The sequence below is a fragment of the Diplotaxodon limnothrissa genome, linkage group LG16 (genome assembly GCF_057381915.1).
Source record: "Diplotaxodon limnothrissa isolate DT_005_m linkage group LG16, D_limnothrissa_male_GT1.1, whole genome shotgun sequence".
In the NCBI taxonomy this organism is placed as follows: Eukaryota; Metazoa; Chordata; class Actinopteri; order Cichliformes; family Cichlidae; genus Diplotaxodon; species Diplotaxodon limnothrissa.
In genome coordinates, this window is record NC_140611.1 from 23,821,449 (window position 1) to 24,100,058 (window position 278,610).

A 278,610-nucleotide genomic window follows, 5' to 3' on the forward strand; every position below is an offset into this window, starting at 1 on the left:
TAAGTTGTATGAAAAGGAAGAGCCTCAAGGTTCGAAACCCAGGATTTTTTTTTTCTCCGAAGGTCGACACTTTTACTCCCCAACAACCAAGAGATGACGTGGGCGGAGGAAGTCAAAGTGAAACACTTGAAATAACTGATGAGAAAGCAGCACATGAGCATGCAGTCGTAAAACAGAGAAATGCTTTTGAGCAAGGCATTACCACAGTGGTAAATGTGACATCTAGTATGCCACAAGTGCCATAAAAATCCAGCTGCTGCATATCCCGGGGTCACCTATTCTATCACATGTTCAGAGTAAGAGTTTTTCTGTTGATTGGTCACATTTCCAATTACAATGACACTGCAATACAGGAAATGTCCAACACAGTGGCACAAAACAAATCCACCACCTATCAGAGTGCATAAATACTGAAGAGCGTTCCTGCAATTGAATGTCTGAGAATAAGAAACCATGATAATATGAGCTTATGTGCAATAGCCCAAACATGACAGTGTTACAGGTCTGGAAAACACTTCTGATACAGAAATTTGGAGCTTAATTAAATATTTGAAGCGGTCCTTTTCCTTCCTTTTATGAAGACGGATGTTTAATATTTATTTATCCATCTTTTTACCCAGTTGGTGGCCTAATTTCAGCACTCACAGGTACATCTTGACAAGGTGGCTGCACATTTTTCCATTATTTCTGTGGCGATTTTCAAAATTCACTCCCCACCAAATCAAATTCTGTCGCCTCTTCGCCTAAAATTTTCTGGGCTTTTGTTTTAAAAAACAGCAGCAAATTTTCAGAACAGCCTCAAAAGTAATGATAATACTAATAATAGTCATAAAAAAATCACTGTCCTGCTACTTTTTCTTTTTTTACCGTAATCAAAAGATGGAAACATTTACATTTAGAATAACGAGTATTTAAAAATATATAGTCTAAAATTAATGACTGGATTTTACTGGCAGGAAACTTTGACAACATTAAGTCTGCAACATTTTACAAAGCACACACATTATTCCAGGTGATATGAATAAAAAATATATATACCGCCTGGATGCCTCATCATCACTCATATAACTGAGGGATATTAAATGAATTGTTCTGAGATGAGGAAAACGTCATAACTTTTATTCTCACACAGCATTTAGGTCATATTAACAATAGCAGATCTTCTGGAGAGCATGCTTTTATAAACACCCCATATGGAGCAAAAACAGACACTTTCATTCAACAAAAGCTATTAAATATCATTTACAGGGGAGTGAAATCTTCCACCGAAGACATTGATCAAAACACAAGTTGAAAACTTGTCTTCCTTGATATGATATAGACAGTGAATTCAAACTTATGAGCTCCTCCATGGTCCCAAATTAACTTATGAAACTTTATATATATATATATATACACACACACAAATGTGCTACACAGACCAGCAATGTTAGAAACTATTGTCAGGATGTAAGAAATCGACCAACAAAATTAATCAAGTACCCTACAAAAATGCAGCTCACTGTGAACTTGTAACTAGTGTAGCACTGACTGTATTGCACTATTTTAAAGTCTACTGTTTAAGATGACTATAAGGTGTGTTACAACATCCTGGTGTCCTCTCTTTTCACGTGATCTAATGTCTTGTCGTGGCATTTGCTCTTTTTGTTCTGGTGAGTTTTGACGTGTTTTGCCAAGTGGTCACTCCTCATGAACCTTTTGCAGCAGTCCGGGCAAACAAAGCGCTTCTCCCCTGTGTGAGTCCTCAGGTGTCTCTGCAGCTCATCCGACCTGGTGAAACTCTTGCCACAGAACAGCCAGTTGCACACAAACGGCCGCTCCCCCGAGTGCCACCTCAGGTGCGCTTTGAGGTGAGAAGTTTTCCCATAAACTTTCCCGCAACCCGGTATGTGGCAAATGTGCTGCTTCTTCTTCCCGGGCTCGTCGCTGGACGTGGAGGACTGGCAGTTCGGACACCTGCACCTCCTGCACCGCCGCGCAGTCGCGAGGGGGGACTTTGTGTGCAGCAGAGCGGCGATTTGCGTCTGGTATTGCGCAAAGTCCGTGTGTCCCAGAACCAAGCCTCTCTGCAGCTGGAAGCGGTGAGGACCGAGTGAGGAAGAGTGGCTTACGTGGTTCCCCTGCTGGAGGCTCCACCACGGAATATCCTCTCCAGGGTTTGGGGACAACTGTCTCTGCTGCTGGTGCACAAGGCCGGAGGGTCCCGTGACAAAACTTGGCATCGCGGGCGGAATGGGCGCTGGAGCCGCGTAGCTGACGGCGGGGACGTAGGTTGGAGGGCAGGTGGACTGCATGGAGCAAGGCAGCATCTTCACGGGGGAGAAGTCATAGGGGTACGAGGGGTCCGCCGGAGGGGTGAGGGGCAGTTCGTGGTGGGAGCTGAAGGGGCTCTGGATGTGCGCAGAGAGCTGGGGCTTGGAGGATAGTCCGAAAGTAGAGTTGTTGGCCAGGCTGCTCTGAGGGTTTCCCTCGTTAGTCCACGGGTGAAATAAACGCGAAGGAGAACCCAGCGTGGGATCGTAGGGGACCTGGAGGAAATCAGCGGGATTTGATCCGTGGTTATGCCCGATCCTGTTGCAAGTGGCAGCCAGGAGAGCCAGCGGAGAGTGCTTACAGTTCTCTGGGGAAGAGTTTGGAGTGCGATCCTGGATAACCGAGACACACATTTTTTTAACGTTATGATCTCAGTTTAACACATTTATGACACATTTATGCCACTTTTAATTATGACGAAATGGTCGGTCTGAAATCTGAATCTAAATGATGAAGTCAATCGTGATGATGCGACACAAAAGTTGGTGGCATGTTGCAGCAGGACTCATTAAGCCCCCAAACAATTAGCGTCGGAAATGAGAAGACACGTATTTTGAGCATAAACTGGATTTAGCAACTTCACAAGTTCTTAAAAGTGGTGAAAAGTGAAGAGAAACTTGCGCACAAACCTGAAGAAAAGCCTGAAGTGTTTCATTCCGCAGTACAGCCACTGCTGCCATGGTAAACGTCCTCCTCCGCTCGATAAAGACGAATAAAAAATAAAAGCACTAATTTAGACAAATATGCTCATTCGCGGTACACAAAAAATATATCTTGTCGAGCAGGGCGTCACTGTCCAGTGCTTCCTCTCTCCGATATATCCTTGGTCTATCTGAAGAGTGAGGGATCACTTCTTAGAATTTGATAAGGACTTTGGTGGGCCGCCAGCCAGTCAGAAATAAGATTTATTACTTTGAAGTTTGCCGCTGCCCAATCATCAAAGAATAGCGGCTCTTTGAGAGGGGAAAGCAAATCCTTTGAATCCACAAAGCTCCTATGGTGTGTTTGTTGGTCTGGATAAAGGAGCTGATTATTAGGGGGGCTGGGAAGGGAGGAGATAAAGGCGGGACAATTAATGAAGTAATCACTATGTGGGAAATGTATATACACAAATAATTGGATTTTCTTGATCAAAGACCCCCATGCCGCCTGGAGACCCCAGTATTGGATGCTGTAGTCATCTGATCCTCTTTTTTGTAATTAAGGATTTGTAGCAGAACCCTATGTGACAATGTGACATTGTTATCTCTGGAGATCTCCAAGAGCGTTGCCTCACTGTTTGATGGAGGAAAGAGACCAAATCAAGTGACTCAACACAAAGTTCTCATCTCTGAAGAATCTGCGTCTCTTTTACATTTCAAGCTTAAATTACAAAAAAAAAAAAAAAAAAAAAAAAAAAAAAATCTTTGTTGTGCCTTTGAACTGAAACACTTAATTATGCCCTCTCTGAATTATTTAAATACTTATTTCCCCTTCACTCATTTCAATCAGTTGTTTTATCAGAACCTCAATCCAGTTCATTCTTTCCCAACCCAAACTAAAAGCCTGAAGGAAAAAAAAAAAAACTCCCAGCAGGTAATTTAAATGAACGTTTTTAACTTGTTAGATAAGTGAGGTGACAAAGGTAGCACTTAAAATGTGGACATCTCAATTATGTTTTCTTCTTATGTCTTTATGACTGAACAGGTCCCGAAAACCAGAAAGAAACTAATGATCCCATCCACTGCAGCTTCTCGAAAAGAAAAAAAAAAAGAAACCTGAGCTAACACATCCTGTAATACTGCATCCTTTTTGTTTCAGAGCATTTAATGAAGGCAAAAGTATGCAGTTTTCATAAGATAACATCCGGAACTTCTTTTTAAATGTTTTGCCGAGCTGGAAAAAAATGGAAGTTGTAGTTCAACTCTCTGATCTTTATCTGGCTTCCCTGCAGAAACAATCACTGTCCTCTCAACTAGTTTGGAGCGGCAGATTTTGAATTAGATCTGTTCCTTTGAAGGGATTAATGTTCCCAGTTCTCTCCCACGGCTTTACACACAGTCATGAGGGAAAGGGGGAGTCCTGCTGGGCTTCACTGGAGCCATGCTAAACTACAAGAGTGGCTACAGGAGTGAGTGGTGTAGTCACACTGTTAACCTTGTTTACATCAAGCTGTGGCAGCCACAGAGCTCGATGCTGCTTCAAAATATGCAAAAAATGTGGCAATCAGGAAGGTTTTAAGACAACAAGCTTGAAAATCACCTCGCAGATTTCATGAAATTATAAATCTGAACAAGCAGTACTAAAAAATGGTGCTATTTACTTTTAATGTGTCACTTTAAAATTGCCCCAACCGTTGATCCTCTAAAATCACACTTTGTTTTCAACTTATCATGAGATGATGACCAATTAAGACACTGCATAGCTTTATTAAAGCTCAAAACAGATTTATTGAATAACCGAATTAGGAGACATTGATAAGATGTAGTTTGGGGTTGCCAGGTTGTGAAAAGTATCCTCTCATTTGTGCTTTTGGTTTATATTTGCTAATAATTTAGTCACCAATACTATAAATATTTTTTTTTAAACAAGTGTAGCCAAGGAAGTGTAGGCAGAAGAAAAACCTGTTATAAAAAGATTTATAACACATTAATAACGGGTTTATGTGTACACCTAAAAGGAGCAAGCAAAAGAAGGAGAAGAATAAATGCAGGTTTAAAATTTTTATAAAGCTGTTAAAACTTATAAAGGCTTCATAAATGATACCTCACTGCAAATTTTTGTGAGCTTCACTGGTGCGAAACTGTTTGAAGGATCTTAGCACAAAGGAGCTCAAACTACATGAAAGGTACACGATAAAACTACAGGATGCTGTAAAATTTGCTTAACCAGCTATTTGTAAGACTTCAGATGTCACTGGTTAAAAAAATATCCATAGTCTGTTCTGTAAAGATGTATTTGTGCAGCAAAGTGCTGTCAGTTAGTTTTTACTTCCAGGTTTAAATGTCAGATAAATGTCAAAAGTTGCAATCTGCTCTCTTATGCCAACAGTAAAGGAGGAATCCACCCTAAAACAACATTTTTCTACTACAGCAGCCTGGTTCATAGGCTTTAAAAACATCAAATGTTAATTCTGATTTAAGGTGGATTTCCACTTAAATCAGCTTTACATGCGAGCTGTCATATGCCATGCAAGGCATATTTCAGCCATATGTGACAACTGCATGAATTCTGCGAACCATCAGCAGTCAGAAATTATTGATATCTTCCTTTGAGATGTTCGTTTCACCCCTAAATGTGGGCTCTTACATTTTAATGCATCTCAATAGGACGCCACCTGAGGGAAGGATTTGGCTAAGCAGGACTTTGATATAGTTTGTAAGAAATTCATAACAGTGTGCTTAACACATTGTCCGGTCCCTGAGGTAATTTACTTGCTCCAAACCGTCACCATCTTATGGCCATGCCTCAAGTTTTACAGGGCCGCCTCAGCGACAGTTTGGCTAAAGGAAATTTCTGCCCGCGGCATTTGATGGGTAAAATTAACTTGGAGGGACCCCCCCCTGCAACAGTTTGTTGCCTGGAAAGGTTTGAACATGGACTCAGTCAGCACCAACTATGTACTTCATACAGCCTTTTCTAGTATAAAGTGGAGAGCTGAGCATCAGAAATAATGTTCAGGGTGCAGATATGCAGGAACCTGCATTCAGGAATCTGTATATAGAAGAACAAAAAAAACCCCACTCATAGTAGTTATATATATATATATTTTACACTTTCTTGACAGTGCAAATCAAAGAAAACAGTGGGGTGGATCATAGACGTTCAACAGGTGACAATCATTTCTGTAAAGGGCAATTAAGGCGAAGAAAGAACGACTCATAAGTTTTTAACAGTATGTGCAAGTGCCAGCACGCGCTGAAACAATTAGCTGTAACCAAACTATTGTGTCTGATCTAAAAGGGGAGAGGGAAATAATTCATCAATCTAAAATGAGGAAAAAAATGTATAAAACAACAGATTTGTGGCGGGTAAATTGTTTTGCCTACAATATCAAAATACCGTTATACATCAGTAATAAATATGAATTAAAAAACATTTAGACACATTTATTTGACTCTTATAAAACAACAATTTACATGAAATAAATATAAATTTACAACAGATGTCAAGTGCGATGTTGGGAAGCAGGTTGTTTTGATCCATAAGACAAATGAAGGCAATCTGCAGGATAAGAGAGAAAAATAAAGATGTTAAAATGCTTTTCATTATCTTTACCCAGGTTTGCACTAACATCCTATTTTAGCAGGGAGAATTCCACCTTATTCTATTGACCTCTAACTTTGGATGTGAAAAAGTGTAGCTGTGTACGGTCTTGACATTTTTGAGTGAACTGACAGCGAGAAGAGAGGATCTGACAGAGTCGTGGGGCGACGCCACAACACGAGCCCTTTTTAACTTTCCATATTCTCTGGACAGTTGGAGAGAAAACAGGTTCCACATCTGTCTCATGCAAGAGATATCAGAGACTTGGGGATGAGTGGAGGTGGGTGATGGGGTGCTGCATGTGTGAGAGGGAGTGTGAATGTGTGGGAGAAACAGAGAAAGACGGGGAGAGAGGGAGAGGCGCTCGAGGCTACTGGGTACTTGAGCCGCTATAATGGTGTCTCGTATGAGAAAACATCTGTGAATTTCCTCAGTGATCTACAACAAAGTATAACTCAGAGCAGTCACTCAGCAGACCTTTGAAGTTGCTGTCTGACAGAAAGCTGCCATTGTTCACAGCCCCCAACACACAGAAACTCCAACTTTGGTCTCACTAATTTTCCCTGCAACGCGATACAAGTCTTTTTTTTTCCCTCTCTCTCTCCCTCTTCCAGGCCTATGAAGCCGGGGATCTCTGCATATTCAAGAGCAAACAGCAAAGCCTTGGCAATGTGCAGGGTTGGCTTGGGGGTCAAGTAAGGCGGGACAGGTCGTTTTACCTTCTCTCAGCCCACCCTGAATGTGCTAATCCAGTCCAGCCTTAAAGAGGAAAACTCTCTCCCCTCTATGATGATGATGATGTACAGACTTGAACAGAGTGAGTTACAGCCTGCAGCGCTCTCCCAGGAACATTATAATAAAGCAACCTCACCTCCAATCACCAAACTCAGATCCAATGGACACTCCTGTGATAATCAAGTGCTATCAACCCTTCAGTTTACTGCACTTAGCTTTTTAAACATTTGTTTATTATATGACCGTCATCTTTTGTTGGAAATGTTTGTGAGCTGCTACAAATATATCACCTTTTTCCACGATCTACTAAGCAGCAGGTGGCAACGACATAACTGTGAGAAATTTGAACCTTACACTAGAAATTCTTGTCATCCTCAAAAAGCAAAAACACAAGAAAATAACAGCACTAGAAGTTGGAATATAAATATTTACAAAGTTATGTATGTTCAACTCAGTTTTGTAACTTTGCTTTAACATAAAGCTGTGTTACGTGTCTTCAGGCTGCATGTTTTCTTTCCCTCTCCTTTTGTTTGCCATTCCCTTAGGTACGCAGACTGCAGGCTGATGTCAATTTGGGGATCTCCAACTAATTAGAGGAGGGAGACCCTGATTGGACAAACCAGGAGGGCACACCTTGATAAGGAGACTGACCTGTGGCTGGGCGCGGCTCTCTTCCCTCCTTCGAATTGTTTGGCACATGTCTAAAACGCCTCTGCTGTATTTCTTTTGTTTGATGGTTGTGGTGGGAGTAAAGTGGACTAGGTAAGTTTGGGGACCCCATACATTTACTCACGTAGAGTCTTTTTGTTAGAAACACTAGGTAAGTAGGTTGGTGCCACCCATGTAATTTTGAGCTTGTTTTGAATTGAGGTTTAGAGTCTTTCCCCCCTTTTTTTGTTTTTCTAGGATAATAGCTCAGCTAAGTTTTGGTTTTGTCTTTTAGGTTGTGCCAAAAAAAACACCAAACTGTCCCTTTCTCCCCCGCATTTGTTGTTTGAATTTGGGTTATTTATTTTGTGAGCGCGCTGCCATTAAACTTTTTTATAACACCTGTACCGGGTTTCCAGAGTTGTTGTGTTATCCCCTTCTGCCCTCGAGGAGACGTAACAAGCTGTCAGATATTGTGGCAGAATATGTCACTATATAGCTATGCAATGCTTAATGCCGTTTTTGCCTTATAGGAGTTTCAATGCAAATTCAGATCAGGCCAACCGACAACAGGCAAAGTAGCTCTGACCTCAGAGAGTCAATAATACATCATTGAATGTTGCCATGATTACTATGCAGAGCTAGCCATGAAAGTTAATATACAGAGAAAGTGGATCGCCCCATCAACTGGTACACTGGCAGATATAATGGCATTTCTGAAGAGAGGCATTTATTAAGCTATTCTTGAGATTTTAGAGTTGTTCAAAATGAACTTTGTTTTCCCCCCATGTACAATAGTATTAGGAGTCACGAAAAAATGCCTGGGTCTTTAATTAGAAGATCTTTAATTTGCTCAGATTTATATAAAATTAATGTTAGTATGACTTAACCGATATTGGAGGAGCAAAAACAAATAAAAGATAAATAATCTGCATGGAAAAAATGTCCTCCTTCTTCACACAAGTATTGTATCTACCTGAAATAATAAAAGATAAATACTGTGTTAACTACCTGTCTTTTATGGCTATCTTTCATAATTTTGTATTGGTGTTACATAAATATTTTTTATTTCCATTTTGTTGTTAATTTAAGTTGTTTGAAATGTGCTATATAGTTACAGCTTGTTTGCCTAAAAAAACCCTGTTTCTATTCAAGAACTGTGTTAAGCCACTTCTCTACTTTAGAAAACTGAGCAAATAAACTAAAAAACACAATTTATAAGCAATTTGCAAATGTCCACCTTTATTTTAAGAGTCTTCTGGTAAAAAAAAGTATTTCATGGGCCATATAAGGAAAGTATTAAAACAATTACACTGTATACTACTTTAGTGTGACCTCAATCAAGGTTGTTTGGTTGAACACCAGGTGACCGCTCCGGTTCCTCCTGGCAGTGGCAAAAATGACAACCTTTCAGCTATGCATCCCAAACCGAAACAAGGCCGTGGTAATTCTCACACTGTTACCAGTCCAGCGTTTATTCAACGGCAGCTGGTCCCACCATCTGGGAAAGCAATGCTGGGGCAAAACAAAACAGGTTACACCTTTGGCCATGCCAAGTCTGCTAGTGCCCCGCTCCCTCGACAAACTGAGAGGGGCTAATCATAATTTCACGCTCTGATTTGTCAAATCCCATTCCAGCACCGGAGGCACCCAAAAAACTTTTAAGTCAATAAATTTCATGGCATACAGGATAACAGCTTTCCCATATTGTTCCTATTGTTCTATGCTGGCTTTCTCCAGCTTTGTCCCTCTCACATCAAGGGTAAGATGTCTCCTTTGCAAATGAAAAGGTAGCTGTAATTTGGACCAAAACATTTAGTCACTTGTAAGATTAGCAAACTCTTTCCTCCTCTCATGCATGCATTTTACATTCATGCAAATGCCAAAAACAAAAACAGCGCATGGAGCGCCCTCGACAAACTGCAGGTGAGAGGAAGCTGAAACAAAAGCGACTGTAACCCTAATGGCATCCCTTGTCATTAAGAGACCTTTGATGTATGTGCTCAACGGACTCTTTTATCTCCTTCTTCCTCCTCTTCCTCTTCCTCCCTGTGCTTTTAACCTGCTCAACAAGTTTCTTTATTACTGCATTCTTAGGGCATGTTTCTCTTTTTTTGCCCTTTCACATACATCTGACATCTGGCTGACACTCTTGCATGTCACTCTTTCCAACGCTAGCCAGCAAACAGCACTGCAATGCTGAGTTTGTAGCTATTTTAGTAGTCTGCATTATGAAGCAAGGCATTAATTCTTTACTCACAAAAAACCCCAACATATGGTATGCAACCATAATATAGCAAGATACATTTAGTGTGGTGGAAATGTGACAGATCTGGATATGAAAAGCACGTAAACTGCATTAAAACAGTATTTGAAAAGGCTGCACATGAAATGCTGCATCGAAACTCTCCCTTTGAACTCAAAGGATAGAGAAACAGGACAATGTTGGCCTAATCGTGTTCCCTCTTTGAAGTGAGACATCACTATTAGGTGAAAAGGTAAGTATGCTTCTTTAGAAAATAAAAGCTTTTCATCATTTGTTAAGGCTGCAGCGCAGGCGATTTTCATAAAGGTGGTTTAAAAACTTTGGATAACAGTGTTTGGAGCTGCCTTGGATGTAGCTTTAATGAATGTGCAGCACATGAAGCAAATAGCTAAAATGGCAAGAATAACAGCAGCAGTAACGTTAGCCACATTAAAGGAGTCCTCTCCCGCACACCAGATGTTGTCAGATTTAATGAGGGAAAACAAGAAGGAGCTGCTTTTTTGGGCTTTTTTTTTTTTTTTTACAAAAACGTATTAAAGAAAACACAGGTGTCAGGCCTCCAACGCTGGCCTAACCTACCCGCTGTCCCCCAAAATGACCCGGAGGCTAAACAAACACAAGGGGTTTGGTTCGTCAGGTCAGAACATCCCTCATCGGAATGACAACAGCATTTCATAACATTTGCCTTTTTGCAACACATAATCAGCTATCCGAGGCAATTACGCGCACACCTCTGCTCACCTCCTCTCATATGCTAAAGCAGGCAATCAGCCAGGGAGTTAATTTGGCAGAGGAAAACAGGGGAAGAAACACCCACTCTGGCACCATTTGTCACTACAGTCCAACCTTGTTATTCAAACTAGCGAGCCTATTTGAAATTCCTCTCTGTGGTAAAACAGGGCCAAAATAATCAAGGGAGCATGATCACACTTAATTGATTCAGTGTACTTTTAAGATGCACTACAGGGTGCTGGGGTGACCTATTTCAGACTGCTCTTCAGAGGAACCAACTATCCCAGCAAGGGAGTAATGCACAACGAGGATTTTAATTATTGCAGGATCTGTGGCTACGACCGGAGGTGAAATGCTTCTCAAGTAACTGTGACACTACATTATAACACTGCCAGTGGTCCGGGGTTTTTACGCTTTGAATTTTTATGGACTTAAATATGACAATAAACTGAAAAATAGTTGTTTTTTTTTAGCTTAATTATAAAATCTTAATTTAGAAAAACCAAAAATGTTCCTTTCGTATTTTATTGTAAACTGTGCCGTGTTCAGTTTTAGAGTATTTCAGCTATTTATACTTTACTTATTTATACATTATATTTATACTCTCACCACTTAAATTCACCAAATATGTGGCTGTCAACACATGTCTTCATTTATAATGGGCACATTTTGTAGTCTAGTACTCCTGGGAGATCTGGGATACATAACTCAATTTATATGACCCTTGTACTGTGGGCACAATTCAGTCTATCATCAGAATATCTAATCAGTCTGCCTCTTGTGATGCTAGTTTGTCTTTTCTCTTTATTTTATAGCTCTAATTCTTAAAATATTACCTAAAAAAAAATCTGGATCAGAACAGAATTTATAAATATCACAAATATTTTCAGATATTTTTGTCCAGAACTCCCAAACTTTGTCACAAGGCTATAAAGCATAGAGAAAAAAAGCCCTCATCAATTGACGTTATGCTATAAAAAGCTCAATCAGCTCAAGACCAGCTCAACCAAAGGCTTTTAAATATGCGTACCTTGCAGTAAGTCTACTGAAAGATGTAAACACCTTTTAGCTACCTCTATTTATGTCTTCCTCACAGGAGACAGTATGTGCAACTTTTAAACCTATGTGGATTAACCACATCACCACTAAAGACACTGTGGCTGTTTAAAACAACAAACAGCACAGTTATGGTTGGAAAATGGCAGATTTAAACCACAGTGGTGTCAAGTGACAAAAAAAATAGAGACAAAAGCGTCAACCATGCAGAAAATTAAAAGGAGACTTGAGAGGTTAAAGAAGGAAAATCAAAGATTACTACTACAGCTTGTAGTAGTAAAGTAGTAAAGCCTCAGTGTCTCAACCCGAGTCTGACCCTCACAGCATTGAGCTGTAGGATTTGATGAACACCCTGGACCTCATTAAACCCACCAGGATTCCTGTGAATCTGAACCTAAGTGGAGCTGGGTTTGCTATCAAGGCAGAGCTCTAATGTTTTCCCCGCTGAGTATAAGGAGGATGAGATCCTCAGTCATACCACCCTACTCTTCCTATTAAGATCAAAATCTCCTCTCAGGCCCTCGGGTGTCAACAAAGGGAGATGCAGTAAATGATATGCAAATTGAAAAGAAAAAAAAAAAAGCTCTACAAATCAACTCGCCAGCCCTGCATTTCCGACACTTCACATCTTAAAAGAAAATTCCTGTATTTAGGGTGAAATTCAAAGTGAGTTCTAGCTCTGCCTCTGTGAAGCTATGTGTGGTGATTCCAGCTCTCAGACAGCACAAAGCCCCTTTAACTACAGGCAACTCGCTGTGGGAGAACTCGTCGAAAGAGTTTTGGGTTTCACGAGGATTTGTCTCCGGATCCGTCTTAGACAATAGACGTAATGCTCGGGAATAGGTAGATGTTTCCATGTCAAGTTAACCCCACTGAGCTGAGCAGCGCACTGCCTGCAAAATGAGGGGCACTTCATTGTAACAGAGAAACGATGGCTCAATTCAACCCTTAGAAAAACAACTGAAAATTATCAATGGCCATTTAATGAGCTTATAATTTATCTAGTCATGAATATAAGAGGATATATAAGACGTGCTTCCTTTTATCTTTTTTTAAACTAAACTAGTTAGACTAAAGAATCAATCAATAAACCAATTAACAGCTACATGGACAATAGGAATATTCACTATATGCAGCCCCGTGGAGCTTGGATATTTGGGACAATGTTACTTCCTCTTTATCCTTCTCTTATGTGGGTTTTTATGAATTTCTGCACCATTTTTATTGCAATTTGAAGATTACATGCAGGATTTCAGCCTCTAGAAATAAAATTCTTTACCATGCAGTAGAACACATATAACAGAAGCTCGGATGTGTAACTTACTAGAGTTAAAGTTATCGTAATAAAAGAAAAAACAAGACTGGAAAAATTGTGCACACGAGGTAGAAATCTAGTACGTCTAGTCTAGTAGAATCTAGTAGAACTATGTGTTCCAAACTCTGAGTCGAAGGAAGAAACTATCCTAACACTGTCACTGATGACGAGCGAATTGCTCCTGTAAACACCTTCTGATCGCTTTGCATTAGCAGACGAGGGCACGGCTCGCGCAGGTCGCTTATTCTGCACCGCTGCTACTTGCTCCACATACCGAAGCACATCCAAAGCAGAGGATGTTCTTTGGAGTGTCTGTCTACACGTCTGAAGCGTCTGTCTTACCGGCTGACATGGTTGTAAGGTTCAGCTCTGACTGACGAGGGGCCCAACTAGAAAGGGTGGGTAGGGGCGGTGGTTGAGTGCTCTTCCTCAGGGATCGACTCCACAGTTGACAGTAATTTGTAGTACTCATCTTCTCCATCCAGCACTTTGATTTGACTGTGATTTTTTTTAAGGAGACAAAAAGATAGTGGTGAGACATTACTGTGATAGAGGAATGGTGCCTTTTTTTAGTTTAATATTGTGTAAAGCTAGACATTTGCAATAGTATTATTTGCAGATGCACCTGAGATGAGGTGTTTGCTTAAGCATACTGCTCTGAAATAGAACGTCAATTACAGTACAGGCACAGTGCAGACCTTCAACAGTTAAAATTAGCATGATGACAAAGGCCCTAATATGTAACCCCCTCTCCAATGACGCAGAGCATCTCCTCATAAAAACCCTGTTATTTTCGGCTCTCCATTTACATTATAAGAAAACAACTCCATTTCTGGATTCTCCTATTCCACAAAGGGCCTGCTCTGTTTAGAGTTGCTGTAAGTAGGAAAGCAGTTATTTACCCAAGTTTTCTCGGCTTCCTCTTGCTCCCCTGGTAATCCAGAGTTCTCTGAGGAAAGGGCCAAGAGCACACAGTCAAAAGATGAGCAGAGAGTCATTAATTTTTAATTCAAAGTGATTTTGTGTTGAATGCGAGCAGATGCTGATAATATCAGAAGTCACAGCATAATTTTTTTCTGATCAAAGGGCTCAAGTGAGTCTGATGAAGCATGCATCTTGCTCAGCTTTGATAAACCACATCAATTATTCACCGTGAAGGCAGACATCCTGACATGAAAGCAACAGATAAAGAGCATAAGCACATGTTCAAGACAAGAGGCAGAGAAGCGTGGGGGTGGGGCTCCAGGGTCTGGCACAGGTAGGTTTAATTGTATTATCATGTGGAACCAAAGTCAGACAAAGGCCTTTATCGGCACTTTGAACTCACATTTAGCTGGTTGTAGTACAGGCTGTCTTCGGGGCTGTTGAGCAGCTTGGGCTGCTGGCCCCGCCGGCGAGGAGTTCTCTGCTGCAGCTTCATCACTGGACCTGCAACAGAGGAAACGAGGGCAGTGATCCAACCAGGCAAAAACAACAACAAGCTCCAACATGATGCCGACGATGATGACAGCGGCGGTAAACCGATTCTGCCTTCTTTTTAAATCGGCGCCCGTGTGTGACGCAAAAGTGACAGAAACACTTTAAATTGACTTAAGTGAGATTATGTCATTTCATTGATGAGATGACTCAATAACAGCTTATTATTATTACATAAACCGCATCTATCACAGGTGCACAGCGGGGGATGTTTGTAGTAGCCGAATTACAAAAGAAACAGGCAGAAGTGACACCGTGCGTTCATGAAAAGTTCACCTTCACACTCAGAGAAGAGTTCATCCTGGTAATAACGTCAGTAGTTTTAAGCTAAGAAAGATCTCATATTTGTTGCTGACAGTCCTGGATCACTCAACTCTGCAGGATGTAGGCACAGAAAAAGTAGGTCAGCATTTAAAAGTGCAGATAATCTCATTAACTGTATTTCACTCAGTAATGAGTACTGCTCATTGCAAATATTCAATGGATGTGTGATTGTAACAAATGGAAAATAAGTATTTGGAATCTTGGGTACTTAAGAGTTTATAGGGTATTAAATGACTATCTTTACAAGATGAGAAATCTTAGTATCTGTTGTTTGAGGAGAAACATTTGGGCAGCACCTTCTAGTCTAGCTTTGTATTACTTTGGTTAATAAGGGATTATTACCGAGTAATAGCCAATTCAACTCTTTACAATACAGAGGAAACTCCAACAATCGGACAGCCCCCTGTGTGCAAGCAATTTGCAACAGTGGGAAGGAAAAACTCAGGTTTAGGGAAGGCCAGCCATCTGCCATAACTGGTTGGGTGTGAGGAGAGGTAGCCAGGACAAAAGAGCCACATGCCAAGTAGTTAACAGTAGTAGTTATAAGACTAATATCACATAATTGGTACTAAGAGGGTAGAAAGTGGGTGTAATAATGTGGAAACAAGTGTATGATTATGAAGCAAAATCAGTTAATAATAGTATATTGGTAACAACAGGACCTGCTAACAATAAAATGTTAATATCTGTGCATTAAAAATTTAAAATACTAACTTGTGGCCTTAATCTCATAAAACAGTAATATTAGTTGATGGTTTAACACATAAGGATACTATTCACAGTGCTGGAATTAATGCTGACTTATGCCTGCAGCATTCTTCTTAGAATAAATAAAGGTAACAGAGTACATATTGTGTTTAATGCTGTGACTTATTACCCAGAAACGTGTGGTAGTTTAATAACCAGAAAACAATTCTCCAAAATGCAAAACTGCCTGTTTCTATCCAATTCCTTAACCTATTAAAGGAAACATCAAAAAGTGTGCTGCTGATCAGTTATACATCTACTAATTGCAGCAGTAGTAGTCAGCGGAGGATTGTTCAGTGGAGCATTGATAGTTTTCTGGATTACACGAGTATGCAGAGGCTTATGATTAGCTACACAGAATTAATTAACTATTTGACAATATACACTATTAGGGTCAGGTGGCAATTTCCAGTGTACCACAACTGAAATTAGTGAAAATGTCAAAGTGTTAATGGCAGAGGCAGAGAGCTCTGCGTGATGGTAAAATTCAAACAAAGTAATAAAGACTGGAAAATAAAGTGGAATCCAACAGGGTGACATTTTGGGGAAAAACACTAGTTAGATGAGACGAAGGATGGCTGCAGGGAGAAAAATGTGATGATACTACAGTGTCATATCTATCAGAGCTTATAAGTCATAGATCAACATAGTAAAACCAGTGCAGTAATACCTGCATTCTTACTCATATCCAGTAGGGGGCGACTCCTCTGGGTAAAAAAAAAAAAGGAATCTTAGTTTATGGAAGTCTATTGGAAAATGGCCTTAGTTCTCACTTAATCTATGTATTTGGTAAACACTTATCTGATAAATTTATAGTCTCAATAGCAAGATTTAGGTCTTACAGAATATAAACTGATGCTCATGTTGTAAATTGTGGCCCCCATTGTACTTCAAGAGACGATAAAGATGAGTATGTTTTAGAGCATGGCTACTTTGTAATTGACAAGTACTGCTGTTAGAATGTGCAGTGCCCTTTTCCCCCTCAGTCAGAGCCTCCCCTTTCTTCCAATATGGTAAAAAAGCTCAAGTCGAGGCTTCCAAGCGGGAGTCCATAAACCAATGGGTGACGTCACTGTGGCTATGCCCATATGTGGTCTATGGTTATGCCACCCAAACACAAGTGAATGCAATTTAACATTTAAAAGTTTTAGCGGTTTTAAAGAGAAGTGACGTCTATTTTATGGCCAATAAATACATATTTTCACCGTGCACACTTCAATAAGAGCCTGACTAAGCAGGTCTGCAGGATTCTAGATGTAGATTTTCACCCTTCCAATTTCCACTCAAATGAGTGACACATGGAAGCTGCGGTCAGTGTGTCAAAAGGAATAAAAAGCAATTACTACATTCAGATCCTGTCTTACTGAGTGATTTCTTCTCTGCAGATGTGTGAAGGCTGTTCTTCCCAACTGCACCACAGAAAGGGAAATCTTATTGGCTTACCAAAGACAAGATAAGGTGGATATTCAAACATAACACAGTAATAAGGGCTGGCTGCTCTTCCTTACTACACCTTGCTTAGCATTTCAAAGTTCATTGGTTACAAAAGTGTGTTTTTAAAGCTCACCATCTATATTTAATGTCTGACAACGTTTCATCCTCTTTGCCTGCATTTCATGTGAGACAGGACATTTCTTCATCATGTCTTGCTACCTCTGCTTCTCTACCTTGACTAAAGCTGCATTTGCCTTTTCCATCTTAACACTACTTTGTACTCACTTTGAACAGACCTCATCACATCTCAATCCTATACATCAAAGAGCAGGATCCCCCGCCACCCCTTCAATCTTTCCTCGGCTTTCTTGATGTTATTCAAACCAGCACAGGTTTACTAAAGTCACACTTTGTAAATGCCCAGAAAGTTCCTGTCAGTTTTGAGATATTAGCCAACTTTTACCGTGAATCTTATCTACCCATGCCTCAGAGGTGCTAACTGTCCGCTGTGTGGATCCCCGTTACCCCTGAGTATTTGAGGATATTTGGAAGAAATCTCATGTACTGAGGCAAATAGCTCAGGGAAAAAAAAGCAGCTGTGTTTGGATGCATCAGAAGCACTTAGGTTTTAGTCTCACATTAAAATTAATTGGACATTATGCTCTTGCTTAGCCTTTGAAACCTGAAAGAGCATGACATGCTGCAACGAAGAGAAAAATCAGCACAAATAAAATGTTCACACTTTACGTCTCAGTTAAACAATGTCTGTATGTAGGACGTTGTTCTGCTAATGATGCAGAAAATGGTTTTGATAAGCAAATGTTTTATTCCCCTGAAATTGCATCAAAGCCCTCAATCACAAATAATGAATCCTAACGTCCTTGAACAGACTTTTGAAATTAAATCGGATTATGAAACAGACTGCGTACTCTGTGCTTTCAACAAAACACATTAGCTGTGACAGCACGTCCACAAGTATTTAAGAATAATGCAAACTCTTACCTGCATATAGTGCAATTAGGACAATACCCAATTCCCTGATGACTTGAGTGATTCATAGATTATGTTGAAAATGCAGAAAAACAACATTTGGAAACCTCAAGTGAAATTAAATTAAAGGGGATTTATGTCTTTCCTCTTTCTTTACATGTACATATATATATATATATATATATATATATACAGTTACAGCTTTGGATACTCCTTATAAACACGGCTAAAGATAATAATGAGGCCAGAGTATGTACAAGTAATCCCTGTGAGCCAAAAGCTCAGACATCAGTCTGCTTTTGAAGCTCTGTTTCTTTTTTTTTTCTATTTTTTCTACTCGTGCTTTTATATGTCTGTTTATGAATATCCTCAATATTGTCTTCTCAGGCAGCTCTTGCTGTGAGCACAGCAGTCCTACCCACCTGCTGTTCAAATCTTCTGTTCGCGAGGGACAGCCAATCAGAAAGAAGCTGGGCTGAAGGGAAAGGGAGGTAAAAAGTCTCAGGGGGCCACGCCAAGGCCTACTATGAGATGAACAAGGATTACTTTAAACTGTGAGTCTTTCTCAGTCAGTTATTCTTTTACATTTAAAAAAATATATAGGGTAGGAAATGAGCATAATAGGTTTCTTTAGCTGATGCTTTAACTGTGTCCCAAGAACTGTAGCAAGTGAAAGCTAAACCCGATGACTGGCTGTAAAGAAAACTGTGGCCAGTAAGTTTACTCAGCTGCAGCTAATTAACATAAATCCTGCTAAATAAATAGATAAATAAATGTAAACACTGTTTTCTACCAGTTGGTGTCTGTAAACATGAGCTTCAAACGGCTTTGCGAAACAAACAAAACTCTGCATCACTTTTAGTCGTACTGCGAGGAATGACAACATCTGTTTGTTGGCCGATCCCCCCACAACTCTCAACAGCTAGTGAAAATTTTGTTTTAATCGTGTTCAGGTCAGGATAGATTCTAACCCCTTGAGGATATCTTTTTTCCCAGCAAATGTCACAGTAGGTGAAAAGTATTAACTGATCTAAAACGAAAAGACTAAATACCTCCAAATTACATTCCCTACAACTGAAGCTGTGTTTACTGCAAATACCACTATCAAGACAGAAGCCAAATGTGGAACCTTGTCTGTTTTCCTGCAAAGTTATGTAAAAGCTACTCAGATGGATTTCATGAAACTTGGTTGAGAGGTGGCATTTGTGCAAAAAGAAGAAAAATATTCAGCATTGGCTCGGGGTCGCTTACTTCAGATTTGTGGGATACGGTACTGGCACTGGAATTCGCTCTTTTACAGCTCCTCTTTGTCAGGATGGTGACGTAGAACTTTCAATAAAAATTTATTGAAATGTGGCAGAGGTGGCGAATTTGGAAAATAAGGGCCTACGTGATAAAAAAAATGATCATGTAGGACAATGACCTTGTAGTTTAGTACCCACAGTCACACAACAACGACTGCACTCTTTGATGTTTTTAATGGAAAATGTTGCAAAATCTCTCAGCAGCTTTATTATTTTATCAGTTTCTACTAAGACATTTTTTTTCCTACTGACATTGATGAGATATTAATGTGTCTGTTTCTACAGATGCAGTTCTTATCTCTCAGGTGCTGTATCTAACCCTGCAGATCTCACAGGAGGTTTAGCCTCACAATTTATCCATCCTGACCTGCAGCGATCAGAGCGTGTAGCAGATCAGAGGATGGGTCAGGCCTCTCATCTCTGTGCCTCCATTTGGGAAATCATTGTCATTTGATCCAGGCCAGCCCCAGAGGAATGCTGCTCCTGCAGATACATTACAGGCAGGGAGCCTGCCAAACTGGCTTCTGGCATGGGAGCACAGCTTGGACACGGGTGGGCAGAGCTGGGAAGGGGTCAGGCAGCGGCTCACACCAAGGGTTTGCTAAATGATCGTGGGTAACGTTTGCTGTTTGGGGTGGGGAGGAATAATAGCCAACTGGGAATACAGAGGCAGTAAGTTTCATGCAATATTGATTTCTCCCTATCAAAAGAAAGCCAAGCAGTGTTTGCTCTTCTTGGTGAAAGACTTACATATTGTACATGTTTGCTTCTTGAGATAAAAAGAATTCTTTTTTTTTTTTTTGGGAGATAGGTACTTCTTTTATTTTCAAAGACTAGCAGATGAGACGTATTACATCTCTAAATACCACTTTGAAATCCCTTGAAAATCAGAACGCTCTTCAGAAACAACATAAAAGAGCCGCTAAAAGGGATTTTTAGTGGAATAAATTAGAGATGTATCGATTTACTTCCAAAGTCACGTGCTGCAATCACCTGACTTCTCCCAGACCACAGAGAACCGCTCGGGTTTTGTTTATTCAGATGGAGAGAGCAGAGGCACCAAAAGGCATGGATTATAAGGAAAAATCATCAGCAGAGGCCTTTGATGTCTAAATGAGGCATGTGCAATCCAGACCCCTCTCTTTACCTCACAACCACCTCTTCACACACATCCACGCACACATTAGCCCAGACAGCATGCACACAAACGTGCACACACATGCACGCAAACAGTAACAGATATTATTCTTAACTTGCAAACAAAGACCCAAACCAGATATGCAAAGTGGAAGAGCATTTCCAGAACTTTCTCTCATTCCTTTAATAGCCAGTCATGTGCTTTAAATTAGAAGCCGAACTGATCAAGCCTCGCAGATAATGCAGAAAAAGGGGGCAGATCCTGCATCTGTTTTCACTAGTGCAAGCAGAGGATGTTGTTACTTACAAGCAATTTTTCACACTGAAATCAATCATTTCCACTGACAGCAACTTTTGGAACTTTGACTCCTGACAAAAATGCTTGCTAGGAGGAGAAATCTGATTGTGGGAGTCGATCATTTGTCACGAGCTTAATACATGTAATCTATAACCCTGACCAAGAAGGACAAGTAAAAAAGAATAAAGAACGATGAGGGAGAGATGAATGACAAGAAAAGCCAAAAACAGATTAAATATGGAAATGAAGGGCACTGAGCCTTTTCTCTCTTGATCAGTGGAATACCAGCAAATTTTGCTAAATAAAATTAGTACAATAACAACCTAATAGCATTTTGTGCTTGGAAAAGTTTGCTAAAGTACACCAAGTGACTCAATCGACATGTGAAAAATCACAGAGAACTCTGAGCATCGTTTTCCACCTTGATTTTAATGTCTGAGGAGATTATTCTGTTGGAATTGTGATGATGAGTAGTTTGGAAGTACATCCTGTTAACTACTCCCACTGACATTAAGAGGATTACGTAGGTAGCGTCAGACAAAGGCAACTCCTTCCGTTAAGTTGAGTCTTTCCTATCCCTTCCAAATCTCTGCTGCCGCTACGTCGAGCCTGTAATTTGCCTAAAACTGAAGGCATCCGGTGGAGACGCGGCGATATGTGGAGACAGACAGATAAATCAAAAGGCTGAGAGACAGCGAGAGGGAGGGAGAGTATTTGTCTAGAGAACATGGAGAGGGTGGATCATTTGTCTGGCAGATGCATGTTGATACCGTGATGCTGCTTTGGTGGTGATGGTGTTGGTGTATGAGGGGGGTGGGGGGGTGGGGGGGGCGTTGTGGAGCAGCACCTGGTGGCTGCAAACCTTGTGGGAGGACATGCGGGAAGACGTTTAAGAGCTGAGGGAAGGAGCAGGCGGAGAGGAAAGTGAAATGTTCTTGTGAGTGTGGGATGACCTCAGTGTGGGGAAAAACTGCGCCCACATTTCCAACAAGCGCTCCCAGCTGCAGCTATAAAGCACAGAAACAGCTCGGAGCAACAACCCAAATCAATTCTTATTGACTGTACCGTGTTCTGTGCAGAGGGGATGCAACTATAACCATTAAGACATTACTTTAACTATTTTCCTGTTTTTCTTCTTCTTGTTTCATCCTTTCAAGCCAGCAGGTTAACCATCTTCTGAGGCACAGAGGTAATTGGGCTGTGTCGTAGCCCCACTTTATCACTGTCTCTCTCTTGACATGTATGTTTACCACAACTATAATCTTCAAAAAGCCTGTTAACATAAGTAGCTCAGCTTTCATAAACCATAAAGTCAGCTCTGACTGATCCTCGGCACCATCCTGTTTACCACGCTGAGGAGCATAAGCAGCGCTCTGATCATATCTGCTGCTTGCTAGCAAAGGCTTTCTTTCTGCACACATCTCTGTGACTCATTTCCAAACATGTTGCATTAATATTTAGTGCTCAGGAGACAGGTGACGGAAGGTGACATCGCCTTGAACGTGTAGCTTACAAGACAACACTGCGTATGTGTAACTTTTTCCGCTGAGAGAGCGAGAGAGAGAAAAAAAGAAAAATCAAAGGTTGGTGTTGAAGACAACTGCGAGCGCCTGGAGTACAAAGTGTTTTAATGCTCTCTCCCCATCATAAAATACAGCACTGTGGGTATCTGCCTAAAGAGGGAGAACAGTCGCTTAGCCTGGTGTCGGATATACAGTGAAACAGATCTCTCAGTTGAACACCAGGCTTTTTAAAATCATGCAGGAAAGACCCAACGTCCGTCAAACACATTGAGAGGTTCCAGGTCACGCCCTGGTGTTTTGGCTTTAATGGGAGCAGCGTGTAGAGAGCGCGCGGGTGTCTGGAGGGGTGGAGTAATTCGATTACCACGGTTAATTCTCTGTTTTTTTTTCCCTCTACTGGTGTCCTGAAACACTCCAGGTCGAACTCTAGCCCGAGAGAACCAATGCGATCACCAGAGGCGACGGCAGGATGAGACACAGGAAGAAGTCTGGTCTCCAAACATCTGGCAGGGCAAGGCTTCCATGACTCGCTCAACCTCGGGATGAAAAAAAAAGACCCTCAGATCTGCAGGGATCAAAGTGTGCCCTGGGTGCATGAGCCACTGTGGCCTCCCTCAACATATTCAAATGGGGTTTCCTGAAAGACGTCAGAGCCACAAGCAGGAACATAAATGAAGCAGGAAAAGAGGCAATGATGAATACCTGAAAATCTCTCCACATATAATATCTAAGGAATTAGTCCAGGCTATTTTTTCTGTTGAAAATTTCAACATAATTGAACTGTCAGATCTAGAAAACTTACAACTTACCTACTTAAAAAAAGCATTAGAGTTTGATGTGCTGCAGGAAAAGAGACTAAAAGACTAACCTTCATTTACCCCCAGGATAAATCTCAGAGGTTGCAAGATCACTGCAAAAATCCCCTTGTTACATCAACATGAACCCTAAAAGTCTTTTTTGACCAAAGTCTTTTGTACAATGTTTCACAGTGATCCAAAATCAAATGTAATTTTTCTTCAGTGCACATGAGCGACCTGCTTTTTTAAAATTATTTACAAATAAAGAGGAACATTTCCAGAAACATTACTTTTGCATTTTAATTTCTTAAGGATGGACATTTTATGCATAGCAATCAAAGGATGCTTAAACAATTGCAGAAGCATTTCTTCTGCATTTGCTTGTAGTGGCTTTATTCTCCTTTCACCTCGCACCGCCCAAAAATGTCCTTCAAACTACTTAATCTAGGAAAGAAAGCAATTTGACACAAGCCATCTTTACAGGTATACCCACGAAGCCTTACTGTGGGCATGCTTTATTATTGATGCAATGATGCTATGAATTCATTGTTTTACATTTGAACAAATTCTTGGGCTTTAAACTGTAAAGAAAAACAAAAAAACAGAAAATCATTCAGCTATTATTTTAAACTTACATGTGGACCGACTGGAGGAAAAAAGCAAAGCAAAGCACCAGTTTAGGCAAAATACCCTCACATTCACCGCCATGTTTCCTCTCAATAATCACTTTGACATTATAAATTCATCAAACACTGCCTCCCTTCAGCGGCAGTGATGCCTGGGAGCGGGGGTCACCTGTATGCAGCATTACCGAATTAGCCGCTATCTAACCCAGACCTGCTGTGGCGTGCTGACACTAATCCCGGGCCTGCTGGAGAGCCCTGTCTGTGTTACATTATCATGTCTAATCCCCATAATCTCTCAGCCGCAACGCTAAACACTATTCCACCTCGGTCTCTTACCTCATACCCCTTTAATAACATTAATGAAGGGCCGGGCCCCATTACCAAGGCTACCCTAGCGGTGGGCTGGGTGACGGCCGTAATCAGAGGCCCCCTGCACAGCCACCCACTCAGCCTTCCAGGCAGCAGGAATTAATGTAATTCGTCGCCTGGGGCAAAAAGCAAACCAAACATATGTTCAACAAATCAGGGTTTGTGTATTTTCGTGTCACCGTTACTGTGCAGGTCTATTAGAGTCACTGATGAGATCCTTAGTGAAGGGCCCGCCATGCAGGAGAACGAAAGCTTTGAAGTGCTCGTGCCACTTCGAAACTCCCCCCCCTCCACTTGCCTTGAGACGTTTATGATGAGCTGACCTGAGTTATTAAAATACCACAGAAATGATCGCCCATAATGCCGCTCTTTTTTGCTGTCAACAAAGAATGGCAGCAGGGGATTGGCTGGGATGAAAGGTTGAAAGGGGTCTCGTATTAAAAATGGCACTTTATCCATTAAAGCGGGATTTCTGCTGTCTCTTTGTGTAATTACCTGCACCCGGCAGGTCTGTGCTCGGGCTTACCTTGTTTACACTGCGTGTCTCGCAGCCTTGCCGTCTCCCTGCACGGCGTCGTTACACTGTCTTCTGCTCTGCCTTTGTCTCTCTTGATGTCTTTCACTTGTCTGTCTTGGCTGTCAGGGCCAACCTTGAAAGAGGAGGCGTAAACACACCCAGAAGAGCAATGTCAATGAAAGCACTGAATGAATATATACAAGTTAAAGCATGCCCTGTAATGCGTTTTTTTTTTTTTTTTTTTTTCAATTTAGTCATGTAGATGTTGTATTCATTTATTTACAATTTACAATTTGGCACTCATATAACTCAAACCCATTAATGTGCTTTGCAATGTTAATCAAATGCTAATGCAATTGCATATCCCCCCCCTTTACTAGCCCTACCTCCTAGCAAACAGCACCACACTGACTTAATTGTGAGAGTATGAAAAACAGCACATACAGACTTCCTCTCATATTTAATTTTATCTTTGAATAAAAGAGCTATAGGAAAGTATTAATCTGCTTAACATTTCTAAGTACATCCTCCAAAGGATTTTGCTTTTTTAATCTTACATATGCTCAGCAGAGTTACTGGCAAAAACTGTACATTTTCCTCATTTCATCCTTTCAACATCAAATGGTGAGCAGCAAAAATTGGATCAGACTTCAAAGACTGTGATGTGCTCCAAGTCACGGAGTGGCTCTTCTATTTCACATATTGAATCCGAGCAGGATATCAAAGTGCTACCAAAGAACCTCAGGTCTTTACTAAAAAAAGGGGTCTAACATCTGTAGAAAGAAGAGCGCAAAGACAAATCACCTCAGGGAAGAGCGAGCATTTATTCTCAGCCGTGAATTTCCAGCCTTTTGATTCTCTCGTTCCTGTACCACCCTGTCTTCTTCTCCGCTGAGATGGAGGTTGGAGCAAGAGAACTCTTTTGTCTCAAGGACTCAAAAAATTCCCAAAGAATAATCTGGGTTAAAGCTGCTTTGTAGAGGAGCAGCATTGTTTTATTTTATTTTATTTTTTACATACACAGCTAGTAAGGCATAAGGAAAATGCTCATTGATATTCTGCTACTTACATCTTTTTTATGGGTGTAATCTCCGTCTGCCTCTTTGTTGTCCGGGCTGTACCTGTGAAATTAAGACGCACTTTTAACTAAAATGAACGAAAATGATCACTGCAAAATAAAGCATATTGCATCAGCTTATTACAAAGAAATCCAGAGCTGAGGATGATTTTTATTTGTCTTTTTTGCTCCTAAAACATCTCCACTTTATGATTATGTAATTTGCGGAGCAAATAAGCGCCGATGTGTTTCTGCGCCCGTTCGCTCATGTTGCATTATTTAAAAAGCAAACACCAACGAGACAACATCTGCACGCACAATGCCGCGAGCCAGTGGCAGTCATGCTTCGGGTCTAGAAAAACAAAAATCTCATCCAGTTTGGAACTGGCAATGCAACCGGAGGCTCTGCTGTTTGGATGCAAACACAGAATTCATGCATGGCAGACAGGAGGGGTATCAAAAGGGAAAAGAACAGCATGTAGGTGAGAACACAAATCTTACCGCAGGAAAATGGGCCAGATCATGTCAAAATAAATATATATGGAGAGATTCCAACACTGATTAAACAGAATTGTTAAGTGGAGGTTTGAAGTTTTTTCCCACCAAGGAATATGATTGTAAACATGGAGAGAAAAATCCCCAGATGAGGCTCTGCTCGGTTTGAGTATACAACAAGCATAACATTTTCAGATGTGTAAATCTAGTATTTTGGAGTTTTGGAGTCGGGAGAGAAATGCGCAACCTTGACCAAAATGTCGCAGAAGATTTAAACAAGATATGCAATGCATCTCTAATTTTACGTCTTTCTTTCTAAGAGCTATTGTGAAAGGTCTGAAATCATTCGGGGATACTTAAAACAATTTTTAGGATGCTTAGAGACTTTTTTAATGACAAAAAAAAGGTAAAAGCTGCCATCAACACCTCGTGTGCCGCTATTCATTCAGTGGCTGCTCTCCCGCTTAGCAAATACTTTCTTAATGTCTGGCCTGCCCATATGTTGAATAAACACAAGCTCGTACATCTGGACACCAGTGCAGCACCCAGCCCCGCTTGTGGTCAGACAAGTGTGCTATCTTGGTGGAAAGTTATTTATTACGTTTATAAAACTGAAAGAGGTGGTGCACAGGGAGGAGCTTTCTCCTTTGGGTGAAACAGCAGTTCATTATGAGGCAAAAGCAGCTCATCCAGCAAAGGCTGAAGATGAATGGCAAGCATGGGAGGCCTCTTGCTCAGTCAGCCATGGCTACTGGTGGACTATTGTCTGTGCAATGAGGAGCAAATGAAATTACAAAAGAAATCAAAGTACAGGAAAAATGAGACCAATGAGAACAGATGCTGAAGGACAACAAATGTCAAAGCTCACCCTAAATGCTCCTCTTTGGTGGTCTTTTCTCCAGCCTCAGGGTGACATCTGTGCTCCTGGGGTCCACAGTCCCGACGCACCCGATGGCCCCTGTAAGCTGCACAGGATATGAATGCCAGACACGCTGTCAAATGGTCAAATGCCTCACCCCTGTCCTCATATACATGTTGCATGCTCACACAATTACACACAAAGTGTATTTATTATATATTAATAAGGAGCACCAAACAGTTTTGTATTAAGAAACTCTGGATTCACCCGCGAGGAAGTGAGATGTGTTTAGCATGCATATATGGTCTGTGGCGCTGCAGTGAGGAAACTTTGTGCGATTATTGAGACACACTGAGCTCAGACGGATGGTAAAAGGAGCCTGCTGACTTACTCCGTCGACGGGCTTTGTGTTTTTCTGGTAAAATTATATGCACAGGAAAAGAAGGCTCAAGTACATTGTTGAGCAATGGTTCTATTTTGCATGGTCTAATCTGATCGATGGTGAGCATGTCCCCCAGGCCCCGCTGAGATCTGAGAAGCCACCAGGCTCATACATTTGAAAGGCATCTGTTTATTTTCAGAATGCAAATGCAGCCCACCTCAAAGGCTATAAGCTGCAGAGAACACACAAAGTGAATGTGCTGGAGTGCTCCGCCGGGGGGCTGAGGCCCCACTTATGTCAGGTTCAGGTTCTCCCCCCACCCCGCCTTCCATCCCCTTCCCGAACCCCGGCGGCCACACACAAACACGCTTCTCTAAAAAGAAAGACAGCGGCGACAGAGAGGCTTTCCCAACACCAAAACCATGTTTACCCATTCTGCAGCTTTATTTACAAGGGTTTAATGGAGGACATTTACACAAGGTGTGCAGGCGACTGAGATGCTCCATGTGCCAGATGAGGGCAGCCCTTAGGAGAGCCAGGGGAAACAATGCCAGATCTCCTCCCTCCTGCCCTCCTCTCTCCTGCCCCTTTTGGCACCCTCCCTTGTCCTCCAGTGAGAGCCTCCGAGGAGGGGGAGGGGGGCTGGGAAGGTTAATGTGCCCACTTTGATCTTCGTCAAGGCACACTGAGTAAGAATTAATTTACATTTCAGATGAAAAGGTTGACAGTATAAAAAGGCATCTTGTTTCTGGTATGTGAGAGCTGTGTAATAGGCCAGGAATTTGAGAGAGGAAGTCGTGAGGAAACAGAAGGGATAAGCCCCTCTCTTGCCTTTACTGGGAAAGAGATGAAAGGAAAAAAAGGATCTCAGTATGCACTGTTCTTCTGAAACATGGGGACCAAATGCTGCCCAAACTTTCAAAAGCTTTTCTGTATGCATTATTAATTAATTATTACTATTTCGTAGGCCACTCATGGAGATCAAAAAGGTGTTTCACAAAGATGTAAGGTTTCCAGGCCTTTATCCCGTTTCCTTTTGAAAATGTATGAAAACAGTGGCGCGAATTTCCACCGGACATGGGGCCGCGTGAGAAATTCCAGATGTCTCCACTTGAATATTTGAACTTGAAAATTTAAACATTTCTTTACCTGATTGTATGCGGACAGCTGCCTCTTCCCGCTCTTTTTTGATTTGCTTGAGGCTCTTCCGAGCAACATAGCCCCTCCAGGCTAAGGGGAAAAGAAAGAGACAGTGTGTGTATGCGTGTGTGTGTGCGAGAGATTGCTGACCTACCTCTGTGAAACAAAATAGACTGCGCATACTACACAAGATCCCACTTCAAAACACTGCTAAACCAGGTGGCAGAGGGATGGATCCCTTTGAACTCTCTGAGGTCTTATTGTCTGCTCTGAAGCATTGCTCTTAACCCTCATAGGTCAAGCTGTGGTTATCAAACTATCTCTTTTATGAAGACTCACAGGCACATAATAGGCTAGATGTCATTAAGAAACCACCTCACATCAAATTTGCACCTGTTTCATCACGACCGATAAAAGAATATATCACAACTCATCTTTCTTTTCATATTTTTGACTTAAGTTTGAATAATCGCTCTTCCTGTTTACTGTTTAATCAAAACCAGCGTACCTGACTGGATGATTGTGGCCCCACGGCTTCTCTTCTCCTTCTCTTTTCGATAACGCCGGGCCCCGAGCCAGCCTTTAGTGTAAGCTTGCATCACCACCACCCGAGCTATTACTTCCCGCAGCAGCAGGTTCAGTTGTTCCACATGGTAGTATTTCAGAAAAACCTGACAGGACATTTTGCTCTGCTTAGGACATCCAAAGCTTGATTATGTCTATTTCTTTTATGTCTTTACAAACTTTAATGTCTTTTACAAATACAAATAACTTCAATATTAAACTTTTTGTTTTAAAAATAACCCCACCTTTGTCTTTCCCAGCACCCAGTCTTTTAATTTGGCCCTCTCCAGTATGGCAACAGCGTTTTCTTTGCTAGTTTCAGGCATCTCGTGAGCCCGAAATGCAAGATAGTAATATCTGGAAGAGGAGATAATGAAGAGAAAAAGGACACCTTTGAACAAATGTAGTTACTCAAGCAGAGATATTGTGTTTTGCTATTATTTAAAAAAAAATCTGGGAGTATTTGGAGCTGATAAATATAAAAACTAAGCATTATCTTTGCACAGGAAGTCGTTACTTTGTTACATAGTTTTTACGTCCTCAAAAAGCATAACACAATAAAATCAAGGTTGGATAAAACACTAAGTTAAGTGAAAAACTGTGCAGAAAACCCAAAATACAGTGTCCCGATATGAGAACACAGGGTGTCAAGAGGCTAACGAATTGCTGAAGGTGTTTTTATTACAAGCTGCATTCACAGATTCACTGACACACAACTGACAGAGCTTTATTCGACGTCTTTAAGCAGTACAAATGCATGCACACAAATGCATGTAGCAGGCAGTCAGATGGATGCAGAGAAGACTATGTGCAAACTAGAAGACCCGGAATCAAACTATGAACTTGTGGACAACCTGCTTTACCTCCTGAGACACTGACATGCCAATAATAGAACAATATAAACAGATTTAAAGAATTTTAAAAAGCTACTTTCAACTGCTTTCTTAGTGACAAGGGATCACATATTTGATTTGGCAACTTTTTTAACACATTTTTAACGTATGTCATTCCTATAAAAGATTGTTCTGCCACTTATTCATTTATTTTTTGATAAGGCAGTCTAAAAGTTTCAAGTTAGGTATCTAAAAATGTTGACTTACAGCTTCAAACTTCAAACTTCTGATTTTTTAAGTGAAATAAGCCTCCATACCCTCCTAATGCAAGCTCAAAGGGATCTTTGTGTTCTCCTGGGATTGAACCAGGAATCTTTCACTTATTAGGAAAATATATAAACCACTAAATTATAGAGAATAAATCAAGCATGTGTCTGAAACTGGAGCCATCTGATATACAAATCTTGAAATGTTGAATATTTGACAAGATATTGATAATTTAGCTAACTTAGTTTTGGTAGACTAGGGGATGACGTAGTGCCTACTTACTTAACTGTCTTCAAGAAATGACATTATCAATATCAACATCTTGTTGCACATTGCTACTAGAAGTACTGTTAAGAGAACCACAGTTAAAAACTTCCTGCTGCTCAGAAATCTGAGTCAAACATGACTCTTTAACAGAGACCAGCGCTGGATCTCTTTTCAATGCATCATCGTCTCCTATTTCAGTGGCCACAGAAGATCCTCATTAGCGCAGGCCTATCAGTGTGCATCACCCACGCCGCTGTTTATTGCTCACATTGTCTGGATCCATCCACTGATCCTGCTGTTTATAAAATACCAGCATAGGACAGAGTGGTTCTAACTGTTTGCTCAGGGACATCAAGGCTCCAGAAATACTCGTTCATCTTTCGTGTTCTGGCAGTGGTCAAAAAGAAGAAGAACAACAAGAAGAAAAACTTCTTTGAACTCCCCTCCCCGCCTCAGTCTACAGCCTTTCATTCTAATTCCTGTTGATACCTGTTATTTCTTTGATGGTAAATACAAAGCACTGCAACATCAGACGAGCCTTTGATATGGGAGCACAAATTTAAATCAGTTTTCACTAAAGGTGCAGTTTAGCCATTCAGGTCTGTCTGTATGACTTCTGCCTGGCTCAGGTAGGATGATATGGATTCAATAGCAAGGTTAAAATATATTTACACACTCTCCTTCTCACACAGGCACACTTCAGGCACAGGAGACAACAGGGACGTCATCGTGCCGGGGGTTGTGCGCAATCTTCCAGTAATCGGCCTTCAATACTGGGAGCAAAAGTAGGACATGCAGGGAAACACCATGTGGTCATTCAAAGTTTCAGCTCGCCAAAATTAGGCCCACATTTTTAAAGCTTCCCCCGAAGCAACGACACTAACCAGTCATCTCAAAGTTCTTCTTTCCACAAGTCTAAGTTAATTAAATTTTAAATCTTAAAGTCTCCACATTAGAGGTGGCTGGAATACTTTTCAAAGGAACACTGATCAAACATAAGCTTTCTGGCATTTTCGCACAGCCTCATCTAAATGTGTGGATTTTTTTCCCCTTAAAATTTAGGTGTACGCTTTTAAATTGGAGGAAGCGTGTAGTGCTTAGTAACAGTTAAACGGATCCTGTCCCATATTTTTAAAAACCCAAAACAACACCCTTACGTAAAGCCCCCCGTTAATGATGAGACTTGTTTTAATTGTGCTCTAATGTAATACCGATGGGACAAGGAGACTATGTTTGAGCTTTTTCAGGTCACCGAGTATAAGAACAAACTCTTTATGAATAGTAAAAGGAAATCTATTAAAATGCATCACCCCTTATAATCACAGTTCCTCCTTGTTTGAATTTAATCCATATCTTCCAGACTGGAGTATCCACCCAGTTAAAAGAGCTGCAGGATTTAGTCTTGCACTATCACTAATGACTGCCAATTAGTCAGCCTCTTGCTCTGCTCAACATGTACCCCTATCTAATTAAAGAACCCGTGTTTTTGTGTGATGTAGAGCACGGCTCACTTGTTCTACGCCATCTCTGGGGTTGTGTCAGCGTGCGTGCGTGCTGCAGAGTGGAGGCGCCGCCTGTCTCGACGCCACTCTTACCTGTTGACAAAGTCTTCAAACAGGATGCGGTGGGAGTAGCCTTGGCGGCGGATGTTCACCGTCTCCAGGATCCCAGTGTAACGCAGCTGCACCATCACCCGCTCCTTGCAGAAGCAGAGTGCCTGCCTGTCGTCATTAGGTTTGATGCAGCGCACAAAGTGTGGCTGGCCCACGACCATCTTAGACAGCAGGTCCATCAGGGAGTACTGCACAAACACAACAATGAGGGCAGAAGCAAGAGAAGACACGAGAGAGCAGTTATATCGTTTCATATTATCAGGGTTCAAAGGTCAGATCAGATCTGCACTGGAAGAAGCATTCAAACTTTTTCCAGACAGTCTCATAACAAGCTCGATGGTACCCACGAGAATGAATCAGTATGAATCAATAAACAAATCTATCCCAACAGGACACAACAGTGTTTTCAATTCTAAAGTAAAAGACATCATGAATTATTTAGGGATTTGAAAAAAAAGCAACACTGTGTAATTCTATTTGCAGAATTGTTGGTATCAGTTATGGTAATGTTAAAAAAAATGCAATGTAATAACAAAACGAATTAAAGTGTGCAAGTAGATTCTCATTCATCCAGGTCCTGGCAGTCTTCAGCACTTAAAAACAAGGTATGTGACCTGCTTTGGGATTAAATATAGGGTTTTGTCCATCAGTTGTTTTAGAAGTGACGTCTTCAAAAACCAAAAAAGTCCACTTGCTTTCTTTTTAAGCACTAATTAAAGATGTATTTACTGAGATGTATTTACATTTTATGAAATGAAAGGTGTGTTACAGGTTCATAGTCTATGAGTATGCTAAGGTCCTCTCACTTGGATCCAATTGACCAAAGCAGAGCACATTTCATCATCAGGCCATGAGCATGACATCCCTGCAGACGTTCAAGTACCTGCCAATTCTGTGTTAACTTGTTCAACTTCACACTCGTCCTACAAGGCAATATAACAGAAATGACTACTCATCCATGGTGTCTGCAACTATTTGTGTCCACAAGTGAGTACAACCCCTACTTTATAAAGCTGCAGTGGACTTGTTGGCAGACAGTTACTGATTTACACAGAACAAATTCATTAAATTCAATTTTGCTGTCCACCAGCCATCTTCAGCAAACATTCCCCAGCTAGTCCCCAGAGCAAGCTGAGGACATCTTTTAATGCTTTTCATCAGAGGTAAATTGACAAAGAACACATGAATACCCATAATTCATTTAATGTAAATATTATATCAGTAATAACTGAAGGATCCATTGATATCACAGACTTTGCTGGTTTGATCAGTTACAACATCATATTAATAACAAGTTAATCCACTCATCAGTGGAAGGCTTTTAGTTGTTTTCAGACAATCAGTGCTCCTGCTTTACGTCATTGAATCTTGCTGTTTGGAGTTATTGATACAGCATAAATTAATCATATTTGTATGAGCTTCAAATTAGTCTGCAGCTTCATATGTTATGAAGATCATTAGCTGCTCAGCTGAACCTGAAAAGCAGCTATCATTTTATTTTCACATTTGAAGCTTTTCTTTGTTACTCTTACAAACAAAGTACACAGTTTAAAAATGCTCGACGGCAAAATGAGACCAGCACGCAGACTTCAGTCTCATTTTCCTGCTGATGTATGGTGGAGTACGTGTCATCCGGGCAGTCATTTTTAGTGAGAAATGCAAACACCTACACGGAAATAGGAGGCCACCGTCTGTCTCCTCATCTTGGTGGTTTCTTCTGGGTGGCGGATCATCTCCATGGTGTCCACCTGAACACAAACAGTCGCGATAAGCACGCTGCACTGATGATCAGGCCAGACTTAGGCCACTGCAACATAAAATGCAGCAGATTCAAATGAGATGCTGTTCATTTGCGACATGACATATTCAGCGGGCTCTGCAGAAATAAAGGTATTATTACAGCAGGTCCCCTTCCTCTAAATGGGCCAGTTGGGAAAACACAGCTGTACTAACTGTGCCGTCTGTATAACACAGCCTCATAAACACTTAAAGCTAACAATCTAGAGAATAATTCGGCACTGCTGTGGGGCATGGGAAAATTGCAGAGCATTCTGAGTAATGAGACTAGCCGTCACCGAGCAGACAGTCATCCTGATGACGGCGGATTAACGAGGACACAATATAAGCTTTCTAATGGCCTTCGCAGTTCATGGCTTCATCAAAATTAATGATGCAATAGATATTTTATAGTAAGTGAATATCTTAATACTTTATTTCATCCTTGCACGGAGAAAGGAAGGTACGTGAAAGGCTGTGCGAGCTGCATAGGAACGAGACGCTCCGACACTTTGTACTTCTGTATGATCTGCTTTCAGAATAGCAAACGGCTATCGGAGACTCACTTCCACTGTTCTAACAACTGTCACTTTAATCTGAGCGCACTGGTAGCTTCTCGTAAGCGTCAGTTTCTGTCAACTTTTCTCCAACTCTGATTGAGAACGAGACGCATACATATTACATCAGTCTCACAGAGTTATTACTAAGAAGTCCTCTCTTCTTCAAGAATAACTGAGTAGGTGCTTAGTGGAAGCTCAACAAAGTAGGACTGTTATTATTCCCACTGTTATTCTGGCCTTTGTTTCCGTCTCACATGAAGCATTTTTATAATCTAAAAGACACATCGCAGTGCATTTGTTTACATTAATAACTCAGGAATGTGGCTGTGTGGAGAAAAAATGGTTCAAAAGGGATGATTTACATTTTCCAAAAGCAGCTTGTGATTGATGTTTTATGACTGGAGCTGCACAGTCAGTCTGTGAAGCGCAGTTTGAAGTTTTAGTTTTTGGATTACAATAATGCGATGATAACTTCAGTGAACTATGTTGGGTTTATTTTCTCAGATCTGTCCTGTGCTTCAGAGGTGGTGCATTTGGATTCAGAAAGTTTTACTATTATCAAACAGGGCTCTTACCTTCAACAGGTATTTGGGAGACTTTGAGTACAGCACATGTTGTCGAATAACATGGAAGGAAAGGAAGAGAGAAATGGAAAGACAAGAGGAATCTGAAACTCAGTTTTAAGAGAGGTTCGAGTGTTAAAGCATCATGTGACTTCGTATTTCCTACACAAAGATCAGATTAAAGTTAGTCAACATAGGCTGAATATTTTCAGTCATTTAAGAAACGCGATCTTAGAGATATTATTAGCTTGTGAAATTCTGCCCCTTAAACAAAGAAGGTCCAGAAATGAAAGTGTTAAAGTTCAGAGGGAGAGGCAGTAAGAGCTTTTTCTTTTAAGAAAATTTCCAGCCACTGATGCTGCCAAGACTCAGCTCAAACAAACTTAGAGTGAACATGAACAATCAGCATTGCTGGATGCAACAAGAGATTCTACATGAAATATCATGGAAAGAAAACCGTCAAGCCAATGCAGTGATTTAAGCTGATTTAGGAGAATCTGCAAAAGTCATCCTTAAAATTTAAAACGCTACCTGCCAGCGACAAAAACAACAATATTCACTAAGTCTCAGAAACTACTTTTATGATGTAGACACTGAGTGCCAGATGGCGATGCTGTATCACCACAAGCAAGACAGCAAACATAACAGGGCAGTCAATTAATGTGGCTATGCTTCACAGCACAGGTTTTTACTGGGTTTCTTATGGTGCAATGCCTGTGAGCAACAAATAAAAAAAGCATTATGGGGCTTTTTTTGCACGTGATGATTCGGGCTACGGCTGAATGCTCACCTTGGTGCGTCCTGAACCAAGCTGTGGTGGGAGAGATCTGGAGGCGGCGGTGACTCTCGCTTTGGACGTCGCCAGATTTCCTGTTGAACACAAGAATGAAGCCAGTGGACTTTCATGCAGTAATATGAGAAAGCAAATAATATTTGGGAATGAGCCAGCGGCGTTTCAGTAAACACTCCGGGATTGATTTTCTTTTCTTTTTTATTCAACATACAAGAAAAAGGTGTATAAAGCGTGCACCACTATGTTGGTGTTCATAGAGCAGGAGAGTATAAAGAAAAAAAAAACTAAGCTGAATCCATGGGCTCAGGAGTGCATCTGTGTGCACAGCAGTCCAACAGCCCCACACACAGTGGAAAGGATGTGAACATAGCATATGCAAGACAGTCTGAACATTTCAAAGTTTCTGCACAAGATGTCCAAATGTTTTCTCTGGCTATATCTTCAGAGGCTAAACTGTGATTAATAGCAGTGAAAGAAGCCTTTGAAGCAGGATTGGTGACATCAAAGTCCTAATCCATGGGTGGCAGGATTTTTATAATGAGTGGGAAGTATCTTAACACATTTCAAAGGGTTTACTCCATGAATAAACAATAGCTGCACAGATGTGCCACACACACCTTTAGAAAAATACGTCTGCAGACACAGGAGGCAGCATTACCCGAGCAGCCGTGTATGGCAAGAAGGAAAACCTTTTTAAGTTTTTTTTTAAAGATAAAGCCAAAGTGACAGCCCAACAATTGTTCTAGATTTTCTACCGCACACAGACAAACTTCGAAAATGCAAATATGCTCTCGTCTTCTGCGATATCATTTCAAGACTCGCATCGGTTGGTGAGGACATCGTCTGACAGCGAGCCAGAAACTTAAACACCGGATCAGCGCCTGCCTTTTCCCAGAGGACGCTGCACTATCAAACATGTATTAGAAGCTTCAATCAAAAGCCGGACTGATCAAAATCAATTTAGGATGGATTAATTAACAGGCAGTGCACTTCTAACTTTAGACAAAGGGTGTCCTACTGGTGCCAAAGGGTTTTGCACTGAGCCAAAGCAATGTGCCGTTCATAGCACACATAGATACACACACACACAAATATGTGCACACACACACTGCTGTAGTCAAAACAACCAAAAACATATGATGTGAGCACTCTTCAAAAGAGTCTTTTAAGCTAGTACTGATGTTGCTTTTAGCTTTTGACAGTTATCTCCCGATTTCTATTTATGCATCTGCTTGTTTATTCTGCTAATAAATCAGTTTTTTTTTGTATCAGGCAACAAACTAAATGCAAGACATTCTGCCATATTAAAATATGCTTTTTATATTTGTTGTAAATACGTTTGGAAAAATAACCAACGGATCAAAACTGGAACCCAAAAATAGAAGAAAGGACAGAGTAAAGCCCGATATGATGGAAATGTGAGCAGTTAATTGCTCATTATGAACACATGTTTGTGAGAAGGTCTTGTGTTTAGGATACCGGGAACAGATTTTACAACCTCAAAGGCCCCTTCGGCAAAACCTACACACATGCACGCACGCACGCACGCACAAAAAGTATGATCTTTGAGAACAGGGGCTGTTAAACTGTGTCGGGTATATTACCAGCACACAGGCAGGGAGGGCCCTGCTCCAATTAGCCCAGAGTAAAGCTGGATGGATTAATTGGAGTGGGTCTTGTGCAAATGAAGTGCGCTCTCTCTTCTCCCCATTAGTGCTGCTGGGCCAGATCATCTGAGCACATTTGTCATGATGAATTAGCGGCTGCGAGTGGAACGGGCTCGTGGAGTGTCACTGTGCTTTTACGCCTCTCACTTCCATGACACCATCAAGAGGAGATGAAGGGGCTGCGCTGCGATGAGAGAAACTATGACAGTTGTACCTAAGCCTTGCAAATGGACACTCGCTGCTTTCTTCGTGTATTCCTTGGCGGGTCGTATTAATTCATTCTTCCGGCGGGTTTCATATCCCCTCCTGACTAGATGATTAGAGCATTGGTTAATAGTCAGTATCCTCAAAGATTTCTGCCTCCTGAGACACGAAGCCAAGGGAACACCTGTGATGTCCGGCCTGAAAAGAAGACCTTCTAATTTAGATACAGTAAGGAGCTTGTCTAATGATGTGGATAATAATTATTCAAACACAGAGACGAGCTAGAAAAGGAAGATTTGTTCTTTGAAAGCGGATTCAGCTGAAGAATAGGCTACATGTGTTTTAAGTTACAGATGGAGACAGCCCTTATTCTCAGAGTTCTCATGATAAAAATAAAACGAAAAGAGAAAAGGAGTGGAAATATAAGAGGTTAATAATTGAAAAGGAGGGCGAGCAGGTGAGGGGAATATTTCCCAGGTCATTCAGACTTGAGAAACAGGTGGAGGAGCGTCCCACTGATCGTTTCTGCTTCACGCATGTTGCTCTTGGCATGGACTACCAAGACGCAAACAGAGAGAGGCAGAGCGGTGTGTGGGGAGTGGGGGGTAGAAAGAGAAGAAAAAAACCCTTCCTTGGCATCTGTGCGTTCACTTTGAAAATTAAGCCCAGCAAGAATCCTGTAGGAAAAAAAAAAGCTCAAGCTGGCAGTTGTATTGGGGTTCTATTGACAAGAATAGTCAATGTGCTCGGGATTAAAAAGCAATCCCGCGTTCAATATGACACCTCCCTACATGCTTTTATGAGTGCCAGTGTGCGCCTTGTACTTCAGAAGCTGTGGATCGAGCTGTCGACACGGGGGACAATCAAAGTTGTAAGAGAGAGCAGCCTTCCTGAGCTGAGTGAGCAGAGCCTTGCTGGATATTTCTGCCCGCTCTCCCGCTCTCTTTTTGAAAACATGTGATCTAGAAACTCAACTCAGCAACCAAGCAAATTAGATTAAAGCACCCGTAACCCCCCGCCACCCTACCCACCCTCTATAACCACCACCGGTTATGCCTAGAGATGGCTTCGGGGGCTGTTGATTTAAATGCCATCCACTACTGTCAAAGCAGATCAATCATAAAAAAGCATGGTGTAATTGGCTTTTAGTGACACAACACAGTGTTGCATTTATCAAAGGATGTTGTACCATGTGACTTAGGAGAGCCGGCTTCTTGCTATTGATGTGCAAGGCCCGTCAAAAAAAAAAAAATCCCTCTGCTGACTCAAAACATTCCCCAATACTGCGATTAGGAGAGAATTCAAACAAAAGTATTACTTGGTGAGTGTCTCTCCTGCTAGAGAGAATATGTGGAAGTGCAGTGAAAGACTGCAGTGTCTGCCGACTGGGATGAAAAAAGGCAGAGAACAAAGAGCCAAATATGTCATATCGCTGGGAGAAGCCTGTCACTTCCACACAGGAGGATCTCCTTACATGAAGGGAGACGGAGGGAGATGGCAGAGGATGGGAGAGCTGCAACTGTGGCTTTGTGTGAAGATGTAAAACCAATATGTAAATTGCTCAATATGAACTCCACAGCCCTAAAGATCTTGCAGAGCATATTAACGGCATGAGCTTCTTTAGCAACTGCAGCAATTGGCAAATGGCATAAATGCTCCAGCTGACAAATATTAGACTTCAGATTGTGATGTGACGTGGTAAAACTGACCATTAAAAACAGCTTTTTGCTTTTAAATCTGCAAAATAACTAGGGGAGTTAGGTATGAGATAAATGTAATCAAAGGGACATTAAATTATAGTATAAACTTGAAAATAAATGGGAAAAACTCAGACAGAGGATAAATATTTCACATTTGTTCTGAAGGATAGTGCAGGATCTATGATATATCTAATTATTTATTCTGCAAATACAAAGAGGAAAATACAAAGATGCATACAAACTCAGGGAGGGTTTATTTGTTTAGAAGCTGGTAATAAGAAGTCGCGAATGCTATGTATTAGGTGCTAATAGCGTCCCTTTCAAAGACGGCATGTAATAGTAAATCTTTATATACAGAAATCATCCCGTGATTAATTTTTTAAATGGTGGCTTGCCAATGAATAATTCAAAATGACACCAAATTACATCAGTGCAGGTCCCGTTCATACCTGTTATTTTTCAGCGCACAGTATAAGATGTTAAAACCTTATCGGTTGAATGAGAATATAGCATGTGTGTGCCTGCGCGGCCCACTATCTGTGAACTCCATCCTCTGACAAAGAACTGGCAGTCTCGATGAGCAGTGTGCATGTGCAGATGTGCTATGCTACAATCAGCAGGGCCAGGCAGCCCTGAGGCCACACACACACGCGCACACACACACGTCCACTGTACTGTGACCGTGGGTTGCCCAAGCCCTGGTAGACCCAAGTGAGCTCTGCCAATTCAAACACTGTGATTCCCCTGATCTGGGAAAGGCCCTGGCTCTGAGGAATTTGTCCATGCAAATACATCCCATTTCCTCTGACAAAACACCACCACATGTCCAAGCCTCAAGGACCCACATTCTGCAAGGCTCAAGTGCCCTCGCTATTCACCGCCTGGGAACTTTTTACTTTCTGAGGCCTTCACACTTCCCTGCTACCCTTCAATCATGAACGGTCGGGATATCACATTCTCAAATTGCGGTCGCTTGTTTTACAGTCGACAGAAACCAAAAAGCTAAATTGTCTGATTTATAGGTATTGTGTCCTCACTGCAGTGTGACATGTGCATCACCACAAACATTAACCTCCAGTGCATTCATGCACAATATGTGTAGTCAAAAACCCCAGATCCAGCATTTCGCTTTCATCTCTGCATCCAGGCCGCTGCAGGTCTACGATGATGTCCCCTAGTGGTGACACACTGAGGGGGCGGCCCAGACAGTGAAACCACCCTGGTGTAAAACAGATTTCCATCAGATCGCCCCAGATAATGGTAATTTCACAGATAACAGAGAATCCATAATGTGGAGTAAAATGCAAATTAAATCTCCCCACAAATTTTACCCCGAAGAATAGATTTATAATTTTCTCATGCGTTACTGTATCTCACTTAAACAGTGCTCCATCTTTTCCGGCACGATAAGCCCGAGCAGTGTTTCATAGCTCTTTATCTAACGAGATGATCTGCGGGTCCACAAGCTGCAATATGAAAATCGGACCTCTGACTCTAAAATTAAAAAAGATCTGTGTAAGCACGGTGTTTCTAAAAGAATCTTAAACATTTCAGGATAGTCAGGACAGACACAAACACAGTTGAAAAGAAAAAAGGAAATAAAGAAGCTTTCAGGAGTGCAGCAGTAAACACTGCAGCACATCTTAGTTTCTATTCAGTGCCTTTGTGCACTGAAATTAAGTGTTCACTGAATTGGGTTTTATAGAGTGTACTTTTCTGAAGCTCGTAATTGCAGAAAGGAAGTGGCTGAAGGCTCCCTCGTGCACAGCCAGCAATTGAAGTTTGCAGACACGCTGCACAGATTTCTACAGGAGTCTCAGCTTAGGTGCCTTTTGTGAATCGAATCTCCTTCTAATGCCACTGGGAGAGAAAGCAGGAATTTACAGGTGCCTAAAAAAGGAAGTGAATCACAAAAAGTGGCTTAGCTGAAATAAAAGTAGGAAGTGGGAATCTGATAATATAAAACATCTATTAGCATTTCAGCTAAATCAAGTGACCAGGAGGGCCCCAGCCCCAGCTAATGACAAGCACATTACTCTACCTTCATTTAACCAACAGAAAAGAGGTGGGAAGAGTTGCTTTTGTGTTCTCTAAATACTCTTTTTTCATCCCCTGGGTATTTAGAAACCTTATCATAAAAATATCCCACTGCACCCACAATCTGTAGATAGCATTCAGCAGAGGGAAACCAAGAGGGACAGCTTAGTGAAAATAAAAACAGAGCGCCATGCGGAGAGCTGAGCCTCTCAAGAGATAATGGAGACTGCAGATTTATCCGAGCACGGCACGCAGAGGCTTGAAATGAAGGGGGGCTGGGGGGGCAGCAGATGCCTGGGAGTCGCGTCTTAAAGAAACCCACTTACCTGAACATTTATGGGAAGAGTACACAGCAGCACTATTCACTGAGTGATATAGTCCCGCAATTGTTAACAAAAGGAAAGTTTCCATTTCCTCTGTGGCTAGTGGTTAGTTGCTGAGATTTTCTAAATAGCATTATATCATACCTGTTTTAGTTAAGGGGCTGGAAAACAGCTGCTGCAAAAGTTTGTTCTCTGACGTCCTCAACACCACAACAATGTCTGCAGGGAGAGTGTCTCTGTTTTTCTCCAAAAAGCCATTCACATTGTACATTACCTGTTGAGTAGGACATGAGAAATACACGTACGTGTAACAGTCAATTCACATTTTCTGAATCTGAATTGTCATCACTCTATGATAAGGCTGAAATTAATGCTGGGGTATGGATATATACACACACACACACACACACACACATCTTATGTGAGGGTAAAAAGATCCCAGAGAAAACTGATGTTCCTTTTAACCACAGAAAAACCACAGGTGTGAGCAATAAAAATACTGATGGCTGAAATCCATTTGAGGTTCAGTTGCCGGTGTTGCGCATGCTGCTTCTGCCAAACTGTCAAAGCTTACTGGAATACAGATGTTTTTAGAAACACCTGCGTTTTTCCTCAGTGACATGCGATAAGTTTGCTGTGCCGCTATCCAGTCCTGGATTTATGAAAAATTCCAATAACACAGTTCAAACAGCTTGGTGATTCCCAAAGAGCTATTAGCTGAAAGCTTGGCATATCTCGGCATGGTGTGCAGTATGTCATTAAAAAATCTGAGGAAACTGAACAACTAAAGGACAAAGGAAGAAGTAGCAGCACTAAAAAATGTCTAGCAGATGAACAGTATCTGAAAGTCATGGCCTTAAGAAATAGGAAGAAATCTACTGTTTGCTGAACCCTCGTCAAAAATGGTTTCCCAGCGAAGGATGGCTGTCAAGAAGCCATTCTTAAAGAAGGGAAACAGGGAAAAAGGGCTGAGGCCTATCCTAGCTGTCATGAGTTGACAGGCAGGGTTTCTAATCTGTCACAGGGATAACACAGAGAAACAGACAACCATTCACATTCACCCCTTTGGCCAAATTAGAATCACCAGTTACCTACACAGGCAGATCTTTGTAGTATGGGAGCTCGGGTACCCAGAGAGAATCTATGCAGGTGCAGGGAAAGAGGGTAGACTCATTGTAGGGAGCCCCAGCTGGGTGGTAGATTTGAACCCAGGACCTGGTTGCTATGAGGCTCCAGTCCTAACCACTGCTGCACTGTGCCACTCTTCATATGTTCGCATGTCTCATATTATAATCCACTCAAAAAAGTGTCTCTTTTCACATTTTCTTCATATAAGATATTTATAAGAAATAAGTATGAAAAAAGTTAACATTATGAGAAAATGTGAAGGATCAACTAAGATAGACTTTTTAGTAAAATTTCACAGACTTATAGGATTTTGTTTCCTATTTTTCTCTATATGGGATGTAATAATTTTTTTTAAGTCACAACAAACCTAATCAGACCCCAAAACAGATGTAGAGAAAAATCCTTCCATAAAGTATGCAGATGTTTATGAAATACTCAAAGTAAAGGCATAATCAGAATAGAAGGTTTTACCAAGCATTTCAAAGGCCTGAACACTGGTTTACATGCTCACACCCATCATCATCAAGGCAGTAGATTGTTAGTTAAACACATCCAATGAAGTATCTGATACCTGTCCGGCATAGTGCTGAATTCCAAAACAAAGCTCCACTCGTTTTGGTATCCAAAAATATTTGCAGCGCAAATTGTCCTCAAACTTATCTGTAAAGAAGACATGTAGAAGAAAATTACAGCACGTGAAGGCTCATTATGCATTGATCTGTGAACTCTTATGTAACTGAGTTATTTTATGTGCTACATCTCAGCATGTTTGCGACTGTAGTTCCAGTCTTACCCACTAGGGTCTGGTCGGTGGCCTGAGGGAAGCGGCTCTCTTCATCCAGCAGGGACAGCAGACCCATGGGCTTCTGCAGAAACATGTCCAGAATGGGCCTATTGTCCTCATACTCCACCAGGCTGGCATCAACTTCCTCGCTCTGGTATTCCATCTAATTAGAACCAGTGAATGCAGAATAATAATCTAGTTATGGTTTCCCTAAATGACCCAATTAAACAATCTAGGCTAAATATGCAATGTGCATGTGTGGTTTAAAAAAAAAAAAAAAGAGTTTCTAATCAAGCAAACCACACACTTGCAGCCAGCTGTGTGTGTCTACGGCTGAAATTTACAGCGTAATAGAGTCTTTTACTGAATGCATAAAACAGAACAGCTCCAAACCAACAAATAGAGCCACTTACTTATTCATAATTTATTTCAATGTGCAAATAACCCAGAGTCAAATCACATTATTGCATCTATTTAATTTCAGATCAAAAAGTTGTTTTAAATATATATTTTACTAATAAAGTGGAACCAATGGATCTAAACCATCCTCATGTTTAAATCATTAAGTCAGAATAATCAGTTTCTGTGTACAGCAAGACTGAAGACATCCACACACAAAATAAAGATCCCTTTTCCACCGAGCATTAGCCCTACATCAGGGGAGGATGTTTTCCACAAGCTAAAGGCCTTTTTTTCAGAGATCACTGCTATAATTAATCTGAACGGGGAAAATGTAGCTTCCAATAACACTTCTGGTCCTGGAGAGAGCTAAAAATGTGAATGTAAATGAAAGTGCAGAGGCTATTATTAGTCCATATGCCGTGCGGAGTTTGGCCTCAATAAATAATAGTTTGTATTTTTCTAAAGAAATGCACACTGAGCTATCTAATGAGAAAATGTGCCACATCACTAAACCGAGCCACTTTTCTTGAGTTCTCTTTAAAAAAGACTGTTGCAAAGTTACTTCAAATAAAAGGGTTTCTGATTGATGTCAATTCGTCTCCATCGAGGAAAAAAGGCTTTTCGCACTTCAGGGTAAACAGCTTCATTAAATCAATTAAGAGAGTAATTTGGGGTGACTTGTAGGAAAAATTAATGTTGAGAGCTTTTCTGAATTGGTAACTGTGTAAACACCAAATTTATTTAAGTGACTAATTTCCATAATAGTGTTTTAAATGGAATGCTCTCTGCATATTTTGTGTTATTCTTTCACCCCAAACACATTACAGTGGTATCTTCTACTTTGTGCATTAGAGCGGATCATTTAAAACCTATTTATGCATGAAGAACTCACCTGTTCGAGAGCAAATATGTGCTGGTTGAAATAAAACTGAATCTGCTCGTTTGCGATGTTGATGCACAATTGCTCAAACGAGTTCTTCTTGAAGTTTTCAAATCCAAAGATGTCCAGGATTCCCACATTCATGCCGCTCTCTACGGCACTTCAAAGGAAAAAAAGGGGGACAAACAAACTTATTCTTCTATGCGATGGAACAAGCAAATCCCCAGCAGCCATATTAATTGATAAAACTTTAATGATAATCCAAGTTCCACCCAAATACGGAGTCTGGTCTGGATGGCCTAGTCTGACGAGAAATCATAAACACCGTCTTTGAAGAAGTCAGATCTTCTTAAATGGCTTTTATTTCAGTCTCTATTGATTTAACCTCCAGTTATTTTCAATGTCTGCACTAACAATACTCACTTCTGCAACACAGCATAGATTATTTATGATCCTGTATTTTATATTCAGTGCTTGGAGCTGCTACTTTCATGATCAGTCATTACCCACAGTATGTAGAGGTCACCTTTAACCAGTGCTACCAGGTTATTAATGGCAATAAGGAAACGGCTAAGATGACTGGAATGCAGACGGGAACTCTGGCTTCATCTCTGAGAGACGACTCCTTGACAGTCAATGCTCATATTTATGAAGGAATTCTTTTGGATCAATGAAAAGCCTCTTTGCAGTCTCTCTGAAGTCCTTTTAATCATCTGAACATTATTTTCTCTGCACGCAACTCTGTATCAAAAATTTATTAAAACTTTTTTCTTTTTTGCTCTCCTTTTGCTTGTCTTGTGCTTTCCCATTGATATTCCCCTCTTCATGTTTGCATCTACCTCTGCAGACTTCCAGAAAGGTCATCAGAGCTTTGCAGAAACTGAGTGAGAAATTACACCCCAAGAAATTACAGAAAAGACAAAAACAGTGGGCATGCAAACAAATTGTTCATCACTAGCACGCACTGACCAGACATTCATGTCAGGCTGCAGGAGTGAGTTGATGCGATTCACTATCCAGCTGAACAGGCGTCCGTACAACGCCTTGGACATGGCGTCTCGGACATCGGCGGCTTTGTCCACGGTGTTGGAGCGGATGATGGTTTCGCCCCTCGTGACCACACACTGAGAGGTAAGTGCTTCCTGGAGCTCTTCGGGTCCAATGCTGAGGAGAGACGCAGCTGAGAAAAAGGCGAGACAGTCAATCAGTTTCACAGTGAAGAGATTACTGCATCTTATCACAATACTATAATAACAAACTATAACATGGTTATACTGCAGATATTTAAAGTGGAAAGTGGAAAGATTCCCTTTTCTCAAATTCTACAACATCACCTCAAATCAACAGCTCAATGATCCCAAACACACATCTAAACTGTTTTGGGGATGGATAAAAATTTGTGGACTTTATTTAAAAGCCAGCTGAGCTCTACCAATTCTCCCAACAAGATTGGTCAAATATCCAAGCTTGCTGATCATGGTGCAGCTTGCTAAGGGGCATTTAACCAAATATTAGTGAGAGGTAATGTATATGTCTGAGCCTATATGCATACTTTTGACCATGTGTGGTTTAGAGAATATCCAAGATACATTCAAAATCACACTACACCCTACAAGTTCTTGTTTTTAAAGCAGCTAAAGATGTACAATCCTGTTTTTTTGCAGCCAGTGATTAACTTCCTAAAACACTTCAGGTCGTACAAGTTTATGGGAGTCACCGATGACCATTTTTTATTTACAGTCAATGCTTACAACACACATTGCCTAACATCTCACCGTTCTCTAAGGCCTCTGAGTTAGGCACTTCACTAATATCGGTCTGATGCTGGGATGTGATGGAGGCAAATTCAATATTCCCAGTATTCAAAATTGCTGAGAGAATTTTGTAAGCAGAGTCGACCTCCTAAAAACAAGATATCAAAAGAAAATTGTTACATATTACGTATTTTATATATTACAGCTCTCAATAGATCTGTGCCCAAACATTGCATATGTGATTGCTTGAGTGTTTAGTACCTCTTCTGTAAAGCCGATATTTCGGAAGCACTCCTGAATGGCATCAAACTGCTCTTTATATTGTTTCCTTGACACAATGTCTTGCATCACTTTGCAGTGCTGACTGTCAATGTACCTGCAGATTCATGTTATGACAGTCAAATTAGTTTCCACATTGTGAGGAGCGAATGATGGGATTATTTGCATCACAAACCTGGGAGGTGTCCCATCTGGCAGCCTGTAAGTCTTCAGCTCGTCTTGGTGGTAAAGGCCGGCATATATGTAATAGAATATGTGGAAATTTTCCTCCCCTCTGAAGGAAAAACAAGCAGAAGTTAGATGAATTACTCAAATCCAACCGCAGGAAGGAAAAAAGCAAGGGCAGCTGCTTACGGAGCCTGTTTGATGACCCTCGACTTCTCCAGCAGGTATTCAGATATCTTGGCCCCAATAACCGCTCCTGTCGGCGTGAACTTCATCTCCAAGTACTTGCCGAAGCGACTGGAGTTGTCATTGATTGCCGTGCAAGCGTTTCCAAAGGCCTCGACGAGAGGGTTAACCTGCAAAATCTTCTCACGGAGTGTCCGATTGTTTGCCTGAGAGCAACAAAATAATTATTTCATGAACTCTGGTAGATTTTTAAGATAGTTTATGAAGTAGTTATATCAAGTAGTTAAGTCTGGTATTAACAAGTTAGAAATGATGATGAAAAATAGTGACCAAAGAGCTACTATGCAGTACCTTTCCCAGGAAAGTAAGATGCTGAACAATTAAATGAGCACTTTCTGTTTTCCCAGCACCGCTTTCTCCACTAATGATGATACACTAAACAAACGAGATAACAGTTCATCAAGCGGGAACACTGACATCATATACCATAATTTTTTCATATGTTATTTACTAACATTTCCTTGCTCCTTTGCTTTTGTCCAAAAGTTTCCAAATCGACATTAAAAAATAACTGATTGTAATTAAAAGAAATTGCTCGAAAGCATTTGTAAAACCTACAGTGCTTTATACAAAATAATTTTCATTATTATTCTATCAGTTTTAGGATTGCACGGTACAATGCTTCAACCTATTCAGTCACTTTTCTGGAAGATACCTGGTCTTTGCAGAATGTCACCATGCCTTGGTAAGCTGCATCTGCAGTAGCAAAGATGTGTGGAGGGTTGTCAGCTCGCTTTACGCCATGGTACAGCTTAGAGAACTAAAAGGGGCATAAAAGTATTCATGAAGACTTTTATTTTTATTACGGCTTTGAAGAAATTAACAACCAACAGCTTGGAGAAGACAAAACTCTGCAGCGTCACATAATATCAATATCGGATATCCAGTGAAGAGAAAATTTGAGGAAAAATGCATGCAAAGTTGCTGACTATGCATTAGAGATGTTTAGAGTAATTTAAAAGATTAAAAATAGTTGATTTAAACTGACTGAGCAGAAAATTTGGGGGCCAGATTGTTGCACTAACTAATATGACAATTGCCATAATAGTTGCTGTTACTGTGAATAAAAACAAAATAATAATAATAACAATAACTAGCCCTACAAATAGAGTATCCACTAAAGCAGAACCTGCATCATGACTGGCATCCATTCATCATTTCCACTGTGTTTGTAAAAAAAACACAAAAACTATTTGTGACTGATGTGTTACCGACCTGAGGAGAGTAGATGCTGAGATTCTGGAAAGGATTGAGAGCGATGAGGATGTCACCGACGTAAGTGTACACCTGCAGCTCATCATACCTCTTGTGGAGATGGCTGATGATTGTCTCCTGCAGAAAAGAAAACACACACACACAGCCTAAAATCAACAACTTTTCAGCTTGGGCTCATCAATGCATGACGAGATAAACACATAAAATCCTACCTCGTCTAAGAACTCCAGGTTCACCAGATCATCATCAGGACAGCTCTCTATTATGAGGGTTTTACGAGTATTGATCCGGACGTGCCTGTATGAAGTCAAGGACACGAGATGCCTTTTAAGCCTGTAAAGTGACCACTAAATGAGAAACAGTAGTGTGACTGGCTGAATGTAATACCCAGTCACTTCCATGTTTTTCACGAGGCCCTTTAAGCTTTCCCAGGGGACAAAACTCCTATTATCACAGGATGTGGTTGCACTTTATTCATGTTTTGACCTATCACTCTCCAAAGAGCCCCTGTGGACAGAGGTCAACTAACCTCCAGCTGGCTCCACGAAAACCTCAGGGGAAACCACAGAGTGTGAGAAAGAGAGTAAAACAGAGCGGTGCTTGTGAGTGCCTACTGCTTTGTGTGCTGTATGTGTATATGCACAACACAGAGTGGACATTTTGACATTTCTATAACATGTAATGCATCACAAATCTTAGCATGACTACCAATAATAGTCGCTTAGGACAACATGAATGTAGTCAATTCCACAGAGAAGAGACTGACATCAGCCAAACCTAACAGCCATAAAATTTAGACCATTTTTATCAGCGTAATATGGTTTAGTGGAGTCAAAAATCCCATATACTACCATGAATCCAGACTCCAATAGTTAAGTCTGCATACAAAGCCTTTTACAAGTGAGTAACTACCAGTACTAGCTAGTCAATCTAGCCCTTTGCTGAGCTTAACCCACTTTGTTCCAATTAAGACTTTAGTGTGAAAATCTTGCTGGGAGCCAATTGTAGCAACATCCAGTCAAAGGCCATCTACAGTCTAAAAAGTCAATAAAGTGTCACAAATCTGAGAATAACTGCCAAAAATAGTTGCTTAAGACAGCATAAAAAAATCAAACTTACAATCTTTCTTAAATTTAGGGGGTTATTTAGGGGTTTTTTTCAGCAATCAAATATTTATATTGTGCTAATAATATAAATATTCATTGTCCAGCCTCCTATGATAACCTTTTTATAATACACCAAATCACTGAAGGTTCTATTATGACATCATGTTGCACAGCAACCACACACCATTGGGCTAGAGTGACCCATTTCCTTATCTTCCTATAAGACACTTAAGCTCTGTAATGTTTTAATTTCACAACAGTAACATCTACTTTAGTAAATACCAATACACTCATTTTGTTATGCATCTCCAAATTGTATTTGCATTTCCATATAATAAATTACACTAACTGTCACATTACCTTGTGAAATCAAGGTTTCTGTATTTGTAGACCATATCAAGATTTTAATATTAGAAAAATATTTGTATATTTGTACTTTAAGGCAAAGGCATTTAAAGCTACTAGAATGAGTCTAGCTGGAATATAATTCCAGCATGTTATTTACACGTATAGGTAATTGTGAAATCCTCTTTGACCTTGTGATTTTTATATTTGATTGAACAAAATCTTTCATACCAATTTTTCATTATATATACTTGAATGGGGTGGAAAGTGTGTGGCTGAAAGGGGAAGCAGTGCATTTATATCTAAACAACATCTAACACCCCTAGTTTTTATTTACTTTGGTTTTTTTATTTTTGCTTTTGTAAGTGTGATTAAGTACATCAGTTTATTAGCAGCACGACAGACTAAACAATACTGCAGCATGCACTTCTATAAATAACCAGTAGCTTTGTGGTTGGTACTACAACACAGGGAGCAATATTGCATTTTGGATAGCGTTAACATTTCTTTCACCACTTTTGTTTCCAGAGTTATTAACGTTCCAAACAAGAAGAAAAAAGCAAATACAATTAAAAATGAACTTGACAGATTTTTTCTTTCATTTTTTTTAGAAACCACAATAATAATATTGCCGAATGTACTCAGCGAAATCATATAGTAATACTGAGATAGCCATAACATATCTTAACCTAACCAGCCCAGTATTAGTATCATGACATTTTGACTTGTCTATGCTATTTTTTTTAACATGCAGCTGAAAGCCGTCCCAGTTTTCAAACAATATTAATAAGCATTTAATCAAGTGTCAGGTCAGATAAGTGGGCCATATTTAATTTCACTTCTTTGACTCGTAAGCCTGAAGAGCTTATGATAAAACAGGGTTAAGTAACAGTAACAAGTAATCTCTAAACGTGGACTAGTTAGGTTGCATTGTGCAACCTAATTTTAATGCTTGGTGGTTTGGGGCTTCAACAAAAGCACAAACAATAGTTTTTTTCTTTTCTTTTGTCACATTTGTAACATGCATCCATATTCCATTATAATAAATATACAATCATAAGACTAGCTCGAAATATAAATTCAAGCTTCAGGTTAGGAGCTTTTTCCTCATCTACTTTTTGAATTAATTCTCTATTCTGAATATAGTGTAAATGCAACAGCACAGAAATATGCTCAGTATGTGGTCCCTATAAAGTCAATCCCCGTCATCATGTCCCTTAGAGAAAGACTTGAGACCTCTAGCGTCTCACTCGCTCCTGCTTTGAAGTAAATCACACTATTCCACCTACGGCAGCTACTTTTAAGTTCTCTATGTCTTTATTCTTATCTGGAGTCATTGTTTGCTGATCTGTGGCATGAGAGACTAAACCAGGCGAGCCCAGTTCTCACCCTACAAGCTCCTAATCCCATTATCCACTTTCACTGTGGACAGGAATTCGGGATCAGGCTCAGGCACAGACTCTGCACACTCCCGGGAGTAAACAGAGTTGGCACAACATCAAGACTCTCAGTCAAGGGCAGGTTCAGCAAACTCCTTTATAATGAAGATTAAGCAATGCCAAAGTCAGTATTTCTCCAGTAAACAGGAGACTTTCTGCTCTGTCGCTTGCTGCCATGTGAGTGTCAGGGTGAAGATTTAACTTTCAACATGTGCCTTTTCATATGGCTGCGTTCATTTTTTACACACATAAGGAGGTTGTAAGGTAGTTGCTATTTTAATTAATGAAGGAAATAACTAATTAGCTCATTAAAAGTGAACAGGCTGTAATGCTGCCATGTCACCTATTTCTGGGTGCAAATCTATATTTAATTATTCCATCATTGGGTTAATTGGTTGGAGAAGTGATGTGTACTAAGTACATCCACTGGACTAATTGGGATTTATTAATCTAAGGTTACTCAGCACAATAACTCCTTCTGAATTAGTCATACTGCCCTTACTTCTCTTTAATCACATACTGTAATTTCCATTACTCTGTTTCATCTTCATTTCTGTGCTGGAGTGTAAGAAGATGAGACCCTGCCCCCTACTGGACAGAAAAAATATCAGCACCCAATCCATGCCTATCAGTGAAATAGAGATCTTCAACATCCAAATGAACTAATACAGTTTGCATCTTTACTATTTCATAACAGGGAAATTTAAAACAAAACAAAACATAAGATTTGGGATACTTACTTGGATTTGGTTTTGCAGCCTATTTGTTGCTGCTCTTGGATGAGAGCTGCTAACTGCTGACGGAGAGCTATGTCCTTGCCATGGGCCTGCTTGATGAAGGGGTGCTCCAGAAGGTGGGTCACAGATGGACGTGCCTCAAAATCCTTTATCAGACACCTTAAAGCAACAAAATATCACACAGTTACCTCTAAAACCCTCAGACAGACAAACTGTCCTTCATCAGTCTATAAATCAGAGTGAATTAAACAGTTAAGTGCAGTCACCTGAACATTGCGGGGAGCTGATTTGTCTGGATCAACTGTGAGTGATACTCATACCAGTGCGGTGCCGCTTGCAAGTGTTTTTAAGCGTGGGTCACTAATCGATCCTTCTCCGAGGACCACATGGTCACTATCACCATGGCCCCGAGTCCAAACAAGCCCTGCTGTGGCACAGCGGCAGGTCCTATCTGTGATCTGCAGTGTTTGCCAGCAAGTGATGTTACTTTGTGATACAGGCCTGCCTGCAGCAACCCTTCAGCCACTGATGTCAGTTTGCTGATACGAAGGCTCTTCTAATATTGACTCTTCTGCGCCACACACACACACTGAAACACCCGCAGAACACATTTGGCTTCACCCTCTGACAGTTTTGATATATTGCTAGACTGGAAATCACTACCCGAGTGCCACGATACATCTACCAGACATCCAGATTCGTGCTGTTCGTTTACAGCCAAAGACTTAAAAGACACTGAAATTCTGTTTCTTTTATCAGTTTAGGCTCAGAAAGTTAATTCCATGAATTCATTAGCGTCAGAACATTAAGTGGAGGTTGCTGCTATTAGCAAGGCTGTGCTGCTGGGAGACTGAAAGGCAGGCCACTTTGTCATAGGAGTCAGTTCTTTGGCTGCACAAGTGCAGACACCGGTGATGGATTTATTATCCCCCCCACCCTCCGCCTCAGTTTCCTCCTTCCATACACACACATATACACAACAAGCCTGACAGGACTGTCAGAGGGTTCACAAAAAGCCTGCAAAGCTTGATAACATTGTCCAGCCTCCTCACATTGAACTCTGGTGGGCTTTGTTTGAGGAGATTAACTTTGATATGATATCACACAATCCATTAACCCAGATTACAGAGCTGCAATCCAAAGAGTAGCCAATAAAAACCAGGACAATGACATTGTAAAAAAGTAATATCTGTGCTGATTTAAGGAGAAATATGCCTCCTGACCAATCAAAAACTGAAGTGACATAAAAAAAAATCCAACAGGCCTTTGAGGCAGATGACGTCTGCTTGTTTTTACTCTTTTTTCCACCAATGCAATCAGAAACCATCCCTACACAAATAACCCTCCAAACAAATTGAATTTATTTTCTCATTACAGTTAAGGCCTGCACGCCTCTCTGCAGTAGATATTAGGGTTGTATTTTCTAGGCCTCCACTACAAGCCACCTCTGACATTATTAGCTTTGCACAGTGTAGGAAATGATAAGTTATCTGGCCCTCAGATAGCACTGATAACTCAGGTGAATTAGTTTGTTCCTCTGTGGCAGATTTATACAAAAGAAAGTCAATGAATAGAAAGAGAGGTTGATAGAATCGGGCAATAAAATATCAATTTCAGTTCCCTCTATATTTACATGCACATTCCCCCCTGATGTACAGATCTGTCTCCATATGTTTTACAGTTTCACACACTCATTGCACTACTAAAATAGTAATGCAAAAAAGAAAAGAAAAGAAAAAAGATTTGTCTTATTATTTGTCTTATGTGTGGAGGCACTGACATGGTATTTTTTATTTGTTTATTTGGATTCCCATTAGGGTAAGGGCAGCTGATCATTTAGGGGACTCCATTAAAAACACACATCAACACGCTTCAGAACGACATTAATAAAGCACTAAAAATAATAAAAGCAAACAAAAACAAAACGAAAACAGATTTACGAGAGTCACGTCTAAATTAAATTTCAGAGGTCATGTTTTAGTGACCTCTTCAATTAATTCTGTTTTTTTGTTATCTGTCTGTAGAAAACAGCTCTCATCATAAAATTATCTGAAGGTCCAGCTGACCAGCACTCACTGGGTGTATCACATAATTATGACAAAAACAAGCCCAGCTCTTCTTTCAGTATACTCTGTGCATGAACAGACGACTGGTGATATGTCTGTGAAAGCGTCTGGACTTCTTTAAGTTGCTTGAAGACGTTTCGCCTCTCATCCGAGAAGCTTCTTCAGTTCTAAGGTCAAATGGTGGAGAGTCCCAGATATAAACCTAGTGGGAGTGACCCCCCACAGAGGGACAAAAGGACCCCCTGATGATCCTCTAATCGCCTGAGCCAAGGTGGGAAACTGGGCGTGGGTCCCAATCAGCCAGAGTTTCGGGTGTGTTCATTGTGAAACCTGGCCCCACCTTATCATGCGAATTCCTGAGGTCAGATGGCCCAGGATGTGAGTGGGCCTTAAGGCGTCTGGGAAGGGATCTCAATATGTGAAAACTAATAACTAATGAATTAATAATTATTCAATTAATTATCCACAGTTTTTATTGCTTTGTACATTTGACCTTTTCTTATTTGAAGTTTCCTCTTTTATTTGAGGCAATGTAATGAAAGTATTATATTTAAAATTAGTATTATTATTTTTCCAGGAACATTTAATGTTTAACATTCTTCATGAACATATTTTGAAAGGTAGTATTACTTTATCCAGTAAATGTAAATCTATACAATTTTACAGACTTTTGGTGTATGTCAAGTTCTTCTTGTAAATCTATGGCTTTAATCTCAGACCTTTTTTTGAGATAGGACAGTGGAGAGAAGACTGAAAAGCTGGGAGAGACAACAGACAACACAGTATAAGGCCACGCAGTGGATTCTAACCATGTCCTCTGCAGCAGCCTCACAGCAAACAGTCTGCCTACTGAACCCACTGAGCTTTACCAGCACCCAAGCTGAGAAATTCTCAGAATGATTATCCTCTGAGCTCAGTATTTGTTATAGTATCAATGGCACTAATACGACATAATGTAGATCACCCATAGTTCTGAGATACAGTATTTTTAGGTTGCCTTGGCACTCACAGCATCTTTAAGGTCACCTCAAAGATCTTCAGTGGCATTTAAAAGGTTAATTCATAAGCTACAGCTTGTATTTCAAAGCTGAAGCCCACTGTGGATCATAATCCTGCTGTGAGAGCAGATATTGTCTCAGTTTCACTTTTATGACATAGCAGATAACAGTAAAAATGTTCTGTTCTTGAAATGCTGCTCCTTTTTTCTCCTTAATACCGTTTGTGCTGTGGATAGAAGTCTGAGCTTCTGTCCACAGCACCTTTTTTTTCCCAAATCAATTCCTGTAATGCTTCTATTTGTTTCTTGTCACCATAAATCAGCAAAATCTGTAATTTCCCGCAGGAGGCCCAAATATTAAATGTTTCTTTCTTCACAGCCGTTTCTGTGAAAACGTCCACTTCTCTACAAAATCTTGACTGTAAGATGACAAAGGCTGACAGGCTGAAGTCAGAGGAGACTTACTGGCTGATGAAATGGCTGAAACTCCTGCTCCACTCTTCAGGATGTCGTAATGTGGGTGAGGGATTTCTGAAACACAAATCAAAACAACATTTAAAAAAAAAACAAAAGCTAAGGAGATATTAAAGGAAATTCGCATTAAATGATTATTGCTGTAAATGACCAAGATTGTCAGCATGTCTCCTGAATCATTTGACAAATGACGGCTGACAGTTAGAGTGCGACCATGAGACTCCTCTGAGAGTCTGATGGTCCGAGGACAAGCTGATCGGGGTCCAGGTCTGTGGCAGCCAGAGAAAAAGTGACAAATGATAACTGCTCCTCCACTGTCTGGCAGGAAGCATCTGCCATTGGGAGCCAAAATTATGGGAGCTAGTTATACCTCTGTCAGCAGCATTTACGGAGGCCATCCATAATGAGCCTAACACTTTTCAAGTGTGCACGATGACAGGAAGCAGGTCTGTATGAGGAGCCAAGGCTGGAAAGAGCCTGAGTACAGTCATCTTCACCAGGAGCCGTCAGCCTGACAGCCGGAGGCCGAGCTTTCTGTCACTGTCAGGCAAACAGTGACACACCTGGTCAATGCATTTACTGACTGTGTTAATTAGATCGCACATGCTGCTCTAGAAAGCTGCCAGACAAGCAGAGCAAAGAGGGAAAAACACAGTTTGAATTAAAAATGAAAACAGTTTAGTTTATGAAAAACACGGCATATGTTTAATATCTTTTTTTAAAGATACAAGGGCAAGGGGGGTGTTAGGGCACAAAATCTGTCATTTTCTACAGCACTAAGTTAGTCGAGTCTTTGATAAGAATTCAGACAGGCAATCCTTTCCAAAGTGCAGATCAAAGCCAGTAACTGACTGCCTCAATGCAACCTCTAATATGAGCCCGAAGACACGTTCTCGCCTTGACGTCGTACCATACTGCTTATACGTTACGTAGTCAATATAGCAGCGCACTGCTGATAACACTGTCAAGAGCACTCATTGTGCTTAGTGAACTCAGGCCGCATTTTTTCCTTCAGTTTTTGCGAGTACTGCCAGCTAATGTTGTAAACAAGAATGGCTTATTCAAATTTTGGACCAGGCAGAGCTCGTACTGTCAGGCTCGAGTCACTGTGGATCGAGGTGTCAACAACCCCTGACAGCTGTAGCAAGACAAAAATAAAGTCAGTAAAATGTCTGAATATGATACTAGATATGTGTAATTTTTAAGTCCTGTATTTACCATAGGACATAAAATATTACAATTTATATTCAAGGAGAAACTTAAGAAGTACTTCAAGCCTCTCCATAGTCTATTCTCCAGCCTGGACACACAATGCAGACATTGCAAACAGCACGTGTGATTACAGTCAACATCGTCATTATAAAACCTGACCGTTCTTCAGCATCTGAAACAAGCAGTGACATCCTTTAAATTTCACAAATCAACTAAAGCCACACTTAAGGTTTCAGTACCTTACACACTGCTGTTGTATTCTCCAGCTTGCATTAAGCAGAGACACAGTGGCCTTTATATAAGCTTAACAGAGAAGGAGTACCAGGGCCCCAAATAAAGACTTAGTCAGCGAATGGAGCACATACTTAAAATTTTGGCTCATCCATCACTGCCGCCACAGCACCAGTACTTCTTTGAGCATACATGCATGAACACTGAGAAACTACAGCTACATTTATCATGTCCTTGGTAGCTACATCACCAGTGCCTCCAGTCCAGGACAGCACACAGAGACGGTAAGATAACTGCATCAAAGGTGGAGATATGAGAAGCCTTTAATCGTGATTGGAAAGTCATCCAACCAGACAGTGATTTCCTGTCAGGGATCGTCAGTGTCAGATAATGGGAAATTTGGAACATTAAGTGTACAATTACTTCACTACACTGACTTTTTTTCCTACATAAAATGCCAATATAGAAAAATCAAGGCGATGTGGCAGGTTTTTTACAGTAACAATGAGCGATTTGATAAAACATCAGTGGGGTACACGGTTTCAAAATTCAGCATTATTTCTGCCATTCATCTGTGACAGAAAATGTGGCAGGTTTCCAACCCTGATCATCCACAAAAATATTTCATTTTTGCTGGTGGATGAGGGATTTTGAGCCAAGAAAGCAACTAAGGATGGATGCGTTTTCTCTCAGTCTTAGCTCCATAACCTGTTAAATGTTCATCAGCAGTTATTGCAATAAAAAAATAGCATTTAAAACAAAGCCTAAAAACAGCCTTAGGCACAGATCATTGTCATAACAAGCTACGAGGCAGCCAAAGTCTGGACCTTTTAAATAATACAGTAGAAATTTGTACAAATCACTTGGACAGTCTGACAACCTAGACGGCTTTTATTTTGAAAAGACTTTAGGAAAAATTGGAGAATTGTTGGCCTCTGTTTTGGCGTTTAGGAGGTCAGCTCAATGCATAACTCATGAGGAATCCTAATTGGTGAACCAGAGGCACAGCGAGCCATTGAGTAAGCAATTTTCTCCCTTGTGCTATTTTAATTTCAGGGGAAGGAATAATCTGTATTTTGACATTTTGTTTTATTTCATTGTTTTATACAAACAACACTCTGCGTTCATATTTTTATAGACACTGTTGCTCCTGCAAAAGAGGGAAGCTGTACAAAATAAAATCCTTTATAGCTTTCAAAATTTCTGGGTTTGATTGTGTTGCAGCTTTAGGACCTAGTCTCTACAGAAGAATGGCCTTTTCTACTGGGGCACAGTTTGAGGAATAAGGAACCTCACTAATTTCTAACCACTGGTTGCAGCACAGGGCACATACATGCTAACATTTCTATATCCACCAGCAACCTTCAGGACTGAAAAATGAAGCCAAGCTAAAGTGCCAAAGCTGCAGTTCCTTCAATGGCCACTCGAGGCAGGCTGCAAACACGAGTCAATCCCCATACACTCCTGTGCTAGAAGACCAGAATTCAGCAATTTCCCATAATACTGCAAAAAACAATAAGTTATTCTTTAATGGAGAATTTCTCAAAGATTGTTTGGTGGACTCTGCCGTCCTTATAGTCTCTGAGAAAAAAGAAGCAGTGAACCGTGACAAGATGGATCGAGGACATTGCGGGAAATCTGTCAAGAGTAGCTGTGAGACAGGCTGAATGCATGACTCAAATGCATGACTCTTGAGACAAGGCTAAAGCTTAAAGAGTGGCTTTAATGGAGAAATCGCTACAAAAAATTACAATATGAAACTCGGATAACTCTGGAACCAGGAAGTAATCTATATAGCAGGGATGGGATCCATAACACTCGTGAACATGGCCATAAACAAAGTGTGCAATTCTGACTTTTCTCCCTGGCTCTGGACGAGAGCTGTTATGTCCATGGCATATGCCAACTACTAATCTGTGTACATGAGGTTACAGAGGAGATGGCAGCATGCAATCAGTGAAAGGGACCACAACAGAGAGTGATTTGTTCACACAGGTAAATGTATGCTTGGATAGGCGGAGGCTAAAATGGGAAAAAATGGGAATATTGATTAATTAGCTGTTGGGGTTTTACTCTACCTAGTCCACATTTTTATAGATATACTGGTAACCTGTCCAGAGTGTACCCCACCTCTTGCCCTATGACAGCTACAATAACCTCCATCTCCCTTGAACATTTACAAAAAAAATAAAACTAATATTGAGTTCAACTTATTGCTGCCGCCAACCACAACAGTTCCAGTTCCTCATGTGGACCTCTCGTCTCTATCTGTGGTGGCTTTCAAAGTTTGTTTTTTTAAATTAATATTTGGCAAATAACCAGGTTTATGCTGCACTTTTGGTGAGTAAAATAGCGATAGTAATACTAGTATTAATATCCTGCTTTATTAGCAGGTGTCTGTTTCTGTGCGCTCCACCCATGCAGCTTATGAATGCAGCTTCTTGATCGAGCTTGCTAGCATCAGCTGCTGAATTAGCACTCCATCCTCTGGTCTAAATACGGCAGTGTTTGCCATATTTAGACGACCAGCATGGTGGCAGAAAAAAGCGCTGACACCAAGGCTTCAAAATATGGTGTCCTGAAAGCAATAGGGGACACCACTTCTGTTGACATCTGTTCTGCTGCACACACTATAATACAAAACAGCACACAAGTCTGGATATCTTTCCTTCAGCTGAATGATTGTGTTAGCCTTTGTTGCCTCTGACAAGCCATCACTTACTTTTATTCTGCTTGTCCTGGTCTTACTCAGACACATACATGTACTATCTAATACGTAGCTAATATCGACAGGGGTAACGCTGAATAAACACAACCTTGGACATCTTTGCCAGCCGCCTCTAAGCTTTACAAAGTATTTTACACACACTTTGGTTTGACTTTACATGGAAACTGTGAGGCTGTGTGGCAACGAGAGCACTGGCTCAAGCAATTAACCTTTCCGCATATTAAATATCAGACACCATCTTCGTCTTGAGTATCTATAATTAGTTTTGCAGTTGATTTTACAGCTTTGTCCTCTGACATGCTCCATTACCTTCATTCATGGTCACCATGATCATCATACATCTGTCATACGCACTCAAAACAGCAGGTAATAGTTAAAAAAGCATCATGGACACCTTGGGTTCAATTTAGAAATTAAGCAACAAGCATATGCATGCTTCAACAGGGTGTCACAACTCATCAAGTGTGTGATTTTTCTGTCGCACAAACAGACCATTTACCAAGGTGCCCCTAATTCATCGAGCTCATCAGTGTCCTCTCTGACAGCTGTCAGTGCTTCTCTTATCATCCATGGTAGCCTGCTGGGATGAGAATCATTTCCACCAAAAGCACGGCCAAAGCGGTGACATAATGGCTATCTGCTGCTGGGCTCAGGAGTGGCCCCACACATGGGCAATTAAATCCACAGCTTGACTCGAGAGACTGTCCAGCAAACAGCATAGGAAAGCAAGGAATGTGATCCACAACTGTCCATATTTGTCTTCCTTTTTACTATCTGGATGTGTTTCAGCTGAGAAAGAATGACTAAGTGGATAATACAGAAAAGATTAACTACCCGACAGTGAAACCTTTAGCCTGGAAACACATTACTACGTGCAACTGTAAAATACCAGAGAGATGAAAATGCTCATTACATGTTTTAGCGCTTACACAGGTTTCATAAAACATGCACCACTCAAGGACAATACTCCAGGTAGAGGCTCCTCTAGTAATAGTTTGTGATGTATTAAATTGAGAAGGAAAAAAAATTTGTGGATTGATCGAAACCTGTGACGATGAATCTCTTGGATTTCCTCATGAATCACTCTCACTGCCACCGAAGACCCAAAGGTGAAACTCATCTCCTTATTCACAAAGTCATAAAAGGTTTTTCTCATGATTTTGCCTGCGCCGCTGCAGCAATGGGGGAAAACATATTTAAGATAAATGACATGTTAACAGAATCATTTCATGGTTCGACACATTCATGGTGATTTATAACAACTTCTAAACCTTTAAGGTCCCGTTTTACACTAAAAAGCTAAAATACACATTTTGATTGGAAAAAAGATGACGAAATGTCACTGAAGTATTTGTTTCCAATTCTATCATCATCAGAGTTATTCATAAAGGGCGAAAGGTCAAAGAAACCTCAAGGAATGATTGAAAACTGTCTGGTGAAATGGAAATGTCTAATATTATGGCTGGTGATTAATAGGGAAGTATGACTGCAACTTGTTTCTTTATATTTTGCCTCCAAGAAGCCAGACTTTCTTTTAATTTTTGTGGTCTTGACTAACAGTCCCGGCTTTGTGAAGGTCTTTAAAACGTTTCTTTGGACACTGGGTGCTTTTATATTCATTTTCAGTCCAGTTCAGTTGTGGTACCTCATCATTTTTTAGAGGACTTTTGGGATTTCTTTTGCTAAGCTACTTAACACTGACCTCTGAATCATACATGCATCTGAAAGGCGCTTAACTCAAGGGATGAACCAGTGTCGCATCTACACATAACATTTTAAAGTGCATCTTTAGGCCCTTTACCAGCAGCCTGTCACAAAAACACATATTTTGTTTCCATGTCTTTAGCTGAATTGACAAAATATGCCAAAGATGGCACAGTTTGACAGGCCCAAAATAAAGTTTTTGCACTATCGAGGTGATTCCCAAAGAGACATTATCCTAAAATGTATAACAGCATGTTGTGCAGTGTGTCCTTACAAATATTAGGAAACTGAGGGATAAAAGACGAAATGGCAGGCCTAAAAAACATCTACAGCAGATGAACAGCATCTGAAAGTCGTGTCTTTAAAAAATAGGGAAGAATTTGACATTTCTGTCTCAAATTCTCATCTATATGTATATATATGTATGTATAGGTGAGAGGTACAACAGTGAGTGTCTACAGCCGTCTGTAAAACATCACGGAGACTGGTTTATGATTTGCAACGGATTTATTTTTCAGCCTGACAATGATCCCAAACACACTGCCAGTGCAGTAGAAGCAAACATTAATAGAAAAGCACACAGTGGGACACTATCAGTCATGGATTGGCCTCCTCAGAGCCCAAACCTCAACATTATTGAAGCAAAAGGCAGCTGACATCCAAAGAAGAGCTTTGAATATCATTCAAGAAGCCTGGAAAACTATTCCTGAAGACTGCTCTAAGAAAATGCAATCATACCAAGTGTTGACAATCAAACTTGGAATTGTACAAACTCTGTTTTTGCCTTACTTATTTTTTGCACATTTCAATAAATAATTGCATTTATTTCCGTGCAAAACATAAAGACATGAATGATGAATCCTCCAAACTCGATCCCGAAGCGAGAAAAAGAGTTACAAATGTGTTACAGAGTCAAAGCCTGACAAAATCTTCACCCATGCGCTCTGCCATCAGCTGTAATTTCTCGTATAATTATTTTACATTCTGGTTAAAATTTGGTGCTGATGAAATGCTGCGTTAGCTCCCATAATTCCTGCTACACAAGGCCTGCTCCCGAGTCTTGGCAGGGAGGAGATAATATTGTGACTGGGAGGAGGTGACAGCCTCATCTCAATGTGAATGGAGCTAATCACCAATGCAAATTGCAATCAGAAGGGGCATATCTCTACCTAACTGAGAGATAATTGCGCGATTGTACTGATAACAAAAGGTCAACTGCGTGTAGCCACTAAGCTCTCAGATGATCATCAGACACACACGGTTTCCAGCAGTGAATATTTTTACAGATTCAATCACTGCATTAATTTTAAGGCCAAACACTTCTACGTTTCTGATGATGGAGATTTTAAACACTGATTATTCAGCAGATGCGTCCTTTCAGATAGCAAAGACGAAAATGCAGCGGCAACTGGGAGAGTGAAGCAGAGCCTACCGATTCAGCTTTTTATTTTCTAAATTCAGCACAAAATCAGTTGTCAGAGAAGCCGCAGTGATTTTTACCTTTTATCCATTTGATCATAAATTTCAGTTCAGAATTTTCCTCCTGACAGTAAGGAAAGGGGTTTTTTTATGTCCCTGTGGCAGCTGCCTCCAGCTGTGTGGCAGGAGCGCCCTCTACTGGACTCACCGTGGGATCTTGAAAAGGGCTTTTACTGGATGCATCTCAGCCAGAGGGGGATCTCCGTCTGCCAGCTCGATGGCTGTGATGCCGAGAGACCACACATCGCAGCGGGCATCATAGGAGTAGTCGTACTGCTGTTCACAGGCTATGACCTGGAAACAATTCACAGGGTCCATTTTAGACAGTCACCGAGTGGAAAGTCCGTTTAAGAGGGGTGAGATTAATTTTGTTTGATTTTTAGGGTATTAAATTCAGATTAATGATTCAAACAAAATTACTTTAAAAAAAAAAAAAAAAAAAGCATTGTGAACCTGAAAAAATCCTCTTAATGCCAAAAACAGTCAGCCAAGCTCATTCACAGCCCATTTAAAAACAAGCACTGAAAGGCAGGTCAGTGCAGTAGCTCCGGGTACGAGCTTCTCTTTGCCACAGTCAATAATTATAACTGGCACTACATTTTACAGCTGAGTTTATTCTAATTGCCCCCGAGGTCCCTCCCTACCAGCTCAATCACCGCACCTCATTTCTGCCAAAAGAGTAAGCCGAGGGGCCACAGACTCCCAGCTATTAACCTTGAGGCGACCTCAAGAGCTGCACCCGTGGAGAGGAATACACAATGACACATGGGAGGGAGAGTCACACGGAAATAACTGAGGCGCTCTGTTTAACAGCTACATCACACTGTACATGTATATAAAAAGAATCCATTAGCCACTAAAACACGTGTGCATGTTTTACTGCTGCATTACCAGACATGAACATGCGTGTGCAGCCCTTAGACTCTGACCTCAGGAGCCATCCAAAACGGTGTCCCGACTGACGTGTTCCTCCGCAGTCGTGCGCTCGTCAGTTGAGCTGAAACACCTACCAAAAAAAATGGAAATGGAAAAAGAATCGCAAAATTCGATCTTACTTCATTAGCGTGAATATTTCTTGGGATAAATTACAGCAGACAGTAAATGTTTGAACTAATCAATAAATCCTGGCATATAATTTAGTGTGGCAACCTGCCAAGCAGCAATAATAATGGGCTATAATCATTTCAAATTATGTAGGACAGATTTTTATCAGCGTGCGTCCACTTCATCTCCATGACACAGGGGACATAAACATGCCTGGGGGTGACTCAAAGTCATTTGCCATAGCAGCTTTCTTTTAATATGCAAAGGATCAAATAATGCAATTTAAATGAGCAATAATAGCTTCGGGCTAAGGCTACGGTCCATGAATTAAAAGACGTTATGGTGAGCATGGGACTAAAGTGTGGGTTAAATGATTTATCCTGCGCTTGTGTTTGCCTTCACAAACAATGTTGCTGACACTTCCAAAAGATCACTCACAAAAAAAAAGAGTCATTTATCTATAACAGCGCACTTCAGAGAAAAGATTGGAGCGGCTAAATTGCCTCTTTCAAAGATCATTACCAAAGTCAACCAGTTTGACTCCTCCCTCAGTTGTCAGGAGGATGTTGTTGCCTTTGACGTCACGATGGATAATCCGGTTGTTGTGCAAATGCTGGAGACCCTTTTAAATTAGAGGACAGATAATGCAAGGTGCTGCTGAGCATGAATCACGACACACAATTAGTCATTTGCGTAAAAAAAAAAAAAAATCTGCATATGATGCATTAAAAGTTGAGCTGTACAAACTACATAAAAGAACTCCCACAGCTGTTCGTAAGGAGAGACATTCATAACTGCTTGTCACACTTCCCCAGCTGAAAATAAATCCTCAGCCAGCTCTCTGCATGTTGGTGTCCCACCTCCTCCCCCTGCATTTGCAGCTTTGCAGAGGGCCATCTTACCAAGAGGGCACTGCATAAGATGTATGCGATAACAGGCTCCTGCAGACGCTGGCCACGCATCAGCAGGCCTTTGATGAGTTCTGTGACAGAGCCGCCGTTGCACAGCTGGGAGGGAGACAGAGAAACTCCAGTGACTCGTCCATCACTCACCACTCCAGATTATGATTCATGGAAAGAGCTAGCCCACACACACAAGTTAGAGAAAGCAGAGCAGCACAATAGCATTGATATTCGTGTAGGTGGTGTTTCCTGGCTAACTGAGACCCAGATCAATGCTTTCTTATATACAGAAGAGCGACAAATTAAAGGGTAAACCAACATAAAGTGTCTCAGTATGGTGTTATTGTGTTTGGTCAGTACTTGGTCAGAGAGCAGCTTCAATATGCAAAGATTCTTCATGTCTGTGAATCAGCTAACCTAACACATCACTCCAAAACGTCTCAGAGCATTCAAACAGGTTAAGAACTGGTGACTTCTAATCAAACCAGTCACTGTGATCCTGATCCTGAAAAGCTGTAAAGCTGATAACTCAGAACACTTTATATTGATTTGCACTGACCTTCTGACTAAAGGCAAAAGCTATCCCAGCAAAATGTCTCTGCTGGCATAACTAATTCCCAGGTTTCTCAGACTGTGAGCCACAGTGGATTAATGTTTTTCCTTTAATTTGTCACCGGTCTATGTGAAAAAGGATTTAAGAGTTTTAAACTTCATTTTTTAAATAGGGGTTTTATTTACTTGAGCCATTTGATTATGAAATTGTGACGAAATACAGGAAAAAGACACTCCAGGTAACAGATTGTTTGGTATCACAATCATTGCACTAACTGTGCATACACGCATGGTTAATTTGAAGCTTGGAATAACCCTGGCATTTCCCACCAACCTCACACTGTGTATCCCTCAGGCCTAATAACGTGTTTTTCTCTCAATTTCTTTGTTTCTGAAACTTGTAATGCTATTATTGACTAGCACGCTTCTTCCTTTCTGCCGTTTTGTTGACTGTCAGAGACATGGGTGGTCTTTGAGGTAAATGACAGCTTTATCCACCATTATTATGGCCGAACTGAAGAGTACACCTGACACACAAATGGCCCATTTCCCACTGAGCCAAAGCAGACATAAAGCATTAGCAAAAGCTTCCAAGTGGTATAAACCTGGTAATAAAACCAAAATGTGTTGTTTCTTTCTACACTGTTGTTTGCAGGGATTTAAATGATAGTGACAGAATATCATCTTTACCGAGTTTTAAAGGGGCTGAGAGCCAGATTTAGACAGCTTCAGACAGAGCCAGGCTAGCTGTTTCTTTTGTTATGCTAAGCTAACTGGCTATGGTGTAGATTCATATTTAACCTACAAACATAAGGATCTAACTCTTATGGCTCAATCACACTAGAGTAAAAACTAGACAGCAACCTCCTTGCAACTATGAAAAATTTGGTGATTGCACTGAATTTGTTTGCTATAAGCAACAGACTGCAAGGAGACTAGCTGTTGATCACAAAGCGATTGCACAAGTTGCTCGACGGGAGGCAACCTATTTCCTAACAATCGCAGTCTGACTCAGAAAGACTGCAGTCAGCCAGTTTCTAAATAAGTGCCAACACATTACATTTAATCTTAGCCTGTCAGGGCCAATGAGATCACATACTGATAACAGACTGACAGAGTGACTGTTTTAATGGCTGTCTTGAAACACCAACGTCACTTTGAAGACAGCAACTAACTGTGTGCTGTGGCAGACCTGGTCCCTGTCTTCAGTTTCTTCAGATTGCCAGTTTATAGAACATGGTCGCAATAATTTTCCCAACCACAGTTGCATTAATGAGAACTGACAATAAGCCCTTCATAAAGTATGAAAAGTGTAACACGTGTTATACAAATATACATAATAAAGTGCTCACCTCCAGTATCAGCCAGAGCTGTCCGCCAGTTAATTTGTCGGACTTATGAAACATGCCATAAAACTTCACCACGTTAGGATGGTTGGGCAGGGACCTCAGTATGTTGTATTCTGCCTCAATCTCCTCATCCACATCCTTTAAACAGCATCAGCAAACAAGCAGTGTTTAAGTACAGCAAGGAAAGAGATAAACCAACACTGTGATGTGTTATAAAAGGTGTATTTGTGCTTCAATATTTCAGGCTGCGTTTCATTTTTAGTGAACTAGGCTACTATAATAAGAAACCTAAAATTGGGGTTATAAACTCAGTAAATAAGGAAGGGATGGGCCGCTGTGCTGAACTATTTCTGGAAGCACTTTTCTATCAAAGTAAATCTCAGTGGGAGGGAAGATCAACAGTCAGAGAGGCAGAATTTCTCTTCCTGGATGTCTGAGTGATAGTGTCAGCAGTCTAATCAGGGAGAGGGATGGGAGAGGAGGCAGCTTCATCTTCATGGCCATCAGGGGCGCATCATGGTGGATAGCGCTGCCAGGATGGGGATTGTTCCACTGACACAATCACAGGCTCGCCTCAGACCGAGTCACACTCCCACAATATGCTGCCAATTCAGAGTCTACAGTATCCTTATCACGCAAACAAATGGACGGTTATACAGAGAGGATACAGGCGATGCAGGAGCTACAGTTTCTGGTAAGAGCACGTTAAATTTAGCACGACAGGAAATAAATGAAAAGGGGAGACATTGATATATATCACAGGAGCAAGTGCAAGTACGACTGCATCAAGATGGAGAGGGGGAAAAGTACCGGCAACTTACTCTGTTTGAATGGCTCGAATGCTGAGACAAGTTGGTTACAAAGAAAAACACAGTGGTTTTAGTTTTCTGTCGCAGTATTATGAGGTCCTGCAAGGTAGAAACCTCCTCACCAACACTATATAATAAAAGGTTACAGTGAGCCATACATGAAATGTCAGATATTATATCATTCATCGGGAAAACCTGGAGGTTTAATGTGCATAAAGCCAGCAGTTAAATTACATCTTTAAGCTAAGTTTTACTTCTACAGGATAGGCTTGTGAGTGATGTACAAAGAGCCAAAAAAGGCCATAGAAGGTAACAAATAATAAAAAAGGTGCAGGTTCAACTAAATAAAGTGTTTAAAAATGGATTTGCAGAGTAATTAAACCTCTTAGGAGTTTTAGGCAGGTTTAGTTATGCTTTTGTTTAGCTATGAGATAACACCTGGCAGAACTGGCTGTATTTACACGTTACATTAGCATGCCCTAATCTAAATCAGTGGTTCCCAACATGTGGGTCAAAGCCCTCAGATTCAATTAACAGCACGGTCCACTGCCATGCAAGTGAATCTAGGAGGCTGACAGTGACATTTCAAAAAGAAAAAGGATTTGTCTCCAATTCTCCCTTTTGTGACAACTCCATGGGGATACATTCTTCTATAACTCAGATGCTTTACTTGTATTAAGACTTAAAGTCACGTGTGGTTCCTTTGAGCAACATGTGGGTATCTAAACAGGTGGTCGGTTAGACCTCAACTATAATTATTTTTTTACCCCAGTCTCTCGGAGCCCCATCTAACCTGTCATCTTCATCTTCAGTTTCTATCACTGATGGGTGTCCGCTCTGCTGGAATGGTTCATCTGAGTCTGATCACCAAATAGCTTTTATTCAAATTCTGTCTTTGAATAAATAATTTATTTTTCCAAATGATCTCTCTCTTATTGAAATGCAATTATCTGACGAATAACTGCTGTGCAGTTTATATGTTATCTTCATATCCAAGAAGTCTGTGCACCAAGTTTAGTGAAATTCAGGTATTTGAATTTTCCATGGTCTTAACTGCATGTGTAGGTAGTGGTTTACACATTCACCTAACATGCAAATGATCCCTGGTTCAAGACCAAGAGGAAACACAAATCGCTTGGGGGTAGCACCAGGAAGGGTAAACAGCAAAAGCTCAAATCTACAAAGCATATTCCTCTCATAATCGCATAATTACAAAGGTCATGGCAGTCAGGTGAGGAGTTGTTCAACAGATTTCTTCTGCATTTGGAAACATTCATTTGTTCTTTCTGCCTGCTGTCTTGGTTAAATCAAATAGTGTCATTTCAGGGTGCTATAAACCAAATAAGCTGGGAACCACTGAGCTAATGGGTGCTCATCCAGAGCTAGATCTACTCCCACAACAAAACACCTTAAGATCGCCATTACTTCGCTGCCAAACAGCATCAGCATAAACTCATACACCTCAAACTTTCTGACATCATACATACACATCATTACTATTCTGCAAAAATAGCCTGAACAGATACTGCATCTAAACCCTAACCAGTTCTGTGAGATTGAAAACAGTCAACAAGAAGCCGGGTCCAGCAGTAAACACACTTTAATCAGACTTACATTAATCGGGTCCAGCACTTTCACTGCTGCCTGACTCCCATCTTTTTTGTTGGTCACTCTGTAGACTTTTCCATAAGTTCCTTTGCCAATGGTTTCCACTATATCCCAGTCACCTGATGGATCGCCCAGAGTCTCCAGTCCAAGCATGCTGGACTTGTAGGGGTACAGTCCATATAGTGATCTCCTGGACAATAAAAACAGTCATACCAAGATTTAAAAAAATAAATCTTGAATAATTTGCAAAGTTTACAGAAACAAATGGAAATGTTAATTCCCTTAAAACCTTCACTACTTCATCTTGCAGAAAGGATGCTTGTTGTGAATAACAGTTGAACCTTACCGTGACAGAGCAGCAAGTAATTAAAACCTATAAACTGTGCAGGTAAAGCACACAGAGTACATTTATTCCCTGAGGCATTTTTGTTCAGCTAAAACCAATGACTGCATCGACCTGGACAAATCAAAGCAAAATAAGTCCACAGATATGGATGGAGAGGACAACACTCTACTTACATGGCAAGTGTTATTTTCTCCTGACTCATCTGGGCTGAGAAGAATTACAACCAAAGACTCTCTGGCGATCATAATATAACAACACCAGTAGCAACAGGAATGGCCTCCATGGGAGGACAGGCAACAAGTGGCATTTCCCACAGCTACTGAATTAGCCCTCTCCACAGGGACCTTGTCACTGCACACTAAGAAGTGCAATCTTCTAAAGATCAATCGGATTGGTCAGAGATTATCTTGAGAAGCGCTGTCCTGAGTGAACACTGAAGCATTGCCACACCTCCAAATAAACTGTTGTATAAAACTATAAAGCGTTTGCACGTCTTCAGCACTAATGACCAACGGGAATGGAAAACACCAATGTAAATCATCCTTGTAGTCAACATGTGATGCTTCTGTGGCAAAATACAACATATATGGCCAATGATGCAAAGGATTAAGTGTCAAAACAGCTGAGAACAAATAACATGATGGATCAGCAAGTGATACAGCCACGTCGGGATGCATGAATCTTATTTTTACAAAACGACACATAATCCAGATAAGCGTGATGGAGAGGGATGTTTGTGTGCAATCCCACGAATGCTCCTTTTGTCATAAATGTGTTATGCATCACGGAGGTTGTATGACCCTGAGAAAGGCTGGGGAAGTTCGCATACTGATGGGAAAAACAGTGAATGATGTTTAACCCTCAGGGGCGCAGCAACTCACACATGAGGACAGATTTATGAAATGTTGTGCATGCACCGTGAGCAATGGCATGCTAACTGATATTAGATGGATATACCACGATTCTGCAGAGACGCACAGACATGCAGCACAGAGTGACACCCTTCAGAGTGTCCTTCAAGGAGCTGCATGTGATCGCAGAAAAAGCCAAAGTGCCTGCTGTAATTATGAGTTTTTTCACATCACACATTTAAATACAAATATACCAGATCACTTATATATTACTATTTATAAACAAATATGTTGTCTTACCCATCAATCAACATCTCTTTGCAAAACCATCAAAGTGGAGAGTTTTCCCCCCATGAGCTGTAATGTTTTTATCTCATCACATAGAAAGTTAGTTTGCCCACATAAGTGGAGCACACACTGTTGGAATTTACATAAGTAGCAGTAAAGACTAATTACAGTCATTCAGTTTTAATAATAGAGATTTAATAATATATTTTTTCTTTAAGGATGTCTACTGCAAGTTCTGTAAGTACTGTAACATCACCTGCCACTTGTTGCCACCACACCTTCTATTTTTTTCTATAACAGACAGCTCATATTTCTCTACAGTAGCTTTTCTCTGAGATATCTGCAACGTTTTCCTCCAACTAGCCTGTATGCAGATTATTGTTAAATGTACAATTAATTTAGTGATTAATGTGTAAATATTAGATTTTTAGAACTTTACAAGAAGCACAAGAACTTTGATCTCACCCAATTTGAGCAACAAACCCTCCCCAAAACCTACCTTTTGAAAAGAATCCATCAAAAACATACCACATGTTAGCTCACTCGCTTAAATCTATTCATAACTCATTTAAAATTAATAAAGTGCAGATGATAAAGCTGTAAGTGAGACATACCTGCTACTGTGAACGTGCTTGCCACTGCCTCACCACAAAACACTCCAGGCTAGTTCATGCCAATCTATAGGGATTAATAATTCACTAGTAATCTGCAACCTGATGCACAGTGCTGTTAAATATTCAGGTGGCAGATGTAGCCACTCATAATGGTGGCTGATATGAAGCATCCCCTGTTGCAGCCCAGTAACCAGGAAGTCCGTGACAGTTTCTAAGTCACATGGTTTCTGCCTATCTTCACTCAGCTCATAATGTCCTTTACACACCGAGCTGCTGCTGCTTCACTCGTTCAGACAGCTTCTGATGCTCTACAGCCTTATAAACCTTAAAGCAATATGACAAAGATATCCAGAGCCTCCAGAGACAAAAGAACCCTCCCAGGCTATAAGTATATAAGACTACAAATATGTAAGTATTTCAGCTTTTTAGTCTAAGTTTAAGCATTTAAAATGTGCCTGGATCAGTACTTTATACTAATAATAATCAGTTTCACCTGAAAAACCACAATGCTACATATTCCAGGAGCTGGAAAGTGCCCCAACACAAGCCGACACTTGCACCAACTACGTAGAAGTTTCTAACATTTTTATACCGTTCCTCATTTTGAACGTTTTCCCAAATATGGGCATTTGTCACATTTTGATTAATCACTACAGCAGTAGCAAATAAGGGGGGGAAAAACACAATATGACTGTAATTTTTTAACAAACTAATTAAAAACATAGAGAGCATGTTTCTTCAGTTTTTTGTGCAAATTAAAAACATTTTTAGACACAAAAGGTTCTCTCCACGCGTGTACTTGGAGCTGAAACAGCCGCTCCAAACAACCATGCCTTCATTTAATCTCCTACACAATTACTGGTATTATATTTCTTGAATAAAACTTTTCTGACTATAATTTGTAGACAGGTACAATCTATGACGAGGGATCACAAAATAGACAGATGCTATAAAACTTTGCTCAAAGAGAAGAAAAAAAAAACAGATGCTGAAAGAGAACAAGATCAATTTATTGATTTTTTTTTTCTTGCATTCCACTTGACATGTTTGCTAAGTGATTATCGGCATAATAGTGACCATTAAAGCATTTAAATTATACAATGTATTTGTGGAAGCCAACTAAGGTTAAAAATAGCATCAGCTATAAAATGTCTCTTTTCAGCTCAGCATCAGTTTTATGCTCTGTACTGGAACTGTGTTAAACCGCTCGGTGCCTACTTAATAAATAAACAATGTAAATACATAAATGAGAACCAAATCTGATCAATAAAGACTTGTTCGAGCTCTTTTTTACTGCAAGAAGGCAACGAGAATTTCTTTAAATGGGCAGGAGATACAGTGAAATAGCGCTTAAGAACAGGACACCGCTGCTCTTCGATTGCAGTGCTCAGGTTACCCTTTGTTTACCATTCTTGTCAGCACAGCTAAAAAAGGGATGCTGTGTCTGATACACAGTGGTACATGGTATTTTCAGTTACAAAACAGGAATATGTGCATAGTAACACGGTGATTATATTTGGAAAAACTACCCTGCTCTGCCTTTGCTCATCGGGCACATTTTCTGTGCATCTACATAATGCTAAGTGTAGGTCTGAGGCGGTAACAGCTGCACATGACGTGACCGGCTGCAGCACATCTTTGTCACCAGAAACAGTACAGAGTGAAAGGCAGTAATCTAATTTTCTGCTTCCATCAAACTCGCACAATTCCACCCTCTGTGGCAGAGCCTTATGGGAAGTCCGCTGGGTAAACCCCTTTGGTAAGTCTATGGAGAGGGGAAAAAACCAATAATCCCTTTTAAGGGGATATGAAGAGGCTTTACGGTAAACCTCCACTAGCTATGAGTCAGGCCTGAAGCATTTCGCCCTTGTTCTCACCCTGGAAGGCCAAAGCCTCACACAAGCAGACACAAATGCATTTATTTTAAACATTAACATCTTTAATCTTAGCGGTGCACCTGCATGATTAATGATCCCTGATTGACATCTTTGGATACACAAAGCATCAACTGTAATAACAAAAAGGCACCATCACCATCTAAGTAATCAGTCTTAAATGAATTATAATTTATTATTTATAATTAATTATAAATTAACCTCAGCCATATCATCACAAACACCACAGCTGTGCCACTGTGATGGATGTGAGTATGGCTGTGCTACTGTTTGAACGCAAGGGAAGCAATTTTTTGTTCTTACATTTGTTTTGGTCAGTCATCAGGCAGTTTGTGAAATTTTCTTCCCTTCAGGATAATCAATTGATCTATTGTAAGCGGTATTACTGTAAAGTGGAAAACATTTAGGCATGACAAGCAAACCACGTAAAGTTTACAGACTGGAGTCGAGTGAGGCGGATAGCATGTAAAAGCTGCCGATGCTCTGATAAGTCCATAGCTCTGTACCTCATTTGGCATTAACATCAGCACCAAAACTGTGTGCTGGGAGCTTCATGGCCGGGGTTTCCATGGCCAGGCAGCTCCTGTTAATGTAATGTGTAGGTGACCCAGTGCTTTTTTCTTTAGTGTTACTCTAATAATGTGTTACCTGAAGTCAGGTCTTTAAGTGTTTCACACAGTGTCGTGTATGGACACCAACACCTGATGTAATCAGCAAGTGATTTAATTGTACACTTTAAACTTTAACTCAAGGGGTTTAAGAAACAGGTTTAAAACCTTTTTTTTATAAGGTCTGTTCATTTTTTACACAGCTTTGAGCCATGTGTGGTCTGTTTCCACATTATTGGCATATAAAGTCTGGAGTTGATTCCAGTTGTTTAAGTTCGGCAGCTGTTGAGAATGAGAATTCATAACATAGAGGCACAAAGAGGCATCAGACCAAGTAAAGAAGGCTAAAGAAGGCTACCATAAGGCAGAAAAATACCAAACTGACCTATCAGAGAGACAGGAAGCTTCCGAAGTGGCCAAATCAACAATGCAGTAAAGAGGGTGATTACAGAATCTTTTACTTGGAAAACCACTTCACAGCATCTAACCAAATCAACAGCAGTTCTGAGGCAAAACAGACCCCTTGAAAACACAGAGGTGGTGTGACAACATGGGCCTGTTTGACTGCCAACGGAACTGGGTCACTGCTGTTTATTGACCAGAAGCAGGACATCTTCTTAAATGCATGGAGTTATACTTCCTGCTGAAGCCCAATGCTTCTTAATGCCAATAAAGAGAATACTCTTAAACATCAGAGTCAGTCACCTGACCATGTCTTTCACCAAGTAAAGACAAAACTGAAGGTGGTATAGGTCTGGCAAAGCCTATAAAAGAAGGAAATTCAGAGTGTGATGAAGCTTCTGTACTAAAGATGGAAGTGTACATTTCACATCTTTATTGTTCTGCTTTAAACCCACTGTGGTAATGAACAGAGACAAAGAGAAAAGAAAAGAAAAAGGAGCATTTTAAGCTAAAGTAAGTGTAAAACACAAAAAGTGTTGTATATATTGGGATTTTTGCATAACTATCATAATGTAGCCTATTTAACTTTTTTTCATGTAACTTCCGGTTTCTTCCCTGAATGATTGCTGGTTTACAGTATTTCACAGAGTAAAGTAAAAACCAAACTGACACAGTGATTAAAGATATTTAGGTTTAAGATTTAGGGCTGTACATTTTTTTTTTTTTTTTTTTTTTAGCGCTACAGATGAGGAGTCTCGTACCTACCTCAACATTGTCGCCTCAGTATTTCCATCTCTGTCATCTGCAAAACAGGAACCTGTTTAAGACAGAGCATCACTGCACAGCTGAATCTCCATCTCCGTGAGTTTAATAAAGGCCTAAAGCACACTGTCTGAATCAACTCTTTAGACCCATCTTACCGTCCATAGCAACATATGCGAAGTAATTTCCCTGTTTATTCAGCAAAGACTTTAATTATTAACAGTATGGACACCTGAGCATGTTGTCCTGCAGACCGGAAACGGTTAACTGGCTGACCAGTATCACCTGATGTAACCTTGAATAGTATATTCATGCTGTGGAGAGCAGCGTTTTACTTACCTGCGTGGGGGGAAAAGAAGGAGATGTCGAGTGATGCCCCCCCGGAGGACGGCCTGTAACAGCAGCATCTCCCAGCCTGACACTGGTGACACGGTCTCAGCTGTGTCCTTCATAAAAACTCCCAGCCTGTGCAGATTACTTCTTTTTTTTTTTTTCTTACTTCTTTTTGGCCTAATTGGTAGCAACCAAAGCCTTTGTGTGACCATTGGTCTTTACCCAGAGGGCCTCACACCAATTATCCTGCTCAGTCACATGGCAGTGAAACCTTTTTCAGAGCACTGGATGGAGCAGTGCAAGGAGAAACCAGCACAGACGGCTACTTGTTTGCAATTGTGTTGTAGTTTTTCTTTTTTATAATGATAATGGTTGAGTACTGGATTTTAAAATATATTCAACTTTTTTTTGCAGCACCTCTATTCTCGTCTTTGTTGAAAACCTGACCAGATCTGTCTGTCTCTACCTCCTCGGATTTGAGCACCAATGGCCCAGAGACCTGCAGTTTTCATTATGAGTTGAACAATGACTAGTCACCACTTCTTCACTCAGCACAGTAAATAATATCATTTCTTTTCAATGTAATCTTCCTGTGGGAATGTTAGCTAAACATTGTTGCAGACCAGTCTACCCCCAGAGAAGGATGGCAGCATCCTCTCACAGCAGGAATAATACAGTAAAGTCTGAATGAGTATCTCCAGAATTTGCTGTTCAGGCTCAGAGGTGTACGTGTCATAACATTTGCATTACCTCTACAAGTCACAATAGTGAAAAGAGACTGAAGTAAGCCAAGATTAGATAAATGAAAGAAAAATATTAATCTCCTGTCCCACCACATCCCAAAGGAGATATATTGGATTGAGATCCAGTACAGAGAAATTACTGTCATGTTCAAAATGATCATAAAAAATGAAAAAAAGACACAAAATCACTGTGTTTATATTTTATTCACATATGTTACATTTTGCATTAAATGTCCCAAGTCACACTTTCTGGTCAAACTCAGAAAGTTTGAGTCAGCACCTACAGTAATGTACTGTATTCTCTCCCCATTCATACAGGAAAACACACAAAAGCTTTCAGTTACAATTTACACCCATCGTTGGCTATTTGGTTGCGGTCATTAACGAAGTGGGTACAACAAAAATAAGAGAGACAGGAAAAAACACAAAAAGCAGCATGCATGAATTCAAGAGGAAGTTTTTCAAGTGTCGACTTGTTCCTTAGAGATTCTGCGATGCAGCACAATGTGACCCAGCATTTCAAAACCAAACATCAGGGATATCAGCTGTGTGCTCATCACTGAAAGTAAGCATTAAAAAAGGGGGTCCTATTATGCCTTTTCTCTTTTTCTGTCATTTACAAATAAACTGGGTCATTGATGTGCTGGATGCTGATAACAACTAATTCCTTTAAGCTGCTCAGTTCACAACAGTTTTCCCCAACTCCTGTGCCGAACTGCAGTTTTGAACGTGAGATGAGGAGGCGGAGCTTGCAAGCACTAGGTTTTGGTTTTTGGGACGCCAGGCAAAGGGCAGCCAATCAGAAGAAAGTGAGCTTTTAGGTTGACAGAGGTTTGAAGAGACATTTTAAAGAAGAAGAAGAAGAAATGATAATAAATAAGGGGCTTTTTATGTTCTTGTGAACTGTGAAGAAGCAAAGTTTCTCTAATGAAGTCTCATTTAAAATCATGGAGCTGGAAATAAGCATAATAGGCCCCCTTAATCTTGCAGGCACGGCTGGATGAAACTTCTCTTCCAGGAAAAAAAAAAAAGAAAGATGATAATCGCTAAGACACTTAAATAATGGTGGCTTAAAGGATGTCATGCACAGTGTACAACAGATACTCAAGTCTGATAGTCTTGCAATGTTGGAATGCAACTATAAACCACAACTACATGATGCATGATGTATAACAGATAGTTGTTAATAATAATAATAATAATAATAATAATAATAATAATAAATGTTCTGTACTGCAGTTTATGACCTGGCAATCAGAAGCGTAAAGGGAAAGCCTTTTTCTGATGGCACAGACAGACGAGTGACAAGTACTGCAGTCTCCTCACAGAAGCAACACAACTCCCACAGAGTTTCATACCTCGAGAGAACACTGACAGAACTCATGTAGCATTTTTGCTCTTGCATGACGCTCAGGACACCAGATGTGCAGTGAGATCTCTTTGCCTTCCCTCAATGTTTAGACTTATATGTTTATATGGGGGTGGTGATGATGAGGCTTAAGACAGCTGAGTGTCTTAAAGGTGGAGTTTTGAGTTAAACAGTGTGAAAAGGCCAACGCTATGAAAAGTGTAGTGGGTGTAACTTGGTGACCGCACACCTCCTCAACCATTAAACTGAGTTTGAGTCAAATTTCCCAGCCATCTACGGTAAACCCAAAACACAACCTTAGGAAAAAAACAAAAACAAATTCTTCAAAGTTAAAATTAATTACTTGAACAATGAGCAGCAGCATTTATTTAAATATCTAAAACGTATTTCAGCAAAAACAAAAAAGAACAAAAAAAATTCCTGAGGATGGATTGCAACTAGACCCATAAAAGAAAGAGTCTTTGCTTGTTAGCAAAATAAACTCTAGTGTGTTGATGGGTGGACTTGTCCTGCCTCCTATCACATGTCAGCAGACAATGAGTGCACACTGCAGTAACATCGCTATACTTACCAGGAGCTTGAAACTCATGCCAGCACAGCAGAGCACATTTTGATAAATAATAGGGATATGCGTTTACATCAGAAATGGTGGTAAAGTAATCAAACTTTGCAGGGACAATCGGCAATTGATTTTTGTTTTGTTTTTTTAAACCAAATAAACTGGAGCGACTTTAAAAGCCTGACCCAAACCAATTCGGTTTGTGGGCAAATTTGTGCTTTTTTTTTTATATCCCCCCCCCCCCTTTTTTTTCTTTTTTTACTTTTTTACTTTAATCTCACCAAATTCTGTTTTTCCCTGTAGAAAAACCACACAATAAATCACTTGAACACACACACGTGTTAAATCTTTAGGCATGACTGTACACCAAACTTCACATAAACCAAGGCTGTAGCAGAAATAGCCCTCGCTGGATGTTTGTGTTTATCACAGCAAGAGTTTCCAAATATTTTGATCAAGGCAGACACATAAGCCAGAAGGAAAAAAAATCCCTAAAAAAACAAAACTAAAAAAAAATCTTCATCATGGGATGTGGTTTTTCAGTGGACTTTGGAAGATCTTAGAGTCCATTATAATGAGGCCCCCAACGCTTGTTGATGTGATCAAAGGTGTGTGAAACCCACTGTTGCTCCAACACTCGATACCGCTCCTCACATAAGTAGAGAGGCTTGCCACGACTGGAAACATCCCAGAGGGGGGAAAACAGGAGTGAGGAAAAAAAAGGGGGGGAACTACATTTAAATTCATACTAGAATCACACCAAGTGTTATAAGTGTACTTAAAGAGTTGCTCTAAAGACTCTATGCTATCTATTAACAAAAAAGTATGACTGGGTGTTACGCGTCTTACCGTAAATCCCGATCTTCCTCTCCGTGTGCATCAAGGTAAACAGAGCCCCACAGACAGAAACGATGTCCACGGATGATGATGATGACTGAAGCATTTATCAGTAGAAAGATGCCTGTCGCAGCGCCACAATGTTGGGAGTGCTACAAAGTGACAAGTGTGGGGGGGAAAAAAAGGTTTGCTAAAAGCTGACGACTTCAACAAGCAGCTATGTCAATTCTGCATGCTGAGCCTCACAGAGAATGCTTTGAAGATGATAAAAATGGAACTATAGTGGGAAAACTCACCAAAACGCATTCACAGATGCCCTGCTGCTTGCAGCACACGCCTTTGAGACAGACGAAAGCGCCGCAAACAAGGCAGAGCGCGGGGTCTTTTGGCACCTTTTTGCAGGCAGAGCAGGCCTTTCTGTGATAGTACTGGAAGATGATATTGTAGTTGTCAGGCAGCTGCAGGAGACGGGGCGCTGCCCACTGAGGATCGTGGACCAGCAAGGTCTGAGGAGGAGAAGACAGACACCCAGCAATGAACTGATTTTATCTCCTTATTACACCTTGACCCAAAGGAGGAGGCCACAAGACACGTGGTCAGCTAGACACATGTGAGAGGTACAACAAAGGCTAAAACTAAACTTTAAATACAGGAATCAGATCTGGCACATTAAGTTAAATTAAAATCCAAGTATTTCTTATAGAATATGTGAGTATTTTTTGATTGTCATTTTAAGAAACCTTTACTTGCTTTGCTCGACTGCACGCTGTTAAAAATGAGAAGTTCATAAACATACCAGTGACTCGGCAGCATGTATCTGAGAGAGCCCTTTGACCTCAGCGCCCCACTGCGTCACCAAGTCAAAGGTGTTGACTGGCCACTCCAGACACGAGGCACTTTGCACGGTGTTGGCAGGCTGAGGGGCGGAGGGTAAAAGCCCTAAACATACAGCCAAGGATGCAAACTCCTCTTCCTCCTGTAAGAAGCCAAACCGCTTTGCAGTCAGTTAGTCTGAAAAGGCAGTTTTAACATTTAGGATGACATTTATGATGAATCATACCAAGCAGCCGGTTAGGTTGTCTCCATACAGGTGATGCTGCAAAAGGCAGGAGAGGCGCAGGAAGGGCAGGCAGAACTGCTGCAGGCTGAACTCGATAGACTGCGGGGACCACACACTGGAGCTCAGCTGGAGAGGGAAACAGCAGTAACACCTGATCAATAATCAGCCTACAGCTCGCTGATAATACAGTGATGTATATCTCCCCTAGAGAGATCAGTAGAGATATTAAACACAGTCTCCCACGGTAATGGGCAATTTATTGTTAAAGGGAAAACGAAAGAGGCAGAGAGGAGAAAGAGTGTAATCCTGAAGGCAGTCATGCTCTAAGCAGTCATTTTAGTGCCTCACCATTGTTGCTTCTTCAGAGTTCACCTTGTAGACACTCTTGTCCTTCGAGAGCTCACTGATAACATGACTGAGCAGTGCTTCAAAAGACTTATCAGAATTTGCAGCGCTCTGTGGAAGAAAATAAAAATGCAGACAAACATTAAAAAGGCCAAAACTCTCCGTTTAATCGGACACATAAACTTCTTGGAGGATCAACAGATATAAGCTTTCATCTACTGGTGAACATTAACACAAATCTTCCTGCTGTTTTGATATTATTATGTCTCTCTCCGTGTTCGCCGGTGTCTTGTCTCCACAAACTTAAACCTATAAGAACCTATTAGATGTTAATATCTATTGTACCATTCAGTACAAAACATCTGAAAACGTTTGATGAATTCAAGGAAAAGCTAAAAACAGGTGTTGGATCTTTAAGAGTCTCCAGGAGCTGGCCTAAACTGTTTTCCACACAGTGAGTAAATCAGGCTGGGAAGTTGTCCTTTCTCATGTGAACCAAGGAAGAGTTGGTAGCTTGAATCAAACTCACTCTGATGACTGGAAATGCTCAATTAGATTTACACAAGAACTATAGTCACAGAGGCAAATCTGGACATCACAGAGAGGCTGTCAGGTTAAAGACTGTTTAATGACTGTATTGGAAACTTGTGTGATCATTTCTAAGAAAGTGAAGAGCTCAAATACGTTAAAAGAAAAAACAAAACAAACCAAAACCCCTCCATCCATCTGTTCTGCTTATCCAATTCAGGGTTATGCTGGGATTGGAGGCTATCCCAGCTATGATGGGACGAGAGGCATAGTACATCCTGAGCATGTGTCCAATCTAACACAGAGACAGACCATGCTCTCTGGTTTGCTACCAGACCACCGTGTTGGACATTTAAAAAACTGTTTTAAATTAGAAATGGCTACTATTAAACCAGCATATTTCTCAATATAAAAAAAACAAAATCCCTCTATATAATTCTAGCAAATTCTCCACAGTCCTTCTGTTGTGCATACAATGTGCTGCACTATAGAATATAATGGCTAACACAGAATAATTCTTTAATATAACATCTGATAAGCAGTAGAGACATTACTGAATGTGTGTTCTGATAAAAATTCAACCGGTTTGGCTCGTATGTTATACAGAGCAAAAGCTGCGAGCATTTATCAAGCTGAAGGTGGCGGAATATAAAACAGCCACCTTATCTCGTCTGCTGTCCTTTGTCATAGATTTATAGTGGAGGAATTTCAAGTCTACCGATTTCCTTCCTTAAGGCTGTGATATTTCTGCATCTTTTAAAAAAATAAAAAATAAATTCAATTTAATTACAATAGCGTAGATGCTGTTCTTGTTGTAGATTTAAAAATGGAAGCCCGTGAATGCCCTCGCTCCACTGCTCGTGACTGTGTAGGGGGAAGATACAAATCCATACTTCCATTATGGATGACAACACCCCAAAGAGGAGGGTTTCGGCTATTCGTCTTTTGACATTCAAACCAGCCACTCACTAACACAATGGTAATAGACTGAAGACAGATTGCCAATTAATGCAGCACTCTCCAGCAACACTGCTTTTCCAGATAATGAAGATTGATACTGTCGATTGTGGAATGCACATAATTGAAACTGCAGGGCCTAAAACAGCTGAACAGCGACTCACGCGCAATGATTTACAGTGCTGGAAGCTGGTGCTCGCAAACAATCAAGATTCTAGTCGTTCAACAAGTAGGAGATGTCATTTGGACCCAATGATAGTGTTAAGCCTCGGAAAACCACAAAACAGTGACAACAGTTTCAGCAGCACTTTAAGGTTTGTGAAGTCATTAGTGCTCGTCATTATCTATATGGTACGACCATCTATTTGTGGCCTAAAGTCTGACATAATGACTGCTGATTCACCGACTAGAGAGGAGGAGGCAAACTGCACGAGAGGCAAAGGAGAAAGGGGGAAAAAAACCAAAGCAAATAAAGAAATTCAAGTAAAAGGCCAAAAATAAACACAATGCCATAGAATAAATATCAATACAAAATAAGAAATGGGCAGTGTACTGCATCACTAGCAGAAAGGTCACAAACTCAAGTAGTTCTGTCTCCCCCTGCAGCCACCACTCTGTGCGAAGGAGAGGGGGGAACAGAAAAGTACGACGACACTAATGCGATTTCATTTTTACCTTCTTGAGTGCTCCAGATGTGCTCCAGGCCTGCCTTTCCTCTGAGCTGAACTTTGTTGACAGTGCAGCCAGAGCCTGAGTGAACTGCAGGTTGTACAACATCTTCACCACGCAGGTAAAGTGCTCTACAAAAAGAAAAAAGGACAAAAGGTGACACTGTGAGCATTGTGCCACTTTGAATTCATGAAGATCTTCTCTCGTCAAACACGCTCGCTGGAGGAGGACGGCTGTTATTCACAGGGGCATTGTGTTGCAAAGTAATTAGCAGAGTGTTTCAGCTGGAAAATGTAGCCTGAAAGGTATTTAACTTGGTGACTGAAAAGAGCAACAAAGAGTGCAATTTGTTTTCTGCAGAAAAAAGGGGTTGCTGACAGCTTCTGTCCTGGTCACTGTAACTAGTGTCACTACACACAATTATGCATAGAATTTTAAAAACTGGGCTTTTCCCATTATAGGAATCACATGCAGAGGACCTCTCGGAGACAGAAAATGTCTTGCTCCTTCCATTTCCCATAAAGGAATCCACCTGAAAATGCATGTGCATGTTAATTCACGAGCATCTCTCACCACTCTAAAATAAAATGTATATTCTCCATCTTCCAGAACACTGTAATAATCAGTATATATCTTCAGTTCGCAGTGGTGTGCCATGTGCTACTAAGCAGCACCATCTTGAGACTAATATGGCAATCCTTAAAACAAAAATATATCTAACAGACATCCAATTAATTAAAATGCAGCCATTTCCACTTATGAGCTAACCCTTCTGTTAAATCTGCCTTGTTCATGTTCCAGAACTCACTAATGATTCTTCCACTTAGGTCTCTAAGGTGGCTCTGCACAGTTTAGAAGTAAGATGGGGCAGATGCAGAAATGAAGGGCACCACAAAGGAGGTGAGAGCACCCCCATAGTCTGGGTCACGTCTTCCCGATCCCCCCCACACACAGCCAAAGCAGCAACAGCAACCGAGATAAGACATGCAAAATGCTTCTCATTTTCTCCTCAGCCTGGATTACGACTGATAATGGGGCTTCCCTTGTGGTGCATCCACTGAGAAAGCCCCTGCTGCCTTGTAGTGCCATGATGCAGAGAGAGTTACTGTACCTTTACGCAGAGGCTGGGGCATCGTTAACACAAAGATAATCAGGAGCGACGGGACGTCTCGAAACAGCATGGGTACCTCAGGCCTCTCTTCATCAAAGGAACTGCAAAAAGCAAAAAAAAAAAAAAAAAAAAAAAAGCTTAAGTTTAACCTCAAGTCAAATATCTGGGAAACCCTGGAAAGCACATACTGGACAAAGCACAAGTATCCCTTCATCAAATTAAAAAGGAATATGCAAACGGCTTAGCTGTAGCAGTTCTGCATGCATCTTTCAGACATATACAATAATAAAACCTGTCACTTCTTGTTGATTGACATTTGTGTATAGCTACCTGAATATACAGGACAGCTGGACTCTTTTTCAAACACTTTAAATGATAAAGCAGATGTCAGAATTGTTGGTTTTACAATTAGAAGTGGAGATGAGCTTGATTTGTGCTTACGGAGGTTTCTAAGCTTCGACAGTGAAATAGATTTCAAGACCAACCTGTGGCAGAAATATCATGCAAATTTTAGACCTTCTCTGCCTGTAAACATCCTGCCATATTTTAATAAAGTAATAAGGAACATCTCTGTGTAATGTCTATGTCTGACTTGCAAAAAGCCATCTATATAAGCAGGTAGATAAGGGAAGCAATGTTATTTATTGAATATGTGGAAAGGACTTTAAAAGGCATGAGAACAAAGGTCCTGCTGTGTAAATGTGCTGAATTAATACAAGGCTTGAAAAGGCGTTCCTTGTATCTTTAATGCAACCTTAGTTACATATTCAATTTGTGTGCCATGACATCTCCATTTAAATATCTTTTGTTCTGTTGACAATTTAGCGAGGTCCCCATCTCCGCTCTACCCTTGAAAGGCCTTGAGGGTTTTGCACTAGAGGAACTGCACTTAAAGAATAATACCTTCCATTACCAAACCACTCGCCAGTTAATTCCTTTGTGCACTTGAAGAAAGCCTTAGAAAAGAGAGCTTTCAACCTTCCGTCCCTTCGAACAAATTTTACTGGAATACTCTCGTTTCTATCATAAACAATAAGGTGAGAGAAATGTTTTGCATCTATGTAGAAACATCTCTCTCTGCACTATTTAACCAGACTATATCGGGTTTACTGCCTAAGGGTGTCAATGACACTGCTCCTCCCAAAACCCTAACAAAGTATTTTTAAACGGCAAATGGGTCCACTGAGAGTGCTGTATGGCTGCGAGCACTTAACAGTAACAGGTGTAAAAGCTGTCTTACAACACTAACAGGGAAGAAAGGTTGCAAAGACTTGTACTGTATTGTTTAATGTTTGCAAGCACTTAAATTAATTTCTTTTTTTACAGCATGCAAGAAAATTCATATTTTTAAGATGTTCAAATGTAAAGTAGTCCTCAAGGCAGAGAAAGACGTGCGCGAATGAGTGCAAAGCTAGGTGGAGAGCTGAAAGGCGAGGCGCGCTGCTCGTGTGATGGCGTTGTTTCTCAGTACAGTGAATTCGAAAGGGTCGTTTCGCTCTCTGTGGAGTGCCCGGTAATTTGCTAGATGTACCAATTATTGGTATCTATGGAAACCAAGCATGGTCCCTTTTCTGTTTTTAGCACCTCTTTGTGTGGAGGAAAAGCGGCTGGGGGCAGGAGGAAATGGTGGTGTTTAGAGAGAGGACAAAGTGGCACTCTGATTGCATGTTTATGTCGATGGGTGGGGGCAGAGCTGTGTGAGAACCAGTAAAGCCTAGAAGGTATGAGCAACATATGAAAAGATTTATAGATTTCCCATTAGCAGAGGTACTTAAGGCTTTACGCCACTCACTCTGCCTCTTTAATTTGTACAATCTGAGTCAACTTCGTCCAGGGGTTGTAGGCTGAATCGATGCTGTACAGACGCATGTGCATGGCCAACACGTGAAACAGCTGATCTGAAAGAGGCAAAGACAAAACACACTATTATTATGAGGTTCATCTCTGTGTCTATTGTCATGGCAGCGTTTAACGTAGATCAAACGATGAAAGCACTTGACTCGGGCTGACTGTAGGCTAATGCTCGGCTCAGATAAAACCAGGCCAGGCCAGATGGACTCACTCTATTTCGATAGCCTTGAGCAAACTCTTCAGTCGGGCTGCACCTGTTCGATGTGAAACTAATGGAACATGAAGACAGACCTCCTGTGCACACAGTTTTGCATGTTTATACGCATGCTTTAATAGCAGGACACCTCAGAGCCTCAACTGTCTTTGTCTGGACTCCTTTCGAGTGCCAAAATGTATGCCGAGACACAAAAAGCAGGGAAATGTCCGACTATTTAGAATTTAGTTATAATGTTTCAAAGTGGAGTACTGGCACAAATTAATCAGGCTTTCTTAAATCTAACTTCAACCTCAAAATTAAATGATGCTAGTTCCAATAAACCACCAAGTTTTATATAGTCTGACTGTGAGGTACAGACATATATGCAACATATTTCTGTTTAACATTTCTAATGACCAACATGAATCTTGTTGGATTCTGGCTGACAATGAATTATCACGCTGTAATGCAGCAAAGTGCTTCAAATAATCACCACTGCAAATTTGACTTTTGTGCGTGCCACCTATACTTGGAGCAACACTGCCCCCCACAGGTAAAAAACAGGCACAGCATAAAAAAGTCTTTCAGTCCTCAATTGAAAACCATTTGTCTTCACTAGAGCCCATTTCCTCTCATCCCTCACCACCACTCACCTCTTACCAGGAATTAACCCGGCAGAGGAAAGAAATGGAGGAGAGATGTCGCTAATGACGATTGTTGTTTCTTATGCTAGATCACAGAAATTAAAATCCCATATACTAATGTAATTAAAACTGCGGTGCTCCATCAGTTAATTGCTGTACTCTTTAAGTCTTCTTGTCTCTCAATCCTAACCCTTTATTCAATCTGATCAACCCTACTCCCCACCTTCATTTTGATTTCCCCCGTTTTCCGTGAATGATAATTAGTACTGACTTTAAAGCCAGAGTACCCAGAGAGAACCGGGATGCTGAAATGGATAAGCAGTTAAGGAGATGGGCAGACGGATGGACAGTCGGTAAACCCTTAAAACCAAAGCCGGAAACCAAAGCAGCTAAAATCCAGTCAGACATGAGATTTATTAAACCATAACCACATTTTGAAAAAGATCTTTAAAACCGTCAGCAGAGACTTTCACTGAGGGAATACTGCTGCATACTCACATCTCACTGCACAGTGGTCTTCATGTAAAAAAGAAAAAAGAAAAAAAAAAAAATCACATCAGCCACACACAATCAAAGAACACAAATATCACCGCTGACACTCGCCATGTACTAGAAGACCAACAACTGAGGTCAGCACGAGTCGCCTTTAATGTCGCTGCACAGTAGGAGCCATGTAGTCCCCAAGATTAATTCAAATGTTTGCAGTTTAATAAACCCAGAACTGATGCCACTTTCAAGCCTGGACTTTTCAGATTTGATTTAGCTCATCTCAGGGGAATTGAAGAGCTCTTGCTTGTGTGGTCAATCGTATCCTCGTCATTTGAAAAGACCAAACCCCTACTGGGAAACAAGCTTAGGAAAACCCCCATGGGCTCTCACAGTTAGCAGACGTCGGCTGTTTTCCCTTTAAATCCATTTCCCTAAGAAGAATGAGCACTAATGTACTGCAACTGAGTAAATTTGGCTGTCAGCATGGCTACATGGTTAATGTAGCTCAAAAATGGCAAACCTCTGGAGTGAAATCTCTTTTCAGCCACTCAGGGATGACAGGCCATTTCACTGCAGCCGCCGCAACTTTGACAGAACAATTAAACAAATGGAGAATGGCGTGTAGGCTACACGACAACCTTAACTCTCTCCAGACTCACCATTCACACTTCCTATTGCAATAATCCATCCTTTATTTGTTTTTATTTTACAACTGATTACATCTGAGATTAATTTATCTTCTAAGAACTGATAATTCAATGCAATGTTCTGCTTTTCCTTTGAGATTCAGCTAAGATCACAGTTTTCCTCCTGCCCTAGACAGATGCCCTTGTCAGCTGTGACACAATCAACCAAGTCAGCACTTGACCCATTTGTCAGCTTCATTTACCCCGACTGCTGCAACTGCTCACCTGGGACACCATCTATCCTTTCCTGCCATTTCTAATCGACCCTTTGTTGTTGGGTTGTTTTTTTTCTCCCCTCAGCAATAGAAGTCAAATCCAAGAATGGGTTTGACTGCAAGTCAGACAATTTATTACATACCAGCTGATGGAGAACAGGATACATCCACCTGTAGTAACACATGTCACTCTAACTGATATTAAACCTAAAAACACATTTCAGAATCTGTTATTGCGCCACCAAAGATTTACATTTTATTCTTTTCCTGCACCAACTTTGTCTTACACTGTAAACACGACATATGAGACAATTTTCCAAAAACTACATTAAACTCATCAACTGATTTTCGTTAGAGGGGGTTTAAAAGAAAAGAAAAAAAGCAAAATGTGTAAAAATAACTGCATTCCTAAACAGTTAATACAACACTTTTCTGAAACTCATTAAGTTAAAGGATTTCTAGTCTGCTTCAACAACTGTTTGATATGATATTGTAGTTTGTATCATGGTTTCTGTGTCAGTTTCAGAAATAAAAGTATACGTGATCATTACTGGGGAAAATGAACTGTTAACATAGACATATAGGCTAAATCTGATAATAAAAACGTGATGAAGCATTAAACTACACAAAAAAAATTATGTATACTGTTCCTTGGAATACAGCCATTATCGTTTGTTGTATTGGCCTTGGTTCACCCAGGAGTAGTCTGCTTTCAGTGATAGGGGGTTTTTGCTATCCAGTGTGTGTAATAAAAAAATCCCCTTACCTGAGAACTTTTGGTTAGACTGTGGTTTTAACTTTCATGTCATGCTTTCGAGGAGATTCAACCAGCCTGGGGACCATTTTTGAACATTTTTGGAGCCTCAGATCTAACAGAAATACTTGTTTGTTGTGACCCATGTCATTTTGGCTTCATTCTATCCTTTTAATTGATTTGTTTTTGAACTTTTTTGATGTTGTGGCCCTTTTTTTCTGAGAAAACATTTTGTTATAAACACACGTCTTGCTGTATGTTTGACAGGAGACACAGATTGTTAATATTAAAATAAATCAAGATTATTTTTTTTGAATTGTTCATTTGAATTTCGTTAAATTGTAATTCTTTTAACATTTAAAAGAGGCAGTAGTATCAAGCCACAAGTGTCACACATGGTATGGAATATAGGATCCAATACAACGAGTCGAAAATTAATAAAAATATAAAAATAAGAGCAAGTGAGAGAGAAGCTACTCACTGAGACATGAGCGTTTGGCAGCTGCACTGGCTCCTCCAGAACACAAGTTTCCTCCTCGATGCACAAGTTCCAACTCCAGGTTTGTCCTGAGGTGACAGAGACATGAGCATTAGCAGACAGGAGGTACACATATTAGACAATTCAGCTGGTACACACGTGAAACACACTAGACATGCACAAAAATACATATACATCTCCCTTGCACATATTCAGGTGAAAGTCTAAGATTCAAAATCTCCTTTTAAACAGAGACTGAACCAAGTTGGCAGCAGACACAAAGGTACTATACTGTATACATATACCAGAGCTAAAGCAGATTTCTTCAGTGTTAAGACTCAATTAAACATTATAAAAAGCACCATTTACAAGTTTTCATCAATACGATAGAAGAGGTTTCCAGGCTCGTCTACACAGCTGGCTCTGTTCTTCGAGCAGCAGCATCAACAGCATCATAGCTTACATGGATCATCCATTTAAGAATATTTTACTTTTGACCTAGCAAACTTATTTCACGTAAAATGCATGTTTATTAATAGGTGTTAATACTGCCCAATTGTATAAACTGAGACATTTGCCACTTAAGAAGAAAAAAAAAAAAGCCAACTTCCTTACAGGACAACAGCAGAGAGCACGGTTGTCTGTGAGGGAAGGTGTGTGTGTGTATTGGCATAAATGGCTGAGGATCAACATATTCAGCTTTTGGTTACATGGCCTGGCTCTTTTACCAATTTGATTAGGAAGATGAAGGATGCTGCCTAGTCACGCCATTTGCTATTTAATGCGCCTGTTTTGCAGCAGCAATTCCATATCAAATAAGTGACAGCTTTCCAAGACTGATTTTGCACAAGCTAAACCATTAGCATAAAAGCCTTTCTGAATACAGTTCGTGCATAATCCCCAATACGGATTTCTCATGCATATCGACACATTTTTCCTTCTGAATTTTAATTCATGCTATTTCACACAGAGAACTAGAACACTGAAAAAAATAGGTAAAAAGTACATTGATGGTAAAAACAGATAGGCTAAAAACAGGCCCAGATCAGTCTTATTTTAGCGATGCCTATCACTGGCCATTTCTTCCTGTGGGCCAATGAGGAGGGGGGCAAATCCTCGGGTTTCCTGGGAGAAAAAGCAATTTCACTTAGATAATGCAGCCACGGTGAAGCTCCATCTGGCTTTTGCTGATAAGAGCACCCCTGTGACAGAGGAATTTTCCACTCCTCAGGCAATTTGCGCTGTTCATTGAACTTCAGAGAGCCAACAGGCACCCAGACACACTCAAGGGATCATTCCGTTCAGGGCGGAGGGCTGAGGGAACCACAGCATTGGGTGGGCAAAAGGCCTCGGTGGTTACGCTTCAAAAAGGGCAAAGTTTTTGGAATGGGAGTGGGGTGGAGTCAGAGACCCCAAGGTGAACTGGAGGGCAGTCATTTCTCTTACCTGTGACCAGTCTGCTGAGAACATACAAAAAACCCAGAGAAAGGACTGTGTAATTTTGACTTTTCAGCCATTCCAGTATATTTTGTGGCTAACGATTGATGCAATTAATACTGCACACTGCTAGTTAATCCCAAGACAAGCAGAAAAGAGATGTGATTTGGCGAGCTTGCCATAACTTGGTGAGAAGAAACACCTGAAAGATGCATTCAGAGTGTGTAATCACTGTATCCTCAATCAGACATAATCAGTAGGAAGGGAGTAAGAGTGAGTATTATTTTATTGCAGACTATCGTGACAAAGCTGCTTATACTGGTTTGGAAAACACTTTTAAGACCAACAATGAGAAGCACAAAGAGAAACAACTCAAGAAACTATGCATTTCGGTCCAGAATTTTTGCTGTACAACTTATAAACTCCAGTACTGAATTTCAGTATCAGTTATTCAGAAGCCTTTCAGGAGTAAAAAACTAGAGAAGACTTTGTTCACACTAAAGAGAGGATTCTACTGTCTGTTTGCATGAAGGATCATTGCTATTCAAGTTGAAGATCTGACATTAACCGACAAAAGAAAGAGCAGAAAGGTATCTAAAGCGCTGCAGCCAACAGTCAGCGGTGTGTTCAAGTGTGTAAAACTGTGTGAGTTTGTGGAGAAAGAGGAGCTCCATGAAGGAATGCAGTGAATCAAAAAGAATCCATAAAGGCTAGAAGGACACCAAATATACCTTTAAAAAAAAAAAAAAAATGTATTCAGGGTGCCAAGTATTCCTCTATACAGGGAAAAACTGCTCAGCGATTGAAGGACTGAGTTCTCACAAAGCTCCTTATACTCAAGTTCAATCTGCCATAAGGTAAAAGGTCTGTTTGATGTAGACAAAATGGTTCAGAAGAATTCTGTTTATTAATGTCACACAGAACAAAAACGTAACAAGACACAATCACAGTCACTTGTAAACTGAATACTCTCATGCAGCATCCTTTAAGACTGGAAAGCAGGTTAAAGAGACTACTAGTTCACAAACAACAGAAGTTAAGCTAATGCTTCTGATCTGAATGAAAGTGGGCTGTATCATTTTCCACAAGAAAGCAACTAGTTTAACAGATTATCATCTTATCCCTTCCACAGCTCCAAGCCCCTATTTCCCCTAATTTCTGAATTTATTAATCACATTTGACCTTTCCCTGTATTTTTGCTCGGAACGTTTCCAAAAATGGAGGTTTTTCCAATGCACAGTCACATAGGAGTTATTAATGTTAAAATCCTGGAAAATAAGTAGTGTTAAATTTTAAATCCCACTATAACTTGGTTCTTACCTTGCCACTGAATACATGAAGAGGAAATCATTGTCAGGGGAGCCAGGGTTCCTGCCATAGTCCATGTACTTCTTCTGGGTGGTGTTCTTGATGTCTTTGATTACTAACTCCATCTCTTTACTCAAATTAGACTCCGTCTGGAGATTAAGACCAAAAACAACAATAAATTAAGTCAAAGTACCGATTAACCTAAGGCAGTGGTTACAAACTCATTTTGCATCATGGGCCACATACAGCCCACTTTGATCTCAAGTGGGCTGGACTAGTGAAACTACAGGATAAATGGGACACATGCATTGCAAAGATTCAAAGAAAATGTCCTTTTGCTTGCATTTAATTATTTATTTTTTTGGTAATAACAAATTGGGCAGATATTTCAAGTCTATTTGTGGTAATCTGAAAGCTGAAAATGTCTGGTGCACAGGTCACGTGCAAACAAAAAGTTGAAAAAGACAATAAAACACTGGCATTTGAGAAATTTTTAGAGTTGGCATCAATCTAGCTTAAGCAAAAAAAAAAAAGAAAAGGAGAGAACAGTCTCTATGAAAAAGAACCGCCCTGTTTCAATCTCCATCAACGCTACAAACTAAAGTACTGTTTTCAGTCATTAATATCACTGCCAATGTGGCCACTAGCTAAATGCAGAGTACAGATTTAAAGACATGCTGTCTGGGTTAATCATCAAACTTACTGGGAACAGGCCAGGTTTCTCCTGAAGTTCTTCCACCTCTTTTACGAGCACAGACGTCTTCTTGTTTGTGGGTGTGTGCCAGGTACCGGCTTCAGTGCCCCTCCCAGGGCGACAGGGGAGGACACTATTGGCAAACTGTCGACACAGCGGGCATGTAAACTCGCCCTTGTCAACAGAGAAACCCTGGAGGACCTGGTCATTCTGGGAGTGGAGAAAAAAAACAAAACAAAAAAATCATCAAATGTGACCTACAGTATAGAATCTAAACTCAATAGTTAAGAGCATTTTCAGCTGAAAGGTCTAAACATATAAGGCTCTAGCTCCAAACATCATCATATAATTTTAATTTCCAATTAAACATTAAAAAAAAAAAAAAATCTGACAAATAGGAAACAGAGACTCTTGATATTTAAACATGAGTAATGGTCTGAATGATTAACCAACTGACATAGTTGACCAATAAAGCAATAAAGCAAACAATTATTCCATGAGGTCAGGCTTATCCTCACCCTCAGAGACTCCATGTAGGACTTATGGCAATCTATATGCAAAGTGTGTCCACAGGTCTGGACATAGACGCCACCATCCCAACCTATTGACACTGACTGCAGACAGGAACTCTGCAGAAATCATAAGAGAAAAAAAAAAACATCCATTAGAGTATGCAAATACATCTTCAGGCTCCTGTCTTTCAGGAAAATGTATTTTATTTTAAGGTGCTGAGAAGTTTAACAAACTGAATAAAACAAATGTAAATAAGTTCGTGTTACTTATGAAGCAAATGGTCATCTTTGGATTTATTATATTCAATACTCAGAGTGATCACTGTTTAGAGAATAACACACATAATGTCACAGAGGCCTATAAATAACATTTTAGACTAATTTAAGCTTACAGCTTCAACACCTAAGAACAGGTGTAGATTCTCACTTTAGTGACATACATTTAAAATAGATCTCAGTAAGAGGCTATTTTAAGATTCAAGATAAATCCATATCCACAATAGTGATCTGTGACTTTTTTAATCTTTTGTGTATAGGCATCAGTATTTTCTGTGAATCACGTACATCTTTGAAGAACTGTTGCATGAGTGTGAGCCTGACATCATTAGCCGCGCCGCACGTGTCTGCTGGGTAAACGTGTTCCTCGTCGCTCGTTGGCAGATTTTTAGGCTCCGTGCTTTTGCAGCGGTGCCCGAGCACTGCAACACAGAAACAACCGTCAGCCCCAATGATTTTAAGTTAATATGATGAACATTTTATGAATAAGACATGGCATGTGGGATGAGATGTTCCAGTGAGAAAAGTTGCACTCTGTGGCAGTGGGCAGACATTATCCAGGCTGCTAACTAGGATTATTCACAATAATTTGTCAATTATTTTTCAAACCAATAAATTATTATTTAGACTTTTACACTTAAGACTTAGATTTCTAAAAATATATTAAAATTAAGCAGAAATACAGATTTTTTTTTCAACTTAAAGTTTGATGGTGTCCAGTCACTGAAGACAGTAATGATATAGGTGATCCACTGATGGTCACTGACAGCAAATTTTGTTTCAAGGTCAGAAGCTTCATGTTGGAAGATGAAATTGCTGGCAAATGAATTACCTGAAGAGGCTTGGAGGAGAACTACTAGGCCAGTGGGTCGGTCCTCAGTGGAAGGTCCACTCTGGCCACAGATGACGCAGTCATAAAGGATCTCGGACTCCATCACTTCAGATGCTCCTAAGTCCATGGCTGCTTCAGTGTCAGGGGATTCTGCCACAATAAAGACAAAAAGACAAACATTTCATGCAAAATTTTATGTAACAGTGTTGAAAAAAGTATATTGATTAAAAAATATATATAAATACACAAATTGCAAAATCCTATGTCATCTTGTTCTCAACCATATTCACAAGAGTTTCAGAAAACTTACTCTGACCTTGAGGCCTGCTCACTGAGATTTGAACTATGTTGCCTCCTTCTCGAGCTATCACATACACAAACTTAGGTGTCCACGCCGTCCACTTGTCCATCGGAGCGACGACAATACTCCATCAGCCTTTTATGGCTGAAGTGTAAAAACTTTATTCCTATCCAAATAAACTATCACAGTAAAAAAATATAAACGAAAAAAAGTATGCTGGTTTTAAATAATTTAAAAAAAGAAGACATGTTTGACCATGTCAGTGCCTTTGTCAAGGGTCAGTTGGTTGTATCCCTTCCACAGATCCAAAGCGTGATCTATCAGAGCAAACTTCACAAGATAAAGTAGTACCACTATCTAGTAGTGTCTCTAAACCTCATTTTGTAAGGGAAAACAAGGCCAAATGCTTGGAGTGGCCTGGACAATTTGACTACACCCTCCAGAGGAGAAGTACCTCTTGATTTTTTAAGAGGCCTGACATACCTTCTGGTTTTCATCTCTGTGGAAAAGGATTCACACTAGAGCAGGGCGATATGGCCAAAAATATTTATCACGATATATATTTGAAAATTTGCGATAACGATATAACCGACGATATAATTGATGCGAGACAAAATACAACTCCACAACATTACTAGTGCAAAAAGACAACCTTCCATTTATTTTCACATAAACAAGAAGCTGGTTTTTATGTACATTAAAGCTTTATAAAAATTTAACAGTGCAAATGCAAATTCCTTGCTGAAAGTTTAACCAAAAGGCATTTCCAGTAGAAATGGGCTGACATATCCTGAGCATAACCATGTATAATATCCACTGAAGTTAAAAAGAGGTGCTTTGCAACATTAAACTGCAGTGTGCAGTATGCATTTTTCGGACCATAAGGTGCACGGGATTATAAGGCACATTAAGCGAAACAAAGCAGTCAGATAAATCAAACTTTATTAAACTCATTCTTCTTGCTTCCTCCACTTCTGTACCATTGATTCATTAATGCTGAATTCTCTGGCAGCTGCTCTATTCCCATGTTGTTGCAGTATATTAATGACTAACCTCGCATTGTGGATGGATTATCTCAGTTGTTCTCCTGACTGAAGTTTGGTCCGTTTACAGCATCCTGCCATGCGATTGCATTTGTCTCTAACCATGAAGAACCTTCACATTAACTTTTATAAGTGGAAAAGTGTTAGTGGTCCTCCAGCTTCACTGTTTATGTTATGCTAACATAGCTGTGTCGCTAGCGATCACGTAGCACATCATTATATACCAGCTAGCCCAACTTCAGTAACCCTACAAACATCACTGCTGTTTAGTTTCCTGTCTTCATTTATGTTGGAAGTGATAGCAGAGCTGTACGTTTGATTTTTTTCAGAAATCTCTCAGTCAGAACATGCAATATCATGCTTAGGTAACTAGCGAAACTAGCGAGCTAACTTCCTGCTAACTTCTAACTCCGTTAAATGTAATAACTTTTGTTTTCATGGATGCCTGGAAGTTAAACTTTATAGTTACACCTGGTAAAGCAGCAATGCTGATCGTTTTATTAAAGATGAAAGAATTTAGACAGTTTTTAACTCTAAGTGATGCTGCAGTGTTGTTTGACCTGAAACATACGGAGTTTAGGACCCAGATTACTCCCAGATTTAAGAGCATCTTAGTCCGACAAATATGACAATAACAACGGCTGCTTGCATGTTCTGCAAAAAAATGTGCTTTGTTGTGTATCTGACGGACAAACACCAAACCAGTTCCACATCACGGAAGTTGCACCATTTTTACAAACCAATTCTGGTTCATCTGTTTCACTCAACAATCGGCCATGTGCGTATGAAAACAAAGGCACCGCGCATGCGCGTTTTACTCCCATTCTATCGCGATATTTCATTTTCCTATCGTTGCCTAACATTATACCGGTATTACCGTGAACGGTATAATATGGCCCAGCCCTAATTCACACTACAGCAGGATAATGAACTCAAACACATAAAGGCTTCACAAAAACTACTTGAAAACCAAAGAAGACCGAGAAGTGCTGCTGACTATCACAGACTATCCTTCACAATCTCCCACCTCAGTCTCATTGAACATTTATTTGACACTCAAAGACAAAAAGGTCTGACATACAAAGAAGCTTTCTGGAGTATTATCAGATGACACTGGGATGGCATGCTAGTTTGTGAGTGCTGGAAGGAAAGCAAAAAGTGAAACGCATGATATCACTCTCATTCTGATGTTACTTGTAATGGAAACATCTGTACTGATTTCAATAAAAGCATGTCCCCCAGTGCCCTTCCTGCATACACAGTGGGGTTTTAAAAATACTGGGAACTAAAATGGGATTTGTTTTCTACTACTCCTCACATGTCAGTCTGGCACAGTGCTAGAAATTACTTACTGATGTGAAATTCATTTTAAATGTTAAAAACTGTGTTCAATTTGAGCAATAAACATCGCGGAAATGTCGAGCTGTGTTACAAATTGATTTATTGCTTTTTGGGAAAACATGTTCGCAGGAGAGGTCACCGTGTTCCTGAGGAAATGAAAGTTGTTTGCATTAGATGTCAGTGCTACAGTTGTACCCTCAGGCCATCTGAGTACATAGAGCCATAAACGTACGTGCATGTGTACACACAGACACACACAAAAAGCAAGACAACAAGCACACCAGCAACAGCATGCATTTGTGGCACCCTCCTAAAAATATTGCATGTTAAGGTTGGCGCCTAGTTCTTAGAAAAGGTTAGACTCAAACTATAAAAAAGACCCCAAATCAAAAACCATGACAGCTAAACCACTGCAACATCCATCCATTTCCTCTCCTTATCCAATTTAGGGTTGCGGAAGGGGGGGCAGGAGTCTACCCCAGCTGGCATAGGGCGAGAGGCAGGGTACACCTCGGATAGGTCGCCAGTCTATCACCGGGCCAACTCATAAGCAACCATCAGATTCAAAACTATGGCCAACTCATATCCTCCAATTAACTTCATGCCAGGTATGTCTTTGGACTGGGAGAGGAAGCAGGATAACATGGAGAGAACCAGACACTTAAAACCCCATGACCATCTTGCTGTGAGGCAATGGTGCTAACCGCCCCATCACTGTGCTGCCGTCCTACTGCAACATATTACTAAAAAGATCCTAGTTAACAAACTATCTTAATAACATCTACATAGAATTGCATCCATTTGGCTTAATTAAAGATGCCATCTTTGATATTTCTGCTTCCAGCAATACAGAAGAGGAAACAGGAATTTGATGTGTGGTGAATTGAAACGTAACATTTAAAATTTCAGCTGCAAGATCTTTTTCCCAAAAAAACAGCAGTAAGTTGACTCTGAATGATCCAGAGTATTTCTGGTACAGATACAGCATTTCACAGACGGGTCTGTTTAACAGAGTAAGGCGGAGACTGAATAAACAATAATCATAATAATAATAATTTTTCTTTGTGCCGATATTGTCACCAACATAATGGAAATACTCATGTTATGTTGTGAAAATCCAGCACTGAGACTGCAGCTGGTGTTCTGGCTCGGCAGCGAGTGCTTAGAAAGACATCAGAACAGTCCTTCTGAACACACCGGCCATTATTCATTTGCTAACCATGCTGTGTCAGAGGGGGGCCCTGGGAGTCCAGTCTACCATTAGTGCTTTGATCTTATGTGCCCTCACAGCTAGCAGCCACCCACACTCCCACAGGATCACCCTACTCGCAATTTCTCCTGAAAGGCCTGCAGAGACCGTACGCACGGGCTCGGCCCACTGTCACCTTGCCCCAGTGAAAAACATACAGCAATGATGAGTTCATTTTAGCTAACAGCGCTTCAAGGGCTACACTGGCAAAATGTCCTTGAAACAGAAAGTGGTAATATGTGTTTTATGATTTTTAAAAGGTCTTTCCCTCCTGCAGTACTGCACAAAAATATAAGACATTAAGGGTAAAATAAGGACGTTTAAAAAAAAAAAAAAAAGCAATGAATCGTTTTCTTATTTACTAATAACTTCTGACAAAGTACAGCAGCAAATACTAATCAATACTTCACATTTTTCACAGTTTAAGAACTTGGAGATGAAGGTTGATCCAAACGCCGTGGAAAACTTGCTACAGCTTAACTATGGATTTATTCTGTCTTTACTGCTTTTAATTCTAGATTGACTGACTTAGATCCTTAATATCTAATTCATAAATTCTGTATTGATTATTAATTTAGAACCAATTAATAGTACAGTATTATTTACACTGTAGTTTGTGGTGTGTTTTTAGGTGACTAAGTAATTGTGCTACTTTGCGATGCAGAAACACATCACCCTTTGCATATAATTGTATATCTGCCATTTAACTTGGTGTTACTTGTCCAGACTAACTCATAAAACTTCAAGCTGCAGGGAACAGCTGTGATTGGGTTATGCCACCATGTGGTGAGAAATATATGACTGTGATACTGTGATATGATATTGCACATGTTTGCATTGTTTTTTTGCAGTTTTCATTTCATAACTGTCAAACGCCTACGAGCAATGATCATGAAGCTGGCGCTACTGCTGCTGCTTTTCTGCAAACAGACTTTAGCTACATATCATATTTAAGAATTTTAAGCTCAGAAACTCTAAAATATACATAACAAGCTGGCAAAAAAGAAGATCAGTCAGCCTTTTCTTACCGACATCCATGGCTGTTTCCATGAAACTCTTCTGCCTGGAGGCAAATTCAGCAAGCAGTTTCTGCTGTCTCTCTCTAGCCCTTTGACGCCTGAAAGAAAGAAAAACAGAAATGTTTTGGTAGATATGAAGTAGTTTGTTTGATAGGTCACTGAGATCATAACCAAATAAATGCCATGTGTCTATATTTCCATATAATCTAATCAACTACTGAAAGAATTTGCTTTAATTCCCCCGATCAGATTGTTTTGAGGGAGATACAATCAGTCCTGTGATAAATGATTGTCCCTCATTTACAGAAACAGCAATTTCTGATGGAAAGTGTTGCATAATATGGTGATTTTTTTCTTCGTTTTAAGAGGATTTATTATTAGCGTTCCCCTTCGAATAAGTGATCCCTCAGTATTCTGTGGAAAAGCATGCCTATTGTGCAGAGCTTGCTTGATCACCCATAGCATGTGCATGTAACAGGGGCTATTTTCACACACACAGGATGTTTCTGATTTCAACAAGGCTGCGTTTTAAAATTTGGAAAAGCTGATTATTAAGCTAATCTCGTGGGTTTAGTTCTCACCAGTGCATACAAAGGCGAGAGCTGACTGTAAATTAAGTCCCTAATAAGAGGACATAAACAAATGCTGACAGGAGTGTCACAGCTCAATAGTTTCACTGATGGCTTAAGGGGTACCGACAACCAGACTGAAGAATGGCCTTCTTAGTTCTCACTGCCACTGCCTATATTGCTGTGTGACGGACACTGATCTAGTTCATGGGAACAGAAGAGGCTGTAACTTTAATTTTAGCTGTGGGGTGAAGCCAACCAACCCCAGAAGCAGACTGTTATCAAATCGCTATAAGCCGTTCCATCATCATTAAAGTAGGGGAAGGAGAGGACTAGTGGGTGAATGTGTGGTGAAAAGGCAAATCCTGCACATTTTAACTTTTCACACAGTCAATGGAGTGCATTTCCATTCAAGTACAAGATGTACAAAGCCAGCAGCAATAGAGCCACTATTTATGTGGATTTATATCGAATAAGAACATATGAAATCATTACATTAAAGCACACATTAAAGCGTATCTGCATCTTGCACATCTGGACCTCTAGTCAAGATAATTAGATTAAATAGTAAAGATCTCTTTATTTACACTCACATGTCTTATAAATGATAACAATACCATGACTTCAAAAGGTTCGATAAAGATCAATTATTGAATGCAATATCATAAAAACATAACAAAATACTACTCAACAGAAATTAAGAATAAAGTTAATGATGTAGCACGGAGGTGTGTAAATGAAAATCTGAAGTTATAATTACCTTTCTTCTTTGTCCATGGCTTTCTTGTCAGTGGGACTGTTCTTCTTTGGTGGTACTGGTGGACACACCTTTCCACAAATGTCCTGGATGCTACGCTTGATTTGGCAGCTGCGCGCGGCTGCCTTGGTGAGGATACGTTCAATGGCTGTTATGCCGTCTCCGTGAGCGAGGCGGTTCGACTCGATGTCCTCTAGCCAAGATGCCGAAAGAGAGTTCTGCTTAGACGACATCTTTTGGTGGAGCTTGATGAGGAGGGACAGCATGCTTTCACGGATCTCCAGGATCTCTGTGACCAGCTGCGGGGGCGTGCCTGGCGGAACCCAGCGTGTCGAGGAGCTCTTGGGCCTGACAGCCTGCGTGGCTTCAGTGGTGCTGCGGTTGATTATCTCTTGGAACTTCCTTCTACGTTCTGCCACGAGACTGAACACCTGAGCTTCGCGAAGGTTCTAAGAAAGCATTGAAGGCAAACATTTCTTTACAAAAAGATGAAATATTTGGCCAATATAGTGAGACACCATTAGATCAAGAACCATAATCCATTATTTATCAATAAAAGTACAGGAATCTAGAAGAACACACATGAATAAATATTACATATCACACGTGAAGCTCACAATAAAGAGAAACATGACACAGCTCTTCAAATTTCACAATTTTTTTATGGAGCACCTAGACCATTTCCAATTATTAATATAACTAATAGTCTGGTCGACTTTGATGGATTGTAGGTCGGTGTCATTACCATATTCAGACGGGAACGTGCACGTAAAAGTCAAATAAAATGTTCTTTATTTCAGCTGACATTTTATGAACACTGCAGCTGATAGCGCTGGGACAACCAGACTCCTAACGAAAATTCAAATACAAGCCATCTGAAGGATTGCCCTGACCTGACCTGACATAAAAAAAGCACCTGAGCTGCACTGTTAAATAAACATACATCATACAGCCCAGTCAAGGGAACATCAATCATTCTGACATGCGGTTAAAAAGCGTTTACCCCAAACCTGCATTACACACGTAATTAGTTTCAGCAGTCAAGAGGGAGGGGAACTGCTGAAGCATAGCATTACACACACATACACACACCATAACACAACAAGACAGAACTCCTTTGAAATGCATCAAAGAAACACATACAAGAGAAGTCTTTCAAAGTAGAGATAAAACAAAGGCTAATGCAGCTGATTGTTTCATTCGAGCATTAGTCTTTTCATAGAAATGAGTACAAACAGCTACCTCTCTCCAATTTCCTGAAAGACGCCTGGAGTTCTGTGGAACGAGTAAAGTAATCATGATATGAAAGTGGTGCATGAAGCAACCAGTAATGCAAGATGATAAATAAACCACATGTTTGACAGGACAGACCTAAAAGAAGAGTTACACCCTCACTTCCAGACCAATAGATCACTAAGGCCTACAATCAGTCAAAATCTGCTGTGATTTCTATTTAAGAAGACAAAGTTTTTAGAGAATAAATCTATATAGTGGCAACAAGCCAAAAACTATCCAGACCATCCAAAACCCCATCAACAAGAGAGAGACCTTCTTTAAGTGACTCTCAGCTACTTTTTTGATTTTATCTTGACAACAAACTCTTTATTCAGAGCATTTAGTTCCATGTAGGATCACCCCTAGTGGTGCGGTAAGATATATTCTGAATACAGCATCTGATGGGTAATTTTATTTATTTATTAAACACATTTTAAAAGCAGTAATGTTTTTAGAAAAAAATCCTGCTTTCTCATTCCTTTTCCATAGTTATGATGCAAGCTGGCAGTTAGCTTAGCACAGAGGATGGAAATAGGAATGTAACTCAAATTAATTTAAAGTTAATGCAAACAAGCACGGCCTGTCACCGAGTTTCCTTTTACCTGGCCATAAGAAGAAGCTTCGGTGCTGGTGCTGGGAGGTGCCTCTCTCTTTACCTCTGGAGCGGTCTCAGGAACCCGCACCCTGACAAAGTTGATGACATGGTGCAGATTGGAGAGGAGATTGGTGCCTGGGAACCAGCTGTCGTGACAGTGCTCCTCAATGCAAGGCTCCTAAACAAAAAAAAAGGAAGAAGACGACGACGACAATGACTCAGTGAGAAACTGGTTGGCACTAGGGGCCTAGACAGTGAGGAAAGTGGTTACAAGTTAAACCAAGCAAATTATCTTACCTCATCCTCCTTGTTGTCTTGAATCTGGTTGTCCAAACCCAGTTCAATCAGGTACAGCACCATGCACAGCACGTGTTCAGACATGTTCTGATGATCCATCCAGATCTAGAACATGATCAAACCATTAGCTTACCCCAGAGAACAAATAACACAAGGTTTAGCTGTCAATGTGTTTGCTTTTTTTAAGTTATTATGCATCCATAGATCAGCCTCTCATTACTGATACCAAGCCCTCAACTGGCCATCTGTCAATGAATTTGTATTCTTAAATACATCTTGCCTGATCGATACTATGAAGATGATTATTTGGTGATGCGCCAATTTTCAGCACCAGTTGCAAACCAAGTCATACTACAAACTGCAAAGAGAGACGATGGATTTGGCTGTTTTATATGGCACTGGTAGTGGGTGAAAGACTCACCTTGTAAAGTAGAGTGAATATCACAATGTGCAGCGTCTTGCAGTGCAACAGCCTTATTAGACCTTTGTAACATGGGTGCAGAGGAGTCCTTTCCTTGTATGGTGGCCAGGGGTTGCCAGTGTGAATGCCAAACTGTTTCAAACTAGTGGACATCATCATCAAAAAGGAGGCGAGAAAACAAATCAAAAAAGCAATTACTAGCAATAATCAATTTTTATACTCATTACATACAAGTAATAATGAGAGAAGTCAGAGTTAGGTTGAGAGAAATAAGCGTTTGGGAAAGTGACACCGAATGCTGTTCAGAATAAATCACGAAAGATTTCAGTCTACACAACAGAAGAGCCGAGGGGCAGCACTCTATTAGTGATGATGGGATTATTATCACACGAGCCAGGGCGAGCCTGACATGTAATCCATCATATTCAAACAGTGTGAATGAGCAACATGAGGCTGGTATCAGACTCTGAAGGTGGCACAGGCAGCTTCAATATGTCTGAGAGAGAAATATGCTCTAGTTTCATCTGTACTGGACACAAAAACTGAAGAGAAAACTGAAAGCATGTACGTGAAAGAGGCGGATGAGTGATCCATCCATGAATTACAAAGGCTCTAACCAATTGCCATTTCAAACACAGAAACAGAGTGAGCCACTTTTAGTTTAATGAGTATTTTCAGAAGCCAGAAAGAAAATTAACCCCCAAAGTATCTCCTTCACCTCCGCTGACATGTTTATCCTTGGAGACGTCTTCAGGACAATCAAAAAAAGAAAGACTTCCACAACTGCATTACAATTTAGCCTGAAATATTGAGCTCTCTCGACACCAATCTAATTGGAATCACTTCAACACCTAGCAGAGCTGACCTTTGTAATCATGTCCCTTCACCAGCAGAAAGAGAGACGACCTGATTTTTGTCATGACTGAACATGAAAACAGCAACAAAACTACTGCCGAGCAAAGGAAACATTTATACAGAGTTTAGAAGGTGACAGAAAATAGAAATGTGTGGGGAAAATCAAACTTACAATGCTGCATATCTGTCCATTGCGGACTGGACATCACGGCGATAGACTGTTCTGAGAACGACCATGATGGGGTCAAACTCTTTCTCCCACACTTCAGCTAGTGAAAAAAAGGAAGAGAAATGCTTTGCAATCTCAGGTACAAAGTGACACTGTTTCATGGTTTCCCTGTTTTTCACCTGTCACCATCATAAGTGGTGTAAGTCTGCCCCCAAGTGGTGCCCTGAGGACATAGATCTAGTGCAAAAGATTGAGCCCCATTCTTAACTATAACAGGGAGCGATCTAAAAAGCAATAGAATAGATTTAACATATGTTCGTTTTTAAGTGACAACATTTATTCTTTCCGTGAACTGGATAAGACAATTAGTTATTTCACAAGAATGCACCACCCATAATGTGTGTATATTACCTCATATGCTTCTTGCTGGAGAACAAAGTAAACTCCCTAGAAATCAGATATCAGCTTTGTGATTAAAATGACTGCTGTTGGTTTGAAAAACTATTTGCTGTAAGTTCTAGGCCATAAAACAAAAATAAGACAATATTTAAAAATATGATAAAAAAAATATATATTTTATCATAATTTCTATTCAAAGCTCAGCGACCAGCTCATTAGATCTAGTCTTAAAAAGCTCTTAAATATTACAGTCTTTTGGGGTGCTGATTTAGCTCACTGGGTTGAGCAGGCAACCCATTAGCTGCAAGTCTAAAGCACAGACCCAGGTTTGACTCTGTCCTGACGCCTGTGTCTCTTCCCCCTGGTCTTTCTCCCAGCTTTCCTGTGTTATCTTGGCGATCCTATCAAATAACAGCTAAAAAAGCCTCCAAAAATATATTAAAATATTACACGCATTCTTAAAGCTAATGTTACTGTTGGCCAGTGGAGGGCAGCAGACATATCTTCATGCTGCTCAGATGATGATGCTATCACCAAGCAGAAAGCCCTCAGCGAGGACATGAACCCAGAATTGTTAAAACCCACAAACAAGCCATGAACTAAACACCAGTTATTTGCAATGTTGTTTATTTCCGTCCCACTGTGACTACAACTGTTGATGAAAATTTTTTTTAGCTGCTGGTGGAAAAACGTCAAATAGATTCTTAGGTTTCATATTTTAACTAAACTACTTCTATAACAGTATCAACGACTGCGTGTAACGTCTGCCTTTACCATACCAGACACTTCTGTAAAATCTGTAACAACACTTTTATAAACATCTGTTACTTTTTTTTAAGATCTGTTAGGAAATCCTGCCTTCTCCTTCACGAGAATATCCTACCTTTGGGTGTGTACATGCCCTGCTGCATGGATCCTCCAGGCTCAAACACAGGTGCTTTGAAGTCGGCTACAGCAGAGAGCATATCCTCAAAACTACAGCTACCGGGTACAATGCCACTCTTTGGGTTGGGATTTTCAGGAATCTACGAAAAATCTCTTAAGGAAAAATAAAACATATATAAATACATATATACTGTGGATAACTGAATACAGTTTCTCTTCAGAAAGTATTTGTTAATGACTGAAGGATACAAGGTCTAAGAGTGCGCTGTGCGTACGATCGTTCATGCACAACTGAGAGACCATTTCAGCCCGAAGGATCTCATCATCGGTCATCCCTGTCGGTGAAAATGAGAAGAAGAGTGTGAAGGCAAACTGACAGTGAGGGGATCTGACTTTCACCAGTACAGAAACTTGACAAAATAGGAGAAATGGCTGACAATATGTAATCTTAAAAATTTTAGTGCTGGCTGTCTTGGCAATAACCAAGCCAGAGGTGGTTACAGGCCACAGAGTTACAGAGTGGGGAAACAAAAGAAACTTTTTGTTTTAATAAAGGAATCAGGCAGTGCTGTTTGCTGCCCACATCATGAGTCAGCAAACCACAGCGAGTCGGTTACCTCGCTATGGTAACTGACCGGCTGAAACCCAGAGCCACTGACCACTGTCACGATTTGTAGATGCTTTTCTGATTGAGTGCAGCAGTAAATCGTAATCTCACTGACAAACATGTTACATTTCATGCCACTGGAGAAGATATGCTCACAATTTGTGTTTCAGGAGCTAAATACTTTTTTAACCTAAAGCCACTATACTGGTATTTTTTTTTCCTGGGAGCTTACAAAGTTTATAAAAGTACAAGTGTATCACTGAAGCACAGGCTCAATCACCAGTTGGTTACATCTTTCTGAGACCGTAATGAAACAGACATTTAATTTTATGTCTTAAATAAATGAATAATTAGGAACAACTTACAGGTCTATTCTTTCAATAAATTCAAAATGATCTATGAAAAAACTTCAAGATTGCCACTTTAAACACCAGTAAGAGCTCAGTTTTGAGGTTTGGCAAGATAATTATGAACTGAGGAGTTTTTTTTTAAAAAACAGACTGTGACCACTATCTCTTTAACATAATGCAGTTTTGTAATGCAGTGTTCTGTAATATGGATGAATAAGTCAGCAGAACATCTGAAAGCACTATCTCCCTAGGGAGAAATTGTATCACAGTTATATTTCAATATATGCAAAGAGAGGAGTGTCAATGTAGGCCTTTTGCGTCAGAGTATAATTTACAAAGTCCTTGGTTATCTCCATGAACAAATACTAGAAATAGTTCAAATGACATTTTCAGCCAAGTAAAGGACTTCATTGGAGAGTTTTACGTGAAAAAGTCACTTCTTATTGTAATACAGCAAAGAAAAACACTCCTGGGATGAGTGCCAAATACAGGAAAACTGCACCAGCAAAGAGAAACAATGGTTACATGAACTCGTGCCAACAGCGACACGACCTACCAGCTATCAACACCTCGCAGAGCCTCAGCAAATGATTTATTAGCTCTAGGGTAACTCTATATACCGTAAGGTAGTTTGCTACTCTGATAAAGATGCTGCACAGCCCTCTGCTGTACCACTCACCCAAATGAATGCGAAGGCTTGTTAGTATGACCAGAAAGGTAAGTGCTCCTTCTAGCATTGGTCTCTCTTGCTCAGAGTCCAACACGGCATTCTGATGCTGAGACGCCATGGTCAACAGGTCGACTACTTTAAACCTGCATCAGAGGACAGTTTATAAACCAGATGTTACCCATCTGCAAATGTTAAATGTTTTATGTAGCATAATATTATCAGAAATATAGCTTACCTCTCAAAAACACTTGAGATAAAGTAGTCAGGGTCTAGTCTTGATGCACAAACCTTCAATAATAAAAGAGAGAAAGCAGACTTAAAAACTAAATTGAAATTATAAAAGAAATACACACACACACACACACACACACACACACACACACACACACACACACACACACACACACACACACACACACACACACACACGAGTGACACTCAGCAAGTATTGTCTGTGAAGCAGGAGTCCTCACCTGCAGCAGATAGATGTCAGGATCAATCATGGAGTTGCAGAAGTGTGACTGCACGTAAGTCATAGCCTGTCCCTTAATCTGCAGTCCATTCCTCACCCACATGTTGCTGTGGATTTCTGACAGGCACGCCTACAGTCACATAGAACAAAGTGTTAATTGAGTGAGGAGTCTCTGCAGACCAGTGTTAGACGTGGTAGGCTGGAATCACTTAACCTTCTCCTAACCTGAAGCCACGTAGTCTGCAAATACTTTTACTTGTTACAATAAGTGCATGGACACAGATGTGCATTAGACATGCAGGTAAAACCAAATCTATTGTCTTCCACTGTTATACCTGGATCTGGAGTGGATGCACCATGATCTTCATCAACATCTCTTGGTCAGGAAGGAGGCTGTCCAGATCCAGTCCTTGGCATTTTACAGCCTGGGGATTTTGAACCAAACAATCAACTTTAAAAACACATAAACACAGACACCAAAGAGAATAGACTGTGCACTAAAAGATGAGGTGGCATACCTTACTGAGGAACATGGCGTAGTAGCGGTGGAGTGGCAGGTGAAATGTCACTTGATTCGGAGCAGGCTATGACAGATATACAGACATTTATGTGAAACAGGGGAGGGAAAATATTACTTGTACATACGGCAGTTTGCCATTAATATACCTCATCAATGAAGCCAATGGCATCAAACCAGATCTGCAAGGTCTCCAGACAGTATCGAACCACAGTTTTAGTGTATTCTTGTGTTTCCTGGTAACACATAAAATCAGATGTAAAAAATTTGATATAGTATTATGTAGTAAGTGATTGCAGCTTGGGGTGCTTATAACGCATGTTCCATTAATCCTGTGAGTGAGACTTACTTTGACTTTGCAGTGTGTTAAGAGACCCCACATTGGTTGTGCACAGGCCTCAAGCTCTGCTGCGAATGCTGCATAGTACGTCTGAGACTCAAATTCCACATGTTCATTCAACTCCCGCTTATTCAGATTCATACCTATGACAGCAGCAGAATGGTTATAACCTGTTATGCACAACTTCTCAATGCACATAAAAAGTTTAAAATACAAGTCTGCGTTTTTAAAATTCAACATTTCCCCTCATATTTATATGTAACCTAATAAAATGTCAACAAGTATGTGAATTACAAAACTCTCTATTGAATGTGTCAGTTTGTGGCTCGCATGGATACAGGGTAATAGTGACACTGTCCTCATCGCGTCAGCAAGAGGATACTCAGGCCCACTATACAAGGGTGAGCGTTATTTTTAGGATTGTGGTAGAGTGCAGTAAAAAGCCAGCAGCACCAACCACAATTCAAATCCAGTGATAAAGAATCTATCGCACCACAACTCTGCTTTTTGGTTGAACTATTTAAAAGGAGGGCAACAAATCTCCTTCTGAATAAGCCCAGAAGTTTAAATAAATCTGCAGGAACACGCTTTTAAATCAAGCGTTGTGTTTGACTTGACTGTGACTGAATAACAAAAACTAGATCTATTACACTGATATCCATGTGGTTTGATATCTCTGAACCCACCATACCAACAATAGATGGGATACAAGCATTGTCTGAAATTAACTTTCTGAGTCACAGATGAAAATACTCACTAGCCTCACACTGACTATAATAACAAAATCACTTTTGTGGTGTAAGTACATTTCATTGGGATAACATAGCATTAATTTAACAAAGGAGGCTAGGGGAAAATTTGAAGCTTTTTTCTTTAAATCAAGAATTAATTAATACAAGCCTCAATCTAATCCAGTGATCTTAAAGTGTAAGTAAGTGTAAGAAAGTAATAGGACTTACCTTGGAAAAACGACACAAAGCTCATCCACAGCATCAACAATGCGTGGTCTTCCAGGAACTTTTTCGCTACACTTTGGTGTGAGAGGATGTTAATGAAATCACTAACTAGGGGCCAGTAGGTGTTGTTCTTCAATAGTGCTTCACTGCAGTTCACCACAACATGCCGATTGTTCTCTTCATCTAAAAAAGAAAGACAGCGAGACAGGAAACACTGACAATTGGAATCAAATCGTATTTAGGAATCTACAAGAAAATAAACATAAAGAAATACATAGACATGGGTCAATGTGTTATTTAAATCAACACCTGGCTGTTATTATAACACTGCCAACAATGATGAGTGCAGCATTAAAAAAGGAGTCTATGCCAGTGCTACTGCTCAGCCTCCTAGTAGATACCTATGGTATCAATTTCAAACTCCTAGGTGACTTCCTTCTCAAGTTACCGCATTTGCAAAATTTTCAGAAAACTTGACCTCCGACCTTAACCTTGAGGTCTAGGTCACTGAGATTCAAACTTGTCTAACAACTATGGTATTAATTTTAAACTCGCCATGTTCTCACGTCATCGCACCCACAAACTTGGGTGCCCACGTCATCCACTCACCCAACAGGTAAAGATTCAAGCTCATTTTACTTGGAGCCAGCAATGAAATGAAACATCTGTGCAGGCTATACAAGCACCAAGAATGATTAAAAACATAGGGCAAAATTAGCAGCTGTTCTTTGTTCTTTAGGAAGCATTTATATTTAATTATTGCTTTAGAAAACTCAGTGGCTTCATGTAACAGATTTGCACAATTAGACATAAAAAAGGCAGCTAATGCCATCCATTATTTGTGTCATGATGGATCTTTTGACCAGGTGCATATAAAACCATTTAAATCCAAATTTCAGTTTTATTAATAAGTTCAAGACAAAAATATCAACAATGAATAACCTGGAAAATACCATTTAAAAAAAGAAAACAAAAAAAAACCTTCTCATGTTTAATAATACAACCCGAGTGAGCATTTATCAAAATAGTGAGAAAACTGGCCGACTTACCCTGAAGCTCACTTTTAATAAGGCAACTCTCCATCATGTAGAGGAGGACTGTGACCATGATGTCCAGCAGCTGACACTCCTCTGTGACATGTCGAGCCAGCTCCTCGTTGCTGAACAGCTGCACACTAATGTGAACGATGCGGTTGGACATCGTATCCGACTCGTGGCTTTTCATCAGCGTTTTCATGATGAAAGCGTAATGTTGGACAAATGTTTTTGTAAAGGTGATCTGCCAGAGAGAAAGACAAGAAGCCCATAACACGATTAAGGCTTGCCTTCAAAAACTCATACATACTGAGCTTTTTTAAGCCCAGTTTGATATTGAAAAGGCATGATGAAAAGGCAATGCATGAATCCCAAAGCACAGAAGGTAAGATTCTTATATTAAACACAGGAAACATAATTTCAAATATGTGCATGTAATCCCAGCTCAAGCTTTAAACAACTGAAACATTCCAATTTCAGGCTGTGTATGGTGTAACTGGGACCAGATATCCATAATACGGTTATTTCAGGCTGTGACCACACTTCTCTGGTGTTCAAACCTTCTGTTTACGAAGGGCAACCAATCAGAAGAAAGCTGGCTTTAACGGAGGAGGAAGGAGGGGAGGAAGTTGCACCAAGGTCTAAGCTCAAAAAGGATTTTTTTCCTGTAAATCATTTACTAGAGTAGTTTTGCAAGGACAAAAATACTGAGATGCAATAAGAATTTAATAAACCATCTATTTAAAAAAAAAAAAAAAAAAAAAAAAAAAAGTCTGAAATGTCTTGTGCGATTTCAACAATGCGTCAGTTGTTCCACATTCAGTTGCTGTAAACTCATAAAGAAACACCACTGTTGTAAACGTGTGGGTGCAGGTCCTTGGCTTAACAATACCACTTTGGTGTCATGCAGCAGGTTGTGGTTAATGCGTTCGTCAGCAAGAAGATGATGACGATAATTCCCATCTCTAATTTGTTCTCAATGACATGCAAACAGCTTTCTGGTGCAGAACGAAGCCAAATGAAATGACACCCTTTGGAGGCCTTTGTGGACCACTTTTAGCCTGTGAGCTGTATAACTGCTCCTGGTCTGCACCATGTCATAGGAAGGAATCCTTTAACCTCCAAGGACCTGGCGTCCACATATGTGGACATCACATTTCAGGCCCTTGTAGACCAAAATACTTAATTTTTCTGAGAGCCTGATATCCACTTACAAGGACATTATACTGCTACTGTTCTATCGAAATTTTAAACGAATATCCTCATATGTGGCTCTTATTTTTCTAAGAAACAAAAATCAGGTAAAAAAAAAAAAAAGAAGCTGGTAATTCTTTGTTTTTACATTCATCGGGTCCCAATATGCCCAAATATCAAAGAGAAATTAAAAATGCATGCCGTGGAAGAGTTTGGGTCTTAGGAGGTTAAAATTAAGATCAGACAGGCATCTGAAAGGTGGTATGCGGCATTAATTTTTGCACATGAAAAATTGGAAAAGAAAATACCTTGTAATCTTGATCTGGCAACATGTTTAATAAGAAGGTGACCATCTTCTGAGGAAACTCGTATTTTATTGTCCAAAACAGCAACTCTTCCAGGAAGCATTTATGCTTCAGAGATTCAATAATACAAGGGTCTGAGGACAATAAAGAGACATAATGAATACACAGTTCAGCTCAGTTCAGACATTATAGTGTGAATGCCTTTCTTTTCATGCACCTTTGGTACTGCTACTCAGCTTAACCCTCTTCCTCTGACCAACAGACTGTCCTCCATCTTGATCCTCCTTGGAAGAAAACACAAAACAACATAAATTTCAAGAAGTCTGCAAATTTTCATTAAGGCATCAACTGAGCATTTTTTGACTGAGCATAAATTAGAAACAACATTAATGTTGCACAGGTCAGTGATATGGCTTTACCAGTTTTATAAAAAGAGGAATTAAAAAAACGTATTACTTAAAATAACACACATTCATTATCAGGTCAGTGTCATTTTAAGCATTAGTTTAACATACCTCTTTACATTGCTCGTCTGGACTCCCTGGTCCGCTGTTTCCTAACAAAACAAATGGACTAATTACTATTTAGCAACAGTTAGAACATATGTCACCTGTTATTATAGCACCAACAAACTTATTTATGAAATGTTTGGTCTCTTATTCACTGTACGTGCATTTATTTATACATTTTTAAAAAGTACTGCATGTGTAATATATATAAAACTTGGTAGAAAAAGAATCTAATATACGTTTATAGGAATGTGGACTCGTTTACAATACTAAAATGTATTCAAATAAAAATAATAATTAATAACAAATGGAGAGTATTATGATTTTTTTCTTTTTATCTTAAAGATGTGAAGCAGATGGATGATTATTGAAAGAAAAAAAAAAACATGTCATCTTACCTAACAGGACCATCGCGCCTGCACCTCCTTCAGCCCCAACACCAACATCAGCAGCAGCACTCTGGCCTTTTTCCTCCACTGATACCAGACCTGAATTCTTCAGTGCTGACAAATACTTGTCATAGTTCTTCTTAGCATACAAATTCTCCTCTTGGCCTGCAACAGTTAAGCAGTGAGCAAGAAAACCTTCTAATTTCTTTTCTTTTTTTTGGTTCACATATATCAAGTAAAATATTTTTCACAATTAGTACATTGCTGACCTAAAATTACAAAAAAACAAACAAAAAAAAATCAGTGGTAATGCTCTGTTAATTGAGCCCAAACCCTAAGCTGGATATTTACCCATGCTCAGCTCCTTGAATGCCTGCTGATTGGTCAAGATTTTTGTCAGCACAGTCCTCATTGCTCCTCCCATCTTTGTAAGCTCCTCAAGGAAGGAGATCTGAGGCTCCAGCTGTTGCAGGACTTTCTGTAGATCTCTCTCAGTTGAGGTGTCTGGTAAAATAGGATAAGAGATGCGAGACCCGTGAGACCCAGCACTCAGTGAAAGTAACTCTACGTGTAAATAGTTGTATAACACTTGTATAAGGCTTGCACAGCAGCTCATGTTTTCCATCTTATATAATATCATATCAGATGTAAACCACTGAAGTTAAAGCGAATGAAAGTGTCTGGTGTTGTACCTTTAATTGGTGACAACCACACATTAAAGTTACAGGTTCAGTTTACGTTGGTTAATAAGTATTGTACTTCATGTGTCTGTTATGACTGTTTTCACCTGGTTCAACATATCCATCTCTCAGATACTGTATGATACACAGGATAAAGCGGGGAAGAACCATCTCAGACATCAAGAGCAGGTCTCTGGGAATTAAGGGGATATTTTCCCCAGTTCTCAACCGATGCCTTCGACAAAACCTGTCAGGGGAAAGGAAATGTTTTTTTAAAACAGTGTCACACAGAAAGGTACATTTGACCACTCCTGCTGTTCCTTCATGTGCACTAAAAGAAGATAAAGTTGGTCAAGAAACTGTTAGCATGTTTTAATTATCAGGTAGAAATTGAGTACAATTTGCATTCAGCTTCTGAAACAGCCCAGAGGTCTGAGCAGAAGAGTTTTCCTTTTGGTTTATTTCATGAATATATTGTTGTGATATTTACTGGATTGGGCTTTGGGTAATAATGGTTGATTGAAGTGGGAACTAAAGGGTTATTCACAGCAGCCCACACACTACCACACCTCTTTCTCATACATCATTAAATATCCATACACAAATTTTATGAGCTAATGAATCAGTATGACACAAAAACATAGTCTAACATATGAATAATTTGTTATTGAAGATCATAAGACTGTAATATTTTAAAAAAATGATCATCTGTTCATAACACTTAGAATTATATATCTACATTCATATAATCTGTTTATAGAGATTTCATAATCTGTAAATAACGCATGTAAAGTGCATTACTGCTCAATTCCACATATTTACAACCCTGATATATACATCACATATTTATAAAGATGTAGTCCAATCTTACTCTTTACATCATCCAAAATGACATACGTTTCTATATAATTTATGCACAAGTATGTATATGTTCACATATGTATTAGTATGTGTGTGTGTGTGTGTGTGTGTGTGTGTGTGTGTGTGTGTCAGTATAAGTACACTTTATGCACCATTTGAGGGACAATAACTATAATTTCGTTATGCTTACTTAATAGCAGTAAAGACTCTTGCATGCTGAATCTCTATATAGGTTTTTACTCAGTTACCCAGTATTTTGCTGTCCACGTAACAAACTAAATTATCATCTCATGATAATCAGGCCAACTCTGGAAGCAGGCTAATAGTTTACTACATTATTTTATCTAAACCGCGAGTGGAAATTAAGTTTTATGATTAGGAGGAAACTGTAATCAAGAACAGAGATATGATGTTGAGTCAGAGAGTAACAGAGACAGTCGCTGTTTAAACATTAAGATAAAATGATGACACTTACTTAACGATCATTCAGACTTTGACAGCAGAAAGGAGACCACAACATATCTAAAGAGCCACAGACAGAGGTACACGGAAACCTGTAGCTACACCTCCCAGTATGATCGTTGGAGTTTAGCTAGCCTAGGTAACCCTTAGCCCGTGGGTTGTATTTATAAATGACAGGAGTATCGCTAGATTGAAAAATGTTGTCCGCCTGCAACAGCATCTCATAAATTTATATGGAAACTGTCATTGACAACACACATGAGAAAATGTCACTGGCTGCGCCGGTTAGCATAGCCGGGTTAGCTAGCTCGGACTTACCCACTCTCTCGCATGACATTACTGTCTCCACAGTCACAGGCCCCACCAGCCTGGCTCCGGAACATGTTGAAATCATGGCCCGTGTGGTCTCCGTTATTGAAGCACTCAGCACACAACGACATGCACGGAGAGATACCACAGGTCCGGCATCGATATGCCACGAAATTAGCCGTCCAAACCAAGCCGCACAGAGTCGCGTTGTCATAGGAGCGCACCGTTTTGCAGAACTCATCGAAACCTTCGCCTCCTGCAATCAGACATTTACACCAGTCAAGAGCTTCTCCGTCCGCCGCTGGTTTTTCGGGATTCAGTACAGCGTCAAGAAGCTCCTGTAGTTGCCGGACTCCGGAGCTATTGTCAGTCCGGTTTAAGTCTGCCTTCAAGTGGGCGGCAGTGGCTTTCTTGTCCCGGCGTAGCAGCGACGCCGCCATCATGCACTCTGGCTTGTTGTCCACAAATTTATTTTTGTTGTCTTGTTTCCATGTTCTCGGGTTTTCTCGCGATACGGCTGATTACGTCGTTGTTGGCTAGAGAATTTCCTGAAGTAATTTCCGCTCGTTGTACTTCATGTACTGGAAATAAATCTACACAGTATTTGACCTACTTAAACCTAGTATTGGAATTTAGGGATTTATTTTCTTTTCGTTAATTTTTTGTGGGGGTTGAGTTTTTGAATCTTTATCAGCATTATTTTTATTTTTTGTAGACACATCTAATAGGAGAGGGGAAAAACAAAAAAAAAATCGCAAGAACTAACAAAAATCTAAGTGTGTAAAAAATATCTATCACATAAATTAGCTTTAAGCAATAAGACGTAAGGTACATATAATATAATATAATATAATATAATATAATATAATATAATATAATATAATATAATGTTATGTTATGTTATGTTAATATATGTTCAATTTTGATACGACATGAGAAGGTAAGGAGTGGTAGAAAACTTTGCAAGGGTGGTGCAGGACATGTATGATGACAGTGAGATGGTGAGAACTGCCCCTGCTTGTTTCCAGTGGTCGGGACTCTTCATGGACCATGACGTTTGCAGAATACATCGTGATCTATAGTGAGAGTATTGAGCAGGTGGAAGAGAGGGTGGAGAGGTGGAGGCCTGCTCTAGAGAGAAGATGAATAAAAGAAGTAGAAGCAAGACAGAACACATGTGTGAATGAGAGGGACATAGGTGTAAGAATGAAGCTCCAAGGACTGGAGGTACTGAAGACAGAAGGGTTTAAATACTTAGGGTCAACCATCCAAAACAATGGACAGTGCACAAGAGAAGTGAAGGAGAGCGAGCTAGAGTTGTCAGAGCTGAGGTTTTCACTGTGACCGGAATAGCAAAATAGAGAGATGGTTTGGACATGTGTAGAGAAGGGATAATGGATAAAAGATGAAGACCACAGAGAGGATTCAAAGAGTGGATTCATGTAGTAAAGGAGAACATTCAGATGGTTGGGGTGACAGAACAGGATACTGGAGGTAGAAGGAGATAGAGGCAGATTATCTTTTGTGTAATCAAAAGAAGATACTACTACTACTACTAATAATAATAATAAAATACTACATGTGCAGATAACAAAAAGCACATAGAGTAACTGTCCGCACAGAGCAATCTGCGTGTCTATGTAGCAAAAAATATGTATTTATTTTTTTTTTTTTAAAAACATTGTAAATTTTTGATAACAAAGGGAAATGACAGATTATTATAAAAGTGTGGATATTAAACTAAAAGTTTTTTTTTTTTTTTGTAAAACGGTTTAACAATATTGTCATCATTAATTTAATCACTAATATTATTATTAGTGTCATAAACACCATTCGCGGGTAGGAACATGTGCGCTACCACGGTTTATCGTCGGATTGTTTTGGTTGACGTGCACAGCTGCTTACCCCGTGGAACTTCTTAGCTTCAGTAGAAATCATGGCTCAAATTATCCTCTCAATGTGATTTAAACTAAAGAAGGAAATTTAAATTAACCCACTGTTGCACGCAAAGTTGGGACATTTTAAGCGATGAAACTGAAGGAATTAGAAAGCTGTCTGCAGCAGGTGGACACATTTGAAGAGCCAAAAATCCTTCTTGAGCAGTATCCAACCAGTGCTCATATTGCAGGTATGACGGTAACAGTGACGATCAGTTGAGCGTGTAACAGCACATATTTTGTATTCATTATCCCCCCCCCCCCCCAGCATGTATGCTCTACACAATCCAGAGTACATTTGATGACATTGAGGGTAAACTCGTAGCAGACCTGGGATGTGGCTGCGGAGTCCTCAGCATCGGAGCTGCGATGCTTGACGCAGGGTGAGAGCATTGTTTATAAGTTTAACATAGCCGTGGCTTACTGTAGTCTATTCTCTGCGCTGTATCTATCCTTTTTCCTTCTTTCTGCAGTTTGTGCGTCGGCTTCGATATTGACGATGACGCTCTGGACATATTCAGAAGAAACGCAGAGGAGTTTGAGATTTCTAACGTGGATTTGATCCAGTGTGACATGTGTCGTCTGGAGCCAGAGGCGTACGCCGAAAAGTTTGACACTGTCATAATGAATCCACCATTTGGGACAAAACACAACCAAGGTGAGCGCATGCCTTAAATTTGAACGGTTTCTTTCTTTACTAATTTTGAAAATCCTCTTATAACTGAAGCACTAGAGACTTAAGCCCCCCAGCCTAACAAAATGCAAAATAACTCAAAGAAATAATACATTTAAGTTTATTCCGTGTTTATGTTATGGTAGTAAGGATTAGCGGCAACTTGTCGTTTGCACAGTTCTTTACTGTTGCAATTATATGTGCACACTACTCTCTTCACTTCATGTGTCCAGCTGTGGAGCGCTGACTGTTTAAAACCTCACTACTGTGTGTGTGTGTGTGTGTCCACAAGTAGCTGATCAGTCCATGAAGTTTAGAATGAACCAACTAGCCCCCAAACATGCTTCTTTATTTTTTTTAAACCATTTTGTGCCACAGACAGGCAGTGACGACAGTTTTGTCCACCTGAGCGTCCACTCACCAGCTGCCTAATTTGTCACATCTTTTCGGGCAGGCTGTGCATTTGTAGTCACAGGAGCATCCCTTTAACCCTTCATACAGCCCGTTACTTATTGTTCTGTTTTGTTTAAGGTATGGACATGAAGTTCCTCCGAGCTGCTTTAACCATGGCAAAGACAGCCGTTTACTCACTTCATAAAACGTCAACACGAGAAGTAAGTTCACCAGCCCCTGACAGTCTCTCAGGTCTCTGAAAGCTGATCTTTTACATCTTACTTAGCAGTTAATTTATCAATGTGACCATTAAATATGAAGCCAAAACTCACATCTCTATCTACAGTATGAATGTTGTGATGCCTGATCTGTTTTTTATGATCCCATTGCAGCACATACAAAAGAAGGCAAATGACTGGGGAGTAAAGATGGAAGTCATAGCAGGTAAGAAAAATAAGGCCAATCTTTTTTTTTTCTCTTCTATTATTAAAATATTTAAATATTCACTAAATACTTTTATTAAAGAACTGCGATATGACCTGCCAGCATCTTACAAGTTCCACAAAAAGAAATCGGTAAGATTACATCAGACAGTACATGTTCTCCAGCTAAATGTGACACAGGACAGATTTCCCCCATTTTTTGGTAAATGATTTATTTGCAGTCCACATATGCAAACAACAAATTAGCAAAGAAGATATTTTCAATCAGTCAATGTAGGAAAACTAACTCAACACACATTCTAGATGTCACACAGGTCTTGCAAAATAAACTAAAATCTCCTGGTGAAATTAAATTATAGTGAAAAAGTTTAAGGTGAATGCAATGCAAAACATCTTCAAAAGAGAAACATGGGTACACAAATAATATAAGAGGCACAGTATTCGGGGACATAAAAGGCTGCAAAATGATGCTTTGAACATATTTCTCCAGGTTGACATCCAGGTGGACTTCCTACGATTTTCCAAAGCTTGAAGCTTTCACTGGAATGGACTCAAGTTGTCTCTGTATTTTCCATTTTCACTGTTTGTAATAAACGTTTTCATTAAAGAAAAACTGATTTTAAGTCATAACTAAGATCCATTTTCAGTTTTGATAACTTTTGCTGCAGGACCATAATCAGGATCTTCCCGTTCTCTCTTTATAGGTGCAGCTGTTAAAGGGAAAAAACACAAACAAAAAAGAAAATACAAATTAGATAAGAAATAATCTTAACACAGACTACAATATGTTCCCAAGACTACATTTTGAAGCAGAATATTGAAGTGCAATATTTTAGCAGAAGGCGATGGAGCTTTTGAAGGGCAGGTGTGATGTGACTGAGTTCTGGTGATGATGCAAGCAGCAGAAGTCTGTAACAATTGACGTTTATGAACAAGTTGAGAGAAAGACCAAAAAGAGCTACAGTAGGTGGGTCCTAACCGAGGTGTGACCAAGGATGGCAGTACAGTCAGGTAAAAAGAGATGGATGGAGGCGAGTGTGCTTGAAAAGAATGACACCCAGAGTCTGGACCAGAAGGAAAGGAGAAACTGTTACATTTAGACAGTGGATTTGGTGCCAATGAGGAGAACCTCTATTTTATCAATTTAATTTGAGAAAATTGCAAGGATTTGATTTTCTGGAGGTAAACACATAGGACAGTGGGTGGGATGACAGCAGTAGGTTTAGTAGACCGGTAGAGTTGAATGTCATCAACATAACAACGGAAACTGATATTAAGTTTATAGAAAATAAGGATCCTTGGCCCCCAACATTTGGCCAGTGGATCAGAGACGTGGTGAGCCACATTCATCTAGAGAAGATTAAGTTCACCATCAGAGGGTGTGCTGGAAAATTCTATGCTTCCTGGCAACCATTCATTATTTATGTTGAGAATATGTAAGCCTGCGAAATGGATTCATGATTATTTTATGTTGACTCTATATAGTGGCCCATTGTCTTACACATCTATAGTTTAGTGTATATCGTGAGTATATATCACTACTTTGTTTTCTGTTTTTCACGTGAGATCTGCTATCAAAGGGAGGGAAAGGGTGGCAGCAATGTTGTGCCTTCATCTGCATGAGTTTAACTGTTAGAAAAATGACAAATGGGAAACAGATGACAAATAAAAGAGGGCCCAGGATAGATCCCTGGGGGACTCCATTAGGAACTGAAAATGAATAGGATATGAAATTTTTGAGTTGAATGAACTAAAAGCGCTAAATGATTTTGAACTTACCCTCCTCATGGTGATCATCGCTTTCAAACTTCATCTTTTTTCCTTGGTACTGAGTTCTGCCTTGATCTCTGCCACCTCTTCCCCGTCGGCCTCTTCTTCCTCTTCCACCTTTTACGACAGACAAGACTACCTTACTAAATCATATAGATGACACTGTGGAACTGTATCTTTATTGACATTAACTGATTACATTCCAATGCAGTCAACAATGTTAAACAACATGGAAATGCATCTCACCTCTGCCTCTGCACCTGCTGAATGATCCTTGTTGAGCCTCTATTATCTTCTTCATCACATCCTTCTCCTCATCTCCTTCAAGCAGCTGCCATGTGACAGTGTTGTCGTTTATTTTCAGTTCCTCTCCGTGTTCTTTTTTGGCTTTATCTAACGCTTCCTGTGCTTTCCCGTCAAACAGAAGGGTGCCCTTATCAGGAGGAGAAAAAAATAAAATATTTAAACAAATAGTATTTCTTTGAAATGAAACAGCTCTACTCATTTTCAATCCTGAGTCATGCCACCATGTTGTGTTGTGGAAAAAAAGTCTGTAAACCTGACTTCAGTTTTCTGGTTTATCAGTCTCTTTATTGTCATGCAAACATTAGAAACCTGAGGAAGACATCACCCCCTTTCTCCAAGAGACAAAATCTCTCTGTACTGTCAATGAAAACTGCTTTCTGTCCTTGGAAATTTCCTATAATTACCACAGATGTGGATATTATCATTCATCACCCCACTAGTCTAAACAACCCCAGACATCTCGTCTCTCTTGCAAGGACACAATTTCACCAGATGTCCTCAACCCGCACAAATATAAAAACACAAACACACAAAACAAATGGTTACAATTAAAACATGTTGAATTGAATTACACAAGTAAATGATGTAAGTAGATAAGGTTATACCACATGTATGAAGAAACAGATGGAGAACATACCTCTTTGGCCCCTCTTGTGAAGTCAACCCACTTTATGTGTTCGATGCCAGAGAACAATTCATGGAAGTCTTCTCTTGAAACACCTTCAAGCTCTCCTGAAAACTTCAGTAAACGTCCTGACTGCTCATCCAAAAGCAGATCCTGCAAGTAAAATGAGAAAACATCATTACAAAGCCTATTTATTCTTTAAGTGGTGCGTTCATTAGCAGAATAAGCTCACAAACACTTGGAGAGCTTACCATTTCTTTTTTCTCTGCGTGTTTCTGCTGTTGTTCCTTTTCCCTGAATAAAAAAGACAGAAGTAGGAAGGTTATTTTTCACAAAGTGTAAAATCCAGTTTTATGATTAAAGATACTAAAGAATATGTACTCACTGTTTAACTTTTGCTTTTGTCTCTGCTTTAAACTGTTTTCTCTCTTCTACCTTCTTGGCATGGTAGGCTTCCCTGAAAAAGAAAAAAAAAAGAAAAAAAAAAGAGCTGATCAATTACATTGTTTCACACAGAGAAATTCAAAGGTTTGCAAAACCCCAGTTAAAAAAAATGCATCTCATCCAGATATATGTATGTAGTTTAGTATAATTGTAAAACTTTGTTACAGCTGTTTTCTATCCTCTGTATCCCAGAAATACCACCTGTATTTTTCTTCTGGGATAGAGTAGTTTTGTATGATTCACCAAAAAAAACCACTGTATAATCTTTGATTCTCTCGGCTTCTCTACTAATATCATTTAAATGCTGGTAAAAACTTTACAGGCTCCATGCCGGGAAACATTTACTTGTTAAAACCGACATGATCGAACGAAAAGTAGGGGTGGGGGAAAAAATCGATACTGTGTAGTATCGTGATATTTTGTTTGCTAATAATGTATCGATACAGGGACAGCAGAAATCGATATTTTGTTACAAAAAAGGTTTTTGTGCTCAGAGCATGTTGATCCTTTTTCTGAGCAAGAATCCTGACATTCCTTCACTGTCCAAATGTGTTTAACTTTTTTTTGGCAGCAATAAACATGACAGTTTACTTATTTTAATTTAAGAACATGTTTTATTTTAATTAAGTTTAAAACTTTTTTATTTGATGTAAATTTATATTTTGTTTTAATTTACTTTCAAATTTTTCAGTTGCTGAAGGGGCTGCATAGTTTTCATAAATTGCTTAGTTCAGAATAGCTATAATTGTACCAGATGGTTGTATTCAGTTAAGTTGGACTAGACTGTAATACAAACCGTTCACTTTGTCAACAATAAAACTGACTGAAATGAGAGAAAGACTGAGTGCGAGACTTTGATATTAGACAAAATGGATATTGATAAAGTTTAACTTTATGTACAGAATCTGAATATTGCAAAATATTTAAAAAAAAAAAAAAAAAAAAAAAAAAAAAAAAAAAAAATCGCAATAATATCATATCGTGTGTTAAGTATTGTGATAATATCGTATCGTGGGATGTATGGTGATTCCCACCTCTATCATCCAGATATATGTATGTAGTTTAGTATAATTGTAAAACTTTGTTACAGCTGTTTTCTATTCTCTGTATCCCAGAAATACCACCTGTATTTTTCTTCTGGGATATAGTAGTTTTGTATGATTCACCAAAAAAAAAAAAAAAAAACCCTGTGTAATCTCTGATTCTCTCGGCTTCTCTACTAATATCATTTAAATGCTGGTAAAAACTTTACAGGCTCCATGCCGGGAAGTGCACAGCAAGCTGAAACATCATCAGCAGATGTGCTGTCACATTATTCACAAGGTCAAGTACGATGGGCCTGTAAGTCTATATTGGCCCAACACACAAAACAGTTCAGTTTCTTTGTTCAATTTAAAAGATTAAAAAAAAATAAAATAGAAGTTATGCAAGCTACTTCATCCGATTTAAAGGCATCAAAGTACATATATGACACATCTGCCACACCTCTTAAATCAGTGAATTCTTTATTAAATCACTGACACCATTGATAGCTGCTAGCTAGTGCCTAAAAAGCATCACAGCCTACCTTGATAACACAAGCATCTCGTTGTCTTTGAATGATTTTATATCCGTGCGTTCTAGGAACTGCTTGGCTGACTCTTCAGTGTCAAAACAGATAAACACAGATCCCTGAAAAGACAGAAATACAAAAATTATATAAGGGAAGGTCTCCTAAAATTGAAAAAAAATATTTTTTTAAATTATATACATCTCAAGTTCTGTTTCCCGTACCTTGAACTGCCTTTGCAGGTTTCTCCTCATCTGAATGTTTACTACCGAGCCTTTGCCATTCAGCCACTCCTGAATCTCATCCAGGGATGTTTCAAGAGGGAAACCTTTCTAGATGAGGAAAAAACAAAATGTAGGGAAAACAGTAGGAATACAATCAAGGTGGAGAATAATTGTGATTTTGTCTACACAATTTATAAGAGTGTGGGTAGGCTAAAGATGTATTGCACTGTTGCATTACGCTGCATTAGTTTGAAAAAAATAAAAGTTGTCTGAATGCCACTGTGAGCACAAACAAATATTTACGCATTCTCAAAGCATTTGCATACAGTTTAAAAAAAAAACTAAAAAAACTAAAAAACTTGCCATGTATACAGATTTGTGTTTAAGTGCATCCTTGTATTCATCGTCCTGTTCGGGTAAGGGCTTGCTGGGAGACCTCCTGATCTTTGTCTTGTCTTCACTGATTTCCAAGAGACCAGTCTTTGACTTCTCCAGAGCTGCAATGAGGACGCTGCTGTCTGTGGTTAAAGACTTCAACCTATGAAAAGAATGCAAATCTTTCAACAAACACTCAGCTACAGGCGGCTGTAGGGCTGTGTGTTAACACTAATGATGCATGCATTCATCTGCATTATAAGGGAGAAGACCCTGCAGTTTATCTAATTGTCCCTCTTTGAATTCTCTCAGCCTGGTCATGTTATGTATGTGAGTGGGGTGGGCACTCCCATTTCAAGTAATAAAGCTCAATTAGAATGTAATTTGCTGACTCACACACTACATTACATTCTAAATATACACTTTAATAAAGGGATTACAGGAATGGATTCCTCCTGCTGTGTTAATTTGCCCTTGCTGTGGCCACTTGTGACCTGACTGCTAACAAGTGAACCTGAGGCACAGCATGAGAGCATGCTCTCATCTCATCCTGCCCATCATGAATCATAGAAAGGGTCCAAACACACCGATTAGTCATCACTATCCTCCTTTTCTTGCCCAGCACACCCACCCCAAACAGCTATACTCAAAAGCCTACCCTTGTCCTTGTGGACTGAAGGTTGTTACTGCAGCTTCAGTATGTCATGTTGTGCTAGTATTTTTACACTAAGTGGAATAGAACTGCAGTCCATAAAAGGCTGTTTTTCACAACAATAAATATAATAAATAATATACTGGTATTAAGCTAGTTAATTGCCAATTACTGTCAGCCCTCAATCACACCTCCTTTAGTCATTACAGGTGTGGTGAAGAGAAAAAAGCCACTTCAACAATGCAGTAACCACAATGTGAACGCACATTGAAACTAACATTCACTACAGCCACAGGCACTGTCTCCTCCTATTAGCTGCACTCGCATGCTGCATTTAAAGATCCTCACACACATATATACACCAACATCCAAAATATCCAAAACTACAACCTCTAGAGGATGACAAAACGTGGGACTTGATAGGACACACTAGCAGAAATTGTCAGAGCATTTTACATCATGTGTCAGCTTTCATTTATTAATTTTCTGTGGCTAATTTCTGTGCTTTAGCAGGCTTTATGGCCAGTTTTCTGTGCTCATATTTCAACAGATAAAGCAGTGTTAGAACTGCACTGCACAGAAGGTAAGCACAGTGTTTAATGCCGAGTTGTGATAAGCATAGTATTTAGTTAATCTGTAATAAAAAGTGTCTAATATAAGCAACCAACAAATATACCCCACAGGTATATACAATTTCACAGTGAAAGAATTTTAATTAACAAATTTACAAAGTAGATTTTAGTGCAGCGTCTCGTAATTTCAAACAACACCTTAAAAAGTGCATCTAAAATTCAGTCCTAAGTTTAGTTAGAGACCTCAGATGATGACATTTATAAATACACAATGCAATCAGCTAAAAATCTTAAGTTAAAGAGACTTCTCATCAATCAGTAAACACAAGTAAGTACATCAGTAGTACTGAATAGTAATCTAAAGATGAACAAATTGAAGATAGCGCCTGGACTTTTAAACCCCACTTATATACTTCAGAGTAGAGTTCCCCCCCTTAAAATCTCAATAAACAAAAAGCATAGGTAAATAAATGAAAGCCAAAAATAGAGACTAAAATAAAATAAATACAGTAATTATTTGACACGGAAAGCATTAAAGAGAAATAAACAAACCTGTTGAATTTAAGCATCGTCTCCAAAGTCACCCAGCCATCATCGACCTGCAGCTGCTCTTTGAGAAACCGGTCTCTTGGAAGATTGTGATCGCCAAAGTAGTACTGAGTAGGAATCATTTACAGCCAAATCAGGACCAGTTTTACCTGGTAAATACCAAATTATGAGTTTAAACTTTAAATTGGAAATACCTCGATCTGTCGCACCACTTTCCCCTCCAGTGGAGACATCTCTTCTTGACTTTCTGCCATTTTGGTTCTGCATAGAAAAAAACAAAACAAAAAGAAAGGTGTCCTACTGAGTTAGAGATTTCTCTGATGTTTACAACAAACATTTAAATAAAAATATCTTACAAGAAGAGATTTTATCCATGTTACATATGAAACAAAAAAATCGAAATGTTTTTTTCGGGGAGCTTTTTTGTATTAACTGTAAATTTGTAAAAAAAAAAATTTTTTATAGCCCTGCGACAGACTGGCGACCTGTCCAGGGTGTACCCTGCCTCTCGCCCTATGACAGCTGGGATAGGCTCCAGCACCCCCCGCGACCCTGAAAAGGATAAGCGGAAGCGAATGGATGGATGGATGGATGGATGTAAATTTTATATTAATGGCAGATTCCCAACATGTGGGTCGCAGCCCTCTGTTGGGATGTGAAGGTACTGCAGGTGACGTCATTCACAATATTTATCTATATTTAATAAAATTTCAATTCACTTATCTAAATTCTTGATTGTCATAAGTTTTAAAACAGACTGGACACACACACCCACACATAAGATCCTATAGGATAACTTACAATTTACGATGCACTCTTATTGGCCAAATATATTAAGATTTTGGTTTTACTAATACATTAAAGATTAAAAGGAATAAAATTTGGATTTAAAATGATTTTTCTGGAACAAATCCTAAAGAACTTTTAAATTGGGTTTTGTAATTTTGTTTATAATTGTTTATAATTTGCATGAATTACACATAAAACAAAGCTATGACACTTAAATATTTTCATTATTTTCCATTTCATTTGATTTTTGATGTACCTCTTAATTTGTTAGAAATGAATTTTTTTGAGAATCAAGTAAAAATATCTGAAGGTCAAAAACCATGAAAAACACTTGTATGACAACCTGTGAAATCAAAAATCTAAACAATCTAAAACATGGCAAAGATTAAATTTATACAACAGGTTGTTCTAACAAATATTAGACTTTAGTACTCAAAGAGTCAACTGTTTTAAACAGAAGGTATAAAATGACTAAAAACTGCCAGGCTTAGGCAGCCTGAACCATGTTAATGGGAAATCGGCTTTTTCACCCTTAGAATTATTATATGTTGATATTTTATGTTTGTAAACACAGAAAGTTCCATTCCCCTTTGCTATATTGAGGACAGCGCAGCTATGTGGCCATTTTCTAGGGATGTTGCTTGACATCAGCTTATCCGCAAACCAAATAATATTTACGAACCTCCCTAGCCGACATTGATCAATGTTGTGCTGGCTGAAAGTTCAAATACAGCACGAGGAAGAGTATAAAGAAATCGGAAAAAACAAACAACACAAAGCAAAAAAATAAATAAATAAAACCCAAAACTGAAAAACAACATACAAGCAAAACGAACTAGGGAAAAAATATGATTAGCTATTGGCCACGTTGTCATATTATTAAACGCTGGTATGAGGCCTTGCTGTTGTCTGAGTTTTTGTAAATTATCTGCAAGGCCATACAGGAACCATCTTTAAGACTTGATTATAATAACCAAAGTAATAACTTAATGCAGTTACACAGTTATATGCACTATTAAATATCATTTAGTTGCTATATATTTACATTTAGATACACACCTTCAGATAGATGCCCAGTTTTAAATCTTACAAAAGGGAACCTAAACCTAAAATTGTGAGTTGTAGCACATCGCAGGACTAAACCGACGTGTTTCAGTCACCATAATTAACTACGGGCTCATCTAGCTCCACGGCTAACTTGTTAGCTTAGCTCTTTCAGTACACGGGCCACGCTTGGCATCAACACAACAAAAGCAGCTTCTCATTTGTCTATCCACGCTATCGGTACATGTTTTACTAAATTACGTGATTTGTTAGTGCGTGAATTACTTTTTTTTTGTAGGTAAATTAAAGTAGTCACCGCTACTCTGCTAACACTATTCTAGCTGCAACACGCTGTTTAAACCTGCTGGAAGAAAATCCACTCTGTTCTTTAGTAACGTTATAAAACACTCCCTGGGTAACATAAAAAGCCTTAAAAATTGTTTTCACAATCGTAAAAAGTTACACTTACATAATAAGTCGCAGCTAGAAGCAGTTTAAGCTGTTCAAACCAACAGTCCCCACTTCACTGCTCGCACGTTGTGGAACTGCGTGCTACGGAGCCCACCAAGGGCCAAAAAAGACTCATGTTCGCGCAAGCTCCTCTGTGCTTGATCCCTGCAGCAGAACAACAAGAAATTTGGTCTTTTTCATTATGTATACGTGCTAATGCTTTGGAATAATTTTCTCTAGTACATATTTGGGTAATCAGAAATTAAAATTAAGAAACTTAATTTATCAGTGCACAATGTTTAAATTCAAACTTAGCCAGAGTGCACTTTAAAATCACAAGACATTACCTTCTTATTTAAAAGTTTAAGCAAACTGATCGATGTGCATTTGTTTTTCAAACACAGAAAGATTCCCAAGCCTGAAATAAAAATAACGTAAGACTACAAATGTATCCAAAAACTTCAGTATTCTTTTTACATGTTCCTATACCTGTTAAACATTCTTATGCTTTTCATATTCGCGCTTAAAAATAGAATTTTTGTTTGTTTTTTGTTTTTGCTAAGTCACGTATTTACGCGAACAGTGTGTTAAGTTTGATACCTGGATTATAAACTGCGATGATATATCACAACCACAAGATGCCGCTGTGATTCTAATCACGGCGTTTAGTTTTTATGTGTCATTTTAAAGTTTTTGTTTTTCGTATTTATTAGGTTGTTTTTTGTTGATGTGTGTACCTTTTAAAAACAATTATAGTAGGACTTCAGTTGCACCGATTGTTGTAAGAAAGGTCAGACTTTTATCAAGGCTGACATTTCATTAGCTTAAAATAATTTTGCCTCTTTCCTGACTTTGTTTTGGGAGACATCTACATTGTATTTTTATTGTTGTATGTGTGACGTAAATATCACCCACCTAAGTTTGGGAAAAGACTGATGTTATTATTATCAGTATTTTTCTCTTTTGATATCAACTTTAAAAAAATGCAATGTAGCTCGTCTTCTTTTAATTATTTGAATTTAAGATAAGATAAACCTTTATTAGTCCCACACGTGGGAAATTTGTTGTGTCACAGCAGAAAGTGAACAGTGCAAAGTTAAAGCAACAAAAATTAATAAAAACAATGGAAGAATAAAATACTGTGGAGGTGACTGTGGAGGCCCATTTGAATACAGTGAGCTCACTGTCATGTCAGGAAACCAGTTTTTCACTTTTGTGACACGGAGTGTTATCCTGCCGGAAGCAGCCATCAGAAGATGGGTAGACTGTGGTCATAAAGGGATGGACATGGTCTGCAACAATACTCAGGAAGGCTGTGGTGAATAAACAATGTTCAGTTGCTACTAAGAAGTTGAAAGTGTGCCAAAACAATATTCCCCATACTGTAAGACCCTAATCCTGAACCTTTGTTACAAGGCAGGATGGAGCCGTGCTTTCATGTTGTTTTTGCCGAATTCCTTTCATCCAAATGTTGCAGCAGAAATCAAGACTCATCAGCATTTTTCAGTCTTGTATTGTTCAAATTTTGGTGAGTCTGTTTGTACTGTAGCCTGTTTCCTGTTCTTAGCTGACAGGGGTGGCATGCAGTCTGGTCTTCTGCTGCCAAGTTAGCCCCGCTTTAAGTGGTTATTTGAGTTACTGTTGCCTTCCTATCAGCTCAAAGCAGTCTGGTCATTCTGTCTTGGATCAGTTATTTCAACTTGCGAACTGCCACTCACTGGACATCTTCTCTCTGTAAACCCTAGAGATAGCTATCTGGGAAAAACCCAGTAGATTAGCAGTTTGTGAAATGCCAACAACCCTCAACCATTCAAGGTTACTTAAATCACCTTTCATCCCCATTCAGTTTGAACTTCACGGGATCATCTTGAACATGTTTACGTGCTTAAATGCAATGAGTTGCTGCTATGTGACTGGTTATTTAATATTTGTGTTAACAAACAGTTTAACAGATATAACAAATGAAGTGCCAAATAAATTTCTTAAGTCCATAAAATTCACTGAACTCAAACAGAACTTTATTAGCATTTTAGTACTTTATTTAATCAAGGTACAACCTAGTACACCTCTACTAATAAAAGTCTATTTGTAGTGTGATTTTTAAATAATACTTATTAGATTATAAAATGTCATCTTCTCTTTTTTTCATTTCTTTTCAGTCTATTTTAAACAAACAATCAAACAAACAAAAAACGCTCAACATGAGGCCCCTGAGTTTTGTATGAAAAGCTGGTATTCATCACTATATTCACAGTTTGGCAAATAGCTTCCTAAAGGATCTGGTGCAGGCTGACATGCTGTGAGATAAATATGAAGTGTGGAATATTAGCTCTCTTCAGTGGAGTCACTGTTAGATCCATTTGGCACAAAATAATCAGTAAACAAAAATTTGTGTCACTAAACACCATAAACACAAATACAGCCATGTGACCTGGTCGGGCTGGGGAGAGTCCCCACTATCTCCCACGAGTCCAGCTCAGGGTTATATTTCTCGATGCTTTGAAGGTAAGTCCCTTTGGAGTACGAGTATCCACCTGTTACGTAAATACAACCATTTATTACCACGGCCCCACACTCCATCCTCCTCTCCTTCATCACCGATATCGGTCTCCACTCGTCTCTCTCTGTGTCGTAGCAGTCGGCAATCGTCGTCTGTCCACCCACCACATACAACTTGTTGTTGAGAGACACAGAACACAGCCCGTACTCTGAAATGAGAGGAGTTCACCTTAGAAAACAGCATTTAATATACTCATGCTTCTGTTTGGTCTGCTTTAGCACGCATACCTGGATGGGGACTTATTGTAATGATGCTCCACTCGTTGACATCTGGTCTGTACACCTGTGTTTTTTCATAGGTGCAGCTTCCTCTGTAGCCATAATGACCTCCGGTTACATAGATTTTATCCCCCATTACACACGCAGTAGCATTTCCTACACCTTCAAAGAAAACAGAGATCATAAGCATCACTTGAACACTCCAAACTGTCTATCACGTAAAAAAGATGATACCTTAAGTATGTGTTTTATCACTTCATTCATACAAAGTTATATATATACATATACATATATACATATACATATATATATATATATATATATATATATATATATATATATATATATATATATATATATATATATATATATATGCACAGTGCAAAGGCACAGTTCACCCAAAATCAAAATTACATGTTTTTCCTCTGGCCTGTAGTGCCATTTATCCATCTGAATCTTTTTGGTGTGAGTTGTTCAGATTAGTAGATATCAGCTCTATCAGATTCTGGTTTTTCCTTAATAAAATGGAAATAACTGGCACTTGACATCTGGTTATCAAAGCACTGTTTGGAAAAACTCAGCAGCTTTCGCAGAAACTGTGGCCTAGTCGTTCAAAAATCTGCAAACCTTGTTTCAAGCAGTTTCAGTTATGAACTACTCAATTATTTGCTAAGCTATACCCCCACAGTTCATCTAACCATGCTGAAAAGCATGAGTTCGCAACAGTGTGACACTATCTAAACATTAATGGTGTCTCCTTCTGTTGAGCTGTAATGTTAGCTGCCTGCTCGCTCCCTTTGGGTGGTGGATACAATTCTTAATGTGAACTCTGTCGGCTTGTTGTTCTGTGCAGAACATATAATAAATAGCTGCTACCGTAAATGGTATGAGTCACATAAATGATTGTCAATGATACTGTTTAAAAAAAACATATAATGACATTTGATTTTAATGCTCATTCTTGAACTGAGAAACAACAAGTTCCATGTATGAACTGCTCAGGAGCTTTCAGTCAAAAATCACATGATCTTCATCAGCAGATGGTATTATGACCATGTGTTTTAAACAACAGCTTTTCATCCTATAAGAAGCCCATAAAGAACTCATACAACTCCACTAAATGGACCTTGTGGTGAAACTGCTTCCTCTGCCTTCATTTATTTATATCCTGCTCATCATTTCAGCCCTGGAGATAACACAATCCCAGTATTTCAGCATACCTTGGATCATTTTGGCCACAGGGAACCATTTCTTTTTTAACGGATCATAAAATTCGGTGTCTCGTTCTGGAGCTCCTCCCCGGTAGCCTCCGATGGCATAGATGCAGCCGTGCAACGCCACAGAGCAATGGTAGTACCTGGCTGTAATCATGGGGCAGCCCTCAGTCCATTCATCACAGTCACAGTTATAAATTGAAACAGTGTCCAGGGCCTCAACAGTGTTTGTCTTGTAGCCACCTGTCACATAGATATTTGCACCAAGTAAACTGACGCTGTAGCTCTCTCTTGCATGGTTGGGCATGTCCTTTCCTTGCACCCATGTGTTGCTGATAGGATCCCAGATGTGGACTTCACAAAGGGGGTGCCAATAGTACCCTCCAATGATATACATGTTGGCAGACATTTTTCTAGCCGCAGGTATCTCTTTTCCATTTGACCTTAAAGCCTGGATGATTATAGATTTCAATTTCCCATCATTCTTCTTTAAGTATTGTCTATACACGTCTAACGTGGTCTTAAAGTAAATCTCATCCAGATCCAGATGGATGGAATGTAGCATAATTGAAACGTGGTGTATGCGATTATCTAAGTCATGGTTTACCCATGTGGCGAGAGCATCTATCAACACTTCATCTTTCTGCACAGTGAGGCTCTGTACAGCCAAGACTTCTCTCATCTTCTCAGGGTGCAGCTCTAGAAACTCCTCCTGCTGAATGAGCTCCGGGAACCTGCTCAGCATCACTCTGCGTGCCTCCCTCTCCAGCCCAGGGCACAGGTGCAGCTCAGCGAAAGCGTGCATGCCCAGGCAGTTGTCCACATCCAGGAGGCGAATGAGAAACTCCTCACATGCTTGCTTCACAGGAACGAACTGCAGCAGGTCTGCAGCCTCCAGCAGGCTCTGTACGTTGCTCTCAGTGATGCACACCTGAGCAGTGTACACATAGTCCACCAGAGCACCCAGCACCCCGTAGTCTATGCCGCTCAGTTTGATGACGCTGTTTGATCTCTCCTTCATGTCAGCTGTGAACATGACTTTGAAATAGGAGCTGCGGGCTGACAGCAGCGCCTTGTGGCAGTGAAACACCTGTCCCGACTCGCCACACTGCAGAGCGACATCGGTAAACAGCCCGCTAATGTAGAAGTGCCTGAGCGCATCCAGAAGCTCTGCCGGATGGTCACCATCACAGAAGTCATATGTGTAGATTTCGGCTTGTTTATGTGACATGATATCTAGAAAAGAGAGATGGAGAAAGTATGTGTCTAATGTAAGCCAAACACACACACACACACACACACACACACAGGGCTGGCGAACATCAAAGCAATACCGAGGCGTCACATTCCCATTTATAATTAATTGCAGTGTGACTGGTCATAGAAGAGTCTTCGCATTTACGCTTTAATCCATGTATCCAAGCAGACACACTGCTTGACTACCACTCACCCTATTTCCATGAATGACTCGAGCTTTTTTTTTCTGTCTCTCCTTCCACACTGTCCTCAAGCTCTCCCGTCTCCACCACACATGAGCCTCAATTTAGCTCACGCAGGACAGTCGCAGGCAGGCAGCTCGATCCTATTTTGGTATTTGTGCGCAGCGTCCATAACCCCCTCCTCCTCCTCTCTTCTCCTCTCCTCTGCTCTGTAGTCTCAAACAGCGGGTCCTTGACAAAACTCCTTCAGAGGAATCACCCAACCCCACCGTTTTCTCTCAGAGTCTAAATATAACCTCCATCCATCCACAGTCTCGTGACGCGCTCACGAACGGCACATTTTCTGTGCACCCAGCAGGCACAAACAGAATACAAATAGTATACAAATGAGCGTCGCTTTTTACTAGGGCGCAAGAAGGAGAAAGGGAAGACGACGACGAAGAAGAAGTCATTGCACTGGTCCATTCATGTGTTCACCATTCTTGGCGTTGCCATGGTATTCTGAACCCAATTCGAGTGCGGTAAAGGCTTTAGCTAATCCTAACGAGGATTAACAGCACAGGGCTGCAGAGACGGAATATGTGTTAATCTCAGCAAATCATATATAATGAAACAATATTACTGCATTAGAACTAGTAATAACAGAGCCTTTGTAAAACCTTTTTTTAAAAGACAGATTGTTTTTTGTGCCCCATAACAAGCCGCCTGGGTTTATAAAGCAACAGAGAGGCAGGTCACTGCTGTTACCTGAGAGTTTAACGCTTAATGCTGAATTAAAAGGGACAGCGGTGCAGACTGGACTCAATGCATAACTTAATGGCTAAGTGACAGAGATTTGACTGGCAACTGTTTTGCATAAATGTTCATAAAAAAGTTACCTTCCGTGAGACATGCTGATTCTTTTCTTTTTAGTCCAATGAAGGATTTTATTCATGAATTTATTCTATCGTTTAACTGTTGTTAAAATGAGCACTGCGACGGTCCCACTCAGTATTTTCTGAACGTTTAACTTATAAATCAAACGACTGATGTTGATAAAACAGCCAACTGAGGTAAAATATCGAATTAAACTTTCAAAATGAATCGCACTTTGTCTCTTGTTACAACATCATAACCGGTTTTATGTAACACAGAAGTCTGTGTGAACGGGTGAAATGTTTTAATTTTATATTAACGTGCAAAAAAACTTGAGCTAACTTCTTTATAGTTTGCTTCCAATGAGCCAGACGTGTAATTTTGTTTCAGGTGGTCTTAGGGGATAGCTCTCTGGGCTTTCTGAAGGCCCTTTGCACATTGGCTGCTTTTTCACTTATTTTCAGTCCAGCTCTTGTACCTCACCATTTTCATAGAGATTTTCTGTTTTGTTTTGTTTTGTTAAGCACTTTAACATTGATATATGAATCATTCAAGCATAAAAAGCCACCTCAATCAAGGGATGAACCAGTGTTGTGTATACACATAACAGACAACTTAGCAAAGAACCAATTATAAATTGTATCCTTAGCCACTTTATCGTACAAACACCTAATTTGTTCCTTTAGTTGAATCTATGAAAAATTCCATCACAGTTTGACAGGCATTGCAACAACAGCATGATTTCTAAAGAGCTATTAGACAAAAAAACGGCATATGGCAGCATGCCATTCACTGTGTCCTTAATAAAAATTAAGAAACTGGACAAGCAAAGGACAAACAAAAGCTTGCAGGCCTAAAAAAAATCAAACTCTGTGTTCAGCAGACGAACAGTATCTAAAAGTCACGTTCTTAAGAAAGAAGGGGGGGAAAAACAGCAAAGACCTGACACAGGACCTGAGAGATGCTTTAGGTCCTAAAGTTTATCCATCTGCTGGTGACATTAGAAATCGTCTCAAGGTGGCTGTCAAGAAGTCGTTCTTAAGGAAGGGAAATGAGGAAGAAAAGCCTGAGGTATGCAAAATTACACAACAACTTTACTGAAAATTAGTGACAACAGGTCGTTAAAGAGTGAACAATCCAAATGTGAAATGCTTGTTTCAAATCCATCATCCAATATATGGATGCAGAAGGACTGTTGTATCTGACATTTACCACAAGCCATAGCGCTTTGCTGTGGATTAAACAGATTGCTGTGTAGGCTGGACTAACTGCATGACTGATTAGGCAGCGGACACAGATTGAATTAAGTTTTTCATGCAACGATTCCACAGATTCCATTATTTAATCTCTTTATTTATTTATTGTTGAAAAATATACTACTGTGGCATCCACTGTGGTTTTCTGGGAGGATGGAGTAAAATATATCTTTGCTTAAGGATTCAGAGAACTGAGCATATGCACTGCATGTGGTAGGACTCATATTTTCTGAAGGTCTACAGAAAGTAAATGCCTATTTCTGGCTACTCTGTTTTGAGACAATGAGCTGAAATGTATTCTTATTTAGAAGTGGAAAGTAGTGAGATGAGATGATCTAAAGTGAGTGAGATTTCCATGATGCCACAGGAACAGATTTACATATGAAAAAAAGTTGTGTTGTTGCTTGCTTGCTACAACCTACAAAGCAGCTTTCTGCCACTAGCTCTGGGATGTGTTGTGCAGCCCTTTACTGTGTAATCTTACCAAAAATTAATAACAGTGGGGCAAAAAAACCCCCATAGAACCGACACAAATCACACATTGAACATTTTAATAGAGGAATTATTGAAGGGCTGTTGTACTGAACTCGAGCTGTGTAGTGAAGTATTTTTAAAATATTAAAATATAAGGCGTTCATATTAGAAAGTCTTCTTTAAGAGGATCAAACAAACTGAGCAGCGTACAACAAACATTTTTATTTAATTTCTACTTCTACAAGTTAATAAAAACATCTAAACACTGGAATGTTATAAAATGCAGGTTTTAAACTGCAACTTCTGCACAAGTTGTTAGCTGTAAACACAAAGACCGGATCATTTATATTAGACGCTCCTGAAAATGTTACAGATCTCACATCCTGAATGCTATTCAGTGCCTCTGTAAGTGCTTTGCGCTGTCATTTAAAAGCTGAGCTGCGCTGCATCCTTCACCACGGAGTTCAAGGCACTGAGATCTCTCAAGAGAGAGGACACCCCCACACAATACCACAGATCCCCAGAGCGGTCTGCAGGAGCACTGAAAGACTCAATCTCCACTCCCTCTGTGGCCAACACTCCTAAACAAAGAACAATTGAAGAGAGAAAATAGGTGTGAATGGAAAGAAAAGAAACATGGTGAAGGTTACAATTTAGTTCTCACAACTCAGGGCCAGCTTTCATCTAAATTCAAACTCAAAAACAAATGTGCGTAAAGAAGCAGTTGAGGAAAAACAACAAGAATGCATGCTTTGTTTTCAGACACACATTTTAACAGACAAGCAAACTATCTACCACCAACCTAAACTTTCCATTTAATTGTTCTGAAGTGAGAAACAATTTTGACTCTTTATATTGTGTTTAAGGTTACTGCCTTAGCCTCCAAAACTGATGGAACTAATGGAAGTCATAAATTAATTCGTAAAACACTGAAAAGAAACTTTTCTCAGTTACTGATTGTGAATGTTGAATATACATTTGAATATACAATGAGGGAGAGTTTGTGCATTCTATCTATTGTCCAGAGGGTGGCGACTCTATTGCACTACTGGGTTGGACCTGCTTTTTCTCTCGCTTAATACTTTGTTGCATGGATTCAAACAGGTGCTGAAACAAACCAGTATTGATATGATAGAATTGCACAGTTGCTACAGATTTGTTGGCAGCACATCTGTGCTTCAACCATGTCCCAAACCTGCTCTGAGATTTGATGACTGTGGAGGCCATTTGTGTACAGTGAAATCTTTTATATTCACAGATTATAGTTTTGATGTCTACATTTTCTTACCAGCCAGTGAGGACAGGAGTTGAGGATTCGCAGGGGCCTTAAAGAACAGCAGATTTCCAGTGAGAGAGATGGGCTGTCTGAACACACTGTTGCACAGCTCCAGGAGGACAGGTGCTCCACCTTGAACTGAACCGCTGGCTTTGTAGCTGCAGCCATTGGCCGCAATCTCCACCTTACACACGCCTTCAGTGGCCCCGGCAGATGCACAGTGGGCCTGGTAAACCTGAAGAAGTTGAGATAAAGGAAAAAGATTTATTTGACATATATTCCACTTGTTTTTCTCATGTTTTATTTGCCTGAATAAATTGACGGTGTACCGTGATTCCAGTTTCCTTAGCTAAGCTCAGCGCGTTGATGAGGTTCGGGCAACATCCTGATTCATGATTGAGTAAACCCACCAGCACAGCTGAAGTCATGTAACCAGTGGAGGACTTCATGCAATCCCCTGGTTTGTTGAGCAGAGTGCAAAAAGCTTTTAATTATAGGCAAAATATTTTAAAGTAAAACTGTTTTAGAAAAAAAAAGACAAAAGAAATTACACAGAAATGATATTCCTATAATAGCTTATAAACCCACACGACTGATTGGACAGTTTCACTGTGACACCAGCAGAGGGAGGAAAAACTGCTTCCTAGTATTTTTCCTTCCTATGAGATGAACTCTCCTTGAGGTCGCTTGGTTACAGGAAACTGGTTAAACCAGAAATGTTACCTTGTGTAGTAATTTGAACGTGACTGAATGGTTTCTTAGACGCGCTGAAAGACTGAAGAACAGATCCAACGGCTTCTCCGAGTTTAATCAGTTGCTGCGACTCCTGGGAGAACGTGCTAGCCAAGACCTGAGCATTTACCTGCATAAGGAGAACAGTTTAAAATCTGTTACAAAATCATTCTTTTTTCTTTTAAAAAAAAAAAAAGGTTATAATTATTTATTTTAGTTGAGGGCTTTTTTTTTTATAATTTTTTTTACCAACACCCTCCAAATGTGATCAAACTGGATTATCTACTGATACTGTTTCCTGCTCAGTCTCTGTTTCTTTGTATGTATCACCACTGTTTGCTTTATGTTTTTTGTACTAAACAAACAATAAAATATATCAGTTTTAAAGCTCCAGATGTCCAATGTGCAGCTGTCATATTCAAAATAAACTGCAGCACTGACGGCACATGGAGTAAAAGAAATAAAGAAAAATTTAACTCACAAATTCCTGAGACTGACGGTTTTCTGCGAGCATTGCTCGCTTGTCTTATTTCCAGAAACAGCGCTGCAGTTTTATTTTTTATATTCTTCACAGCTTTATAATCATCTGCTTATCTGATAATACTTGACATATTCTGCTGTCCATTTGGTGCAGATGAAAAGTGAAATGATGCATCAAATTCCCACTTTATGGCAAGTGTGGACAGAACCCGAAGCAGAAAGCCTGGCTTGACAAAGAAAGCTAATAACCACTGCTGTGATATCCATTAGGTTCCTGTTTTCTTCTGACCTGCTGCACGGCAGTCTGTAAAACAGTCCACTACTTCCTGTACAGATAACTGTGGGTATGAAGTCTGATTTGTTGATAGTGATGCTTTTGAAGCTTGAGAATATTTAGGCTTCTTTAGCGATTCATTTTACACAAATCCGCCAAACAATCACTTCAGTAGCCCTTTAGCAAATTTATAACTCTGGTCTGAGGAGTTATTTTTTAAACACAGTATTAAGACGAGCATGTAGGACTTACTGCTCCGACCAGGTTCTTTCCCTTCACCATGTCCACGATCTGCAGGGCAATGTCCTCCCCACAGCGAGCCTGAGCCTCCTTCGTACTGGCTCCCAGGTGAGGGCAGCTGATGACATTGGGATGCTCCACCAGTGAGTGGTTCTTAGGTGGCTCCTGTAGCCAAAAACATAAAGACAATGTGAAATTTAAGCAACAACATCTCTTTATTTAATAAAAATAAAGTCAATCAATCAATTTGACAAAAAGAAAAACCTCCACAAAGACGTCAAGGCCTGCTCCTCCACACTGTCCAGACTCCAAGGCTCTGAGCAGAGCCTCCTCATCGATGATGCCCCCTCTTGCACAGTTCACAACCTTCACGCCTTTCTTGCACTTGGCAAAGCTTTCATCGTTAAGCAGACCTTGGGAACATCAAAGAGAAATTCCACATCTTGCTGATGGACTTTGCGCCACCGTTATAATCGACCGACATATGATTGGTGTTTAGCTCACCGACAGTAGAGGGCAACAGGGGAGTGTGGACAGTGATGTAGTCACACTGGGGCCAGAGCTGCTCCAGAGACATCTGTTCCACTCCCCAGCTGGCTGACACCTCTGGAGGAGTGATTGGATCATAGCCAATAGTCTGTTAAGGAGAAAACAACCTGTCATCTTTTTATGCCTGTTTATTTTAAATATCACAGTAACTGTGAGCAGATATCATATGCTGACCCTCATGCCAAATGACTGCATCCTCGAGGCGACCTCCTTTCCTATTCTTCCAAGTCCGACTATTCCGAGCACTTTGCCGTACAGCTCTGCGCCCATGAACTGAAAAATCGGAAGCAAAACAATGACCCACCTCCAAAAATCTCAAAGTACACAGATCCAAGTGTCCCATCTGATTATTCACAACTGAGTGGACAATGGAGCCAACCATGCAACAGTAATGGCTTGATGCTCCCAGTGCAAACAGCCGTTCAAACAGCACACTGGAGAGCAAGCGAAAATGCTTTTACCTTCTTGCGATCCCAGTTTCCTTGCTTCATTGACATCGCTGCTTGTGGCACATTTCTGAAAACAGATCAACGTAATAATGGAATATTACTGCACTTCAATTACAACCACAGAGCTTCTCGGCAATTGTTCAGAAATGACATGACTCGTCTTGCCTTGAGAGGCTCATGAGCAGAGCACATGTCAGCTCAGCAGCACTGATCGTGTTGCCACTCGGCGTGCTGCAGAAAAACACAGTTATAAAGTAAAGTCAGTGGTATACTGGAACTGCACAGTGAAGAAAATCTGCATTTAAACTGGAGGCTTACTTCATGACAATAATGCCCTTTTTGGTAGCGGCAGGAACATCTACGTTGTCCACACCGGTCCCAGCTCTTCCAATAATTTGGAGATTATTAGCAGCACTGATAACATCAGCTGTTACCTTGGTTGCAGATCTAACCACGAGGCCATCATAGTCCTGAGATTCAGAAAGAAGCAGAGCTGTTTTAAATACACCCAATAGTTCACACAGAGTCAATGGGTGTCAGTTATTTTGAGCAGCATAAAAACTGTGAACCAGTCAAAAATCCTATGCCAGGATATGATATACTTACTAAATAATTCTCATTAATTCCTCATTTCTAACACTGATCTTTGGCCTGTTTTATGCCAAATGATTTACCTCTGTTCAACCAGAAATGTTACAAGACAGGTTATAGTGGGGTTTTTTCCCCTGTTACAATGTAACATGGACTTCTATAGTTTCCCATTGCCAGGGGGACACCTGTTAACCATGCAAATAACTTTTTTCCACAATAAAATGTGATTTTATATCTCTGTCTGTGTCATGTCATGTGCCATGACATGACACAGACAGGTGTTGTTTCAGGTGCCGAGTTCTGGGTTTGAATCTGCTTCAAGACCATTCACTGTGTGTCTTTTTCCTGCTCTCAGATTTCCCTCTCTTCTTTCCACTTTCTTGTCTAAATACAGACTAAAAAGCAAAAAAAACCCCAAACAAACAAAAAAACAAAGATCGTAAAGATTTTTTTTTTTTTTTTAATGGTTGAAACTGCAGCATTCAAAACTGATCATGCTGCAAAATGACATCTGACTGATAACGTTGTTAAATAGTTGTCAGCAGAGTGCCAAACAACATCTGGTTCGTGTACACACACACACACACACTACTATTACCAAATGTTATTCTTATTAACTATAAAGGACACTTTTAAGCCGCTTATGTTGATCTTCATGTAAATTCTATCCCATTTGTTGCATGGTGATTTATTAGCCTGTGTTGCAGCCAGTTATTAGATCAGTTAGCTCAGTGTGAGAGATGAACACTTTGTGTTACCCTTGTGGTGTATATTCTTGATTTATTTTATTCTAGAGGACAAAAGCATAATAAATCATTTAAAAATTCTTGAACAGAAGCTTTTTCTTGCTAGAAAGCCCAACAAGGATGTACAGGCATTATTTAAGCAACACAACCAGTCCATTTTCATCTCAGAGCTATGTTTTTTTTTTTTTAATTTAAGACTAGATGCTGAGAAACAGCCATCCAATGGTCATTCAACATTGAAATGTTTATTGAGAATAGGCTAAAATAAATTTTTAAAAATAAATACATTTTGGACTATGGGGGCTCCAAAAGGCTCACAGCCCCAGGGTGTACAATAATGTTAAGACACCCCTGCAGGGGCCTCATGTCATTTAGGGCACCAGAAGTTTTAGAGCCAGCCCTGTACAGTCCATTCAGCTTACATGAGAACAGCTCATTATTTCTAATCTGACAAATTGAATTTGTTCACATATTCTTAGACATACACACATTGGCTCTGTGGAGAAAATGTGGGATTGATGGAATAGTTTGGGTTGGGGGTAGAAGTGGAATCAATGGCCGCCCGATGCACTTGCAGCAGATAGGAGGTCTGACCGTGCGGCAATAGTCACAACACCACGAATGAGTTGCATCAGCTTCACAATGGGCGGTACTAACCGAATAAATCAGTTTTTAACTGGCTGCCGGGATCATTTAATTACACGTTTCAGGTTGAATTGTGTTACGGAATAAAAAATGCCGGCTGCTAGTCCGCAAAAACTTTTTTAGGCGTGCAGGGGCACATGCGCACCGATTAGAGCGAAAGCGGCTTTAGACTAAACTTTATAGAAACCTGCTTGGTAGGAAGAAAAAAATAAACCCGACAGCGGGTGCATGTGAAGAAATCACGCAATATAACGCAGAGTGCCATTACTACCTTTATCTCCGCGATTAATTCATCCTTAGTCATGTTCTGCTTCTCCGTGACTCGGATGCCATTTTCCTCCAGAATCGTCTTGCAGCGAGGGTCGACACTTTCACTAATCAGCACGGTTTTGATGGAGATCGGGGCCATCTTGGTGTTTTCTCTGCGGGTCGCTCGTTGGTGGGCCACCGGTGGGTGCTGAGTGATCTGGGAGAAGAGATGGATGGATGGATCGGGGAGTTGCTTCTTTTTTCTTTTTCTTTTTTTCCTTCTGCCGGTTTTGAATGGTTGTCTCTGATTTAAGACGCCCCCTTTCTACGTGGATCCGCCTGCAGCTCTCAAAGCATAGAAAGTCAAATCCGAACAATGCATACTGGAAATCCTGGAAATGGCCTGCATTCAAAATAAAAGTGCAGAAGTACTCTAACTGAGGCTAATACTGGCTTTTGGTTTGTAAGACTACACGTAGTGCTGGTTCAAGGTTAGCAACAGCCTCCTGTTAAAATGGATCAGCGTTATTTATTATTTTGCACATTTGTCACACATACATGTAAATACAAAAAGCAGTTTTTAAACCATAATTCAAACTATTAAGTGAAAAAAGCTATTCCTAAACCCGATAACTACTTGTGCCACTTCTGCAGCAAGAACTGCGATCAAGCTTTTGTGATAACTGGCAATGAGTCTTTCACATTTCACATGGAGGAATTTTGGCCCACTCTTCTTTGCAGAAATGCTTTAACTGAGCCACAGTGGGAGACGTTTGGTGTGAATAGCCAGTTTAAGGTCAGGTCAAAGCATCTCAATCTTCCATCTAACCTTCCTTTTATTTTTTGGGGACATTCAGTGGACTAGCTGGTGTGCTTCATATCACTGTCCTGCCACAGGCTATCACACTACCACCACCATGCTGATGTGATGTTTTGTTTTGTTTTTAATTGAAATGCTGTATTCGTTTTATGTCAGATTTAACGGGACTCAAAGCTTCATATAAATTAAACTCATATTATATAAGGTTTCTTTTGGTGAATGTGAGATGAGCCTTTGTGTTCTTTTTGCTCAGCTGTGAGTTTCTCTTTGGAGTTCTCCCATGGATGATATTTTTTACCCAGTCTCTTTCTTATTATTAAATAATGAATGCCGACTTTAACTGAGGCAGGTGAGGCCTGCAGTTGAGTTATTTTATGTCCTTCTGGAGTCATGTCATGGAAGCACCTGAAACAGCAGAACGCAGTCATTTGGAGTAATTTTCATTTCCATTTTCAGACGGATAGATGTCAATGACTTTGTTTCTCAGCTGTTTCTTTAGATTTTGAGAGCTTTTAGCCTTCTTCACGTTGTCAGGCAGGTTCTATTTAAGTGATTTCTGGATTCAACAAGTCTGGCAGCAATAAGGCTTCGTATTAGCTAATGAAGCTTAACTTTCCAAAATCAATGGTTTATCACAGTTAATTCATTATTCCTTTTCATATAGGGCCAGGCTTGTAAACTTTTTTCCCTTGATAAATGAAATCCTCATTTAAAAATTTCTATTGACTTGGATTTTATTTGGATAGGGTGTTTTATTTTGTACATACTTTTATTTGTCAACTTGAGATTTTCTTTAACTGATTGCTAGCTTTTATTTTATATGATGGGATAGGATATGTTTCCTTTATGGCAAAGATGGAAAATGCTTTTGTTAGAGCAGTTAAAAACTAAGACAAACACACAATACATATAAGAAATAGTGCCAATAAGTAGAATGATATGTTGCTGAATAAAACAGAATAGGACAAAAATATATCAATAAGTATCAAACTAATCTAAACAGATACATATACTGAAGGGAAATGAGTGTAAACTGAAATAAAAAATAATATATAAAAAGGTAAAATATTGTAAGTTCAATAGAGCAGCAATGGCTTATTAAATGTAATACAAGCAGTATAGCAACTATCAGATGATATTAAGGTTACTCAGTGTAGCTTATCCATACACCAATCCCTAACTCGAGACTCTAAACGATGCATAGTTTTTAGTTATACCAGGGATAATATATGAATTGTATGCTGTACAAATTAGAAAAAATGAAACTGAAAGATTGCAAATAAAAGTAAACACATAAACCGCATTCATAGCTGGAAAGGGATACATCTTTAGTTTGTAAGTACTATGAAGTACTTTACCTTTACTAAGTACAAACAGTAGAAAAATATTATTCTTAGCCTGTCTCCGACGTTCAGTGAAACTCTGCTACAAATTGAAAACAAATTCTAATCATGAGGTGTTGATTATGCTTATTTCTAGATCCATATTTTGTTTCTCAGAGTTTACCAGCATAGCCTTGTATGAAACACAGTTCAGAATAACCTTCAAAACTCTATCAAATAACTGAGTATAAACTATAACAGCTGAAACATAAGTAGCAAAGTAAAGGATCTGAGAGATGTAATCACCTAAAGATCAAATTGGTCCATAACTCTCCCCATTTAACAGTAAGTCAGGTCAGGCGAGTCTTAATTCAACAGACACTGTTCATCACCTGACTCATTAGGCAGCACATGACAGGCCATGTTTCACTGCTGGCTCAGTAAATTTAGCACATCTGTCATGGTCACACAGCTGCATATGCCTAAAGGACCAGATTTTACAATGGATTTCATTGACCAAGATCTTAAACAAGAGTAAAGACAACAAAATTATTTAATCTGAAATTGCCAGGAGTCCTATTACAAACCAGAATCACTGTCCAAATCAGAGACTCCATCTTTGTCATCAGATTTCCCATCATGTTTAATTAGTATACTGTAAATAAAAACTTTATGAACCATTCATCTATTACTTTCAGTTACTCTTTTAACATTTTTTCATAACTACAGGCTTTGTCAGTGGGCATATTTTGACACATCAGAGTAGTAAAAGTAGTAAAAACTGAGCCCTAACTGTCAGCACGTGAATCACAGGTGGACTCAGCCTGAAGACTGCAATGAGAAAAACTTTACCTGCTTGTTGTTTTTAATAAACCAAACATTGTACTTCACAGCGTTCTGGTCTATGTTTGTAAGAAAAAAAACAAATTTGTACAAAGTACAAATGTGGTGCTTAGAAAAAATTAATTTACATATTTGATGTTGTTTTAAACCATAGACAAGATTGTTCTTTCTAAGTTTAGACAACCACTTTTCTCCTCTTGGTGTCAGTGAGATAACTGAACATGCATCCCCATGCAGAAATTGTGTATAACTATGGAAAGATCACAAAAAAACGTGTGTCACGCCATTCATTTTCCCTAGTTTTTTACATAATGAATTCAGAGTGTATACGAGTGTGTATATATACACTTGACTGCGGTATAAAATACTGTTGTAGATCAATGGATTTATTGCCTACTAATTTGAGAAAAACAGAGCTTTCTCTCCTGAGCCCCGCTGACCCTCTGAGGGCTCTGCCTATCAGTATTCAGAGGATGATTCTGATTGGTTCCGTCATTGCCTGGATACGACGCAACAAACTCAGGCTACGTAGAGCGGGCAGTCTGATGAACGCCAGCTTTCAACTATAATAAAATAAAAGAGAACCTTTACTTTGTTTTTTGTGTTTGACATTATTTTCTATAATAGTAGCCACTCCATCCGATAGGAATGGCAGCGGTGGTTCTGTACGGCCGTCGTAGAGGAGCTAGTAAGAATGGTGAGAGCCAAACAGATATTTCAAAGTTTATTATGTGTAGTTATATAATTAACCTTTGCTACCAGAGCCGTTTTAAGCCATTATTGAACCAAAAACTCTAGATGGAGCCGAATGTAATGCTCATTTATTTAAGCTATTTGTTTGTCGAGGCTATTAGCCTATAAGTGCTTTTGATTTTAAATTTTGAAAGTCTTTCCAAGATCCTGCTTCACTTCACTTCAACCAAGAAGTACAACTATGAAAGTCAGTTATTTTACAAGTGGGGTGTTGTGGTTTTTTTCTCTATATGAGTATAATATCTTCTAGGGACGTAGTAGGAACCTTGGTGTGATCAGTGGTTGCTGTAGCACATGTTCCAGTGGTAATTTCTTTATTAATGTGTCAGCAGATGAAGCCATTAGAGCTATGCAGCCACCAGACCTCCGACATGTTACTGTCTTACGTAAGACTGAATGGCTGAGGATTCAAGATGAACTGTGTGGGGTTAATAAAGAAGAGAAGAGAATAAGAGAGGCAGCTAAACAGCGAGAGAACCTACACCTGCAGTCACAGGAGGTGGTGAAACTTTGGCCTGATACCCTCCATGTAAGTTCCATGTTGAGAGACATTTCCTAAGATTAGATTTATACTAATAAAGTCATGTGCACTTGCTAGGTTGAAAAGAGCTGGAACACAAAGACAAAAACACACTGCATCTTACGTACACTTATGTCTTGTCACAGGGACAAAGGCTGAAAAGGCTGCAGGAAAAGAAGATTCGAAAGGAAATTGAGGAGGAGCAAATGAGACTGGCTGATTTAGAAGAAGCAAAATACCAGGAGCAGAGGCGGAAGGAGATTATTGAAAAAGCCAAGACTCAGCTCTACTGTCAAACCGACAGAGTCAAAGGACTACATGTTAGTCTCGCTTGTGCATTATTATGCCACTTGTGTATAAAACTGCACAATTTCACCTAACAAATGATTAACACTTCCTCCACAGAGTGCACTCCTGCTGACAGAGGTGCTGAAGGAGAGGGATGCTCAGATTGAGCTTAAACAAAGAAGAAAGAGTGCCAATATAGATGTGGACAAAGCATTTCTGCATATGGTACAGACTAGAGAGGATGAAGCCTCGAAACAGGAGCAGGAGAAGGCAATGCAGAGGAAGCTTGTGAGACAGGTTTCTGCAGAAGACCTGAGAAACCAGTAAGACCTAACAATCAGGCTCCAGCTGTATGTGTTAAGAATTTTAAATCCCCAAAACACCACTACCCCAGGACAATGACAATTATATGATTACTTTTCCTCAGAATAAAAGAAAATGAGCTGCTGAGAGAGCGACAGAAGCTGGAGAGCAAGAAGGATGGAGACGAAATCCAGCGTCTCCAAGCGCTGCATCAGCTGGAGCGAAGGATGGAGGCAGAAAGACAAGCAAATCAGAAAAGAAGCCTCATGCAAGCTCGCCAGGTAGGCTCTTATCTGAATCTTATCTAGTATTTAGTTCACTGGACATTAAGTTTATTTAATGCATTTTACAGGAGCATATCACCAACAGAGACCTCGTAAGAGCCACGGATGCTCAGAAACGGGAAGCTGAAGAGGAGCAAAGGAAACTGTTTCTCTCTACTAAGCAAAAAATCATCAAGTTACGCAAAGAAAAAGAAAAAGAGCTGCTTAGGTAAGACAGAGTAAAACAGTATATATCAATAAATAGCTCTGGATCAAAGTATCTCCAGTGCTACATCTTCTTAAATATAATGGATACTCGTATGCATTTTCTTCTCTAGAGAGGCCCAGACACGTAGAGACAGGATCATAAACAAACTGACGGTCACACAGCAGGAGCAAGCTGTCAGCGAGGAGCAGAAGATCGCAAAGGCTGTCGCAGAGAGCGAGGCAAAACAGGCGCAGCAGCAACTGGAGGAGGATGAGAAGAAAGCTGCAATGTTGAAGTCCATCAGTGTACACAGAGAGCTAATGGTATCTCAAACCGAGCATGAAACATCCAGTGTGTTTCCTCTAAGTCCAATTTTTCTTAATGTCGTGCCATCCCCCCTAATTAACAGTTTTTATTTAAACTTACAAGAAAAAAACCACAATCCTCTCTCCTGCCCCAACACATCTCATCACATAAATGTCTCGTTGTAAATGCATTCTTTATTTTTAATGGACACATTTATAATGGTATTCAACAGTATACAGAAAGTAAGGCAATGCATGATCTTAAATTGAATGAGTCGTACCTTAAATACCTTTTACTGCTCGTACACATTATTTTCCATTCTTTTTCATCCTGTTTCAGACTTAAATCACTTTCCCATGTCTTCTTAAGAGCTTTATTTATGAGCTCAACAGCTTTGGGTGCTCGTAAACTACATGGGTTAGGGTTAGAAGATCCCTGAGTTGCAGATGTTTAAATATTCCAAAGTGGTACACAAGCTCTATTTATTTCAATATACCATCACAGTGTATATATATCCTCCAATGTGTCTTTTCTGTGTAGAGAAATCCATATTGTTGCTGACAAAATGTAATCATGTGTGTAATGCAAACTGTTTTACCAGAGACAAGAGAAGGAGGAGAAGGACAAAATAGAGAGGAAGAAGGCCCAAGAAGCACTGCAGGCCAAGAAAGAGGCTGACAGAATATTTACTGAGAAGCAGCAACTAAAGGTTAAGAAAATCAGAGAAGAAGAAAGAGAGGTGCAAGACTTCAATGCTGCGCAAATGGTAATGTCGGCCAAAACTTAAGTTTTAATCAGAAACTTTGCACCTTCTTCACTGAAACTCGTTTGCCTTTGCCTTGCAAATACAGGCTGAAAAAGGTGCCAGACTTCAGCAGCTGAGACAACAGGAACATGAGTTTGAAGTGAAGAATGCAGAACTCATCGCTGAAGAGGAAAACCGCTTCCAGCAGTATTCACAGCAAATCATCAATGCTGCAGCAGAGGCTCAGCGAAACGTGTTTCCACTTTGTAAAGCTGCGAGGGAAGGGATCGGAGGTGGGTCCGGTCCTGTTTTTAGTGGAGTCAGGCCAAGTTACCTTGTTCAGGACCGCACTGGAGCTCAGATGCCCAAATACGTGTCATTGGCCACCCAGAACATCAAAAAGCTTCACCAAGCTGTAGATATTCAGGATGCCAAGAGAAGACTTGGATTCACATGGTGATAGGTTACATCCAGTTTGAGTGCACTTCCAGAAAGCAGGTTCAGTAAGTGTGAGTTTGTTAACTCTGATATGAGGGAAACACTGTTCCTGAGTCAGGCTGTGTGAACCTAACCTGCTTGCTATCAGGTTTCATGAACAAACTCACAAACCCCTCCTACACCCGAATCAGCCGAAACACTCGGTCTCACATCCACATCCCGAACGCCCTAATGTCACCTGCATTTTGTCCCTGTCAGATTTGGACAGGGAAAAAAATGAAGATTCAAGTATATACATACAATCACTTAAATCTTTTAATAAGTGCTGTTGAAGGTTCTACAATGTATTTTAACTTCACAAGACCGTTCATTAGTGAACATGTTTGATTAAAACTGGAAGTTTCTCTTTGCCAACATAGAAAGGATTTGTTTGACAGCACTTATTGGATTGACCAATACTCAGAACAATGGCAAGTCCAAGGAGCTCCAATCCATTCCTAAACAACTGCAGATTCCAGGATCATCAGTTCAAACAACTGTACGCAAGTGCAAGCTCTTCAGATATAGCACACAATGCCATGGTCTGCGTGAAGAACCACACTGTTACCTCAGATTAGATGAAATCTGTTAAAATGCTCAGCATCAACCCAGTAACCACCAATACTGATGCCTAGAAACTGCTTGAAATGTCCACAACGAAGACAGCTTTACATTCCTGTGAAATGAGAGGGTGACAAGCAAGAAAAAAAGCTCCAAACATCTCCAACACCTTCAAACTGAACTGAAATTTGCAGTTGCCCACACGAAAAGCCAAATGCCTTCTAGAATAAAGTTTTACAGTCAGATGAAACAAAGAATGAGATGACAAGAGGTATGTTTCGAGGAGTAAAACCTAAAAACACTGTACCAGTTGTCAAGCATGGCGGTGGTACCATCGTGCTCTGGCTGTTTTGCTGTCAGTGGTGCTGGTACATTGCACAATGTGGATAGAATAATGAAGGACGATTATTGACAAATTCTTCAACTTTATCTCAAATTCAGAGCTAGACCATTGAAACTTGGACACAACTGGGTGTTCCAGCAGGACAATGATCCCAAACACACATAAAAACCAGTGTTGGAAGGAATAAAGCAGGCTGGCATTAAGCTTCTGGGATAGCTTTCTGAAAGTCTGGACCAGAATCCTATTGAAAATCTGTGAACTATGCTTAAAAAAACAAATTTATGCCAGGAAACCAACCATTTTAAACGAACTTCAGCTTGTAGAGCTGCAGCTTGAGGTCTGTTTGAGGTGCAACTTGCTAAGGGACATTTAAGAAAGATTAGCTGGGGTGCATGTATAATTTTGACCCTGTGTGGTTTAGACAAATCTAAATTAAATTCAAACTTGTGTACTCAGTTCTTGTTTTTTTTAAGGTTATTAAAGATGTGTGCTGCACGATCATTTCAACCTGTAAAAAGAACAGTTCAAAGAAATCAATAAAAGTCCCAAATTATCATGATGAGTGTAAACTGCACTGTGTATTTGAAGCTGTCTGTGATTATCACTAAGTAGACAAAGCTCTTTTCTTCCATCCGGTTCTTTAATATAAATGTCACGGACCACACTAAGATTCGTATTAGTCCACTGGATTTTAAATAGAGGCTCTGATCTTTATTTATCTGTTGCCATGGTGAATCCTAGTAACGAGCTGAACTCAGAGACAACATACTCAGGTTTTCTGGGACTAAAAACTCAAGAGTTAATCTGCTCAGAGGTTTTTGAACCTGCTTTCAAACATGCTAAAAACATCTTGATACTGATTGTGCCTCCTTACTCTCCCTGCGGCCAGGGAGCCCATGTTGTATTTAATAAACCGTAATGTTTTGAAGGTTTTAGTCATGGTAAACATCCACTAAACAATGAGACCAGTGGTAAAAAGCCATCATTACCAAGGTTGAGACTGCCATGGCTTATTTCAAAATATAGAAATCTTCTGTGTCTCAACCTCAACTTTAAAGACAATTTTGTTCATTGTCCAAGTTTAATATATTCTCTTTGTTTTTTCATTGGTCAATTTTGATCTTCTGATGAGTTTATTTACTGGCTGTTAGCCACTGCTCCCCTTTATTTTTTTGACAAAATACAAGCAGAGTTGAAGTTCAGAAATAGATCAGAAACAATAACAGTATAATAACTTTTATCTACAGTCAGTGATCAGGAATGAATATGTTCTCATACCACTGTTTTGCTGGTCCTGTATTTTTAAAATGTGAATATTTAATGGCAATGTTAAACTAATATATAACTAATATATTGAGGAACAGAAGAGTAATTCACTTTGGTGTCTCAATGCAAGAAGGTCCTTGGCTTGAATCCACTAGCTCATCTGAGCACAGGTAACCATGTGATGGACTGACAATCTGTCCAGCGTGTGCCTGTCTTGCTCTATGACAGCCGAGATAGGCCCCAGACTTCCCACAACCTCTTGTGCCCTACTTGCAGTACTTTCATATCCCACTAGGGGGCCACGACACAAACTGTGGGAACCACATGACCACTGCCTTGAAGGGAAAGGGCTACACTAAAACATTGCTGCTTTATGCTGATGTCAGCATCGTTAATATAGAAATGTAGTGTAGTACATTAATCTTTGTGTCATTGTGAAGTCATGTTCTACTTAAACAACAACGTTTTAAAGAGCTCAAACAAGGAACGTGCTTATGCACCCCGATAACTAATATATTGCTCTGAAGTTTGGAGATGATCCAAAGGAAACTTAAGCTTTTTCATAATTAGTATGATCCTGAACTTTGACCTTCAAGCACTATATACTAAAAGTGCATTTTATAATCTTTACCCATATAATTTCAGCCAATTCTGCTTCAAACTTTAGCTATATAAACTATAAAACTTGAGATTTTAAGATACTCGAAGTTTCACGTTGCATGAATGTATCAATGTGAGGTTGTGGGGCATTGTATTATAATACAAAAAGTGTGTTACACAGCCCTCTGTATGCCCTTTTATATAGTACTTGATATGGTTTCTAGAATTTGTTTTTTTAAAGGTCAACTTTAACCTTGGGTGCTAAGAATAAGGGTGCTTGGCCAATCTCGGTACTCATGTTCCCCAAAGCCTACTATATATTGAAGGTTGAAGATTATACATTTTAGGGGAAAAAAATTACATCAGCTTTAGCCGTTATGGCAACAACAATCACACAAAATTTGAAAATGATATCTTGAAAACTGGACACTAGACTAAGACAAACAGAATTCATACCCCCTTGCTTTGAAGGGAGTAAAAGAACATCACTCAGAATTTGTTATTTGAAATGATGGAAAGATGACTCATCCAAACTAAAAATAACCTGGGAACGGATTTCCACTGCAACGACAGAGTGATACAACCACTAATGACTCACTAATAACGGTATCACTTAACGAATAAAAACAAAAAACAATGAATTAAAATCAAACAGAGCCTTTTAATTCTTCAAACACTCCAGCAGTTCTTAAAATCAGTTTGAACCAAACAGAACAGAAACAAACTGCTTTTATCTTATACTTAACAGCTTGGCATTAACATTTTCTCTTTCAACAGAATTACAGTAAATGGTTAAAAAAAACAAACAAAAGAAACATCATGGGTGTACATAATCTGACACACAATGACAAAGATGAGCATGCAAGACACGAGTGTTTTCTTCCAGGCTGATTGACATTAAAATAACTCGAGGATACCTTCAAAATCTTTTTCTCCCCCTCTTTAAAATTTTTTTTTAAAACAAACTAAAATCAGAGAAAATTTTAAGTCAAGACAGAATTACAGAATTTACCACATGATGTAAAATTCAGAAAAAAAACAACAACAAAAAGAAAACTTGCCTCCAATCTGACTTCACGCGATTAAATAATGTAAAATTTAGAAGAATACCTGGTACGTTTACAGCCCTGCCTGTGCAGTACACACACTTTGTAGTTACAAATCCTTTGTTTCTAGAATGGCTCCAAAATGTCAGCTACCAGTTAACTGTGTTACACACTCAGTGGTGGACAAACCCACAATCCCCATAAAGTCCAAACTTCAGCCAAAGGTTGAGGATGCTACAGTTTGCACCTTCAGGTATGAGCCTTTTTATTTAAGGTCTTTTCTACAGTCTGTTATCTGAATACCACAGTTATTTAACAGTCAAGTAATTAGCTTTGAGGAACCTTTTACAGTCATGTTATCTTTGGCAGAACTGTTTATTTTGTACTGTATGAGGACTGTGATTGTGCCCCACTGTAGATGGAAAGCTGACGCTGCGTACTACATATACGCTGTAGAAAATAAGAACATTGCGCGTTTAGTTGCTGTCAGAGCTGGAGCTAGACCCCGACCGATTCCTCTTGCTATCATTTCTATCTTTGCCTTTCGTACTGTCTGGTTTTTGGCTGGCCGGGCTCCTTCGGTCTTTGGACTTGTCTCTTCTTTTAGAATCTGGGCTCCTATGACTCTTCTTTTTCTCTTCTCTGTCACTCTCAGAGCTGCTGCTACTGCGTCTCCTCCTCTGGCCGGCAGCCTCTCTGTCTCTGACTTTTCTATGAGAGGATCGATCCCTGCTTCGGTCTCGCCTGCCACTCCTGCTTCTCGAGCGCCTGCCTCTGTGCGAGTCCCTAGCCTTACTTCTGTCTGGGCTTCTTGTTCGATGTTCTTTATCCCGGGATGTTCCTTGTCTCTTACTCTCCCTATCACTGTTGTGTCTTCTTTCCCGACTCCTGCTGCGCTCTCTGCTGCGCTCTCTGCCCCTCTCTCTGCCCCTCTCTCTTTTTTCTTCTCTCTCTTTTGATGCTGAAGTCCTACCTCTGTCTTTGTTTCTGCTGCTTGATCTGTGCTCATCCTTTTTGGCAGCTCTCTCTTTACTTCTGGACTTTGTCCTGGTTCTCTCACCATTTCTACCTTTTGTGTCTTCTTTATGCTTTTTGTCAGACTCATGACCCTTATTTCTATCTTTACTGTGATCAGATTCTGCCTCCTTTTCTTTCTTATGAACATTTCTATCTTTGCTCCTTGAGCGACCTCTCCTCTCGTCACTTCTGTGCTTGTGACTCTTCTCTCTGCTTTTTGACCTTTTCTTTTCTCGGCTTTTACTGCGACTATGGGATTTATCCTTTTTCTTTGCCTTCTGTTTATCATGCTTCTCATCCTTCGCTACAGTATCCTCCTCCTTACTTTTAGATCTATGAGATCGAGTTTTCTTGTCTTTTTTACCCTCAGTTGTATGTTCAGCTTTTGAACTTGAAGTCCGTCTTTCTCTTTTCTGTGCTTTAGCAGCCTCATCCTGACCCTCATTCATGTCACCTCTGTAAAAGAAATAGTAGAAAAAGAATAATAACAATAATAAACTTTAGGAGTTAGACAAAACATCAATTTGGCAGACAAAAAAATATTTTAAAAAAGTAACTTTTCTGTTGTTTTGTTATATAATCAAGTGCACATCCACTCACCTGCCACTTTATTAAGTACACCTGTTTAGCTGCTAATATATAATCTGTCAATCACATAACAGCAATTGAGTGTATTTAGCTCACCTTATTATTGTTAACCATGCCTGTCGTTTTATGAGCACAGTGTACCCCATGTTCTGATGGTTGTTCCAACACAATAACATGCCATGTCACAAAGCTCAATCAGCAAATCATGAGTTCACTGTACTCAAATAGTCACCAGAGCTCACTTTTGGGACGTGATGAAAGTTCATCATGGGCGTAAGGCTGGAAAATCAGCTACTGTGTGATGCCGTCATGTCAATATGAACCAAAATGTCTGAGGAATGTGACCTGCACCTTGCAGAAGAACTAATACAGTTCTGAAAGTAAAAAGGGGTACAACAGTACTAGCAAGGTGTACTTAAAGAAGTGGCCAGTGAGTGTACATGCACCATGTGATATAATGTTGATGCCTGCTCAGTAATCCAGGTAATTTCATCTGGATGCATCATTTTTAGTGGGAGAAACATCTCACTCAGCTAAGTGACTTCTTCAGTCTGAAACTGGGATATCATATGATATGGGAATTTTATTAAGTATGCACCATATACCACATGTAACTCTATGTTGTGTATGTCAATAATAATCATATTGAGTATGCATTTGGGATTGAAAATATTTAATTTTTCTAACAGACAAAACTCATAGGACGAGTCAGAGTGATGGAAGCCACCTCAAGACAACATGTGCATATCTGAAACAAAAATGATTTAGCAGGACTCTCCCTGCCCTGCAAAGTAATTCTGATTAAGGGTTTTGAGAGTGGTCAAATTGAGTTGTCATTTCTGAGGGGGAAAAAAGCCACTCACATGGCTCATTTATTAACTAAAAAAAAAAAAAAAAAAAGTCTGTCACATCTTTATGTATTAAGAGTTTCAAAGGTACTGTAACTCAAAAGAAATGGTTTAGGCCCTTAAAAGTTTTAAAAAGTGTTATAGAAATGAAATCATACATGTTGGGAATAATATTCCAACAGTTTAAATATTCATGCTTTTTCAGTGGTCACTGCAGTTTACCAACAGCTTGTCTGTGGTCATCTCAGGTACAAGGCTCGAGGCTCAGCAGGTTCTCCGTTTTATGACAAACACTTCATCTCTGCTAGGTGCACAGCAGAGGTGTCAATATTTACCAGCTTAGGAGGAAATGGAGCTAAAGCTGCTGATTGTCAGGATCCATTTGCAGTGTTCACAACCTTTTTACTGCCCTTTCAATTGCTTTATATTTTTTAATATAAAGCAATGCAAAGACCGTAAAAAAAATAACAAAAATCATACATGCACACTGCAATGTATGATTTTTAAATCTGAAATATGGAGCCCAACAAAAATTTCTTCTCAAGTGCTTTAAAGTGGATTAAGTAAAAAAAACAAAAAAACAAAAAACAAGTCCTGCCTACAGGGAACTTCTACAACATCTTTGACTTTAGGTGATATCATCTTACCTGTCACCCTTAATCCATCGCTCTACTGTGACTGCCCTCATCCTCTGACGCTGCATCTCCTGTCGCCAGTGTGGGGGAGTTTCACTGCGCCGAAAACGATCTCTAGACCTTGAACGAGAGCGTGATGGGGTCCGGTATCTCTAGATGGGAGAAACATAAATCAGCATCTTCAACATGCCTGTGCATAAGTAAAAACAAAACAAAGCTTGTTATAAATAAATCGTGCTGTATGACGTAAAGTGTGCAAAACGTTTGGTCCACCTACCCTTGGACCCCTGCCTTTTATCTTCCTGCCAGATCGAGTCATCACGAGTCTTCTGTGATATGTTGATTGAGAGTTGTAAGCTGCACCAGTACTGTAGGTGAGAGAAGGCGTGAAAATGAACAAACTGTATTACTTTTTGATATTTGTGATATTGGCTGACTCTCAAACACACCTTTCTCTTGGTCTTTCGTCTTTATTTCGCTGATCCTTGTTAACCTCCTCTTTTGGCTTCTGGGCTATCTGGGGACTTATCCTCATAAGGAATCGATTTTCAGGGATGGGTGGGATTTCTTCAGGACGCACTGTAGATGTAACCAACTCATCTTGTTCCTTCTCTTCAGCACTTTCAGCTTCTGATCTGTAAAGATTTTGTGGGTCAGTAGCAAGACACTTGGTGCCATTTACACAGCAGACAGTGAATAGGTGAAAATAAATGAAGTACTTCTTCTTGTCCTCCTTCTGTTTCTCTTTTTGCTTCTTTGCCTTCTTTTTCCGCTTCTTGGATTCTTTTTCTGACTCTTCGCTCTCGGAGGACGACTCTGAGGAGCTCTCCGAGTCACTGGAGCTACTGCTGGAGCTTGATGAGGCCCTCTTCTTCTTTTTTGCATCTTTTTTTGCTGCAACAACATAAACAGCATTATTATGATGACTGAAACTCATTAAAAAAAAAACCAAACAAACAAAAAACTTTGAATATACTTTATTTAAACACACCTTTAGATTTGGGGATGAGCTCTCCACAGTTCAAAACTTTCACCTCAGCGTACGGTCGGCTGTTGGGGTCCGTCTTCTGGCTCTCCATGGTTTGAATGACTTCTTGGCCAGAGATCACGTGACCAAAAACCACATGCACACTGAGAAAATAAAGTGGTAGCAATGCCTCATTACATGCTGCGTGCATTGTGCATAATGGGATTAATTAATAATTCAAAATGTAGTTGGGAGGCACTTACCCGTCGAGATGTGGAGAAGGTTTTGTTGTTCTGAGATGTGAAAGCAGGACATTCAAGGGAAAAAAAAAAAAAAGAAGCATCTAATCACTTTCAAAGTTCAGAAATGCAACTAATAATGCACGATGTCAATTACAGGTAGGAACAGATGTTGCTTACATGAAAAACTGGGATCCATTTGTATCTTTACCCCGATTGGCCATTGACAGCAGGTACTCCTTGTTGTGTTTGACTGCAAAGCTTTCGTCTGGGGGGGAAAAGGAGAAGATTGTACTGACATCTTGAAGCCAATGTCAGTTTGGATAATAACTGATGGCATTCACAGTGGCCTCTTTACCTTCAAAAAAGCCTCCGTAAATGGATTCGCCTCCTCTTCCATTACCTATGATTTAAAAAAAAAAAAAAAAAAAAAACCAACAAAAAAACCATGAACCATGAAAAAATCTGTTGACTCATAAGTAACACCATCCTTCCATGTCGAATATAAAATTTACAAGTCCTGTAAACTCACCTTCGCTGAAGTCTCCTCCTTGAATCATGAAGTCTTTTACAATTCGATGAAAAAGGCATCCTTTGTAGTGGAGCGGTTTCTGAGTTCCCTTCCCAATGCCTTTCTCACCTGGACCAAACCACATATCTGATTAATAACCTGTGCTGTTAATTGTCATCATTTGTGGAATAGTTTTATTGAGTAAATTCCTTCACCTGTGCAGAGACATCTGAAGTTTTCACAAGTTTTGGGACAGATGTCTGCAAACAGCTCCACCACGATTCTGCCAACTGTGAGGAGACAGTGAGATCAGAGAAATTTACTTCTGTGTAAAGTACAATGGAGCACACTGATCAGTGGTTACAAGAAGCGTGAATCACCGAGTTAATCATCACACAACACAATAATCTCTTTAACCAAACAAGAAGAAGAGAAAAACAAAACAGACGAGGTTATGTATCCATTCACTGCACTGTTAGTCTGAGTTTCATCATTATAATTTAATCTATACAAACACCTTTTTTTTTTTTTTTTTTAACAAAAGAACAGGTGTTATAGGTGCACAAAAAGTAATTAATTTTTAAATTTACTAGTACACATCAAATGCCTTGATTAATAGTAAGGATGGTAAGATTTGTGATGACACAAGACTGCTCACTTTCTTGCAGAAAATGCACAAAAAAATAAAATAAAATCCACTAGCGCTTCTAAAAGAAGTTTTTCCTGGTCTAGAGTTCAGGATCTGAACAAAAAATGGAAATAATGTTAATAAAAGGACTGTGTAGATGTGTGCAAGTTGAACCCTGATGGAGCTTTCATCTGACAATATAATATAAACTGGCATTGATGTAGTTCCAGACTACACTGAGGCTATTTTCAGCAAATTTAATAAACAGTGTGTAGTGTTCATATACTGAAACATTTTACTACCCCATTCGTGTCTTTAAGGGCAGATTACAGAGTACTGTTGAACAAAGCTAAAGATTATTGCCTTCACTTGTCACATTTTTTGACATCCATATTTTTCCCTTTGCCAGCTGCTGACTAGCTTGTTTTGGTCAGCATTAACCTCATCTTCAGACTATGAATTAACTGTGATGTTTTGCTCACTTGGTTGATCATGCAACCCATCTATAGTCCTCACTGCAGGGGACTTGGGTTTAACAGCTTGCTGTCTGTCCCCTCACTCTCTTCCCACCCTCCTGTTTGCCCTGTTCTATTCAGTACAGGCAAACCCCCCACAAACTTAAAGAAGACCGAAAGAAAATAAACCACGTGTGTTTTCTTGGTAAACCACACAAGGCTTAAAGTACCAAAAAGCAGCCAGAATTTTTTCCTTCTTACCAAGTACATTGCTGATTCCAATGTCAAGGAAGCAGCGAGGGCGCTGTACCTTGATCCCCATGATCACCTGAAAATGAGAAACAAGGTATGAACACAAGGATGACAGAACATCGAACAACCCCCACTCTGACCATTAAGACCTTACCAGTAACTTCATTCAGGAGCAGAAATTAAACACACGGGTGGCTTCTTTAAATGTAACATAAAAGTTCACTTAAGTTCTGTTCGCCTGCATGATATCAATACAAACAAAGTACCGATACAGTTCCCATGCGACTTATAGCAGCTGCATTATCTGCAAATTAGCCTCGGCTAGCTAACCGCGCGATTAAGTATCGGTCGACTGGTTGAGCGGACAGCAGACACACGTTTTCATGCTTAAAAATAACAAATACCGACGCTTACACACACTCACTAACGTGGACCTTCACGTTACAGTTTCACACGCCCCCCCACCGTATCTTTTTAACGGCAGGCCTAGCGTTAGCATTAGCATTAGCATTAGCAAGTCACCTATCGTTAGCCGCAGACATGTACATAGAATTTACTGCAAGAAGTGAGCGGTACATTTTCAGCAAGTTTAAACGGCGCATAAAAGTAAGACTGACGCAACAGTACATCACCTGGAAAACCGAATATACCGCACCGTAAGGCGAGCAGCTCTCCCAAACAAGCAAAATGAAGTTTCATTCAGTGCTGGGCTCAGTGTTTTCTAAAGATGGCGCGGCGAGGACGTCAATGTGTTTCCAGAGCCGTGCACCGGTCAGGGCGTGGGGCCATTTTTACCCTGAAACTGGCCTGGCAGGCGCAAATGCTCGATTGGGCTGCCGAGTCACTTTCCTGCAATGACATAAAACCAGTTACATTTGCCGTTTCATGTTGCTAAAAATTGCGACCACTTCATATCCATAGTTTATTGCGCAATTTTGTCTTGTTATATTGTATTTTATGTTACTGAGCAATTCTACTTTATTTGAGCTACTTTGTTATAAGGTCGGTTCAATGTTTTGGTTACTGTAAACAAGTAACATTTTGAATGACTAACAAATAATTAACAATTTAGAAGCTCTTTCTGCTACTGTTTATTTTATTCATAAGACACAATTACGGTTTAGCATCTTCAAATTTCGATTGGATAACTATAAATTTTGAGCATTTAAGCATTTCAACATTTTAATTCACTCAAAAGTAACAAGGATTTTGACACATTAAGTCAAAACTTCGACAAAGCTTTGCCTGGGTAAAGTTTTTTTTCCATCACCAGAAACAAACTTTCATAAAATAAAACAAAATATGTTTTTATCATATTTTACCTTTTTCTATTGATTGATTGATTGATTTGCAAGAAATCATTTAAATATATAAACCTGAACGAGCCACTGCCTGAAAGCCCTAATCCAGGGTTTAATAAACACTCATTGCCTTATGTCACTGCTACGGAAGTAAAACTTCAGCGCACACATGTAGGGTAAATTTGACTTTGAGCCGTTTTTATTACCTTTTTGTATTAAGATATGTGATGCACGAATCTCGATTATACACAGAAATCTAGGCAAGAATGCAGCTGTAAGGGCAAGTCCGAGGTTGTTGGGGGGTTTAGGTGATTGCTTCTTTAAACACGTGAGGCAGCAGCCTCCACTTCAGTCCAGTGGTTACCAGTAGAAAGCCTCCGAGCGGACAGTTTCTTCACCAGCTTCTTGGTTAAAGAGGTCAGCCCCTCATCCCGAGTCAGTGTTTGTTTCTGAGCATAGTTTGAAATGTTTTTGTGTTTTCGCAGACCATGTCATGCAGGTTGTTTTCATCCCTCCAGACTGTAACTGTGTGGGGTTTGATCTCAGCTCACTTTGAGGAGGTCAGAGCAGTGGACACAGGTACAATGAAGAGCTGAGCCCAAGCCTGCGATGATGTTTCGCCTCCGATCTGTGAACTCCTGCCTCCGTAGGCTCCTTCATGGAGGGGCGGTGACCAGAGACCAGGTGCTGGAGCAGCTGCAGGTGTGCTCTGCTGAAAACCATGTGTTTGATGTAGTGGGCAAGAACAAGGCTAAGCTCACAGTGGACCACGTGAACTATGCTGTGCGGTTGCTGTGGCAATTTCAGAAGGAGAGACCGGAGATGCTCCGGACTGTGGACCTCATCAAGAGTCACCAACAGTTCCTGACTCTTCGGGTTTTGGCAGAAAACAAAATAGATCTCATGGATGACTTCATGTTGATCGATATCCTCTACGCTTTTCTTAGGTACATGGTCACACATTATCCAGTGTATTCAGTTTATATGACTGCAAAGGTTAACATGCATGCTTTCCTTCTAATAGGCTGAATATGGAGCCACATGACTCTCTTATTCAGCAACTGGTTTCAGAAGCATGGCTAAGAATAGACCGGTAAGAAAATGTTGGCTAATTTAAAAAAAAGAAAATTGTGTAATGGTTAAAACACAGTCATGATTTACTTTTTTGCAGGTTTCCAATGGCTTCTCTGTCCAAATTTGCTGTCTGCTTAAATGATCAGCACCTTCAGCACAGTCCTCTAATGGGCCGCATAACCAGCATTGTGAATGAGAGGCTGCCAACTATTGATGATGCCAGGTTTGTTGGGCGACCCATGATTTATCAGTGTTTTGAATATAACCACCTCTTGTTGTGTCGTCACTCCCCCCGGCTTTATTATGTTTCAGGATCCTGACTGCTCTGATGATCAGCGTGTCATCCCTGGTGTCTCCCCAGCTGCGGGACGCTCTCATCAGCAGAGCCGATCACCTGCTGCACACCACGGATCCCTCGAATTACAACATCCCGCGACGAATGGTGCAGTTTCTGCGCAACATCAAGTACATTCACAGACCGCTGCTGGAGAGGTGCAATGAGATCTTCCTGCGTAACATCCCCAGACTGGATGCAGAGAATCTCAGCATCATCCTAGGGCTGTATCAGTCACTGCAGTTCAACAACTGTGACTTCAGGCTAGCTGCTAAACAAAAGCTGACCGAGCTGATCGACTCGAGCATCGATCCTTTCTCCTTCACCAAACTGTTTGTTGCTCTGGCCCCTATGGCTACTCCAGAGATCAGAGAAAGGTTTGTTTCATTATCAGTAGCGTGATATGAGGGGAAATCTCTTTAAAGCAGTTCCCACTGACCTGATATCCACTTTGATTCTTTACAGGTTGGAGAACACTGCCCTCTTGTTGGCGGATGAGCTCAATGCACAGCAGGCACTGGCTGTAGCTGAAGCACTAGAAGAGATTCAGAGCAGGAACCTTAGCTTAATGAACAAGTGAGTTGTTTATGTGTTACCACCTGTTACAGTATGCCTGGTGTTGTCTTCACCTTGTGTGTGGTGTGCCTTATAATCAGTTCCTGGATCAGAGCCTTTGTAGCCTGACAGTAGAGATAATCAGTAACTATAACTAATCATTTTTCAGAATTGCATCGGTAATCCAGAGAAACCTTCACCTCTACAAGTCAGTGGAGGTGGCCAGAATCACACAAGCCATTTTTCTATTGCAGTATCAAAACCCCGAGCTCTTCGCCACACTGAGAAACATTTTGATCAAGTAAGTGTCTGCCAAAGGCGCAACTGCTGCTTCACAGTTTATTTGGATAAAATGCAGACTGACGCCCTTCTGTCTCTCAGGTTTTTGGAGCACAGCGTCTTCCCGTACGAAGTGACCATGCTGACCCGTGTGCTCTCCATGCTGCCCTGTCCGCGACTCGAGGAGGCCGTGGTCTCTCGGGTAGACGCGGTAGTGGAGCAGTGTAATCTCAGCGAGCTTAACACCATTTCTTTTGCCGTGGCCAAGTGGGTGCGCAACGATCAGTCCTACCGCCACAACACTCACAGCAAGTACGTGCGTCTGCTGCAGACGTTGAACCGCTGCGGGCACGAGAGGCTGCAAACAGCCGACCGGCTGGACTTACTGCTGGATGAGCTCAAGTACGTCTCGGGCGAGTGGTTTGAGGAAATGCTGCTGGACGAGACCATGATCACGCTGCAGAGGATGATCGACCAAATAAACTGGACCAACGTCTCCGAACTGGCCTTCTTCCTAACCAGGATAAATCATCTCAGCCCTCCTCTGATGGACCGAATCGCCAGTGTGACTGTTGAACACATCCATAAGGTGCTTCAAGAGACATTCATTGGATCACTATGTTAAATACTGCATACTGACATCCTCTATTCTTCATGTCTCTTTTTTTAAGATTCACTACTCAGCAACATACGCCATACTCCTCCCCTTTTCTGTCCTTAACTATGACCCTCCGCAAGTAGACGATCTGTATGATGCTTGTATTAAGCGCTTCACTCCTCATCTCAGTAAGTTATTATGTGTGATTGCAGATAATTTTTCTTTCTTATTTTTAGGCTTACACTCACTGTATGTACTTGTAGGCTCCTTTGACCCACATCTGCTGGTCCTCCTGGCATACTCCTTGGCTGTAGCTGACCATTTTCCCGAGGAACTGATCAGAGCAATTTTCAGCATAGACTTTCTGGGAAAGCTGGATTCACAACTGGAAAGTAAGCTGCCAGTTTCCTTAAATTTGAGCATCTGTGCCACAGCTTCCATAGTGAAATCTGATGGGACTAATATAAGTGTTTATATTGCTTCCTCCAGCCCTGCCCGATGCGCTCAACATGCGGACACGACTGCGGCTCATGGAGCTCAACCGTGCCGTGTGTCTCGAGTGTCCGGAGTACCAGGTGCCTTGGTTTCATGAGCGCTACTGCCAGCAGTTGCATAGGAAAGGTAAGAGGATGCCCTGAAATCAAATTTTCTCTTTTTATGTAGGCTTGGTTTAAAACTGCTGCAACTTAATGCTATATCAGTTACATGGGAGTTGTTTGTTTTTAGGGAATGGCTCTGTGAGTCCTGTGCAGCAGCAGATCCACAAAATGCTGGGTGAAGTTCTTGGAGGCCTTAATTGTGTTCAAATGGCAGTTGTTACGCCATATTTTTACACCATAGGTGAGTAATATGAGGTGACCGTATTTTCTTACACTGTTTTTCTTTTGTAAAAGTCTTTAAATGTATTGAATGGACTGATTCAGTTCAAATATTATCAGTTTAACTCCTAATTAAAAGCCTTTCATATAGTTATATTAAATTTCTGGTCCTGAAACGACATGCATATGACACATGGTAGGAAGCAGTCTTCAATCAGCACCACAGGGTCTGTTACTACAAAGGAGGATTTTGTCATATCCAGATAACTTAAGGGTTAATAATCAGTTGTTCTGTTGCCAGTACACTCGCCAGTAATTGTGATTGGTCCGATGCTGCCAGTGCCACCCCTTTCTTATGAACATGGGGGAGGGTTAACTTCGCAAGTTGATAACTACTTTCTCAGGAAAATACCATAAACAAATCCTGATCCAGATTTCCTTCTTTCTCGAGGAGCTCTGCACATGATGTTGTCACGCAGTCTCATTTTTAAAAACGCGACACGTCACTTTGTCTTTTTCAGACTTTGAATGCAAACTGGACAAACACTTGAAGCCGCTGTCCTACATCGAGCCAAGCACACTGCAGATCTCAGACAGAGGAAAAGTTCACTGGGACACAAGCTCACTGGAAAACATCAGGGATGAGCTTCCAACTGGAGCTCAGCGGTATGGAGATCCTTATATGTACTTGTATTTACACAGATCAAGGATACTTAGTATGTTGACATCCTCACTTTGCCTTTTTCTCAGTGTCGCTGTGGACTTTCTTGATTCAAAGTACTTCTGCAAAAACACTCATCACATGAAAGGTGAAGCCCTGATGAGAAAGAGACACCTTGAAATTCTGGGATACCGTGTTGTTCAGGTGAGACAGTTTTACTCTGGTTGATGTTAAATGTCGTTCTCTAACTGCATCCAGTTTAAATACTAGCAATATTACAATACACCTGCTGTGCAGTAATTGGTGATGTTTCGGTTTCGCAGATCCCTCACTTTGAATGGAACTCTATGGAGCTTTCAACACAGGATGCCTGGAAGGAATATCTAAAAAAGAAGATATTCAGATAGCGTTCCTCCCGAAAGCCCTTATTTATAAAATCATGATTGAAATGTTGCTTTCAGCACCGAAGTCGGAGTTTCTGTGACTGAACACGCAGCACAGAAAATCCCCACATATTTAATTATAGTCTAAAGTTGACATGAGTCTACCTCATTCACCTTAAATGAGATTGTGTATTATGTGCTTTTGTAATTAATAAGATTTTTTCTAAATAAAATCTGAAAAATTGTATTTGTGCTTTATATTTTCAATATTTAGATCAGTGAACTTTTGCAAAAAATGACTGTCCAGCTTTTAAACATCATTGCATATCTGTTACTTAGAACTAGTGTTTTAATGCATCATTATATGTTTATGCTGACACGTGTCAGATTGCACAGGGCCACACAAGAGTGGAATCCTGAGTTTTTGCTATCAGGGGATCACACATCCAACAGTATTTAGATTTTTTTTTTTTAAAGTTGCTTTTATTTTTCTGCATACATGATGTTGACCTCTTAAAACACCGTGTCTAAAATACCAAAGAGCCATGGTATATTTGTGACTGATTTCAATACTATAAAAGAAAACCATGTGTTGGGGAATTCTCAGATGTGCTATAGAGCGAGGGTTCTCAGATTGTGGTCCATGAGCACAGTAAAATGCACTAGTACATAATTTAATCATCCACAATTAAAATGAGATTCACTTAAAAAAGTTTAAACACTGATCTACTCTTCAAGATCACTTTCAGCACGGCTATCCTTTTTTTATTCCTCTATGTGCTTTCATGGGCTCTCTGCAAATGTTGAGGATGATGAGGCAACAAACAGCAGCTTTCAGTGGAAGAGTCACATCAAAGACTAATGCACAAATAATGTGTTCCAGTGTCACAGAACCAGATTTTGCCCCTTGCTGCTTCTTCCTTTTACCCAAAATAGAAATCTAGAGAAAGGATTTTGTGCAAGACTTCTAAAAGTAGAAGCTCTGCTAGAGAAGGTTTGGAGGTACACATGTGTTGTGATATTTTGATACCATGGTAGCATTTACAGGATATTGTTTTATAGTGATATTATACAGGAAAACTGTTACTCAATAAGGCCCATTTACTAGTTGTTTTTCTCTTTCTCTGTGACCCAAGAATTAATGTGTAAGACTCACAGGCTGGTACCCCAAGGTCGAAAATACCACAGAGACGAGACCACTTCCTTACTCCCATCCTCCCTTCCTTATCCTTTAGAAAAGAGCTTGTTAAAGGCCAGGTGGTTTGTTTCAGAATTCACTAATGAAAGAACTCTGTATTCTATGTCTAGGAGTGTATTTTGCTGGGATGATCATAAATTGTAGCTGAACTGATAAACTACACAAAGGATACTTCTTTGCTCAGAAGGCAGGAAGACGTTTCCTTATTTGGTCTGTACCGGTTTGAACTGAGAACCTGCTGACACACGAACCTTTTTTTCCTCTATATAAACTGTTGTATACTGAATAAACCTTTGAGTTGATTGTGGGAGAGCAACCTGAACAGTCTCTGTATCATTTTGTTCTCCTAACTGCTCCCGACGTCGTAACTAACCCAGCTGAACGGCATACCTGAGCGTTACTTTGAATAATTAGGAATCTTATAAGGAAAGGACAAAACTCTGCTTATCGGTGCTCACGCCTTGGAGGAAACCCGATCCACGGAGAAACCCGGGACGGAGATTTCTTTCAACATGGACACTATGTATGAGAACTGAAATCAGGTACGCGTAGAGTAATGAAACCATTTTTCTGTGTGGACTCTAATCACATGCTGGCAGCCTAAAGTAGCACTCGGTCATTAAAACTTTATAACATGATGGTACATTTTATTAAAGAAGGGCAGGCATGTGTGAAAATGAGAAAAATAACCTGCTGAATAAAAACATGTACAGAGTATTCTCTATCCTGCATCAGTAACAGTGAACATGCATGATGTGTTGTTACAGTTTGGGCATTCTGGCTGCATTCAGGCGCATAGAGACACACGAGGCTCCGGCTGCATAACGCATCTCTTTGATCATGCCAGTCCACTGTTTCTTGTCATCTTCATATCTATTAAAAAAAAAAAAAAAGAGTCAAAATAAGTATAAATGAATTAAAATATTTTATCCCCCCGAAATAAAATAAATATCATGTAGAAAACTGTAATACATAATGCAAAAGTAAAATAAAAAACATACTGCCAGATGTCAATGACTTCAGAGGGTGTACACTCTTTGTTCTCATTCTCCACCATAGCAAAGCCTCCTACAGCATACAGCAGTCCGCCACAGCTCACCAGGTTGATTGAGCTCCTATCCTGTGGAAAATCTGTAAATGGTGTCCACCTGCAAGAAGATGCACATAAATGTAACATGAAGCAATTCCTGTGTGCTTTTAATTTCCTGAAAGATCTATTTAAAAATGAGCTTTGTAGGCCTTACAGAATGCCTTTTCTCTCATCAAAACGCTTTTTTCAGATACCACTCGTGTCATGTCTGCAAAGTCCTTGCTTCCTCACACAGCCCAGAAACATGCATGTTAGGTTAGTTGGTGATTCTAAATTGGTTGTAGATGTATTCTGAAAAGTTTGTCTCTCTGTATTAGCCCTGTGATAAATAGGTGACTTATCCAGGGTGCACCCACCTCTCAACGAGTGACAGCTGGGGTAAGCTCCACAACAATCTGCCAAGAGCATTAAAGACCCTACTGCAGTTTGTCCCAGGGAAACCAAATCCTTTCATCTTTCTGTCCAGTTCATAAAAGAACACTTCCAAGGGGGGTTATTTTCAGAGATAGTGCTGGTTGTCCATCATTTTTAGTCAACCATGCAGTTCTTTTAATGTTTAGGGGTTATTATCTTGCAGTCTAATGTTTCTAATCATTCTAATATCAAAATAAAGTTCTACTTCCTGCAGAGGTAATGCCTTTACAGGGCATCAGAGGGTGTAGTAACACAGGTTTCTCCAGCATTGCCTCTGTTGTGTGAACAAGGCTTAAATTACTTTATTGTAACTTCATCATTTTCTTAATCTATGAGAGACACCTCGAAGGGACGGTTGTTGTGAATTAGCACTATATAAATACAACTGAATTTAATTTAATGACAGGCCCCATTTCTCCATGAAAATGAAGGGCTTTTCAGTTTTTGACTTTGCCCTGAATCTTTAGTTTGTCAATAATCATTATTTACTCCAGTTAGATTACTCCAGTTGGATTACCGCTCACCTTTGTACTGTTTAATATTGTCTCCTGGACATTGGCTGCTCATGTTTGATTTAAAAACAGAAAAAAATGGGGGGTTGTGTAAAACCTTTTAATGGTAGTGTGAAAACAGTTTTTAGTGAATCTATTTTTATGTTTTTAACAGTATCTATATCTTCTACAAATCAGAAAATCTAAATCTGGTTTAAAAAAGGGAACTTGTATGGTTTATATTAGCAGCACCTACTTGTTGGTCCCAAAGTCGTAGGCTTCACACACAGCTGTCAGGCCTTCTTCATTGACACCTCCAGCAACAATGATCCTTCCTTTGTGGATAACAGCGCCAAACATGGATCTGGGTGTCTTCATGGCAGCGACCTCTTTCCACTCTGACTTCTTGTGGTTGTATGCAAACATCTTATTGATTGCTTTACTTTATTAACAGACAGAAACGATTCCAGGGAAGAGTTAATAACATGTGAAAATCGTGGTTTGACTTAACGTGTAAATATTTGGGGTATTTGCAGCCTTACTTCTCATCGGTTTTTCCTCCAATGCAGTATACCAGCCCGTTCTCAGAGACCACACAGTGGCCGTGGATTTTTAAGGGCAACTTTTTTGTTTCTGTCCATTTCATTTTTCTGTTGACGCAGATAATAAGGGAATAGGAAATGTTCAATGCAGAACCGTGAAGCAAGGCTTTAGTAAAATGTGCTGAACTTACTCGGTGTCATAGCACATAACGGTGTCGTGAGACTCGTTGGTCTGTAAGTCTTTTCCTGCTACAGCAAAGATGAGATTCTCAAATTCACCCATAGCAAAGAGACACCTGGGGGAGGCCATGGGTGGCAGAGCGATCCATTCAGCAGCAAGACTGTCCAACTGCAAACAATGATTTCAGATTAAGAAAGAGATTCAAATTGTTGCTTTAATATGAATTAAAGGAGCACTTTCTACCTGGTAGAAGTAACACTGCAGGGTATTCTCTTTCTCGTCCTCATCCACAAACAGTCCTCCCAGCACATACAGGTTGTTCTTCTTTGTTGTCAGACTGACGTGGTTTTTGGGGATTTGCTCAGCCATTGCTGCCAGAAAACATTCATTTTCCTGGACATCGTAGGCCACCGCAGCTGTGTCGTTAATCATCAGAACCACATCTCTGCCATACATGCCATATCTGCGGTTATCATTCAGGTAACCGGGCAGCTTCCCCTCCTCTCCTTCCTCTGCATCTTGCCCCTTTTTCTTCTCAGGTAGCTTCCCCGCAAAGGCTTCCTTGATGATTTTGATTTTTTTCTGGACCTCAGGATCAGCCTTGACGAGGTCATCTTTCTCCACTTTCTCCTTGAAGTACTTCTCCGGCAGCAGTCGGAAACGGATGAAGTCAAAGGCCTCCACCAAAGACTTCACACGCTTGTCCTTGTCCTTTCTGATCCACCTCATGAGACACTCGAACACCGCTTCTTCCTTTTCCACATTGAGCGCATCTGCTCCGATAATGGCAAAGAGTTCAGGTGGAGCAAGCCCCAAGAAATCATCATCCTTGGCTATGGTTTCAAAGTGATCTGCGACGTAATCTCGAGCCGCCATTGCCAATCTGGCACAATTCAGCATCAGTCCCAGTCTGTAGATGGCAAGGCAGCTTTTCTTGTTCAGCCTTTTCTGGAGATAATTCACACAAACTGTGAACACTGAGGGAATCTGGAAGCGATTGGCAGCAGTCAGAATATCCTGCACGTTGTCATCGTTGATGTCAATCTCTGCTGAGTACATGTAATTCACAATCACCTCCATAATATTGGGGTCAAGGTTCTCAAGAACAACCTCTTTTTGGCTTGATTCCTTACCGTCCTCTGAAAAGTAGAGCTCCCGGAAATAAGGACTGCATGCTGCCATAATGAGCCGATGGCAGGGGATGCTTCTGTCTCCGACCTTTAGGATACAGTCAATCAATTTATTCTCATTGAGAAGCTCCTTGAGCCCATCCTGGAGCAAAGTGCTCTGAAACAGACGAAGATCTTCCCTCAAACCTTGGGGATCCATTCTTGTGGGACAGGAAGTAGATTGAAGTAAGGGAAAACTGACCGTCCTTGCTGGTGAAGACAGAACTATAGACAGGCAGGTCTGAAGCCAGTTCAATATAACTGTGCCCCTCTAAATATAGCCAAACACCCCATCCATGAAGAATTCAGGTTGGCCAAAGCAGTGCGCTCACACAGCTGTCATGGAGTAAAAGCAACTGATGTGCCTCGTCACCCCGAAAGATTAGTAACAACATTGTTGTACCAAACAGAAAAACACATCATCTCCTTATTTTATTCACTTTTGACTAAATTTAAAAAAAAAAAAATCATCCACACAAAACACCTTTTAAACAAAGTGGCACCACAGTGCAATCCAGTGCTCTGCAGGTTTACACAAACAGCTGGCATCTATACCACAGCTGTGAGCAGGGACGTCTACATGTGGAGTGAGTCAGAATTCAGTGATAGTAATGACTTCTACGCTACAGTGTGCAAGCCTGTGTCGGTGTGTGAGGCATTTCCACAGGAGTTACCAAACAAGCAGCCGGGGGTCAGCGAACAGCTGCAGCCACAAGAGCTCAAGGCCTGTTCTCAGACCATTGTGTCCCTTACACACACAGTAGTTACAAAGATATAAAGACATCAAAAAATTTACTTTCCACCATCTGTTTGAATATCTTTATTTATATTACATTCAAGTTCACTACAAGAAAATGTTTTATATAGTAAATGTCACAATTTACTTTTCTTTTTTAGGAAACTGCACTCAGCAAAACTGTACATCTTTTAACCAGAGCTATAAGCAATATTGTCTATACAAGCAGAACAACTACATAAAATATGTACATGTGTTTGATGTTATCTCAGCTCATTACTTCCCACAGCCCTTGAAGAGTGAAGCCGTCCTTTAGCTTTTCAATGGCGAGACCGAGCTCCTCAGAGAAAACTGGCTCACGGTCTTGTTGCTTTGGGAAAACAAAACAGAAATCAGGTTTATAGCACTTTTTAAGTTTTATAGCAAGCTGTGATGATTGTATTATTATATATATATTGAAATTTTACCTTATTGCCATCTGCAAAGTAGGCCTGCAACCAAACACATGAACACATGTAGTTAAAAAAGCTAATGTAAATTAAAATAAAGCATTCTGCTTGTAGTAAATAGTTGATGACTCCCAGACACGAGCGCCAGGCAACATAAATTCATGTTTGTTCATTATGCTGGAGGATATTAGCTAATAGCTATTCTGAGAGTGTGAAAGCTAAACCTTTGATTCCCAGACGAGTGATGAGTGTAAGGGTTGCCAGCAGGCACACTCACAGTAAATGCATCGGTCTGCTCATCGGGCTCGATTTCCACGTCATCGGGAGGCTGTTCCACTGTGAGCTCTTCCAAAGGCTGCGGCTGAAATCGTTGTTAGGACAAACAGTGCTATGACAACACGATCAGCTGAAGAGCCGGGAAAGCCAGCTACATTAAAATATCTCCTTAACAGCTGTGAACTCAAAAATAGACTTGCAGGCTATTTTTGAGTTTGTGATTCTTATATTGTGTATGTATGCCTACCTTTTCTTCCATTTCATAATCCACTCCAAAGATGGGGTTAGCAGAGTACACTTTATGCAAGGAGTTGATTTCTTTGAGTGCATCTTGGAGTTTTTCCACTGGGTCAATCTTAAACCCAAGCACGTACCCACCACTCTAAAAATCACAAAGTGGATATTTTGGTATATTAGAAGACCAAAAACTAAAGAAGAAAGTCCCAATAATAGAATTATATCAGAAGACTGTAAATGACATTGCATAGAAGTTACCTGGCGTGAGCTCTCTATCACCAGCGCCAGGCCAAACTTTGAGTCTCTTATTCTGATAGACCACTTGAGAGGAAATAAAATATGTTATACACCATCCTGATCTGCATTGAACAGGACACATTACTTCATAAGAGAAACAAATAATAAGACTTCTGATTTATGTGGCAGACCACTTTATTAGGTATATCTTGCAAGTACCGGTGGAAACTGCTTTAATTCTTTGTAGCATAGATTCAATAAGATGCTGGAAACATTGCTCACAGATTTTGGTTTATATTGACACAACATCATCACACAGTTGCAGCAAATTTGTCAGCGGCATGTCCGTGATGAGAATCTCCAGTTCCACCACAACCCAAATGTGCTCTTATGGACTACACTTGATGAGATGTACCTAACAAAGTGGCTACTGAGTGTGTTTTATAATCGTAAACACATAAAATGCATTTACAGACAATGACTGATTGTTCGAGCTTTACTAGAAACATTTTATGAGAGAAACATTTCCCTGAATAAAAAACATATAGTTCTGTTTGGGAAATATGTGAGCCAATCGTGTTCAGGACAATTTTAACCATGTGGTGGCAATCATATCCACGCCTAACGAAGGTAAAGATACAGATAAGTGTACTTATTATTTGTTCCTGGCTGACTGTGTCCATTCACATGATATGCTCTGATAAGATGTAGGCAAACTGGGTTGAACTAGGAATTAAACTATAATGTTGTGTAATGTGTGTAACAGAAATCTAACAATCAGAGCGTCAAACTTTTAAAGCAGATTTAATCAGATTTCAGTTGCGATTCTGTATTTATTGTATCTCAGTGATCACTGACATGATAATCAAACAGTTCTTCTCCTATTTATTTAGAAAGATACTTTAAATTAACTGCAGAAACAATTGCCTACACTGTAGTTTTTGCCAAGATGTTTGCCAAGTGGTAACAATTGCTTCTAGAAGGACCTTGACTGTACTTACAATCTGGAGGTAAGGAATGCTGACGTTGAAGCTCTCATTCATGTTTGCGTGCCACACAATCCGAACATTGGTAATGAAAAAGGTTCCAAGGTTACCCTAAAACAGCGTCATCAAAGGAAACTCACTTTCACATATTTAGAGATTATTTTCTATAATATGTTTTCACATTTTTTTAACTGTCATAATTTAAATGTGAACCGCTTAAAACAAACAAACAATGGAAATAAGTTGATCTTTGCGTTTCTGGTACTTACTGCACGCACACTATCATGCGCGTCTTAATATGCTTACATGTGTTTGTCTGTGATATTTATTGGTTTGGGATATGTATTGGAATTAAATAAAATCAATCAAACAGCTCTTCACAAAAACATCTCAATCGCCTGTAAATACTTCTTTAAAACAGTGTGGTAACTTGTTCAATTTTAGTCTGTGCATGCATATTATCTGAGAAACACTAAACAAATATTTTAAAAGTCACACTAGTACCTGATCGCTGGATAAATTCCAGACTCCATTAATTTTATCATACACTTGCTCGCGGGGCAGGAGTCTAAGCTGCTTATTTTGAATCAGTGCAGCTCGCAGTTTCAGGTCCCGGTACATTTTGGAAGTCTCATAGGCTCTGTAACAACACAAGTCACATTTTAAAACAATGAGAAAGATGTATGTTTGATAGATAATTTAAAAACTCCCTCAGTGCTGTTTTACCTGTGGACAGCGATGACAGAGGTGAAAAGCCTCGGACTTCCTGGAACCACATTTGTAAAAATAAACTCAAATCTCGTGTTGTTGGACTTGGTCAAGATGTAGAGAGCTTCAGTTTGACCTCTTAATTTCTGGAAGAGAGTAATTACTTCCTAAATTACCAACACTTTTATACACTTTAATTCTTAGCACGTCAAAAAAAAAAACCAAAAAACAACAACAACAAAAAAACAATGCTGCCGTAATTTGTCCTACAGGTTTGACATTTGTCCACTTTATGTGAATAATGGATAAAAAAAAAACCTGTTGGCACACTTAAGGTGCATCAGTTAAGAAGTGTTAATGAAATTAAATATTTTTGATGTGAGGAAGTGTAAAAACATTCTGAACAAATAGTTTAAAAACAGAAACAAAATGCACAGGTAAAACGAGTTTACTTACTGAGTTGGCTGTCCTTGTTGTGATGTTAATGATGGTGTTGTAACCTACAGCTGAAACAAAAAAGAAAAACTTCAGCCCCCTGTCTGTTTGTCACTGCCTGTGTCTCTAAACCATAAATCATATCAGGTCTCACTGACATCTTGCAAACCTTCCCTTTCACTCTTCTGCACTCTCTTCTTCTCCTCTCCTGTGGAACGTACATCACTATGGATGGTTGACCCCAGGTAGTTAAACTTATCCACGTTCACTACTGCTGCTTCACTGTTAAACCTGTCACCTTTTTCATTCCCACACATATACAATCTCTGACTCGTAACGTACAACTCACCACTGTCTCACTGTCCTCGTACTTTGTCAATCCTGACTTCCTATAAGCAGTAGCACAGTTCTTCTCTGGCCAACCTATCATATATTTTCTCTTGATCCAAAACAACAAAGAACAACTTATATTGACCTTCTCCATCAACACTCTCAAAGCTAACATCACATCACTATTGTTCTTTCTGAGCATGAAGCCATACTGCAGGTCACTGATTGTAACCGCTTCAACAGCTCTTTCCCATAGCTTCATAGTATGGATCCTAAACTTTATCTTTCTGTAGTTATAACAGCTCTGCACGTCACCCTTTTTCTTAAAAATCTCTATCAGTACACTTCTTCTCCATCTGCCATGATTGTTTTAAATCTGGTGAAAAAGTTCACTCCCCTCTCTACGAGACATCTCCATACCTCCACAGGTACAGTGAGATGCAAAAGTTTGGGCAACCTTGTTAATAGTCATTATTTTCCTGTATAAATCGTTGGTTGTTACGATAAAAAATGCCAGTTAAATATATCATATAGGAGACACACACAGTGATATTTGAGAAGTGAAACTAAGTTTATTGGATTTACAGAAAGTGTGCAATAATCGTTTAAACAAAATCAGGCAGGTGCATAAATTTGGGCGCCACAAAAAAAGAAATGAAATCAATATTTAGTAGATCCGCCTTTTGCAGAAATTACAGCCTCTAAACGCTTCCCGTAGGATTTTGAGCAGTGTTTCGGGTCGTTGTCTTGCTGAAAGATCCGGCGCAGCTTCAGCTTTGTCACTGATTCCTGGACATTGGTCTCCAGAATCTGCTGATACTGAGAGGAATCCAACTTTAACAAGATTCCCAGCCCCTTGTTATGCCCAAATAACTCAATTTTCGCTTCATCAGTCCACAGCACCTTATTCCAGAATAAAGCTGGCTTGTCCAAATGTGCTTTAGCATACCTCAAGCGGCTCAGTTTGTGCTGTGGGCGGAGAAAAGGCTTCCTCTGCATCACTCTCTGTGTAAAATGCGCCGAATGGTTGAACGATGCACAGTGACTCCATCTGCTGCAAGAGGATGTTGTAGGTGTAGGTCTTTGGTGCTGGTCTGTGGGTTGACTCTGACTGTTCTCACCATTCGTCGCTTCTGTCTTTCCGAGATTTTTCTTGGTCTGCCACTTCGAGCCTTAACTTGAACTGAGCCTGTGGTCTTCCATTTTCTCAATATGTTCCTAACTGTGGAAACAGACAGCTTACATCTCTGAGACAGCTTTCTGTATCCTTCCCCTAAACCATGATGGTGAACAATCTTTGTCTTCAGGTCATTTGAGAGTTGTTTTGAAACCCCCATGTTGCTACTCTTCAGAGAAAATTAAAAGAGCAGGGAAACTTACAATTGACCCCCTTAAATACTCTTTCTCATTATTGGATTCACCTGTGTATGTAGGTCAGGGGTCACTGAGCTTACCAAGCCGATTTTAGTTCCAATAATTAGTTATAAAGGTTTTGGAATCAATAAAATGACAACAGGGCGGGGCGATCGTGGCTCAAGAGTTGGGAGTTCGCCTTGTAATCGGAAGGTTGCTGGTTCAAGCCCCGGCTTGGACAGTCTTGGTCGTTGTGTCCTTGGGCAAGACACTTCACCCGTTGCCTACTGGTGGTGGTCAGAAGGCCCGGTGGTGCCAGTGTCCGGCAGCCTCGCCTCTGTCAGTGTGCCCCAGGGTGGCTGTGGCTACAATGTAGCTTGCCATCACTAGTGTGTGTGGATGACTGATTGTGTGGGGTCCTTAGGGACTAGAAAAGCGCTATACAAATACAGGCCATTTACCAACAGTGCCCAAATTTATGCCCCTGCCTGATTTTGTTTAAATAATTATTGCACACTTCCTGTAAATCCAATAAACTTAATTTCACTTCTCAAATATCACTGTGTGTGTCTCCTATATGATATATTTAACTGACATTTTTTATTGTAACAACCAACGATTTATGCAGGAAAATAATGACTATTAACAAGGTTGCCCAAACTTTTGCATCCCACTGTATGTCATCTGGACCAACTGTGTTTCTACTCTATATCCTCTTCATAGCGACCCTCCCTTCATCCTTTCTAAACTTTTAACTAAACAATTCAAATAGATTAAAAAAAAAATGCATACAACACAAAGTCAAATAATGGAGGCATCCAGGTGTACTTACACAAATTGACTCTTGGCAGAGCCAACGAGTGCCAAATGATTCTCAAATTTGTCACCAAGAGCCGTCCTGGAAAAAAGTGAACACCATGATCCGTTATTATTTTTGTTAGTAGCTCTCAGCATCAAGGTTATCATCGTTAGACTGAAAACTAAAAATGTTAAGCAATAAAAAACTCAAATGTAACGAGTAAACCCTCGCTGGACAACTCACTGAAATGGAATTGAGGTCAAAAACTCAAAATGAAAAGAAAGAAAAAAATTAAACTATAAAAAATCTGGTCTAGATATTTGCAGTCTCTAAGGTAGCAAAAGCACCTCGGTCTCCGTTGTTTCCTTTCGTATCTTCAATTGAGTCCAGGCAGTCTATGAGCACCTCTCCAGGACGTGTTTTCATCTGCCTATGAACAGCATGGATTACAATATTGGCACTCAGTGCGTGCGATATAAAGCCACCGCAAAAACGAAAACACTTTAAACTTAATATATTTATCAGGAAAACCTCGCATCACAGTGTCGGTGTAAATAATGACGCTAGGCAATTAGCTTAGCTAAGCTCCATTAACCAGTTAGCCTCTACGGGCGGTGACAAATTAACTTACTGTACAGTGATGTCAAACCTAACATCTCGGTCTTCCCACAGAGCATCTAAAACAGACGCCATGGCTGCAGGTTATCACCCCCACAGCTCGTTGCGGTAAAGCTTGATGTACTTCTGCAGTCGATATTCCAGCTAAAGAGGCTAATCTCAAAAAGCCATCCCAGCGTCATAATCACCACGGCAACAGACGGCAAGCCGAAAGGTCAAAAATGTGTATCCGTGCTTAAGGCGAATACTTGATCCCTAACCATTTTCAGACAAAAATGGCCCCAATTCTTCTCCATATTTGTTTTATTTCAACCATAGTGCCAAATGCTTCAAATTTAAGCCTAGCTGGATTACTAATCAGGGCTTTATTATAAGCAGGTATGATAAGGAGGACGGTGCTAATTAAAACAAAACAAAACAAAACAAACAACAACCAACACCAGGGGAAAACAACAAAGCTTTATATTGAAATTATAATGTAATTATAATGTTGAGTTGCTTACATTTTAAATTGGGATAATATTTTTGTGAAAACTTTTGAAAACCTATACTATTTGCGTGTGTGTTTATGGTATCATATGCTCTGGATTTTCAATTTTACTGATTAGGATTTTATAAAACGGCAGTACAGAATCCACAAACTGGCAAAATACAATTGGTAGTTATACCAGTTTCCACTAACTGACATTATCCTATTTTACTGCAGACACATCAACATAAATGGAATTAGTGGAAACAATTGTAGTGCTTAAGTTAATAGATGCAAAGCAAACAATCATCCTTTTTGATTTTATTATTAAAATGTTTTTAAAAATCACCTGAGATATACAGACTGCTCAAATCAACATAACTTAAATGAATAAACTGCAGAAAACCTCAATCTTTACAAGAAGATCTGATCTCCAAAAGTTAATTCTGTTCATCTGGACGTAGTTTTTTGTGGGAGAAAGGTTTCGTCACTCATCCAAGTGACTTCTTCAGTCTCAGCTGACTGCAGGTTTCCCTGATCTTATAAACAGTACATTTGCATAATGACTGAAACCAGCCCACTGAAGGAACAATGGGCTGGGAGGTCAGTTCCTTAATCTTAATTATGCCAATTCTCATGACCATTGATCAACAACCACTGACCAAAACCCACTGATCAAAGACAACTGATCAATGGCCATGAGTATCGTTCACAGAGAGTTGGGGAATGGCTGCAATCACAGCATTGTAAGATGGCGAAAGATGTACAGAGTATCAGAGATGGTCTTTCCCTTTTCACGTAAATGGCCTCCTTGACTCCGCGCTCAAACCAGTGTTCCTCCCTGTCCAGGATGTGTACATCCTCATCATTGAAAGAGTGTCCACTGGCCTGTAGGTGTAAATAGACTGCAGAATCCTGGCCTGACGAGGTAGTTCTTCTGTGTTGTGCCATCCGCTTCGCCAGAGGTTGTTTGATTTCCCCGATGTATAAATCCTGGCAATCCTCCTGGCACTTAACAGCGTACACTATGTTACTCTGTTTGTGTTGGGGGACCCGATCCTTGGGGTGGACCAATTTTTGGCGCAGCGTGTTTTGGGGTTTAAAAGCCACAGAGACCTGGTGTTTAGAAAATTCATGAGAATGTCATGAGGATTTGCATAATTAAGATTAAAGAACTGACCTCCCAGCCCATTGTTACTTCAGTGGGCTGGTTTCAGTCATTATGCAAATGTACTGTTTATAAGATTGGGGAAACCTGCAGTCAGCTGAGACTGAAGAAGCCACTTGGATGAGTGACGAAACCTTTCTCCCACAAAACGCTACGTCCAGATGAACAGAATCAACTTTTGTAGATTTACTTTCCTGGATGATTGAGAATGCATCAAGAAGAAGATCTGATCTGCAGCAGACCTCTGGAAGCAGGACACATGTAGTAAAACACCTTTGTTACTTTATTACAGCTGCCAGTTTTACCCATGTGGACACATTGCAATAGAATCAGGAAAAACCAACAGGAAAACACAAAAGTACTCAAAACACATATATCAGCATCATATAAAACATTTCACTAATGCTGTTTTACTCTAAATATATTCAGCATATATAAACTGCATGTCTGGGTGAGGTATAAGAATAATCCATAGAAGTTTAAGCCTAGGAAGGACAATACAATATCGCCGAGGTAAGAAAGGCTTTTTAATAAAATAAAAGTCAATCTGATTTTGTTTCTGTTAAACCAGGAACATGTCAGCTGTCTTTCTATTTATTAAAAATATTTTTGTGTCTAAGGCCAACTGTGACACAAGAGTCACAAGGCATCTCATTAAAATGAGGAAAGCTGAAGGTTGTAGAGCTGGACTCCTAGTGATGCTGTTTCCTCCTTTTATCCACCTGAAATGGACAATGAAGTGACAAAATGATACTCACAGAAGAAACACCAATAAACAAAAATGCACATTTACTGTTTAAAATCTACAGATTTTACCTCTTCTGAGCAGAACGCAAGTCTTCTTGCATTCATCTTCTGTTTCGTAACGGTTGCCATTTCCACCACAGCCTCCGTACCAGAACTGTGCACAAGCATTGGCCTGCTTGTCATAATACCAGCGTATGATATAGTCTCGGCAGGTGCCTTGGTCCAAGCTGAGGTCACAGCGGGGATCTAGACGAGGGAATGGTATGTGAGACACATGTTTACTAAAAAAAACATTTATGTGCTAGAAGAATAGACTTAGCCCTTTCCCGACAGAGCTAACGCTGATAGATTCAAGGTTTCTTAAAGTGTATAGTCAAAATTAGTTCTTGCAACAAGACATTGATACCAAGCTCATCAGCAAAGCTACAAAAAAAAAAAAAAGGCTAAAAAGAAAAGAACCAATGTCTTTTAATGGCCCAATGGAAATGAAGATCTTGACCCTCAACTGAAATGCTGTGACAGGACCTTAAAAGAGATGTGTACAAATGAATTTCTGCAAATTTAACATACTAAAGAAAAACTGTAACAGTTGGGCCAAAATTCCAAAATGATGTGAGAGACTAATAAAGTTATACAGAAAACAGCTGCTTTAAGTTATTGCTACTAAACTTTTACAAGTTAGACTGCAATACTGCACAGAGTCCCCTGAAATCTTCCCTTTTCACGACTCTACTTTGGAGAATTTCCATGTACTACAACCCCACACTGCTTACAACCTTTTTTTTTTATTAACACAGTGTATTGATTTGCCTCAGTAGGTAATTTTCATTTAGTTTTTATGTTTTTCTTTCTGTGACATATCCAGTACAGGAGTGTGGTACTCACCTCCAGGCTGAACTGGAATCACCACAGGCTGTAACTGATTTGAGTTTGAGGAGGAACTTGAAGTCAGTGTTGATGAAGATATTCCAGATACAGATGATGATGAAGATGATACAACAGTTGTTTTGGACACAGAACTTTCTCTACCAGGTGATATAAATGTTGTTTTGTTGACTCTAGACAGATGCTTGTCACCCCGCACGTGAGCCCTTAAATCTAAATCTTCACCATCATCATCCTCTGTTACCTGTGTGAAACAGCAGCACAGTGTTTCAATATTGCAATAAATACATTTACTGTACGTAACAAAGTATTATGTAATTAAAACAGTGAAGACGAGACCTGAACAGGAAGAGGATCGGCACTGATGGGCAGTGTGAAAGTGTCTCCACGGCCACGGCTGTTGGTGTGTCTATGGTTTTGGATTTCTTCTTCATAACTGTTCCCATATCCATTGTTTCCAAAAATGTAACCATTGTTGCCATAGCTATTATAGTTATTAGTAGTTGCTCCATTATTTCCACTAACACTAAGCCCATTGTTACCATTCCGGTGTCCATTGGTAATGTGATTGTAAATAAAGGCACCATTTTCATCTTCACAGAACTGGCTGACAAGTTTGGACTCCAGTGCTGTGGAAAAATGAAAGAAAAAGTGGGATTATTAGGCATTTTAAATCTCCTCACGATATTTAAAGTATCTGGCTTTGACTTTCACCTGTTAGCGTGTTGAAGTCATCAATGAGGTACACGTGTTCACTGTCTGGGTCTGAGGCTATAAGATTGAGTTCCTGTAAGAACTCAGCCTGGGTTGGATCAGAGGAATTGACAATTCCCAGGGCGTACATCTCAATGTTTGCAGCGTGAGCCTCCCGCACAGCTACATCAAGCTTGACAGGCTCTCGTTTGTCAGTTTGACCATCAGTGATGACGATGGCTACTTTTCTGACACCGGGGCGGGCGCTGAAGAAAGCCTCCTGAGTCGCCTTTCTAATTGCAGTGCCAGTGTAAGTGCCCTCTCCCATGTAAAGCATTTTTCTGATCGTCTGCTTGATGTCCTGCTTGCTGATGTAGCGAGCCAAGTTGAATTCTAAATGAACATCCAGACTGTAGAGGACCAGGCCAATTCTGGTGGCGTTGCGGCCAACTGTGGTCCGATCCACTAACCTTGTGACGAAATCTTTGATGATCTCAAAGTTCTCAGGCCCAACACTCTCTGAGCTGTCAATGACGAAGACAAGTTCCATTGGCCTTTCCTTGCACTTGATGCCACATCCTGAAAAGGTATAAAGTGCAGTTAGTACATGACTGCTTTATTGCACATGTGCAGTTTATGGGCAAAGGCAGACCATCAGCGGCTACTCATACTGGCACAATCTGCAATAACAATAAACCCTCTTAAACCTAGGAGTGTTGCTTCTGCAGCTGGTTGCTATGATGGCACCTGCAGTTCATCCAGTGGCCACTTGAGGCTGGCTCCATAACTGAGTCAGTCCCTACAGACTCAAATTTCAAAGTAACCAACTTTACAACAAAAATATGCATGTTGACAGTCTGGTACAAACAGATTTTGGTCTTTAAAGCTAATTTTCCTCTTTTAGCTATTAAAATGATAAACAAGCTAGGGTCAGGCAACTTTATGACAAGTAGGTGTCGACTAGGCCACTAGCTAGTTCTTGCCTCAGCTAATACAAGTTCTCGTGGATTTGCAGTGTCAGTGGAATATTTTTATTCCAATTTATTCTGAAGATACCATGGCTAATTATAGTTTTTAATTTACTAAAACCCTGTTTAAGAAGTCTTCACTCCAGGTTTTGCGAGTGCAATTCTAGCATTTTCTGTTTTATCTCACTAGTGCATGTATACTGTATACAGATGATCTAATGCATTTGTTAAGCACTGCAGTCTTTACATGCACTTTGCTTACTAAACAGAATAGTATTAAGTACTTTAACCTGTCATCAAAACATTTTAATTTCTTGTTCAAAACATCCATAGATGTTTGACTAAGTTTAAACTAGAGGGGCACATACTGAGCACATCCTCCATCAGTGCCAATGTCAGTGCTCCGTGTTGCATTGTAAAGGCATTTAAAGTCTATGGTTTAGAATGCAGACATTCAAAAATACAGACAAACAAATGGCATAATCATATATTTTTTGGCTGCTGCTTTGGCAAACTAATAAAATACCAGCATGACAGTAATGAATTCAAAGCTCCTCTGCACACAGATTTAAAAGATTTAATTGCAGATTTTACTTTGCCACATTGTCTGTTTCTACACAATTGTTTATTAATCATTATTAAAATAGACAAGGCTCAATCTTACCACAGATTTCTTTGATCAGCTTAATAATTTCTTCTCTCTGAAAAATATGGAAAACATATGTCAGTGGAAAATGTTTTTACTTTTTTGAATGGCCCCAAAAAAATGTTGAATTACTGAACTTACAGTGAGGCTTGGTTCTCCCTTTTCTCCAGGCCTTCCCTGTAATTTGAAAAAGGATGAAAAACAACATTCACGTTTCAGTTTTGTGCTGTTAAAAACACATATATGAGTAATTTATTTACTCGTTGTTATTTTGGTCTATTTTACCATTTCACCAGGGACTCCAGGATCTCCCATGTCTCCTTTTGTACCCTTTATCCCCCTCTCACCCTGTAGTCCACGATCACCCTATCATAACAGAAGAATAAATTATCAGTCAGAGACCAAGTAATCCGACATCAATAAAATATTTGAAAGCAGCATGTAAATTCATCACTTTTTCTCCAGGAGGCCCATCTCCCCGAGGCCCTCTAGGCCCAGTCATGCCTTGCGATCCTGGCTCACCCTGAAATTAGACTGTGTTATTCACTGAATCATACAGAAGAGATCCAAACTCAAGAAAGGTCATAAATTATTTTTGTGTTTATCCTGCGGCCGGTTTGCCAGGCAGTTCACTTGTGAAACATGTCAGCACCAATAAAATGCCGCTTCACTCTTTCATATACAAAAATGAATGAATGAATATACAAAACATATAAAAAACTTACCTTTGGACCTTGAATACCTTCTCCTTGAGGTCCAGTTGGGCCTGGAGGACCTGGCCTTCCAACATTGCCCTTAACACATAGAATTTCAAGTATATTAGTGAATCCATATTCTACACAAAGCAGCACATACATTAAATATGTTCAAAATACAACTTTCAATATTATAATTTGTCAACATTAGAATTAGCATGTAGAATTAAAAACAATTAGATCAAACTGTAATCGCTCTTACTAGTGGTCCCTGTAAGCCTTCTCCTGGCGGACCAGGCAAACCTGGCAATCCTCTAAACCCAATGTCTCCCTGAAAAAGACATGATAGTATAAAACAGGCATCCTTATACATATCAAACCCACCTCCCAAAAAACAGCGATGCAAAAACTATAATAACAGACTAACTAGATTATCCCAGAATCACGTAGCATGTAGGTACAAACCTTAGGTCCAGGAAATCCCACTCCTTCTGGGCCGGGCTCACCTGGTAGTCCTGGCTGGCCTGGAGCACCCTGGATAAAGTACAGAGATTATTCCAGTTTTAGCAACCTTGCACAACATTAACTAATTACAGAGTTGCAGGAAAAACATTTAGAAATTTGTCATGTCTTGGCAGTTGATACTAACCATAGGGCCAGGGATGCCTTGGCCTTTTGGGCCAGCAGGACCTGGTAAACCTGGATAGCCGCGATCACCCTGGTACAACAAATTCAACAATGAGGCCCAAACCTTTGTGTTTTAATCAGTGCGTCTAATAAATTAGGACTGCATTTACCTTTGGACCAGGTAGTCCATGGCCTGTTTCTCCAATAGGACCAGGTGGGCCAGCGGGACCAATATCACCCTGAACGCGAGACAGTTAAGTCTGACTACAGCAACAGTTTTTTGATGCATTATGTTGCATCAGACTACACTGGTGGATGCTTACCAAGATCAGTGTAAAGAGAAAATTTATTTACCTTTGCACCTGCTATGGACCGTCCCTGCTGCCCTGGCATGCCCTGCTGGCCTGGTATCCCGCGTTCGCCCTGGAAGGAAGTTGTTGAGGAACTTAAGATCCTATTCACACTTGTCTTTATTTTAACAACAAGTGTGCTGCCAACAACTGGTAGAAGACTCATTTTTTTGGCTTCATTCAAAGTTTGGGTTAATGTGTATACACTATCACGGACGCTTTGTACCACAGTAAGATATTATCATCATGTTCTGTGAAATTCTTACTTTTGGTCCAGATGGTCCTGAGACCCCAGGAGGTCCATGTAACCCACGGATGCCCCTAACACCCTGGTCACCCTGGGAGTGAATACCAAATATATTTTGTGAGTAGCATTAAGAAAACTGTGGGATACACAAGACTACTGAATTATAAACATACCTTCTCGCCTTGAGTGCCAACTCCTTGTCGCCCCTCAGAACCTCTTAAACCAGGCAAACCAGGCTCACCCTAAAAGATCGAATGGGTTTATTCAATAAATAATAAGACTTTTTTTCATAACCATTGTTAAAATGATCAGTCAGATACTGCTTTACCTTCTGCCCTGGAGCTCCATCTTCTCCTGGCAGACCAGGCAGGCCACTCACTCCTGCCGCTCCAGGTTCTCCCTGTAACAGCAGAATGTTTTCACATCCAGCTTTTGCTGTATTCAGTACTGTTTTATGCTGCTAGACCAGGATTAGCCTGACACACTTTGTTCAGGAAATGTCTTATCTTACCTTTGGCCCAGGTTCACCAACACCTGTCTCTCCTGGAGCTCCATGCTCTCCTGGTAAACCTTGGTCTCCCTTTGAAGAGAAGTCATATTCTAGTCATATCCTACCACGTTTAATTAAACTTAAATCTGAAAACTTAATATTTCAGATTTAATAATAATTCTAAATTTGAAATATTTAACCTTTTATTTTATTCATTTGTAGTAGTTTTAATTTTCTGCTGTCTCTGTTTGATAACTATGGCAAGCAGCTAAATTATTTTGTCCTGATATAACAGGACAGGGTAAAGTTAGTTCTAGACTGACCGGGAATCAAGTTCTTATCTTGTCTGCGTGACTAAAGTAAACAAGTAAACCTGAATAATCTGAATATGCATCTTAAGGGTTTTTTAACAAACCTTGGGCCCAGGTAGACCTTCTCCTGGAAGACCTCTGACTCCTGGAGGGCCTCTTGGTCCTTCATTTCCCTGTACAATAATAATAATGATTCGAGGGTTATTTTAATGTGTGGTGCTACTGCATTCCAATTTCTCAGCATATGTGTCAGAACAAATAAAGGCAATCAAATAGCATTTAGATAAAGATGTCGCCCTGACCTTTTCTCCCTGTATGCCCACTGCTATTGGTCCAGTTGGCCCTGGCAATCCTGGTTGGCCCAGTTCTCCCTGGGAATAAACCATCATAATCATAAATACTTACTGTTAACATTCATGTGTTCACCCAGTGTTAGCTGTAGAAGAGAGGGTGAATGGATCCCTTTCCTCTTTTGTGATCCCTGAGATTTTTTTGTGCATTAAATTTGTGTCCTTTTGGTTTCCCTTTCATTAATAAAGATTTAAAGTTGATTTTGATTTCAGGGAATCACTATTGTTGCACAAAAGTATGCAGGCCCAGTCTCAGCCTCCCGGTGGGTTTTAGTTTGTTCCTGAAAATGCTAGAATTAGTATTATAGTGTATAGGAAACTCATATCGTGAGAAAGACTGTAAAGATCAACAGCAATGCAAACAAAAACTCATTTTTATTTTATAGATTACACTTCATCAAATCCTGTACACACATACAGAATATGGTTATGTACAGTAAGTTCCCAGACTCATTTTATCTTCATATACTGTATTTTCACATTTGTTGTGTTTATCAACCTTTTTTCAGGTTAATAAATGTTTAACTCACAAGCAGCCAATGAAAGATTGTGTTATAGCTACCTAACTGTATAGTATATAGTGCAGCCCTGCTGTATGCACTACCGTTAACATTCCCACAGTAACCAGATGTTTAATCTAACGCACTCCTGTATTTTGCCTCACTCAGTCACAACATTTTTATAATTGTAGCCTAAAGGACTTCTAGAGTTTCCCCTTGTGGATTTCATTAGAGTCTTTGTTGTGAACAGTCTTTGTTGTTGCACTGAATTTTCTTAATTAACTTCATTTACAACCCACCTTTTCTCCTTTGATGCCTACACCCTGCTGTCCCCACGGTCCCCTGGGCCCTGGCAGCCCTCGATCCCCCTGTAGACCAAAGTCAGGTTAATTCCATTAGTCAAGATTGGGTCACAGCCAAATCCCACTGTTTCAGTAAAGCATGGCAGGAGGGCATGTTTGCTCCTGTTGCTGAGTGATTCACAATGATCCCATGACCCAGGAATGACATGTTTTTGTTTGTTTGTCTTTCTGACAATTTTTGAGTGTACAATACTTTTATCTAAACTAGTGTTTGTTCATTTAAAAAAATCTGAATGGAGAGGAGGTTTTTTCTCAATAGGATGGTATAGTAAAAAGTATAATCACCAGAAAGTCTGAAAGCGATTAAAACTGCTTGAGGACATTTCAGTGTTAATTCCCTCAACAAATAAAACTGCTTTTAGAATTCTTTACACAGAAACTTCAACAACTTTATAAAGAGAGTGTTGCTAACATTATTTTAGGTTTTTACTCTTACTCGGTTATCATACTGTTTTTACTTCGCTGTGGTTAGGTTGTTTTCTTTGCTGCTACACAGTAAGACCTGCTGTCATTAGTATTAACATGTCTTGCTAAGCCCTTGGTTGAATCCCAGCTATCTCTATTTGAATGAGACGTCTGCTGTGTGTTTTAAAATGCAGCATGTGGCAGCATGGGGAAAACATAGTTTTTAGGCTTAACAACAGAGTGTGTATACACGCTTGAGTGAACGCCTGTATTGTGAGTCAGTGAGCTGGAACAGAGGCTGATTTTGACAGATGTGTATCAACTAGTTACCTGAGACTGAATCATACACTCTTTGTTTCTTTTAGTAATGCTCGCTGAGGAGCTTATTTAATCACAATTTATGTCTTTGTAACCTTCAGATACAGCAAATGATTCATGGAATATTTACTGTAATAGATTTTGAAGTTGGTAATGATGAAAGTAGTTAGTTTAAAGATCATTATAATGAAGGCAGATTATCTGCAGCACTCATTTTGTCTAGTAGTGTGAGATCAGAGGTGTGTTTTCAGTGTCGTGATATAGAGGTGAAGCACTCTCAGATTAGTTCAGATCAATATTTTGCCATATTTCTTATGGTTTCAAAATAGTGTTTTCCTCCTCTATTTGCAAGATTATGCAAAACTACCAGTGTCACATTTATCAAAAATTGGGGAGAAGTGGAGCATGGCTGAAGAAAGAACCTATTAAAATGGGCTTTGGTTCAGGTTTGTTTTTCCTCCAAAATCTGCGATTAATAAATTATATCTTATCTTAAATGCAATGTAGGACATTTGCCTTGGTGGAGGATACACTAATAATGTTTAATATTTTTTCAAAAATATCATTTGTCTTTCACTCGCCTGCCTTTTAAACACAACCCCAAATTTTTTATTCTCTAATGATAGATTTAAAGAAATACCTTTGGCCCAGGAAACCCTTCACCTTGGGGTCCTTTTCCCCCTTGAACACCTTGTGGTCCTTGCGCCCCCTGTAAAGATAATCAGCGTACAATATAGCTAGCTGTAAGTCAAAATACAGACTTTCTTCAGAGAGCAGATCTCCCACTAACACCAACACTGACTTCACAGCTATAAAACTGTAGCACAGACTCTGATGCTTCTGAACTTACAGGAAGGCCGGGTTCACCCACTCCTGGAGGACCATGAGGACCTGGTCTGCCCTGGAATCCCATGTCACCCTGAAGAGAAATATTAGTGCAAATTAGTCACCCAAACACAATCACGACGATCAATATTCAGAGGAAAGTTCATAACATGACTTGCTTTTGGTCCAGGAAGCCCAATACCAGTCTCCCCTTGAATTCCTGGAGGACCGGATGGGCCCCGTTCACCCTGTATTCACAAACATATTATTTAAACAACTGTATGTTGGACTTGCAAGCATTAGCATATAGACGTACTGAACGACAATGTTTATATCTCTCATCGTTTGTTACCACTTAATTTAAACCTTTAGTAGCTTGGTTTCATTGTATGAAAAAGATGGAAAAAGGACTGAAATGTTTTATTTTTTCCTGTGTATAAGGTTAAGAAGGCCCAAAGGTCATTACTACATCAAAGGTGAATCTCAAAGTTGGGGTAATGGTAGCTGTTATCTAAAGATAAGAAGAATAAGCTCAAAATCATGTAATCACTTAGACTGTTTAATAAAGTCTCTGTCTACAGTTTTAATCTGAACTGATACAAGGAATTAATACAAAGACTTGTCTTACAGCTACTCGACTTGCTTGTGTGCTTGCACAAATTGCATAGGGACCACCAAGACTCCTTGTAATCTTTCCAAATGCATACAGGTCCTCACATGGTGAGACACTGAGCATACACAGACTTTCCATGTGTGTTATTAAGTGCAAGCCTTGTTGGAAAAGCTGAAGATGGTGTGGGCACCCCATAATCTGTATTTAGACACAGGATATGGGCCATTGGGAGAGCCTAGAGTGAGACTTTTTCATTATGTTTTTTTCCCTGAGCTCCTGAATGGAAGTAATGATGGGGAAGACATTGGCTCATTGCCAAGTCTTCACGCAGGGGTCTATTAGAAGACAACCGGCTTCTGTGTTATAGAGTTATTACCGAGGTAGAAAAACTCTAACCTCTTGTTTATACTCAACATAAGAGGAAATGCAAAGGTCACAGCAGATGTGCATGGTAGGATAAGTAAAAGTTGTCAGAAAGTGGCAGACCTGCTTTCCCTGGGGGCCCTCAGGTCCCCTGTCTCCATGCGGTCCTGGTAAACCCTGGATAAGAACAGCATACGGTGACTGATCATCACTTGAAATATCACAATATTGTGGGTGTGCAGTTCAAATGTTGACACAAACATTTGAACTGTTTAGTAAATGGAGCAAAAAACAGCATTACTAAATGCTAATTGCTAAAGTGCATAACAAAACAAATTCAAAGGTAATAATCCAAAAGAATGCAGGACATGAAATGGTTAAGCACCAGAAAAAAGAAACTGACAGGATTTCAAATGAAGCTTATGTGTAAGTTTAATAAGGAAAATCTGTAATCACTCATCTGCCTGCTTCCCTGTCCCTATCTCTGCTGAACCTGGTCACTCACAGCTCTATCCAAATCTCCATCTTCATCTTCGCCGGCACCAGTGTCTAGACTCCAGGAGATCCTGTCTTTATTCCTATCACTGCAGGCATTCTGTTACGATGGGTTATCATTAACTAATTGCCAAATAGCTCAACTAAATGCTATATTTCAACAAATCATCTTCAATAATTCCTAATGGTCTATCCTTTTTAAAACACACAAAGCATCATTTACAAAACAAGACACAAGTGAAACAAAGCTCAGGTGTGAAAAATCAACCACACCACAAACCTGTGATGCCAGATGATCACAGGGAAACAAAAGCAGCAAGTACAAACAAAACAACACAAAAAAATGATGCTTCATGATAAAATTAGGGGAAGAAAACAAACAGGTTGTTATGAAGGCTACTACTGAACAAGATGACAAAGACAGGAGAAAATATGAGTTGCAACTAAAAACTGATGAAAAACAGTGATGAAGACAGTACCCACTGATTCTGAGGTATAACACTTTGCTGCTCTGTTTTGTCTGCTTATTAAGTTGCTTATTAAATTTATGTTAAGACACATGAATTCATACTAACCTGCAGGCCTCGGGGTCCTCTTTCTCCTATTGACCCCTCAGGACCCTGAAACACATTAAACAACCATAGGAAACAGACCATAAATCCAATTACCATATACACAATTAGTAAAATCCATTAAATTGAAAATGTTAGTTAATGTTAGTATGTTTAATACCAAGAGCAATGTCATACCCTGTCTCCTTTGATTCCTGGAGTGCCACATTCACCCCTCTCACCCTGCGCAGAAATTACAAAAACAGTTCAGGCTTCAATTCGCTCCAAAACATCCCACCACTGTTACTAATCTAAATTTCATACCTTATCTCCTCTGTAACCTGGTTTTCCCTGCAAATAAACATGATTGAGACGCCATGTGTGAACAAGTTTCAGAAACAATGAAGATGTTGATCACAAATAGTGTCATTTACCTCTGGACCCTCTCGCCCGGGTACTCCACTTAATCCTGCTTCACCCTTAGGTGGGATTAGAAACAGGTTTAGAAACAAAAATGGATACTTGTACATTATTAGTGTGTTAAAGCAATTCAGATAATAATTCTGAAATAATTTAGAAAGACCTCATAGTCACTATACTTAATGGAAGCCAGTAAATAAAAGTTAAGATTAAGAAAGACAACACAGACATTTCATAGTTACAATGTAAATCAATACTAGCATGTAAAGCAATGTTGGAAAGATGTAAATGTAGTTCTTAAACATTTTAATTACAAAGTAGCTCTTAATTACAAGACGTAAACATGGGTTGAAAGCTCTGCAAGCATTTATAGTCATGGAAAAAATGTCTGCTATTATACAAAATGCATGTTTATCATCATAGGCACTAAAGTTACCCTTATGAACCTAATTTCTTACCTGCTGTCACCAGTATATTAGAGGTAAGGAAGAGCAACAACAGATTGTTATTCACATATTTTTAAATACAAGGTAATATGAATATGAGGAAAATAAAATCGGACCTAATATTGAACCTTGTGGTACTCCACTGGACACAAGCGAAGAAGTGAATTAAAAGCACGAGTTTTGTAAGTTCAGGGAAGCCTAACGTCTTTTTGCAAAAGACGGAAGTATTAAGTATCTCATGAATATTTCTGCAAGCTAAGAGCTTAACATTCAGAGCAGTCCACATATCTATCAAAGGGCACACACCTTTTGCCCTTTAGGCCCCGGGGCTCCATCATCACCAGGGCGACCTTTCTTTCCCTGGAAAATGCAACAAAATCAAGATAGAGATTTGATAATTTGTTTTGTAAATTTTGCATTCTTGTTGCTGTGCACAAAATGACTTCAGCAGATAACACTATGACCTTTAACCTCAACCAAGTTGTTGCCGAGTAACCGTGTGGAAAAAGGTCAGGGACCTTTCTGACAGATCTGTATGATCGCTGAAAATATGAAACATGAAACATCTTGTCCACATGGCCATAGGTCATTGTTTTGAGCTGCACCTGGATAGTGTGTGTCAGTTATTATTCATCAGAAATCCCTAGTTTGTGGTAATTTTACCAATAAGAGCAATTATGAGAACCTCTTAGTCTGAGTGTAAGAATGTGAAGAATCTCTCTGTGGTGAAAGCACCTGGTCTCACAGTAGTTGTCAGTCAGTAATATGACTGTCTGCCGATAACTTGACCACGTTATCTGAGCAGGAGAAGGGCTTAAACTAAAGTTGTTATGAGTAAAATATGTGAGTATGTGTGTAGAACAGCTCAGATCATCTTGTGTAAGTATTCTTCTATCCTCGTCCCATTGACCATGGCAAGATTAGTGAGATTTACTATGGCCAAAGAATCAGTTTTACAGGAAGCTCTAAATGTGATGCTTCTGTCTTCCATGGGTCACATCCGATGTCACATTAGTATAATAACTAGATGAGGGTAAGTAAATATATTTCTCTTCAAATAGAAGATGAAAGTCTCTGGTCCTTTTTCATTAATCTTCTTTAAGATGGTGGGATTGAACCACCCATCCTCTTTGTTTGTGCAAATGCCTCTAAGCTGCATTTAAAAAGCAAGCAATTATCCCGTCTGAACAAAAACGACACAGCAATCATAACTAAAATATCAGGTTCGTATAAAATGTTTCTGAAATCCTTCTCACCGATGAGTGCGACACTTCAAAGAAAACTCATTGCTTATGGTGTATTTTCATACTTACTGCAGGCCCACTGGGTCCTCTCTCTCCTTTGTCACAAGCACATCTCTGAGCCACTGGGCACTTCAAAGAGCAGAGATACGATTATTAAACTGTGATAAAAGCCATTTTTTAACAGTCAATTAAATTAAATAATTTAGCTACTTAATGACATTTTATTGAATATCAAATATCTACAGTTCGTGTGAGTTAATATTTGTAACTTGTACTTACATCTTCATCAGCTAAGCCAATCTGCAAAGAAAATAGAAATGGACTTGTTGTCAGTTGTACAAACATACTTCAGACACTTATTAGGTTTCTTCTGTTATTGCCAAGATGTGTTGTCTTGATTCAGCATAACTTACGTGTCTACATGCATTGGTTTTGATAAAAATTTAGGAAATAATGAGATTTTGGTATACAAATCTTAACTTTGCATTATCTATTAACTTTTAAAGTCCTTTAAAATGATGAGTTACAATGAGTGAATGAGTGTGTGTAATAAATAAAGTGGTCAGATGCAATGGAAATGGATATATGCACACCATGTATTATTCCACAGGAAATCTAACCGCCTTAACCCAATTATTAATTTTAATTGTTAAGGCAGTTTAATATCAACAGTAATACAATTAGAGATTACCAGACGGAAAAGAAAATCCTGGGGGCTTTTCCTTTGTGTGTCTTTTTAAAGGTTCGGGAGAAAGGCATAAATCCATAACGGACATGAACATCTTTCATTTGTTTTTTCCACAGCACTGTCATCACTTCATCTCTATAAGATTTCATGAAGCTTGCATATCAATGTACCAACTCCCATTCAAAGCAAATACATCACTTTTCTTTTTTGTTTTGTCTACTGAGAGATGAGCTTTAATGCTAAATACTCACAATTTCAGTGGAGATTTTTTCGACTATGTTATTATCCTGTAAATTACGGAGAAAGACAGAAGCAGGGGAGCTGGCAAGGAGGCGGAGATTAGCAACATTGGCCGGCTCATTGGCTGCTCGGGTGATGCCCAAAGTGAAGAACTTGATGCCCTGGTTTTTGGCTTCAGCAACAGCAGAGAAAATGTCAGGGTTCCTTGGGTGGGAAACACCATCTGTAAGCAGCACTGCTACTTTGATGCTGTGGGGGCTGGATTCTTCCAGGTAAATCTTGGTCATGTTGGTGATGGCGTACGTGGTGTAGGTGCCATGCCCAATGTAGACTATTGGGGCTATTTGGGTCTTGAAATTCTCTGCTCCTCTCCAATCTCTGAAGGTCTGCTCTGTGATAACGTGGCTGCTGTACTGCAGCAGAGCAACTCTCAAACTCAAGCTGCGTCCAGTCTGCAGCCGGACACCTCGGAGTCTGTCCACCATGTTCATGGCAAACTGCTTTTCATCCTCATGATTGTCTTTTGCACTCTCAGAGCTGTCCAACAGGAAGGCAAGTTCCAGGCTACAGTCTTCATCAAGGATGGCTGTGACCACACAGAACAAGTTATCTGATTAACTGATTGACTGCATCTCAATCAATTTGATGAGAAAATGCTGCAATTTTTGTAACAAATCCAAAAATTTATATTGAGAAGATGTAAAAAGTTTTGCAAAATCAGTTGGGGTTATGAATTTGTGTTTCTTATTTTGTTGAAATATACTGCTTAAGTTTTGAGAATGAAGAAATATTAATGCATCACTTTAAAAACTGTCTTCTTTATTCATTTATTTCTTACCTTGATCATTGTAGATATTTGCAGCAAGAGGTTTGGCTCCAGAATTCTTGATGGTTTTCCTCGCTTGGTAAAAGTCTTGGGCCCATATGCTGGAAAGTGCTGTGGCCAGCAGCAGTGGTGTAAGAAACATCCTTGCCCCTTAGAGAATACAGCAACGACAAATTAAAGTCAAAATTACACTGTACAAAAGAGGTCTTCACATCAAATCAGAGTGTAGCAGGTTGTTTTTTGGAGAAATCAAACTCTTAAATGTGACATTTAGAAAGGTAGTAGATCTTTAAAAGTATTAAGAGACTTTCTTCACATTGACTTACAAGCCAGCTTCCTGTGCAATTGCTGCAGTCAGTCCTGTTTTCGGAGTCGTGAAAAATGCAGAATTAAAAAAGGCAGCAGGGTGGGCAGAGGACCAGCAGAGGACAACTAGCACCGTGGGTTGCACTTCATTGATTGTGAAGCAGCAGTAGCGTCAGTTCTGCTGGGAGAAGAGACTAAGAGACCCTCAGACATTCACTCCTCCTTTATAAGGAGGCACCGACAGACCAGATCCAATGGAGCAAGGCCAACACTCCTGCGCTTGCCTGAGGCAAAGAGATCGCTGAGATATGTTTGAAAGAGTGAAGCAATGTAGTGCATGTTTGGTGAACTTGGTATTTTAATGACTACAAATTGAACTACAGAATAACACAGAATTATATTCATCATGTTAAGTAATGGATTGAAATCATTATAGTTACAGAGTTTAATTAGCTGCATTTAGATTCTTCTATAATCATTAATGTCATTAAACTCACTATAGTTAAATAGCGTTATGTTAGATGCTTAATTCTTTGTATTTGCTGTGAGCTCGTAAAATTGGAATGGTTTTAGTGATGTTTTTGTAATTAAATTCCATAAGGGTGTGGGAGGTTCAAAATTTAAAGGCTCTAAAGCCAAATTCCTTGTCACCTTCGGTCTCACTGGGGCTTTGGAATGACCATAACAGTGCTGCCTGTGGAAAAATGGGTTAAAAGGTCCAAGATTTATGTTTGCTTAAATGCCAAGCAATGAAAACCAGTGAAGAGGTGCAAAAAGGTGGCAATCAAATAGAATTTTGATCCAAGTATTCTCCACAAAGAAAGATAGATTCTGCTTAACTCTGCTTTTATTTGTTTTTAAATGTTTGTCCAATGCTGCCCCTGTGTACCTCTCTGAGCTTCTTCATCCATACATACCTTTCCGGTCCCTCAGGTCGGCAGACCAGCTCCTCCTGAGCGTGCCCAGGACTAATCGTAAGCTCAGAGGGGATCGGGCATTTGCTGTGGCAGCACCAAAATTGTGGAATGAGTTGCCTTTACATGTTAGACAGGCACCTTCCTTATCTGTTTTTAAATCACGTCTTAAAACATATTTATTTACCTTGGCTTTTAGCACAGCAGGACTTGTTGATGTCTCTTAATATGTTTCTTATTAATTATATTATTTTTAATTTTAAGATATTTTATATGTAATTTAAACTGTTTCCTCTCTGTTTTATATTTGTAGCACTTTGGTCAACATTGTTGGATGTAAAGTGCGTTATAAATAAAGATGCTATGCTATGCTATGCTATTCAGAAGCTTCAAATAAAGCTTAAAACCTCCAAGTCAGTGACAGGCACTTCAATTTTCAGAAAATAAATAAAAGGAAACTGCAGGTGGTATTTCACCTTCCAGACCATGAAATATGACCTTATGATATTGCAGAAGCAGAGGTGACCTTTCATTGTGCTCCTGGTGTGGTTTAGAGATGAGGACGGTTCTTGAGGATTCACAGAGCATTCTGCCTGCTGTGCTTAAAGTGAAGAGGCTCTGTATTACAGACCTGCAGGCTAGGAGTAATTAGAGGAGACTTTCTGACACAAAGGAATGCAACACTGAATGATGGTTTGGAAAAAAACACACACACTGCATCTTTGGATTATGACAAAGGACAGCCTATCAGTATACTTCGTATGTAGGGTGTATGACTGTAAAGTTCAGGTGTGGTCAAAATGGATTACAAAGAATTCGGTCGATATTTCTGATCTGCAACTGCTTATCCAATGAATGTCACCAAATGGCCTGGCGAGAAAGGAAGGGTGCACCCTGGATATGTTTGCCTGTCTGTTATAGGGCTCACTGAGAAAGACAACTATTCACTTTCATATTCACATGTACCACCAATGTAAAATCATCAGTTAACCTAAACTTGTTGACCAGATGTGCAAAGGAAGAGCACCCAAAGTCCAAATGGAAAGGTCCGAAACAAACCTTTTTTTTTTACCAGAACCAAATTTTTTTTTGCCATCCACGAGTCAAGATTTTCCCAGAGGTCTGAATTTTCTTGAGTAAATCTAAATTTCATCCATCTATCCATTCTCTGCCGCTTATTTTTTTTCAGGGTCGAAGGGGGGCTGGAGCCTATCCCAGCTGTCTTGTGGCGAGAGACAGGGTACACCCTGGAGAGGTCACCAGTCTGTCGCAGGGCTAATAAATTAAAAATTTAATTTCAAATAATTCCAAACTTTTGAACTTATAGATGGCATAAAAACTCCAACTTATTTTCATTGGCAGAAACAAGTTCCACATTTCGCAGCACTGTCATATGTTCAGTCTCGGCTGTTGGCTTCATAAAGCATCTCTGCATCACACAGTGTGTTTTTATAAGCTGTAAAATTAGTTATATGCATTACTACTACAGTATCTCTTTCAAAATACACTATCCCAACCTATGTATGCAAGCACAATCTGACCTGAAGAGTTGTAGGGGCCATCTTCGCCTTCATTTGATAGGCAAAGACAGACATTAAAGCCAGACATAAAGGCAGGGTGAGAAAGAATGACATGGAGGAAATCACCATGATCCCAAGCCGCTGCAGCTTTTCAGCATTCAGGTTATCCACTTAACCAAGTGAGCAACAGCAGTCCCCCAACAGATAAGATTTGAGGTGTTCCTTCGTACTCATCTCATCATGAATTTTCACAAAATGCTGAATTTATCTAATTTATTAACATGTAATTTTATTACACAAGTTAAATTTAATGGATAGTTTATACAAATAACCTTTTCCTTGATGAATTGTTTGAATAAATAAACCTTTGATTTGATATGTTTCAGTTGCACTTCATTCAAAATTATTGCTTCAATATTATTATAATTAATGCTTGAGAGGGTGAAGAATCATTTTTGTGAGTGAATAAAACTAAACTCCTAATATTAAGCTGGCAAACTAACTTGCAGCCATAATCAGCATTCCTGAGCCTTTTTTATTTACAGTTGACCCCAATTAATAAATACATAAATAAAATTTAAAAAAAAATCTGCTGACCACTAACTCCCCCTTTAATTAAACTCCCAGTTAAAAATCCAGTCCAAACCTTTCAGTTGGAGTAAATCTATATACAGGGAGTAGTTGGCCTGTGAAGGACTAATTCCCTTTACCTGTATCGCGACTGTATGTTATTGGAAATGTCGGCTCTGCCCTCTAGCGGTGTATGAAGGCATAAAATCAACTCATACCGCACATGCTCAGAAGGGCCCGGTTCAGCGGTTAGAGATCTGCCATAAGCAGAGTGCGCCGTCACCTTCAGCCATCTTAACCATGTTGGGTGCCTTGGGACGGTGCTGCAGCGGGTCTCTGCAGGCTCTGAAGCCTGGCTTCAGCTCTCTGAAGACAATCCCCGGGAGAAATGCGGCTCTCTATTCCAGTAAGTAAAGTTTAAAACTGTGGCCGACTGTCAGCATTATGTGTCGCTTGTTACTACAGCCAGTAGATGCGAACCCGGCGGAACAGGCCTGTACCATTAAGGCTCCATTCATTGAAGATCAGTGGGTATTTTAGCCAAACAAAGGATCTAAAATATGAGCGAACCAGTTATTTAGGCATGTTTTTGCTTCAGGTATTTGTCTTTACTCCTGATATGTTTTACTTCGCTGTCTTCCATGAATGACCTTCGTAAGCGGGTCATTGTTTTGCCACAGACCCTGTGCTCTCGTTGTTCCAAAGTTTTAGTTAGTCTGTGTGCTTCAGTTACAACAGAATACGGAAGTGCATTTAAGAAAACCTAAAAATGTGGCAGTATTTTATAGGCAGGCAGTTAATTTGCCTGCCCTCTAGATGTACTTCAGTTCACTTGCATAGGTTAATTTAGTATGCACGGTCTCTCTGGGAAGCATGAACTGTTGCTGTCATGTGCTGCCATTCATTTCACTGTCCTTTCAGGCAGGGGTTATGCTGCCCCAGCTGCTCAGGCTTCGCTGGCCAATGGCCGGATAGTAGCTGTGATTGGTGCTGTGGTGGATGTCCAGTTTGATGAGGGCCTGCCTCCCATTCTCAATGCCCTGGAGGTGGCAGGCCGCGAGAGCCGGCTGGTGCTGGAGGTGGCACAGCATCTCGGTGAGTGTGCTGAAATGAGCCAGCTCAACGCTCCAGAGTGAATATTTGTCCTTAATGTCTTTCTTTGTACATTCATTCAGGTGAAAACACAGTCAGAACCATCGCCATGGACGGTACTGAGGGTCTGGTCCGTGGTCAGAAGGTTCTTGACACTGGAGCTCCCATTCGGATTCCCGTGGGCCCCGAGACCTTGGGCAGGATTATGAATGTCATCGGAGAACCCATTGATGAGAGGGGTCCAATTAGTACAAAGCAGTGAGTATTGAAAGGATTCAAACTTTTCCACCCTCTGTGAATATCTCAGCTTTTGTCTGTTTTACTCAAATAAGAGTTAAAATGTGTCTTTACTATTAATGGGTTTGACAGATGATAAAGCACACATGGCACCTGTCTTATTCAATTGTAAGCATGTTTACAATAACAAACATTACTTGGCAGGACTGCTCCTATTCATGCTGAAGCCCCCGAGTTCACTGACATGAGTGTGGAGCAGGAGATCCTGGTGACTGGCATCAAAGTGGTAGATCTGCTGGCACCCTACGCCAAGGGTGGAAAGATCGGTTTGTTGATTTTATTTTTTTATTTTTATTTTTTTTTATAAAATCCACATTTATTTTTTCACACAAGAATTCCTTGTTAATTTATTATTGTGTATGCGTCATTCCTTAAAGGTCTGTTTGGTGGTGCTGGTGTTGGCAAGACTGTGTTGATTATGGAGCTGATCAACAATGTGGCGAAGGCTCACGGTGGTTACTCTGTGTTTGCTGGAGTGGGCGAGAGAACCCGCGAAGGAAATGACTTGTACCATGAGATGATTGAGTCTGGTGTCATTAACCTGAAGGACACGACCTCAAAGGTCAGAGCCTTTTAACAAGTTAGCTGTTAAAACATACGTAGTCATTGTATTGTAGCAGTAAAAGTTTGGTTTTTAGCTCTGCTGTTGGATTTCAGTTTCCTGGGACTCTTGCATCGTGTTTCTCAGGTGGCACTGGTGTACGGTCAGATGAACGAGCCTCCAGGTGCTCGTGCGAGAGTTGCCCTGACCGGTTTGACTGTTGCAGAATACTTCCGCGATCAGGAGGGACAGGACGTGCTCCTCTTTATTGACAACATCTTTAGGTTTACCCAGGCTGGATCAGAGGTTTGAAATGGAATAAATAAAAAATACTTTTTGTTAGACCTAATAGTTATGTCATCTCACTTTAATATTTATATCATTATCCTTTAGGTGTCTGCTCTGTTGGGTCGTATCCCTTCTGCCGTGGGTTACCAGCCAACACTGGCCACTGATATGGGTACAATGCAGGAGAGAATCACCACCACTAAGAAAGGCTCCATCACCTCAGTACAAGTAAGAATTCCCAGGATGCTAATCCTAATTACATGTCAGCATGCTCTTGTTTTCTGGTTTATTTAAACTGATTTGTATTGCAGGCTATTTATGTGCCTGCTGATGACTTGACTGACCCCGCTCCAGCTACCACTTTTGCTCACTTGGATGCGACAACCGTGCTGTCCCGCGCTATCGCCGAGCTTGGTATCTATCCTGCTGTGGATCCCCTAGATTCAACTTCCCGCATCATGGACCCCAATATTGTTGGTTCTGAACACTACGATGTTGCCCGTGGTGTGCAGAAAATTCTTCAGGTAAGCTGTATGCCATAACAATTTATTAATAACAAACAATCAATACAAAAGGCAAAAACTAATGACTGTTTCTTTCTTTCTTTCTTTCTTTCTTTTTTTTTTTGTAGGACTATAAGTCATTACAGGACATCATTGCTATCCTTGGTATGGATGAATTGTCTGAGGAGGACAAGTTAACTGTAGCACGTGCACGCAAGATCCAGCGTTTCCTGTCTCAGCCCTTCCAGGTAGCTGAAGTCTTTACCGGTCATTTGGGCAAGCTGGTCCCTCTGAAGGAAACAATCAAAGGCTTTAAGAGCATTCTAGGAGGTAAAGTGCACCACTGATATAAAGACATTTTTTAAATGGCATCAACTTGGTGTGCTTTTTATAGTAATGGTTATTGTTGTTTGTTTTTTTCTCTTCAAGGTGAATATGATGCCTTGCCAGAACAGGCTTTCTACATGGTGGGCCCCATTGAAGAAGTAGTCCAAAAGGCTGAGAAACTGGCCGAGGAACATGCGTAAACGATATCTTTCTGAGGCCGGAAAGTTTTGAGATGAACATTTGTACAGTGTAATTTCTATTTGAGGAACTTCTAACGTGTCATGCTAAGTATGTTTGTTGTGGTTCCATTTCTCTGGAAGATTAAATTAAAAAAAAAAAAAAAAAAAAAAAGTAAATTTGTGTTGTATCCATGGCTTCTTTTCTTTCTTTCTTTCTTTTTTTTCCCCCACCCTTCCCTCGAAATTGTCCACAAACATGCATACTTGTTCACAATAAATAAAAACCATCATACTGATTAGAAAACATACCAGATGTTTATCCAATTATGTGGCGCAGCTTCCTATTCAGCTCCCTTTCCTGTGTGAGGAGGCTGTCACTGTGTTCCTTGAAAGCGTCGAAATCCTGTGAAAATGAAACATTTGGAACATGTTCTCAGCCTCAGTTTGGGCGACCATGAAATTTTGCAGACTGCCTATTTCAATGCACCTCTTTTAGCTTCTCGAACTTTCTCACAGATTGATCGAGAGCAGACTGGAGGGACTTCACTCTTGCATCTTTGTTAACAGCTTCTACTTCACGTGCAAATCTGAAAGTCGAGAACAAACGGAAGATCGCTCTCATTTGTGCTTCAGTCTTTCTGTGCGTGATCCTGGAAATAAATCTTAGTATGCCATGTTGAAGGATGTCGCAATTCCTAAAGTGTGTTAAGAAGAGAGAGGCTCGCTTACAGAAGTAAAAATGAAGGATGCATTTTTACCTTCAGTGTATAAAAGGTGAAGCACACAACTGGAATAGACAAATCACAGAGGAAGGAGTCCCTAAACTAATTGTCTGTATTTATAACTTTTTTCATTTATTTAAGATGATCAAACTTTCTGGCCTTCACTGTCACTGTGATTAAGAAACTTAGATATACCTTGTCATGTTGTAAATTAAAAGAATCGATCAATATAAAAGAATAGCATGAGGACTGCAACACTGGAGATCATAAAGTCTTAGTCCTGCAGTGCTGTAAGTAGCATAACAAAATTTATAGTGCAGATGTTAAACATTCTCATTTGACACTTTAAAGTGATGGCTTGAGGCAAAACTGATACTTCTCTAGTGGGAAGGGCTAAGACACGAGGACAGGAGTAGAGGAGAAAATAAGAAAGTCAGTTAAACTTTAAAGTCTTAGAGCAATGTAACGTAAGCACTGTTAGTACCTCTCCAATGCCTCCAGTTGCACTTTCTTCTCTTCTTTGCATTTTGTCTCCAGGTTCTGGATTTCCTCCTGTTTCTCCTGCATTTAAGAGCAGTTTGTATGTTAATGAAGCCATTCATTCATTCATGAGCATTTGTGTGTGTTTATTAGTTAGAACAATGCTGTTTTTTTATTGACCTGTATCACTTTGCCTCTTTCCATAGAAAGACACAAAAACTTGTCCTTCTCCTTCATGAGACTTGTTATCCTTTCTCTCATTTTGATTTCATTCAAAGCTCGCTGTTCTTCAGCCTCTTGTAGCTGCAGCTTCAGTTCTGTTTGCAGAAAGAAAGACATTATTTTGTAAACTGTAGAGATAGACCTATAGTTTTCTACGCACCTTTGCAGTTGTCCACAGCCTCTTTGTGCTGCTGGTGTGCATCCTGTAGCTCATTGATTAGTGATGTTTCCCTGGCTATATGCAGATTTTCTTGTCCCAGGAGTTCCATCTGGCATCCAGCTAATTTCTCCCTTAAGTTTTAGTGTAAAACAATTCAAAAGAAATTAACAACTATATATTTAATGATTTTTATTACTGTTCAATAATTCTTGTTTTTCAAAAGTCTGAGATTGAATCTCAATAGATTCAAGCATTAGAGTTAATTAGAGTTAATTACCGATATTCCTTTCTCTTGTGTGCATATTTCTCTATCTGCCGTTTAACTTCTTCCTCCAGTTTTTGCACTAACACTTGGCTGTCATGTAACCTCTGTGAGAAAAGCGATTCATTCTCTGACTGCAGCTTTTCGTTTTCGAGTTTTAACTGGCTGTTATGATTTTTATACTCCTCCATGAAAGCAATAATTGCTTGATTGTTGGCAGCTAAATCCATAAATCTTTTCTCCAGTATCTTTGATTTGTTCCTTTCCTCTTCCAGTTCTTTCTGACAGCGTGCCACTTGGTCCTCATGCTCTGCATTGATTTTCTGCAGGGCTTGATATCGGAGAAACACCTCGTCGGCTCTGTTTTTCAGAATGCAGATCAAACTTGACTGCTCATCTACTCTGGACCTCAACATCTTTTCCTCTGTTAGATCCTCCGTGGGAAGACTTTGAAGTTTCCCAGGTGACTTCTGAATGCAGTCCATATGCTGTGAACAAAGGGAAGAAACCTAATGTTAAAACATGGCAATAACTTCTCTCACACCAATCTGACAAGGCAGGCAGCTGTCCATCCTGAGCCTGTGTGTTTAGGCATGTAGACATGGTTAATTCAACCTTCTCCTTAGTTAAAACTCAGCATCAAAATGGGGACGAAAAGCAATTTAAGTATTTTAAGTAGTTCAATTCATGATTCAGCAATTTAAGTAGTTCAAATAACCAGATGACTTGTGGAAAAGCATCTCTGAATGCAGAGCATATTAAAACACTGAAGCAGATTGTCTTGACCATTTTAAATGGGGACAAGTCAGCTGGTGAGTGTATTTAACTCAGGGATGTCAAAGTCATTTTACATCGTTGGCCACAAACAGCCCACTTTGATCTCAGCCAGTGAAACTCCAATTTTAGTCAATGTAAAAAGAAATTTACTACACATTTAATCAATGAGATATCTTAATACAAGACAAAGAAGAGAAATTTCAACAGTATGTCTCAGTTTTTCTACTACATGCGTAGTAATTGAAAGATAATCTGTCAGCATGACTCTTTGGGCTTCAATTGTAAGAAGTAAATGTATAAAATTTCAGTCTATAAGATAATTACTTTGCTGTTACGTGAATGGCCATGGGATGAGATATTTATAATAAGGCAAAGTTGTAAAAGACACCTAACAATATTGGAGCCTTCGCCGGGCTGATTCTGGCCTTACGTTTGACACCCCAGGTCTGACTATTAACTATAGCGGTTAAATGTACTAAGTACAGTGCTATTGTTGTAGAGCAATTGCTCATAATTTTCTTTAAGTACACTATTGGGCTAAATGTACTTCTGCGACTAAACACTTTTAGGTAATTAACGGTTTTAGATACTCTGCGCATCTTAAAAGATCGCTAGCTTATACTTTTTATGTTACCCATCTCTTATTATTCTTTTTTAGCATGTTTCCAGTTTATTCACACACTTAGCTCACTTAGCTTAAATTTATTCCTCATTTAAAGCATTTAAGTAATACAGCAGTACTTAAAGTTAAGAATTGTCGAGAAAGTAAACTTAGTATTAGTTTGAACTAACTTTTTTGTTTTGCTTTTTTAAACACACCTTCACCTCGCTGCCCTCCATCTTCATGTTTTCCTCTGCATTGCTCTGTGAAACTGCCATGTCGAGTTCATATAATACAGATTTTCAGTCACATTTTTTCCGTACCTAACTTCCACTTTTCGTTGAAAATATCTTTTAAAAGTCTCGGTAGTTTCGGTTGCACCGTCGCTAATGGCAACCATCTTTGAACCGCCCTTTCTTCTGATTTATCGAGTCCCACTATTCGGCCGCATGAGGGCGATGTTGAGCTTATTATCGGCCGCCAACTTGGTTAACAGTAGGTTTTCTTTTTAAAAAAAAAAATATTATTATTATTTTAGTAGTAGCAGTTTATATTTTTTATTTATTTATTTATTTTTTTGATGATTGCATTTTTCCGTGGCGCTAAATTTGTATATTTTTATTTTAGGGAGATCATTACACCATAATTCCGTTAGTTTACCATTAGATAATCTAATAATCGTTTGACCTCCTTTTGCAAAGCACCGTTACAAAGACTCTTAACAAAGTGCATGTTTGTCGTCATATGTGCCAGAAACATGGCCCTTGCTCGGGCTCTAACCAACCATACTGGGATTAAGTTCTCTGCCTGGGCCTTCTTGGACGCCCTAGAAGGCCTTGTTGTAGTTGCATGCTTTTTTATTTAGTCGCCCACTCTTTATTTTTCCCCCCAAGAACCAGTAGGCACCCATTTCAATCCCTAAATCAAAGTGATAGCCCGCTGAGAGTGAAAAATCACTGGCACTGGGACGAGTCGGACCTTACTCGGCATTATGCAGATTCCAGAGCCCAGAGGGATTTATCGTGAGGGCCGAGGCTGGGTTGGGGGAGCGGCTGTCCTGGCCTTTGTGCACGCCCCTTTTCATCAACTAGCGGGCCAAGAAAGACAGAGGAAAGCAACAGCATCCCAGCCCCAGTCCTTACAGCTCCTCCATCTGCACAGCGGAGCTGGACGGACCAGCCAGGATGTGGAGAGCACTGCTACTTAAATTCCTTTTTGTCCTTATATGCTGTGTTACATGGCACCACTCTGAAGGTAAGTACTGTGATTTTTTTAAACTTTTTTTTCTCTGTCCACACAGGATGTTAGCTGAATGACTCATTGAGGAACTGCATAACTGCTGCGCTGCACTGCACTTGTTGCACATAGGAAAAAAATATGAGAAAACTGAAAATCAATCATATTTGATGGAATTTAAAGAGCAAAAGAAGGTGGAAATAGTATTGTTAATTCAAAAGCCTTTGGTTTAGTGCCTGCACTCAGGATGATACTGTATTTTTATTTATTTATTTATTTTTAATTTAGCCACCAGGTAAAGTAATTCTGTCTGTGGCGCTAAATGCTTTTACACATAGTATTACTTTAAAGGTTGAGCACAAAGCCTTCCTCACACCGATTGGAAGTTATCTTGAGGAACTTTTGCCTGAGCTTTACTGTTGCTAGGTAACGGAAAAGAGCATGTGACTTACAGGCAATCTGCGAGGACTGTGGGCCACTGGTACAAGTCTCATTCAGTGGAGCAGATTTTACGCTGCAAACCCACCGATTCGGCTCAGATTCCAGCTTTATTTTCTAATGCAAGAGAGAGAGAGAGAGACACACACACACACACACACACACACACACACACACACACACACACACACACACACACACATGAAAAAAAAGCTCACACACTGCTCTTTATACGTGACAGTCTCATGCTTGTCTGTTGTGTTAGGAACACGGCTAAGATCTTACTTCTCAAATTGTAATCTGCTTTCTTTTTGCTCAACCCTTAGTATGTAAGCTCCTTACTGTGAATCAAGCAACTAATTACAGTGCAGCTGCTGCAGAAAGGAATCATTTCTAACCAAGAGAGAAACAGTTTCAAGTTTTTTTGTTTTTTAAATAAACCTAAAGTGAGGTCAATGCTACAGCTTTTTTATTTACTGTTATGAAATATCCTAGACCTATTTCCTCACTGGCTAAAAGGCAGAAAATCGGGCCTGTCTATGTAAAAAACCCAACAAAAAACAAAGACAATATAACTGTACCGTATAACTGAGACTGTAGCATTTTAAAAAAAATCACTTGGCATTTCCTTTGAATCTTGGCAGTTGCATGCAACTTGAAGATGAATTTTGCTGATGACAGCTGAAGGGCACAAAATGATGACTTGAGAAAAATAGCAGACGTCCAGCACACTTAGTCAGCTTGTGCATGTCGATCATTAGCTTGGATTAGTTGACTGCTTAAATATTATTTATTTATCTTTAACCTGAATTTATGAATGACCACTCCGTGTTAAACCATATTGCTGGACATTGCCTCCCTGGCTTCCCTGGCCTGCCTTGTCACTTAGAATATAAGATTGGTGATGGCTTGTTTTACTGTGAGGGGGGCAGGGTACTTTCTAATCTCTTCCTGATCCTCCACAAAAATCCTTTAGTTTGATAACTGTTTCTTCCAGGACCTTCTGGAAAACATTATCCAGGCCTTGAGCTTGATACTACTACTGAATGCTTACACTGGCATTAATAGCTAACGTGACTGTTTGAGAAGATTTCATGGTGTTGGTTTATTAACTATTATCTGCCATTTCTGCTGTTTTGGATGTGTTTTGTCAGCAAGTTGAGCTGTTATCTCCAATTATCATTTACCAGGGAATCTTAATAGCCTATTAGGCGCATAGTGCAAATTTTAATAGCTCTATAAATTGCTTTTATTTAAATATACTAGTAAACAACATGCAAATTGCAAGACAGATTACAGACTGAAACCTATTTTTAGTTCCAGTCTGTAATGACGTCAATAAAAATGTTTTCCTTCTTGTTGAAACTTTTCGAGACTTTTCAAGCTCAGCCAGCACGTGCACCTTAAACCTTGTGCCCGTGGCCAAGCGTCTTTCCGGTGTAGGAGCCTAAGTCTGCATGCTACAGTAACACTGCGGGAGAAACTGGAGCACAGTTGACACAAATTGAGAGCAAATCCTTTTGGTAGCTCCCCCGTTAAAGTCCACGTTAAAGACACCAAGGATGGAGTTTAGCCTCCAACCAGCTGCTTCGTGAGCTGTGACACACAGCGTAGAGGAGAAGTAAGATGTCCAGTAGCTGTGTTATTGGGTTGTGACAACTTAATTTATGATTCCTTTCACTTACTGTTTTGTTGGTCCATGCATCAAAAAGCTGAGCATTCCTCGATTCCAACCAGACCAAGGCTTTATTCCTCGCCCTATTTATGCCTTCCTTTTGTTCCCATGCCACTGCCAAAGCTGCCTCGTTTTTTGTTTTTTTTTAGACGTTTTTGAGTGTAGCACTAAGAGCCAAAGTCACTTGTTTGGCAATTGACTGCATTCTGCTGCATTGATTTCCATATGAAATGGGCAGCAGCACTTCGCTCTGACAGCGTTTCATGCTGCCAGCAGACGTTTTCTCAACTTTTCTCCGCTCACATCCATTGAGTGCAGAGGGCTGCACCAAAACAAGACGGCACTGATGAAAGCGTGAAGACTTCTTTTGACATACCCCATGTGACAAGAAAGAGATGTTTCACAACAGCAGTGGACAGACAAGTTTTTTTCTTTTTGTCAGAAGGTGGCATATAGTATGTTCTTCTCTGGTTCAGCAGCTTGTAAGGCTTACTTTCCTCTACTTTTTTTTAGGACGACACTTCAGAGTTACGAGTTTGCATCACTGCTCACACCTCTGTTGTGCCATTGTAATTTCACAGAGGGATTTATGGCGTTTGGAGGACTTCATTCGGAGGAAAATTCCACTCGTGCGCTTCTTTGTCGGGCGTTCTTATCCTCATCCTCAGACAGAGCAGTGCTCTTTCCTTCTGTGGGTTTAAGTTGCTAATTAGAAAAGACAAAGCCAGAAGGAAGGGGAAAGGAAAACAACAACATTACAGAAAAGCCTCAGCTAAAACTCTCATTAGAAAACACTCATCATCACCGCCCCCACACACACACACTCACTTAAAAAAAGCATTCTTAATAAGACCTTTGCTTTGTCCTTGCTTAATTTTGACTGACTTTCTCAGTTTAACAACATAATTTAAGGATTTGGAAAAATGTTCTATTGTGAATGTAAGAAGAAACCTAACACAAGATAGTGCCGTTAAAGGTTCGGCATCAGTGCACGGTATCTGTCACCATTCCCAGAAGTAATGCTGTCAGGAAATACTGGCTGCATTTGAAAGCATCCAGTAGATTGGTTTCTTCCTGGCATACTGGCCTTTAAGGTGTCACTGTGTGCATTTATAGCGTCTATACACCTCTAGATTTATTTCAGTGGTAGAAGAAGTACTCCAAATACTTCTCTCTTTAAGTAAATAAGGAGAAATACATAAATGTTAAAAAACTTCATTGCAAGTAAATCTTCAGCATGAAAACTGATTTCAGATAAATGATGTAATGTAGTGCCAGCAAGATGTAGTCAAAGCAGAAGGCTATAAAAGAAGTGTTTGCCCTCCCTGAGTTAAGCATTGTTACATGTAATATCATTAGATAACTAATTGGCAAGCATCAATGGGTAAGCAGCATGCTACTTGCTTAAAAGTTCCCGAGTGAAGCATCATGTCACAATAAAAATTGTCACCTTAAAGTGTACTTACTTACAAATCACGATTATATTCTTATGTAAGTCTTAATGAAACATTTTTTCTGGAAAAATCACTTTCTTTTAGATGTTTACATTGATAAGATTGCGTCCAGTTTCACAGTCAATAGCAATCAATATATTTTTGTTATTATTTGTCATTCTTTTTTCTCTTTTTGAAACTCCTAGTTGTCCTGCACAGACAACACTTCTTTTTATCAGCGTATATATGCTGTTTTTGTTTAATAGATTTAGTCTTTTTGCTACTTGTGTCCTGCATCCAACGCTTCTTCCGTGCTATAGTTGAAACCTCCAGGATTATTGACTTGTAACAACGACCTCCTTTGAGCAAGTTTGTGAGCAATTTTATCATTAGTAAACTGAGCAGGAAAAAAGGTTTGCTTCCTGGATAGCTGCTGGCAGAGTTAAAAATGTGGCCCTTTTTTTTGTTGAGTTGTTTGTAAAGCAGTTAATTGGAGACAAGAAGGCAACCTACACAACTATTTTAGTGCAGAAGCACCGGCAGTGACCACACAACTGCTTTAGAAGCAATCTATCATTAAAATAGTCCATAACTCAAAGCAATGATAAACTCTTGGCGCTAAATATAGTCTGTGTTTCCTTTAAATAGCGTTTAGTACCATCACTCAACTGCCCGCTGGCTTTTCTGACCTTGCAGACACCTTTTCACTCAGTTAAAGCTGAATTGCACCATAAAAATGTTTCCTTGTGGCCAAAACCATTATTGTGAAATTGTAAAGGCATGATATAGGTTACTAAAGCCCTAGATTTTAGATAAAAACTCTCGATTTTTAAAAATTCTCAAGAAGGTATTTGATCAAAGGGGAACGTTGTTTTCAAAATGCTGGATAAGACAGGACAGAGACAGACCCCCAACCCTGAGCATGCACCACCAATCACCACCTCACACTTCCTCTCATAAAGAATTTGGGTTGAAATGGCTGCGGTACCACCCAGTACCAGTATTTATTCTAATTACATTTCTGACTGGACAGGAAAAGCATGCACCATAAATCAGGCTGTCAAAGAGCCCATCAAAATTGCACATTCCTATTTGAACGGGGTCTGATGGAGTGCTCTGCCTCTGAACTATGCTGCTTGAATCAATCTCTCCTGGTAAACGTCAGGGAAGGTAGAGCCATGGTACCTTATCTCTACCATTGCCCCTCAGTGAGAACATCAAAAGGAAGCTTGGGAAGAGCGCAGTGAAGGTTGTGTAACTGTCGGTTGGATGGCTGGCACGTTTGTCTCCAAGGCTCATCAATGCTATTTGCAACAGACTATATCAGAGAACACCTACCCTCCCTCCCCATGGCCTGTTTTTCAATGCATATATAAAAGACAATTGATTCATAATTTATTTGTATTTATTTATGTTTTGTTTTGGACAGGATGACAAACAGGAATAGAACTAAAATTGAAATTTAACATAGAATGCACATTTTGGGGAAAAAAAGCTTAAGTTGAACTCAAGCTGTGATTGCATGCAGGATGTGAATTGGGGCAGTTCCGCTGCGGGACAGGTCGATGTATCCCCGGTGACTGGCACTGTGACGGGACGTCAGACTGCGTCGATGACTCTGATGAGCACGACTGCCGTGAGTTACTTATTAAATTGCATTTTTTGCCAATATGATGCCTGCAAAGGTTTTAATATTTCATGTACGATGCTTGTTAGATGTGAGTGCTTTCGGTAGTGGAAGGAACTAAATCCTGCTATCGATGAAAATATATTGCAATAAAGTGTTTCTGTGTGTACAGTAATTAGTAACGTTAGTGTGGTTGTAGCTAAGCACAAGTAAAGTATAAGTAATAAAAAAATACACTTGATCAGCAGTAAGATTTGTACTTTTGGATTTCATTCAGGAGGCGTAAGTAATGAAATGCTCTGTCTCACAGCTCAGGTAACGTGTGATAGCAACCATTTCCAGTGTCTGAGTGACGGCGAGTGTATCCCAAACCTATGGGTGTGTGACGATGAGGAAGACTGTGAGGATGGCTCAGATGAGAGGCAGCACTGCCGTGAGTATATTACATCATTATCAGATTATAAAGGGAGCTGTTCAGTGATTAAGTAAACTTATTAAAAAATACTTAGAATGAAATATTTGAAATAATTTGAATTCTTGCAAACATAAACTATGGCCATGTGGGATTGGACATTGAAATGATTAACAATGACCCCCCACATAGTCTGTGGGACTGAAGTAAGGTACGGTGATGACTTTTAAGTCCCTTTATCTACAATAAAATGAAATTTGAACTGCACATAGATGAATACAAACTTTTTTTATCTCTTCCTAGCTGGAAGGACATGCACCAGTGGCCAGTTCAGCTGCAGTAATGGTGCGTGCATCCCAGGAGAGTACCAATGTGACCGTCTGGCAGACTGCTCAGACGGTTCCGATGAGAGAAATTGCCGTAAGTCTTCTCCAAGGTGGTTCCCCCCACTTTTTTTTTATTTTTTTATCTCAGGCTCCTGTGGCATTTTAATCAATTTGTTAAGATTAAGAGGCTCGCTGACTGACAGAATGGACCACAATATGCTTCTTGTTGTCAGAGGTTGATTGCAGATTCTTTGGTGGATTAGTCAAGCTGAAGTTCAGCTGCTATGCCATTATTGTGCCGACATGGTAGACTCGCAGCACTGCACACGGTGGTAATCTCACAGTTGCATAAAGAATGCTGTGGCAACTGCTGGTGCTGTGGTGGTGCTGTTAAATGTTAGTCTCTTATCCCTCCTATTCACAGAGCTTTTCACGTGTTAAAGGCTGAAAAGAGCACAGTTGTCAGGTTGATTTAAATGCATAACATTTGCCTGATGATGGGTTAATCTTACAGATTATCCCGAGTGTACACAGCTGAGGTGTGCCAATGGGGCCTGCTACAACCGGACCCAAAGATGTGACCAGATACTCGACTGCCGTGATGGCTCTGATGAGGCAAACTGCAGTAAGGAGACAATAAATTTTGGTGCTAATGCATGAAGTGAAAGACGTTTTGGGGTCTTCCAAAAATACAACCAGAAAGATGACAAAATCAACAAATCAAGCCCTTTTTTGTTCTCTTTCTGCTGTGATTTCTTTAGCACAGCGCTGCAATGCGGGCCTGTTTTCATGTCATAATGGGATGTGTGTCCCTCAACGCTACGTCTGTGACCACGACGATGACTGTGGAGACCGAAGCGATGAGCTTAACTGCAGTATGTGGCTCCCGTCACTGTCACCGTCACTAATTACAGTTATTTTGGTGCAGATAAACAAATGTCTTATTCCCCCCCTTGCTCTGCAGCATATCCTACATGTAGAGGCAACTACTTCACCTGTCCCAGTGGCCGCTGCATCCATCAAGTCTGGCTTTGTGATGGAGAGGATGACTGTGAAGATAATGCAGATGAAAAAGGCTGTGGTATGTATACAGTAGCTAAAAAAATCAGTCAACGTTTATCTGATTTATCTGTAAAATTAGAATGAGAAGCGTTGGTACTTTAGCTGGACAAATAGCATTGAAAGGGGTAAGAACTGGAGCTGTGTAAACCTGATTCATCTTTAGTCACCATGGTTGGTTTGGCTTAGAGTGATACTATGCCTGTGCTCCCTTAAGTGTGGTATTCAAATGCCTCTTTGTGGCACAAGATTGTGCAGCCCCCCAAAGTGCTTTAGAATTCCTCCACATGGCTGTGAAGAGTGTGTGTTTTTAAAGGATGGGCTGCAGAAGCTCTCTGAGCCCCCATGTGACCCCCCTCAAAACTCCACTCCTTTACGTCAATTTAAAGTGACAGCCATTTCCCGGACAATGACCCAGCCACAGTTTTCTTTAGATCAGAACCACTGAATATCTGTTCTATTCCCAACAACTGTACCACCTTTAAAACTTTTTCCAGCTCTGTTTTTTATTGTTGCTTTCCCTTTCTGTGCATAATCCTGCAAAGTGGATGAATTTCTTTTTTTATCTACAGATAATGTACAACGGGAGTGTTACCCAGGAGAATGGCCATGTCCATCTTCTGGCCTGTGCATCCCCTTGGACAAGCTTTGCGATGGGACGCCTAACTGTCCAGATGGAGAGGATGAAACGAACACCACTGCTGGACGCAACTGCAGTTAGTATCAACACAACCAGTGTTGTGTACTATTGAGTACACATTAGGAAATCTAATCTCACAAACGGTGTCACTGAAGAATATATCAGCAGTCAGGTTTCTTTTTTGGTCAGGTATTTGGAGATGTGCCTCCCTGAGCTGTGAGCATCACTGTCATGCTTCTCCTGGTGGTGGAACTTGTTCCTGTCCTTCTGGATACATTGTCAACAGCAACAACAGTCGCACATGTATAGGTAGATACTGTAGCTATCACTAACATCTTTGACTAAACAGTGGTATGGGTGAGTTGGGATTTTTTAAATGCTTTTCACTATGACAGAAATATGTTTCTTTTGCTATGTTTCTAAAAGCCAAACATGTGTAGTTTATGTTGACATCTTGATGCACCAAGTCATGTGACGGTAGAAGTATGAGTATATTTTGAACTGTTGTTTTTTTCAGGGTGATATGATTATATGGAATACATCTTTAACAACTTCAAAAACCAAAGATTGGGTGCACAAGTTTTCATTTATTTTGGATTTTCTCTCATCCACACAGGGTGAAAAGTATGCACACAGGCTCAAATATACACAGTGGTGTGAAAACGTTTTTGAGTTTCTGATTTCCAATGTTTTTTTCTGTTTGACACACTTAAATGTTTCAGATCATCAAACAAATTTAAATATCAGACAAACACAACACAAGCAAAAACAAAATGCAGTTTCTAAATTAAGGTGTTTATTATTAAGGGGAAAAAATCCAAACCTACATGGCCCTGTGTGAAAAAGTAATTGCCCCCTAATCCTAATAACTGGTTGGGCCACCCTTAGCAGCGACAACTGCAATCAAGCATTTGCGATAATTGGCAATGAGTCTTTTATAGCACCAGGGAGGAATTTTGGCTCAGTCTTCTTAGCAGAATTGTTTTAATTCAGCCAGGTTGGAGGATTTTTGAGCATGAACCACCTTTTTAAGGTCATGCCATAGCATCTCAGTTGGATTCAGGTTTGGACTTCAACTAGGCCCCTTTAAAGTCTTCATGTTGTTTTTCTTAAGCCATTCAGAGGTGCTGGTGTGTTTTGGAACATTGTCCTGTGCATCAGCTTGGGTTCACGAACAGATGGACAGACATTCTCCTTCAGGATGTTTTGGTAGACAGCATAATTCATGGTTGCAATTACCACAGCAAGTATTCCAGGTCCAGAGGCAGCAAAACAGCCCCAGACCATCATATTACCACCACCATATTTCGCTGTTGGTATGATGTTCCCTTTCTGAAATGCTGTGTTAGTTTTATGCCAGACGTAATGTGACACACACCTTCCAAAAAGTTCGGCGTTTGTTTCGTCGATCCACAGAGTATTTTCCTAAAAGCTTTTGTCTTGTCAAGATGTTTTTATGACAAATGTGAGAGGAGTGGGTTTATTCTTTCTCCCATGGATGCCAGTTTTGCCCAGTCTCTTTCTTATTGTTGAATCTTGAGCTCTGACCTTAACTTGTGACATGTGAAGCCTGTGGTTCCCTAATGTTGTTCTGGGTTCTTTTGTGACCTCTTGGATGAGTTCTTGCTGCGCTCTTGGAGTACTTTTGGTAGGCTGGTAACTTCTGGGAAGGCTCACCACTGTTCCAGGTTTTTTCCAGTTGTTTATAGTGGCTCTCACTGTGGTTCAATGGAGTCCCAAAGCCTTAGAAATGGCTTTGTAACCCTTATATTATAAATAAGTGTCTGTTACCATCAATAAGCTTTTTGTGTAATTTGACCACTCTTCTTCGCAGAAATGGTAGAATACATTTAAACTGGTTGGTTTCCTAGCAAAGACTCAGATTTTAAGTGTAGCCCATAAACTTTCAATAGGGAAGACCATTCCAGAGTGTTAATGTTAGTCTGCTTTATCCTTTCCAAAAACCAGTTTTGATGCGTGTTTAGGGTCATTGTCCTGTTGGAACACCCAACTGTGTCCAAATTTTAACCATCTAGATGTTTATCTGAGGTGAGGTTCAAGAATTTGGAGGTTGTCCTCCTTCTTTATTCCATCCACTTTGTGCAGTGTATCAGTACCACTGACAGCTAAACAGTCCTTGAGGATGATGCTACCACCACCATGCTTGACAACTGATACAGTTGTCTTGGGTTGGAAAGCCTCGCATTTACTTCTCCTCTTCTCATTGTGGCCAAATACCTCAATCTTTTTCTTTGTCTCAGTCTTTTGTGCTTATATACAGTCGTTCAAACGGATGATCTTGCAACTTGTCTCAGCTGAACTATGGCCACGCACACACACACACACTTACACTGATAAGCACGCACTCATCCCCCTCCCTTCCAAACGCCTTCGATGCTTGTTCCTGCGGGGTAAAGCAGCGGGTCTGTGTGCCGCGCTGAAATGATAGCATGGTGCAGGACGACTGCTGTGTTCCTTCGAATCACCCCCCATCCCCCTATCCATCCCCTGTGGCTTGTCATGTGCTCTGATGTTGTGATGTGGACATTAATGTGCTCTCTGTGCAGAGGAGTTTTTTTTTGTTTCCTGTTCTCATGCTGTCCTCCCATAGGTTGCCCAGCGTGTGAAGAGGTCTCTTTTTTTCCTCTTGTACTTTTCCCATTGTTGTGTAATTTTTTCGGTGTTATTCTCCTAACGCTGCCGATCTCCGACTGTATTCCCTTGTGTTGTCTTGTTGTTGTGTGTGTAAGTCGGGGGGGGTCCTATTCCTCTGTGGGGCAACCTGCATATGGCCAATAAAGCATTCATTCATTTCATTCATGATCACAACCAAGAACTTAATAGACTTGTCAAATTAAAATACATTGTAGAACCTTAAGCACCACTTATTAAACAATCTAAGTGAATGTATGTGTATATTTGAGCCTGTATGCATACTTTTGACCTTGTGTGGATTAGAGAAATTTCAGAATAAATTCAACTATATGCATCTAATTCTTGTCTAATTCTTTAGAATCCATAAAGATGTATTTGCTATAATCATACCAGCATGTTTGAAGAACAATTCAAAGAAATTATTAAAAACCTAAAATAACTACAAAATACATGTCCATGATTAGTGTATGTAAGCTTCTGATCGCAGCTGCAAGCGCAACAGACCAGGCTGAGATTCGGCTCTCGGGTGTGTTTGTGTATTCAAATAAAACAACAAGAGTTTAGTCCTCACTTGCTGATACTGATTTCTGTTTAAAGATTTTGACGACTGTTCTATGTGGGGCGTGTGCGACCAGCTGTGTGAGGACCGGATCGGCTCCCATCGTTGCAGCTGTCGAGAGGGCTACATCCTGGAGCAGCACAGATACTGCAGAGCTGATTCCTCTAGTAAGTGTCACTTTCTCTCTGTTTAAACAGTTTAACATACATAACAAATGTTCACATTTTGAAGGTTCGAATGATCTAGCCAAATGAGGTCTATTAGCATAGACACCTCTCCTTTTTGGCAGCTACTGAACACATTGTGCGAGTTTCTTTGTGGTGCATTGTTGCATAGTAAATGTTGTTTTAGTTTGTCTCTAGCCTTTGTGTAACATAGAAAGAGTGTTGTCTGAGAGGCTGACCTCTGTGCCTTTGGCTTTAGTGAGAAACCTGTGTAAAAAATTTGGCTGCGTTCTTTTCTAAGGTTTTGTATTTTGTTTCCCTTGCAGCTGGAGTCCCTTCCTTGATATTTTCTAATGGCAGAGACCTGCTGATAGGTGACATCCATGGCAACAATCTGCGCACTTTAGTTAATTCACAGAACAGAGGGATTGCAGTGGGAGTCGATTTTCACTACAATCTTAATATGATCTTCTGGACGGATACCATCCAGAATAAGGTGTTTTATAAAGAACTGTCACATTCATTGTTTTGTTTGAGCTTTTACTTCTGTGTTAGTCATTCATCTTTTAGAATGTAAGACCAATTTCTTGTTTGTGCAAATGCTCGAGTTAGACTCGCGCTGGCCAGGACCAAATTCTTTCAGTCATCCTATAAGATATCAGCAGTGTTGATACTATAATAATGGGATAGCTTTTGGCCCCATTGTGGCTGGGTCATAATGAAGGGGAAGTAGATATGGAGTGGAATCCAAATGGCCTAATCTTGAAACCTGTCTGATAGGCTGGTATGATGTTCACATACCACAGTGCAATTTTTGTAATTCAATCCTGTAGGATCTAATCACGCAGTATTTGTTTTCAGTGACACTGTCCATTAATGTGGATTCTTTGGCCGGGTAAAATGTCTTTGTTCAGATTATGTCTTGGCTTGTCTCTGCTTTAAACTGTAGCCAATTAGCTGAAAGGGTGACACTGTGCTTGAGGAAGTACTTTTACTAAAGTAAAGTAGCAATACAAAATAAAGTGAAATTGTTAGATTTCAAACCATACTTAAGTAAACTAAAAAGAAATAAAGTGTATAAAGTATTTATTACATACCAAAATAGGCTTTGCCAGTATGCAACCTTTTACATTATACCACTGGGTTTTAGTACTGGTATGACCCGCATTTTAACATTGCAGCTAGTTTTTCCTGCACAGTGTTTCCCAGAAAGGATTTAGTCACAGCATGATTGGAGTTACGCACATTGTGGCAGACAGGGTTTCATTTCCTCAAACCTAATAGAGATTTTTGCTGATCAAATGCTCAGAAATAACTGTATATATTTCTTTTGAAGGCATTTTTCCTTTACTGTGTTTCCATTGCAGGAAAAACCCAGGTACCTTAGTAAAAACCATGGTTTACTCATTAAATATGGTGTCAGATTGCTTAAGTAGCTTAATTATACAGTCATTATGTCACAATAGGTTTTAAAGTTGTTCTTTGTTTTAAAGTAACCACTACCTACAGCTGTTAGATGAATTTAGGGGATTAATAACTTCAAATTAATTCATTTGAAATTCTAATTTTATTTAAGTACAGTTTTTTAAATATTTCTTTTCTCTGTTACTTATCACCTCTAAAGCTAGAACAATTATTTGTTTGAAAAAGTTGAGTTTCACAGGGCTCTATGCCATGATTAAATAGCTTGTAGAGCCTCCTGTTGTAGCAATAACATGACGTGCTGTGTTTTCAGTGCTGTATATTATGGCCAAAATCTCCGCTTTGGTTTCCAGATGGAGCTTTGTGAACAGTGATGCTACTGTGTTTCAAGGGAAGAGGTTTTTTCCAGGCAACCCTTCCAAATGAGCCTTGATACTTGTTCAGTGTTTTTCTGTTTATGCTGTCATAAACTTTAAATTTAACATGCTAACTGAGGCCTGTAGAGTCTGAGATTTAGCTCTTGAGTATTGTTCTGTTTGACCTTGGGGTAAATTTGCTGGCATTCGCTCTCATGAAGATTGTGGTATTGTGTTAACACACACCTGAATGCTGCAGACCAGCAAACTGAAAAAGCTTCTGCTGTTATAGAAGCGCTCACACGTGCTGATGATCAGATAATCATTAGATTAGCAGCACCTGGCTGTTGCTTACCCTCTTGATTCCTATGTAAGCAGCAAAAGTGTACTTAGTTTTTCACAGTATTACACAGAGTCCTGTGAAAACTTTCTCACATGACTTTACCGCTGACTGGGCATCTGTGAATATTAGCCACCTCCATGGCAGCATGTCCGATTAAAAGTAGGGAGAGCACAAACAGGGCATGTGAATGCAACCGGAAAGGTTAAACTACCAGGCTATTTCCACATCTTCAGTTTCTCTTTAAACAGGTCAGTTGAAATCCTGCTTTTAAGACGTGTGGATCTTGTTTCAAATGAAGCAGAGCTGCTAAAAGCAGTGCCCGTCTAACCACCTGCACACTGTCAAGTTTTCCAAAAATCTGTTGAATTCATAGTAATGGGAGACAGAAACTTGACAGAAATGTCAAAAGCCAGAAAACTTAAATAAGCAAACACACTGTCTGATGCTTCCTTGACTCTTGACTGTTCTATATTGCACTTAAATACTTACTTGTCAAAGCTTTAAGCTATAACTGTATGCCAGTATGCAATCCACATTCATACTGGCTTTAATTTCAGTGGTGACAGACAAAATCTTGGGCCTATGGTCTTAAAAATACATACATAAATAAAAAATAAAGCTAATATTAGGGTTTACTTTAATGAGACTGGATAAGCATTATATTTAGATTCACTAGAAAGCAGATGAATGAAGCCTGTAAAATGTTCCTATATTTTTTTCTTAAAGCGTGACCACCTAAAGACTAATATTCTGAAAACAATGGCATCTTTTGTGTACAGGTGTTTTCCGTGGATATGGCCGGTTCCAACATGCAGGTGGTTTTAAATGTATCAGTTGACTACCCTGAGAATTTGGCAGTGGATTGGGTGAACAATAAACTGTATGTAGTGGAGGCCAGCGTCAACAGGATTGACATGGTGGACTTTGATGGAAGTAACCGGGTCACACTCATCACTGAAAACCTCGGAAACCCTAGAGGACTGGCGGTGGACCCCACTGTCGGGTAAGCACATCTCCCAGTTTCCATTCATCTGTGTTTCCATTCCCAATCCCCACATTCAGTATCTGTCGTGCTCCATTGGCATGGAATAATGGGGTGGAGGGGGGGGAGGCAGGTGAGATTAGCAGATTGCCCTGGGTGGATTAGTGAGGAGCAATATAAGTGATGACCCTTATTGTAATCCAATAGTTTAGTTCATGGGGGAAGGAGAGCCAGGTGGTTACAGAGAAATTGCTTATCCTAAATTAATGTACAGCCACCCACGTTGGAGACATATAGCTATTCTGTACATGCTGGATTTAATTAAAAGAGGAAAATCCTTTAAAGATTTTGTAGGAGTTTCTGTTAGACAATACATGTGCTGTACTTTTTGTATGTAGAAGCTGTGATCTAATAATCCCACTTCAATATATTCCCCTCCTTTCATAGGTATATGTTCTTCTCAGATTGGGAGTCACTGAATGGACAACCGGGCCTGGAGCGGGCCTTCATGGATGGAACCAACCGCTATGGTATCATTAGCAGTAAATTGGGCTGGCCAGCTGGTATCACACTAGACATAGAAGCTAAGCGCGTCTACTGGGTTGATAGCCGCTATGACTACATTGAAACTGCAACCTATGACGGCTTGCATAGGTAAATACTTAATCAAATGCAACAAGTAGTAAGATTTTTCATTTATATATTCTAATAAATAAACATCCCTAATGTTTTTTCTGATAGAAAAACAGTGGTTCACGGAGGTACTGTGATCCCTCATCCATTTGGCATCAGTCTGTTTGAGCACAATGTCTATTTCACGGACTGGACCAAGATGGCTGTGATGAAAGCCAACAAGTTTACAGATAGAAGCTCTGAAGTGGTTTACAGAACATCTCAGACCCCACATGGAGTAGCAGTGATACATCAGCTGAAGCAGCCACAAGGTAAGACCATCAGAGAAACAAATCTTCATTATGATGGTCCTGATGCTGCTCATACTTCTCATGGTTCCTACTAATGTAAAGTATAAGTCTACCGAGATTATATAAGTTTTCCAGTAACCTGGATTGCTTTCTTTTGTGTCCAGTGCCAAACCCTTGCAGTGTAGACAGAGGTGGATGTGAGCAGATTTGTGTCCTGAGCCACAGGAGTGACAATGGAGGACTGGGTTACCGCTGCAAATGTCGCATGGGCTACGACCTGCATGCTGATGGCAAGCGATGTTTAGGTAAGAGATTATTTCTGTGTTTAATTGTTGCAAGTTTGGTTTTTTTTTTGCAGACTTTAGTATGTTTCTTGGTTTAAAATGCCAAAAATAGTGTGTATACAGAAATCAACATGAGTTTTATACTGTTTTCTACTCAGCTCTGTGTCACTAATGTCCGTTTTCTTTAATCTTGTCTGCTGATGTCAAACCCACAGCCGTGAGACAGTTTCTGCTGTTCTCCAGCCAGCTGGCTATAAGAGGGATCCCTTTCAACCTCTCTACTCAAGAGGACATCATTCTCCCTGTTACTGGATCCCCCTCCTACTTTGTTGGAGTGGATTTTAGTGCTGAGGATGATGCCATCTTCTTCTCAGACACAGCCAAAGATATTATCTATAAACAGAAGGTGGATGGGACAGGTGAGCATCTTGTCTAGCTGAATTTAAACTAAAGATATGGCTGCTGCTATGGGGGAGGGAACTGACAGGAGCACAGATCGTGTAAAATAGATCATATTTCATATAACTGATATCAGCCTAAAGACCTGAAAATAGAAATAATAAGGACCAAGAATTTCTTGTTATGAAGTGAAAGTAGCTACTATGTCACACACACACACACACACACACACACACACACACACACACACACACACACACACACACACACACACACACACACACACACACACAGAGGAAGAAAGAAAGAAAGAAACAGCACTGCTCTGATCAGGGGTGTTGTTTTTGGAGTTGCTCTAGTTTTTTCTGTCCGGTCCGGAAGAGGAAAATGGAAGCTGACAGCCTATTTATTTAAATGTGTTCCTCTTTCATCTCTATGTTAAACGGTGCTCTGACTGCTTTGATCTGCACAGGCAGGGAGGTACTGGCAGCCAACAGAGTAGACGGAGTGGAGGACCTGGCTTACGACTGGATTTCAAAGAACCTCTACTGGACTGACCCCCGATATAGAAGCATATCCGTCATGAAGCTAGCTGATAAGTCCAGGAGGGCCATCATTCGTAACCTCAATAACCCCAGAGCCATTGTAGTGCATCCTCTTATTGGGTAAATCACTTTAACATCAACGAATTGTTAGTATTTTTCTGTCTGTTTTTCCTTAAAGCAAATTCATGCTCACCATTACATGCACCAGGTACATTGTGAAGACTTTGAATATCTCATCATTTATAGTGCATAATAGCATCAAAACATTCTGAGAATGTGAAGAAATTTATGTGCACAAGGCCAAAAATAGCTAATAACCCTGATAACTTTGGACTCTCAAGTGGCACTGTGCTAAAAACAGGCATGATTCTATCATGGAAATCATTGCATGGCTCTGAAAAACTTCCATAAATCACTGTCTGTGAACACAGTTCACTGTACCAGCCACAGATGCAGGTTAAAACTCTATGATGCAAAGAAGAAGCCATATGTGAACATGATTGGGAAATGTCTCCATCTTCTCTTTGCCAGGGCTTTACAGTGGACTGAAGGAAAATGTAAAACTACAAGTTTGTCCATCTAACCTTATGCTCTAATGTTCTTGCACTAATATATTGCCTTTTTCTATACTAGTAACTGTAAAAACTGCATTCAGCTGCTGTTCACATAAATTCGCACCATATCTGTAGAGTTCACATTTGCTGTGTCTCTTCATGTCATATTGTCCCCCATGTGAAATTAAAGATTAAATTATATACAGCTCATACAGCTAGGAGGCATAAAAATGCCATGCAGTCCCATGCAAAGTGCGGTCCCTGGTCACCCATTCATAAAGTATCCACAAATTAAACTCTGCCTTGATTAAAAAGAATGATTATTTAGGACAAGCTGTTATTTCCTTTGGCCTCAAAGTCCTAAGGCCCCTGTGCCAAATAGCTGAGATTAGCTGATTATGTGAAAGGCAGTATCGTAATGAAGACTAAGAAGTTGGCTTAAAAAAACAAACAAATAAACAAAAATGCTCTGCGCTGACAAAAGTTCAGATAAACATGTCATGCAGTTTAATGGTTTTGCTTAAGTGGGAGAGTTTCTGAATTAAATATGTTGTGCTATTCATTTTCTTCATCAGGTATATTTTTTGGACTGACTGGTACCGGCCAGCGAAGATTATGAGAGCTTGGGGTGATGGGTCACATGCGCTGTCTATTGTAAACACTACTCTTGGTTGGCCAAATGGCCTAGCTATCGACTGGAGGTGAACAATATACCATTACTCTTTTTTACCCATAAACTGTTGCTCCTATGAACCACTCTTAGCTTCAATGTGGCTGTTGATTGTAAATTGATATTTCTTTGCTTTGCTGTCCTCACAGTTCTATGCGTCTGTATTGGGTGGATGCCTTCTTTGACAAAATAGAGCACAGCAACTTTGATGGACGGAACAGACTTTCTTTGGACCGCATATCCCAGATCTCCCATCCATTTGGTCTCACCATTTTTGAAGGTTAGGCATCAGCTTTAAGTTACCCTGTTATCTAGTACAATATCATACATTCGATCTAAATGATGAGTGAGTTTTGATTACTAAAAACTGTCATGTCTTGCTTTGGTGATGATCATGTTAAATGGACAATTGTTGTTAGCAGATGTTGGTGAAAGATGAAGTAACTGTGGCTGTGCTCCATTTCTCCTGTCCCTTAAAGGCTATGCATATTTCACTGACTGGCGCATGGGAAGCATTGTACGTGTGCGCAAGACCGACGGTGGGGAGATGGTCATTATCAGAAGAGGCATTAGCGGCATCATGCATGTCAAATCTTTCAACTCCAACTCTCAGATTGGTGAGTACCTTTATTCACTGTTCTTCTCACTCCGCTTGCCATGCGTAGCCTCAGCCTGCAATTGTCAGTCATATTCCTGTTAATTAGCCTCCACTCCTCTTCTCAGGTTCCAACCTCTGCAACAGGCCGGCAAATCCTAATGGAGACTGCAGCCACTTCTGCTTCCCAGCCCCAGACTCGCAGAGGGTGTGTGGCTGCCCATATGGCATGAAGCTGTCGCCAGACCAACGGGCTTGTGTGGAGGACCTTTCCAATGAGCCCCCCACACTGCAGTGCGGGGCCAACTCTTTCTCCTGTGGCAACGGCAAATGCATCCCAAACAGCTACAGATGCGATGGTGTTGATGATTGCCATGACAACAGTGATGAAGTCAACTGTGGCATTAATAGTAATGCATTTTTTTTCTTTAATTTAGTTGATTATATAATCCCACATAAACCCTACAAAAAATCTTGCCTTTGGGTTTTTACTCAGCTTATGTTAATATGGTTTAAATTAAAGATGATACCTTTTCTTTTGTTTTAGACACCACTTGTTCCCCCTCTGCGTTCACCTGTGCCAATCAGCGCTGTGTGCCTGCAGGATGGCGCTGTGATGGGCAAAATGACTGTTTTGATAACAGCGATGAAATCAACTGCCCAACACACGTGCCTGGAACGTGCCCTGCCAATCAGTTTACCTGCGCCAACCACCGCTGCATCCCACACACCTGGCGTTGCGACACTGATAATGACTGTGTCGACGGTTCGGATGAAGTTGATTGCCGTAAGTGCTGTTAAAGAAGCTAACACTTTAACATAAATAGGATTTGCTTAGAGATTTATCATGGTATCTCAACACAATACACACGGGAAAGTAACTGATTTTTGTATGAATTTATCAGTTTCTCATCTAATTGTGGTGGAATTTTGCCCACTCTTCTTTACATCGTTGCTTTATTTCACTGGGGGTTGCAGGCATTTGTTTATGCACAGCTTTCTTAAGGTTCAATCACAACATTTCAGTCAGGTAGAAGCCTGGACTGTGACTGGGCCATTGCAACAGCTTGATTCTTTTTTAGCCATGCTGTTGTAAATCTGCTGCTTGATTGATTTGTAGCATGACTCGATTTCAGCTAAGCTTTTGCTGTCAGACAGCTGTCACATTTGACTCTAGAATACTTTGATTTTCAGAGGTGTTGTAGTCAAGTCGATGACCAAAAGATGGTGAGAGCTGTGGCTGTAAAACAAGCCCAATTCATAACCCTTCCTCCACCATGCTTGATAGCTGGAGATGTCTGTACTGGTATCCTGTGTTTGGTTTGCCCAAATATGGTTCTGTGCATTGTGGCCAAACATCTACACTGTGGTTTCATCTATCTGACAAATGTTCCAAAAATCTTTGATGTGGTTCCAAAAATCTTTGGTGTGTTTAAATGCAATTTTGCAAACCTAAACCATGCCGCCACGTTCATTTTTTAAAAGGAGAGGCTTTCTCCTGGGAACCCATACAAGCCACACTCGTGCAGTCTTTTTCTAACGATACTCTCAAGAAATATAACATTTAAATTGCTAAGTGAGGCCTGTAGAGTCTGAGATGTAATTATTGTTTTTTGGGGAGGGCGTTTGTATTTCTCTAAGTTTTCTATGATCTCACCTTAGGGTGAATTTGATGAGATTTCCACTCCTGGGCAGATTGCAGCATTGTGTTAACAGATGAGCAGATGCAGCAACAGATGAGCAATCTGGCAAAACCTTTGATACTCACTAATAATCAGTTAATTACGTGCATTAGATTAGCAGCACCTGCTTGCTATTTGCTCTTAATATATATAGAACCAGTGAGGTTGTATTAGTTTTTCACAGGATTGCATAGAGTCCTCTGAAAAAACTTTCGTTACATATATATATGTGTGTGTGAGTGTGTTAAAGCTAGTCAGTAGGCTAGTGAAGATTAATATTTTATAAATATTATTTTAATGATTTAACTCCTCAGGCAACATGCACATCAACTCCCTACCAGACCCAAGTTCCCTAATAAGATCCTGTTTATTTCTTTGGAGAACACTGACTCTTTTGTGGACTCGCTGCACGTTGCCACTGATTAGATTTTGAAGAAGCATGGTTGTTTTTCCTCTTAAAAATAACATCGTTTTAAGCTAAGACTTGTACACTATTATATGCATTGCCCACTAATGAAGGAGATGAACTCACAGGCTCATGTTTTTTTCTAACATTTTGCGTTGACAGATCTGGGAAACACGTGCCATCCGGGACAGTTTCAGTGTCCAGACCACCGCTGTATAGATCCTAACTATGTCTGTGATGGAGACAGGGACTGTGTGGATGGGGCGGATGAGCAGGGATGCAGTAAGTAGCGTTCTAGATTATACACAGAGTTGCTAGCCCCATAAACTTTGCTGGTTTAGTGTGGTGCTTACTTGCAGTGTGCCAAGCATTGTGTTTAGAGCACATGTGCGTGTTTGATAAAATCAGTTTAATTTCATTTTGCCTGCAGTTATAAAACTAATAATATTAGTTGCTCACTAGATCACTTTGACTTCTGAAGATCTAATTGTAGACTTGCTGCAGCCTGGTCTCTTACTTTGAGAAGTTGTTATGAACTGGTGTCTTATTCATACAGCCCATTTCCCTATAAGGAATTAATTAATTTGTTCGGTCATTCATGCATTACAGTATCCTCTTTAATATTCAACAAACATTTCCCAAGCTTCTTAATTTATTGATCTATATGCATAATAGCTAAGCTCAGAAATATAAAATATCAGCATTAATGTATGTGGCTGGATTTTTTTCAGTATACAACTGCACTATGAATGAGTTTAAGTGCTCCAGGGGTCACCAGTGTATCAACTCCTACTACCGATGTGATGGAGTCTTTGACTGCAGCGATCGTTCAGATGAGCAGAACTGTCGTAAGTATTTAAATGCTTCCAGTGGTCAGAGGTTATACTAGCAAAGTCCTGCATAGTTATTTAGCTTGCTAATGTATTTAAATTTTTTTCAGCTACCAGGCCCCCAGGGATGTGCCACCACGAGAGTGAGTTTCAGTGTCAATCAGACGGAAGCTGCATCCCATCTTCATGGGAGTGTGACGGTCATCCAGACTGCGAGGATGGCAGTGATGAGCACCACGCCTGCCCACCTCGCACCTGCCCTTCCTCGCTGTTCCGTTGCGATAACGGAAACTGCGTGCTCCGCAGTTGGATTTGCGATGGGGACAACGACTGCAGAGACATGAGTGATGAAAGAGACTGTCCCACACCACCTTTCCGGTGTCCAAGCTGGCAGTGGCAGTGTCCCGGTCACAGTGTGTGCATAAACCTCACCACAGTGTGTGACAACACTCCTGATTGCCCCAATGGTGCTGACGAGTCTCCCCTTTGCAGTAAGTTTGTTCTCTGCTTTCTTCAGCTTAGACCGTAATCTTTGGATATCAGCACTTAATTGTTTTATTTTTGAGTCTGGCCTCACCAAATTCAATTACATTTTCACATCACATGGCGAAACAGGATCAATCTCTCAGCTGATTTAGTTTAATTTGACAATTTTCTGGTTCTTGTTGTCTATAAGCAGGAGGGCCTTAAATTCACAGAAATTTTGTGTTGAATGCCATCGGTTTGTCTTTGTATTCTCATTTTAAAATCAAGCATGTATGTGATTTGTCCTGTATTAACTTGAAAATGATCTGTGATTTTCCCTTCTTGCCCTTCTCACAACTTTCAGATGAACCTTTGCCAGGTAGGAACAAGCAAACTCTCAATCACTGCTAGAAATTCTGCAGTTGTAGTTTTGATTCATGTTTCAACAGATGCAGCATTTCTATTTAGTGTTTTAATAGTTATATAGATGTTTATTCATTATGTACCACAAACAGGCATAAAAATAGTTCTGGCTCAGAATAATATTTCTGAGGATACCTAATTAATGTAGTGACTGCTTTTTTAAAAATTTATTATTAGATTGCTGCATATTTATTAAAGGCCTAATTGACTTTTTTTCCCCAGTACTTAATTGTCTTTTCCCTGCTTTTAACTCAGATCAGGAGAGCTGCTCAGACAACAATGCTGGCTGCACCCATGGATGTATCCAAGGTCCATTTGGGGCCCAGTGCACATGCCCTGTGGGTTATCAGCTTAGCAATGACTCCAAAACTTGCGAGGACATTGATGAGTGTAATCCCCCTGGACTATGTAGCCAGCACTGCTTTAATGAGAGAGGCTCTTTCCGCTGCCACTGCCAGGATGGTTACACTCTTGAAGCAGACCAGCGTACCTGCAAGGCATCAGGTGAGGATGGATACAGCTCAAACCTTCTGTGCACTGAATACAACTCATTTAAAAACTATCCATAATCTCATGATGGATAAAAGTAGGAAAAAGGCAGATCATCAGCCTTGTAGTCATTTGCCTATACAGCACATACTTTCTCCACTGTGCTTCTTCTTGTAAGGAGGCACATCAAAAGGGGAGCTTAGACCCTAGACTGCAAGACTGACACTCTTTTTCTTCTGTCCTGTCTCTCTTTGCTGCTCTGATTTCATAGGATAAGGCAAATAACATGTATGTCACTCACTGCCCATCACCAGTGTAATTAGGACATAATCACAAACAAAGGGCTGTGTATGGGGAGCGTGCCTGACATGAGCTCCTCTTCCCAACAGATAACCCGCTGAAAGACTTTGCAATACAATAGGACCTTATTTGGACAAAAGCTCCTTCCCAAAGGATTGTCATTTGAGTAGGGGCTATTTAACCGTCTTTTGTATGGTTTTGGTCTGCACACAAAAGCTGATAAGTCCTCTTATTAGCACAAGAATGGAAACTGAAAAATAGATAACAGGGATTTTGATTCATGTTTATAGATTCTCGTCAGGCTTTCCTGTTGGTGGCAAGTCGGAATCAAATTGTACAAGATGACATTACCACCCAACCCAACGTAGTCCGGTCACTTGTTCGAGATGGACGCAACATTGTCGCCCTAGATTTTGACTCAGTCACTGAGCGGGTTTACTGGTCTGATACGAGCCAGGACAGAATCTGGAGTGCTCACAAAAATGGCAGCGACAGAGTCGTGGTGAGTGTAGTTTGCAAACAGCTTTGAATGAAGTCAGATTTGACCGTCAAGCACATTAACTAAGAATGAGTCTCTAATGCACAGATATTCGACAGTGGAGTGACTGTGACAGAGAGCCTTGCAGTGGACTGGGTGGGGAGGAACTTGTACTGGACTGACTACGTCCTGGAGACAATTGAAGTGTCTAAACTGGACGGCACCCACCGAACTGTGTTAGTGAGTGAAAATGTAACCAACCCCCGAGGTCTAGTGCTGGACCCGAGAGACAGGTGAGAAGAATTTGGATCTGTGTGTTTTAATCTGTATTTTATGGTCACAGCTTCTCATCACCAAAGAAGTTGATATTAAGAGAGAGTTTTTTGTTTTAGTGCTCACCTGATGTTCTGGACCGACTGGGGGAGGAACCCCCGCATCGAGAGGGCCAGCATGGATGGAAAGCAAAGAACTGTTATCATAAGCAGCAAACTGTACTGGCCTAATGGTCTAACCATAGACTACCCAAACAATTTGTTGTACTTTGCCGATGCCTACTTGGATTTCATTGACTTCTGCGATTATAACGGCAACAACAGGAAGCAAGTCTTGGCCAGTGACCTGGTGAGTGTATGAGATAGCAGACTTTATGCTAGTGATACATCTATAATGATAACGTTTATGTTAATAATCAGTTTTCTTCTGAATAGCATGTGTGAGACACACTTTTTTTTCTTTTGCTACTCTCTATGAAAAGGTACTGCAACACCCCCACGCAATTACCATTTTTGAGGATTTTGTGTATTGGACCGACAGATACATCAACCGTGTGATGCGAGCTCATAAGTGGCATGGGGAGAACCAGACAGTGATGCTGTTCAACCTCCCTCAGCCCATGGGTCTGGTGGCAGTGCACCCAGCCAGGCAGCCAGCAGGTATGATGAATAGACTGAACCTGATCTAGTCTTTGCTTCATCTTTATCCGCTGATGCTGACCATTTTGTTGGCCACATGATGAGAGAACCTGACTTTTTGGATTCTGTCTGTGTGCATGTGTTGTTTGACAACTTGCAGGGGAAAATCACTGCTTGAGGAGCTCCTGCACTCATATCTGCCTCCTGTCTGCTGTGGGACCGAGGTATTACTCGTGTGCCTGCCCCTCAGGCTGGATGCTGGCAGCGGACCAAATCACCTGCACCAGAGGTATGCGCCCTGCCACATGGAGGAAAACACTCATCACTCAGTTTGATGAAAAAGGAAGTCAGATCAGATGTAGCAGATATGTTGAAATACTCAGGTCTTCATCAGCTGTGGTTATTGCTACAGCAGAAAGGATGGCGCTTTCATGCTTTATCTGCAGCTATCTCAATGCTGGTAAGAGAATAAATCTTTGAAAACACTAACCTGAACGATCCAGATACTTGTCAACAGTCTCCCATTTAGATTCTCCTGTAAACTGCTGTTCCAGTTATAAATATTAAGAATCATATGCGTGTCTTTCAAGGTCTTAAAAAGACAAGGGACCTTTAATTCAGTGTTCAAGGAGTCTTAGTTAGGTCACCAGCTTAACTCATCTCAGGTTTCAACCCATTCAAACCAAACAGGACACAGTCTCCCCCTGAGGCCAGCGATTATCCAAGAATGAAAATGCCCTACAACCATTCATTGATTTTAATCTGTGATGACAAAGCAAATCAGATTGTGCAACCAGCTTTCACCAGTCAATCCTCTTTATAGATAAGGGTTTTTTAGGGATGTCTAGGGATGTGTAATTTGCACCAGATATCATGCACTGAAAGCATCCTGGGGGCAAATCTTTTGAGCTCTGTCTTGGAATTTGTTTAATAATTTTAAAAGTATTCTTCTTTTTTTTTGCTTTGGGTTTGCTGTCATACTGTAGAAAAAAAACGTTTAATGTCTTTTTAATGTTTTTTGCTTTTTTTACTCCATCTTTAGTTGAGGATCCGTTCCTGGTCGTTGTGAGAGACAGCATCATCTATGGCATTTCCCTGAACCTGGATGACAAGAGTAATGATGCCATGGTTCCTGTCGCTGGGCTTCAAAATGGCTACGATGTCGATTTTGATGACAATGAACAGACCATCTACTGGGTGGAGCACCCAGTAAGTGACTGTGCAGAAATACTATACAGCTTTATAGTTCTTTATGCCTTTTCCCAAAAGTAAATAAGGAACTCAAGTGTTGTGTAGAGACATCCTGTGCATGTCATAAGGGTTCATTGTAAAAAAAAAAGAAAGCCAATAAACTTGCTAAGAAGACATAATACAGACTCATGCTGAGGTTAATATGTCTGTCTTTGTCCTCCTTCAGGGTGAGATCCACAGGGTGAAGTCAGATGGCACTAACAGGACAGAGTTTGCCCCTGCAGCCATTCTTGGCTCCCCGGTTGGGCTGGCCTTGGACTGGATAACAGAGAATCTGTACTACACCAATCCAGCTACACAGTCTATTGAGGTGAAACGAATAATGCCATGTTCAGTAAAAAAAAACTAGTGTTGCAATGCAGTTGTGCAGCACAATAATTGCACCTCTTTGTGTTTGGCAAAGGTCTTAAAGCTGAGAGGGGAGGTACAGTACCGGAAAACCCTAATCACGAATAACGGCTCCCCAACTGGCGCTGGTAGTCCTGTTGGCATTGCCGTGGACCCAGCACGTGGGTAAGCCCTATTTAACACAGTCCTGGCACAGATCGCTCAACCACACAGCTACTGAGCTCTAACAGCCTCCTCATTGCCATCTGCTCGGCCTCTAGAGAGATCTCAACTTGTGTTACTGAATACTACACTGCACTCTAAAACCCCAGCAGTGTGCAGTCAAGCACAAGATATTTCTAAGATTTTTTACTCCCGCATGAAGACACTATGTGCTCATTAAGTTTCTGCTCTATGACTTCATCGGCATGAGTTCTCAAATGGAAGATAGTTCATTCAGCTTAGAAAGTGTGTTATTGCTGTAGATGCTGATATTGTTGCGCCTCATATTTAAACAGTATACATTTAGCGATAACAGTGTGCTTCTCTGTTTTGCTAGAACTTTTAAAAATTTTTAAACGTGATATGCATGTGTATTGCATCTGTGATTAAATTGCAAAGGCAGACGCTGACACTGTCTGTCATGTTCTTAAGCAAACTGTACTGGACAGACCAGGGAACCGAGAGTGGCATCCCTGCCAAGGTGGCATCTGCAGACATGGATGGCTTGAACCCCGTCACCCTGTTCACAAACAATCTTGATCACATTGAGTTCATTACTGTGGACATCCGAGAGAACAAGTTATACTGGGCTGTAACAAGCACTGGCGTGGTGGGTTTTTACTTAGCTCTCTCTAAGGTGCTTTAATCCTGATAATTATTTGCAATTTATTTAAAGCACTAATTTGTTTTGGTTTCCCTAAAATGCCGCAGATTGAACGTGGCGATCCCGACGGAAGCAACCGCATCACCATAGTGACAGGCCTGTCGCACCCCTGGGGTGTGGCTGTCTATCAGAACTACCTCTATTACACTGACCGCAACTTTGAGGTGATAGAGCGTGTGGACAAGTCCACAGGAGCCAACAAGGTCGTGATGCGAGACAACGTGTCTGGACTCAGAGTTCTGAAAGTTCATTTTCGAGAGAGTGAGTAACACACAGATCTGCCTCAGTTCACTGCCTATATTATCTTTGCTGTTGCTCTTTAGTCTCACTGGATTCTGTTTACGCTCTCAGCCTCTGCAGGTACATCTAATGGCTGCACAAACAACGTGGGAGTGTGCGAACAGCTCTGTCTGCCTCGGCCACAGAGTCTGTTCACCTGTGCATGTGCCACAGGTTTTAAAGTTAATGCCGACAACAGGACCTGCTCTCCCTACCAGTCTTACGTCGTCATCTCTACTCTGTCTGCTATTAAAGGCTTCAGTCTAGAAGGGTCAGACCACTCTGAGGCCATGGTGCCAGTAGCTGGAAGAGGTCAGAGATTGTAATACTGTTGCATACATAATTAACTATGCAGGTTATAATAAAATTAGTAATAACGTTTTTAAAATGTGGGTTAGTCTTTGTTGTAATCAACTAAATAAATTAGTGATCTGTTGTTGTTTGTTTGCATTCATTCCCTCTGAAGAGACAGTAATGACCTCTAATGACTGGGTTATCCTCTTACAGGCCGTAATGCTTTACACATTGATGTCCACATGGCTTCTGGTTTCATCTACTGGTGTGACTTCAGCAGCACTGTGGCGATACAGAACGGGGTCAGACGAATCAAGCCAGATGGCTCAGGATTACGTAGCATTGTGACATCTGGAATCGGACGCAACGGGATACGAGGCATTGGTGTCGACTGGGTGGCAGGTATGCCGTTCATTCATTTAAGCACATGTTTTGTTTACCACACAAGTAATGTGCAGATGGGTTTACAGCAAACTAATCTGTGTTACAGGATGTATTCTGTACCTAGGCTTTAGCATCTTTAATTCCTATAGAGGTCATTTATTGTTTAGCATTAAGCAATACTCTGCAGCAGTGAGATTCATTTAACTTCTAGCACATCAAATCAAATCACATCACATCACTTTTATTGTCACATCACATGTGCAGGTACACTGGTACAGTACATGTGGGTGAAATTCTTGTGTGCGAGCTTCACAAGCAACAGAGAAAAAAAATACAATAACTGTAAAGCATTAAAAATACAATAACATAAAACAAGCAAAATATAAGAATGGCTAAATCTGAGAGTAATAAATATATGTACAATACATTACAAATAGATCACAGTCCCTTCTTATGGAGTTGTAGTAGTTTGTAGACAGTCACACTGTCTGTTATTTTCCTCTCAGTTTCCATCACAGTGGACTTTAAATAAAACAGTGAAGACTTCACTGAAATGCAGACTTTCAGCTTTAATTCAAGGAGCTTTGCTGAATTTTTGCAATGACTGTTTAGGAATTGTGGCCATTTCTACCCACAGTCTTCTATTTTCAGAGGCTCAAAAATAATTTTGACAATTGACTGACAAGTAGCTTCACGGTCAAATTAGGCCCATTGCCTTGTTATTTCATGACAAATGAAGCAGAGATAATATCTGAAGTTGATTCAGTTGATTCAGAGTGTTGAAGAGTGAATGCACTGGCCAACTCAGCAACACAAAAAGGCCTGAGAGACCACAGAAGACAACTAACATGCACAATATCACAGTTACTTCTGTGATAAAGAAAAACAACTTCACAACATCTTACCTAATCGAGAGCAGTCAAGGAGGTAGGTTAGTAATTGTAAATACACAGGATTTACAACAAGCTGCAAAATGCTGGTTACACTCAAGAAAATGAACGGCAGAAAACATGTGAAAGAGCCGAGACTAGAAAAAGACTATAAATGCTAGTCCAGTTACCATGTTGTACTGATAACACAATCATCCCAGTAACTTATACTGCTACACCAAGCATGACCGACCAGTTTCTTTCAAAACTATCTTAACATGACTGGAGTTGATACTATATTAAATGCACACTTTACTGGTTTTGTCTCTTAAGGGAATTTGTATTTCACCAATGCCTTCCTGACTGAGACGTATGTTGAGGTGCTCCACCTGAACACAACTTTCCGTAGGGTGCTGCTCAAGACCCAGGTGGACATGCCACGCCACATCATTGTAGACCCCAGAAACAGATACTTATTTTGGGCTGATTATGGTCAGAACCCAAAAATTGAGCGCGCGCTCTTGGATGGAACCAATCGCACGGTTTTAGTATCTTCAGGGATCATCACGCCTCGAGGCCTCGCTCTGGACTTTCAAACTGGTTATGTTTACTGGGTCGATGACTCTCTGGATATGATTGCTCGAGTCAGCCCCCAAGGAGGAGAGACAGAAATAGTCAGGTATGGCAGCCGCTACCCAACTCCTTACGGGATTACAGTGTTTGAGAATAACATCCTGTGGGTGGACAGAAACCTGAAGAAGGTGTTCCAAGCAAGCAAAGTGCCAGGAAACACAGAGCAGCCAGCTGTCATTAGAGACAATATCAATATGCTGAGGGACATTACCATCTTTGACCAGCGAACCCAGCCCAGTAGTGCACAAGCGCTTAACTACAACCCCTGCCTGGAAGCCAATGGAGGCTGTGCCCACTTCTGCTTTGCTCTCCCAGGTTCTAATGCAGGCAGTCAGAATAAAAAATGCAGCTGTGCTTTTGGGAATCTTGGAGCAGATGGAGAAAGCTGTGTGGTGTCAAGGGACGATTACCTTATCTATACTACGGAGAGCACTGTCCGGAGTCTGCGACTCGATCCGGATGACCATGCGCTGCCCTTCCCTGTCGTCAATGTGCCTCGTACTTCTGTGGCACTGGATTTTGACATCGTGGACAGAAGGATTTACTTTACCCAGAGCTCCGGTGCAGGATCAAGCAAGATCAGCTACATCAGCCTGTCCTCTCCCATCTCGGCTCCTGTAGTGGTGGCTTCAGGTATGTTTTACACTCATGTTGGTAAGTTTAGTTGTGTTGATGCGTTGCTCATGGCGTTGTGATCTCTGTGGTTTGACAGATCTTGGTGCTCCTGATGGCATTGCTTATGACTGGATAAACAGAAGAATTTACTACAGTGACTATGTCAACCAGAGCATTAGCTCTATGTCTGTTGATGGCTCCCAAAGAACTATAAATGCTCATGTGTCCAGGCCAAGGGCCATCATGTTAGATCCCTGCAGGGGGTAAGATTTACACAGCACTCTATCTTCGTTCGTAAGACTAAACGGCACATTTATAAATGAATCTTTCTCTTTCAACAGATACATGTATTGGACAGACTGGGGAACCCATGCAAAGATTGAGCGTGCCACCTTAGGTGGAAACTTCAGAATAGAGATCGTGAACAGTAGTCTTGTGTGGCCCAATGGCCTGACCCTGGACTATGAAGAAGAGAGGCTTTATTGGGCAGATGCCAGCTTGTAAGAGCTGAAAAAATCTTATTTTATCTTGTTGTCTTGTTAATCTGCAGCAACTGCCATTATAATCTGTTTGCTCTGCCATCAGACAGAAGATTGAGCGATCCTCTCTTACTGGTTCCAACCGTGAAGTTATTGTCAGCACAGCCATCTACCCTTTTGCTATGACCATGTTTGGCCAGTTCATCTACTGGACTGACTGGAACACCCGCAGCATCTACCGAGCCAACAAACACGATGGTTCTGACCAGAGGGTTATGATCCAGAACCTTCCATCTCGACCAATGGACATCCACGTTTTAGCTGGCAGAAAGCAGCAGCAGTGTGACAGTCCCTGCCAGCAGTTTAATGGAGGTTGCAGCCACATCTGTACTCCAGGTACAAGAAACCCCTTTGTCTCGAGCATGTTTTTCTTCTAGTGCCTTAATTGAGAAGGAATAACACAAACTGTTCTGCAATTTTGTCACGTTAGGACCTAATGGAGCTGAGTGTCGGTGTCCATCAGAGGGCCGCTGGTATCTCGCCGACAACAAACACTGTATCCCTGATAATGGGACTCGCTGCCAGCCAGGGCAGTTTGCCTGCATGAATGGCCGCTGTATTCGAGCCCAGTGGAGATGTGACAATGACGACGATTGTGGAGATGGAAGTGACGAGTTAGAAAGAGTCTGTGGTAGGTGTTCACGGTAATCCTAAATTTGTCACGAGTTTTATTGGGTTACCAACAATCTCACTCTCACAGCAGTCCTTATAGAGCCCTCCTGAGGTCCTTCTCCTCTCTGTTAAATGCAACTCTTAATCATTTAAAGTTACTAATTCTAACAAATGCTCTTTTTCTGCTTTAAAATTTTATTTCCAAGGACATAAAACAATCCTCAGCTACGCTGGTGTGTATTCCTGCATATTTATGATTATTTTTCCAATGACCGTCTTGAGCAATAACACAAATCAGTACTAACACATGAATCAATATACTTGTCTTTGCATGCAGTCCCACAGTTGCTGTCATCCTTTATTGCCTTGTCAGGTAAAATGAGCTTTTAATGGTCGAGTGTACAAGCCCCCATTTCCTTCAATCTCACTCTTCTGGCCAGAGCTCTGATCTCATCTCGATTCTGTTTGGCAGCCTTCCACACTTGTGAGCCTACGGTCTTTACTTGTGGCAATGGGCGATGCGTGCCCTACCACTACCGCTGCGACCATTATGATGACTGCAGGGACAATAGCGATGAAGTGGGCTGTCTGTTCAGACCTTGTGACCCAAACACAGAGTTTGCTTGTAACAACGGACGCTGTATTGCAAAGGACTATGTTTGCAATGGTATCAACAACTGCTACGACAATGGCACCTCTGATGAACGAAACTGCCGTGAGTATCCTTAGTGTGCCACATAGAGGAAAGTACTGGAAGTTGTTTTTGCATTAAATGTGCTTTCATTTGCGATCATCTCAGCGGAGAGAACCTGCCAGCCAGAGCAAACAAAATGTCAGTCTACCAACATTTGCATCCCACGCTCGTATCTGTGTGATGGAGACAACGACTGTGGGGATATGAGTGATGAGAGTCCTACACACTGTGGTAAGTTCAACAACAATATCAGGATCAAGTTGTTATTTTTTCCTGATGCATAACTGCATCAGGTAACTGTTGCTGTTGCTAAAAATCTCTGCCAAAGTAGGAGAAAAGACATGGGTGTTATTAATAACATTTATTTAATTTATGAAGAAAAATAAGTGAAAAAACATTTATTCATTTATAATTACGTTCCTTTGTTTCCCGTGGCACAACGAAGAAAAGAGTGAGTATAAGTAACCTAAAGAAATATAATTGTCAGCATGTGCCATCAGGCAAATTGTTATTTTAAACTTTGGTACCAGCCCACAGTTTCTGTAAGGATAAGTAAATGGACTTGGACCGGACAGGTGGAGCGTTACATTGTACGTAGCTATAATTTGATGTATTGGGATTTTATGTTATGTATTCATTCATTCATTCATTCTGCTATTCTCCTGTGTTTTTATTACTAGTACATTTCCATCGGCATGTTTGTGGTGTTGGTAAAATGATATACTTAATCACATTAAGAAAAGGAAAAGAATGAATGAAATAAAAAATAGGAGAGGTAGATGTTGTTTATGTGCTAAAAATGGGTCATTTTAGTTCGTTGCTGGGTGGTTGCTAGGCAACGTAATGATTTAATAACATCTGACATATTGTATTACATTATTACAACCCTAAAGAGGTAAAATGCTGTATGGTCTAGGAAGCGGATAGAGAATTCAGGTACTGCAATTAGATAATGAATATTATGTAGGTTTGCTGTTTGACACAAAATTGTACAAGTGGCATCATAATGTTACTTCAGACACTTATTGGTTTTTCAGATATTTAAGTTTTTTATTTGCAACCATTTTTCTGTAATACAATGTGAGAAAACAATTTAAAAAATATGAATAAGTAATTATTCTAGTAGGTTGTCACATAATGATTTGATCTTTACTTTTCAGCTCCCAGATTCTACAAATCAGCATACTGTATATTAATCCTCAAAAAGATTCATTATGAGCCAGAATGATATTAGAAATAAAAAGAGATTTCATGACTTTCTGCATCCTCTCCGTAGCTCAATCCACATGTTCCCAGAGCGAGTTCCGTTGCTCGAGTGGCCGCTGCATCCCCGCCCACTGGTACTGTGATGGAGGGGCTGACTGCAGTGACGGCTCTGATGAACCCCTCTCCTGTAGTGAGTGTTGCAAAAAAAACTCTCTCACCACCAAAATGGGCCTTTTGGCTTTGTGTGTCTGCCCCCTTCCCCGTCATCAGCTGCTCTGTTATTGTGTGTTTATGCCTCTCCGCCAATCTGCATCTGTGTGCTGTGTGAGAGAGCTCCGTGAGTGATGTAGCGGGGACTGCAAGTCAGTGGTGTATTTCTTTGTTGATGATGTGGTCAGTCAGGCCTCCTATTGTGTGCTGCATTCCTGTGTGGTGACGCCCCTCAATGTCCTCTGACAAACAGCACCTCCCCCTCCTTTTGTCCACCAGGGGTTACAGAGCCTCACTTTGGCTTTTGTTTAGATAGCTCACCATGCATGGGAATGTGGAGTTGCCATGACTATTTTGAAAGCTTTGCCAGTGTTGTATTGTGCCTTCTTTATTAGTGGAAAAGCAGATGGGGGAAGTACCTGAGATAATTGGCAATTACAAAAATAAAAAAACAGGGAGTGAACATTTACATTGGATAGAAACGAGTTGGCATATGTTATAAAGTCACCACACTGTGTTCATGTTGGTGTATTATATACATTTTAATGTGTGTGATTTGTGCCTGCAGCCACATTGATCCGAACCTGCAACACAGACCAGTTTCGCTGCGATGATGGCCGGTGCATTGCCTCGTCCTGGATCTGTGATGGGGACAATGATTGTGGTGACATGAGTGATGAAGATCAGAGACATAACTGTGGTATGTGTCCTTTAGTCCTATATCCTTTCCCCCTTTTTCATTCACTCTTTTTTCTATTTGTCCTTTTTGTGTTTGTAACCAGCATGGATACAAGTGCTGGTCCGTGCATGGGTCATTGAGGACAGTTGGTCATCTTTGCTATATCCAATAAGCTAATGAGAAATAATCGGATAGGGTCACCTGGAGGCAGATGATTCACTATGGCAGCCCCTAAAGGGAGCATCCAAAAGAACACGAAGAAGAAGACTGGCACTAGTAACTATGGCAGCTGTCCAGCAGTTAAAAAACAACTGGGTATCCATGAGTAAAATTATGAGATAATAACCTGAAATCTCGACTAAATTTTGCCACGATCACGAGTGTGAGCTTGCCCGAGTGCCTTGAGAGAATGTCCAACTTGGTACAAATTTGGAAAAATTGGTGGTTAGAGTTAAAATTTGCTTTTCAAAGGTCAAAGGTCACCACGATCTAAAAAAACCAAATCTTGGACCTGACTTTATATTCACCCAACTACAGTATCACAAAAATCTTGGGACACACTCAGCCACTCGAGCAAAAGTTCACAGAAATGTTTAACAAGATAAAATGATTAAATAAGATTTAATATCCAAGAGGTTAAAGGTCAACTCTGGTGTGATGTAATGCTTTAAAACACACGCTATTGAACATAACTTTACACAATAACTCAAAATGAAAATGGAAGGCTCGTCCCTACACCGTTGACTCAGTTAAAGAGCAAATCCTATTGACTGCAGAGGTATTAAGCCACGAGTTGGTAATTCTGCTTAATTATTTTACTACGTCTTCTCACTTCTTTACCGCCCCATCCCGCCTCGAAGACCATCCTCTTGTTCTCCACCACTTCTCGATTGCCCCCTCCTGCTTCCTGTTGTTATTCGGGATACTGATTTAGGTACACACCACTGGGTGAGTGTTGTTTGTAGGGACAATGGAAGTGAGCTGCCAGCATCTAAGTGTCCTGTAGAAGGTCTCCAGTCCAAGGAGCTGACATTCCTAATTTCTCCTGCTTCACTCGCTACTTTGTGCATGTCTCCTTTCTTTGGCTTCCTGGCTCAAGGTGGATCAAGATTCTTATATTTCACCGACATGCGCTCCAAAAATAAGATGCCTGAAGCTAAAGACTTCAGCGCTGTAGGAGACTCACTTCAAACAATGTGAAGTGATCACATGAGACGGATAAAGAATTTGTGGTCATAGCCGCATGTTTTGAAATACAGTTTGGAATGTTTTTGGATTCACAAAATATGTAGGTTGACGCTGGGTCACCGCATTCAATATTTAACTTCTTGTAAAGCCCCTGCCTGTTTTGTTTGTCTTTTTCAGCCAATCGAACGTGTTCAAGTGCAGAGTTCACATGTGTGAACAACAGGCCACCTCAGAGGAAATGCATTCCCCGTGACTGGGTGTGTGATGGCGATGCGGACTGTGCGGATGCTTTAGATGAGCGTCAAAACTGCACGCGCAGGTCCTGCGGCATCAACGAGTTCACCTGTAATAATGGTCTCTGCATACGCAGCTCTTACAGGTTAGAAGGAACGCTGGGATATCATCTGTGATGAGTCTGACTGGAAATTTGAGTTCATTTTCTTTGCTCTTCAAATCAGGTGCGACCGTCGTAACGACTGTGGAGACAGCAGCGATGAGCAGGGCTGCACGTACCAACCTTGCCAGCAACATCAGTTCACCTGCCAGAACGGCCGCTGTGTGTCACGTGACTTTGTCTGCGACGGCGACAACGACTGCGGGGATGAGTCCGATGAGCTGGAGCACATGTGCCACACGCCAGCACCCACCTGCCCCCCGGGGGAGTTCAAATGTGAGAATGGTCACTGTATCTCCTTGAGCCAGGTGTGTGACAGGAGTGATGACTGCTCTGACAACAGCGACGAGAAAGGATGCGGTGAGTGAAAAGTATTTTGACAGCATTTCCTCGCTCTGATGAGATGTGAGCCTCACTGAGAAGAATGCTCAGCAACAGACTCAACTGAAGCTTTCCTACCTTTGTAAAACAATAGAGCCTCAGATAATTTAACATTACAGGGAAATTGTTCACAGGTGCATACAAGCACCAAATATGGTATGTAAACTCTTTTATGATTATCTCCTTTGATAAACCTCATTAGTCTTTCAAAAACACAAGACGGCAGCCATTTTCAATCTGGCTGTTGGGAAAGGCAAGAAAACATATTTATATAAACTAGACTTGCCTTTTTGAATTGTACTAGTGTGAAATCATACATGTTCAGTTATAGAGAAGTCATACTATTTGTTCAGCCACACTTATAGACATTTTACACTCCTTGCTGGTTGCACAATTCTTACCTAGGCTTGGATTTAGAGGGCTGTTGACTATTCAGAAGGTTCGTGGTTCAGTCCTCACCTCTTGCATCTGTATGTTGAAGCATCCTTGGGGAAGAGTATCCCAAGTATCCCACGATGTATCTGTCAAGGTTTGCATGTGTGTGAGTGTTAAAAATGTGTACATTGAAAAGTGCTTTGAATAAAAAAAAAAAGCGTTGTATGAGTCCATATCATAGACTAAACTAAAAGAGAACACAGAGAACACTTACCAACCCAACCTTAAGTACTTGATAGTGTAGTTAGAGTAGTTACACGAGGTAGCCAATCTAGCAAACGGCTTAAAAGCACAGCAGTGTATCAGCCGCCTGGTCTGAACCTGTCCAAAGACCTGCTTATCAGGTCAGTTGGTGATTCTAAAGGACCTGGTTGTGTGACACACAGTTATCTGACTCTTAATGTATGCCTGTTACCATAATAATAATAATGATAATAATAATAAAAATTGAGGACAGGGTGTGCAAACATGAGCCGAGTGTAAATGAGATTTGACTTTGAGTTTGAATGACAGTCACTGGATGAAAGTTAAATGTTCAAGCATAGTTGTAAGTGTTATGGTGGCAAAAGGGTAATTGCGTCATTGCAGTTATTTTGTTTTACTTGGAGTAAAGAAGATCTGAAGAAGTTCTAAATGTATCCAGTGGCTGAAGTTCTGGAGTAAAACAACTGTTTCTTAATATAGAAATGATGATTCTATATCTATAGGATTTTTCAAATGAATAGCTTCAGAGAGACAAATATGCAAATTCTTCCTCTTGTATCCACTTTTGCAAAATTGTTACACTTATCTGTAACAAACAAATACATCCAAGAATGTTAATTTAGCAAACTGATTATAGATCTAGCACTATAATATAGTAATTGGTAATTGTTTATTAATAGCAAGTTAAAAGGTTAAATGTTTTTTTTTATTACTTTAATTTTTGGGCTCTTTTACTTCTCTAACTGTAGGTATCAATGAGTGCACAGACCCATCCATTCACCACTGCGATCACAATTGCACCGACACACCTACTAGCTTTATATGCACCTGTCGTCCTGGCTACCGCCTCATGTCTGACGGCAAAACGTGCGACGATGTCGACGAGTGTACAGAGACCCCCAGCGTGTGCAGTCAACTGTGTGAAAACACAGTTGGTTCCCACATGTGCAAGTGTGCTCCAGGTTTCCTCAGAGAGCCGGATGGGCGCAGCTGCCGTCAGAACAGCAACATTTCACCGTACCTGATCTTCAGCAACCGCTACTACCTGAGGAATCTGTCAACAGATGGGGTGGCCTATTCTCTCATTCTGCAGGGTCTGACCAGTGTGGTGGCCACGGACTTTGATCGCGTCGACAAGCGTCTCTATTGGATTGATGTGAGCCGCAGAGTGATAGAAAGGATGCATAACAATGGCAGTAACAGAGAGGTGGTGGTTAATGGAGTTCTGCATGGGGAGGGCCTCGCAGTTGACTGGGTAGCCAGGAAACTGTACTGGGTGGACAGCTTCCTGGATTGTCTCAAAGTGTCTGAACTGGATGGCCGCTTTGTCAAGAAACTAGCCGAACACTGCGTGGATGCCAATAACACCTACTGCTTTGAAAACCCCAGAGGTGTTGTGTTGCATCCCAAATATGGGTGAGGAATCCAAATATAATAAATATGTTTGCTTATCAGATGGTCAGAAATAACCATCTGGTACAGATTTATGCTTATTGACGTGTCACACTCTAAAGGGTCATTCTGATTCAGGCCCAAACCCATGTTGGCAGATTTTCTGAAATATCAGTAAACTTAACAAATTAAAGAAATTTATTAAATTTTTTCCCTCTTACTTTCCCTCATATGTCTCCATTAAGGCTCTTTTCACTATGCTTAGTATAGAAGCAGACAAAGTTCTGGTGTGTTTTTACAGATTTAAAAAAAAAAAAATTATAAGCAAAACTGAAGATCTTCTCTTTTCAAGCCCACTTAAAATTATAAAGACTTTGTTCCTTGCACCTTTGTTCACAAATGTGGACAACCTTTTGTTTTTGTGTAAAGCCAGAGGCAATTTATCAGAATTTATTGATTTTAATTATACTATCTGAAGACTCTACCTTTAGTTTTGATGTGTAACAAGGACCAGATTACTCATGTCCAAAGTTTTCACAGTGTAGATATTAGTGATCTGATTAGAAGCATTCAGTAAGCAAATAACTGTTATTGTGGTACCTGGAAAACATTAAGTAATCCCCAAACTGTAGAATTTTTTGAAATGTTTTATTTGTATCTTAATATTATTGTTGCTTTTAATTATCATTTATTGTTTCATTGTTATCCTGCTGCCAAAACATGTAGCACAGCACTTAAATAACCATCAATTGCGGTTAAAACACTTACTCTCAATGCTAAGCGGGTATTTCCCTGACTTCCTGCAACCTGAGCTTTTGCTTGGGTTGTATTTTTAATTTCAGCTAGCTATTTGTGATTAGTTGCACTTTATAAGTCTATAAATTCAGCTTCTGTTTTGAACAAGAAGTTCGTACCTGGTTATATAGTTGTTACATCCTTTGTTTTTTTGTTTTGCTTGTTTAAAATACAGCTTCACGTCGGGGTAGTGGGGTCATTTTACAGCACAACACAAAACAGTCTACATTTTTTGGCAAAGTGCAAAACATTATATACAAGGTATGTAGGGCCTCAAGAGGTTAAATAATGTATATGTCTTATCCCCCTGATAGATTTGTGTACTGGACAGACTGGGGTGACAAAGCCTTTATAGGTCGTGTTGGAATGGATGGAACCAACAAATCGGCCATCATCACCACAAAGATCGAGTGGCCCAACGGTATTACAATCGACTACACAAACGACAGGCTCTACTGGTCCGATGCTCACCTCAACTACATTGAGTAAGTGCACCTGAAAACAGGCAGATTCTTTTACCCTGCCGTAAGAGGAAGCCAGTAACTCTGTGAATGTATTTCTTCTGTCAGATACTCTGACTTGGATGGTCAGCACAGACACACGGTGTACGACGGAGACTTGCCTCACCCGTTTGCCCTGACTGTGTTTGAGGACACTGTATATTGGACTGACTGGAACACGCGCACGGTGGAGAAAGGCAACAAATACGACGGCTCCGGCCGTCAAGTACTTGTTAACACCACACACAGACCATTTGACATCCACGTGTACCATCCTTACAGGCAGCCTATTGGTGAGTGAATCCTGTTGCAGGTATTCACCAAGGACTAAACCGTACCTGGTCTCTGTTTTTCTAGAGACCAAAGTGTTTTAATGAGTGTTGCTCTTCCTCTAACAGTAAACAACCCCTGTGCGGTGAACAATGGAGGCTGTTCACACCTGTGCTTGATCCGTCACGGGGGGCGAGAACACACCTGTGAGTGCCCAGACCATTTCCTGACAATTCAAATAGGAGGTGTGACCCGATGCCTTCCCATGTGCACCAGCACCCAATACAGATGTGCTAACAATGAACGGTTTGTTAAAGCTTCTTTAATCTTTGGCATGTTTTCTGGTCTTTTTTTATTATTTGCTACATTTTTTAAATATAATTTTTGAATTGACTGTGATACATTATTGGAAATAGGGAGGACAAGATTATTTATAACCATGTTTTTACCCAAAAATGTCCCTGCTGCTTACAGCCTTCATATGACTTTATGCATTTTTATTCTTTTTTGGGGGATTCTCCCCAAAATTCTTCATCTTTCCAGTTTCTCATCCACCAGTTCAAAAACTTGAATACATTCACTTTTTTAAGACTGCCTTTGAAGAATAGTGCCACCTAGTGTTTGTGTAAAATACATGCTCACAGGTCTTAAATACTTTTGCCGAGGCTTTGTGTATTTATATAGCTGCCCTTGTATTTGAAAATGTGAAAGTTTGGAGATGTATTTTTTCAGCCTTCCTCAAAATCAGAGTCTATATGTAGGAAATTCAATACATTTGAATGGGTAAAGGACTGGACTTTGTTATTCAACACATGGGATAAGTAAGCAGTTTAAAGCTTTACATAATGCTCACTTCTGCTTCAACAGGTGCATTCCTATTTGGTGGAAATGCGATGGTCAGGCGGACTGCAGGGACGGCTCAGACGAGCCCTCCACCTGTCCGTCTCGACACTGCAGGCTTGGTCAGTTTCAGTGCAACGATGGAAACTGCACCAGTCCGCACTTTTTGTGTAACGCCAACCAGGACTGTCACGACGGATCAGATGAAGACGCTGTGCTCTGTGGTAGGTTTTTTATTCATTTTTTGAGGCTTTTATGTCTTCCTACCTGCTTCTCATGTCCTAATGATTTTAAAAGTACACATTTGTATACTTTGTAGCTACACACATGTGTGAGTCACACCAGTGGCAGTGTGCAAACAAGCGCTGCATCCCTGAGTCGTGGCAGTGTGATGGTGAGGACGACTGTGGCGATCAGTCCGATGAGGACCCTGCACACTGCTCCTCCAGGACCTGTCGCCCTGGACAGTTTAAGTGCCGCAACGGACGCTGCATCCCACAGAGCTGGAAATGTGATGTAGATGATGATTGTGGTGACAATTCTGACGAACCGCTGGAAGAATGCAGTAAGTAAATTACAGCATATCAACTAAACATTAAAGAACTTAAATCTGTAATAATTTTATAGAAATGTTACCCTTTAAAATAAGTTAAGTATCCATAGATATTAGTATTTAAAAAAATATATTAATTATTGAACTGTTTTCTCCAAAGTGGGACCAGGATATCGATGTGACAACCATACAGAGTTTGCCTGCAGGACGAACTACCGCTGCGTGCCGCTTTGGTCTGTTTGCAACGGCCACAATGACTGCAGAGACAACAGTGATGAACAGGGCTGTGGTGAGTTTTAGTCCAGTTTTGTAGCGGCAGCAATCTGAAAATCTGAAAACACACACTTCATGCCTTCGTTTAAAGCGTTACTGCCTGATGTTTCTTTTTTTACATCCAAGGTAAGATTTTTTAGGGATTTCAAAATAGATTCAAAACAAGAAATTAGCTGAAGGAGCGAGTGAAGGGCAATTAGCCAACGCCTCAGCCTCCTGTGGAACATTACACGGTGTGATAGTGGGAGGTGCTGATGCTGATGGAGAGCATCTCACCACTTACCCTCCCCCACCTTTTACCTCTCCCAGGGAGCACGGCAGATTTATGAGCTGTCCACTGGTTTGAGTCCACTTGTACGTGCTCATATGTGTGTGTTGGTGCTCTGTCCTTGCGTGGGGGCAGGGTTCACACAAGGCTCTTTGTACTTGCTACGATCCAAACACACTCGCCGCGGCCCTCCCGTCTCTTATCAGAGGCCCTCACTCCATTAGTGCCATGCCTGCGCAGGAGTGGAGATCTGTGCTAATCTTTCTGTAAGAATGTACCAGATGGGCCAGGTGGAGGGGCTAAGAGGGCAGGACTAGCTAACACCGCGCTATCTTTGACCCCCAGCACTGTGTGGTAGCGATGGCTCAGACCAGCTCTGCTGCACTCCTCTCCCTTCTGTGCTTCTCATCTCCTGCAGCCTTATCCTCCACAGACATACACTGGCATGGATAGAGGTCACCCATCTGTCTTTGGCAGGCTGCTCCCCTCCTTCTACCACTTTGCAGTTTAATTAAAAAGAAAGATCTCTTTTATTTCAAACTGACATTTTATCATTACCTAAATGTCTAGAAATTCAGTGTGCCTGCTGATAAAGCCTCATATTTTCTCATCTCTTACTGCTGCACATAAGATTTTCTCAACAGTGAGAATACTTTAATGGTTAATACATCATAGACTGGTGCCGACATAGTGACAGGCTAGTGCCGGAGAACGTTTATAATAAATAATGCTAAACAAAGAATGCACTCAGTTTACTGTTTCTTATTTGCAATTAGTTTAAATACGCGTGTCTAATGTAATGTATGCTGTATACTGACAGCAAATTTATATTTGTGTTTTTAAAGTTTTAATTGACATTTCAGGACAAATTTGTCACACTGTAATGTATTTAGTAGATTTTTTAAAATATCCTGTCTGTATAAATATTTTAAATACGATAATACTTTAGTGTATTTTAGTTTAAAAAAATTCTACTATCCCTATATAAAAATACAGTAGTAGATGTTTTCTTGTGCTTGCTTCTACAAGTCTTTTGTACCTCTACTGGAGGTTTGAAAAAGTTAAGCCAATTGTTTTGAGTTTTAAAAAAAAATATTGGTGTATAACAGCCATTATTGCTTTAAAGCGCCCTGGTCTTCTCTTCAGATGAACTGAGCTGTGATCCTAACGGAGACTTTCGCTGTGACAACCACCGCTGTATCCCACTGAGATGGAGGTGTGATGGGGACGACGACTGTGGGGACAGTTCAGACGAGCGCAGCTGCAGTGAGTCACCTTGGCCCTCACAGATAAACACTTTGAACTATTTCTAAAAATATCAGATCACGTTCAGTTTGAGTGGTTTGGAGACAAAGAGAGACGGTTTAGAGATGTGCTGAGGACAGACAGTGGATATATTGGACAAAGGATGTTGACAATGGTACAGGAAAAGATATGTAGATTTTTTTTTTCATCATGTAGAAAAAAAGTCAGCATTATTTAAATGCAGCACTTTTTAATAACCTTTAATCTGGATTTTTATACTGTACTTATATTTTAATGGGATAGTCTGGTTATTGGGATGCACATACACAAGCAAAGAGGGCTGTGGTTTATAATCATGAATAATTCAACTTCTGTGGATATAAAACAATAACTGAAATGAATTATTGTTGTCATTAAATTGAAGTGATATGATACTTCTGATAACTGCTACATAATTTAGTCAGTTGTTAGGTTGTTGCTTGGAAATGCAATGCAATGCACTTATAGCTGATATCAATAAGAAGCTTCAGGAGCCAAAAGAAATAAACAAAGAGATTTCATGTATAAAAAATGTTTAAAAATAAAGTAAAGATTATTTTTTGTTGTTGTGTGCATCTGCTCTAGGCCAAGCTAATAGCTAAATCAGGTACAAGGCATGTTTGTTTGTTTTTTAGATCAGTAATGTGCATGATCCCTGACAAATAAAAGCAAAACAAAGTTCCATCCTTTTCCGTAAGCTGCTCTGAATGATGCCACGCCACCTAATTTGAAGTGTAAATCTATTAAAACGAGGTGCCAACGGCAGCAGCGTTATAGTGCAATAGTAATGACGAGGTATTTTTCCTCAAGTAGTAAAACAAGTTTATTGTTTCCACCTTTAGCAGGAACAATTTTCTAACATATTTCACAAAGTATTGTGATAAGCTGGAGGTTGTTGAAGTAGCTCCCCTTTTAGGTCATTGGATGCTGGCGCGTGGCTCTCGCTGTCAGACATCTCTTAGCTTGTGTCATTGAAAGTGAAGTTATGCTGTCACTTTTATATCACAGAAAAATGTACATCAGTACCATCGTAGATGTTTTGACATGGCACAGTCCAAGTAAACAGTGAGAAAATAGATCTCCTGATATGTGCGTGACATTTCCCGCCAAACTGTCCAGACTTCATGTGTGAAAGCGGTTTGGTTGTGTTTTGGTGTCGGCTGTTCCGACAGCTGTCTCTTTAACTATTTTTATTGTGGGGTTTTAGTGTAGCGCAAATAAAAGCAGGATGTTGATCCCAAAGAATAGCCTCGCTATCATTTATTCAGACATTTGGGGAGGTTTTCGTAAGAGGCTCGAGACTTCTGCCGACAGCGGAGCGGTGAGAGAGGAAGTCTTATCAACTGCTGGAGAAACAGGCTGTCCTCAGTGTTTGAGAAAGAGGGAGTGAAGGAGTCTGTCACCTTTTGCCCTGAAGAATTTAAACATGTCTGAGAATATGCCAGGTAACAGGGATAATGTTGCTACTCAAAGGGGAAGCAATGGTGTTTAATCAGAGCAGCACAGTGTTGCTGTGCTGGTTGCCCACGCCAAGAGAGTTTGTCTTCTTGAACTCATGAGCTCAGTGCAGAGTAATGTGTGCGTGTACTTCTGTAGTTAACATAAGATCCAGTATTTAATATTTGGATATGGAAGCAAATCATACATTAAACATTTTATGTTGAAAAGTTTGCGACATACATAAGAGCCTCTGATGTAGTTTTCATCATTTTCTCTCAGAAGTCATATTTGTGCATTTCTTGGATTCCACCTTGTTTAATTTGTGTTTCCATGTTTTCTCCCAGCACCACGCGCATGCACGGAGAGCGAGTATCGCTGCGATAATCTGCGCTGCATTCCCGACCGTTGGGTCTGTGACCATGACAACGACTGCGAGGACAACTCGGATGAAAGGGACTGTGGTAAGTGGAGGCTCTTTGTTTTGGCTCAGGGTCGGCCTGTTTGTGAGTAACAGAGGGCCGCACTAAACAAAGAAGCAATAAAACCTTCAGTTTTGAAGCACAGACAGACAGGACCACCAACAGTCCGTTTTTCAAAAAGAGTTTATTCAGTCTGCTACAAATGAGAGTTTCTACAGTGAGCGTTGGACAGACGGGTCGTTGCTTTAGAAACTTATTCTTGATGAATATATGTGTGAAATAAAAGGTTGTCAGGGGTTCCTTAAAAACTCGTAAAATGTCTCAAATACACATTAACTAATAAGTATTAAGTGTTTTAAATTCAGGACCTAATGCCACTGTTTTTGCCTCATCCACACATTTAGGTTATGCATTGTAACTGCATCATTAAGGCTGAGCTTTATAATTTGACTAATCATTTAAGGCTGTTTGTAGATGTAACCTGTAGGTTAACTATGAGGTTGATCAGTCTAGAAACTGTGTAGCTGATGAACCTGCTATATGCAGTTTAGCTGTTGTCACCTGACTATGCTATTCCCTATTTGCAGAGTTGCGGACCTGTCATCCTGGCTACTTCCAGTGCGGCAGTGGACACTGTATCGCCGAACGTTTCAAATGCGATGGGAATGCTGATTGTCTGGACTACACGGATGAGACGTCATGCCGTGAGTGTCTCTCATCATTTGGTTTTCTGTGTCCACTCTTTGATAACATAACTGGATTCTTTATATTTGCTTCCTGATTGTTGAGGCGTCATTAGGAGAGATGATTGTGAGTTTGGTTATTGATTTTCTTGTGTGAAAGTCACAGATTTAGTTTAATAGACTGCTTCTGACTTTCAGCAACCCGCTATCCCAATGGCACATACTGCCCCCAATTCATGTTTGAATGCAAGAACCACATTTGTGTCCCGCCTCACTGGAAATGTGATGGAGACAATGACTGCGGAGACAACTCAGACGAGGAGCTTCATCTCTGCTGTAAGAAGTTATTAAAACACCCACAGTCCCTCAAGTCCACCGCACACAAAGCCAAATCTAACAGCACGCTAACTCGTGTACACTTTTTTGTACAGCGTGCTGCTCATTTGAATGGTTGAATCTGCTAAAGTAGGTTTACTCTGTTCGTCCACAGTGGACATCCAATGTGAGGCTCCATTTCGTTTTCACTGTGACAATAACCGCTGCATCTACAGCCACGAGCTGTGTAACTCAGTCGATGACTGCGGTGACGGCTCTGATGAGAGGCAGGAAAACTGTAAGTACACATTTTTTTACTCTTTACTACTATACTTGAACAGAGCTGAATATCTTTACAGCTTCTGTTGAGAATCACCATGTTTCTCCTCTTTTAGGTCAAAAGCCAACGCATGGACCTTGTACAGATGATGAGTACAAATGCAGTAACGGACAGTGTATCCCTCTTCAGTACGCCTGTGACGATTATGACGACTGTGGAGATCAATCTGATGAACTTGGCTGTCGTAAGTAATATCAGCAAAGAGCAAATTAATAACAGAGTCAGAGTGGATAAATAAGTACAAAAAGACCCCTTAAATTTCTAATCTAAACTGACTTAATCCAGTACCGTATGTGTAAACAGATTCAACATATAAATATATCTGTAGCAGAAGCTGTCTGATTTCTCATTGTAGTCTGGGGGCTGTTGAACAGTGTAGGCAAACAGACTGATCCAGATGCAGGACACTACAGGCTGACCTCACAACAAAATGTAGCGCTTTACTTGGGAAAGTACAAAGTCTGAAACCTCCACTAAACACTCCAGAACATAGAAGTAAACATAGCTGAAAGAAACATGACTGAACATAAAATGGAAAAAGTGGAGAAGGTAGAAAAATTATGTCATAAGGACAAAGAGGGAGGCAAGACTATTTAAACAGAATGGGCTGAAAAGGGAAGCGGAGATGAGAAGTAACGCAAGTCAGAAAAGTAAGTAAATCAAAGATCAGCCATCCACAGCTCCATAAAACCAGACAAGAAGTAGAACTTAGACTATAAAACTGAAGCTCATCACACTACAAAAACAGTGGGAACATGAATCCAAATGCTGAATCCCAAAAATGACAACGTACTACTAGAAAAAGAAAATGTAGAAATCAAACCCCAAACTCTGGGACTGTGACAGAATACATATTTTAACTTCACTTTTCTTGACTTGGTAAGAAAAAGTGACTGCATGATATAATGGTTAACACGCAGTTAACATTTGTGAGTGTCCAGCTTTACATTCAGAGCATGTTTTCATTAAATCCACTTTTCTCAGACCAAACCAGTGGGCACTCATGCAGTGCCAACATCTGTGAACACAACTGTACAGACCTGACAGGAGGAGGGTTCCTCTGCTCCTGCAGACCTGGATATAAGCCCAAATCAACAGAAAGACACAACTGTGAAGGTAAACAACACACACGTTAGTCAGTGGTGTATTAAAACTAGTTACACTCCCACAGACGTGTTTTATAGCATTCAGTTTGTGTTGTCTTTTGTTGTTCTTCAGATGTGAATGAGTGTGAGGTGTATGGGACGTGTCCACAGGACTGCAAAAACACAAAGGGCAGCTATGAGTGTTTCTGTGCTGACGGCTTTCTTTCTTTTGGCGAGCCCCATGGGACTGAGTGTGCTGCTCAAGGTAAAGGATAATGCTCTTTATAAACCTTTTAGTTTAATTCTTATGATTCCCAACCTCACTTACAACACCTCACTGTCTGTATAGGAAACCCACCAGTGATGCTTTTGCCAGACAACGTTCGCATTCGTCGGTATAACCTGTCCTCTGAGCAGTATTCAGACTATGTAGACAACACTGAGCACATCCAAGCCTTAGACTACCTGTGGGATCCAGATGGTCAAGGCCTGAGTAAGACTGCTACAGTATAGCTTTAAAATATTGTGGCATGCAGGGTATATGAGTAAAATAGGTCTTCCTCTGGTGTGCAGGTATTGTGTACTGGACAGTTCTGGGTCGGGGATCTCAGTTTGGCTCTATCAAACGTGCCTATATGACCACATTCAATGATTACGGCAACAACCCGGTGAAAGAAGTGGACCTGAATCTGCGCTACATTGCCAATCCTGATGGTATCGCTGTGGACTGGGTTGGCAGGTAATTAATCAGGAATGAGGCTTTACTTTTATGCTGTAGATGATGATCTCTACTCAGTTTTTTAAATCACTGTTCACAGGCACATTTACTGGACGGATGCTGGGACCAATCGAATTGAAGTGGCTAAACTTGATGGGCGGTACAGGAAGTGGTTAATCCACACTGATCTCAACCAGCCAGCTGCCATTGTTGTGAACCCATCACTCGGGTATGAGGATGTATACAACATTTGTTTATAAAGATTTAAGCTTAAAGTGTTTGGAGAAAAAATGGGTTATTTCTGTGATTGCTTCTGGACAGGATGATGTACTGGACAGACTGGGGCAGGAACCCCAGGATAGAGTCCGCATGGATGGATGGTCAGCACAGACAGGTGTTGGTACAGGAGGAGGACCTGGGCTGGCCTACTGGTTTGACTGTGGACTATCTGAATGGAAACAGAATTTATTGGTGTGACTCCAAAGAAAACATAATTGAATCCATGAAGCCTGATGGCACAGACAGGAGAATCGTCATATCAGGAGGTCAGTGCACTAATATCTGCGGAAACCATTTAAACAGATAAAACCCTGACAGATTCAGCGTAAGTTATAGTTTGTGTTCTTTCTTATTTTTCCCAGACATTGGACATCCCTACAGTCTGGATGTCTTTGAGGGACATGTGTACTGGACAACAAAAGACAAAGGTGAAGTGTGGAGGATAAACAAGTTCGGGAGAGGAAACAAAGTGAAAGTTCTCACCATAAACCCTTGGCTGACACAAATCCGAATTTACCAGGAGCACCGACACAATCAGTCAGGTCAGAACTCATTTATCTAATATATATCATGTCAATTATGTAACAATTGTAAAGGTTTCACTCTTCTGTTGGATATTAAGAATGTTAGTGTAATTACATGCAACTTACTATTGATGCCAAATAAGTCATGGTTACTTTCATTCACTTACTAGTCTAAGTGAAGTGTTGGCATTCAGAGACTATTGGATTCAACGTTGATAGTTTAAGTTCTCTTTAATTCATTCTTTGAACAGAATTTCAAACCTATTTCAAACAGTATGAAAAAAACTCCAAGAGACTCTAAATGTTGTAATTTTTTTTCTACATCTAGAAATGTTTCGCTTATGAACAAAAACATTTTTATGAGTGGAAGATATTACCGTATCTAAAGGACATCAGGGGGGATATCCCAAATCTTAAACTCACAACTCTGACTGTGAATCATGCAAAGCTACACAATAAGCACGTAGGGCTGGGTGCTAGCTTGGCTCACCTGGCTAAGTATGTTAGCACATGCTTTAATGCTTCAGTGGCCTGGATTTAAATTTGAGATAGAACCTTTTACTGCTCTCTTCCTACATTAACCACAGAATAAATAAACTAAAGTAACCAACTATTATCTTACGTGGATATCCCTAAGATATTAGTCACAATGTAAAGATCCTGAATGAGCTCCCATTTGTCACAAACTGGATCAGAGTAGGTGGCCAGGAAGGAGTCTGCACAAGAAGTTGACTTAAATATAAAATCATTTATTAAACATAATCAAACCAAGACATAACGATCACCAATAAGTTTATCTGGGCCAGCTTTTATAGCCTGCAAGACACAGGTGACCTGCATTAGCTGGCGACCCTCCTATAACAACTAAGAAACAGCAGGCAATGGCTTTCGGGTGTGGCAGTATTGCAGCGCGTGTTATCCCCCACATGATCGCTCCCCACTTTTCTGTCTAATCTACAGTGGGGCAAAAAAGTATTTAGTCAGCCACCGATTGTGCAAGTTCCCCCACTTAAAATGATGACAGAGGTCAGTAATTTGCACCAGAGGTACACTTCAACTGTGAGAGACAGAATGTGAAAAAAAAATCCATGAATTCACATGGTAGGATTTGTAAAGAATTTATTCGTAAATTAGGGTGGAAAATAAGTATTTGGTCACCTCAAACAAGGAAAATCTCTGGCTCTCACAGACCTGTAACGTCTTCTGTAAGAAGGTTTTCTGTCCCCCACTCGTTACCTGTATGAATGGCACCTGTTTGAACTCATCATCTGTATAAAAGACACCTGTCCACAGCCTCAAACAGTCAGACTCCAAACTCTGCCATGGCCAAGACCAAAGAGCTTTCGAAGGACACCAGGAAAAGTATTGTAGACCTGCACCAGACTGGGAAGAGTGAATCTACAATAGGCAAGCAGCTTGGTGTGAAAAAATCAACTGTGGGAGCAATCATCAGAAAATGGAAGACATACAAGACCACTGATAATCTCCCTCGATCTGGGGCTCCACGGAAGATCTCATCCCGTGGGGTCAAAATGATCATGAGAACGGTGAGCAAAGATCCCAGAACCACACGGGGGGACCTGGTGAATGACCTGCAGAGAGCTGGGACCAAAGTAACAAAGGTCACCATCAGTAACACACTACAACGGCAGGGAATCAAATCCCGCAGTGCCAGACGTGTTCCGCTGCTGAAGCCAGTGCATGTCCAGGCCCGTCTGAAGTTTGCCAGAGAGCACATGGATGATACAGCAGAGGATTGGGAGAATGTCATGTGGTCAGATGAAACCAAAGTAGAACTTTTTGGTATAAACTCAACTCGTCGTGTTTGGAGGAAGAAGAATACTGAGTTGCATCCCAAGAACACCATACCTACTGTGAAGCATGGGGGTGGAAACATCATGCTATGGGGCTGTTTTTCTGCCAAGGGGACAGGACGACTGATCCGTGTTAAGGACAGAATGAATGGGGCCATGTATCGTGAGATTTTGAGCCAAAACCTCCTTCCATCAGTGAGAACTTTGAAGATGAAACGAGGCTGGGTCTTCCAACATGACAATGATCCAAAACACACCGCCCGGGCAACAAAGGAGTGGCTCCGTAAGAAGCATTTGAAAGTCCTGGAGTGGCCTAGCCAGTCTCCAGACCTCAACCCCATAGAAAATCTGTGGCGGGAGTTGAAAGTCCGTGTTGCTCGGCGACAGCCCCAAAACATCACTGCTCTCGAGAAGATCTGCATGGAGGAATGGGCCAAAATACCAGCTACTGTGTGTGCAAACCTGGTAAAGACCTATAGTAAACGTTTGACCTCTGTTATTGCCAACAAAGGTTATGTTACAAAGTATTGAGTTGTATTTTTGTTATTGACCAAATACTTATTTTCCACCCTGATTTACGAATAAATTCTTTACAAATCCTACCATGTGGATTCATGGATTTTTTTTTCACATTCTGTCTCTCACAGTTGAAGTGTACCTCTGGTGCAAATTACTGACCTCTGTCATCATTTTAGGTGGGGGAACTTGCACAATCGGTGGCTGACTAAATACTTTTTTGCCCCACTGTATGCTGTTCTATCGAATAAATAAAGGCAAACAATCCAAGAATACTAATATAAAGCTTGAAAAACCTAAACCCTCACTGACAATAGGCATACTTGCGAGTATAAAACTGAGATCCAGATAAATTGAGTTTCTGTAGAAATCATTTGAAGTCACAGAGTTAGACCAAATCTTTGCAATTTGTTAATTTTCAGGCAGGAAGCACAATACATTAAACTTATTTTTATGTAGTTAAGCACAGACACAGGGACCAATGTAATTATAAAGGGCTTAGTTTTAAGTGTTTTCTCTTGTAGATGAGGACTAGTGAAGTGGTAATATGTCTTGAAATGTGTTGCCAGCTTAAGATATTTCCCAAAATACTTTTATTTTGCTCACTGTGTTGCTTTCGCTCTCTGATGTCATTAGTTTCCAACCCTTGTAAGAATGTGTGCAGTCACCTGTGTCTTCTTCGACCTGGTGGATACACCTGTGCCTGCCCGCAAGGCTCCTCTCCGGTGGAGTTTGACTCCAACGAATGTGACGCAGGTAAATAACAACAACCGCAGTGCATGTACTGTCTGCACCCTCACATAAGCTGGGGTTTCGCATCAATACATCCATCCTCCACTCGTGCTTGGCTGCTCCTGTGTGGTTTTGAGAGACTGTGCTGTGATATTGTTTCATTGTTGTTGACTCTCTGGTACGCCTGGCTTTTGCTCCTGCAGCCATTGAGGCTCCTGTTGCAATGCCGCTTGCATGTAGATGCATGAATGGTGGAACCTGCTACACTGATGAAGGGGGCCTGCCCAAGTGCAAGTGAGTTCATGTGCCACGGCCATTTTTACCCATCGCTGTCAGTGATACCTCATATCTTTGGAATTTTCCAGCACACTTCGGGTTGCTTTACCAGTGAGGTTTTCCTGCGGCTAAAGATTGTTATCGCATTTGATCATGATTCTGTGCAGATGTCCTTATGGCTATGTGGGCAGCTACTGTGAGATGGGAAAGTCGAGGGGTGCCCCAGCAGGAACAGGTATGGTCGTTTACTTATAAGCTAACTAACATTTTTTAATGTCTTAGTATTGAAACTAGACCCAGTGTTATTGTTAGCCAGTAGCAGCTATTTGCCACTATATTGTTATTGGCATTAGAAAGAAGAAATATTTAAAGAAGAGACGGGACCTTTCAATATCCTTAGGGATTAATAAAGTATTCTGATTCTGATTTAACTACGTTACGAGTGGTATACTTTGTCCACCAGAGGGCACTCTGCGACTTTTGTCGCTAACTCACTGTTTGGAAAGCGACAAGCAACAACCAGTTGATCTGAGCAGATCGCAAAGAGTAATCTGCGACTTGTTGAGAGATGAAAAGAAGTTTATTTATAAACTGCATTGTCATATTATCTTAGTAAGAGCTCATAAATAACTACACATAAATGTTTCACACAGAAAAATATTGGCTGCTTTTTAAATCACCAAATATCAGCATCAGTCCTGTATCCTATATCCTATATCAGTCAAGCTCTACTTAAAGCAATATTTCCTGCATGCATGCTGAAGACGTCACATTTATTTACTGCTTATTTGCCTAAAATTTTAAGGTGGGAACATTCTGGCTCAGCATTTGCAGAATTTGTTGAGTGGATGAAATCTCAGAGTTTTTAATAGCTAGCTAATTAACACATTAGTTTGACCAATGTTTAACATAAACTAACAGGTCTGCTAAAAGTCACAAACACTAATGGGCTTGTCAGCAAAATGTTATTAGTCACGTTAATGATCTGCATCTCACTGCGAATGTCCTGTATCATGAATCTGCATATTTACCCCCTTTTTCCTTTAGCTGTAGCTATTTTATTGGCAGTCATTATCATCCTGATTACTGGAGGTTTGGCTGTTGGAGTTTTCCTCAACTACAAACGAACAGGCTCTTTCATCCCCTCCATGCCCAAACTACCCAGGTTTCTACCACTTCTTTTCGGTTCAGTTTTTTTCAGTTAAAACTGTGATGGAGCTCACGGTATAGATTTCAGACCAAAGTTCAGGTGTTTGTGTTTTGTTTTTGTTCAGCCTCAGCAGCTTGGTGAAATCCGCTGACACTGGGAATGGGGTGACGTTTCGGTCGGGTGATAATGTGGATCTCGGACCCTCACACGTTGGAGTGTCATTCATTGACACAGGCATGCAGATGGTGAGTCTTGGATAAATGCATACAAGCAGCTAATCATTTCCAGGATCACTAAAAGTACAAAATCAGCGTTTTTGAACATGTTCGCGTACAACTTCAAGAAGTGCTTGTTTGAGAGCTTAACAAATATTTAAAAGTTCAGTAATAACTATATCAACAATCTCACCATTATAATATCCCCATAGGATGATCATTTTGCCATGGAGCCTGGGAGGCAGCCGATTACATTTGAGAACCCACTGTATGCCACTGGTCACGTGTCTGGGGACCCTGCTGTTATTCATGCCACGCAGGTACTCACAAATGAATATCTTTTGCACTTTACAGGTTAGAGCAGGGACTTTCAGACCTACACAGCTTGTAGAAATTAATTAAAGAAAACGAATAGGAATTGAAATTGGCTCTAAAATCATTTTGACTAACAACCAAGTAAAATAATAAAAAAAAAAAAAAAGAAAGAGGTTCACAAATTAACAATAGAATAGAAGCAGATAATATACTTACATCCCACCACATTAAGCCTTGACCCTCTGAGGCTGGGTTAGTATCTCCTTATGACTATTATACAAAGTGTATACTATACATTTATTATGAAATAGAAATGAACAATATAAAGAGGAACTACTGGAGATCCTGTGCTGCCAAAATAACACTAATCTGGTGCCTCTATTATGTTACACAAAGGAGGAAAAAACAAACCACAAAGACATCGCTGTGTATTTTTTTTAGATTGTGTTTTATGAACCTTTAATTAATCTGATTTATAATCATAAACTGCTACATTTTTGCTTTAAAACAGGTGACTGTGAATGTGAGCAGTGATCAGCGGGAGAACAACTTTGTAAACCCGACTTACCGTGGAGACCCGAGCGTAGGCGTGGTAAACACGTCTACCGTCAGCACCCAACCTGTCCATGTGAATATCATACGTGCACAAAGTCAAAAGAAATCTACTTTAAATACTTTTAAAGCACCCGTGCATGGAGCCACCTCAGTGACTGTGTTTTGTTTGCAGGAGTCAAAGTGGAGCTTATTCAAACGAAAATTAAAGCCAAGCACCACATTTGAAAACCCTTCATATTCAGAGGTATGTCCGGCCATTTTCTAAGATATCAGAAATTAAACAGAAAGTTGGGGTGGGGAGGGGCTTCTCTTTTTTACCGTCTGTGCTGTTTTACAGATGAGGGATGAAAAGCCCGTAGGAAGCAGCGGGGACTCTTCTGCCCCTGAGCCATCTCCGTTTGCCCCCCCTGCCAAACCTCAGAAGAGGGATCGCCCCAACACCTTCTCGCCTACCGAGGACAGCTTCAAAGACACGGCCAACCTCGTTAAAGAGGACAGTGACGTATAACCCCTCTCTTGCGGACGGGAATTGAAAAATGAAACACACTTTGCACAGAATTTATTTTTTTATGCAGCCTGTGTACAAAACTCAAATCGTTTTAGGAGAGAAGTACATTTCTATAGAACAAAGAAAAACGTCTTCCGTGACTATGCCTTCTGACATTTCTTATGCCAATTTTGTGTTAATGTTTTTTGTTTCTTTATCCTGATGTACGATATGTATATCTTTGCACTGAAGCTGCTGATAGAAATGTTAATAAATATGTTGTATATTTGTAAATTTGGACAGTAAGATTTTTTTTCAGAAATATTCTGGAATAGATCCTAAATAGTTCGGCGTGAAGAAAATAACACATATAAAAGGCGAGCTGCATTGTGAATGTACAAAATGATCAAAGGAAATTGGAGAAATGCGATGGGTAATAATATCTGTTTCACCACTGAATATATACCTCATTTCACGGCTTAATTGAAGCAAGACAGATTCGATTTTATATCTCTTCAGTATGTGCTCCAATATAAACAGATGCATAGGCTTAAATACGTGTGCGAAGCATACTTTTATCCTTCTTAATCAAACTCATTTTTACCTTACATCACCTTTGCGACTTTTGAATTGATACGATTGTTTTTTAGTGATATTACTGAAATGAATAATGGCCAAATTAGTTTGGAACAGTACTTGAATGTGCCCAAGTCTATTGCGTGGATATGTAGTTGATCATCTTAAAGAGCAATATACAACCCAAGAATACAGATGTAGACATTTTCTAATAAGTTCTTTACAGATTGATCTATGTTGTATCATAATGAGGACAAATAAAAAATGTTATCTGTGAGGAAATGTCCAAATGGATTCAATTTCTGCTGCTGAGACGTGCATGAATAAATTTCTTATTTTGTAACTTGGTCTCTTTTTCATCACTTTATTGTTACGGTCCATCTATAGATCTTAGAGAGGTCTGGGGGCTACGCCTTGGACACCAAACAAATGCATAGAGGGAGACAAAGATTTAGGGTCATGTTCATCCATGTTTGCCCCTTTCTGCCTTGAGAGCTGCCTTAATTCTTCACAGCACAGATTCAGCAAGATGCTGGAAACATTCCTCAGAGATTTTGGTTCTTATTGACATGATAGCATCACACAGTTGCTGCAGATTTGTCAGTTGCACATTAATGGTGTGAATCTCCCCTACCACAACATCCTAAATGAGTTAGTGTTGTCCTGCTGGAAGTCGCCACCATAGGCTGTGGTGTTTAAACAATTTCAAACATATGAGCTTAAATATGTGGCACACTTTAGGTCCTTTAGATCCACACCATTACACCACCACCTCCACCATGAAACACTGATATAAGACAGGACGGATCCACGATTTCATATTAATTATGTCGTATTCTGACCCGATTAACTGAATGTCACAGCAGAAATCAAGACTCAACAGGCCAGTCTTGTATTGTTTAATTTTGGTGAGCCCGTGCACATTGTAACCTTAGCTTCCTCTTCTTAGCCGATGGGAATGGGACCCGGTGGGGTCATCTGCTGCTCTAGCTCATCTCCTTCAGTGTTTGATGTGTTGTGTGTTCAGAGATGCTCTTCTGTATATCTTGGTTTTAACAAGTGGTTATTTGAGCTACTGTTTTATCTTTTTTTGAATCATCTTTTCTAACCCCTAGAGATGCTGTGTGGGAAAATCTCAATCAGCTTTAGCTTAGGGTGAACATGGTCAACATATACACAGGAGAGAAGTAATGACACAGTCATACAAAGTTTTACAGCAATGTTAAAGGCTGTCTGCTATTTACATCTTTTGTTTAGGAGAAGGGAGAATCAAATTGACTATAAAGTCTGCAATGAATGAAGGGAGGTAGGACAAAGGGATCCAGAAAAGCTTTGCGTCCCAGCCTGCTGCGTAACGTGTGCGTGGGAAGCGAGCGGTCAGCGCGTGCTCCATGCACCTCGTCACCTTAGAGATATCCGGACTGCACAAGAGTCCCATGGAGAAGGTCTGAGCTTTCACATCTGAGAGATCAATAATCAGATAAAAGTGATCTTACAGAGCATCTGTTTAGTTGATCTGTAGCTGATTTAAACAAAGTGCACTTTCACTCACACTCATCAAAGTATGTAGCTCCATATGAGTCTTTCACATCTTGAGGGAGGCGGGACCACAGCCTCCTCAGGTTAGCGTCAATAAGATCAATGCGGGTCACGTTAGTCTTGAAGAAACCGGGCTCGATGATGCTCACATTAATACCAAAGTGCTGCATGTCCCTCCTGGTCAGACAAAGCAGACAGCGTGTCTCTTGAAAGCAAGTGAAAGAATTTTACTGAGCACTTCTCCATCAGTACTATGCTGCGGCATAGTTAATATGTGAGTATTTTCAATCCTTTGATACTTTCATTAGACTGTGGTAGATGTCATTTCTGCTTTACTATATTTTTATGTGTATTTTTATGTGTATGTATTTTTTTTTTTATAGGTCCATTTTTGGACAAAAGGTCCATTAACAGATAACAAATATCAAATATTTGTTATTTGAAAATAGGCATGAATTCAAAAGCTTTGGAAGTGTTTCTTAAAGCCTGGTTCTGCTGGAGGTTTCTTGCTGTTAAAAATGAGTTTCTCCTTCCCCACTGTCGCCAAGTACTTGCTCATAGGGGGCTTCTTATTGTTTGCGTTTTCTCTGTATTTTGGGGGATTATGAAGTGCATTGAGATGATTTGATATTATATAAATAAAACTGAATAAAAGTGAATTGAAGATTTCAGCTCTTTCAACTACTGCTAACATCGCTTTATAGTAGTCTCCTGATCTCCCCTTAAAAGATGCGTAACTAACTGTAGTGTGGAGTTACCAAAGCATCAGGACACTCACATTATTTTATTGGTCCAATGTCACCAAAACCATCTTGCCTACCCAAGTGTTAATCCTTTCTTTTTGTTTCTTTTTTTTAAATTATGACTTAAAAAACCCCACCTCAGCAGTATGTTTTTAACCACATGTTCATACCTGAGGCTGTCAGAAAAGGCTTCCACTCCCCATTTGGACAGGCAGTATCCTCCACCAGTGAGAGACAGTCGTCCCAGAATACTGGCTACATTCACCACTCTGCCCCGAGCTTTCTTTAAGAGAGGCAGAAACTGGAGGGTTACGTCAATCACTCCTAACAGATTCACATCCAAAACCTTTGTGAAATCCTCTAACTTCATCCATTCTGTTGGGCCGATGGGTGTCGATCTTCCTGCATTATTCACCAGACCCCACAGACCTGCAGGATACACAATAACGACCACCAGAAAACAGCTCATGACCTTCATCTTTTAAATCTTTTGCTTTGTAATCTTGACAGATTAAACTGCTTACAGCCCATGCAGATGCTTCTCTGCATCTCCAGATGTCAAACACTGACCTGCTGTGCAAGGTTTTAGTACAAGTTGATCAATCTGCTACCTATGTTCAACCCTAGAGAAGAGTATGAGATGCTCCACATACACAGGTTGGCCAAATTTTGGTTTGTATCCTTTTCTGTAGGCATTTTGTAAGTATGGCATGAAACTTCCTTGTGTGTATGCTAATATGCATCTGAATGTTGGATGAAGCCAGGTCTATAATTCCTATTTGCTGGAGTAGACTCATTGCAGAGATGACTTTGGACATCTTTTGCATACAAAATAGTATTTTTTCCCAACTTATGTAAAATTTGTTTGGTTCTTGTGGAAAATCAGATGTTTTTGCCCCCTGGGTTTCGAAAAATTTGAAAATCTATGTGGTGAAAATCTGTCATTGACACACTGAACATCTGAGAAGCAGGTGAAAACAGACATATGGGTTCTTTTCTAATGATCTATAAGATAAAAAGGTTAGGAGCCACTTACATAGAGCATGGGCCTGACAAACTGATCTATGGCATTTGTTTTACACATTTGCCACCTTTATTTTTTTCAGTAAAAATCTTTTTCATAGATAAAATCAAATGATGGAATTACTTTTTGCCCATCAGTAATAACATTTGTTTTCAGCACATGCTGTCCCACAGTTGGTAGTCAGATCTCAGTCTACAGTCTTGATTTATGTCAGAAGCAGGTTTCTCCCTTAAAAGGCAAGATGTGTTACATGTATCAGTAGGAGGATGATGGGTTGATGACGGGATGGACCAGCTTGGCTTTATCTCTCCCAGTGCTTCACTCTGACTGGCACCCTATCAGTGTGCACCCCCTGCTGTCCGCCCGGCTCACCTCGCTCTCCGACCTCTCTGCTCACAGACTCCACCGCCTTCCTGATGCTCGCGCTGTCCGTAACATCCAGCAGGAAGGCCTTCAGTCTGGGGGAGGCAGCCGCTGCCAAGTCTGCGGCACCTTTCTCTGTGAGGCAGGCGGCCATGACTTGGAAACCTTTTCGGTCCAGCTGTTTGGCCAGAAGATTCCCAAAGCCGCTGTCACAGCCTGTGATGAGCACATGTTTCTGGCTGAAACCATCAACCTTGTAGGAATCTCTGATGTACCAGCGGACGGCAGCGAGCGTGGCCAGAAGGAAAACACAGGTTAGGGCCAGGTGTGACAGGATTACCTAAGACACAAAAATTACAACTAAAATGAAAGACTTCACACATTCATAATGCCATCCTCTACTTTATTTTAATCTCTGGATAAAGTAATTAATTTATACAAAAACAGAGAAATCGTCTTACCCCTGCCAAATAAGCTGCTAGACGGTCTGTAAATACCTGGTGGGAGAAACTTGGGATGCATTTCAAAACATTTAAGCAGCAGTAATGAAACCTGAATTATACACACGGCCTCTTAATGTTTGTTTAGCCTCGTTTTATTTTTCATAAAGCAGAGCATCACATAAAAGTTCTGGACATCGAAGAATAAAGCAATTTAACACTTAAATAAAAGATTTAAAACTCGTCTCAGTGTTAAAGCCTGTAACCACATTAGCAAACCAGGGCGCCACTGCTATTATTTAGCTTCAGCTCCCCCTTGTGGCTCAACTGGTTATGGCAGAATTACATAGCTTTTAAAGCCATTCACAACTAAGTGAGCCCTTAACCCAGTATTGAGTAGAACAGACTGAGATCTAAGAAAATGTGGCCACACCTGATTAATATGTCCCCAAATGAAGTTCAGTTCACCCAAACAGAAAATTGGCATCTACCCTCACAGGTCTGAAAGCTTAATCAGTATGTCTTGATGCATTCTCAATCATCCAGGTAAGTAAATCTCCAAAAATTGATTCTGTTCATCTGGACGTAACGTTTTGTGGGAGAAACGTTTCGTCACTCATCCAAGTGACTTCTTCAGTCTCAGCTGACTGCAGGTTTCCTCATCTTATAAACAGTACATTTGCATAATGACTGAAAAGCTGGAAAGGCACCTAAAGAAAGCCCCAGCCGATCCAGGAGTGAAGGACAACCGCTCCCCAAGCGAAAACCTGTAGTGATCCCATATGTGTCAGGAGTATCGGAGTAGTTGAGACGCATTTTTTTTAAACACCAGGTTTCTGTGGCTTTTAAACCCCAAAACACGCTGCGCCAAAAATTGATCCACCCCAAGGATCGGGTCCCCCGACACAAACAGAGTAACATAGTGTACACTGTTAAGTGCCAGGAGGATTGCCAGGATTTATACATCGGGGAAACCAAACAACCTCTGGCGAAGCGGATGGCACAACACAGAAGAACTACCTCGTCAGGCCAGGATTCTGCAGTCTATTTACACCTACAGGCCAGTGGACACTCTTTCAAGGATGAGGATGTGCACATCCTGGACAGGGAGGAACGCTGGTTTGAGCGCGGAGTCAAGGAGGCCATTTATGTGAAAAGGGAAAGACCATCTCTGAATCGAGGAGGGGGCCTAAGGGTACATCTTTCGCCATCTTACAATGCTGTGATTGCAGCCATTCCCCAACTCTCTGTGAACGATACTCATGGCCATTGATCAGTTGTCTTTGATCAGTGGGTTTTGGTCGGTGGTTGTTGATCAATGGTCATGAGGATTTGCATAACTAAGATTAAGGAACTGACCTCCCAGCCCATTGTTCCTTCAGTGGGCTGGTTTCAGTCATTATGCAAATGTACTGTTTATAAGATCGGGGAAACCTGCAGTCGAAACACTTCTCCCACAAAACGCTACGTCCAGATGAACAGAATCAACTTTTGGAGATTTAATCAGCATATTTGTGAGCACAGGTTTACTGACCTTTCATGTGTTACTTTTTACTTCTGCTTTACCAGATTTCATATGGTAACATTATGTTATCCTAGAACTCATTTGAGAGGGGAATATATGAGGGAGCGGATGTGGCTCAGGAGGTACAGCAGTTCATCTATTATTCAGGAGGCTGGTGGTTTGATCCTTAGCCCCCCTGGTCTGCATGCTGGAGTATCGTTGGGCAAGATACTAAATCCTGACTTGCCCCTGATGTGTGTGCATGAATGTTATGCATTAAAAAAAAAAAGTGTATATGTGTGAGTGAATGAAGCTTGAAGTGAGAGAGTGCTTTGAGAACTCAAACTGAACTGATAAGCACTAGAACTACAGCCCATTTATCTGACATCTGTTAGCTCAAACTACAGGAAAATGCTGCTTAGAGCTCACGATTATAAAAGACTTACCAAAAACTGGATCATTACTTTTTATAGACACTCAGCGATATACTTGAACAATAAAACTGTAAAGAATTATTCCAATGTTCTTTTACATTGTGGTGAGAGAGATTTTATTAAAAGATCTTAATCCAGTCCTCTTTGTTTCTCACACGAACATGCGGGAATAAGGAAGTATGCAGTTGGAAAAAAATGTGTACGATTTTGGGCATTTTCTCAATACATTTTATTTTATTTGTGCACCAATTGTGTTTCATTAACATAACCCTGTGAAAACTCAAAGCCAAACTATCTGCATGTTAGAAACTACACTATGGGTAAACAGATTTTTAAAAACATGACAATTTTCATTCATCCACCAGATGGCATCAGATCTCATTAGGCTATCTACTGAAAGTAAAATGTAACAACCCCCCCCCCAAAAAACGCATACAAAAATAACAAAAGGTTTCAATCGAGCCACTCCTGTCAAGTCTGCTAATTAACTTAGTGTAAAATAAATAAACAGCCAATAACTTATCCAGACGTTAGCTGAGCTAGGTGATCACAATGGGTACCAAGAGCCCAACAGCACAAATTTAAGCACCACTAAATGTACAATAGTAGAACAAATAATAATCATAAAAATAATACAAACATACCATGGTTACAGCTTTAGATGTTTCTGCTGCTTCACCCCTGGGAATATAAATTAACTGAAAGGTGCTTTCTACATCAAAACCTGGTGCTGAAGGTGAAGTTATGTAACAAGTCTGCAGAGTCATAGTCCGATTTAACAGGAGGGTCTAAAAGGTTACACGCTTGGGCTTGTGTAATACACTCAGAGTCCATGAGCCCTGGTTCTGATAACAGCACTCCCCTTTCAACTGAAATCAATTGTGAAAGCACAAAATCTCTGACTAAAGGTTACAGAGCACACTCTTCGATATGTAGGACGAATACATGTTAGGATTTTTTGCTTTACTAGCAAAGGTGAGATGACACAGCATTCAAGATTATTACATGACTTGACACAAAGTTAATTGTCAGTGCTCAAAGGTTTCTTCATTACCTGACATGTACTCTTCTGAGTGCAGCTCTATTAATCAATTAAATAGATGTAATAATGTCTAGAGTCATAATTATCGTAAGAAAATAAACACACGCCCATATAATCTTCAGATTAGCCCAAAATGCTTCACTGACTGACGTGACAGAAACTACAGCGCAGATATTTTGGGTCTGGGTTTACTTTTAATTAAATACGTGTCTGAGAGCCAGCTCGGCATGTACGACATCGGCAACCAGAGGAACTTGGCGTCCCACCCGGGGGAGTAGCGAGTGCGTGGATAAAGGGCAGAGATGGCGTGCTCCATACAGCCGACCACCTTCATCAGGTCCCCGTCTACAATCTGCCTGTACCTCTCGTCCAACTGCTCAAGCGCTAAAAAGAGAAATGTTTCACACATGAGTTCTGTAAAAATGATTCAATTCAATTAAAGGACTAATGATCATCAGTCGGGATCATAGGCAAGATTAATGCAGCTGAAAAGAGTCCAGAAAGCTTCTGGTGCACGAAATCTTGTCTGCTGCATATTGATTCTGCACAGTCACATGAAATGAAGAGATTAAAGTAGATACAATGTCAGGCTGAAGATGGAAAGGAGTGCAATGGATGAACAGCTTGAAAACATAATGCATCCGAGTAAGTCTTATCTGTTAAATGAAATAAAGCATCTCACTTGTGTCCAAGAAACCATGCCCGTAGTCATCTTTCACTTCCTGAGGTAATCTTTCCCAGAGCTTCATGAAGTTATTCTTCAACATAGCTGTGTCAGTCACGTTTGTTTTAAAGAACCCGGGCTCAATGCATAACACCTTGACTCCAAATGGTGTCATGTCGATACTGAAACACAAAATGAGATGCTGCAAGTCAGCAGACTCACAGGGTACGCATGTACAGGCTTGAAAAGTCAGATGTGCTCTCACCGGAGGCTGTCATTGAAGGACTCCACTCCATACTTGGACACACAGTAAGGTCCGCCGAATGGGCTGATTCGACCACACACACTGGCGATGTTTATCACCCTGCCTTTGGCCTTCTTGATGAGGGGGAGGACACTCAGGGTCACATCGATGACACCGAGCAGATTGACCGCTATCATAGGTTTGAAATCTTCTACGGTGAGCCAGTCGTTGGGACCGGACGGCACTGAGATTCCAGCGTTGTTCACGACAGCCCAGAGGCCTGAAGTAACACAAACCCAACAACAAGAAGCACAATGAGAGCCACAGTACGGACACACAAATCCCTGCTTTGGACTGCGTGTTATAATCATTAATGTTGAAATATAGTATACCATAAAAACAGGGCCACATGAGAATTGGGACTGTTGTTGAGGGCTGGAACAGTAAGATTAACTAATTTATACTCAACGTAACTTTATCTCCTTACAAACTGCTGTTGGAGAGAGTAGATGTCAAAAATATTCCCCAACTGTGGCCCTTGGGAAAACTCAAATGTCATAACTTTTTTAATTCTTTGTGTTATTGCTGGGAGATATTGTTTCTGGGTCATTAACCCAGACTGATTGTGAAATCATAGCAAACCACTCTTAAGAACATTGTGTATTTGCTTCTCATTTTATGTCATGTAGGCCCACTTTAAAGTGATAAACATGCTCTGCCGGTTTCTAATCTAGACTCAATTCCATGAATCCACACTTTGAAAAATCACTGATATGAGCAGCTAAGCATCTACTACAATAAAGTCAAATGATTTGCAGATACACTTCACTTTCCACTGCATAACATTAACTTCTCAAAGCCAGTTTAAAAATTGGGCTCAGAACTTTGTTTTCATTTCCCAGGTCTGATATTCAATTCAATTCAATTTATATAGCCCCAAATCACAACAACAGTTGCCACAAGGTGCTTTATATTGTACAGTAGATCCTATAATAGATACAGAGAAAAACCCAACAATCATATGACCCCCTATGAGCAAGCGCTTTGGTGACAGGGGGAAGGAAAAACTCCATTTTAACAGGAAGAAACCTCTGGCAGAACCAGGCTCAGGGAGGGGCGGCCATCAACCATTAAAACAAGCCCCAAACCCTAAAATGACTGGAAATGAGTTAAACAGGCTGGCTCTTCCTGCAGGCACACTTCAAATCCAAACACTGAGTCATTAAATACATTAACCCTTTTACGCATAGTGGTCACTACAGTGGACAGCTATTCAAAGGCTGTTTTCTTGTCTTTGTGTCAGCGTTGGTGGTATACTTGCACATAAATACAACACACAATGTATATTATTTATTTGTTTGTCAAATTCACAAGTCAAAACATATGTTGTCCACCGAAATTGACATGTAAAAAATTCTTTGAAAAGTACATGCTTTTAAAAAAAAATGAAGTTCAAAAATATTTTTTTCGTGCCTAAAGATGAATAAAAACACTAACATAATGAGATGTTCTCTTTGCTTCATTGTTCTTACAGTTCAGTTGTTCAGGGTTTGTTTTATTTTCCTTCATGCTGGAATAAACAGAGTGAGTGGGTGGGTGGGTGGGTAGCTGGGTTATTGACTATACTGACAACAGATAGGAGTATACAGACTGACACAGTCCTCACTGTGAAAAAGGAAGGCCTTTACATTAAGTTTCAGTCTTGTTCACATTTTATTCAAGAAAACAATACTGAATAATTCTTTCATTAGTATATTTATTCTACTCACGCCTATCTAAAGCGATTAAAAATTACTGTGATGGACTACTTTTGCGATAAAAATAAAGAAATGACTGTGAAAACAGATGAATTGCCTTAACAGCCACTTTAACTAATCCTGGTTTTTCCTGGCATGTAATCCAAATATTTGACATTTAAGTTCATCAGTTAAAAATGGGAGACTTTACACTGAGCCACTCACCCTTCTGTCCAACCAGAGTCTTGATGAAAGCTGCCACTTTGCTCACACTCTCAGAGTCGGCGACGTCCAGGTGGATGGTGGTCAGTTTGTCGGAGGAGACCTTCTTCAGCTCATCCTCACCCTTCCCGGTGTAACAGCCTGCAATCACGCGGAAGCCCAGCTTGTCCAGGTGTCTCGCCAGGAGATTACCAAACCCGGAGTCGCAACCTGTGATGTACACATACTTGTCCTCCTTGTTGGAGACTCTTTTGGTTTCTCTGTACCAGCGATAAACGAACCAAACAGCCACCAGCCCGAGGATGTACAGAAACATTTTTCTAAGGTCAAGAAGAAGGTGGAACATTATTATTAGGTTATATTCAAATAACTTCGGGAACTTTTATACATATATATTATAGGTCATGGTTAAACGATTATAACAAATAGGTGTTGATGTGCAATAACATAGGAGGTTGAGCCAAAACCCTTAGCGGCTGTGTGAGGGGGTCAAAACTACGAGTGTAGGCTGCTGATAAATGACAGCTTCATCTGATGATTAAATCATTGAGATCAATGACACGGTTCTGAATTGTGCCAGTCCGGTTGGCCAATATGATTACATACCTTATTAGAATGACAGGGTTTCTAATAAGGTATGACTCTAAAGTCTTGACTTGTTTTCCTTATTTTAATTACTTAAAAGACCTGTCATATTTGAATGCCTACTCCATCATTCTTCTTTGGTTAACCGGCTGCTCTTTTGTACAAATACTCGTCATATCTGAATCTACTTTGTAAAGAAAACCAGCACTTGTATTTGCATTGGATGTGAGGAATAGACAGTAACGAAACCATGCTGTGATTTACGGATCATCCTGTCACTCCTGTTTGGCCAACCGTACACCTAATGCTCTTTTCTTCAATGAAGGAAATGACTTTACACCTACTCTTCTGCATATTCCTGTAATATGTTGTCTTGACTTTGCGCACACATTCACACTCCTATTTGTCATGCATAGTTTTACATCTGTAAACCATCTGAGCATGCTACTACAGGTTAACAACCTGCTGTGACTTGACACACTCAAGCTCCGTAAACATGCTTTACAACGCTCATGACGTGATGCCTGTGGGCTTGGCAGACTTCACAGACAACCAAAAAGACTAAACTTTTTGGGTTTGGGTTTTTTTTAGTAAATGAGAAATACTTTATTTGTGAAATTATTTAAAAATGCCCGATGATTAAAGTGATGACAATAACATCTGGCAGATGCTTCTCTCCCAGACTGATATCATGCATTATAGATGGTGACAGCATGTAGCATGAAGGCCTTACATATATACACAATGGCGCCACTGTGAGGGAACCTGTTAGAATGAAAGATTAAATCATCTGTTTTGACTACAAACTAGGGCTGAACGATATATCGCATTTGCGATAATATCGCGACATGATCAAGTGCAATTTTCTAACCGCAAAGGCTGCGATTATACTCTGGACATGTCCAAATTCATGGGCTGCATCCTCCTGAGGCCGCATTTGTAGACCGATTACGTCACAGCGACGCGCCGAAGGCTGTCCAAATTACTACCATATCCCAGAATTCATAGCGCGGCCCAGCCAAACTCCAGTTTCCAGCAATGGCGGCCGCTACTAAGTTTTAAAATTACTCATACTAATCTTTCAGGGTCACAAAATAAACTTTTAACATATTTTCAGGCGAGAAAGTAGTTGTGTAAACATCAAATATCTGCTCGGTTTATCAAGATATCCCATATTTGCAAAAGTGCTTCGACGTTTTCAGAGGCGTCTGCTACCCACCAGCTCGACAGCTAGCCGGGAGCTCGAGGGTTACTGATGCGGCCGAGAACGGCACAACTCCCGGCACATCATTTTCAGATCACCGCGGAGTTTCGCTGCTCGGGTTAAACGTAATATACAAGTCACTTAGACAACCTAAAAATGTTATTGTTGGGCTTTTTTCAGTGTTTTGTTTGTTCGTGAGTAAATCGGTTTGGCTGAGATTAAAGTTATTAGATTAGATAAAATAAAACTTTATTAATCCCCCGGGTGGGTTCCTCCTTGGTTTTCACACAGCTGACTAAACGTCAAACAGAAAACTTATTAAACAGAAGTATGAGACAGTCGAGAATTTACGCCAGTGTCTGGTTATATTTTAGATAGCAAGAAGCAGACGGCCGAGTTTATTAAACTCCACCGAGACAGCGGTGACGCTAATCAGAACTAGACCGTCCAATTTCACGCCTTTAAATTTTAAAGGCGTGTTTGTGTGTGTGTTTATACAATTGCTATTATGTTTGCACTTTATGTGTAATGTTACTGACTGCAGAGATCAGTAAGATGTGTGTATTTTTTATTTATTAGTTTTATTTATTTAATATTATTTTTTAATTGAATGACTGTCTAGTAGTTCACAGATGTCGAAAAACTGAGTGTGGTAAAGCCACTGATTTTTTTTAATGTATATTTCTGCAATCTGCACATTGTACTGACTTTCATTTTAATGTTTACACCAGGGTTCCTTGTCAGCACTTTATGCTCAGATGTTTGTAAGCTAAAAATAAACTATTGTGTATGTTCAAATATACTGTTGTGATTGAAGAAGTTAAATAAAAATGTCAGTCATCAATTCATGCATCACCTCATGTCATCATAACAGAGGTCTGTCTTCCAGGAAAGAACAGTTTAAAATTAATGTAATATAGTATTGGCCATACTATATGATGTATTGCTTGTCTTTGTTTAATAATACAGAAGACAAAGACCTTAAAAAATAATCGCATATCGCATCGCAATCGCAATATTGGGGCAAAAAAATCGCAATTAGATTATTTTCCATAATCGTTCAGCCCTACTACAAACACAATCAGCAACTGGTGAGACTGCAGACGGAAATATAAAGATAAACTAAACATCTGCAAAATGCAAAGAATGAGAGATAACACAAGGCTGTGAAGAATTTCACATATTACTTTGACGACTTTTACTGTCATTTGAGAAATGAGACAAAGGAAATGGCCACGGGAAGTTTTACACTCTCGTCTAGCGGATGAAGAAGTATTTAAATTATTGTGAGTAAATTTAGAAATATTACACTATAAAAGAAATTAGCACGAACATACATTTAAAGCTACTTTTGGGTGCTCTCCTTCTTTCCCCAAAGGTTAACCATAGGAGATCGATCCACATGTTTGATCTGACACAGATTTTATGCTGGCTCTAATGCACCGTTGCCAGTTATCTGTGTTTCCCCCCTGTGTTTTTGTGGATCCTCCTGGTCTTTAAACTAGTGAATGGTTAGGTTAGGTAAAGTACTTAAAGTAAAAGGCCGAAATTTGTGTATCATAATTACAACAATTTAGGTTCAGATTTATTTTTATTTTTCCAAGTTGAAAATACCGATTTTAAAATATGTTCCCCTGAGTCAAGATGAGGAAGTAGGACAAATGTTTGAGTAAATGTACTAGTTGACAGGTTTATCCAGTGGAACAATGTACTAAGGTGGGGATGGAGGTGGGATCAGCCTGGGTGACTGGAGCTGGGTGTGGCAGGAATGCCCTGTGGGCTATGCAGGAGTCGCACAAGCTAATTAATTTTGAAAATCTGGATTCATCTTTATGTTAGATTTTTGGATCTAACATATCTGTAAAACACTGGAGGAATAACAAAAAATCTCTCTTAATGTTGTTCCACAGTGATATTCTCACACAGAGTCAAGAACAAGAAATAAAATTCAAATTAGTTAATTTCACAAAACAAAAAAAAAAAAAAGAAAAAAGAAAGAAGGAAAACAGGAAATAATCACAGTTTAGAAGCCGGGACCTGGGGGGTATTTGATACTTTTTCCTCAGTAAGATTTCTCTTAATAATACTCATCTTGACCCACACACTTCATTGATTATGAAATCAGTTGATTATCCTCCTCAGCTGCAGGTAGATTCAAAAGCCTTACCTGTGGTGGGGTGAATGCGCCTCACACCTTTGAACTGATCAGAATAAACGAGTAACTGAAGTTACTGGGTGTAACACTGAGCCAAGCCTTTTATCGCATTAACTTTAAATTCGTCACCTTTAGTTCACTTTCCCGCCTGTTATATAAAATATAAAATTTCAAGGCGCGGAAAGATTGATAAACTTCATATATGGAGTGTAAGTAAAAAAAAAAAAAAGATATAAAAAAACAACTCACTTCCGTGTTTTCCAAAGTCAGTACATGAAATGAGACCTGCAGCGCAGCGAGGCATGAACCTCCACCGAAAAGAAGTAAGAAGCTCATTTTTCTCTCTCCTCTATTTAATTTGTTGCCAGTTCTCCGAAACTTCCGGGGATAGTGGTTGACTCTAAGGGTTGCCATGGCTGCGTGACAAAATGCACCAAAAGGGAGAGAACGCGGGGGTAAGAAGCAGCACAGCCAGTTCAGCGGAAAAATTACTGAACTGGCAACTTCAGCCGGAGCTCTGTGTGTTTTTTTCCACTGAAAATTGAATGAAGAGCGCCAACCCCTGGACACTAAATTTCTCGCTCAATTTTTATTACACTTATTTCATTTATTTATTTATTTTTTAATCTTTTTTTGTCTTCAACTGTATCTTTACTGGTTCTTGATGTGTAGAGCTTGGACCTGAAGAAACACAAACCCATTCCGTTTCTTTATTTTATATGGAGAGAATGACCATAATCAGTCTATCAAAGTCTACACTGTTGCTTTCGTGTCTCACTGCCAGGAAACCAGTGGGACCACGGAAATTCACAGTTCCCATTTCAGAAGTAATGTGATAACCACAGCCCGCCTCCAGCTCTAACATACTGTACCAGTCAAGCAACGATATGTTAATTACTGAGCTTTGGGAGGTTTTGGAGGTGCATTTTATTACCGTTCAAGCCACAGTAGGCTGGTTTCCAGTCTGTGCTAAGCTAACCTAAACAGTGTTAAGACCCCCCCCCCAAATTTACCTGAATGTTGACACTTTACAGAAATGTCTTGTTATTTTTGAATGTGTGAAATATCAATAAAATTACAAAAAAACTGTCTGTATATCGACTAATGTCTAATATAAAATACCACAAAAAACTGTACTATGAATATATAGAATATATATGTTTGTTTGTTTGTTTGTTTGTTTTACATTTTTACGGATTTTTAAAACATTATCACACACAAAAAGACTGTAAAAATAAGAAAAAATGTTTAAAATAATTTCCCAAATATTTTATGTTTATTTAGAAGATAAAGGTGTTAATTTCCAGTTTTATGCCATAAATGCATATCTAAATTTGATGCACTGAGTGTAAAATGGCAAAATAAGACAAAAAGAAAAAGAAATAAAGTTTCTGTAATTTTACATGAGTTTGTTCATTCAGATATGTTGTATAATGTAGGAGTTTGAACAAGGGTATAATTGTTTTCAATCTTCATATATTAGTAAATGATATTAAGGTGAGGGTGGTCTTAGCAAATCTAAGTAATAGCAGTACCAATCACCAATAGCTTTGCTATTGGTGATTGGTACTTGCTCACTGTCACCTTCAGTTGCATCTTTTGTGTCATAATGTAAAACTTTGCAGGGAAACCTTTATAGATACTTTTGAAAAGCACTAGTTAATGCAGTCTTGATAATAAACTAAGTTTTTCCTTCAGTGTTCCCTCCATGTAGTCTTTCAGTGTTAATTCTAATCATTTTTACTGCATCATCATTATTATTCCTGTTTAAAACGATTCTCACTTCTTTTTTAAGCAGTCATTTGTCTCTTTATGTTTATATTTAATTCAACAGCTGCCTTCAAGATAAAAGGAAAGATGATAAAGGGAAGAAGAACACTTTGAGCAGATGGCTGGCGGTCATCTTCCCCTAAGAAATATGTGAACCTCTTCTCATTTGTGAAGAGACTGGCATGCCAGCCAGTTCTGGTATTCTCTGAGGAATGTTGGTCAATTTGCATGGTGTTGGACTGTGAGCACAGGTTTCACTAAAAGGACTGGCATTGTTTGTTGTCTTCCTCTTTGCACAAAGACATTGGTCCCAAAGCTTAGTTGATGCCTTTCTTCAGTTCTTTCCTGTCTTCCATTCCTCATGTATTAGATTTTCTCTGTGCTTTTAGACAGAGAAAATCACCTTGCACCTATGTGTTATCCTGGTAGAGCTAGACTACACCTGCACTTTTTCACAGCAAATCTTAACTGTACCTGTTGTCAGTTGCACCTAGATTGAAAAATAACAGGTGTCCAAACACCTTTGAAGTGTCTGCAGCACCAGGGAAACTTGCCATGTTCAGTGTGACTCTAAATTTAGGGTTTTTCATTTCAATTCTGTGTGTTTGTTATGGTTCATTAAAAGCTATTTAAAAAGAACAGTTTTGTTTTTTATAGCACATTATTATAAAAGTTTTCTGATGTGGTCTATTTGTTAACAAAATGAAGTGTTGGGGGACAGGAAGTAAGTGTGTCCTAACTGTTTAAGACTTATCATTGTAAACATTTAAATCTAAAGTACAGTAATTATGTAAGAATATTTGATAGCAGGTGTTCATGTAAGATTAATCACTGGAGCTCTGACAGCCCCGACCTTCCTGTGCTTTTATCATTCACCTGTGTTGAGAACAATCAACAATAAAAAAAAATTAGTATAATCAGCTTTAAAAATTAGCACTAGAACATTTAGTGCTTGGCTTTTTCATTCGCTCTCACTTGTACATTGAAGTTTATGAATAATAAAAGTTTTGTGAAGACAATTTTAATGACTGTTAATAAAGGACAGGGATCAAAATTACACAATGATGTTGTAAATTACAGACTGAACTCTTACCCATAATGAATGTCCCCACGGTCATTAAACCCTTTTTACAATCACTTATGATAACAACCTAATACATTTGTATTATTGTGAGAAGTTTTCTGTCGTTTTCTGTTTGCTACCAGAATTAAATGTTGAGGCACAGGAACGAAGCGTGTCCTTATGGTACAAAGCTGATGTTATAAAACACAATATCATCATTCAAGTGGTCAAGTGGTTTTACAGCTGCAGATTTCTTTAAACTGTCAAATGTTTTTAAGGACAGCTAAAGCAAACTCAACAGTATTAATGTCATATTGCAGTAGTGTTAAGGCATTATTACACAAAGTAAAGTTAGTGTTTCATTAAGCTCAGCTCTTTCAATATTGACATCCATAAGTAATTACTCGATAAGCTTTGTAAATAACAGTATACTGTAATTATAATAACATTTTCTGGATATTTGTAAGAGGGTAAATCCATTAACTTTTTGTTTGAACACACATAAAAACCTATTATACTGTTCATATAATCCAAAATGAACAGTAAATGCTGTATTTTTAAACCCAGTTACTAGTTTAATAAAAGTATTTTGACTTTTGTTTAATGTGTAGATATATATATTTTTACATTAATTATGGAATAAAAGTTTTAACACAATTCTTTAAAAACAATTACACAATAAAGCTCAACTAATAACAATACGTTTTTGAAATTTCAGGCTCCACTGATTTTACTAGATGAGTGTTTGACCACATTATGGGGTGATTTCATTGTTTTTACACGTGTAGCTATATTTTATTAACAAAGCCTGTTTAAATTCACAAGATTTCATGTAAATATAAAGCTAAAACAAGTGTATTTTAATGTCTTATCTCGTAAAAATACAGAAATCTTCTGTATTTAGGTATTTTTATCTGATGGGAAATTTCCATTATTTCATAGTCTTTTCCAGGAGCCTCAGCCCCATATTACTGTCTATTTAAGTATTTATCATTTCATCATTATGTTTTACACTAACAATTACATTATTTAAAGTATTTAAACGTTTAAGAATAGTAGCTGTAAGTGTAAGTTGGGTAAGAGTGTAAGAACACAGGAGCTCTGACGGAGTGGAGCCCTGTCCTACCTGTGCTATTATCAATCACCGGTGTTGTGAACAATAAGCTGCTGTAAAGCAGGAGCAAATTCCAAAACCAGGCCCTTCATCACCATCCCACAAACGCTAACCCCTATATCCTCACTCCTTCCCTGAGATTCTGCTTATTTACAAGGATTTGTTCTTCCAACCTGAGATAGAATTGTGTTTGTTATGACGTATCAACACTTTTAAAAATCAAAATTGAGGAAGCTCACACTGCTACCAAAACAGTTGCAGTTATGTAAAGGAGACAGGTGGCTAACAAACATTTAAATGTATTCTAATGATGTAATTCATATAAGCATAACCAGCTTTAGAATTAGCAGTAGAAGAGTTTGTAATTAGCTTATTTCTTCGCTCTCACTTGTTCATTGAAATTTGCAAATAATAAAAGTTTTGTAAAGAATTTTTTTAATGACTGCTAATGAAAGGTGGGGATCAAAATTTCACAAAGACACAAATTACAGACTGAACTCCTACTCATAATGAATGTCCCCGCGGTCATTAAACCCTTTTTACAATCACTTCTGATAACAAGTTAATACATTTGTCTTGCAAAGACTTGCAAATGTCAGCAAATATTGCTGACGTTTATCAGTCTAATGGAGGAGTAGATAGTATAAAAGGGGAGGCATAGGTTAACCTGAGTGTGAGATAGGACATTCCTCTGAAGAACCTCAGCGTTGTTGGTGGGTTTCGTAAGAAAGCAGAGATTCACCAAGAAGTCCAGGTATGTGGATTCTGATACACTGATTTAAGACCCAGAGTGGTTTATTAAACCCATTAATACTTATTCATGTTGTTTGTTGTGTTTTAATCTTTTATCATTTATATTGGTATCCTGACCTGTGCAGAGTAATGTGCTGCTGAAATATTTCCCTTGTCCTTCGTATGTCCA

The 278,610-nt window shown here is 40.1% G+C and overlaps 18 protein-coding genes across 26 annotated transcripts; 5 read left to right on the top strand and 13 right to left on the bottom strand.

Annotated features, from left to right (window-relative positions):
- Positions 1-1,580: 1,580 nt before the first annotated feature.
- On the bottom strand, positions 1,581-2,993 carry sp5a (Sp5 transcription factor a). Its single transcript, XM_085374603.1, has 2 exons — positions 2,943-2,993; positions 1,581-2,645 (listed from the first exon to the last, which is right to left on the bottom strand). Exons 1-2 carry the CDS (start codon positions 2,991-2,993, stop codon positions 1,581-1,583), a joined length of 1,116 nt encoding a protein of 371 aa, XP_085230729.1.
- A 10,706-nt stretch (positions 2,994-13,699) lies between these two features.
- myo3b (myosin IIIB) lies at positions 13,700-75,720 on the bottom strand. 2 transcript variants are annotated; one of them, XM_085374044.1, is made up of 37 exons: positions 75,693-75,720; positions 75,357-75,393; positions 69,594-69,777; positions 67,992-68,012; positions 67,174-67,308; positions 65,270-65,374; positions 64,890-64,989; positions 64,253-64,329; positions 63,472-63,617; positions 55,961-56,026; positions 52,436-52,591; positions 49,018-49,102; positions 48,806-48,922; positions 48,246-48,350; positions 47,882-47,965; positions 47,534-47,736; positions 47,355-47,453; positions 47,162-47,276; positions 46,922-47,048; positions 46,116-46,326; positions 45,159-45,306; positions 43,874-44,027; positions 43,652-43,740; positions 42,097-42,226; positions 36,019-36,098; positions 35,241-35,261; positions 34,000-34,077; positions 32,312-32,517; positions 29,595-29,706; positions 29,294-29,456; positions 28,795-28,875; positions 27,273-27,369; positions 25,922-25,973; positions 24,862-24,985; positions 14,638-14,738; positions 14,213-14,259; positions 13,700-13,808 (listed from the first exon to the last, which is right to left on the bottom strand). In XM_085374044.1, exons 2-37 carry the CDS (start codon positions 75,362-75,364, stop codon positions 13,700-13,702), a joined length of 3,936 nt encoding a protein of 1,311 aa, XP_085230170.1. In that variant the 5' UTR covers positions 75,365-75,393; positions 75,693-75,720. The 2 variants fall into 2 exon arrangements, with proteins under 2 accessions (XP_085230170.1, XP_085230169.1); XM_085374043.1 differs by lacking the exons at positions 75,357-75,393; positions 75,693-75,720 and adding an exon at positions 70,107-70,135.
- A 901-nt stretch (positions 75,721-76,621) lies between these two features.
- On the bottom strand, positions 76,622-115,551 carry ubr3 (ubiquitin protein ligase E3 component n-recognin 3). 2 transcript variants are annotated; one of them, XM_085373968.1, is made up of 40 exons: positions 115,076-115,551; positions 113,542-113,681; positions 113,106-113,258; positions 112,764-112,919; positions 112,372-112,412; positions 112,074-112,140; positions 111,860-111,990; positions 110,373-110,601; positions 109,327-109,506; positions 108,377-108,510; positions 108,177-108,263; positions 108,029-108,094; positions 107,846-107,935; positions 107,512-107,640; positions 107,274-107,326; positions 107,048-107,181; positions 105,661-105,746; positions 105,410-105,551; positions 104,131-104,227; positions 103,104-103,245; positions 102,683-102,787; positions 102,393-102,563; positions 101,758-101,790; positions 100,519-100,964; positions 99,199-99,287; positions 94,237-94,386; positions 93,693-93,826; positions 93,135-93,245; positions 92,626-92,826; positions 91,935-92,071; positions 89,181-89,266; positions 85,657-85,762; positions 83,865-83,965; positions 82,760-82,884; positions 80,603-80,710; positions 80,255-80,380; positions 79,991-80,170; positions 79,491-79,700; positions 79,207-79,346; positions 76,622-79,034 (listed from the first exon to the last, which is right to left on the bottom strand). In XM_085373968.1, exons 1-40 carry the CDS (start codon positions 115,507-115,509, stop codon positions 78,917-78,919), a joined length of 5,568 nt encoding a protein of 1,855 aa, XP_085230094.1. In that variant the 5' UTR covers positions 115,510-115,551; the 3' UTR covers positions 76,622-78,916. The 2 variants fall into 2 exon arrangements, with proteins under 2 accessions (XP_085230094.1, XP_085230095.1); XM_085373969.1 differs by lacking the exon at positions 101,758-101,790.
- A 1,426-nt stretch (positions 115,552-116,977) lies between these two features.
- mettl5 (methyltransferase 5, N6-adenosine) lies at positions 116,978-119,063 on the top strand. The gene is made up of 7 exons (XM_085373977.1): positions 116,978-117,194; positions 117,272-117,386; positions 117,477-117,661; positions 118,208-118,290; positions 118,462-118,513; positions 118,595-118,644; positions 119,003-119,063. Exons 1-7 carry the CDS (start codon positions 117,095-117,097, stop codon positions 119,042-119,044), a joined length of 627 nt encoding a protein of 208 aa, XP_085230103.1. The 5' UTR covers positions 116,978-117,094; the 3' UTR covers positions 119,045-119,063.
- On the bottom strand, positions 118,803-127,955 carry ssb (small RNA binding exonuclease protection factor La). The gene is made up of 12 exons (XM_085373976.1): positions 127,881-127,955; positions 125,773-125,839; positions 125,582-125,685; positions 123,794-123,968; positions 123,431-123,538; positions 123,225-123,328; positions 121,599-121,670; positions 121,465-121,507; positions 121,226-121,366; positions 120,529-120,715; positions 120,292-120,399; positions 118,803-119,222 (listed from the first exon to the last, which is right to left on the bottom strand). Exons 2-12 carry the CDS (start codon positions 125,830-125,832, stop codon positions 119,143-119,145), a joined length of 1,182 nt encoding a protein of 393 aa, XP_085230102.1. The 5' UTR covers positions 125,833-125,839; positions 127,881-127,955; the 3' UTR covers positions 118,803-119,142.
- A 2,040-nt stretch (positions 127,956-129,995) lies between these two features.
- klhl23 (kelch-like family member 23) lies at positions 129,996-133,367 on the bottom strand. Its single transcript, XM_085374468.1, has 4 exons — positions 133,304-133,367; positions 131,860-133,089; positions 130,649-130,801; positions 129,996-130,569 (listed from the first exon to the last, which is right to left on the bottom strand). The coding sequence occupies exons 2-4, from the start codon at positions 133,082-133,084 to the stop codon at positions 130,259-130,261; spliced, it is 1,689 nt and encodes a 562-aa protein (XP_085230594.1). The 5' UTR covers positions 133,085-133,089; positions 133,304-133,367; the 3' UTR covers positions 129,996-130,258.
- Positions 133,368-136,303: 2,936 nt separating this feature from the next.
- On the bottom strand, positions 136,304-142,268 carry phgdh (phosphoglycerate dehydrogenase). Its single transcript, XM_085374801.1, has 12 exons — positions 142,131-142,268; positions 140,196-140,347; positions 140,043-140,108; positions 139,890-139,944; positions 139,603-139,701; positions 139,384-139,516; positions 139,144-139,292; positions 138,892-139,044; positions 137,877-138,015; positions 137,483-137,610; positions 137,166-137,388; positions 136,304-136,458 (listed from the first exon to the last, which is right to left on the bottom strand). Exons 1-12 carry the CDS (start codon positions 142,266-142,268, stop codon positions 136,304-136,306), a joined length of 1,590 nt encoding a protein of 529 aa, XP_085230927.1.
- A 3,473-nt stretch (positions 142,269-145,741) lies between these two features.
- On the top strand, positions 145,742-148,939 carry cfap210 (cilia and flagella associated protein 210). 3 transcript variants are annotated; one of them, XM_085374995.1, is made up of 9 exons: positions 145,742-145,790; positions 146,176-146,375; positions 146,513-146,686; positions 146,772-146,977; positions 147,082-147,238; positions 147,310-147,449; positions 147,559-147,751; positions 148,336-148,500; positions 148,586-148,939. In XM_085374995.1, the coding sequence occupies exons 1-9, from the start codon at positions 145,742-145,744 to the stop codon at positions 148,937-148,939; spliced, it is 1,638 nt and encodes a 545-aa protein (XP_085231121.1). The 3 variants fall into 3 exon arrangements, with proteins under 3 accessions (XP_085231121.1, XP_085231122.1, XP_085231120.1); XM_085374996.1 differs by having other exon boundaries at positions 146,179-146,375; XM_085374994.1 differs by having other exon boundaries at positions 145,742-145,786; positions 146,166-146,375.
- A 4,194-nt stretch (positions 148,940-153,133) lies between these two features.
- Positions 153,134-159,623, bottom strand: ppig (peptidylprolyl isomerase G (cyclophilin G)). Its single transcript, XM_085373779.1, has 13 exons — positions 159,568-159,623; positions 158,922-158,988; positions 157,793-157,867; positions 157,599-157,706; positions 157,425-157,469; positions 157,247-157,334; positions 157,091-157,120; positions 156,852-156,991; positions 156,580-156,754; positions 156,310-156,495; positions 156,138-156,228; positions 155,873-156,012; positions 153,134-154,245 (listed from the first exon to the last, which is right to left on the bottom strand). Exons 2-13 carry the CDS (start codon positions 158,980-158,982, stop codon positions 153,249-153,251), a joined length of 2,136 nt encoding a protein of 711 aa, XP_085229905.1. The 5' UTR covers positions 158,983-158,988; positions 159,568-159,623; the 3' UTR covers positions 153,134-153,248.
- Positions 159,624-160,583: 960 nt separating this feature from the next.
- On the top strand, positions 160,584-164,939 carry fastkd1 (FAST kinase domains 1). Its single transcript, XM_085374647.1, has 15 exons — positions 160,584-160,630; positions 160,732-161,160; positions 161,238-161,306; positions 161,385-161,510; positions 161,600-161,998; positions 162,087-162,197; positions 162,346-162,477; positions 162,558-163,044; positions 163,127-163,241; positions 163,317-163,445; positions 163,543-163,674; positions 163,780-163,893; positions 164,393-164,537; positions 164,622-164,736; positions 164,856-164,939. The coding sequence occupies exons 2-15, from the start codon at positions 160,823-160,825 to the stop codon at positions 164,937-164,939; spliced, it is 2,496 nt and encodes an 831-aa protein (XP_085230773.1). The 5' UTR covers positions 160,584-160,630; positions 160,732-160,822.
- Positions 164,940-166,752: 1,813 nt separating this feature from the next.
- Positions 166,753-170,220, bottom strand: klhl41a (kelch-like family member 41a). Of its 2 annotated transcripts, XM_085375120.1 has the most exons (7): positions 169,965-170,220; positions 169,075-169,877; positions 168,842-168,999; positions 168,651-168,758; positions 168,365-168,550; positions 167,115-167,261; positions 166,753-166,986 (listed from the first exon to the last, which is right to left on the bottom strand). In XM_085375120.1, the coding sequence occupies exons 1-7, from the start codon at positions 170,158-170,160 to the stop codon at positions 166,875-166,877; spliced, it is 1,710 nt and encodes a 569-aa protein (XP_085231246.1). In that variant the 5' UTR covers positions 170,161-170,220; the 3' UTR covers positions 166,753-166,874. The 2 variants fall into 2 exon arrangements, with proteins under 2 accessions (XP_085231246.1, XP_085231245.1); XM_085375119.1 differs by having other exon boundaries at positions 169,075-170,220.
- A 784-nt stretch (positions 170,221-171,004) lies between these two features.
- On the bottom strand, positions 171,005-177,302 carry bbs5 (Bardet-Biedl syndrome 5). The gene is made up of 12 exons (XM_085375121.1): positions 177,178-177,302; positions 176,894-176,976; positions 176,580-176,645; positions 174,086-174,135; positions 173,648-173,775; positions 173,426-173,561; positions 172,937-173,032; positions 171,957-172,019; positions 171,709-171,843; positions 171,463-171,546; positions 171,204-171,227; positions 171,005-171,106 (listed from the first exon to the last, which is right to left on the bottom strand). The coding sequence occupies exons 1-12, from the start codon at positions 177,237-177,239 to the stop codon at positions 171,005-171,007; spliced, it is 1,029 nt and encodes a 342-aa protein (XP_085231247.1). The 5' UTR covers positions 177,240-177,302.
- Positions 177,303-179,515: 2,213 nt separating this feature from the next.
- col28a2a (collagen, type XXVIII, alpha 2a) lies at positions 179,516-194,248 on the bottom strand. Its single transcript, XM_085374292.1, has 36 exons — positions 194,119-194,248; positions 193,292-193,866; positions 192,632-192,652; positions 192,422-192,481; positions 191,415-191,468; positions 190,677-190,721; positions 190,567-190,593; positions 190,441-190,485; positions 190,267-190,311; positions 189,702-189,791; positions 189,320-189,373; positions 188,400-188,468; positions 188,246-188,314; positions 188,036-188,104; positions 186,610-186,678; positions 185,763-185,831; positions 185,565-185,633; positions 185,171-185,239; positions 184,988-185,059; positions 184,833-184,901; positions 184,679-184,750; positions 184,417-184,485; positions 184,233-184,301; positions 184,085-184,153; positions 183,901-183,969; positions 183,698-183,766; positions 183,466-183,534; positions 183,195-183,263; positions 183,026-183,106; positions 182,882-182,917; positions 182,759-182,795; positions 181,148-181,705; positions 180,773-181,062; positions 180,434-180,677; positions 179,618-179,794; positions 179,516-179,523 (listed from the first exon to the last, which is right to left on the bottom strand). Exons 1-36 carry the CDS (start codon positions 194,246-194,248, stop codon positions 179,516-179,518), a joined length of 3,756 nt encoding a protein of 1,251 aa, XP_085230418.1.
- Positions 194,249-197,677: 3,429 nt separating this feature from the next.
- On the top strand, positions 197,678-200,778 carry LOC146616243 (ATP synthase F(1) complex catalytic subunit beta, mitochondrial-like). The gene is made up of 10 exons (XM_085373950.1): positions 197,678-197,822; positions 198,338-198,511; positions 198,592-198,766; positions 198,950-199,071; positions 199,183-199,367; positions 199,494-199,652; positions 199,740-199,862; positions 199,946-200,158; positions 200,266-200,467; positions 200,567-200,778. The coding sequence occupies exons 1-10, from the start codon at positions 197,717-197,719 to the stop codon at positions 200,662-200,664; spliced, it is 1,557 nt and encodes a 518-aa protein (XP_085230076.1). The 5' UTR covers positions 197,678-197,716; the 3' UTR covers positions 200,665-200,778.
- Positions 200,779-200,959: 181 nt separating this feature from the next.
- On the bottom strand, positions 200,960-204,145 carry LOC146616244 (coiled-coil domain-containing protein 89). Of its 2 annotated transcripts, none has more exons than XM_085374986.1 (7): positions 204,086-204,145; positions 202,505-202,977; positions 202,228-202,358; positions 202,026-202,162; positions 201,850-201,926; positions 201,131-201,230; positions 200,960-201,046 (listed from the first exon to the last, which is right to left on the bottom strand). In XM_085374986.1, the coding sequence occupies exons 1-7, from the start codon at positions 204,143-204,145 to the stop codon at positions 200,960-200,962; spliced, it is 1,065 nt and encodes a 354-aa protein (XP_085231112.1). The 2 variants fall into 2 exon arrangements, with proteins under 2 accessions (XP_085231112.1, XP_085231110.1); XM_085374984.1 differs by having other exon boundaries at positions 204,059-204,145.
- An 891-nt stretch (positions 204,146-205,036) lies between these two features.
- On the top strand, positions 205,037-259,287 carry lrp2a (low density lipoprotein receptor-related protein 2a). Of its 3 annotated transcripts, XM_085374895.1 has the most exons (81): positions 205,052-205,121; positions 210,178-210,285; positions 210,587-210,709; positions 210,992-211,108; positions 211,529-211,639; positions 211,776-211,889; positions 211,979-212,095; positions 212,646-212,789; positions 212,903-213,022; positions 215,966-216,094; positions 216,418-216,587; positions 218,992-219,215; positions 219,642-219,848; positions 219,936-220,138; positions 220,282-220,422; positions 220,617-220,820; positions 221,273-221,465; positions 222,475-222,600; positions 222,719-222,849; positions 223,049-223,186; positions 223,293-223,574; positions 223,712-223,951; positions 225,415-225,534; positions 225,984-226,100; positions 226,193-226,573; positions 226,912-226,926; positions 227,226-227,474; positions 228,050-228,261; positions 228,346-228,530; positions 228,630-228,858; positions 228,992-229,169; positions 229,309-229,437; positions 230,191-230,357; positions 230,566-230,709; positions 230,803-230,912; positions 231,381-231,558; positions 231,660-231,873; positions 231,964-232,203; positions 232,399-232,587; positions 233,772-234,704; positions 234,784-234,949; positions 235,028-235,186; positions 235,272-235,561; positions 235,656-235,856; positions 236,044-236,070; positions 236,175-236,210; positions 236,310-236,552; positions 236,637-236,762; positions 237,808-237,927; positions 238,516-238,647; positions 239,992-240,193; positions 240,273-240,568; positions 241,978-242,644; positions 243,730-243,900; positions 243,985-244,208; positions 244,314-244,491; positions 245,053-245,249; positions 245,345-245,590; positions 245,739-245,867; positions 247,266-247,385; positions 249,188-249,304; positions 249,850-249,966; positions 250,144-250,281; positions 250,436-250,558; positions 250,656-250,784; positions 251,585-251,716; positions 251,819-251,950; positions 252,035-252,178; positions 252,259-252,424; positions 252,504-252,632; positions 252,725-252,948; positions 253,045-253,224; positions 256,173-256,292; positions 256,472-256,562; positions 256,712-256,779; positions 257,592-257,709; positions 257,819-257,939; positions 258,122-258,229; positions 258,736-258,852; positions 258,952-259,023; positions 259,117-259,287. In XM_085374895.1, exons 1-81 carry the CDS (start codon positions 205,052-205,054, stop codon positions 259,285-259,287), a joined length of 14,049 nt encoding a protein of 4,682 aa, XP_085231021.1. The 3 variants fall into 3 exon arrangements, with proteins under 3 accessions (XP_085231022.1, XP_085231021.1, XP_085231020.1); XM_085374894.1 differs by lacking the exon at positions 226,912-226,926; XM_085374896.1 differs by lacking the exons at positions 236,044-236,070; positions 236,175-236,210 and having other exon boundaries at positions 205,037-205,121.
- Positions 259,288-260,073: 786 nt separating this feature from the next.
- On the bottom strand, positions 260,074-266,729 carry rdh1 (retinol dehydrogenase 1). The gene is made up of 6 exons (XM_085375228.1): positions 266,534-266,729; positions 263,973-264,008; positions 263,521-263,851; positions 262,295-262,553; positions 261,395-261,558; positions 260,074-261,303 (listed from the first exon to the last, which is right to left on the bottom strand). The coding sequence occupies exons 1-6, from the start codon at positions 266,654-266,656 to the stop codon at positions 261,083-261,085; spliced, it is 1,134 nt and encodes a 377-aa protein (XP_085231354.1). The 5' UTR covers positions 266,657-266,729; the 3' UTR covers positions 260,074-261,082.
- Positions 266,730-266,849: 120 nt separating this feature from the next.
- On the bottom strand, positions 266,850-274,054 carry dhrs9 (dehydrogenase/reductase (SDR family) member 9). The gene is made up of 5 exons (XM_085375229.1): positions 273,991-274,054; positions 269,801-270,117; positions 267,861-268,119; positions 267,614-267,777; positions 266,850-267,315 (listed from the first exon to the last, which is right to left on the bottom strand). Exons 2-5 carry the CDS (start codon positions 270,111-270,113, stop codon positions 267,092-267,094), a joined length of 960 nt encoding a protein of 319 aa, XP_085231355.1. The 5' UTR covers positions 270,114-270,117; positions 273,991-274,054; the 3' UTR covers positions 266,850-267,091.
- Positions 274,055-278,610: the final 4,556 nt, after the last annotated feature.

Excerpts from the sequence above, each read along its gene's own strand:
- sp5a (XM_085374603.1), bottom strand. The coding sequence starts at position 2,993 with ATGGCAGCAGTGGCTGTACTGCGGAATGAAACACTTCAGGCTTTTCTT. Across the intron at positions 2,646-2,942 it reads CACTTCAGGCTTTTCTTCAG|GATCGCACTCCAAACTCTTC; the intron begins GTTTGTGCGCAA and ends TCGGTTATCCAG.
- myo3b (XM_085374043.1), bottom strand. The coding sequence starts at position 70,135 with ATGAGTCAGGAGAAAATAACACTTGCCAT. Across the intron at positions 63,618-64,252 it reads CGTTTTGGATGGCTCCTGAG|GTCATAGCCTGTGAACAGCA; the intron begins GTCAGAGTCTAA and ends AATTGTTTCCAG. Across the intron at positions 46,327-46,921 it reads CTCAGAGGCCTTAGAGAACG|CTGCGTCTCTCCTCAGCATT; the intron begins GTGAGATGTTAG and ends CCTTTTTCTCAG.
- ubr3 (XM_085373968.1), bottom strand. The coding sequence starts at position 115,509 with ATGATGGCGGCGTCGCTGCTACGCCGGGACAAGAAAGCCACTGCCGCC. Across the intron at positions 111,991-112,073 it reads GCTGAGTAGCAGTACCAAAG|ACCCTTGTATTATTGAATCT; the intron begins GTGCATGAAAAG and ends TATTGTCCTCAG. Across the intron at positions 102,564-102,682 it reads AAGACAACAAGGAGGATGAG|GAGCCTTGCATTGAGGAGCA; the intron begins GTAAGATAATTT and ends TTTTTTGTTTAG.
- mettl5 (XM_085373977.1), top strand. The coding sequence starts at position 117,095 with ATGAAACTGAAGGAATTAGAAAGCTGTCTGCAGCAGGTGGACACATTT. Across the intron at positions 117,195-117,271 it reads AACCAGTGCTCATATTGCAG|CATGTATGCTCTACACAATC; the intron begins GTATGACGGTAA and ends CCCCCCCCCCAG. Across the intron at positions 118,645-119,002 it reads AGTTCCACAAAAAGAAATCG|GTTGACATCCAGGTGGACTT; the intron begins GTAAGATTACAT and ends ATATTTCTCCAG.
- ssb (XM_085373976.1), bottom strand. The coding sequence starts at position 125,832 with ATGGCAGAAAGTCAAGAAGAGATGTCTCCACTGGAGGGGAAAGTGGTG. Across the intron at positions 123,969-125,581 it reads ACGATGCTTAAATTCAACAG|GTTGAAGTCTTTAACCACAG; the intron begins GTTTGTTTATTT and ends TTCTTTTCATAG. Across the intron at positions 121,671-123,224 it reads GAGATGCTTGTGTTATCAAG|GGAAGCCTACCATGCCAAGA; the intron begins GTAGGCTGTGAT and ends TTTCTTTTTCAG.
- klhl23 (XM_085374468.1), bottom strand. The coding sequence starts at position 133,084 with ATGTCACATAAACAAGCCGAAATCTACACATATGACTTCTGTGATGGT. Across the intron at positions 130,802-131,859 it reads TGTGGCCAAAATGATCCAAG|GTGTAGGAAATGCTACTGCG; the intron begins GTATGCTGAAAT and ends TTTTCTTTGAAG. Across the intron at positions 130,570-130,648 it reads TACAATAAGTCCCCATCCAG|AGTACGGGCTGTGTTCTGTG; the intron begins GTATGCGTGCTA and ends CTCTCATTTCAG.
- phgdh (XM_085374801.1), bottom strand. The coding sequence starts at position 142,268 with ATGGCCCCGATCTCCATCAAAACCGTGCTGATTAGTGAAAGTGTCGAC. Across the intron at positions 139,293-139,383 it reads CCTGTTGCCCTCTACTGTCG|GTCTGCTTAACGATGAAAGC; the intron begins GTGAGCTAAACA and ends GATGTTCCCAAG. Across the intron at positions 138,016-138,891 it reads GAAAGAACCTGGTCGGAGCA|GTAAATGCTCAGGTCTTGGC; the intron begins GTAAGTCCTACA and ends CTCCTTATGCAG.
- cfap210 (XM_085374994.1), top strand. The coding sequence starts at position 145,742 with ATGGCAGCGGTGGTTCTGTACGGCCGTCGTAGAGGAGCTAGTAAG. Across the intron at positions 146,376-146,512 it reads TTTGGCCTGATACCCTCCAT|GGACAAAGGCTGAAAAGGCT; the intron begins GTAAGTTCCATG and ends GTCTTGTCACAG. Across the intron at positions 147,239-147,309 it reads GCCTCATGCAAGCTCGCCAG|GAGCATATCACCAACAGAGA; the intron begins GTAGGCTCTTAT and ends TGCATTTTACAG.
- ppig (XM_085373779.1), bottom strand. The coding sequence starts at position 158,982 with ATGGGGATCAAGGTACAGCGCCCTCGCTGCTTCCTTGACATTGGAATC. Across the intron at positions 157,868-158,921 it reads TGGAATCAGCAATGTACTTG|TTGGCAGAATCGTGGTGGAG; the intron begins GTAAGAAGGAAA and ends GTCTCCTCACAG. Across the intron at positions 154,246-155,872 it reads CGATGGATTAAGGGTGACAG|AGGTGACATGAATGAGGGTC; the intron begins GTAAGATGATAT and ends TTTCTTTTACAG.
- fastkd1 (XM_085374647.1), top strand. The coding sequence starts at position 160,823 with ATGATGTTTCGCCTCCGATCTGTGAACTCCTGCCTCCGTAGGCTCCTT. Across the intron at positions 161,307-161,384 it reads GCATGGCTAAGAATAGACCG|GTTTCCAATGGCTTCTCTGT; the intron begins GTAAGAAAATGT and ends ACTTTTTTGCAG. Across the intron at positions 161,511-161,599 it reads CCAACTATTGATGATGCCAG|GATCCTGACTGCTCTGATGA; the intron begins GTTTGTTGGGCG and ends ATTATGTTTCAG.
- klhl41a (XM_085375119.1), bottom strand. The coding sequence starts at position 170,160 with ATGGATCCCCAAGGTTTGAGGGAAGATCTTCGTCTGTTTCAGAGCACT. Across the intron at positions 169,000-169,074 it reads TGCAGTGTTACTTCTACCAG|TTGGACAGTCTTGCTGCTGA; the intron begins GTAGAAAGTGCT and ends CATTGTTTGCAG. Across the intron at positions 167,262-168,364 it reads TACGACTTTGGGACCAACAA|GTGGACACCATTTACAGATT; the intron begins GTAGGTGCTGCT and ends ATCTTCTTGCAG.
- bbs5 (XM_085375121.1), bottom strand. The coding sequence starts at position 177,239 with ATGGCGTCTGTTTTAGATGCTCTGTGGGAAGACCGAGATGTTAGGTTT. Across the intron at positions 176,977-177,177 it reads AGGTTTGACATCACTGTACA|GCAGATGAAAACACGTCCTG; the intron begins GTAAGTTAATTT and ends TGCTGTTCATAG. Across the intron at positions 173,033-173,425 it reads GGAATTTATCCAGCGATCAG|GGTAACCTTGGAACCTTTTT; the intron begins GTACTAGTGTGA and ends ACGCTGTTTTAG.
- col28a2a (XM_085374292.1), bottom strand. The coding sequence starts at position 194,248 with ATGTTTCTTACACCACTGCTGCTGGCCACAGCACTTTCCAGCATATGG. Across the intron at positions 185,634-185,762 it reads TGGGCATACAGGGAGAAAAG|GGAAATGAAGGACCAAGAGG; the intron begins GTCAGGGCGACA and ends ATTATTGTACAG. Across the intron at positions 182,918-183,025 it reads CTGGAGTCCCTGGTGAAATG|GGAAGGCCTGGAGAAAAGGG; the intron begins GTAAAATAGACC and ends TTCAAATTACAG.
- LOC146616243 (XM_085373950.1), top strand. The coding sequence starts at position 197,717 with ATGTTGGGTGCCTTGGGACGGTGCTGCAGCGGGTCTCTGCAGGCTCTG. Across the intron at positions 199,072-199,182 it reads CGCCAAGGGTGGAAAGATCG|GTCTGTTTGGTGGTGCTGGT; the intron begins GTTTGTTGATTT and ends CATTCCTTAAAG. Across the intron at positions 199,368-199,493 it reads TGAAGGACACGACCTCAAAG|GTGGCACTGGTGTACGGTCA; the intron begins GTCAGAGCCTTT and ends CGTGTTTCTCAG.
- LOC146616244 (XM_085374984.1), bottom strand. The coding sequence starts at position 204,145 with ATGGCAGTTTCACAGAGCAATGCAGAGGAAAACATGAAGATGGAGGGC. Across the intron at positions 202,359-202,504 it reads CACAAGAGAAAGGAATATCG|GGAGAAATTAGCTGGATGCC; the intron begins GTAATTAACTCT and ends CTAAAACTTAAG. Across the intron at positions 201,047-201,130 it reads AGTTCGAGAAGCTAAAAGAG|GATTTCGACGCTTTCAAGGA; the intron begins GTGCATTGAAAT and ends TCATTTTCACAG.
- lrp2a (XM_085374895.1), top strand. The coding sequence starts at position 205,052 with ATGTGGAGAGCACTGCTACTTAAATTCCTTTTTGTCCTTATATGCTGT. Across the intron at positions 211,640-211,775 it reads CTCTGATGAGGCAAACTGCA|CACAGCGCTGCAATGCGGGC; the intron begins GTAAGGAGACAA and ends TGATTTCTTTAG. Across the intron at positions 234,950-235,027 it reads ATGTTAGATCCCTGCAGGGG|ATACATGTATTGGACAGACT; the intron begins GTAAGATTTACA and ends CTCTTTCAACAG.
- rdh1 (XM_085375228.1), bottom strand. The coding sequence starts at position 266,656 with ATGACTCTGCAGACTTGTTACATAACTTCACCTTCAGCACCAGGTTTT. Across the intron at positions 263,852-263,972 it reads TAGCAGCTTATTTGGCAGGG|GTAATCCTGTCACACCTGGC; the intron begins GTAAGACGATTT and ends TTTGTGTCTTAG. Across the intron at positions 261,559-262,294 it reads GCCTTTTCTGACAGCCTCAG|GAGGGACATGCAGCACTTTG; the intron begins GTATGAACATGT and ends TTGTCTGACCAG.
- dhrs9 (XM_085375229.1), bottom strand. The coding sequence starts at position 270,113 with ATGTTTCTGTACATCCTCGGGCTGGTGGCTGTTTGGTTCGTTTATCGC. Across the intron at positions 267,778-267,860 it reads TCCTTCAATGACAGCCTCCG|TATCGACATGACACCATTTG; the intron begins GTGAGAGCACAT and ends TTTGTGTTTCAG. Across the intron at positions 267,316-267,613 it reads GCATGGTTTCTTGGACACAA|CGCTTGAGCAGTTGGACGAG; the intron begins GTGAGATGCTTT and ends TTCTCTTTTTAG.